This window comes from Crinia signifera, chromosome 8, assembly GCF_055691185.1.
Source record: "Crinia signifera chromosome 8, ASM5569118v1, whole genome shotgun sequence".
NCBI classification, from domain to species: Eukaryota; Metazoa; Chordata; class Amphibia; order Anura; family Myobatrachidae; genus Crinia; species Crinia signifera.
Genome location: NC_139224.1, coordinates 67,815,877 through 68,095,287, shown reverse-complemented (window position 1 = coordinate 68,095,287; position 279,411 = coordinate 67,815,877). Strand labels below are relative to the sequence as shown.

The window sequence follows — 279,411 nt, the reverse complement described above, 5'->3', positions numbered from 1 at the left end:
CGTCTCGAGTTGGAGTAATTTTCTACCCCTATCACCTCCCCTTACCAAAAGGGGAACATGGTCGATTACCATGCATCGAGCTGAAGCCAAGGGGTGTTGGGCTTGGGCAAAATGCCGTGCCAGTGGCTGATCACTGGAGCCCTTTTTGAGGGCAGCCCGGATCGCCGACCGGTGTGCTGACATGCGTTCACGGAACTGCCTCTCCGTTTTACCCACATACATCCGTGAGCATGGGCAGGAGATAACATACACTACATAACTGGAAGTACATGTTAAATAAAATTTGATGGGAAATCTTTTTCCAGTGTAGGGATGGCACACTGTGTTTCCAGCGAGCATGGAACTACATGTTGTGCAATTTGGGCACTTAAAGCAGCCTTTTTTGGTGGTGGTTAGGAATGTGGTTTTGGTACTCTTACCCCAATTGGTAATATCCGTCCTGACTAAATAATCCTTCAGGTTTCTACCCCTTTTGTATGCTGGCATTATACGGCTTTGATTTAAATTCAAACCTGGATCGCTAGCTATGATCGGCCAAAATTTCTTTGCTGTTTTAACCTTTTCAGGGGACTGATGTGAAAACTGAACGACCCAAACCAGTTTTTCTACCTGATTTTTGGTCGGGACTTTGGGGGCCAACAATTCCTGTCTGGTTTTGACAAGGGCCTTTTGGCATTGAATGTTGAGATCTTTCTGTAGATAACCCCTATCACGAAATTTTTTAGCCATAACCTCTAGCTCATGGCGAGCAGTTTCTGGGTCACTAACAATTCGTAGGACCCGAAGAAATTGACTGTATGGTAAAGACTGTTTGCTGTGAATAGGGTGGGCACTTGATGCCAGTAAAAAATGATTGCGGTCTGTAGGTTTTCTGAAGATGTTGGTGGTTATACCTGAGGGGCCAAGGGTGATTGCTACATCAAGATAATTGATGGTTTTGGTCTCAATCGAATATGTGAATTTTATGGGATGGTTGGTCTCATTATGAGACTCCATAATTTCCCTAAATCTTCCCTCAGGGCCTGACCAGAACAACAAGATGTCATCAATGTAACGGAAGTATCTCACGATACTCCCGCTAACATTGATGTCCGAGAAAAAAATATCATTTTCCACCTCAAACATGTAGGTGTTGGCTAGCGATGGGGCCACATTCGACCCCATCGCCACCCCCGATGTTTGCAGGAAGTGATGACCGTCAAAGAAAAAATAATTTTTTGTCAGTACCATCTCTAACAATTCAAGAAAAAAACCGGAATCAGGGCCCTTGTACTCAGTGTTGTTGGTAATTAATCTCACAAATTGCACAACATGTAGTTCCATGCTCGCTGGAAACACAGTGTGCCATCCCTACACTGGAAAAAGATTTCCCATCAAATTTTATTTAACATGTACTTCCAGTTATGTAGTGTATGTTATCTCCTGCCCATGCTCACGGATGTATGTGGGTAAAACGGAGAGGCAGTTCCGTGAACGCATGTCAGCACACCGGTCGGCGATCCGGGCTGCCCTCAAAAAGGGCTCCAGTGATCAGCCACTGGCACGGCATTTTGCCCAAGCCCAACACCCCTTGGCTTCAGCTCGATGCATGGTAATCGACCATGTTCCCCCTTTGGTAAGGGGAGGTGATAGGGGTAGAAAATTACTCCAACTCGAGACGCGGTGGATTTTCAAGCTGGATTGTTTGGCCCCTAAGGGGTTAAATGAACAGTTGGGACTCCACTGCTTCCTTTGAGATACACCCTATAGTCACACAGAGGTAGTTGCAGTAGTTTAACTGTGTGGGAGGTTGGGGTAGTGAGGTTCAAGTGCATCACATTATGATACTCAGTTAGGTTGAGGTCATTATTGCGGGTGCACACAGGATTTAGCCTAATAGGTGGTTTAGTGAGTAATATGCACTCTATAATCGCGCAAAAATTGTTTATATGTTATTAGGCATCACATTATTTATCTTTGTTAGTATGTTGGTTGTGTTGTGTTGGGCCAAACAATCCAGCTTGAAAATCCACCGCGTCTCGAGTTGGAGTAATTTTCTACCCCTATCACCTCCCCTTACCAAAGGGGGAACATGGTCGATTACCATGCATCGAGCTGAAGCCAAGGGGTGTTGGGCTTGGGCAAAATGCCGTGCCAGTGGCTGATCACTGGAGCCCTTTTTGAGGGCAGCCCGGATCGCCGACCGGTGTGCTGACATGCGTTCACGGAACTGCCTCTCCGTTTTACCCACATACATCCGTGAGCATGGGCAGGAGATAACATACACTACATAACTGGAAGTACATGTTAAATAAAATTTGATGGGAAATCTTTTTCCAGTGTAGGGATGGCACACTGTGTTTCCAGCGAGCATGGAACTACATGTTGTGCAATTTGTGAGATTAATTACCAACAACACTGAGTACAAGGGCCCTGATTCCGTTTTTTTTCTTGAATTGTTAGAGATGGTACTGACAAAAAATTATTTTTTCTTTGACGGTCATCACTTCCTGCAAACATCGGGGGTGGCGATGGGGTCGAATGTGGCCCCATCGCTAGCCAACACCTACATGTTTGAGGTGGAAAATGATATTTTTTTCTCGGACATCAATGTTAGCGGGAGTATCGTGAGATACTTCCGTTACATTGATGACATCTTGTTGTTCTGGTCAGGCCCTGAGGGAAGATTTAGGGAAATTATGGAGTCTCATAATGAGACCAACCATCCCATAAAATTCACATATTCGATTGAGACCAAAACCATCAATTATCTTGATGTAGCAATCACCCTTGGCCCCTCAGGTATAACCACCAACATCTTCAGAAAACCTACAGACCGCAATCATTTTTTACTGGCATCAAGTGCCCACCCTATTCACAGCAAACAGTCTTTACCATACAGTCAATTTCTTCGGGTCCTACGAATTGTTAGTGACCCAGAAACTGCTCGCCATGAGCTAGAGGTTATGGCTAAAAAATTTCGTGATAGGGGTTATCTACAGAAAGATCTCAACATTCAATGCCAAAAGGCCCTTGTCAAAACCAGACAAGAATTGTTGGCCCCCAAAGTCCCGACCAAAAATCAGGTAGAAAAACTGGTTTGGGTCGTTCAGTTTTCACATCAGTCCCCTGAAAAGGTTAAAACAGCAAAGAAATTTTGGCCGATCATAGCTAGCGACCCAGGTTTGAATTTAAATCAAAGCCGTATAATGCCAGCATACAAAAGGGGTAGAAACCTGAAGGATTATTTAGTCAGGACGGATATTACCAATTGGGGTAAGAGTACCAAAACCACATTCCTAACCACCACCAAAAAAGGCTGCTTTAAGTGCCCAAATTGCACAACATGTAGTTCCATGCTCGCTGGAAACACAGTGTGCCATCCCTACACTGGAAAAAGATTTCCCATCAAATTTTATTTAACATGTACTTCCAGTTATGTAGTGTATGTTATCTCCTGCCCATGCTCACGGATGTATGTGGGTAAAACGGAGAGGCAGTTCCGTGAACGCATGTCAGCACACCGGTCGGCGATCCGGGCTGCCCTCAAAAAGGGCTCCAGTGATCAGCCACTGGCACGGCATTTTGCCCAAGCCCAACACCCCTTGGCTTCAGCTCGATGCATGGTAATCGACCATGTTCCCCCTTTGGTAAGGGGAGGTGATAGGGGTAGAAAATTACTCCAACTCGAGACGCGGTGGATTTTCAAGCTGGATTGTTTGGCCCCTAAGGGGTTGAATGAACAGTTGGGACTCCACTGCTTCCTTTGAGATACACCCTATAGTCACACAGAGGTAGTTGCAGTAGTTTAACTGTGTGGGAGGTTGGGGTAGTGAGGTTCAAGTGCATCACATTATGATACTCAGTTAGGTTGAGGTCATTATTGGGGGTGCACACAGGATTTAGCCTAATAGGTGGTTTAGTGAGTAATATGCACTCTATAATCGCGCAAAAATTGTTTATATGTTATTAGGCATCACATTATTTATCTTTGTTAGTATGTTGGTTGTGTACTAGTTTATTGTTTATGGTCTGACAGTACAATATCAGAGTCAGTCCTATGAGTGATGTATAAGCTGATCTATATCCTGTATGTTTTCATTGTTTCATGTTTTTTCACTTTATATGGTTTGCAGTGTCACGTTTGGATTTCAGTGTAGCAGGATCAATATCAGCTTTTTATTCCATTCAGGTTCATCATATGTTGTTTATAGTAATATTGTTTTTTTTTATAATATCCCATGCCTTTGTTGCGTGGGTCGTATTCACATTGGTCCGCTAGAGGACACAGGTTTAAACCAGTTCACTTTTTTCTTTTTTGATTCACACATAACTTTATTGTTCCAGCTTGTAGAGCACACGGTTGCCTAGGCAACCTGCTGGATAGAGAATGACGTCACAGACCGGCGCCTGTCGGAAGTCCGGAAGTGCACGCTGCTCCTGGAATTCTGGGTGATACTGCACGCTATTTAGAGGTGAGTTTTTCTGCCTGTTTTGTATGTAAAGCTGTTTTGAGAAAAGCCTGTGATTAAAGGCTGAAACGTTAACAGAGAGCAAGCTTCCTGTATCGTCTGTTTCTGAAGTCCCCAGTGCCGCGGCCACACCACAGATATATATATATATATATATAACAGAACAATTCCGATCTGGCACTCCCGGTACTGTAGTCGATGGCCTGGGTGCCTTCGTAATAATAATATATATATATATGTGTGTGTGTGTGTGTGTGTGTGTGTGTATATATACACAAACGATGTGCGTCCCGGCACTCTGCCTTCCCCGGACTCACGTGCTCCGGTGCCTTCCAGCAGGATTGGAAATCCTTACAATAGTAACATGAATCAGGTGGCACTCGGAGGCTGATTCAGTGAATTCAAACGGTGTTTATTTAAAACGACATCTACGTTTCGGGGCTCTTGACGAAGGGGACAAGAGCCCCGAAACGTAGATGTCGTTTTAAATAAACACCGTTTGAATTCACTGAATCAGCCTCCGAGTGCCACCTGATTCGTGTTACTATAACTATATATATATATATATATGTGTGTATGTATGTATGTATGTATGTATGTAGCACGCTTCATCCAGTGGGGTACTGGGGGTCAGATTGCCAACCGCTGGTAGAGGGCGTGCGCGCACGAGATGCACGGTGTCCCCTGACAACTGAGCTCCTCGCTGGTCCCCGCCACTTGCCCCACCTCCCTGCCCCCCCCCCCCAACCCTGCCCATCTCCATGAAGCGGAGACGGGCAGTGTTCGCGTCCCCCGCCGCTCGGAAACTGGGACGTGCATGCGTCCCAGTCAGATGGAGCGCCATCTCACCAGCGGTGGTATGCTGGCGAGCCCCGGCGCTGGCTGAGAGGCAGTACATCTGTATATATACAGTATATATTGTGAAAAGGAAGCACATACACTGGATTCAAATTAAGTCTTTGGTCTTTATTTTGGGTAGCAGGTCAATTTCACAAGCAAGTGTAGTTACAGTAAGCGGCATACAGGAAATTACAGTACAGACTCTTCCAAATGCTCCAGTGGTCCCTGCCAAAGCCAACACCCTGGCCTATCGCTTGGGCAGCTAATCCTCCATCAAGAGCATTTACTCTGCCCTGGAAACACATATCTGGAGAGCACAAGATGTTACTGATTACACAACCCTGCTGCTGCTCCAAAACCTGGTCTGGATCCATTACATTACTCATGTGGAGAAATGCTGTCTCTGCCACACCCACCCCCCCTTAGCATCAACCACCCTGGTAAAGCTATAAAATTTGAAGGTGAGCTCTCTGCCTCGCCTACCTCTAGTTGTGTCATCCGCCTGGGTACACCGCCCTCTTTCTGGAGGTCACCCACCTCACCTTCTTCATCCTCCCCTAGCTTCACCAAAGGGTTGCTTGGAGAATGAAGACCTACAAACCTCCTGGAAAGGGCATCCATATTGAGGTGCTTTTTCTCCGGGCAATGACGCACCTCAAACTTTTTTTTTTTCAATTGAGTAATATTTATTGGTTTTGCAAAGAAAAAATAAAAAACAACAAACAAAAATAAGACAGCAGTGTATCAATAAGATCAGTAGGTGCACACAGAAAATATATACACAGGAGTATATAAAATCAACTATATGTGTACATGCACATAACATATATGATCCATACACAGAATGAGTGCCACCCCCTCAGGATATAAATATATACTAAGTTAAGAACCTGAAGGCGCCATCCAGGTTCCCGGAAGTGAAGAGGTAGAAAGAGGCACAATCGCATGTACACATTGCATAGCACATCAGTAAGCACCATCGATCTACATCATAAAGTACAGTAGTCAGCTAGCAAGAAACCCTACTATCTGTGCTTAAATACCAACTAACATTAATAATAAGAAAAAAAAACTCCCAAAAACCCAAAGCAAACCTCCAACATAACCCCCCACCCTGTACTACCCACTCCCAACTTAGGTGTACCTGGAGCCCTGCAACTTTACTACCCCTCTACCCATTTCTACCTACTATGGACTATAGGAGTAAGTTAGTTGTCTATAGCTACATAATAGCTAAACTACCAGATAAACCAACTTCACTAACCTCTATATATTATTGTAAGCACTCCCCCAATCTGATAAAGGACAAATAAGCTAATTGGGGCATCATAATTACAGTATAAGAGTGAACTTGTCCCGTATGATATTAGAGATAAATGGTGATCGTTATATATCATAAAGAAAACAGGATATATACCTGCACAACAAGCAAGACTTAAAGGACATTTATCGACATCTGTAAAAATATGCTAGAAATGGACCGGCTGGGGACAGTTAACTTGTCGTAGGATATTATCTGCATACATGTAGGTATAAGCATATATATGCTGATGACTGCAAAATATCAAACAAATGGCAAGGCGCGCAATAGCAAGAAATAGTGAAAAGTTCAGCCTATGTGAGGAACATAGATTAAACCAACATAATGAGTACAATGAGATGTAATATTAATCTAGCCAGGCCTTCCTCGTATGTAAAACCAACCATAAAATCGTATGTGTAAATCAAATTCTAATCTGACCATTTTTCAGTGTCAAGATAGGACCAAGGTGCACTAAGGAACCCACATCCAAGCTCCTGGGGACTCGCCGGAACAAATCCAGGATAGTCAAACATTGAAATGAGGAATTGGGAAGCTGCAATCAGGAGAGATGTAGAAAGTTCCAGCTGAACCACAGCAACCTCGAAGAATGTGGGCATAGTGCACCAAGTACCCTCAGAACCAGGGAGATTCATTGGTGAAAGTATTTTCTGGGTGTGGGCAAACACAGGAGCCATGTGGGTTACAGGATCAGGACACCGAGGCATATTCTTCACCATTCCAGGAGAGCATTTATCAGGGACTTGAGAGGTGGAAAGGGTTGTTTTCTGGATGTAATCAATCTTTTTAACAAGCCTGTCAGCTGAAGCATATATAGCCTGGATTATTTGCAGGAAAGATGTTTCCATGACTATGTCCATAGTATATACAGCCGGAATCTCAAGCATAAAGGAGATTAGGCAGGCTGCTACAAAGAAGTCCTTATATAAGATGGCGGTGGCTTGCACACCACCAACCATGTGGAGGAGGTTGGTAACAGCAACACAGCCGAATGGAGTCGCATTAAATTGTAGTTAGATGTGCAAAAAATAGATATATAGTCACCGAAATGGTGCCTGGCAGCCCAGGGCGCACACACAGACACAGGAGAGCGAGTGGGCCATCTATCAGTGATGATCACTTGTGCAGCAGTATAATTGTGGCCTTTATTGTTATTTATGTTTAGCAGGCATTGGCCTGTACAGCTCAAAAGAACAATTGGCGCCAGGTCAGTCCCTGTCCTTCCCAGCTACTTACACAGCTATGCAATAACAGGCACTCAGACTCGAGCAGGACCAACAGGGCAGCGGCCATGGGACCACACAGGATACAGCTCCCAAGATGGTCCCCGCACACATGCAGCGATTACTTGGAGGATCAGCATGACAGCATCCCAGCAGGACATAAAAGAAGGCAGGAGCAGGAGAAGATGGCTGCCGCACACTTAGGCCACACCCACTGAACAGCCTGGGCGTCCGCAGCTCAGTAGCGGAACATCAGAGCGCAGGGTCAGCTCACCACCGGCAAGCAGGGCCTCCGCAGGGTACAGGATGCCCGTGCAGCTGCCCAGATCAACCAAAGCCAGCAGGACCCAGCAGCGCAGTCGGGGCGGGAATGCCGCAGACCCCGGAAGCCACAGAGAGGCGCCGCACACAGCAATCTCCGGGCGCAGGCAGCTCCGCTGGATGCAGAAGGGAGTCGGGCACCCGATATGCAGTAAAGGGGACAGTTGAGTACTTGCGCTCTCTGGGCACTTCCTGTTTCTGTCCAGGACTAAGTGTTACTTCAATGGGTACCTGGCATTCTGGAACCTTTTTAGCCACCTAAGAGGGCTGACTGGCATTTTCCTTCCAATGTTTTAACAGGTTTACATGGTAGATTTGTACCTCCCTCCTTCTACCCTCCTAGAACCTTGTAATTGACAGATCCCACCGCCTCTATGACCTCATAAGGCCCCCGCCATTGAGCAGACATCTTATTTTCTGTGGTGGGTACAAGGACACAGGCGAGAGGCGTGTGCCGGACAGAGGACAGTGGATTTAGGATCTGTTGTCAGGCCGTCTCCATCGCAACCTGTCCCTGCATGGACATGTCTGGGCGCTGACGGACTGCTGTTTCTATGGCGACCCATCGCGGTACCAGAGTGCCATAACGGCAGCACGCTGAAATCCCCCAATGCTGTTTCTGGAAGTGGCTGGTTCGTGGGCATGGTTTGTCAATAAAGTTAAGGTATAAAAACCAATGATGCACTGTTTGCATATACACCCTGATGAAAAATGTGAAATACATTTGCAACGTTGGTCTTCAAGAATGTTGTTGTGACTTTTATTTAATGACTGGAGTGCTGCCAACCCTTGATACCGAAACAAGGGAAGCTACAATTTCTTCACCTAGCAGGGAACCCTGGTCTTTCGTAATTCAATGGAGCGCCGGCCACAAATGGACTTTATATTATATTTATATATACAGATGCTCCATCTTTACAGGGGCTGGCAAATCTATCGCCAGCCCTTGCCAGCTGTCACCAGGGCCCGAAACCCCCCCGTCCCCGTCCCACTGCCCAGCCGCCGAGAGACTGGGATGCGAGTCCCAGTCTGATGTAGTCCCTCTTGACCGGGTCTCGCTAACGGGGACGGTCTGGCGAGAGCCGAGCAAAGAAGAGAAGGGCACCATCTGTATATTCATATATAAACACACATACTGTATTCACATCATGAAATAAATATCTGAATGTGTTCATATTCTAGTATCTTTTACCAACACCTTACTCCAATGTCTACAGAACAGGTTTAATTTGCCTGGGAACTCTGACACACTCCACAGACAGCAATTGAAAAGATAAAAACAATTCTTACAAAAACACACACACCAAAATAGAGCAGTATGTTGGGGATTGGTACTAAATACCGGCGGTCAAAATCCTGACGCCAGAATCCCGACCGCCAAAATCCCAACAAGGGGAAACGTGGATCGCCTCCCCTTGCGGGCCCGGTGCGTCGCTACGCTCGGCACACTAATTTATTCTCCCTCTATGGGTGTTGTGGATTTCGGCGGTTGGGATTCCGGCGTCGGGATTTTGACCACCGGGATTCCGGCGTCGGGATTTTGACCACCGGGATTCCGACCACTGGGATTCTAACTGCATCCCGTATGTTGTTGATACAATAGCAGTGAGAAACTAAAACAGTTAATTAAAGATAGAGGCTAATACTTACCGATAATTCCTTTTTTTTCCTAGAGATCCCATGGCAGCCATAACACTGAGATGTTCTTCTTCCCCTCATAGATCAGACAGGATTTTTTTCTCTGGAGTGCCCACCTTGAATGTCTCCGTAATAATGGTCCCTGGAGAAAAAAACACAGCATAGAACACAGGGAGGGAAAACCAATGGCTGCCATGGGATCTCTAGGAAGAAAAAGTAATTATCTGTAAGTATAATTTGCCTCTTTCTTCTACGATCCCCATAGCAGCCATAACACTGGGACATACCCAAGTAAACACATGGGAGGGCTAATTGCTGCATGTAAAATTTATTCTGGAGAAGCTAATCAACCAGACAGTGCTTCTTGTAAAACATGCTTCCCAAAGTGGGCAGTAGAAACATTTAGTAATAAATAATGATTTGAAAAGGTATGGACCGAGGACCAGGTAGCCGTTCTGCAAATCTCTGTTACTGACGCCTTTCGCCTTATTCGCCCAGGAAGTGGACACTGCCCGAGTAGAATGTGCCTGAACGATAGGAGGAGCCACCTTGTCTTCTTTTTTGTATGCAAATAAGATTGTCTGTCACACGCAGCCGCGGTGGTGCGCGGCGGGCATACTACTCACCCGTCCGCGCCCGCCGTCGGCTAGCGTGTAGTGGTCTCCAGGTCAGCGGCAGCAGGCAGCGGCAGTCTGGTGGGCAGCAGGCAGCGTGGGACGCCGGCAAGTGTAGCGGTGTGTGCTGTAGGGGTGCCGGGAGGCCGGCGCCGCCATCTTGGTTAAGGGCAAATAGCAGATTGGCTCATGTCTGAGGTTTCCACCCATACTGACCTGACAGCCAATGGCAGCCGCCCTCTAGGGATATAGGGGATCTGCCTAGGCCTGTTCAGTGTCAGTACAAAGAGTCTCCAGAGGCGTTCACAGCTCCCAGCTGACTCCGGCTCTCTGACTCACCTCTCCTGACTTGGTGCCTTGCTTCCAGTGCTCTGTGGTTGATCCAGGTCCTGCTTAACCCCATCGCTGCCAGTTCTCTCCACAGTCTGGTTCCTGCCTGCATCCCTGAGCTCCCTGGCCTCGCTCTTCAAGTCTTCTGCTTCCAAGCAAATTCTTCATTCTTCAGTCATCATCCATCTTCTTTCAGTCTTCAAGGATCCTTCATACCATCAAGTACATTCTCTTTCCGGATCCTCTCATTCTTCAAGACCCTAGCCTGCCGTCCTCAGTGCCTTGAACTGTCATTATTTAAATGAACTTTTCTTCTTTCAAAGTGCCGTGCTGGCTCAATTATTATTTACCATTAACTGCCACTTAAAGAAAGTATTCAAGTGTGTATTGTTCCATTTATGAATTCTATTATTAAACCTGCACGATTTAATCCTTCCTTCTCTGGTCCGTCTCCGGTTGCTACACACCACACGACTTCATCCAGCCCTTCAGTCGTGACAGTTTGTACTGACCCGATGGAGTCGGGTGAAGAACAGGCTTCCATGGCGGACGCATTTCACAGCATCGTGGCTCGTCTGGAGCAAGTAGAGGCTACCCAACGCCAAGTGGCTCAATTTCTTCAGGCCTTGTCTCCGCCCCAGGCGGCTCCCTCAGTTTCTGTGACTGCAGCACCAGAGGTTCCAGTTCCTGTTCCTATACCTGGACCCGTAGTTCCTCATCATATGCAATTACCAACCCCCAGCAAATATGATGGTTCACCGAAGGGATGCCGTGGGTTTCTGAACCAATGCGATGTTCATTTCACCTTACAGTCATCTCACTTCCCTACCTCCAAGGCAAAAGTGGCATATATTGTGTCTCTCCTGGCAGGGTCAGCTCTGGACTGGGTGTCTCCTCTCTGGGAACGCGCTGATCCCCTGCTCAATGACTATGAAGCTTTCATTACCTCTTTCCGTCGCATCTTCGACGAACCTGGCAGAGTTTCTTCTGCCGCTACTGAGATCCTGAGGATTCGCCAGGGTAGTCGATCAGTGGGACAATATGTTGTGCAGTTCCAGACTCTGGCTTCGGAATTAAAATGGAACGAAGAGGCTCTCGTCTCCGCCTTCTGGAATGGGCTGGCAGGTCGTATCAAGGACGAATTAACTACCCGTGACTCTCCTGCTACTTTGGTTGAACTCATCTCCTTGTGCAACAAAGTAGATCTACGGATGCAGGAGCGTCAACTAGAGAGAAATCGCTCCGATCGTCTCCGCTCTCGTTTCACCACCAACGCCGTTCCTGTTCCTAGACCAGGTTCCTCCACAACTACACCCCCAGATGAACCCATGCAGATCAACCGCTCCCGGCTCTCCTTAGAAGAAAAATCCCGTAGACGTCGAGAGAATCTTTGCATGTACTGCGGTTCTTCCGCTCATCTGCTGTCTTCCTGTCCACTGCGTCCGGGAAACGACCGCTCCTAACCTCCCCGAGGGAGGTCAGGTTAGGAGTCCTGCTTTCATCTCCCTCCTCAACTGTTTCCACCATTCCGGTTACCCTTGTGTGCCCTCAGGGGAAAATCAAGATTCAGGCCTTACTAGATTCCGGAGCGGCTGGAAACTTCCTTTCTTCTTCTTTCGTCCTTCAACATTCCTTGGCGGTGCAACCTTTGGCCCATCCCTTGGTCCTCACTGCAGTAGATGGGAGTCGCATCAGCAGTGGGCAAATCACTCTTCAAACCAATCCTGTGACGGTTCTCGTGGGTGCTTTACATCAAGAGACTCTAGAGTTTTTGGTCCTTCCTCAGTCGTCACACCAGGTAGTCCTGGGCCTACCATGGCTTGCTAAACACAATCCTCATATTGATTGGTCCAGTATGGAGATCAAAGCCTGGGGTACGAACTGCCTAACTACTTGCATGCCTCGTGTCATTCCACTCCATCAAACTAATCCTCAAGAAGAGGGAGGCCCCAGTCTTTCGTCTTCACCAGCTTCACCCTTGTCGATACCCACACCATATTCTTCTTTTTCTGACGTCTTCAGCAAGGGAGGTGCCGATACCCTGCCGCCTCATCGTCCCTGGGACTGTCCGATTGAGTTGATGCCTGGGAAGTTTCCACCTCGGGGCCGCATCTACCCCTTGTCTCTACCTGAGACCAAGGTTATGTCTGACTACATTCGTGAGAACTTGAATAAAGGGTTCATTCGCCCATCTACTTCGCCAGCCGGAGCGGGGTTTTTCTTCGTAAAGAAAAAAGATGGAACTCTCCGGCCGTGTATCGACTACAGGGGTCTGAACGATATCACGATCAAGAACCGCTATCCTTTACCCCTTATCACCGAACTTTTTGACAAGATCCGAGGGGCTTCTATTTTTACTAAACTGGATCTAAGAGGGGCGTACAACTTGATCCGGATCCGTTCTGGAGATGAGTGGAAGACGGCTTTCAACACCCGAGACGGCCACTACGAATACCTGGTGATGCCATTTGGTCTTTGCAATGCTCCAGCCGTCTTCCAACAATTTGTAAACGACATATTTCGAGATTTGCTGTATCATTCCATTGTGGTGTATCTCGATGACATCCTCATCTTCTCGTCTAACCTCCATCTCCATCGTCAAACAGTATCTGAAGTCCTGCGGCGTCTTCGCCAAAATAAACTATACTGCAAGCTAGACAAGTGCGTCTTTGAGGTCACCTCCATTCCATTCCTCGGCCACATCCTCTCCAGCACTGGGATAGAGATGGATCCAGAAAAAGTAAAAGCCATCTTAGACTGGACAGCCCCCACCACGCTCAAAGGCATCCAGAGGTTCCTGGGCTTTTCAAATTATTATCGTCGCTTCATCCGGAACTTCTCCACCCTTGCTGCACCTCTTACTGCTCTAACCCGTAAGGGGTCAGATCCAAGTCAGTGGTCACCTGAGGCCTCTCAAGCCTTCCAGCAACTAAAGAATGCTTTTATCTCCGCCCCAATCCTTCTCCAGCCAAACCTAGACAAACCCTTCATTCTCGAGGTGGACGCATCCTCAGAAGGGGTAGGGGCAATCTTGTCGCAGAGAGGGGAGGACCAGGAACTTCACCCATGTGCCTTCTTCTCCAAGAAGTTTCTTCCAGCGGAAAAGAATTACCCCATTGGGGAGCAGGAGTTACTGGCAGTCAAATCAGCATTGGAGGAGTGGCGGTACCTCCTGGAGGGGGCACGACATAAAATCACTGTATATTCAGACCATAAGAATCTCTCATTCCTCAAGCACGCCCAATGTCTTACAGCTCGTCAAGCCCGCTGGGCCATGTTCTTCGAACGTTTCAATTTTCAAATCAGATTCAGACCCGGGACGATGAATGCCAAGGCCGATGCTCTTTCACGCTCTTTCAAAACCCCAGCAGACCTTGAGACTCCGCCTCGACCAATCCTTGATCCGCTGGTCTTTGCTCAAGTAACAGTCCAGCCTTCACCCCCACCAGGCAAGACCTTCGTTCCTCTCAATCTCCGCAAGAGAGTGCTGTCCTGGGCACACGCTTCCCGTTTTGCAGGGCATACGGGGGCACAGAAGACTTTAATGTTCCTGTTGCGTTCATACTGGTGGCCTACCATTCGTCGCGATGTAACCAGCTTTGTTGCCTCCTGTGTAAAATGCGCTCAGCATAAGTCCTCCAGAACGTCCCCTGCCGGTCCTCTTCTACCTCTAGCCATACCAACAGAACCATGGTCCCACCTGTCTATGGACTTTATCTGCGAACTTCCTCCCTCCAAAGGGCATACGGTAATCTGGGTGGTAGTTGACCGGTTTTCTAAAATGGTGCACTTCTTCCCATTGAAAGGCCTTCCATCCGCTCCAGTTTTGGCTCAGCTCTTCATTTCCACCATCTTCAAACTCCATGGGTTGCCCAAAGAGATTATATCCGACCGTGGAGTACAGTTCGTCGCAAAGTTTTGGAGGGCCCTCTGTTCCGCTGTACAAGTCAAGCTCAAGTTCTCCACTGCTTTCCACCCACAAACCAACGGACAGACAGAACGTGTCAACCAGGACTTGGAAGCCTTCATTCGTTTGTTTGTCTCTTCCTCTCAAGACGACTGGGTAGACCTTCTGCCTTGGGCGGAATTTGCGCACAACAATTCCTATCATTCATCCTCCGGCACCACTCCCTTTTTTACTGTCTTTGGCAAACATCCTCGATCTCCAGAGTTCTCAGATTTATCGTTTTCCGATGTCCCTGCAGCTGCTTCTTCTCTACAACGGTTTGCAAAAATCTGGTCAGACGTTCATACCGCTCTCCTCAAAGCATCCGCTCGATATAAAAGGATGGCGGACAGAAAAAGAAGAGCGGCTCCTAGATTGAAGGTTGGAGATCGAGTATGGCTGTCTACCCGCCATATACGCCTTCGGTTACCCTCCATGAAGCTGGCTCCCCGGTTCATCGGGCCATACCCAATCACTCAAGTGATTAATCCGGTGGCCTACAGACTACAGCTCCCTTCTTCCTTGAAGATATCGAATTCTTTCCATGTGTCTCTTCTGAAGCCTTTGAGATTGAACTTATATCAGAAGAAGGTGCCTAAGCCGCCCAAGATTGGCTCAGAGAGAGAGACAGAGTTCGAGGTGAGGCGCATTATCGACTCACGTTGTCGCAATACCCATCTTCAGTATCTGGTAGAGTGGCTTGGATTCGGTCCTGAAGAGAATTCCTGGGTTGATGCTGCAGACCTCCATGCTCCCCGTCTGGTGAGACAATTCTTTCAAAGGAATCCACACAAGGTGCGTAGGTGCCCTGGGGTCACCCAGAAAGGGGGGGGTACTGTCACACGCAGCCGCGGTGGTGCGCGGCGGGCATACTACTCACCCGTCCGCGCCCGCCGTCGGCTAGCGTGTAGTGGTCTCCAGGTCAGCGGCAGCAGGCAGCGGCAGTCTGGTGGGCAGCAGGCAGCGTGGGACGCCGGCAAGTGTAGCGGTGTGTGCTGTAGGGGTGCCGGGAGGCCGGCGCCGCCATCTTGGTTAAGGGCAAATAGCAGATTGGCTCATGTCTGAGGTTTCCACCCATACTGACCTGACAGCCAATGGCAGCCGCCCTCTAGGGATATAGGGGATCTGCCTAGGCCTGTTCAGTGTCAGTACAAAGAGTCTCCAGAGGCGTTCACAGCTCCCAGCTGACTCCGGCTCTCTGACTCACCTCTCCTGACTTGGTGCCTTGCTTCCAGTGCTCTGTGGTTGATCCAGGTCCTGCTTAACCCCATCGCTGCCAGTTCTCTCCACAGTCTGGTTCCTGCCTGCATCCCTGAGCTCCCTGGCCTCGCTCTTCAAGTCTTCTGCTTCCAAGCAAATTCTTCATTCTTCAGTCATCATCCATCTTCTTTCAGTCTTCAAGGATCCTTCATACCATCAAGTACATTCTCTTTCCGGATCCTCTCATTCTTCAAGACCCTAGCCTGCCGTCCTCAGTGCCTTGAACTGTCATTATTTAAATGAACTTTTCTTCTTTCAAAGTGCCGTGCTGGCTCAATTATTATTTACCATTAACTGCCACTTAAAGAAAGTATTCAAGTGTGTATTGTTCCATTTATGAATTCTATTATTAAACCTGCACGATTTAATCCTTCCTCCTCTGGTCCGTCTCCGGTTGCTACACACCACACGACTTCATCCAGCCCTTCAGTCGTGACATTGTCTCTCTGATCCATCAAGATATTGTCTGTTTCACAGGTGCCTTTCCTTTATTTATTCCTTCCGGAAATTACAAATAAGTGTTTTGTAGATCAAAAGGTCTTAAGGAGCCCATACAAGCTCCGATCCCGGTGTGCGTTCTGGGCTAAATTGGAAAAAATCACATCTTATTGCATGCCTTGTGCATGCGATGTGATGTAAAGCAAGTACAAAAAGTGTGTGCAGCACATACTTTTTGTACTGTGCAATGAGGTGCCGCGGGAGCGAGCACCTCAAAGCACACATCGTACCGCTGGGATCGGAGCGTGTATGGGCTCCTTAAGTTCTTTCCAAATAAATGGATATAGCTCTGACAAGATCTAATGTGTGCCAGGTCTCTTCCAGCTCATTCTGTGGATCTGGACAGAAATTGGGTAACGTTATTTCCTGATTCAGGTGGAAAGCGGACACAACTTTAGGCACAAACTCTGGGTGTGTTCTCAACACCACCCTATCTGGGAATATTACTAGGTAAGGTTCCTCTATCCATAAAGCTTGTAATTCGCTTACCCTTCTGGCTGATGTTACTGCCACCAAAAACACGACTCCCTGTAAGAAATTTTAATGAAGTGACTAATAGGCTCAAAGGGATTCACAAGGTAATGTGTGCAAGACACATGTATTTTGTTATAGTCCCTCCTGCGAGCCAAACAAATGGGATGAAAAGCAACGTTCCTGTCTTACTGGGAACGATCCTCTTCTCCGCCGTATAAGATCATACACATTTCTCCATTGTATAATATCCAGGCCAGTCTAGATCACTGCCCCGGGAAAAAGTGTCCAAGAGGGTGATAATATTTTGAGCAGAATTTGCTCACCTTTCTGTTGGACCATGTGGCCATTAAGTCTACTTCTGGGACACAGAACTGATTCATTATTTCCTGAAAACCTTCTTTGTTTAGTTCCCACTCGTCTTGCAACTTAGGAAATCTGCCACCACGTTCTTCTTGCCTGGTATATAGACTGCCGAGATCGATAATAGATTTCTTTCCGCCCATGTCATAATCTTTTCTGACATCTTCATTGGCTTCTGGTTCCCCCTTGATGATTTATGTGTGACACCACCGTCACATTGTCGGACATAATTCTGAGGTGGGATTTCTGAATTTTCAACTTCAGATGACACGTTGCTTCCCAGACTGCTTGTAACTCTCTTACATTCGATGAGTTTCGTGCTTCCTCCCAGGACCATGTCCCTTGAACTGAAACACTTCTGAGGTGGGCAGCCTATCCTGACAAACTGGCATCCGTTGTCAATACTAGGAATTGTGGGCTCTCCAGATTGGAACTTCTGTTCTCTAGATCATGCGTCCACCATATCAGGGATTCCCTTACGGGATGACTTAATTTTAATTTAAATGATGATCGCTGTATCCCTTTCTCAACAACGGAGGCAGAAACCATTGGAGTTGTCTTGTGTTCCACTGCGCCCATGGTATTATCCTTATACAAGAGACCATCATACCTAGTAGTTGAACTGCCATTAACAAAGGAAATCTTCTTCTTTGTATAATCAATTCTTCCATATTCTTTATCTTTAGATATCACTCAATCAATCAATCAATTCCTGGGCGTCAGGATAGACACCAAGAAATATTCCATTGCCCTAAAATAATGATCCCAAGTCTATCCTTGATCTCTACTCAATTATTCATTTCATTTATCTTTTTCATAGCATTCAAATGATACAAATTCGGGTTTATACAATAAACTTATAGCTTTAATCCCATTGGCAATACATATCTTCTTGTATGTATCTACACATTCTTTTCTCCCTAACCCAGTTTTCTGTGTAGCCTAATTCTCACCAGTTTGTCACTTTGCCGTGCAAGGTTTGCGGTTTCGCCTGTTTATTGTTTTTTGCACCTTTCACTACAACACATGAATGGACTGCTACAGTCCCATCACACTATTAGAAAGTAATTTTGTCATATAACCATCACATTATAGTTAAGGCCACAACGTATTCTGATTGTAACAGAGTCACGGAGTAAACTGTGACCTGTCACTTCACTAATCATTACAGTATTGATATACTGTGATCACTCTCACCTCCCAAATTATACAGGATTATTCTTTCACACCCATCCAAGGATGGCACTTCAACGACAGTCCCATTTTCACTTATGGCTCACCTTTTTCCTAGGTCGACCCTCAACGTCTTTGCTTAATTCATTTTTTTCTTATTTATATTCATTTTTACTTTATCCTATCTCTTTATAAGTACACATTTCACCAAGTCACGGTGGTGGTAGTAATCACTTGACCAAGTCACATTGTTGGTAGCAATTAATTGATTCCAGCATTTCTCTAAAAGAATGTCACTGTATATTATGTTGTCTATTCTCGTATTGCATCCGGCATATACTGATTACTATGTCAGTATATGCGGTAGCGTCAGCAGAGATACCACCAGTACTGCTTACATATGTATCTCATTAACATTTTTCAACCCAGTTAAAATATCCCATTCTATCCTAATTATCCATATGCCTTTCTCTATTTCTATTTTTATTAAAAAATTCTTTTCAGATTTTTCTTATCAATAATGACACCAGCAACCACATATAACCTCTCAAATCCAGCTATGACCCGATCTAATAGACCACTTCCAGGCTTGAATCTACTCCATAATTACTAATCACGTATTTTGCCCCTTCATGTCACAGTATGCTACCGAGCAGTGCCGACAATAAGAATGCCAACACTTCACATGTCGACATAAAATCACTACATAGGTAAAAGCTATGTATGGGCAAGCATTACAGCTTGTAATTCCTCTTTATATTCAAGGTATTAATACCACTCACCGCCGTGCCAGAGCTTATTTACTGCGACTACCCACATAAGGGTTTGAATCTTAAGTGCCCTGAGTCGGAGTTTAACATGTTAATAGTTACAGATACGTAGCTATAGTAATAACAAAACAGTGTCACTGCGCTGAAAGGAAGCACCGTTCATACGATAGGCCAATACGTTCCAGAGCCGCAAACACATAGGCTCTCATAAATGTCAATCAAAGGCTTTAACCAATGGCTGATTTGGAGATCAGAGATAAGAAGTGGGCAAGAGCCCACAAGCAAGATGGCGGACTGAGGAAGCCACAGGCGAAACGCGTCCCCGCCACCGCCAGCCGCTTACACTCGGACCATCTCCTGCTCTCCAGAGGAACCATCGCTAGCAGCCGCATCCCAGAAACGCTACCATCGACAGGGGGATACCAGCGCATAGAGGAGGTAACCCTTGCCGCAGCTCAGCTGAGCTTGCGAGCGAAAGACACTGCAGGTTTATATACCTGTCAGTCTATAGCTCCACGGAGCTACACAAATACCGTCTAACATACCCCAATTAGAGTATCAATCTATTGTTAATTATATTTCAGTACTCTCTGTATGACTTGTGCGGTCTGCATATGTCAATGTTCAAGTGTCTCTCTCTATTTTTTGCGCTTCTACAGTCCTTTCTATACAGCCCCAGGTGAACTGCATAAATGCCCAATCCCACAGGTGCTTTAGCCGTAACGGAGCTTATATAACAGATGCACGTGGCAACATGCACCTGTAAATAAGCAGATATTAACGGCTACCTCTATAGGTACAAGTTATTTTCAGATGTTGACTTGATTTATGCCTGTGTTTACAGTTACATGTTTTTCAGTTCTTGGGAGATTGCGGGTAGCGTAATTCCTAATTAAGTGAGCCGATATTGCTAATAACCTCACTTTGATCTTTTGCTAACCGTCATTTATTCTGGAGCTCTTGACTTGTCTATTTTTTTTGATAGTAAATCAGTAAAAGTCTCTTTCATGTGTTTAAATTTGTGTGGGTACAGCTGAATTTACAAATGCTGGACATAAACTTGCATTATTGTCAGTCGATACATTAATGAGCACCTTTTGACCTCCTATTCAATAGTCAGCTCAACAAAGTATATAGAGCGTCAATCCAGCAATGCAGAATTGTAACAATATCATGTGTCAATGCTAATATTGTTGAGTACAAAGTTTATAATTCACACTGTATCCATCTTAGATAAAAGCTACCCAGTAAACTGAAGTAGTTATTTAACACTATGGTAATTTGACTGCCCTATAGAATAAGGAACAAATCTGTTGCACCTTTTCAGGAGACAATTTATTTAATTAGAGGATCATCAACTGATTGATTGCGACTTGGTACACACTGGGAATACCCAGAGTGGAGCTGGTTTTCAGCCACTCAGTGTTTTAACATAGGCAAACATCCACAGATTATCATGTTTGCCTAACAAAATCTTTATCGCTTTTTCTCTCTTGATATATTCCTACTCCTTATCCTAATGTCTTTTCTAATGTCGGTTAGGTATCCATTCATTTGGGGCTCTCTCATCAGTGATTCAATGCTTGCTGATCTCTGAAAGCAGAAGTCCCATTTAATGGTCAACAGACAACCTGTTACTGGGATTCACCCTTTCTGCAACACTCTCTCATCCATTCAGCCCGCGGTGTCTCCTTGCAATACTAAGTAGCACCAAGGTGACTCACGGAGCTGAATTGGACAGCAGAAGTGTACTATAATTAACTCCCACATAACAACCAACCTGGTACTCTCATTCAACACTCAGTCCAATAGGTTACCCATACATCCCCACACGGGCCAGAATCCAGCGGTGCCTTGATGGGGCCAGTTCACTAACCAGAGAGGAGACTCCTGGCGACCTGACTGGTAGGTAACTCAGACGGGTGATTGAACAGCAGACACTCAGGAGCCATCGGTTGTAGGAGTACTGTTCACTGGGGTTATTTTTCCTTTTCTTATTATATATTTTTTTCCCTATCCTCAACTACCTGACTAGGATTTTTCTTTGTACTTTCTCTTGTCCACCTGATCATAAGAGGCAGCAGAAAACTTGATATTTCAATTAAGGAGCATGAGAGATGGTCAGAGTTTAAGCGGCTGAGCCATCAGTTGACAATTTGCTGAGGCATTTAATTTTACAAAATTTGCTGATAACAATACAGACAAAAACGATATCTTGCTGAGGCAATTAATATCAGAATGTGACCCAATATAAGGTTGCATATTCAGACATAGCCATTGATACAGCATGTCTTTTATTGTTCGTTTGTCCATGTCTTATCTCTATGTTATATGTGATGTCTTGTTTTTCGACCTATAATTGAATTAAATATCCATCAAACGATTGATCGTAAATTGATGAATGCTCATAGTCTTTTAGTGTAAGAAGTTGATTAAAAGTTATGTCTTAATGCAATAATCATATCATATTCATATTATTAAGAGTGCGCCCAAAAAGGCACATTTGTCTTTTGGTCTGCCTCTTGCAGACACCCCCCTCTACTCAGTTACAAATACTGAATGTGTTGGGCGCACCACCAATCCACGACTACTCCAATTTATGATTAGTAGTCCAATATATTGGTTTTACCTATGTTTTTCAGATATACATAAAATCAATGTATTAGTCTGTGCGGATCCATACCCCCTTTTCCTTTGCAAATCTGCCACGTAGAATCTCAGGAATCTTCTGAGTTCTAGACTTATGGGGATATGGTAGTACGCATCCCTGAGATCTATTGATGCTAGGTACTCTTCTTTCCTTATTCCTGATACTATAGAACTCAGGCATTCCATCCGAAACTTTGTTAAGTCTAGAATCGTCCTGAATCCTCCATTGCTTTTTTCCACTAGAAAGACATTTGAATAAAATCCTCTTCTGTGCTAACTTTCTGGAACCACTTCTATTGCCTTTATATCCAGAAGTTGTTCTATTTTCAAAAAGAGTGCCATCCTTTTCTCTGATTCTTTTGGTACCCTGGATCTCATGAATCTGTTCTGACTGAGAAATTTTGCAAACTCGATGTAGTATCCTTGTACTATGTTCAGTACCCATCTGTCCTTGACCATCTATTTCCATCTTTCTGTAAACTGCAGAAGTCTGGCCCCTACTTCTGTAGTCTGGAGATAGTCATAATCTTCCTCCCCTTTCGAAATTGGAATCATCCACGAAAAGGTTGGCGAAAGGACTGATGCAAAGTGTTTAGAGCCTCCTCTTCTGTAGTAAGGTCTACCTGGTCAGTAACTCTTTGCTTCTTTATAGGATTGTTTTGTTGAACTCAGGTAAGGAAATCTATTTCTTCTATCTTGTGGTAAACAAACCTATTTTCCACCAGCTAATTTTTGTATCATAGAGTCCAGTTTAGAACCAAACAGGAAATTGCATTCAAATGGTAACGTTGTCAACTTATTTTTAGAATTTGCATCTGCGCTCCAGGGTTAAAGCCACAGTGCTCTTCTCGCAGTTACTTCTGCCGCCATAGCCTTAGATGCAAATGAGATTGAGTCTAGTGATGCTTCACAAAGGTAATCTATAGATTTGTGCATGATCTCCAGGCTCCTTAATAGGTACTGTTTTGAAATTCTTTCTTCCACATCTGTATGTAAATTGGAAGCCCACAGTCTCAAGGCCCTAGAGACCAAAGCTACCACTACACTAGATTTAAGAGAACCAGCTGAAGCCGAATGAACCTTAAGTAAAGCATTTTCTATCCATTGAATCCTTGAAGGCTGCTGCATCTTCTACTGGAATAGTAGATCTAGAAGTGAGCTCTGCCACTGCTGCATCCACTTTGGGTATAGGAGACCATCCCAGAAATTCATTATCCTTGTAAGGATACATCTTCTCAACACAGTTACCTAGTGTCAGCTTCTTGTCTACATTGGTCCACTCTTTAGCAATGATTTCTCTTACCACCTTGTGGACTGGAAAGGTTCTCCCATGCTTTGCTCTGTCTTCAAATAACGGTTCCTTTATGTCTGAGGTTCCTGGTGTTTCTTTATAATTCATAGCTTTATAGATATTTTTCAGCATTCTTTCCAAATTAAAGGTTCTTACTTCCTCCAATACACCTGACTCATCTGTGGAGTCCTTTTCTAGACATTTTACCTCCTCAGAATATTCTTCCTCGTGACTGAACTCGGCCTGGGATCTGGACCTTTTAGGAGTTTGTGATTGCAAAAATTCTTCTTTTGATACAAAATACTGCTTCATCCAATCATAAGTTCTTTAAGCACATCAGATTGTTCTGCTTTTTTATCCAATTTAGCCTGTCCTACTTCACACTCTTCACATAAGGGTTTCTTCTGAGCCGATACAAATGACTTATCACATGACATACACATAGTCTGTATAAACTTCTTCTTTCTAATGCCCAAAGCCAAAGGGCTTACCTCACAGGGGCATTATCTGGTTTATGGGGAGAAGGTACTTCCATAATAGCAATTCAGCTCCAACACAACCACAGTTTTCAGCTGCATGAAACTGCTAGCCCGTTTTGCACTTTAAATAGGGCGCCTTAACCCTTTCCTCACTGCCATCTTATTTTCAGGATGACCGAGCGGAACAAAAATGCTTCCCCTTGTTTCCGTGGGGAACCATTACTCTGGCGCACCTCCGGCGCTGCTGGGCGGAAGTGATGCACACTGCGCACTTCCGCCCCTTCTGCCTGTTCTCCGGAGCTTGCAGTCGCAGCTTACATCCCAGACTGCCACTCTCCCTGTGATCCGGCTCCACAAGCGCATGTCAGGCGCTGCCGGGCCAGCGTCCATCCTGCTGCTATCATTGCCGTATGTAAGTTAATTCCAGCGTGTGACAACCAGAGCCGGAATAGACAGGTATTCATGCAGGAATAGGATCATTCGTCAGACTGCATTTAGGTCTACACAATTAGGTCGACCTGACTGAAGGTCGACATGGGTTAGGTCGACAGGGTCATTAGGTCAACATGTGTTAGGGCGACAGGGTCATTAGGTCGACAGGCATAAGGACGACAGGTTCATTAGGTCGACAGTGAAAAAGTCTTTATGGTTTTTTTTTTGTCAAAAAATGTTTTCCATTTTTTTCAAGCGTCGACACAGTCAACATAGCACCGCTCGCCATGCTTCGGGCACGGCGCCTCGCTACACTCAGCACACTATTTTATTCTCCCACCACGCCCTAGTGGATGGTAGGGCATGAAATACCGCCTGTCGGCACATGTCGACTCATAAAACAGTCAAATGAGCCCATGTCGACCTTTTGCCTGTCGACCTTATAAAATTCGACCTTCAGTCGTGTCGACCTAATCGCATGTCTACCTAAATGCAGGTCGACAAAGTGGTGTAGACCTAATGTTTGTAGACCATGGGTCCTCAAACTGCGGTCCTCCAGATGTTGTGAAACTACAAATCCCAGCATGCCTTGCCACAGTTTTGCTATAAGGGAGTGTTAAATCTGTGGCAAGGCATGCTGGGATTATCCCTTCATGCATAATGTTAGGTATACACACCAACCATAGCATCTTCCTCTACCTGGGGAGCCACCCCACTCAGCTCCATGCTGAAAGAGGTAACCCTGCTTTAAACAAAATAAACAGCTCTACTCTGTCCTCTCTAATGGAGACAGGAAAAAAAGACACAGAGGAGATGGAGGAGGGGTCTATTATACTCAAGGGGGGCGGTCCTAGAGAAAATACAAACCTGTCTGATCTATGAGGGGAAGGGGAACATCTCAGTGTTATGGCTGCCATGGGGATCGTAGAAGAAATATATACAGCACTGGGATAGTTCTGATAAATAATATCTACAATACTAATCAATACAACAAGTTCAATGTATTACATATAAACAAAATGACACATTTACAGTAATTAAATTCATAAAAAGATAAATGAATAGGATCAATAAAAACTGAGAATTCTCATTAAAAAAAAATCAATCAGATCGGTTCTCCGATATAATTTATAAAGGCAAAATTTTCAGGGAATTAAATATACCTCCATCCAGATGTACATATTGACCAGGTTGTGTTGAATTTGTTACAGATGAATTGGAACAATGTCCTATTAGACCAAAATCTAATGAGACGGTTTGTAAAAAGAGGTCCCAGAATAATACCCAGTAGAGGAGCCTATTGACTCAGGAGCTGTAGGCAAATGAGGCAATCACTGGAAAAAATGCTAGTACTTACTGTAGCTGAGTGGTTGCGTGAATAACTGAGTTTGTGACAATACTCTTTGGTAGATGTAGAATAACTGGTCCAGCAGTGTAGATGGCCCACAGTCTGGTTCTGGATGGGGTATAATAGATGCCAAATTTCTCAACGCGGTTCAACGTGTCTACGTCTTCTTAAGGAGCTTGGAGTCAGTGTTCGGTGTGGGGTAGATCATAATATTTCCCACTTTTATTGATTAATTGATCCCAGATGGATGCATTAAAAAGACATATATATATATATATATATATATATATATATATATATATATATATATATATATATATATATATATATAGGAAACAGTATTACCCGGCACTCTGCTTGTGATACAAATATCTTGCTGCGGTGCCTTCCAGGGAGCTCTAGGATCCAAAATAACCAGCAGGAAGAAAGGCGGCACTCTCACAGATTGGACCGCTGCAATAAAGGACTTTTAAACTTCACTACAAGTCTGTGAGAGTGCCGCCTTTCTTCCTGCTGGTTATATATATATATATATATATATATCCGGGGTGCGGACTGGCACTCTGTCCTTGAGCGGCGTTTGCTGCGGTGCCTCCCAATGGCACAATGTATAAGCAGGTAAAGGAAATGGTGGCACTCGCAGGCTGGATAAAAAAATTTTCTTTATGAAATCATTTCAAAGTGCATACAAATACCGACGTTTCGGGGGCGTAGCCCCGTTTTCAAGGTGCAGAATAGTGACACAAAACAAAGGAAGACTCTTACCTTTAAAGGCAGGAGAGAAGTGAAGTGCGCCCATCACCTGTGCTGCCCGGCGTCTGGACGGAAGCGGCTTGTACCTCACTTCCGGTCCGGCTGTCGGGGAGCTTCGTGTGTTGCCTAGGCAACCAGAAACAAACCAATGCGTTACTGATCACATTGTACAGCGCGCAAGCATAACATTATGGGTACAAGGCATGCATGTTACTAGTATCGCATATACATTTCCACACTAGGTGAACCATAAATATTAATATGCAGCGTGCCTCTGAAGCCGCTGGGGGCTGTATCACGCGCCCATTACTGTGGGGATCTGGATGTCAACTGTAACGCTGCTAGCGAAAAAATGGCTCTAATCAAGGAACAACATGTCACCCGTGCAATATAGTATATATATGGTGCTGGAGCTACTCAGTACGCTATGCTAGAGGTACTGATCTAATCTTTCGTTATGGGCTTAAACATAGAGGAAAGCCAGTCCAGATTCTGTGATGCGTTTTAAGTGGCACTAGTCATTGGAGTCTATTGGGAAGTCCTTAAAACACGTTCCAGGGCATTCTTTCGTTAAGACCTTCTGGGTATACTGTTCTTAGTTTGAAGATCCATCGTGCCTCCACTTGAAGGAGTTTGGAGGCGCGGTCGCCCCCTCTTATATTGGCAGGAACATGATCTATGATTTGGTGTCGTAGATCACTGAGGTTGTGGTCACATTCGGCAAAGTGCCTTGCCACCGGCTGGTCAGACGTGCGTCCTTTGGTCCTGTTGGTGACTGCTGCCTTAATGGCTGACCGATGCATCGCTGCCCTTTCTCTAAATGGTCGGATAGTCTTACCGACGTATCCAAATCCGCATGGACACGTCAGTAGATAGACCACATGTGTCGATCTACATGACAACACATGTTGAATTTTGAAGGTATTTTTCGCCGATTTTAATGTAAAGGATGCTCCTGTGACCATCGACTGGCAGGTGGTGCATTGTACACATTTGTAGCAACCTGGTGCTCTTTTGAGAAATGTGGTCTCTGCTTCCTCCTTCTTGCTTGTTTGGGTGAACCCTGTAATGTCCGCATGGACTATGCGGTCCTTGATATTTTTAGCTCTAGAGAAGCAAGGCATCGGTCTTTTGTTTTTAAAAATCGGAAGGCTTTTGTCCGTGGACACTATAGGCCATAGGGCTCTGGATGCTCTGGGGACCACTGGGCTTGATGTGGAGTATCTACTGCCCCACGGTAACACCTCATCACTTTTCCTTGTTTTAGACTCCAAAAGTTGTTCCCTAGGTATATGTAGTATCTCCGCTTTTTGTTTGCGGAGGGTACTACTATCGTAGCCTCTTTCCTCAAATCTGAGTACCACGTTGTCCAGTGCCTCTTCTAGGGCTTCAGGGTCGCTGGTGATTCTGGCACTTCTGATAAGTTGTGATTTAGCCAGGCCGGTTTTTAGTGCTTGGGGGTGGTGGCTGGACGCTCTAAGCAGCATGTTCCTGCTGGTGGGTTTGTAATGAACCGCTGTCTGTAATGTGTTGTTCTTCTTATATATTTGAACGTCCAGGTAGTTAATGGATGAGTCTTCTATTTGCGCCGTAACTTTGATGGGCGAGTTCCTCTGATTGATTTTGAGGATGAGATCTTCTAGAGATTTCTTGTTGCCAACCCATATCAAGAACACGTCATCAATATAACGGCAATATAGTGTTATTCTGGCTGTAGTGTCCTCATTAATGAAGTACATGCTCTTTTCCTCCTGCATCATAAAGACGTTGGCGAACGATGGGGAGACATTGCTCCCCATCGCGCACCCGCTCGTTTGCAGGAAGTAGGCCCCATCAAATAGAAAATAATTTCTCTTTAGAATGAGTTCCAGTAGCACCATGAACAATTCAGCATCCAGTTCTTCCATTTTTTCTTTGTTGAGAAACGTTCTCATAGCCGCCAATCCTTCTTGATGGGGGATGGCCGTGTATAGGCTGCAGATGTCCATAGTGCAAAGCCAAGCATTGTTGATTTCTCCATTGTGTTGTTGTAGCAGTTTCAAAAAGCTTGTGGTGTCTTTTATATGGTTAGGCTGTTTTAAAATTAATGGCTGTAGTAGTTGGTCAAGGAATGCTGATATGGGATGGTATAGTGCATTCCTGGCAGAAATTATAGGCCTGCCTGGTGGGTGCTCAGCGTTCTTATGCACCTTGGGAACTGTAAAGAAGACAGGACAGATCGGAAAGTCTTGTTTTAGGGATTTGGCTAACTCGCTGGATATGATGTTGTTTCTAGCTGCTTCATCCGCTGCTTAGAGCGTCCAGCCACCACCCCCAAGCACTAAAAACCGGCCTGGCTAAATCACAACTTATCAGAAGTGCCAGAATCACCAGCGACCCTGAAGCCCTAGAAGAGGCACTGGACAACGTGGTACTCAGATTTGAGGAAAGAGGCTACGATAGTAGTACCCTCCGCAAACAAAAAGCGGAGATACTACATATACCTAGGGAACAACTTTTGGAGTCTAAAACAAGGAAAAGTGATGAGGTGTTACCGTGAGGCAGTAGATACTCCACATCAAGCCCAGTGGTCCCCAGAGCATCCAGAGCCCTATGGCCTATAGTGTCCACGGACAAAAGCCTTCCGATTTTTAAAAACAAAAGACCGATGCCTTGCTTCTCTAGAGCTAAAAATATCAAGGACCGCATAGTCCATGCGGACATTACAGGGTTCACCCAAACAAGCAAGAAGGAGGAAGCAGAGACCACATTTCTCAAAAGAGCACCAGGTTGCTACAAATTTGTACAATGCACCACCTGCCAGTCGATGGTCACAGGAGCATCCTTTACATTAAAATCGGCGAAAAATACCTTCAAAATTCAACATGTGTTGTCATGTAGATCGACACATGTGGTCTATCTACTGACGTGTCCATGCGGATTAGGATACGTCGGTAAGACTATCCGACCATTTAGAGAAAGGGCAGCGATGCATCGGTCAGCCATTAAGGCAGCAGTCACCAACAGGACCAAAGGACGCACGTCTGACCAGCCGGTGGCAAGGCACTTTGCCGAATGTGACCACAACCTCAGTGATCTACGACACCAAATCATAGATCATGTTCCTGCCAATATAAGAGGGGGCGACCGCGCCTCCAAACTCCTTCAAGTGGAGGCACGATGGATCTTCAAACTAAGAACAGTATACCCAGAAGGTCTTAACGAAAGAATGCCCTGAAACGTGTTTTAAGGACTTCCCAATAGACTCCAATGACTAGTGCCACTTAAAACGCATCACAGAATCTGGACTGGCTTTCCTCTATGTTTAAGCCCATAACGAAAGATTAGATCAGTACCTCTAGCATAGCGTACTGAGTAGCTCCAGCACCATATATATACTATATTGCACGGGTGACATGTTGTTCCTTGATTAGAGCCATTTTTTCGCTAGCAGCGTTACAGTTGACATCCAGATCCCCACAGTAATGGGCGCGTGATACAGCCCCCAGCGGCTTCAGAGGCACGCTGCATATTAATATTTATGGTTCACCTAGTGTGGAAATGTATATGCGATACTAGTAACATGCATGCCTTGTACCCATAATGTTATGCTTGCGCGCTGTACAATGTGATCAGTAACGCATTGGTTTGTTTCTGGTTGCCTAGGCAACACACGAAGCTCCCCGACAGCCGGACCGGAAGTGAGGTACAAGCCGCTTCCGTCCAGACGCCGGGCAGCACAGGTGATGGGCGCACTTCACTTCTCTCCTGCCTTTAAAGGTAAGAGTCTTCCTTTGTTTTGTGTCACTATTCTGCACCTTGAAAACGGGGCTACGCCCCCGAAACGTCGGTATTTGTATGCACTTTAAAATGATTTCATAAAGAAAAATTTTTTATCCAGCCTGCGAGTGCCACCATTTCCTTTACCTGCATATATATATATATATATATATATATATATATCAATCATATACTATTAAAAAATAATAATAAAATAACTCGGTACTTATGTATTATCTGGACTCCCATGTTAAATGCACCCCATTTTTTCATACCCCTACTATCCAACTACGCATGGAGTTGATTTTATATAATGTGGCGAGCGCAGCGAGCCACCGTGCCCGAAGCGTGGTGAGCCCCGCGAGGGGACACGGTCTCATAAGAAAAACGGGAGTCCAGATATTACATAAGTACCAACAACTCTAATGTAGAGCGCATGCATAAGGAGGAAAAAACATTATATTATAGATATAATCATGAAGAATAATCAGACATTTAATATTGTTGAAAGATGGGGTATTCAGGGTGCGCTACAGAGACCTTATACAATTTGGACTGTACAATTCAAATGTTTAAAAAACAATTTATTAAAAAATGCTCACAGGAGCATAGCAGTTTAAACACAAGGTTCAATTACAGATACTGTGAACTGAAGGTATGACAATCTGTATGTACACAAGGTAGATGGATGTCCATAAACGACAAATGAGCCCAACGCGTTTCGTCGTTCACACGACTTCCTCAGGGGCATGGCATAATATGATAGTCACACTGTAAATTATAATACAAAACATCAATCAATAAAAAAATTTTTTTTAATTGTTGTACAAAAATTCACTAAAACGTACAGTACAAATGAAAAAGGGAGCGACAGGTGTAAGGAAAAAAGGACAGAGATATACAATTGAAGTGCATAGATCCTTCAGGATCACATACCGGAATTGTGGTAGAACTCTAGGAAGCGCAATATTTTTGGCTGTAGAGGCTTGTTGGGTCTACAATTATAGACGTGGTATCCTACAATGGGAACCAATAGAATCCTCCATAAAACATCAATCGGAACACAAATATGGGTAGCAGGGGGGACAAATTGGAGAAAAACCATACATACCACTAGCCGTAGTGTATACGGGTATGGAAATAGATATTCTTGATATGAAAAAAAGATATCTGGTAATAGAAATAAAATATGGCTCCAATTAGGTGAAGAGCATATAAAGGGGTTGCAGAATCTGACTGCCATAAATTAACTACTGCCGAGCTGGCGTACATAGGTTATCAGCATAAAAAATCCAATTAGGATGTCTGCAAATTGATTAATGCAGAAACAATATATTGGCGTTAACCATTTGATCAAATGGTTAACGCCAATATATTGTTTCTGCATTAATCAATTTGCAGACATCCTAATTGGATTTTTTTATGCTGATAACCTATGTACGCCAGCTCGGCAGTAGTTAATTTATGGCAGTCAGATTCTGCAACCCCTTTATATGCTCTTCACCTAATTGGAGCCATATTTTATTTCTATTACCAGATATCTTTTTTTCATATCAAGAATATCTATTTCCATACCCGTATACACTACGGCTAGTGGTATGTATTGTTTTTCTCCAATTTGTCCCCCCTGCTACCCATATTTGTGTTCCGATTGATGTTTTATGGAGGATTCTATTGGTTCCCATTGTAGGATACCACGTCTATAATTGTAGACCCAACAAGCCTCTACAGCCAAAAATATTGCGCTTCCTAGGAGTATCCTAGAGTTCTACCACAATTCTGGTATGTGATCCTGAAGGATCTATGCACTTCAATTGTATATCTCTGTCCTTTTTTCCTTACACCTGTCGCTCCCTTTTTCATTTGTACTGTAAGTTTTAGTGAATTTTTGTACAACATATAAAAATTTTTTTTTTATTGATTGATGTTTTGTATTATAATTTACAGTGTGACTATCATATTATGCCATGCCCCTGAGGAAGTCGTGTGAACGACGAAACGCGTTGGGCTCATTTGTCGTTTATGGACATCCATCTACCTTGTGTACATACAGATTGTCATACCTTCAGTTCACAGTATCTGTAATTGAACCTTGTGTTTAAACTGCTATGCTCCTGTGAGCATTTTTTAATAAATTGTTTTTTAAACATTTGAATTGTACAGTCCAAATTGTATAAGGTCTCTGTAGCGCACCCTGAATACCCCATCTTTCTCCATTTCTTTACCCGGGTCCCATCTAACAGGGGATCCTTTCAGGGTTGCAGCTCCATCCTTCATTCACATTGAGCGCACTGTGTGGCCCCCCCTTCTTTCCATTTAATATTGTTGGTAAAGGTTTTTCGTTGTTGTCTGGTCACAACTTATTCCGATCATGTGACCTGACTTCAACTTCTCTATGTAGTTAGCCTTGGGGAGGGTACTAGCTCACCTTCATAAATAGTTGAAGATCGGAGTCATTCTCAGTAGTGTTCTCCACATTTATAGGAGAAGATGGGGGTATCATATTGCAGATGGATTACCACCTAAGTAAACGGCGGACTACCGTCCGCTTCTACGGTTGGTAGGGCATCCGCATTGAGGTGCTTTTTTCCTCCGGGCAATGATGCACCTCAAACTTAAATGGCTCTAAGACCAGTGTCTGATTAACATTCACATAGAGGTAGATCAGAATAACAATGAACTGCTGAAACACCTTACCCTTCCCAGAGACATGCAGTGAATAGCTACACACCCAAAGCAGCACTAAAAACACACACCTTGGCAGCCATTTTCTTGTCTGTTGCACCTACATTTAATTTTAACACTGCCCAGTGAAGAATGGGAATAACTTCCTTCGTGGCCGTTCTGCTGTGTGTTCCCCCTAAGTTTGTTCATGTATGCTACAGTCATGGCATTGATTGACTGGACCTGAATGGTGTGACCTTGGAGAAGATGAGAAGCCAGACACAAGGCCCTGCAGATTTCCACACAGGCTGATGGAAAAACAGGTGGGATACTATCCATTTGAAGACGAGATGCACCTGGAATGGTCTCAAGGGAAAACGTCCCAGAGGCCGCTACCATCCTGCCGAGCAGATGAAATTGAAAGGTGAATCCTCAGCATGTTTGCCATCACCAGTCTGATCAGGTTCTGAATGGACTGAACCTTGGAAAGCCCGTCATGCCAAGGGCTAAGGTGTAAGCTTGGGATCTAGATGAACGGCTAAGGCACTTTCAGGGCCTCTGTATCCTCTAGTAGCGTAGGAGGAAGTGTACATAGCCTGTTCCCAGAATCTGGAAAAAAGGAATGCTGTGAAGGACCCAAGGCAGAAATAGGGACCAGTGAACCTTGACACAAAGCCTGAGAGTGCGTTTATGCCCAGTGAAGGAGACTAAGTTGTCCACATGAAGAGCCTTGTCTGGATGGGCAGACAAAAAACTTTTAAGCAGCTGATGCTTTTTTGGGGCGTATCAGATGTTGCCTTGCTTAACCAACCCCATAGCAGAGGAAAGGCTGTATACCTACTTAGCGAGGGTCTGAGCCCATATGGATTCCGGAGGGGAAATGCTTTCTGTTAGCTCTGAGGACAATAGGTAGAGTGGATACCCAAGCAGGTGTATTCTCCTGCATCTTAGAAGCAGGGGGACGAGGAAGATTCCCCACAAGTACCACTATATAGTGATTCCATACTAGTTCTGGTTAAAAGTTATTGTAGAGCCCTTACAAGTAAAAAGCTTATACAAGCCCTTAGATACAGCATCCTTGCCGGTCATGCTCAAAACAGTATCTGCAAAAATTGTATTAAAGATATCTATACAGATATTATAGAAATGACTATCATACTGTATAGCCAGGCTGCTGGCAAGAGCTCCACACCCACACTTTTTTTACTCTACCTATTAATGGAGCCAAATTACTAAGTTAGTCGCCGCTGAGTCCCACCAGCAGCACTCTAAGTATGCTAGAATAAGGACCCGGTGTCCCTACTAGCCAGAGCAGCAGGTCTGTACCTTTAGGGGGGGGCACCAGCTTGCGCAGTGTACCACCGGTTGGAGTTCCCTAGAGACATCTGCTGGACCCGGCTTCCCCATAGCAGGGGTGCCAGGTCTGTACCTGCATTAGTGCTGTGGCTTCTGGCCAAGCTGCCTTGCTAGTATGCCACACGAAGTAGCCATTGTCCCCGCTAGACAACTGTATCGGCTGCAAGTAACTTCTCCACAGAGCCTTCACCCATAGCTGCCGCAGTCAGAAGGCTGCAGAGGCTCCAGCACAGGCTGTGTACAGCCGGCTTTTAGTCACCGCAGGGACAGATGTCCCTGCAGCCAGGGAACCGAGCCCCATCTCCTAATTACCAGTCTATACCCAATGTAATCTATGTACTCCAGCATTCCCTATGGATTTAAGAGGGAATTCTCCCCCCACCCCCTGTTTCCAGCTGCCTCAGCAGATAGTCTGCAACCTGAGGCTGTCGACTGGTACAGTGATCACATAAAGCCTGTTGCTCTTTTTAACGGATTTCAAAGTGTTGCTAACAGTCAGTTTTTACAAACTTATCACTAACTATACAGATATAAACAGGAGACTAGATGTCCGTGCGGGGGTCTTTTTTGTGCATTTTTCCATGAACTAGCATTTCAATTTGCAAACAGAGGGAATAGTAGGCACAAGCAGCTTCTTTGGCTTATAAGGACATTTGGCATGTCTACTCTATATTTAGGGTTTGACTGAGCTGTTTATTTGAAATGCTACGTTACATAGGTAACGTAATTTTCCATTTCTTATGCAAATATAGCAGCAGTCATACACTAAATATAGACATGCCAAATATTTTAATCAGCAGAAGCTACTTGTGCATCGTATTTTATCAGTTTCAAAAATAGAGATGCTAGTAAATGGAAAAGTTGCAAAAAGACGCCCCCAGCACTGGAGTCACACATTATGTATAACATGATTTGTATCGCATGGAAGATAAGTGTATGTGGACAAATCTGTATAATCACATTCCTGAGGTGTTGCAGAGAAGATCTAATTTAGGCACAAATGCATATTTTATCTTAAAATGTGTACTTGATCATTATGTAAAAATTTACTAATGGCCTATACTGAAAATTCTGTGGTAGAATGTTCAGTTTCAAGTCACCCAGAAAAAAATTCTACTTGTGAGTCTCCTACCAAATGCCACCTTTCACTGATTGCTTATTTTTATCAAAAATGGTCACCAAAGGCAACCAGAGTATTTTGACTAGTAGAAAATCTTTTTAAAACCCTGTCCACCTTATTACTTACATTAATCGTTAAGGGGAAGTTCTAAAGCAGGCATGTCCAACGTTGGCCCTCCAGATGTTTTGAAACTACACATCCCAGCATGCTTTGCCACAGTTTTGCTATTAGAGAATGCTAAAACTATTGCAAAGCATGCTCGGATGTGTAGTTTCAAAACATCTGGAGGGCCAACGTTGGACATGCCTGTTCTAAAGGGTTAGCAGTCTGTGGCACTCTAGCAGCTGGGGAACACATTCCAGCATGTTCCTGCCACAGTTCAAGCAAAAACTGACAGAATGCTGGGATGTCGACACCATTTTTTACTGTTCCAAATAAATAGGTGGACCTGGTGGTGTTTTCATGGTAGTGTGGAATTGGTGTTTAGTATTAAAATTGCAACATAGTATATTCCAATGCTGTGTAAACATGGTACAATTTGCGCATAGCACATGGTGCAAATCACACCGTGCTTTGCAGCACTCGATCCAGATTTGCAGCATTGGAATCGAATGTAGAAATACACTGTGCAGCATTGTCTATTTCTACTTTCTCAAGAAGAGGGCCAATGCTGCTCAATGCAGCAAGGCCCCCGTTCCCCCCTGGGCACTCTCCCTCCCAGCAGATTCCGGAACCCCGCCGGCTGCCAATCCTGAATCGGTATCGGCAGCCGACAAATCTTACCGTGTGTAAACACCTTAACATTATGTAAAATGTAAACATTTTGCAGCATGTTCAGAAGGTTGAAAAACAAAATATATATGTATTACAGTTGTGTCTTTTATTATATTGCAACTCAAAAAGATATTGCTAAGAGAAGTGGCATTCTTGTATTTGTGAAAATGTCCAGTTATTGAAATTGTCTTTAGTATAATCCAGCTAAGCTTGAAATAAGAAACAAAAGAAAATACAGAATTTATGATCTTTCAAATCTATAAAACACTTCAATTAACATAATATGTTAAACACCTTTAGTTATTTGTGGTACAGTATTTATACAGCCATGTCATGTCACAAAGTATAAAGAGACACAAGGAGTTGTGAGAACATGGAGAGGTCCATGAGATCATCGCATTCACGTTTATTCACCACGATTCGGTTACTGAAAAATGTTCAAGTTATGAACTGCCTCCGAATTTAGTAGATAACTTGCTGATGAGGTTCATCACCTTCGGGTTGCTCTGATACTTCGATATGTTGGCTGGGTTTTGAGCTACATCTTGAAACGCAGTCATCACTTCAGGATCCTGGGAGGCAGGGGAAATTAATATATTGTAGCAGGAAAATTATCATAGCTCAGTTCAATTAAAATAAACCATAAATTGTGGCATGTAAAAAGGAGTACACTGCACAGTAGAATTGTGCACTGTAAGTAATAAAGTGGCCCAGGAAGCATGTTATAAAATACGTTGGGTAAGATTTAATGGGATGAGAGATGCAGAAAGTGAGAGATTTGGTGAGAAATCTCCAGGTTTTTTTTAAAACAGCAATAATTTAAACTTCAAAATCAAGCTGGTTTAGCAGTGTAAATGATTGCCGCTTTAAAAAAAACCTGGAGATTTCTTACCACATCTCTCACTTTCTAAATCTCTCATCCTAATAAATCTTATCCCTAGTTTTAATTGCAGATGTATACTTTGTAACCAGCAAATCACATTTATTATTATTAGTCTAGAAAATAGAGGCAGATCACCCCTGTTTCATAAAGTTGAAGGATGAAGAAAAAAAAAAAAAACCCTGAAAAATTCTTTCCTGGTTAAGTGGAAAGCTAAAACCACATTCGGCTAGATAATCACTATTGTCATGGAAGATAAGGGTGCCGGATGACTGCACGATGGTCAGTATGCAGGCATCGGGATCCTGACTGTTCAAATGCCCGACAGTTGGGGTCCCGTCTTACAGGGGCTATTCTCCCTTGTGGAGGTCCACGGCCCCCATAGAGGGAGAATAGAACCTGAGGCAAGCACAGCAAGCCTGCAGAGTGGCGAGCACAGTGAGGGGATTCCAATGTCGGCATAATGACAGTCGGAAACCCTACTCTCAGGCCGTCACACCACACCCAGATGACTAAGAGCGGCTTGCAAGACAAAGACCCTAGCTTGGAAATATGCTAGACTGAGGCAACAGCCATGAGGGAGACCAGCTTTCAGGTAACAAACTGAAGATCCACTGAAGCTAAAGTCTCAATTTTCTTGGACATAAAACCAAATTTCTAAACCAGAACTGCTTTCCTTGCCCTGTTCTTCAGTTGGGTAATGCACCTTCAAGTCAATAGGAATTGCTTGCTAGAAGAGGTACAGACCGCTTAAAAAATAAAATAAAAAAAGCGCTTTCCGTGGTAGTTTTGGAATTTAAAACAAACTTTGCCTCGTTAAACACAGATACATCACTTCGATAAAGAACTAACCGCTTCATAACTAAATTGAATTGCGTAAAGAAAAAACAGGATGATCAGGAGGAACTGCTTATCACAATAATCTTAGGATTCAGAAGGTTGCCTATTTTTTCTTGCAGGCCCTTTATTAACATGTAGAACCAGAGTTCACAGATGTGGACCATTTGTGTGGTGGGTCTATGTGCGTATATATATCTTCTTTCTTTATTCCACAAGATGTACAGTTTATCTACTCTGTGGTAATTGCATGATAAAACCAGTTTTCTGGCTCACAACATTGTGTGGACTACAGAGAAAGAAAAACATTTATCTTCTAAAAGTGTGTCTCAAGCCAGGCCATTAAAGCCAACCATGGAAGGTGCAGACACAGACCTTGCTGTAAATAGGTTTGACTGAAGTGGAGAAACCACACAGAACCTAATGATACTTTTAGAATGTTAGATTAACTTGATTGACTATCCAAAGCAACACTGGGGTATTTGCAAACCGATAAAGTAGATTAAAAGTTCCACAGAATGGTCATGGCACCCACTGCGAAAGCCATCAGGTCCCCGGATCTCACAAAAACTGAAAAACCTTTAAGCTGCCATGAGACCCATTGTGGAAAGCCCCACTTCTAAATCTCCAGAATGGGAGAACCCTGCCCTAAGAGAAAAGTGGTTCTTTCTGAGAAGTCTGCTGTTCAACCGGGAGTAGACCATTTCTAAGCAGTGTCCTGGAAGAAAGGTCTCCGACCATGAAAGGATTTTGCCTTTTTTTGAGGTGTTGCCTCAGCCATAGCTACCATGCTCTTTGTACCTCGCTGATGATTCACATACGCCAACTTCGTGCTGTTGTCAAAAAAAAAAAAAAAAAAAAAAAAAAAAACTGGCTGGCCAGGCCAAATTGGGCTCTCAAGAGAAACAAAAAGGGTACTGGTTTCCTAGCACGGCCACAAATCTTGGCCATCGGGGGTAATTTGAGTGGCCTGCGACGCGACCGACGCCCCCGATTTTTCCATTGAAATGCATTGAAAAATCGGGTCGGTCGCGTCGTGTGCACCTAAAAATGCTTAAATGGTCCAGACGCGATGCCCCCGATTTCCCCATAGGGAACAATGTTAAATGCCTCAATTTACCCGCGATGACCACGATTTCCCATAGGAAACAATGTTAAATGGATGAATTTACCCAAATCAGCATAGGAACAATAGTAAATGGGCCAAAAACACCCCTGAACATTGAAATGTCCCCCCAAAAGTAGTTGACGCCACCCCGCCATCAACGTGAACCCGAAGCGTGGCGAGCGCAGCGAGCCCGCGAGGGGCGGCGGTACGCGTCCTCCGACCTTTTCATGCCCTACTATCCACTAGGGCGTGGAGTGAGAATAGAGCCCGAAGCGTGGTGAGCGCAGCGAGCCCCGCGAGGGGACGCGGATACCTTCACAGGTAAACGCGTCCCTTCGCGGGCTTCCCAGGTGTCCGCGTCGCCATGGACACCTGGGAAGCGTATAACTGAAGGTATCCGCGTCCCCTCGCGGGACTCGCTGCGCTCGCCACACTATTCTATTCTCACTCCACGCCCTAGTGGATAGTAGGGCATGAAAAGGTTGGAGGACGCGTACCGCCGCCGCTCGCCACGCTTCGGGTTCACATTGATGGCAGGGTGGCGTCAACTACTTTTGGGGGGACATTTCAATGTTCAGGGGTGTTTTTGGCCCATTTACTATTGTTCCTATGATAATTTGGCTAAATTGAGCCATTTCACATTGTTTCCTATGGGAAATCGTGGTCATCGCGGGTAAATTGAGGCATTTAACATTGTTCTCTATGGGGAAATCGCGGGCATCGCGTCTGGCCCATCGCACCCGATTTTTTAGCGGCCGCGATGCCCGCGATTTTACCCCCGATGACCACGATTATGATCGTTGTGGCCGTGCTAGGAAACAAGTACCACAAAAAGCTCAGCGCTTGAACATATAAATCTCAGATGGTGACCAAAGACCCTAGAGCTGAAGATGTAAGGTAATGGCACCCCATCCTAGGATACTCATGTCTATGATCAGGACTACCTCAACTCAGTGACCAGGAATTGTCCCTGGAGGAGGCCATCAGGAAACCAGCCAACAATGTGGAAATTGACGAATGCGGTCATTGAGAAATGAGAAACAGAGCATCCCGTCCAATTTTGAAGAATTTGCCACTAGAATTTCTGTGAGTGGGACCTAGCATTCTGAATGGTCTTGAAGTTGTAGACCATTGTGCCCAGGTGCTTTTGTAACTGTGAAGCTTAGTTGGCTTTCATGGGCAGATAGTCTAACATATGACCACAATACCTTTTTTACAGTCGGTTTGCGATCTTAACCCATTGAGTCATTGCTGGCCTGAAAAGTTAAAGCCTGAAATTGGTAGAGATAAAACTAAAAAGAGAAAAGATTACCTGTCTAAACCAGAAAGTGAAAATATGCGAGCAAGACATCAAGTAGACAAAAATTTGTTAGCATTCATGCTATAGATCACAGATCAAAGAGATTCCATTGAAAATGATCCACCCACAACCTGGTGTTCAAGGAGCACAGGTTTAAGATTGTATGGAATGAGCCACTCAGAAGCCATACAACAACCCAGTTTTCTTTCCAGTGAAGGCTCTAAAGCAATCCCTCTAGTATAAAGAGAAATGGAGACCAGCAGCTGTAGGCCAGCCCCACAACTCCGTGGCTGCAGTGCTACTCCTCTAGGTGGAGAAATCACTTAATTGCCCAAATAGTTGGGGCTGCATGTTTGTGGCACACTCAGATTAGGGAGTTGCTGAGGAAAAAAACCCAGCAAGATAGCAGGCCATACAGTGGTCTGAACATAGGTGGGTCCCCATCCTCCCCTACCACTGGGCAAGCCGCTGCACTAAAGCTGTGTGCTGTTATCAAAGAAAACATTCGCCTTCAGACACCTAAAAAAAAAAAAAAACCCACAGGCTTGATCACTTTTTACATAATAGCTGACCTACAAAGTGTTTTCCCACATAAATTAAACAAATGTTTGTATACGCTTTATAAATTTACCAGAAACATTTTCCTATAGGTTTATTAAAGCTGCAATGTTTTCCCCATGCGATGCATGCTCCTGTGTATATCACTATGCTCCTGTGTATATCACTTGGCACAGCACAATAAGTATGTGCAGCCTTTACTTTTTGTACTAGATTGCATCGTATCGTACAAAAATCACACTGCTGCAGCACAATGATGCAATCTAGTACAAAAAGTACTAGGGGTACTACTAGAGTTATGGTTAGACGTGATTTTGTATTTTTACCTGCATTGCAGCCAAAACTTCTGGATCAGAGAGGATTTCATTGACACCTGGCATTCCAGGCATGCCACCTGGGAATCCTCCACCCATGCCACCCATGTTGGGCATGCCACCTGGGAATCCTCCACCCATGCCACCCATGTTGGGCATGCCACCTGGGAATCCTCCTGTAAGACATTCACAAAGTAGTTTTTTGCACTGTAATATAGAACAGTTGAAATAGGACCAAACATTAGGTTGAAAACAAATAATATCTATCATGTACACGTACATGTCGCCCTTTAACCAAATGGGAGTATGCAATACTTGACAGCATATCCCTTATAGGACAGTAGACACATACAGGTACACCTACAGCTCTCTGCCCAGGCACATGTAGACTGTTGTACGCAGATTCCAGGGACAGTCCCCAAATGCTGTCCGCATTTTTTAGAAATAATGTCTTGTAATTTTATATGTATTAGTGTAATATAGCAACACGTTTACTTCTGCCCAGTAGATGGCAGTCTAACACCACTGTTCCCATTTAATAGTACGGTCACGACCATTTATTTGTTGTTCACTGATTGCAAGCCGTTTCCCTTAAGTTTTCAATGTACATGGAAACAGCATTTTAGCACTGTATATGCTTTTTATGTGATTATGCTGATGACCGTGACTAAGTTTTATGTCATTTTGTCACATTTGATAATAGCGCACAGCCGCCGCACGTGATCCAAGAGCCAGCAGCCAGGAGAGCGCATCAGTGACGGAGCCGGACGCAACCATCGGAACAGCGCCCGCAGCGTCACAGAGATGGCGCCAACCCGGAAGCCGCTGGAGGAGGACACGGACGGGACACGCAGGGGGCGGGGAAGTCACCTATAAATTTCACTTTGTTTTTATGTCAATTGTGCTTTCCCTGAACTGACAACGGGGCCCCCGAGCTCCGAAACGTTTTCTCACCTGTACATGGAATAAATTTCCACTTTATTTACCATTTACGTCAGACTCCGAGTGCCGCTTATTACTACTCTGCATACATCCTGAGGACCCATCCCCTGGCATCCACACCCAAGACCAGAGTGCCGGTCTCATCGGAATATATGAATATATATATATATATATATATCTCTACTGCTGAGCTGTTGTGTCACATTGATGCCTGTCTTGATAAAGGACTGTGTTCAGTCCGAAACGTCGACTTATTGTATGCTGTAATGGTGATGTATTAAACCATTTATTTTGCTGAATACTGGAGTGTGCTCTCTCGGCTAATCTTTTGCTATTGGCCCTTGGACTTATATATGGTACACATGTGGTACCTTAAGTGAAGCACCCCGCTGTTGTTTGCTGTCCTGATTGGGAGTGCGGACCCCCCTGATATCTATCTATCTATATAAAGAGATAGATATATACCGCTATCTCTCTAGATAGAGATATATATACACACACACACACACACACACACACATCTCTAGATAGAGATATATACACACACACACCTCTAGAGATAGAGATATATACACACACCTCTAGAGATAGAGATATATACACACACCTCTAGAGATAGAGATATATACACACACCTCTAGAGATAGAGATATATCCCCATAGAGATAGAGATATATCCCCATAGAGATATATACGTATTGAGATAGAGATATCCTTTAGAGATAGAGATATATACCTCTAGAGCAGGCTTTCCCAACCACGGTCCTCAAGGCACACCACCAGTGCAGGTTTTAGTGATATCCAGGCTTGAGCACAGGTGACTTAATCAGTACCTGAGTGATTCTAATTAAACCATCTGTGCTGAAGCCTGGATATCACTTATGCTGTGTACACACGGGGGCGGAAATCGCTGGGAATATGGTCGCTGAGCGACCATATTGCCAGTGATTGGAGTGTGCACCAGCGATAAATCGCCGGGTGCGCGCTCCCGTTTTCAGCCTCTGAATGGTCGCTGGTCGGAGGAACATGCTCCTCCGACCAGCGACATCCCCTGCCTCTTCACCCAGCAGTGTTTAAATTTTCCGGTCGCAGATGAAAACGGGACACGGGTCAATATGATTACTGAGCAATATATTGCTAGCAATATATTGCCAGCGATCATATTGCCCCGTGTGTACGCACCTTAAAACCTGCACTGTTGGTATGCCTTGAGGACCGTGGTTGGGAAAGCCTGCTCTAGAGAGATAGAGATATATACCTCTAGAGCAGGGGTGGGGAACCTTTTTTTGCAAAGGGCCAATTGTATGGTGGAAAAATCCTTCGGGGGCCATATGTAAAAATTTCTCTTACAAATTGACCTGCTGCAGCCGTCCCACGCTCCGGCGGCTGCCGCTGAATAGGACTGACAGTCTCCGGTTGCTGTTAATTAAGAGGAAACTCGCAAGAACTACCGACCTCTTGCAAGAAGTCCCCTGTACTTGACTCCCGGCAAAGCCACCGGGTGGGTAGGAGGGCCACTCAGACCGGCTACGGGGGCCGCATACGGCCCCCGGGCCTGAGGTTCCCCACCACTGCTCTAGAGAGATAGAGATATATACCTCTAGAGAGATAGAGATATATACCTCTAGAGAGATAGAGATATATAACTCTAGAGATAGATAGATAGATAGATAGATAGATAGATAGTAGCTCTAAGACACTGGTGCATATATATGTAGTGTTCAGTTTTGGGAAATTTTCAATAATTTCCTCATATACTTTGTGAGGGACCCGTAAGACTTTGTATGAGTGTAGTCTGTGGGGTGGCAGCCAAATTCTCTATAAGCCGATTTGGTAAATCGGATAGGGTTTTATGGAAGGTATGGAGAGAAAACAGGCGCCTACCCAGACTTCTGTAATTAAATTTATCTAAATTTATACAGATATCAGAAATTCAGTTTAAAAGAAAACTTTTTAATTAATAAAATATATAAATTTTGCATAACACATATATAAGTACAATTAATACAGATGGGAGGGGAGTGGGTGGGGGGGAACAGAGGGCAAGTAGGTATGTAGGTAATATGATTATCTATTGAGCATAGAAATTTTCAGGTTCAATTTAAAAACCACAATTAGTACTTAGCTCATCAAAAGAAACAATTACGTATAGGCAAATTGCTCCTTATTGGAGCTGGGGGTATGCCTGCAGACTAAGGAGAGATTTTGTTTATATGATCCGTAGATCCATTCCCCACATTTATTCAATTGGTTGGTGGGGGTGCAGTTCCCAACAGTAAAGGTTTAAGCACTGACAAAGAGAAAGGACTGTTGTTTTGGGAACGTACTTCAGACGCAAAAAAATATACATTAAATGTAACTTTTAATATGTCATATTCTAAAAATTCCCATTGTAGGATATGATGGGAGGCCGCAGTGAATTTATAGGGGTTAAAATCACATATACAAACATATATATATATATACACACACACACACACACACACACACACACACACACAGAAGGTGTTTTTGTGAACAAATAGAGGAGAAAAGGGATTCTAAAAAGATATGTAACTGAAAATTTAAATTGTATTTATTTTATCACAACTTCAATGTATGTGGTAGTTCAGATCTAAGGAGATATCAATGGCTGATACATTTCATTGATATGTAATTAAATTCCTCTTTCCAAAAAATGTACTCAAAAAAAATCTATTTTTACTGGTACTCTTGATTTTGAGGTGTTTAGTATGGCTTTACTGCCCTCTGCTGGACAGATTGGAGTTCTTAGTCACTTTTATGTACAAGAGCCAGAAATAGATATATGAATATACCCTGTAGTATAGTCTAATACACACAACTATGTTGAGTCATGTATATCAAAGACTGGGTGGTCTTTGCAATTCTGGCTATATTGCCTCTATTGTTGTCACCAAATAGTTGTGTTGTAAACAGATCTGGGGAAAAAAGCAGTCTAGGCTCTGCCGCCCTCTATTGGGCAGATATGCCTGTCTGATTAATGTATCAGATACATTTATATTTTATAAATTATATAAATGTATCTGATACATAGTTCAGACATAATTCATTAAGGGAGGTGTCCCCAGGACCCACTTTTTTCACTGAGCGCAACCACTGTATTCTTATAGTCTCACTTGAGACTTACATTCAATGTTATTTTTTTCAATAAATAAGCTATAATTAACTTGTACATCGGTTTATAAAAGGTTTGTTTCTGAATACAATTGCTAACGTTTAAACTCTACAGTGAACAAAATGCAGGAAATACCTGGAAAACCTCCAAATTGCGCCCCTGCTTGTCGTCTTGCCTCATCTTCCTATTGGTGTACAAAATAAAAAAAAAAAACAGTTAAAATGTTTCCATAAAATTTACACAGAAAATGTGCCCCACAAAAGGAATAAATACAGAGTCAAGATGTGAAACACACAATATTTCACCAATATCTTTTTCGAGGGCGAGACCATCAGATAATAAAATTAAAACAATATCATACATATGGACCCATTAAGTTCTCATACATTCACTTTTAATCTCGCTTTAGGGAACTTTTATTAACCATTTCATAACAATTTGCTTACATTAGTTCTATATCCATCCTAGATCAATATTATTTAAAGTTATTTAAAAATTCTATAATATAAGAAAATAAGTGGGATATTCAGACGATAGCAACGGTCAGATATTGCGATGAACAATGGTCATTATCGCGGTATTAAAATAAAAAATGCCTGATGCCTGGACTTGCGATCAGGCAAAATCACACGGGATTGGGGACTTATCCTGCAAGACCCAGTGGCCACTTATCGGGGATTCTGCTTTGTGCCCCCCAATGACCTCACAGAAAAGTACAAGGCTGGTTCAATGGTATACGGTCATTAGTTTAACCCATGTTAGGTAGACCACATGAATTCAAGCAACATGGCGAAGGTCGACAGGGTTGGAAGGTCAACACAAGCATCAGGTTCAACGATGGCAAGGTCGACATTCAAAAAGACAACATGAGTTTCTTTTGAGCCGACAGGTGGCATTTTATGCCCTACCAGCCATTAGGGCGTGGAGGGAGCATAAAAAAGTGCCCTAAGTTTGGCGAGCCACGTGAGGGTAAGTGGCACACTTTGACAGTGTCCATGTGACATTCAGGAGAAAAAAAATGTGAAAAACTAATGTTGACATTTTCACTGTCGACCTAATGCTTGTGCCAACCCTGTCGGCCTTAGCCATGTCGATCTAATGACCCACACCCAGGTTCAAAAATGAAGATAACAAAACCTTTCACGTGTGTAATGTTATCTATTTCATTCTAATTTCCTACCACGCACACACTTAGCACAGACTGTGCCTCTTATCAGTCAGAGGGCGGGACGTACCAAGCACCAGTGGTACATCCTGCCGCCCATTATGTTCATTGCATATGTACTGAAATATGCAATGAGCAACGCAAAGAGCAGTTCTACAGATAAGAGCTGCCCATTGCAGTCCCTGTGGCTGCCTGGACTTCTGGGTTTCTTACCTGGAAGTCCCTTTGCACATGCACAGACACGCTGACGCTGCAGGATATGCTGGGAGGGATTAGTGTAGAATCCATCACATAGCAATGCTGTGGAGAGGAGCTCATAGGCTTCTATGGAGTTATGCCAGCTAGAGCTGGCGTAACTCTCTGCTGGATAGCCCCGCTGGAAGGGGCTTTAGTACATTTGAAAACGTGGTAAAAACCGAAAAAACAGGGTTTTTACGCCTATTTTTATATAGTACTATCCGCCCAGAATGTCCCAACATCAGAAGTAAAATGGTGAGCTGGTATAAAGATGGTAAAACATTGAGCTGCGTAGTGTGATCAAATAACTTAGTCTAAAAGGCAAATCAGCAGCTGACATTCATCACCAATTTATTTTGGTGCTCAGTGATAATCATGTCACCTGTTCTGGCCTGTCAGTAAGCCAAAATGAAATTACCTAAAATGTCATTTATTGCTCAACTACTTACCAGAAAAGGCTCTGATGTCCCTTCCTTAGAACAACATAAACATCTTTTATATCCATTTACATGCAATATTAATCACCTGTGGTACGGTTAGTTAATCATACACCTGACAATAATCCTACAAAATTCCTAACTACAACCCTGTGCAAGTGTACCTAAAAGAATTGATGCCATTTTGAAGGCAAAATAGTGGTCATGCCAAGTATTGATTTCTTTTTTAATTTGAAAGTGAATGAACAGAAGAAAAATCTAAATGTAAACTATTAATATCTATATTTGGAAGCATTTATACTTTCTCAACACCAGGGGTCATCATGTCATTTGTGTAGCTGTCTCTCTCTGTATTAGAATATGGAAATATAGAACTACATTATGTATTAAATGTACACTAAAGTCTCTGGATTGTGAAATCCTGTGATACCTTCTTCTGCTGTATAGCCACAGAACAATACTTGACCTACAGATGGAGCTGGTCTCTTCTTTGCTGGCGCTGCGCCAGAATCTGGTGAAGAGGCGCCCCATCTGACTGAGTTTCCCATCGCGGGGGGGGGTGGGGGGGGGGGTGCGTCAAGGCAGCAAGGACCCCGGGCGAACCTCGGCGAGGCGGCGGGGACCCAGGGGGATTCCCGTTGTAAGGAGACGCGCGCGCACCCCTTACGGCGGCTGGCGAATCTTCCGCCATCCCCTGTAAGAGCGAGACCCGCTCCATCTGTGTGTGTATCAAGACTCAGCTGCTATCCCTTTGTCTGCATGTTTACTTGTGAAAATGGAAAACAACTTACTGATCAGGCCTCAGAAGGTCACTTCTGTTTTTATCTGGATTAGAACAGGTTAGGTTTAGAGATTTATGAGCATTAAAAACGGTAATTCTTTTAAAGCAACAATTATTTGTAAGGCAAAACCAGGTTGATTTTGTCTTATATCTGATTGTTGCTTCAAAAGAGGTTACCCTCTTAAGGCAGCTATCGGAGACAGAAACTTACCATATTTCATTCCTGGGCTGGCTCCTTTGAAGCATCAGAGAGGGCAGAGGGAATGCGTGTACAAGAAAGAATCACTAATCTAAGACCATTTTAGCTCTGCAATAGCACCTGTCATGGACCTAGGTCACTTCAGGATCAGTGACACATCCGCAAAACCTGCAGGCTGTGAATCGCGGCAGAGATTCAGGAAAGGCTTCCAACTAAGAACACTTATGAATTTGTTTAAATTTGGCAATGTTCCTAGGAGTGCTGATTAATTTAGACACAAATACATGTGTTCAACTGATTTCACTAGTTTAAAAAAGGTACAAAATCATTTTAGGGAGAGTATAATATAAAATACATTATAAATGGTCAGTTGTTCCATTACACCAGGTCACTCACCCTCTGTGCTCTCTCATGTTCTTCTTTGACTTTTCTTAGTCGTTCCTTCTTCTCGTTGATTTCCTTTTCTACCCGTTTGCGTTCGTATTTACGCTGGTGTTCTGCAATTTTATGAGCCTAAAGACATTTGTAACAATGATTACCTACAGATTAAGTTATTATTGTTTTTTTTAAATAACAGACAAAAAGAAAAGCAGAAACTCTTCAGTGTGTAGCAGACAGGTTTTAAGAGTATATCATATGTTCAGTCCAATATTTGTAACAGCATGTAGATACAAAGGGCACATAATGTAACTGGATATGTATATACTATCCCCTGTTTCTTGAAATAACTCAGCAACTACCTAAAAGGCGCCATTTGGGTATATCCAATGAGAGATGAACAGGGGCAGATATTGAGATAGGACATATACAAAAAAAACGCATAAGATAAAATTTAACACAGGAAATCTACATGCCCAATTAAAGGCATATACACACTAGAAGATTTTCATTTCAAAAGACTTTGACAGATATATCTGTCAAAGATTTTGGCAAAGTAGTGTGTACACACTGAGCTTTTTTCTCCAAAGAGCAAGAGATTTTCAGGAGACTAAAGAAATCTTTCATTCTAAGGTTATTTACATAATGGGCGGGGATTGACTACCAAGGGTGGGAGCAGGGGCCATTTTATCCAGTGAATTCCTGTTCTTGGGGCCTGATTGAAAACAGATCGCTGGACTGCATATATTCAGAGCCCAGCGATCAAGTACACGCCGCCCCACAAGGGGAAATCCCTCCCATGTGCACAGCTACGATTGTATTTGCAACCGTGCACATAGGGAGAAATCCATTCAGAAATCAATTCACTGCCATAATAAAATGGCACCGCTGCCGGACTCTGTCTGTTCCCCGACCTTCTATAATCAGTGAACACCACCCATCTGGATTCCTGACACCGGGCTTAATTACTGTGATAACAGAAAAATTTAGCAATAGACTAGCGCTGTATAGAGACCAAATAAAGTGTATCTGGGATATGATGTGTGAGAGTCCCCGCATCAGAAATCTTCCTGGTGCTATAAGAACTTTGACTTACAATTTAATTCTAGCAGGTGTTCACATAAGAGTTTCTTTATAAGACTTCAAGGTAGCGGAGAAGTGGCAGGAAATATCAGCATGAAATCGACTTACATTTAGGTTCTGTCTCGCGTGCATAAAAAGGTTTCTTTACCAGCAGACTCCAGGTGACAGGTAAAACGCAGGTTTATTCATACAAAGACATCCATTTAAATCCAAACGATATGACAAGGTTAAAAAAGTTCATGGAAGCAGGCAGCGGCGAGAGTAGACGATCGGCGGCGGCGGCTGTTCCCTCAGTGACTGGCGTGCTGCAGACTGCGCCGGCAGAGGGGCTCCGTGTGTTGCCGCTTGAGAGGTCAGACTCGCTGATGCTGCTGGATGCTGGCGGCTAGATCATCAACGCGTTTCGGATATTATATATCCTTTTTCATCTTGAAAAACGCGTTGATGATCTAGCCGCCAGCATCCAGCAGCATCAGCGAGTCTGACCTCTCAAGCGGCAACACACGGAGCCCCTCTGCCGGCGCAGTCTGCAGCACGCCAGTCACTGAGGGAACAGCCGCCGCCGATCGTCTACTCTCGCCGCTGCCTGCTTCCATGAACTTTTTTAACCTTGTCATATCGTTTGGATTTAAATGGATGTCTTTGTATGAATAAACCTGCGTTTTACCTGTCACCTGGAGTCTGCTGGTAAAGAAACCTTTTTATGCACGCGAGACAGAACCTAAATGTAAGTCGATTTCATGCTGATATTTCCTGCCACTTCTCCGCTACCTTGAAGTCTTATAAAGAAACTCTTATGTGAACACCTGCTAGAATTAAATTGTAAGTCAAAGTTCTTATAGCACCAGGAAGATTTCTGACGCGGGGACTCTCACACATCATATCCCAGATACACTTTATTTGGTTTCTATACAGCGCTAGTCTATTGCTAAATTTTTCTGTTTTCTCTGTATGTATTTGGGTTTGGGCGTTAACCCACTGCAATAGACCAGCAGCTCACTCAGTCCAGCGCTGGGTACACACAAAATTCTTAATTACTGTGATGTCCGGATTAATCCGGGATGGGTGGTAACCCTAAATAAAAAATACATTGGTGGCGGTAATGTATACATGGCTGGCCTGCGCCAGCCATGTATTCATTGCCGCCATAATAAAATCTGGTGTCCAGTGGCAGCGATAATGTATACATTGCTGGCAATGTATACGTTACCGCTATAAAAAAATACATTGGTGGCCAATGGCGGCTGTAACGTATACAATGCTGGCCTGCGCCGGCAATGTATACGTTGCGCCATAAAAATTATACATTGGAGGGCAGTGGTGCCAGTAATTTATATATTACTGCTTATAAATTTACATTGGTGCCCAGTGGTACCAGTAATATATAGATAGCTGGCATGTGCTGGGCTGAAAGTTGATCATCTTTCAGCCCGAGCGCTGCGTACACACACAGCGATGATGGATGTAAAACCATCCATCATCGCTGGCATGCTGGTAAAACCAGCAGATGGGAGACTTTGCTAGCGATGATGCGGGAGCGGGCATCATCGCTAGTCTACCAACGATGGCCCATACACACTATACTACCAAAGATACGCCTTTCCAACCTCCCCCCTATATAATCTACACATTAATAATAATAAAAAAATAATGATGACTTGATATCAGCTTGTACTTACACGTGGCTGCACCTCCTTCAGCATGGCACTTACATCTTCATCGTAGTCCAATTTACATGCCATGGCCAGGTCATGTGCGGCTTCTTCCCAGTGTCCCAGGAGCCTGCATAGAGCATACTGTTGCATCAAGTAATCTACCATTTTAGGGCCCTGGTATAGCATTGTCAAAGTCGAATAGCATACAAGCCATTTTAGAATGGTATGGCCGCCATTTTGGTTCGCAGAGTTACGCAAATAAAGTATAATACCCAAGTTCTGTAATAAGGCGAACCCAGTGCGCTGCCATACTAATACACAAATTCATATCCCACACTTACACGTAATAAAAATATAGTTAATTTAGGTAATTCGCAGCACATAGTTAAAATTGGTAATAAACTATCTTTCTTTTACATATTTCGCATCTCTGTGTTCCGTCTGTCATGCGCAGCGCTCCGGTCTGAGCTACAAGTCCATATCTCGTATCTTGTCAGAAGTTATAGAACTATTACATATTTCATGATTATTTCACCATGAGGACAGTGTAACCAGAAGACCCGGAAGTAACAAGTTTCTCAGGATAAGCCATGAAAGCTAGGGTGATACCTGAAGACAAAGGAACAGGTCTCTCTCTATGAGCCACAAAACCTAGGGTGATACCTGAAGACAAAGAAACCAAGGTGCATTCTCCTGCACCAATCCAAGAGAAGCGACATCAGATCTCCTAACCAATGATGACCCTTACTGCCTCCCCCTCTTTGGACACTATAAGAGTGGGAACACAGCCCAAATTCAGGTTGTTCTCCTTTCCATTTCCCTGGGCTATAATCTGGACAGATAATGACCAAGGGCAGCGCCAGCGCTTTAGATGAGACGGTAACTGTTTGCATTCCTGTATGTATTTTCTATAGTGTGGCTGATTGTATTTTGTATCTGATTCTTTTACCCCTAGTAGTGTAAAACATACTTTGTATTGTTAGACAAACTGTACACTGTGTTATACTGTTTTTCTCTTTCTGTAACCCCCTGCTGTCCGCTAGGGACTAAATACATTATTTGGACACTATCTCCTTATTTCTTGAGCCTTTGCTTTTATTCGCATTTAGCGACAAAGGTGTAATACGGACATTGTCCTTCAAAGGTGTACTCAAGTTGGTAAGTACTTAGTTGTACTGAGAAAGATACTGTTTTATAAGTATCGGTATAGCGTGTATCATACACGGACAAGGTTCGCTACGCTGTGTTACACTTTGTTCGCACGTAACTAGGAATAAAGGGTTAGTGGTTTACGGACAAAGTATGTAAACTGTGCACTTCACTTGTTATCCATCTGGTCATATTTATATCATTTTTGATAGCATTTACAATGTATGGGTGTAAAGCTATCCCTGCATTGTAAAATACTGATTGAAGGTGCATGCCAGAAAAAAATGCATGGAATTTTGTATCTGAAAACTATTTTTATATTCCTTATAATTACAAAATTAACAGCAAACAAAGGGCCTGATTCAGTAAGAATCTTATATACAAAGCTGCTTGCAGCAGCTTAGTATATGCGATCCTCAGCAATACAAATGCAGGAGGTGCATACTACCTTCTGCCTGCATTTGCCATAGCATTTTAAGAGGAATATAATGATTATTGGTTGAGATGCTCCTCTGTGACTGCAGAATAAGTCCAACCCAACTCAGGCTGCCTGTTGCAAGGCAAAGGAAACTGCTCCTCATGGCACAGTCCTTGGCCTAGCCACTCCCTGAAAACAGGCAACCCTTGTCCCTCCACGTGAGCACGCCATCATTCATAGGTATTTACTACTCTGTGCTGCAATTGTAGGACCCATTCTGCACATGAGCAGAACATGTCCTGTGCGTGAGCAGGTCCCAACCAACAGGGAAACTTCAGGTTGGGTCAATTATGAGACCCAACCTGAATTAGCCCCAAATATGGTATATCACCAAAAGCACATTAGAAACTTGGCTTTAACTGTACCACAAACATTTCAGTTGCACAATTATGCTCATCTAATCTTAATACTACATTTGTTTTCCAGGTCATCCTATCTGGTGGACACTGCTAACTGAAGAATAGAGGGAGTTGTTAGGAGTAGGCACATCAAACTAAACTGTGTGTGTGTGTGTGTGTGTGTGTGTGTGTGTGTGTGTGTGTGTGTGTGTGTGGAGAACGATTGACTGAACAGCTTTAACTAAAGCAACAGTGTCAACTCGACTGCAGGACTCATAGCCATATAGGAGAGCAGTAGAACGCTCTGTTGCAAGTCATCCACTTATATGACAGTTCCACTACTGTATATGACAGTTCCACTACTGTATATGCTATGCTAAGTAAACACTTGCATGAGGCATTGAACAGACTTAGGTAGGCCTTGGACCAAGGCCACCTCAGGTACCAGAGTTAACCCTGAGCATTGTGCGCACCTCTAGGTTGACTCGCACCAGCTACAAGGAGCCATCAAGGAAGCTGCTAAGTAACTAGGTAACTGTAACATGACCTACCAAAAGGGTAGATGACCATGCTGGTTCAAAGGAGACCCATAGCAGCAAGACAATTTCTCTGCATAAAGGAAACCTCACACAGACTGTCACGGTCCTAGCTAGAGAAGAAATAACTTTGTTGCAGTTTTTGGCACTTTAATACGGGGCCTTGCACTAAGGAGTCTGTTTGGAATCCTCAAATCAGGAGTACACCTTTAACTGCCCCAACCAGTGCCCCACATCTACTTGGGACAGATTCTTCAGGCTCAGAGGAAGGTTCAGAGGTGACCACCAGATGTCCAGGTTATACAAGGGCTACTTGACCAAGAAGGAAAGTGATGAAGTGCTGTGTCAGATGACCTGGCCTCCACAAATCACCCGACCTTAACCCAATTGAGATGGTTTGGTATCAGTTGAAACGCAGTGTACAGGAAAAGCAGCGGACAAGTGTTAGCACCTCTGGGAACTCTTTCAAGACTGTTGGAAAACCATTCCAGGAGACTACCTCATGAAGTGGATTGAGAGAATGCCAAGATCGTGCAAAGTAAAAAGGGGCTAATTTGAGGAATCTAGAATGTAAAACATTTTGATTTAACACTTTTCGTTTACAACAAAGTGCCATGTTTTCTTTATTTTCTACATTGTATATTAATAATGAAGACCTCAAAACTTAAAGGGATTTTTGTAAGAACCTACTGTTCAAATCCCTTTCTGATATGGTCCTGGTGACACAGCTTCACATTGGGATGTAGGAGGGTCCGCAGGAGCCAGGCACGTATACCAAAGTTTTCAGAGAGGTAGGCTCCTCCCACTGTATCCCAGAATCCTCAGTTCAACTTTCAAAGCCACTGGAATATTTCAACTATGCCTGAACATATTATATGCACAAACTTCAATTTTACCATCATAACATGAAACATCATGAAAACGGCAATACTTACTGAGCGTAAGGGAGGGATCGCTGTGTCACCAGGACCATATCAGAGAAAGGGATTCGAATGGTAAGTTTTACAAAAATCCCTTTTTCTCTTTCAATGGTCTGGGTGACACAGCTTCACATTGAGATGTTCAAGAGCCGGTCCTTTGGGAGGGTACGCTCAGGTCTGCAGCTCTCATCACTGCTCGCCCAAATGATGAGTCCTCTGACGCGAACTCATGGAACCTGTAGAATTTGGCAAAAGTGTGAACAGATGACCAAGTGGCAGCCCTGCATACTTGCTCAGCCGTAGCCCCATGGCGAACCGCCCAAGAGGTGGCAACAGACCTGGTGGTATGTGCGTTTATCCTGGCCGGTACAGGCCTACCAACTTTAGTATATGCAAAAGCAATAACTGATCTCAACCACCTGGCAATGGTCTGTTTTGAAGCGGGCCAGCCTATCTTGTGTACATCATACACGACCAGTAAAGTATCTGTCTTCCGCAAAACTTTAACTCTGTCCACATAAATGCGCAAGGTGCACACCACATCCAAATTCCTCAATTTGTCCCTTTTCTTGGAACCCTCTGGGGGTTGAAACACAGGAAGAATAACATCCCGATTTAAATGGAAAGCAGAAACCACTTTCGGCAAAAATGTGGGTACTGTTCTCAGAACAGCCCTATCATCATGAAAAATTAAGAAGGGAGGCTTACAAGACAATGCCAACAACTCCGAAACCCTCTTTGCAGAGGAAACAGCCAACAAAAACACTAACTTCCAAGTGAGAAACTTGGTCAGCCGACCTTAAAGGTTCAAAAGGAGGCTTTTGAAGAATCTCCAACACCAGAGACAAATCACATGGTGCCACCAGTTGTTTGTATGGTGGTTTTAATCTAGTAACTCTCTGAAGGAAGGTTTGCACCTCCGGAAGTACAGCTACTCTTTTCTGAAAGAAAATTGACAGAGCCGAAATCTGGACTTTAAGAGACTGGCGACTCAGCCCTGAAGAAAAGCCATCCTGAAGGAATTCAAGCAACTCAGCCGAAACCAGGACGTATGAGACTTCTGACGTTCACACCATCGAATATGTCTTCCAGACCCTATAGTAGTTAACCGAAGACACCGACTTTCTAGCCTTGATCACTGTATTCACAACCGCTTCAGAAAAACCTTTGTTCTTTAAAATGGAGGTTTCAATAGCCAAGCCGTCAAAGTTAGCCGTGCTAAATCCTGATGAAAAAACGGACCTTAACTTAGTAGGTCTGGCCTTAGAGGTAGACGCCACGACTCTACTGATAGTCTCCAAACACTCGAATACCAAGACCTCCTTGGCCAATCTGGAGCTATCAGTATTACTGGAATCCCTTGGGATTTGCTCCTCTTCAGAACCCTGGCAATCATCGGGAATAGTGGAAAAATGTATGCCACATTCCCTGTCCAGGGCACTGTCATTGCATCCACTGCTGACGCCAGAGGATCCCTTCTCCTGGAAAAGAATCTGGGAACCTGATGGTTGAACCTGGACGCCATTAAATCCACCTCCAGGAGCCCCCATCGAGATACAATCTGCTGAAAGATCTGTGAATTCAACGTCCATTCCCCTTCTAGCAGCTCTTCCCTGCTCAAGAAGTCGGCCTCCACATTCCTCAAACCTGGTACGAATATTGCCGATAAGGCTGGAACATTTTGCTCTGCCCACACAAGAATCCGAGACACCTCCCTCATAACCAGCATGCTGCGTGTGCCGCCCTGATGATTCAGATATGCCACAGCCATGGCTTTGTCTGACTGAATCCTTATGGGGAGGCCCCTCAGTCTGTCTTCCACCAGGGAGAAGGCCTTCCATACAGAAGGCCTTCCATACAGCACGAAGCTCTAGGATATTTATCGGGGGAGCACACTCCACTGCAGTCCACAGGCCCTGAAGCCTCAGGTCCAGGACTACTGCCCCCCAGACCCTGAGACTGGCGTCGGTAGTAACTACCAGCCAGTCCCAAGACTGAAGAGACCGACCCCACTGAAGGAAATTCACATCCGTCCACCATTTGAGAGAGGACCTGGTTTCCAAAGTCAGCATCACCCTTTCATACTTCATGGTCTGCGTGTTCCGACCAAGATGTTAAGACATTCCTTTGAAAGGCCAGAGAATGAAATCTGGTGTACTGCAGAGTCTCGAAAGTCGCCACCATTTTGCCCAGCAACTTCAGACATTTCCAGACCGACGGGTCCGGTAATTCCAGAACCGACATTACCAGGAGGGAAATGTCCTTGGCTTTCACCTCTGGCAGGAATACTCGATTTAAGTGAGTATCCAGGACGACTCCCAGGAATTGAATCCTCTGGGCTGGGACCAGTTGTGACTTCTGCAAATTTAACAGCCACCCGTGAGCTTGCAAAAACTGAATAGCCTCTGCCAGATGCTTTTGTAAAGTCTCTGCTGTTTCCGCTTTGAACAGCAGATCATCCAGATAAGGTATCACAATGATACCCCTCAAACGGAGAACAGTCGCCATTACCGACATGATCTTCGTGAATACCCTAGGAGCTGTAGCCAGTCCAAAGGGCAGTGCCTGGAATTGGAAATGCCGGTCCCCGATTGCAAACCGCAGAAGAGCCTGATGCTCCAGGTGAATTGTGACATGTAAATATGCGTCCTGGATGTCGATGGATGCCAAAAATTCTCCCTGGTCTAGGCTGAGAAGCACAGACCACAGAGACTCCATTTTGAAGAGATCCACCCACAGGTGGAAATTTAATGACTTCAGATTCAGGATGGGTCTGAATGTTCCGTCTGGTTTGGGCACTAAAAACAGAATGGAAAAAAAAAAAAGCCTTTTTTCCATTCCTCCCGTGGCACCGGGATCACCACCCCTTTTTTCTAGAAGCGACTGAGCCGCCCCCAAGAGCAGTCCTGAGTTGGGACTCCTTTGGAAGTGGTGTGGGTAAGAATCTTCTCGGAGGAGGACCCCTGAAAGGGATCTTGTATCCCTGCGAGACAATGTCGAACACCCAAGGATCCTGATCCAACAAAGCCCAAGCTTCCCGAAACCTTAAAAGACGACCCCCTACTCTGAAGGCAGATGGAGGATTCCCCAGGCAGTCATGCCGAGGGCTTTTCATCACCTTTGGTGCTCGGTTTCTTATGGAAAGAGCCAAAGCAAGACTTTGGGGCTTTTCCTTTACCAGACTGAAATTTACCCCTGAAAGACTGGCCTTGAAAGGACGCACCTCCTCTAGGGGAGGGCCAAAAAGCGGAAAATTTAGAGGACTGTTTAGCTGAGGGGACGGGGAGAAAGGTACTTTTCCCCTGGTGGCCTGCTTTATCATTTCCTCCAGCTCGGAACCAAACCGCAGCTTACCCTTAAAATCCAAAGCCTCTAAGGCCTTTTTGGACTCATTATCCGCTTCCCAGGCTTTGAGCCACAGGACTCTTCTGGCATTAACCGAGATGGTGGACACTTTGGAAGCCATCTTGAGAGCTTCTTCCTCAGCCTCTAGGACATATTCAGCTGCTGCCATTAATTTTTCAGCGAGCAGCAAGACACCCGGATCTGCGTGCCCCATAAAGACTTAAAAACCGTTTAGGCATCTGGAGCCTTTTATCGGGCATTTTCCAAGCCCCTTCTAAAAGATCCTGTAAACCTTCATCTGAAGGTAACAGCCTCTCTACGTTTCCTCTTAAGCACCCCTTTAAAAAGGAGTTTTGTCTTCTGTCTATCCTCATTATCATCACCCTGCTCACAGGGAATATCTGAGGGGCACTCTCCTTCCTTCACTAAATCAACAGGCAGCAGAGGGACCGAATAAGACTATCTAGGAGTCCCCTCGGAATCATTGTCAAATCTATCCAGCAGAGCATTAAACCTGCTGATACCTTTAGCAGTATCCTGCATTACTTGCCATAAACCAGGATCTGCTTGAGTCAGAGGCAAAGAGCCTGAGGACTGTTGAGAGGATGACATAGGTCTAGGGCTGGGGTAGCCAACCCTAGTCCTCGAGAGCTACCAACAGTGCATGTTTTGCAGGTCTCCTCACAGAATCTCAAGTGAGCTAACAGTGATTAATGAGTGCAGCAGCTAGGTTGTCTGGAAAATGTGAACTGTTGGTAGCTCTCGAGGGCTAGGGTTGGCTACCACTACACTTAAGGCATTTACTGACGCCCAGGACACTAGCCCACGCAGGCTGTCTGCTCTACCCTCTGGGGTACACTTCCCTTGGGTCTCACAGCTGCGCAAGCAGGGCACAATCCCCCCTTGGCCATCTGTTCAGGGGAAATTTGTAGTGCACAAACACTGCACACGCTCAATGCAAATGGGGCTCCCTCCCCCAAAGCTACAGACTGTTGCTCTGACATGATAAAGTAATTTCACACAGTGCAAACTGACAGGCGCTATATACTGAGTCAATGTATATCACAGCACTTATCTGTCTGAAGCTCTGGAATTCTCCTCCAGATGAAGGGGGTAGCAATACCCAGGAAATTCACCACTTAGCCAGAAAACAGCGCTTCAGCTCCGCAGTCAGCGTCTCCCAAAGCGGCGCCAAGCAGAGGGAAGAGACCAACTATCTCTGCTACTGCGGGGTCTGTGGAGTTTTGGCACCAAACTACCCCCAGTAGCCGCTCCCACTGCTGGATCTCCTAATTCCCAGTATCTCTCCTTCACATGGGGACCACTTGGAATCTCCCGCAGGCCCTGTGACAAGCTGCTGTCCTCTTCAGTAAGGAACTCAGCTTGTAAGCTCCGCATAAAATGGCCGCCACCATAACGGAGCACCCATCCCCCATGACCCTCACCTGCGTAAAGCCGGTTCAGGGACGCTTCAGAGCCCAGGCAGCTTCTTAATAGAAGCTGTAAAATGAGAAAAAGAACCACAGGCATGGCCAAAGCTGCTGTACAGGGAGTGTGTAAGTCTCCCAATATTGAAAAACAGAAAAAAGGTGGGTGTACAGAGCTAGGTTTATACTGAAAAAGAGTATACACTACCACAAAAGATTTTTTAACATTTAATAAATCATATTAAAATATACAATTTAATGAAAATTCTCATAATATACAATTATACAAATATACGCTGTACACCCACCTGTTTTTCTTAATAGAAGCAGACAGCGCCGCACAGAGAGACCAGACAGGACGCGCTTCCGTCAGCTCCTGCAGCGCGAGGATTCTGTGAGAATCCTCAACACTGCGTCCTACCTAATAAGTGTAAAATTAAGAAAATAAAAAACACCTATCTATCTCTAATCTTCAGCTGCGCAGCAGCCTCTTCAGTATAGCACCCACTCCGGTGGGCACCTAAAACGAACTGGGGATTCTGGGATGCAGTGGGAGGAGCCTACCTCTATGAAAACTTTGGTATAGTTGCCTGGCTCCTGCGGACCCTCCTACATCCCAATGTGAAGCTGTGTCACCAGGACCATTGAAAGAGAAAATGAACATAAATAAAAACAAATGAATGAAACGGTGTGTTGGCAAGGTGCACCCTGCCGCTGGGCATTCCCCTGGGCGTGCAGAGTGGTGAGCTTGGCCGGGCAGAGCGGTGGACAACTCTGTTAGTAAGGTGCACTCTGCACCTGTCTCCTTTATGTCCCGCAGCATCAGCCTGCAGGTTGTTTGTCCCTCCATGCTCCCCATACCTGCCTGTAGGCCTGTCCCCAGTGCCTCCCCGCTTGCTGTAACACTGAGTGACAGTGCTCCCAGTGTCAGTACGTTAGTCAGGACGCCCTTCTCTGAGGTAATCCCGTGCTGTGCGCCCTGCCAGAGTGACACAGAGACTGCTCAGCTTGCTGAGAGAGAACAGCTCCAGCTGCAGTGGCGGCTCCTGATTGGCTTGCGAGCCTGCACAAGTTTTGAAATAACCGCTGATCTGCCGGGTCGGTTGTCCACCATACTGCCTGGCTCCTGCTCTCTGCCATGGTGGTGAGGAGGAGGAGGAGGGGCACTTATGTGGCATAATGTGTAATGGGCATTACAGAGTGTGGTATATGTAATGGGCATTATGACGTGTGATATAATATGTAATAGGTATTACGGCATGGCATAAAGGGCCTTATTCTAGTTCACTCTCAGAGGCAAATTCCTTCTCAAATGGGCAAAACCATGTGCACTGCAGTTGGGGCAGATGTAACAGGTGCAGATAGAATTAGATTTGGGTGGGGTTTTTCTTCAAAGTGAGATCTATATTGCAGTGTAGAAATAAAGCAGACAGTTATTATCCCTGCACCGAAACAAAATAACTCACCCAAATCCAATTCGATCTGCACCGGTTACATCTTCCCCCCTGCAGTGCACATGGTTTTGTCCATCTGAGAAGGAATTTGCCTCCAAAAGTGAACTAGAATAAGGCCCAAAGTGTAATGGGCACTATGGTGTGTGGCATAATGTGTAATGGGCATTACAGAGTGTGGTATATGTAATGGGCATTATGACGTGTGATATAATATGCAATAGGTAATACAGCATGGCATAAAGTGTAATGGGCACTATGGTGTGTGGCGTGCAACTGTCCTTATTTTAAGTGTGTGTTTGGTGGTGTGGGCTGAGAGACTTTTTTTCTACTGAAATGAGGGCCAATAGGCAGTGGTAAGCACGCCCCTCTGACAGATCATCGCCCCACTTTTTTTTATTGCAAAGACCCCCACCCGGCTACTTCTTGATGACACCCGGCTGGAAAAAATTTCTGGGGAGTACACTGGACATTGTTTAACAATGAGAGAAGGGTCCAAGAGGATATTCGCCAAAAGAATTATCCCAAAATTTGATAATGAAAGATACTTTTTTTTTTTATAAATACAATTATTATTAATAATTAATATTACGATACATACAATGCTTGAAAACATTGCTTTAAAAAAAAATTCCACCTTGGTAATCTAAATCTCTACACCTGTAAATTACCAGGGCAGAGTAAACATTGAACGTAATCTAGCCAATTATGTGGAGAACAAAAACTAATATGCAGTGAAATGCCAAACACAATGTTAAGGCAAAAAAACGTAATACATGATAATTATAATAAATCTATAGTCTAAGTAGCTGTCAATCTTAAATTATATAGAATGCCTAATGCAATATGCAAGGTAATATAATGCAAGGTACCTTAATGTAGCAGAACATAGTCATAACAGTACGATCTTTACACAGATACAGCTACAAACAGATCACCTTGCTATAATCATTTTAGCCAATGAACTAAATCAAAGAGAACAATCGTAACCAAGGATAATCTGTACAGCTCAAACAGTGATTTGCAGTGGAAACGAAAAAGCATCCGCTAATTGGTAAGAATTATGGACTACTACTTGTGTACGTGAACAAATGTGTCTACATAAAATAAAGAGAAACAGAGTGGAGAAACAAGTTCTGTGTCAAAGAGCAAACTATTAGGTGAAAAATGATCACTATGTAATCGCACCAAGGAAGCCAAAAAAAAAGATTTAGAGTATGTCTGGGACACTTGGTTCTTCCATTGTGATCAAAGAAAGTGTGACGTATGGGGACCAATAAAAACAGGAAATATGCCTGATGTGTGCCTTCCAGTGGAAGGCAATGGGCAATATTTAGTGTAGTTAATCACTATGTGGATTTTCGTTCCACAAGGGATGACAATTAGAAATCACAGCCAAACTGGAAAATATAACACTGTTCCAAACTGGTGGGACAAAAATAGATATGGCAACCTCAGACATATGTGTGGACTTCGAGGCAACAGACTAATTTCTGAGGCCAGTACAAATTGTCACCAGTCGCTGTGTCACTTTGCAGGTGAATTGAATTAACCAGTCAGGGAGACTGGTCATCCAAAGGAAAAGGGTCTAATAAAGATATCAGGTGGTTACATTTGCTTTCAATTTAAGGTACCAGAATCTTTGATAACTTGATTGCCAACTTAGTAGTAAGAGCATTGGTGTCAGACATTAAATACATTAGTTACCCTTGGTGGTGACAAAATAGAGATAATAAAAAGCACATCTCCAAATGTGAGATAACGAAGTAACAAATGTATAGCACAGAAAGAACGGTATTCTAACACATTATAGGAAGCAACCACTAGGTAGAGATGTAGAGTGTTAAATACATGTATATAGAAAATAATGAAACTAGCTTAGAATTCCTACAAATCACAATTAGTTCTGAAAAAATAAAACTATTAAATTGTTAACAGCATAATACTAGAGAAATGCAGGTCAGTGAGAAGCATATGCAAGACGTCTCAGTATGCAGCTTAGGGTAATAATGAACAGGAAAAGAAAAGGTCTAGGTTGTGCTGAAATAAAAGATGTGTATCAAATGTGAACAGGACGTACAGTTTAACCTTATTCCTTCCAAGCAAAAGTAAGTGCTGGGGTGAGCGTGAGTCAAACACACAGCATCAGCTGGGTATGGTACTTCCAGGAGTCTTCCAGCCTATAAGGTGCAATGACCATATGGAAACAGAAGCAGCTTCTTCCTGCTCAGCAGGACCACAGGGGAAGCAGCAGCACTGCAGGTAAGTATACCCTTCCAGACATGGCAGTCAGGAGACAACAAGGAACGGAGGAGGAATGGACTAATCCAGTGATGGCTAACCTTGACACTCCAGCTGTTGAACTACTCATCCCAGCATCAGTTTTAGCATGGCCAAATAGTAAAACTGTTGCAGGGCATGCTGGGATGTGTAGTTCAACAGCTGAAGTGCCAAGGTTAGCCATCACTGGACTAGGTGGCCACTGGAGAGAGCCCAGCATACAATGATCACACAGGGAGCACCAGTCAGCCACTGCCAGGTTAGGGATCTCCCTGAAGTGCAGGTCAGTGACCAGATGGGAAACTACTGTGAGAGACAAAGCCAAACTCTCACTACAGTCATACCCAAAGATGCTGGTGGGTGGTTATAAATGCCTGAATACCCTTAGGCTAGACTCCGGTGCAGATGATGGCTCCAGATCTGCACAATTGTTCAAGGCATATACCCCTTCTGTATCCACAACTAGCAGTAAGGAAAAGTTTTGAGGAAAAGATTAGGTACTTAGAAGTTATTAGCCAAAGGATCATGCTGGAGCTCAGCTAAAATGCTGCCACTCTTGTTGGACCGCCCAAGGAAGTCTCCGCTTAATTTTATTTAGAACTGTGTATCATTGCTGGGTTTGGGAGTCGGGTTGCCTTCACCTCTCTGCCAAGTAAGAAAAAGAAAGAATCCCTGTTAAAGTGCCACTTGACACCAAGGGGGATGCCATACAAGTGTAAAGGTAGTTACTGAGAAAAGGACTTCACAGCTCATCAGAAGTGGAGGAAAGTAGGAGCAGCCGCCACTTGTAAGTAGCCTGGAGCAGGGGGAGTTAATGGAAAAATCTGTCCGACAGGCGATCTGAGGCTGGGCACACCCTGGTCAGCCTACTGGAGTTGGCCCGGGACATGGACCCTTTTGCCAGCACTCTAGCAGGTACCCAGGCTCTATGCCAGTGGTAGCCAACCCTAGCCCTCCAGAGCTACCAACAGTTCACATTTTCCAGACAACCTAGCTGCTGCACAGCTGCACTCATTAATCACTGACACATTTTAAAAGATACACAGATGGAGCTAATTAGCTTACTTGTGATTCTGTGAGGAGACCTGCAAAACATGCACTGTTGGTAGCTCCCGAGGACTAGGGTTGGCTACCCCAGCTCTATGCAATATCCAGCATCTTCCCAGTGTTCCACATGGATAAAAGGAGGAAAACATGGTTCCATCAATGACACAACCTTGCACATACCACTTACCGGTGTGCTTTTCCTCTCCACTTGTATGGTTGTGCTGAATCAGGGTTGATAGCAATAGCCTTATCACAGTCGCGGATAGCTGCATTGGGTTTTTGCAACTTCACATAAACGCTGCAGAAGATGAAATAGGTTGGTTAGTGCTAGATGTTTCTTATAAGAGGAAACCTGAACCTATCTGTTGTCAAATGTATTTCTTTTTTTTTTTTTTTTTACAGATTAAAAAATTGGAGTAAAGCTTACATTTGCTTGTTAACAAATCATGTTTAAAATAAGGAGTTTTTGCAGAGAATTGAAAACTAACATTACTAAATAATGTGAATTGTTTGTGGCAGTGTAAGCACCGAAGCAATATTGTGGATCACTGGTATAATACCAGTGCATGCACACATCTGCAAGCATGCTAATTGTGCAAAACCTGCATTGGCTGCAATGGTATTTAAAACGTTTGTTTTTTTAAATGGGTCAGAGCAAGTTTAACCCCTTTCACATCGCATGTAAATACCTGGTCTAAAGCAGGTTTGTGGTGTGAAAGCAGCATCAGTGACACGGCCCGCACCTCCTCCCTCATCTCCTCTCCGGCGGTGACCCCAGCTCACTCTCCGGATGGGGACCTGACACTCGCTGGCTGCTGGAGGTAAATGGGGGGAGGGATACTACCCCGCTCATATCCACTCATCCCCCAGTACCTGAGGCAGGGGATACTGAGCTTCAGATGGTCCCCTCTGAGCCAGCGTCGTGCATATTTAATGAGTTGGCCGCTCATTACATATGCGCATATGTAATGAGCGGCCGGCTCATTAAATATTCACGGCGCTGGGGACCAATAGTGCTCACTGCTGCCTGGGTACCATTTCAGACAGCAAAAAATAGGGTCTGAAACAGGTAGGACCCAGCTTTTTTACCGTTTTAAAATACCAGTTATTTTAAAATGGTAAATTCACTCTGGACCTTTCAGACTGCACATATTACCATTTTGAAACTGTAAAAAAACAGCAATATACCGGTTAATATTTGCGTCTGAAAGGGGCATTAGTGGGTAAGATGAGCTAGGACTCATCTGTATTGGGTCTGATTCTTAAGGTGGCCATAGATTTATCTTCAGATCTGGCTGGTTGGAACAAAAACATGGTTATGGATGAGAGCAAATAACAGTTGACCATTTGCTTGGAAGTGCTGAAAAACTGACAAACTGTCACTCATTCATTTCCAGGTGTTTGTTTCAACCAGCCAGATCTGAAGATAAATCTTACTAGTGTATGGGCATTAAACGGTGGGAATAAAGCAAAATGGTATATCTAGATACAAATTAGCTTGCTCTTGTTTTGCACTCATTGGAAGTCTGAGAACTTCAATATTATAATAGAGAAAAAATATAATATTTTTTTTCCAATCAACGGTTTAGAACAAGAATCCATAGCCAAGTTTAAACCACAGTCTATAGTTTATCCTATATACTGTAGAAGTATTTTTTTAGACTGTTTCAATAAGGTTGTTTGCAATGAAATTGACCAGGCATTTTAGAAAGATAAGAGGAAACTGAATCTATGTTATCACACTTTAAAAACCTTGAAAGATGATAAAATGATCATCATTAAACCATAATGGGAAGGGGCTGTTCTTATGAGGAGGGATGTCTATATGGAAGAGGTTTTTTTAGACAACTTAAAGACGGAAACACTTCTAAAAAAAAAAAAATTAAAGGGTGATCCAACAAGGAAAATGGCAAGGCACTTCTTGATCTTGCTACCAAGGCTCTTGGAAAAACAAATCACTACAAATAATGAATATGAATTCTAGGATATTAAAGATCAATTTATCACTTTTCAAGCTTAGTACATCTTGCCCTTAGTCAAGATCTAGTCAGGCGATGTGCCAGATCGCGCATAGTCAATCAGGGACATATACAAGGAGCAATCCAAGCTTAATTTCTAAGCGACCTAGACAGATCGCTTAGAAAATGGGGATAAAATTGCCTCGTATGTATGCCCTCCAAAAGGGCATACATACGAGGAACATGGTTCAAAAGTAAATAAACTTAAAACACAGCAAGTGCACCCAGCTGTGGCAGATTATCTTATCAAATCTCACCTTGCTCTTTTTGCATATAAAATGGAGATCTGAGGATTGAGCTTTATGGCTTCAGTAAACAGATCAATTGCCTTTTGAAGTTCACCTGGAGAATGAAATTAAAAAAAAAGGCTAATTTAATAGTCACAATGTCAAACAGCTATACAGCACTTTTGTTAACGATCAACATAGGAGTATTTATTGAGAATACCAGGCTGACCATTGTAAGCTGACTATTGATATTTTGTTAGATTTTAAAGTAGGAAGACTTTTAAGTAGGGAGAAAACAGTTACATAGCTTAACGCCTGGACCAACTGTGATGTAACACCTGTCTTCTTCATCTCATTACAGGTATTTCACTTTACATGCCATTGCTAGTATTGAGTCAGCATCACTCTGCCTTGCATACTGCATTATTATAGGTAATTGTGCAATTGTATTAAGAATTAAAGTATTAGAATGTATTAGAGGCTGTGATGGTATGTAACCTCTTACCTTTTGTTTACCTTCGTTTTATTGCTAGTGGGAGAGGGGCACTGCCTGGGTCTCAATCAATTAACTTAAGGGGTGAACACACTGAGAACTTTAAAAAAGCAGATTTTGACTAGATATGGACAGCGATGATGTCAATTATCGATGCGGGGAAAGCCGCTCAGTGCATACACACCGAGCGGCTTTCCCCCTGCCCGGCGCAGAGGGCAGGTTTTGAGCGGCTTTCAGCTCAAAGTTGGCCATTGTGTATGAGCCTTTAGTCAATATTGTCTAGCAGAAATTGCTTAGCATAAATTGACTGTGCAGGCAAGACAATTTTGACTAGATCATAGATTATCATTGCTTAGACAAAATCACTTAGTCAAAGGCTTGCCTGCATCTCAAGTATTTCATCTGCAGCATTAGTTTGACTGGAGAGAAGTTTTAAAACCATCTCCTCTCCTATTTTACAGGTAGATTAATCACATTTTGAACATCTGATGCTTTTCATTTAAAGAACAGTCTGCATTGTAAATGGTTTGATACTGGGAGCCTGCATCTTCCCCTACCATTAATTAGCTTGCTGAGCAATTTGTCCAAACCCCAGCCCCACCCCCTGTACCAGCTGACCCAGGGCTGGGCAATTGCGGCCCTCCAGATGTTGATGAACGACACATCCCAGCATGCCTTGCATCAGTTTCAGCATGGCCACATAGCAAAACGAATGCAAAGCATCCTGGGATGTGTAGTTCATCAACATCTGGAAGGCCGCAATTGCCCAGCCCTGATGCTGCTGACCCAAACTTTCCTTTAAAATTGGAAATATTTGGAAGCCTGCTCAAGGCTTGCCTGCAACTCAAGCATGTCATCTGAAGCATTAGTTGACTGGATTTGGACTTACACCCACACATTGCATCATTTTATTTTTATTTTTCACCAATTACCATCTCTACCAGCCTCTAATACCCCTTTTACACCAGAGGTTGGACCCGGGATATTGCCTCTCCAGTCCGGGGCAGGGCATGGTGTAAATGGGCTGAAAAAAAATAACACGGGTACTGTTCCCCAGGAATCTGACCCGGCAAATGTTCAGGGTCGGACACGGGGCTTATCCGGGGCTCAGGGTGGTGTAAATGGTCATTATCCGGGTTATTTGGAGGGTAGAGGGGCGCGAAGAGCTGATTGGTGCTTCTGCAGCTCTGGCAGATGATGTAATCTGCTGGAGACCCGCACAGGGCGCATGTAGCAGCGCAGCAGCAGCGTAACCACGCTCTGTGCTGCAAGCACACTCCACACTGTGTTTACAGCCTCATCTGCTGCAGCACACACTGGCTGTCACGCAGTGTGTTCCACTTTGGCTGACCCCAAACCTGATCTGCACCATCATGTCTGCAACTGCAACACAGCTACTCCGTCTACCATCTTTGCTGCAATGCTGGGAGCAGAACCCACCCCCTCCCTTTTCCCTTTCTTGTGACCTCATCTCAAACAGCCCAAAGGTCCATTTTTAATGACGCCAGCAAGGAAAGACAGGGCTGATCCGTTTTCAGTGTGAAAGGGCCTTACCCGGGAATAACCCGGATTGAAGTGCAGTGTAAATGGGGTCTGAGGCAGGGCATGCCCTGGCAATATCCCGTGTTCGATTTCCCGGGTCCTATCCGGTATTCTGGTGTAAAAGTGGTATAAGCTGATGAAAGCTATGTATTACTTTTTGTTTACTGTTTCTTTATCATGATTTGTAACATGTACCTCCACCCCCACTGTATGCAAAGCCTGTATGCTGTTCCAACACTGGTTGCACACCCTGCCAGCAACAAGCTGGCAGGGCGTGCCAGCTATGGAAGAAAACTGCTATATAAATAAAGTTATTAAATTTTACTGCTGGCTTTGTGCAGCATGATCAAGATGGCACCGCAAATGGCTGCCTAGGAACTGTGCCACTAAGCCATATGTACCCCTGTGTCACCCCTGTCTCAGACATTGCATAGCAACCTAAAAAACTGTACTGCCCCTGCTTAACTGTTACCTACCTGGCTGTTTGCAATGACCAGTGGCGCCATTGTTGGCTGCCTACTGTGCAGCTCTGCAGGTAGGTGTTCCCTGTGTGATAACTGTACTGTCTCTGCTTATATTGTTACCTACCTGGCTGTTTGCAATGACCAGTGGCGCCGCTGATGGCTGCCTAGGCGCTGTGCAGCTCAGCGAATATATGTTCCCTGCATCTACAATCCCCAGGGCACATCGAGCATATACCTGTATGTGTTATGTATATCTGTACTGTCACTGTTTAACGGTTACCTAAACGGCTACGCAAGTATACCTGGCCAAAAAAGCTGATTCTGATCATCTCCAGTGCATCCAGCCAAAATCTCCCAAAATTGCTTAGTCAAAATCTCCCCGTGTGTACACCCCTTTAGAAACAGCTTTTAGTATTTATTGAGAATACCAGGCTGACCACAGCCTGGCTGACCATTGATATTTTGTTAAGGGGTGTACACACGGAGTGATCCTTCTAAGTGATTTTGACTACATAGTCAAAATTGCTTAGAACAGTGGTTCCCAAACGACACTTGCAGGGGTGCCACGGTTTGGTGGTCCAGGACCAATTCAAATTATTTATTGTCAATTAGTTATGGGCAAAACCAGTGCTGGTGGCTGCCAATCAAAAAATATGTGTACTAACAGAAGCAAATCCTGCCCTTTACCACATAACTGACCCTAAGAAGCACATATAAAAACACAATCTAATTATTTTAATATTTTTCTCTACATTTTTTGGGGGCCTAGGGGTGCCGTAAAATAATTCTGATACTCTAGGGTGCAGTGATTCAACAGATTGGGAACCCCTGGTTTAGAAGGTTAGTAAAGATCTGTCAAGGTTAGACAAATCTCCCTATAATATCGCTTAGTAATAAAAGAGTTGCCAGGCAAGAATATTTTGACTAGATCGCTGGCTGTGTAGTCAAAAATCACTGCTATTCACTGCTGAGGGAGATATTCACTAGGCGATCTGCAATGAATACCAACCAAGTATGTTAATTCTAGTATAGTCAAAATCGCCCATAGACAAAATCGCTGTTGTATCTAGCCAAAATCGCTTAGTTAAAGTCGCTCACTAGCAAAAATCATTCGGTGTGTACACCCCTTTAGATTCTAAAGTAGGAAGATTTTTTAAGTAGGGAGAAAACAAACCGTTACATAGCTTAAAGCCTGGACTTCGCCTTGACAGAAACTGCCAACCAACCTGACATCTTGGTATCAAAGTGACACAGAAAGACAGAAAACAGCAACTCAGTTGCTCACTCCATACTCACAACATACTACACCTGGCTGCTTAATCTGGCTATTCATCCATAATATCACCATTTCTACAACTGCTAAAACATTGAATATCACTCTTTATGCTTGTATGTGCAATGTCTGTTTTGAAAATGCACAGCTGTACCTCTAATTACTTCACCTCTCCTGCTCTTCCATTGATAGTAGATGTCCCCAAACATTTTATTCTTGGCCCTCTTCTCTATCTCTAAACGTCCTCTCTGGGTGAGTTTATTTGCTCACTTGACTTCCACTATCACCTCTATGCTGATAATACTAAAATCTACCAATCCTTTCCTGAGCTCTCTCCCTCTCCTCACTCATATCTCCAACTGTCTCTCTGCTGTCTACTCTTGGATGACGCAGCGCTTTTTTAGACTTAAAATATCAAAGAGTAAGCTGACCTCTTCCCACCCTCCTGCATAAAACCTGACCATCTCTCATCCTAACCGGTTTATGCTCACTTCTTTTCCTTCTGTCACCCGTCTGTCTGTCTAACCCTCCCCTTTAGAATGTAAGCTCTCACAAGCAGGGCCCTCTCTCCTCATGTGCCTTTCTTAGAATATACTGTATAAACCTCTGCCACCCTGATGATTGCTTCAGTGTAATGTCCCCTGATGCAACTATCCATATTTACCATGTACTTGTCCTAAACTGTCTTGTAATGTAATTTTGTTTTGTGTTTTTGCTCATAACTATGCTCTGTAAAGCGCTGCATAATGTGTGCGCTATATAAGAAACTGTTAATAAATAAATAGTTACAATGAATAAGCTGATGGCTTTTTTTATTTTATTTTTTTTTACACATGAAAAATATAAAAATGAACAAAGGGGTGAGGAAACCTATAGAACAGGGCTGGGCAACACCGGCCCTCCAGATGTTAGTGAACTACACATCCCAGGATGCTTTGCATTAGTTTTGCTATGTGGCCATGCTGAAACTGATGCAAGGCATGTTGGGATGTGTAGTTCATCAACATCTGGAGGGCCGGTGTTGCCCAGCCCTGCTATAGAAGGAGAGAAAAAGGTGAACTACCAGGTACAATACATTTATAGAACATGTAGAAAAGACAGGTTATTATATATAAATTGAAATAACCGGTGAGGTGCCAAATTCACTGCAAGAAAAAGCAAAATGATGGTATAGTTAACATTGTATTCTATTAAAAAGGAGCAAGTCAATAACTTTGTGAATTAACACTCCAGGAACAGTACTCTTTAATGCAGGGGTGGGGAACCTTTTTTGTACCAAGGGCCGTTTGTATGGGCCCATATGTAAAAATTTCTCTTACAAATTGTCCTGCTACAGCCGTCCCATGCTCTGGCGACTGCTGCCGAATAGGACTGACAGTCTCTGGCTGCTGTTGATTAAGTGGAATCTCACGAGAACTACCGCCCTCTTGCGAGAATTCCCCTGTGCTTGACTCCCGGTAAAGCCACCGGCAGAGTGGGCTGGCCACTCAGACCGGCTATGGGGGCCGCATACGACCTCCGGTCCTGAGGTTCCCCACCCATGCAGAACGCCGCACAGAGGCGGGCGCCCTGTATCCCATAAGAACTCAGCGAAAAGGATTTACCGGTAGGTATTAAAATCCTATTTTCTCTTACATTCTTATGGGATACAGGGAAGTCGTTCATAACGATGGGGATATACCAAAGACATCAGAACGGGCGGGATTGTGCGGAGATTGCCGCAGCACCGCTTGCCCAAACTGAGTATCTTCAGAGGCCAAAGCATCAAATTTGTAAAACTTGACAAAAGTGTGTTGGCCTGACCATGTAGCGGCTCTACACGATTGTAAGGCCGACACTCCTCGGGCAGCCGCCCAGGAAGTCCCCACTGAACGAGTTGAGTGGGCTTTCAACCCAGCAGGCATAGGAAGCTTCGCCACCACATAAGCCTGTTTAATGGTTGCACAGATCCAGCGTGCAATAGACTGTTTAGAAGCAGGACGCCCAATCTTTTGGGCATCATAAAGGACAAAAAGTCCATCAGTCTTACGAATCCTTGCTGTTCTCCTGATGTATACACGGAGAATCCTTACCACATCCAAAGATGTCGGCACCTCAGAATGAGGCCCACTAGCAGGAACCACAATTGGTTGGTTCACATGGAACGCAGACACTACTTTGGGAAGAAAACGTGGATTTGTGCGTAATTCTGCCCTGTCTGCATAGAAGATTAAATATGGGCTCTTGCATGTTAACGCCCCCAGCTCAGAGACCCGCCTAGCCGAAGCCAAGGCTACTAAGACCACCGTCTTCCATGTGAGATATTTTAACTCAATTTACTCCAGTGGTTCAAACCAGGAGGATTTTAGGAACGTCAGAACGACATCCAAGTCCCATGGTGGAGTAGGGGCCACAAAAGGAGGCTGTATATGCAATACTCCTTGCAGAAATATCTGCACTTCAGGTATATTAGCCAGGTTCTTTTGGAAAAAGACAGATAATGCAGATACCTGCACCTTCAAGGAGCCTAAACGTAGGCCCAGATCCACACCACATTGAAGAAATCTGAGAAATCTTTCAAGTTTAAACTCTGCTGGAGTAAACTTTCCTTGTTCACACCATCCCACATATCTCTTCCAGATATGGTGGTAATGTGCGTCCGTTACCGGCTTCCTTGCACTCGTCATGGTCTTGATGACTGATGTGTGAAATCCTTTTTCTGTCAGGATCTGCCGCTCAACTTCCAGGCCGTCAAACGAAGCTGTTCCAAGGCCTGGAAGACGCACGGACCTTGCATGAGCAGGTCTCTTTGCAGAGGTAGGCGCCACGAGTCCCTTTGAAGACTTAGCAGATCTGGGTACCACGCTCTTCGTGGCCAGTCCGGAGCCACTAGAATGACATCGGCTCCGTCTCTCTTTATCTTCCTTAACACCCGAGCCACTAGGGGAATCGGTGTTAAGACATAAATCAGGCTGTTGAACGTCCATGGTATGGAGAGGGCGTCCACTCCTTCTGCCTGAGGGTCTCTCGCCCTGGAGAAGTACCTGGATACTTTCCAATTGTGTCTTGATGCCATCAAGTCTACTAGTGGGGTCCCCCACCGAGCCACCAGAGCACTGAACACCTGGTGGTGCAGATTCCATTCCCCGGGATGGAGCTCGTGGCGACTGAGGAAGTCGGCTTCCCAGTTGTCCACCCCGGGTATGAATATGGCAGATAGAGCCTGACAGTGACTCTCTGCCCAGGACAGGATTTTTGTTGCTTCCCGCATGCAGGGCCTGCTCTTGGTCCCGCCCTGCCTGTTCAGAAATGCCACAGTAGTGGCATTGTCTGATTGGATGCGGACCGCATGTCAGCTGAGGAGATGGGCTACCTCCAGAAGTGCCTAATACACAGCACGTAACTCCAAGTTGATGTGGAGGCATGTTTCCCATAGGGTCCATTTGCACTGAAAGGACTGACCCATGGTCACTGCACCCCATCCCAGGAGGCTCGCATCCGTGGTGACTAAGACCCAATCTTGGATGCCAATCCGACGCCCTGCCAGTAGGTTGGGCGTATGGAGCAACCACTGTAGCGACAGTCTCGTCCGAGACGACAACCCAATCTGCTGATGCATCTGGCGATGTGAACCGGACCACTTGCTCAGGAGATCGAGCTGGAAAATCCTGCTGTGAAACCTCCCGAATTGGAGAGCCTCGAAAGAGGCCACCATTTTTCCCAAAAGGACAATGCACTGGTGCACTGACATCTGTTTTTTTTTGGGATGTGAAGGTAGGCGTCTTTCATATCCAAGGACGCCAAGAACTCCCCTTCCTCCAGTGCCGCTATCACGGCCCGCAAGGACTCCATCTTGAACTTGGTTACAGTCAAGAATGGGTTCAGGGATTTTAGGTTCAGTATTGGGCGTACTGACCCGTCCGGTTTTGGGACTACAAATAAATTTGAATAATAACCCTGCCCCATCTCCAGGGGAGGGACCGGGGTTATTACCCTGGCCTGTACCAGTTTTTGGATTGCTTGCTGCAAAACCGTTTGGTCCTCTGGGGACACTGGAAGGCCTGATTTGAAAAACCTCTGAGGTGGTTGTATTGCAAACTCCAGCTTGTAGCCTTGCGAAATAAGAGCCCGTACCCAAGAATTGAGGCACGAGGCTTCCCAAACATGGCCGAAGAACGCCAGTCTGGCTCCCACCTCGGCCGGAGCTATTGGTGGAGCCCCACCGTCATGCTGCGGTTTTTCTTGCAGCTGCCCCGGATGGCCGCTCTGTGGTGGCCGAAGCAGAAGGCTTCCTGAATTTACCACGGGAGCCTCTGGCAGCATTAGAACCACCCCTGGCTTTTGGGCAGAATTTACTGGTCCGAAAGCACTGCTGGGTGTGAGATGGAAAAGGACGCTTGGGCGCCTGTGGGGTCGATGGCAGGAAGGTGGACTTCCCTGCTGTGGCTTTAGTGATTAACTCATCTAAATCGCTCCCAAACAACCTGTCGCCAGTGAAGGGGAGGTTTTCTACACTCCGTTTGGAGTCAGCTATCCACTGCCGGAGCCAGAGGGATCTGCGCCCCGACACCGCCATGGCTGAGTTACGGCCGTTAATGGCTCCTAACTCTTTCTGCGCCTCACACAGAACTTTAGCGGTGTCCTGAATATGGTGTAATTTTTCAGACACCTGCGCCACTGTCATGTCACCCAGAAGGCCCTTCTGGATCTGGGAGGCCCATGTGTATATAGACTTTGCCATATAACAGCTTGCTAAGACTGGACGCTGACACGCGCCACTAGCAGTAAAAATGGACTTAAGGGTATTTTCAACCTTTCTGTCCGTGGCGTCTTTCAAAGACGACGACCCTGGTACAGGAAGCACCATCTTTTTTGCTAGACGAGACACAGAGGAATCCACCTCCGGTGGCTCCTCCCACACCTTGCGTCCCGCAGGATCAAATGGAAACGTGGCTTCAAATTTCTTAGTCACTTTAAACCTCATTTCTGGGTTTTTCCATGCTGACTTGAAAGTATTCTCCAAGTCAGTCTGCTCAGGGAAAACAACCTGCTGTTTTTTCTGAGTGTCAAAGAAAGAATCCCCTTCAGAGGACTCAGCTAAGGGAAGGTCAAGCACCTCCCTGATTGCCATAATTAATGGCTCAGTTCCCCGGAGCAGTGACTGTAAAGCATCAGGCTCCTCACCCCCGCATCTGCTTCTCCAATATCATCATCATCATCATCATCTGCACCAGAGTCAGGGGTTTGAGAGGGTGCACTTCTCTTACGAGTTACCCCAGGGGAAATTATATCAACTCTGGCAGAGAGGATAGTAAGCTCCCTCTGCACCCTTTGGGTCTGTGCTGCTGTAGCAGCTAACTGTGTAGTTACAGTTTCTAGCATGGATTTCATCCCTGCTGCCCAGGCAGGCTCCTGTGAGCTGTCCTGTGTGCTACTTTGCTGTCCAGTAAGCTGTGGGGGAACCCCACTACTTTGTGGGGACATGCATGGCCCACAAGTAACTTGTGATGAAGAAGCTGGCACAAACTTATCATTGCACACCATACATGTAAGTTTACTCACCATTGTGACAAACAAACAGTCTCCCCTCACACACAGAGCAAACACAGTGGATATGCAGTGTGATTTAGACAGATAATTATTATGTGAAGTACTATCTGAGTAGTTTATAGCTTAACAAGCTAGTGGGGTAGTGTACATAGGGTAATGGAGGGGACCAATACACCAAACAACCTGAGCTCTCCAATTTTAAGAGCTGGTAAACAGTACAGTAATCTAACAGTACTTTACAGTGTATGCAGGCAAGTGTACAAGTACACAAGCGCTGAAAACCTGAAGCTGTCTCTGCAAGCAGATTCCCTCTGTTCCACACCACTGAGGAGTGTCTGGAGCAGTACAATGGCGTTTCCAGCAGCCAGGGAAGAAGCAGGAAGCAGGTTTTGTCGCCCTCGCAGAGCTATGGTCCCACTCTGGGTAAGCTCCGCCCAGCGTAATGGCGCCGGAGCTTACCTGCATTTTTATACTGAGACTGACATTGAAGAATGTCCAAACCCTTTGGTAAACTGCCTTGGACAGTACAGGAGGCAGTACCCTGTCCCAGTGTAGGCAGGGGGTTGCGCGGTCCCTGTTCAGGGCACCGCCGATACTGCCGCCGCCATCTTGCCGCACCGTTACCCGGGGACCCCACGGCGGGGGACCCCGGGGTAGTACTCACCACACGAGGTCTTCAGACTGGACTAGGGGGTGTGCGGCATGCCAGAGGTGTGCGCGCTGCAGCGCAATGCCCGCGGTAACATCACCCACGCCGGACAGTGGTCCTGTGGCAGGGACAGCTCGGTACCATGAAGTGGCCTGCAGCTGAACCCTTCCCCCAGTCTCCCACGACGCAGGACTGCTGTTAAGTCCAAACAGCAGTCCCAAAATAATAAAGAAATTAAACAGAAGACAAAACTCTCTGGAGCTCTTCCTGATGCGTGCTTCTCCTGAGGCACATTTCTAAAACTGGTTAGAGGGAGGGGAGCAGAGGGGAGGAGCCAGTACACCCTGTATAAAGTTTTATAAGTGCCTATCTCCTTCGGATAACCTCTTTTCCCCATCGTTCTGAACGACTCCCCTGTATCCCATAAGAATGTAAGAGAAATTAAGCTTTCCTACAATTACACTATGGAAACCATTTTTTGCCAGTACTCCCCTTCCCATACCTCATTGCTTAAGAAATGGTCTGGTTGGCAGGAGTTCCTCTCTAGAGGTTCATGACCTCCGTCACATGTGCAGTTGTATTTTCTCTATGTTTTTCCAATAGGATTTGGCTTTTTCATTCTACTGTACATTCCTGCAAATGCCACCTATTTTGAATATATGCTTGGACAGCTACGTTCTGCATATTGTTATTTGTACAATGTGCCCCACCCCCTCCTTTCCCTTTTTTCTGTATCCCCTCCCTTTATTTTTAAAACCCAATAAAAAAAACAAAAAAAAAACCACTTGTTAAGGAAAGTAAGTAATATCCAGCATATTGCCCTGTTTAATATAGTTTTAATGCTTAGGGCAATATAAAAGAAATGCTTGTTCGTGACTAGAAATCTGCTAACAAAGAACTTGTACACTGCATTCGTCCAGTCATCACACAATTACTATAAGGACTTGCTGACTTGGACCCCACCACTCGCGTGAGATGGTTACAGATGGTACCCGATAAGAACTGTCCAGAACTGTCTACGTGCATAAGTCTCTGATTGGTTTAAGGCATGGGTGGAATTGGGTTCTGCAATGTGCAAATTAACATCATTGTTAAATCATTTGAGTGCGGCAGCAGCATCACGAGTGAGCTCATGACAAATAACGTGCAAGTGAATGCTGAATGTCACTTTATTGTAATGTTGTTTCTGCCATTATACAACTTTGAATTTGGAAGCAGCTGTTCACGTTGTTTTTCTTCAACAGTATTTATTCTGATATTTGTGTACTTGTGATCAGAGACCTTCCATTGCATTATACTCACCATCTCCCAAAGCATTAATTGCTTCAGCTTTCTTTTCATTTGCCTGGTCCATCATTTCTTCTGTAACCTGAAAAAAGATACAGGTTATAAATAGCACTGATGTTATTCCACAACACTATGTAATTGTAGTTATAGAAGATTAACAGTAAAAGACCAAAATTACCTCTATGTCATCATTTCCCATTTCTTGAGGAGCATCTTCATCTGGAGCAATTACTCCTTCATTATCAATATCTGGAACAAACAGAAAATAGATTAGTTCTGGGACATAAAGATGAAGGTTAATGAAAAGAAAAAAGTAACCCATTGTATTTTTAAATTTAGTTATACACAGAACCCGAATAGGGTGCATGCCTGTTTCTGTGGGTCAGAACATTCCTGAAGATTTTACATCCCTACTTTGGAACCTCTAAGACGGACTACATTTTTAAAAACTACATGTGATGTTCATTATCCATTAAACAGAGGTTACATACCTGTTACCAGCTTAATTCGGGCTAAAAATAACCAGTTATTGCTAATACAAAGTGTGAAAAGAGACCCAACCCATGAAGAAAAAAACGTCCCCAATGGCACATAGGGGTTTAATCCTCATGGTGCAGGGTCATATGTGAAAGCACCTGTGAGGGTTCTTTAATCCCCCAGACACAAAACAGATGATACCGAAATAATATTTTTTCACTGCCCACAGAAATAGATAATATACAGCAGGGGTTCTCAAATCGATCTGCAGGACAACACACAGTTCAGGTTTTCCACAGGTGAAGCTAATTATTTCACTTGTGATGCTGTGAGGGGACCTGCAAAACATGCACTGTATGGGGTCTCGATGACAGAGTTTGAGAACCTGTGATATACAGGAACAAGGGGTATTTGTTGCCTAGAAACAATATTAAGGTAGCAGTCCAAATAGCCAGTCCATTTAAAAAAAAGTTCCACCAAAAATACACAGAGAATTTAAAAAGGACAAACAGTTGCACACAGCAAATGTATCACAGATTTCACACAACAGTGATAATGAAGGAGTCCGCAGGAGCAAATTGCAAGAACACACAGGAGAGTTGTTGAGCCCTAGACGATAAAATGAGCAATGCCGCTCATTTTATCACCCAGTATGTACGCTGTACCCCTCAACCAATGCGCACCAACACAGATTGTAAAGACCCCCTCTGACATCTATGTCTGTCTGCTCTACCCCCATCGTTGCTCGCTTCTGCAAGCGTTTATGCAATTGCTTATGTTGGGTCCCCTTGGCCTTTGATATCGGTGGCAGCAAGGATCGTGTGTATGGGCCATAACCCTGGGCCAACGATTAACACAAGGACCTGATCTGTGCAACCTCTTTTAAGATCTATCAAAGTCCCATGATGCTGTGCTCACCTGGTGAAGTTGCAGTTTCTTGATTGGTGGGTTCCTTTACAACACAGGTCTTCAACCTGTGGCCCTACAGATGTTGTGGAACTACATGTCCCTCATTTTTACAAGATGAGGGACATTTTTACAAGATGAGGGACATTTTTACAAGATGAGGGACATTTTTACAAGATGAGGGACATGTCCCTCATTTTTACAAGAGGTCTCCCTCCTAGGGGAGACCAAGTTTTAATACTAGGCCTCCGGAACAGGAAAATGCCTGCCACCAGGTATGCCGGCTCACTGCGGCCTCATCAGCTCTTGCTGCAAAGCTAGGATAGTGAAGCTCAGTGTGTCCAGTTTGCCAGGTAAAAAATTTTTTGGTATAAACGTAAATTTTTAAGGGGGAAAATGTGCTCTGCCCCATTAACAACATCCTCCTCAAACAGTCTGCCGCTGACTTGCTGGCACCGCAAGAATTGATTCCATGTACAAGACATCTATTCACATTAAAGATAGAGATAGAGAGTTTGGGGGAATCTTTTTACTTCTGTAGGTGCTACACATGCCCCCCATCAGTGATTTAAAGGGGCTGGTCTGCCCCCATTAGTGACACCTTCTGGGCTGGGCCCCACTCCCCATTTCCATGTTCACCCACTTCAAGTTCTATTAGGAACACTAACTTTATTGTAAACAGTTATGTGCAACACTGAGCAAGGAAGGCACTTCCCAAGCAAAGCCAAGAAAAAAATTCTCCCCTCTCTCATGGCCTAGGTTTAATCCAGAGCTCTGCGGACTGCTGCCTCCCCCAGCATTTTCCCAGGGAAACAGAATGCAGCCATATTTCTGAAAGTGGCATACAGTGGTAGAGGTAAGGCTGCATAACACAGCCAGCTAAGCTGCTTCAGGATGCTCTAAAGCTGGGGTAGCCAACCCTAGTCCTCGAGAGCTACCAACAGTGCATGTTTTGCAGGTCTCCTCACAGAATCACAAGTGAGCTAATTAGCTCCATCTGTGTATCTTTTAAAATGTGTCATTGATTAATGAGTGCAGCAGCTAGGTTGTCTGGAAAATGTGAACTGTTGGTAGCTCTCGAGGGCTAGGGTTGGCTACCACTGCTCTAAAGAACTTCCCTTCCATGGTCAGGAAAACCTTCCTGTAAAACTTGATGCCCATCTCTGGAGTTCAAATTCATGGCCTATTGGCTCAGGTCCAGTAGTATCAAGCAAATCTATGATCACACTGCACACCTGGTCACAAAAAGGTATTAGTTTCTTTTTTTTTTTTAAATAAAGTGTGAAGAACCCGGGAGCTTGGATTAGGATTGGGCTGAAATACAGCAGAAAACTGCTTCCAGCTCCATATGTATTAATATGAAATAAATTATTATTTTGTTGTTATTACCCAACGTCACAGTTAAAGATAATTTATTGATTCTCTCTGAACCCAAGTTTTTCCTCCTCACCTTAAGTATCTCTATGACAGATCAAAATAAATTACTACAGCAGGTTTCCAAATTGCAGCCAATTAGCAGAACCCCTATACAGTCTACCTTACAGACAGCAATGTCACTCATATGGTATGTATACGAGATGGAGTATATTATGGCTATACTATACCGATCTCGTAAATATTTTAAAAAAAGAGGCCCTTGGTTAGCCTACCAAAATGCTTGTTCACAGTTTGGCATTTAATCTTCTAACTTTAATGTATTTATATATTTTCAGGATTGAGTGGGCGTTCTCTTGTTTTTTGGTAGAAAGTCAGCACATACTGTATGCTTTTAAATACATTAGTGAAGCAATTCTTATTTTTACAATGACTAAACCTTGCTCAATCATTTACATAATGCAGCAACTAATTTGATCCTTGTGCATTGGTTTTTGGCATTACGTCTTACCCAAATCACTCTCTTCACTCTCTGGCTTTGGAGGAGTTGGGGATCTTTCTTCTTTCACAGGATCATCCTAGAAGAATTAAAAAAAATAAAAATAAAAAAAAGTAGAGAGAAAATGAAGCAAACATTAGTAGATAATACTTTGCAAAAGGTATGCAGAATGTGAAAAACAAAAGTCAAATGAAAAAGTAGCACAAGCGTCTGCAGCAGGAATAAAATAAAATAGCTGTGTGCTTCTTCTCTACTTGTTTGCTATAATTCAAAATTAATATTATTCTTAGTGGTAACTAAAAGTTTACATACACAAGTACAGATGTGTCCTCACACAGTTCATCATTGCTGCAGTAATACCAAATAACCACACTAGACATGCCAGATCCAGTTAGAGTCTACAAGTGTCTTCTTTTAACCAAAGATAATCTTAATTACACAATGAGACGTGCTAATAAATAAGATATGTGACACTAGTATATCCGAGTGACTGATTCTAATAATCTGCATACAAAGTGCTATGACGCAGCGACCATGGCTTTTCTAAACACAAAGTTCCATTGTGCTTTGTATGCAGACTCAGGGGCAGATTTATAAAGCTTGGTGAAGTGATAAATTGGCTGTTACTTTATAACTGGCCAATAAGCTCAGAACTGTCAAGATACAGTCTGGGTTTGAAAAGGGACAGTTAGGAGCAGATTGGCTGGCAATAAAGTACCAGACACTTAATCACTTCAGACTTAATAAATCTGCCCCTTATTTGCATGCAAATATATAAGTGTTGCAGATTCATGTAACAAAAAATACCATGACACAAGAAGAGTTGCATGGGACCTGGCAGCTCATTCGTGCCAGACATCTAGTGCTGCAGGTCGTATTGGGTTTAGACATATGAGGACACATCTGCAGGTCCAAAGCACAGGACATCCAGGGAGGCTTCCTCTGGGGAAGAATCTAGGGTTGAAACCTCAAGCCGAAAACAATCTAATGTACGGCCTCCAAATCTGGTGATGAATCCTGGTAGAAGATGACTTGTGAGCATTAAGCATGATTCAAATGAGAAATGAGAGAACCCTTTAGTTTAGAAGAGAGGTTTCAAAAGCCAAAGCGAGATGAACCAGAACCGAATGGAAGAACAGGTCCAGAGGTAGAAAATAAGGCTGTACAGGGAGACACTGTATGGAGAGGCCTAGAAGATCAGCATTCCAAGCCCATCACAGCCAATATGCACTCTATCCATGAAATAGGATGGAAGACGCATGAGGGGCAAAGGGGGTCTTGGAACCCTTGGATTTAAAACCCTAGAATCTGGAAAGAGACTGTCCCTTTGCTTTTCCCTGTGAACAAAAGGAGTGCAGATGACCTGGGAGCTGCCGCAGAAGGAAAGAAAGCCACCTTGGACACTGCTAATGTGCCCACTATCTTCACGATCAAAAAGTACTCTAAAGAAAACTGAAAGCATCAAGGGCTTCTTAAGATGAAGCCACAAATAGCGACCAAGCTGGCACCGTTTACCAAGACCTGCACACAAACTCCTATGTGGCCGCACACACACATTAGCTGTGGGGCCGCATCTTCCGGGTAGGACCGGATGGCTGGATTTCAGAAAGAACACATACGTTAGAATGTATTTGTTAATACAGTGCGAAATCCGGTGGGCAGTGGCCGGATGCTGTTCTGCAGCATCTTACCACAATGCGGCATGAGACCCCACACAGCTTTCTTGCGGCCTAATGGATCCCACTGAATGGATGGACATCACCGGATGTCATCTGCATCCTAATTTTCCGTCCGAGCATGCACGCATATGTAAGCGACTTGAAAAGTCACTTTTATATGCATGCACCTTTCAAATCTTGCATATTTATGTATTTTTTTTAATGAAAACTACGGTCACTTAGCCATCTAAGTGACCATAGATAGCACAATTAAATGCAGTTATTCTTGTTAGTTGACTTTGCAACCATAAATGTCAATTTTTTTCAAGTTTGCAAACCTGTTGCATGAACATCGTGTATCATGGGAGGACTAACATTTTACATATGAAAGTTACTTGATGTCTGCCAGTGCCATGGGTCAATTTTTTGTTGATAATTTGGCATGGATTCTAGCACGTAAACCTACCGATTCCACGTAAACAGTAGAATCAATAGATATTTTCTGCACACTAAATTGATTTTGCAGTGTTTATGCAGACATTCAGGCCAACTTCCAGGATTTACATGCAGGGCAATTCTTATCAATGGATTGTTCCAGTGCATCGATTAGCCACTAATTAAATACCCCCACAATGTCATCAATGGCAGGTATTCAATGCTGTTTGTGAGTGGTGACAGCGAGCAGGGCTTCCTGCTCGCTGTCACCACTCACCCTGACAGCATTCAACACAGCCCCCTCATACGCCAATTTCCCCTCGCTCCGTTTTTTGAGCGAGGGGGAATTGGCGGATGCGGCTCCAGAAGCAGCGAGACTTGCGGCTAAAAACTGAGAGTTTTCTGCAGTAGCCGCGGGTCTCGCTGTTTTGGGGAATTCTCGCCGTCCTGTGATGGCGAGGATTTCCCGAGAACGTTGAATAGAGCGAGCGGCCAGGGGTTAAACAGCGAGGATCGCTGGTTTTCTGCAATCCTCGCTGTTTAACCCCCTCGCCGGCCGCTCGCTGCGGCATTGAATACCCCCCAATGTATTTGATGTCCAGGTAATTTAAATGTAGCAAAAATATTTCAGTATTTATAGCAGATCACAGTGAAAAGCCACCAGTCTGAAAAATCAGGTTCACCGTTACATTACCTGTTTTGTTTCCGTAGAAGACTCTTTAGAAGGTGGGGAGGGAATAGATGCTCCTAAACTGCAAGAATAAACAAGGTTTTAAACACATATACCAGTGGTTCCCAAACTTCATCAAAATATTTTCAAGGCACCCCTAGGCCAAATGTTTCTCATCAAGAAATTCAGAAAAAAAATTAAATTAAGTGCATAGTGTTTATATGTCACAGTTATCTGGTGAGGGACAGGATATGCTTCTGTTTGTCAACATATATTATGATTGGCAGCCACAAGCACTGGTTTTGCCAGGTACATTGACCATAAATAAATATGAATTGATCTTGGTCCACCAACCCAAGGCACCCCTGCAAGTGTCCTGAGGCACCCCAGGGTGCCTAGGCATACAGTTTGGGAACCACTGACATATACAGTATACGATACATTCATACAATTGTAAGCCATAGAAGAGGGGAAAAGAAGGAACTTTCCAGTCTTTGTTTAAAAATTTGCAAAAAAGGCACACATTTGAGTAACCATACCAAATGGTACATGGGACCCTTTCTTTCCCCCTTTTCCTACAGGGCAGAAAAACAAACACACACCACAACAACATCCTATTGGCCCATACATAACAAACAAAAAAAAAAAAGTCCAAAACCAATAACTCACAATGTCCCCATAAAATAAAGAGTCAATTACAGTACAGAAGAGACCTAGATCCTTATACAGATCTGATCGCAGTACAAATTTGTTCTCAAAATGGGCAAAACCATGTCCACTGCAGGCAGATGTAACATGTGCAGAGAGTTAGATTTTGGTGAGTTATTTTGTTTCTGTGCAGAGTAAATACTGGCTGCATTTTTTTTAAACTGCAATTTAGATTTCAGTTTCAACACACCCCACCCGAATTTAACTCTCATATGGATTTGCCCATTTTGAGAACAAATTTGTACTGCGATCAGATGTGAATAAGGGCCCTAATGTCAATGACAACCGATAATAAAAAATAAAAAAAAAAGTGCCCCCAGGTGTAGAGTTAAAAATGTATTTGTGGATCCGATGGTACACTTGACAACTACTCACAGCACACTAGTATGCCACAGCACAGTGGTTGAAAAACGCTGCTTTAGGCAGCCATGGATCATTACAACAATGGCAAGGACCATGTAAAATGATAATCTTGTCAGATTTGTGATAGAGTATGGGATATTCTAACGTCTGCCATCCCTCTCCGCCGGCTACCGCATCCATACTAATCACACATGCACTAACATATGCGATTAGCAATGTAAAAGGACATCTCTTTTGATAAGAGCTGTCCTTTGCATCCGGTGTGGCGAGTCCCATAATTGCCTGCCTACAGTTATACCCCTTTCACACTGCAGCGATAACATGGTATATTGCCATTTTTTAAGAGTTTCAAAACGGTCCTAACTGCCAGAATGAATTTACCGGTTAAAAAAAACCCGGCATTTGAAACCATGTTAAAAGAAGGATCCTACGCATTTTAAAGTCAATCCATTTCGCAGTGTGAAAGCCTCACATCCTGTATTTTGAACACGACTGTGCCACAGAAGGTGATAGGCTGTCTCCCTGCCTGAGGAGACAATCCTGATTCAGAAAACAAGAGAAGTAGCATTGGAAGTAGTGGAGAAACATTGCTGGCATATTTCTACAATACAGAGCATGCAGTTATGGCAACATGGGCTGATGAGGTGGGGAGGGAGATGCTTCGATAAGAGGGGAGGCAGATACTGTCAGACAAATCACTGGCACTGTAAAGGATTCTCTAATGTATAACTAAAGACATTTGTAATTGGTAAAGTACTAATCAACTGGCAGGCTTATTTTTAACTATGATAGAAAAATGTGAGCCATAAAAGTCCATTACAAATGACATTACACTGTTTTCTATGGGTGAAACAGGTTCAGGGTTATTCTGGTTCACTCACAAAGGCAAATTCACTCTCTAATGGATAAAACCTTATGCACTGCAGGTGGGGCAAATGTAACATGTGCGGAGAGAGAGTTACATTTGGGTGGGGTTTGATAGATAGATATAATAGGTCCAAGAGACCGGCACAACTCACTGCACAGACGCTGTTTTATACTTCGCTGGGTGCCTCCACTGGGGAATTCAGATAAACACGGTTTGGTGGTGCGGCACTCCCCGCAAATTAACGAGACATGATGCTGGTTTAAAGGCAACGTTTCAATGTCTTTAATGAGCCTGATGAAAATGTCTCATTAAAGACATTGAAACGTTGCCTTTAAACCAGCATCATGTCTCTTTAATTTGCAGGGAGTGCCGCACATGTCATGTAAGACAGCACTCAATAAAAGAACTCACGTTTTGTGGTGCACAGTCCTGTAATGTAAAGATACAGAAGCACTCACCCTCCTTGCAGAAGGTTTTGGGAAGAACCGGCACACACTTGTAGAAGTCCAATGTAGATTTATTTACAGGCCCCTGAGGAAGACTGTGAATATCAGTTGAAACGGCTGTTGGGCCGTGTCTGTATACCATCTCATACCTTAAATAAATCTACATTGGACTTCTACAAGTGTGTGCCGGTTCTTCCCAAAACCTTCAGCAAGGAGGGTGAGTGCTTCTATATATTATATATAGAAACAAAATAACTCACCCAAATCTAACTCACATGTTAGAGAAGGGAATCGTGGAGTGGGCTTTTTTGCTGGCATTTACCTGTTCACTAGGCTGCGAACATATGCAGCCTAGGGAACAGGTCAGGACCATAGTATGAACAGTATTAGTGTCGGCACAACACTTGTAGCAGCTCAACCCCTCCCTCTGAAGCCTTGGTTCATGTATCTCCATCCCATCACTCCCGTGTAGAAACAGGACAGGAATCGGCAGGGTTGCAGAGGAGGGAGAGCGCCCGCCTCCTTTGCATCCTCTAATAAGCTGGAAAGATCAGACTTTAAATACAGTATACTGGTAGGTAAATTGGCTCTCAACACAAATAATTAACCCTAGTCTATGTTAATGTGTGTGCATGCATTCAGGGCACACTAAATAGGCCAAGTGATTCTTATCTACCATCAAATGGAAAATGGACAAAACTTTTATCAATTTCTGTCATTCCGGAGCTTGTAGAGTCTGGTCCGGGGTTATCCCGTTTTCGGGGCTGCCTGAGACACCGGTCACCAGGGAGAGGAGGAGGGAGAGAATAAAGCCTCGTTGTATGGTCCGGGCATGTAGCAAAACCGAAAATGGTCCGGACCACACAGGGAGGCTGTAATCTCCCCTTCACTATGTCCCTGGTGAAAGTTATCACAGGCATCCACCAAGACAAAGTGGGAAAAAAAGGGGGATATTGCAGCGCTCATAAATTTTAATGAGTCAACCATTATATAATGAAAGGAATTTATTCTATAGTACAAGAATTACAATTAAAACAATGCAATTTAAAAAGCAATAAAAAGCACTTAAAACCAATGTATGGACCTGTTATTATATACCCTGCTCTGGTAGATCTCAACCTGGCGAGAAATGAGGAGCAACTGGAGTCCAATTGAAAAAGCTGCCCTTCTAGTGACAGCGAAATGCGTCGGTTATATAACTGGAAATGCTGTGGACACTTTATCCACCACCTGCTTACTTATCTGGAACTTTTCATAACCTTCTCAAACACCTGGAGCACTTTATTCTGGCACAGTGCACTTTATCAATAGGAGCCACACACAAACTTTGGATTGAGAACAATCTAGTGGCTCATCAAATTGGAGTATCCATCCCATCTTCACAAAGCACGCACCTTAGAGAGGATCCCCACAAGCCCTAAAGTCCACCACGGACTGGGACACCTCCAGCGAAATATTGGGATTACAATTGGACTCCAGTTGCTCCTCATTTCTCGCCAGGTTGAGATCGACCAGAACAGAATCAAATTGGAGTACCCATCCCATCTTCATAAAAGCTTGCACCTTATAGAGGATCCCCACAAGCCCTAAAGTCCACCACGGACTGTGACACCTCCAGTGGAATATTGGGATTACAATTGGACTCCAGTTGCTCCTCTACCAGAGCAGGTTATATAATAACAGGTCCATACATTGGTTTTAAGTGTTTTTTAAATTGCATTTTTTATTGTATTTCTTGGACTATACAATAAATTCCTTTCATTATATAAATTGGTTGACTCAATTAAAATTTATGAGCGCTGCAATATCCCCCTTTTTTTCCCACTTTGAACCTTTTGGGACCTGACTAGTCCCTTTTTGCAGCTGCGCACCTTGAGAAAACTACCGTGATTAGCGCTCTAAGCAGTTTTCTGCATTTCGTTCATCCACCAAGACAAAACTGTGCCGGATGACTGCCTGACAATCGGGATACTACAGTCAGTATACCAACATCGGAATCCTGACTGCTGGTACTCCGACAGGGGCTATTCTCCCTTGTGGGGGTCCACAACCCACATAGAGGTAGAATAGAACCTGTGGCGAGCAAAGCGAGCACCCAAGGGGCTTTTTTGCGCTCGCCCCCTGTCGGAGCACCGGCAGTCAGGATCCCGATGTCGGGCAATCATACCACACCCTGGACAAGACGCTACAATCTCTGGAATGCAGTGTTTGATGTCCAGTCCGGGGTCTTGTCCAGTTCGTGTTTATACTTTGTCTCCCTTAATTTCAAGAACTGATTGTAGACTTGCTGCCTATTACCCCTTTCACACTTGCAAAAATATCCCGGGTTTTTGTACATGAACGCACCTCAACCCGGGATTTAGCTCAGTGTGAAAGGGTCTTGAAAGAATATCCTGACCTGGGTAGATTCCGGAATAGACTTGGGATGCGGTCAGTGTGAATGGTCCCGTACCCGGGATTGGGTACACGGGACTTTAAAAAATCTGCTGATTGGAGCTTTCTTGGGTTCACAAATGCTGATGTCATCTTTCAGAGCCCTGGAGTCCATTTCTAATGACATGCATATGTATTTGCAGGGATTTTCTGGGATCAGTGTGAATGGGGCTGTCCCGGGTGGATCCCAGGTCCGAGTGCAGTGTGAAAGGGTACATTCCCGGGAAGCATCTGAGAACACATTGCCGTGTATGACCTGGCTCTGCGAGTGTGAAAGGGGTATTAGTTATTCTATCTTAACAAATAATCAAGGGTATGCATAGGTGTATAGTATGTCTATTGGAGGATCCCATATTGTATGGAAGCCTAAAAATTAGCGCATGGGTTTAGTAATTGCGGGTTTTCAGACTGTAGGCAGGAGTAGGCATCTAGTGCTAATAAGGTTTTACATTGAAATCAAATATAGGACTAACAAGTATCAGTAAAATTCAATATAAACTCTAAATCATAGTTAAAACTATATACAGATGTAAGGTCGCGATGCAGGTGAAAATTATTGCACAGACTGTGATCACTAGAAGGACATAATGTGGAGCTATGCAGAAAGAAATGTCTACTGTGAGCACCTGAGCAGCCATTCTGTGAAGAAGCGGAGCTCCGAGCTGTGCAGCACATCAGGATTACTCTGACACAACCGGACGAACTCCCGCAGCTCATGCAGCTTCCGCGAATCCATCGTTGTTGTAAGTCACCCACGCACGGATAACAATACAAGGAGCGGGACGGCAGCAAGGAAGTAGAACTCACTGGAAGGAACTAGAAGCCAGAGTGACAGGGGACAGAAGGTGGGGCTACTAACAGCCTATAATACTGCGGGCCCAACCGGAAATAGGAAGTGAGCCATCTTTCTACACCCAGTTGGTTAAAAAATGGTTCGCTTTTAATTAACATTTTTTGTTTTAAAATTATTATTATTATTATTAGTGAAAAGCCATCAAGTTCTGCATAAGCACCCGCTGCGTGTGGGTTACTGGTCACTCCCTGTCACTTTTGACAACATACTATTGTGTTTTTTATAGCATTTTCCCAATGATTGAATAGACAAGTTGATCCTTTAACCTTACTATGTTATGCACCAATAAACAGAGCATGCACATTTCATCACCGTACAGTACGAGCGGTGCTATACGACAATCTGAAATAACTCCACATAAGAAGACTGGAATGGATGTGACATAATTTCTATACAGGGTGCTTGTCGGATGTTTATTCCAGTATCACTTCCTGACCGTTGCGAAGTAACCACAAGAAATCACTGCCCCCATTCAACACATTGGTAGGCGTGTCCCGACTCCCTTCTCCCAGCCATGTCCTTAAGTTTGTGGGCGGCCCTTTAACAGCTGCATGGCCGTGTATATTATTTAGTCCATCCACGTGCACAATAGGGATTGGGATCTACGCTCCCAGTCCCAGCTCACATACTAGTGTTGCAGTGTGAGCTAAACGCTGTCACCGACACAGTTGAGTCTGAAGACACAAAACAATGCAGCAGCAGAAGCAGTATAGTGAGAGTATGAATGATTTTAGCCCCGCCCGCTTCCCGACAGAGGTGCTTCCCATTGACCACTTTCCCACAGTGTCACTTGTATTGCCCGTGACCGTCCCATTAACTATCGGACCGTGGTCACTCAAAACCCTTTAGGCAGCAACAGGCATCCCAGGTTTCCGGAATAACGCTGCTTTGTCGTGCAGATCTCAATCGCTGTGATGGCCTCCAATTGACGTCATTACGCTGCGACTGACTACTAAACGAGGTCGTCATCCAGCGATGGGAGCACTGTGTAGGGACATTATCCGTGCTGGTACAGCAGTTATGCGGGGCGCTACCGGCCATAGGTTTCTTTTTGAACGTGTTACAGGTCAGATGGGTTTTGTGCTTTACGTGTAATAGTGCCAATCACTGACTTGCTCTGCTATTGTTTGCACACTAGGGGTGAAGTGACGTATGGGATTGCTCACTGATGACATGCTTATGGATTATGTAGGAGCATTTTCTGTAATTTGAAGCTTTTTTTCACCCCCCACCACCCCAACTAATAAAATGCTGATAGCACCTTTAAATGGATCGATTTGACTTGCATCAAGCTGCTTAGATTGCTTCACTTTTATAGTACACAGAGACCTACATCTGTTAATAGTGTAATTGTATAAAGCTGGATGGTAGAGGTCAGTAACTTGAATGCAGAATCTGGTACTTGTGTACTAGCACGGGGCTCACGATATTTGGTCGCACAACTTTTAATCGCACCCGATGCACTGCGATGCGATTTAAAATTGTATAATCCCCCTATACGATGTTTAATTGTATAAGCACCCCAATGGGGGCTTACAATGTTAAATGCACCACTATGCCACCCCCACTATGAACGTGAACCCGAAGCGTGGCGAGCGGCGACGGCATGCGTCCTCCGACCTTTTCATACCCCCACTATCTACGTCGGCGTGTAGTTGACTTTATATAGTGTGGCAAGCCACCGAGCCCGAAGTGTGGCGAGCGGACGCGGGGCTCGCTGCGCTCGCCACACTATATAGAGTCAAGATATAGAGAATAAGTGGCAGACACTAAAAATAGCGTCTGTCACTTTAAGAAGCGCTGATCTGCTCAGTAATAAATGACCAAGTTTTTAGCAAAAAATATAAAGCATTTTATTAAAACAACATAACATGACAATTTATAATCCCCCCCATACAATTCATGTGCACAATATGACAGACAGACAAGACAAACAACAATAAACATATAATAAAAGCTTGATTAGCTGGGATTGCCGTTTGATTCAGTCACTTATATTTCCTCAGTCTCAGACTGAGGAAGCCGCCGATTCCAGTGACAGGCGGAGAAACGCGTTTTTGAGCCCTATTCACCGCTGTTCCTGCACATATCCTGTAAGAGCGCATCACACGTGGATTACAAATCATTCACCCAGCTGGCTGGTCCAGCAGGAGAAGGTCCCCACTGCAGCTAATCCGGAGTATATCTCTGGTAATTCTTGGAGAGACTGACCTGAGTTCCACTTACTTTTACAATAGCGCTATCTAATGGAATCAAGTGTACAGGACCGGTAACTATAAGAAACACCTTATAAAGCCTCATAGCTATTTTTCATAAAGCCTCATTTATTACCACAAATATAAGTGACTGAATCAAACGGCAATCCCAGCTAATCAAGCTTTTATTATATGTTTATTGTTGTTTGTCTTGTCTGTCTGTCATAATGTGCACATGAATTGTATGGGGGGGATTATAAATTGTCATGTTATGTTGTTTTAATAAAATGCTTTATATTTTTTGCTAAAAACTTGGTCATTTATTACTGAGCAGATCAGCGCTTCTTAAAGTGACAGACGCTATTTTTAGTGTCTGCCACTTATTCTCTATATCTTGTACACTCTAAGGGATCGACACTCCCTATTAAGGAAGCAGCGATTTCTGCCCAGTTAAATAAATAATTGATTAAACTACGGATTTATATAAACATTGCTGATAGATCTATATAAATATTGTTTTTCATATTGTTGAATTTATACCCATTGGGGAATTACATATCACCTTATTGGGAGTTGGAGATCTGGCACGACTAGCGCTACGAAGTGGCCCCCGGGTCACTTAATTCTTTCTGGCTATATAGAGTCAACTCCATGCCGACGTGGATAGTGGGGTATGAAAAGGTCGGAGGACGCGTACCGCCGCCCCTCGCGGGCTCGCTGTGCTCGCCACGCTTCGGGTTCACGTTCATAGTGGGGTTGCAATTAACATTGTAAGCCCCCATTGGGTTGCTTATACAATTTAACATCGCATCGCATTGTATGTCATATACAATGGTATACAATAAAAAATTGTATACCATCAGGTTCCAATCGCATGCCTTATGGTCTGCGATACGATGGGCGCCGTGATAGTACACAAGTACCCCGAATCTATTTAAAGGAAATGCTACTTTTAAAAGAACACTTATGAATTGGTTTCAGAAATAGGGTGTTGTTCTATTCAGAACTTTAGAAAGAGGCAAAGCAAATATAGATGTTTGAGGGCTTATTCAGGGTCGGGCGTTGGAAGATTCAGTTCCGCCAGTTCTAGCTTTAACAAATCAGGGTAGTGTCTACCTTCGGTTTTGACAATTTTCCCATCATGACCTGGGTCCACGTATAACTGGAGGAGGAATATAAATCTGTGGTGAGCCACCGTGCCCGAAGCATGTGAGCATACAATGCAGCTAAAATAAAACAAAATAACCTACACCTACGTGAATTACAGATAAAATACAAAATGTTGTGAGGGCATCTAACAACTTCCACCCTCACTGAACATCACATCCTGTAATCAAAACTGAAGGGGATCTAGTCTCTACCGTTTAAACACCAATAAGGTGGAAAGGGGGCATGTACAATTTGCCTACAAGCCTAGACTGCCACACACTCTGCAGCTATTAGCTTCAGGAGAGGTGCCCTAGTTCGCCAGGTGAGTGTAAACTTTTGTTTTGCGCCGGCTGGGTCTCGAGGGAGCATAGAGCCGGGTAAGTGTGTCCCGTGTGCCTTCCCACTGAATCATCTGCCGCTGCTCCCTGCTGTCAACTGCCTGCTCCACTGCCAAACTGCCGCCCCCATGTTATAGGGGTGCAGGTGTGATGGTCACAGAGGGGCATGTGTGCTGTGATGGTCACAGAGTGGCATGAGGGGTATGTGTTATGGTCACAAAGGGGCATGTGTTGTGGTGACATGATCATGTGTGGTGTGATGTCACAGTGGGACGTGTGTGGTGTGATGGGTACAGAGGGGCAATTACTCCCAATTTTATTAAGTTATCATAGTGCCAGTAAACAAAAAAAGAATGGTGGTGGAGAGCTTAACTAAAAAATACACAGGTGATCAATTGGGTATCACAATAATGCAAATTTAATAGAAATTAAGAAATAATAAAATGAACAATTTAATAAATATAATTATAAAATATTCTGTTTAGAGAACACAAACAATGAATGCATAAGTATATTAATGTTGAATAACAATGGAAATAAAACGTAATTGTTAGTCCCTCTTGTTCCTATTTATGCTCTTTCCTGATGGATTGATCTCCCATTTTGTAATCCAATTGGATATAAACCGGTATTGTGGGTGTCCATCAACCTTGCTGGAGTCCTGATCAATGTAACCTCCGGTTCCCCTGTAAAAACAGGTGGGTCTCCAATGATTCAGCAAGTGGTGGTGTCCCGGATGGAATTAACCAGTTTAAAGATGTGGAGCAATTTTGGGGATCCAATGAAAAGATTTTGGAGAGCTGGTCCAAGTGGGATGAAGAATATGGGTTCCAGAGTCCAACAACAAGTGCAGACTAACGCGTTTCGTTGTTCTCTGACAACTTTCTCAAAGGGACCTTTTGGTTGATAAAGCCACCCTGAGAGCGGCGAAACGCGTTCCAAGGACCTTACACATGCTGTGCCGCCAACATAGGTACCCCATAACCAGGCAGCAGACACCTTCCACCGGCACCCGTGGCAACCATCACTGCCCGCCAGCTGTATCCCACAGACTGAGCTCAAAAGACGCCTCACCCGGAGGACTTTCATCATAAAGTATTACTTACACTAACATTCTGCTGGATGGCAGCTGGAGCAGCACTGATGTCTGCGTGGCTTCCCGCTGCTCAGAAGTTTCCGGGGGGGGGGGGGGGGGGTTTAACGCTTATCTGTGGCAGGGGGTGTAACAATAATAGCAGCCGCGGTAGAGGAGCAGTTTTAAAAGTGTAAGGTATTACTTACATTCAGCATGAGGGTGGCTGGAGCAGTGCTGACTTCTGCACAGCTTCCCACTGCAGAGAAGTTTCTAGACTATGCGGGGGATTGCGGCAGTCGCGGGGGGGCCGGATCTATGAAGGGGGGTGTCACACTGTTATCCATGGCAGGGTGGGGTAATACCGTAGCAGCCGCGGCAGGGGAAATAGCCAGCCACCGCACAGTATTTACTTACATTGAGCAGGATGATGGCTGCAGCAGGGCGGCTGGAGACGCGCTGACATCCGTGGCTTACTGCTGCTGAGAACTCTGCTGAACACCACGTGGAGCGGGGTCGCAGAGAGGACGTGTGAGACTTGTGCTATCCGTTGAGGCAGGAGCTGGGACATGCTGCTGCTGCGTGCTATATCCTATCAGAATCTAGTCACCATGGCGACCTGGCGCCTGGAATTTGTGGAGCCCTGTATTAGCTACCAAGTATTGGTGCGTTCTTGGAAACAAACCAATTTAGGAGGTATGGCAGTACCATTCTGTAAACGCCACCTCCAAGGGTAATCCAGCAGAGCTATAAAACAGGGATTCCCAGATATTGCAACTTATTCCAGTGTGTGTCATCACTGTATGAGCAAGCATCCTAAGGGTCTGGGGAGCTCTGTTTCTTCATTTTAACAAAATTAACTTGGATGTAGCCTATAACTAGAAGAATATTAGAAGTAACTTGCCATGTGGATTTTTTTAACAAAATGTTATGACTCTTTGTTACTAAAGACTGGTGCATTTATATACAATCGTAATTCTTTGTGTGAACATAAAGGAAGCTTAATATTGTTTTATTACACTATTGGGTGCTGTAACATCAAAAACAGCACTGCAGCTTTTCTATCATTTTAGTTTTTTTATGGTTTTATATCAGTAGTTGTGGTGAACTACGTATATATGAGCTGCAGTAAAATAATAAGCGCTTGCGATTGAGATTATTATTATTATAATTTTTTTAACCTTTTTAAAGTGTACCATACTATCCAGTGAACCTTGGACATGTGTGAATCACACAGGTTCTCCGGCTGACTGACTCCGAGTCTGCATTTCACGGAATCTGGGTAATTCAGAAATGCCCCAGTTTACAAGGACAGTATGGTTAGGGTAAGTATAGGGCAGGGCACATGTTTGTTTTTTGTTTTTTTTGTTTTTTTTATGGTGTGCCATGTCCTGCTAATACAGCCTCGTGGAAAGGTTAGAGTGTTGGGAAAAAATTGAGAAACTGATGATGTAAAGCAATGAGTGAGTGATTTAAGTTGGGTACACACTACACAATATGTCCTCCAATGTGGCGGATTGAACTGGACTTTTTGCGTTGTGGGCTAAACCTGGTGCTTTTGACTTAAAAAGCAATGGGTTATCAGATAGGAGCAACAATTAAACTGCTGGACTTCCGGTTCTGCCCTCGGATGATGCGATAGTGGAGCTCCGCTGCCCGGCCATTCTACGCCGCTCCAAACAAGGCTCTTCGCCTCCCAGCTGCCCGACCGCCACCTCTCACACCTTGCCCGGGATCCCCGCCACATGAAGCGCTACCTTAGCGCTATGCCCAGCAATGCCAGCCGCCAGAAAAAGACGGAGCGGCCTGCTCCGGGATCCAAGGACGCTGCTTCCCGGAGAGCCCTCCCAGCATCACCATACACTGCCGCAAAGGGATCTCCTTCTCCCAGCAACCCTGCCTCTCCCACAGAAAATGATAATGTCCCCCACAGTGAGTATGAAACCTCTGACATTCCCCTGCCACCTCTTACTTCCCCTGTCACATATTGGGATATGGTAACAGCCATAAGGGCAGCCATAGGTCCCCTCTTAAAAGAGAAAACTGCAGACATCAACAAACAAATTGCTCAATTACAACAGGGGGTCCAAACGACAGAGCAGACTGTGGGGGCAAATTTTGCTGATATAGTGGATTTTAAAGATTCCTTACAGACTGCCCAGAAAGAAATCACCTATCTGCATAACAAGGTCCAAGACCTGGAAAATCGCTCACGTAGATTTAATCTGAGAATTATAGGCTTGCCTGAAGCAGTTACGGGTCAGGAACTATTTGACTTTATCTGAGTGACTCTCCCTGAGCTACTACAGGTATCAGACAGATGTGATGACCTCATCATTGAAAGAGCGCACAGATTAGGCTTGGTTCATCCACAAGATGGGGCTAAACCACGGGCGGTGATATGCAAACCCCTGAATTTCCTCCATAAGGAACTACTGTGGTCAGCTTCCAGAAAACGAAGGGATATCACTTGGCAGGGACACAAGATCCTGGTATTCCAAGACTTTTCAACAGAACTGTCCAAAGCTTGCAGGGACTTTGCCCCCATGTGCGCCAAGTTGATTAGAGATGGGACTAAATTTGCCATGTTATATCCTGCCAAACTTCGCATCTTCAGGGGCAACACCTTTAAAGATTTAACTTCCCATCTAGATGCTGAGGCCTGTCTTCAAGACGAGGGGGAAGCTACTCATCTTGAAGATAGGATTTGGCCGATGATCCCTGTTGATCAAACACAGCCTGCCGTTCCCCCCTCTCTTTTGATCTTGTATGGTGCCCTTTTTTCTTTCAACTAATGTCGCTGATCCCCCCCCCCCATATTGGGATATACGCAAAGTTTTACGCCTCTTTGCACTAAATGGGGACTGGAACTCCAGCGCTCATGTTACCCCCCTTTCTCACATACCTACCCCCAATTTTAACCTGGATGATAACCCCAAAAGGTTGTTACATCTCCCCTTGAAATGGACTCACCATTCTGACATTTGTTAAGTTTATTGATTAGAATAACAAATGTTTGATATGTTGTGCTTTTCCTTATTCATCATTCCCCTCACGTAACCCCCCATTATCCTATTAACTTGTCGCCTGTAGCAGGCGGAATGCTCAAAATATTACTGCCATCTACATTATGCAATTGTTGTGTGTGTGTGTGTGTGTGTGTGTGTGTGTGTGTGTGTGGGGGGGGGGGGGTGACGCCTAGGTGGAGGAGTCACTCCTGACCTCCCGTTCCCGGACTGAAACTCCTGACTTACAGTTGAGATGTTCAGTCTTTTCATCTGGAAGTCTGTATGTCATTGTTTTTCTCTCCCCTCTCCTTTTCCCCTAACTCTCATATTTGCATCTCTAATGTTCCCCTATATATTGCCTATGTTGGTAACAATGTCTTTATCGTATGCTCCTCATGTTCACCTACTTCCATCCCTCCCATATGTGCATTTTGACGGTTGGTAGCTGGAATGTGGGTTGGATAAACTCACCTCAGAAGAGGAAGTGCATTTTAATGTATCTTAACAAATTACATGTGGATGTTTATGTGGAAACCCATCTTACACAGCCTGAATCAGCTAAGCTCCGGATGCTGAACTGGCAGTTTCTTTCCTCAGCCTCCTTCAACTCTCGGGCCCAGGGGGACAGATCCCATTAACAGCCGAGACCCTCTGTTCTGACTCGGAAGGTAGATACACCCTCTGCCGCTCTTGCACAAACACAATACATAATATTTAATGTTTATGCCCCCAACACATACTCCAGACAATTTTTTCTTAATATATTGAGATTGCTCACTCCCCTCCTTAATTTGCCAATTATCCTATGTGGTGACCTTAACCCGATTTCTGACCCACATCTAGATAGACAAATCCCTTCAAATAGACTTTACTATTGTAAAGCGCAACGGAATCTGCTGCGCTATATAAGAAACTGTAAATAAATAATAAATAAATAGACACCTTCCTAGGTTGGGGGTCCCGGCTCTGGCAGCAAGGCTCAAACTGATGGATATCTGGAGGGTATTTCACCCTATGGAACGTGACTTCACTTGCCTTTCCGCCTCTGCCGGCACCCTCTCTTGCATTGACTATATACTCCTCTCATCCAGCCACTTTCCAGCAGTACTCAATTCAGCATGGGATGATTATAAGACACATAATCACTCCACAGAACTGAACCTCTAAGGCCACCATTAGAGGTGCTATAATATCTCACACTGCATTCCAAAAAAAATCCATTGCCCAAGAATTCGCCCAGGCCTAAGCCTCACTATCTACCAAATACACCTTATTTAAAAATTCCCCCTCCTTGAACACTAAACTGGAATACCAACAGGCCAAGTCCACTTTTGAGGGTCTCTTTATAAAATCCGAATCCCTCTATACTTTCGCAGCCAACGCCCGTTTTCATAAGTTTGGAAACAAGTCCAGCAGATTACTCTCCAACCTACTTAAAGGCAACCAATCCCCCTCCGTTATACATCCTTTGAGACGTCCAGATGGCTCTTGAACCACCTCTAATGTGCAAAGCGCACAAATCTTACGGGACTTCTATAGTTCTCTTTACACTGCTCCACTCTCAGATAGCGACCAGGCTCAGCAATTCTGGGAAAGTTTGAGCATCCCCTTCTGCTGCGGCCACCCTTTCTCGACCTTTCTCCCTTAAGGAGGTCCAGAAAGCCATTACTGGCCTAAACTCTGGGAAGGCCCCTGGCCCTGACGGCGTCACTCCAGACTACTAGAAACTACTTGCACCTAAAATTGCCCCCACCCTTGTAGCGGTCTATAACCATATCCGAGTCAGACCTACAGACCATCAAAATACAATCCTCCCAGATAAAAAATTGGGAGTGCAAATTCCGACCCACAGGGATAAAATATACTCGTGCAACTTTGAACCCTTACTATTATCCATGTCCAGATCTATGGACTCTTGGACGGAGTTGCCGTTGTCTTTGCTGGGGAGAGGAAAGGTGGTCAAATCTATTTTAATCCCTAGACTACTTTACGTTATGCAAATGATCCCCATAAAGACCTCTAACTCTGACATCAGAAGGTTTAATTCTCGAGTATCAAAATTTCTGTGGAATGGTAAAAGGGCCAAAATAGACTCAAACTACATCTCTCTAAAGTCCTAGGCGGTCTAAACATTCCGGACCTCAAACCATATTCAAAATCCCTACTGTGTCGATTTGCTCTGGGTTGGCGGACAGAAATTAGCAGTTACTCCGATTACCCCCTCGACTGCACATTATTCTCCCCAAGTGCTCTGTTACACACACCAAAACCTAAGCTGCCCAAACAAGTGTCCCAGAACAAACTCTTTATTGACATACACACGGCATGGTGGTCTGTCTCCTGTGCTCTGGGTTGCGACCCCCTGATATCCCCATGGCTCCCCCTCTGGGGTAACCAGATGTTTCATCTAAGTATAGATAGCCCTGGATTCCGAGGGCTTTATCATAAAGGCCTGAAACGGATTTCCCAGGTGTTTGACCCAGGAGGCCGCCCCTGCACCATCCCTGAACTGCAAGGCTTATTCGGCCTTCCTGACTCCTACTCTTTCACCCCTCCTCCAACTCAGTCATTATACACGTTCTCTCCCCCCTACTCGTCATGCTGAGCCTGCTATGTTGATGCTATCCGGAGTGGTGACCAAGTTTTGTCTGGGTAAATTCAAATCAAAGCTAATCTACGAAACTATGGCTTCTGCTCCGGCAGACAAATGTAAGACTCTTACGACTAGAACTTGTGTGTAGGATGTCTCTTTATTATCTGACCCGATTATGATATTCAAATATTACAACCAGTTCTTAAAAATCTTGAAATCCTCCATTTTACAGGAGGTCCATTTAAAATTCCTTCGCAGGGCGTACCTTTCTGAACATCAGAGAAGCTTCTTTGTCCTGGATGAGGATGGCTCTTGTCCAAAATGCCGATCTCAGCATCCTTTTTCCACAATTTTTGGTCCTGCAGGCACATGACGAGATTTTGGAACAAATTAGTTTGTTATATTAAACATACCTTTCAGATTTCTGCACATCTTGAGCCTCTCCCCTTCTTATTCGCTAACTTTGACTCCTGGCCTATTCCCTCACCCTCATCCAACCTCATCCCCATCCTTACACTTACTTTTACTGTTGCGAAGAAAGTTATTTTAAACTCCTGGATACATTGATGGAGGTGGAAACCGTACTATAGAAATACTTATATTATGACAGATATGATCTCATTAGACATGCTCTCCCCTCCTCTTCCTCAAAGTTTTACATCACCTGGGTACCATTCATCAAGAGCCGTCCTCCTCCTCAGAAAGCTGACATATGCAATCTACTGGAAATACCAGTAGACTCGGTTTGACTGTATAAATGCTCCATCTCTAACCGCATTGCAACCTCCCCTACACCCCCCCCCCCTCTTTCTAAACTTCCTATAATACTTACCCTCTGTTCCACCATTTAAAGTGTTAAAAATTTGGTTTGGAGACATTCAGCTGGTTTTTTTTTTTTTTTTTACCTTTTAACCTGTTAGTTTCATTATTTGATTACGAGAGCCGGCCATTAGACTAACTATCTTTGTCATTATGCCCACCAGTGTTATATAGAACTATATGAACATGTGCGTTCTCCCCCTTTGTAACTTGTACACCAATGTGGCTGTTATGATTTATATGTACGTTATCTGAACCTTAATAAACACAATTTAAAAAAAAAAACAATTAAAATGCTCTGATAGGCACCCAGAAAACATATGAATTGTCCTCCAAATGAGCCTGACAGTACACGAGGGAAAGATAAATTGTCTGCGAAGGTTGAGAGATAATTTCTAAAACTTCAGCCCCATACAAAATAATCCCATTTCACAGTAAAATTCAGTGTGCTTGTTAGCTGGTTGCAGGTAATTATGAGAATTGGATATGCTTTAACAGTTATTATAGTTTATAGTAAACTAATGGATATTCACATTATTAAAACATTTGCAGAGACATGTTGATTGTGATCACTTTATATTATCTGACGTTTTGTAAAGGCCACATTCTGTTAAATACAATAACAGAACTGATGTATATAGTGACAACTTAAACTTGGTATATCTGTCTTTCTCTTTTTTATAGCTTGTATTTCTTGTGTGAGACAAAAATTTACAATGGAATCTCAACAGCATTTGAACTTTCCAGAAAGGTCCTTAGGGCAACCCAGCCCTTTCACACATAGACATCTCCTGAAACCAGGTAAATTACCTAAAATGCAAAATGTCTAGTATTCTAGTGGTACCACTAAATGATTCATTTGCTTGCATGTAGGTTTCATCTAATTACTTCTAGCCTCCCTTCACGTTAAACAGCCCTATGTTGAGCGCAAGAGCATAGTAATCTTTCTAGGATCAGGGCATGGCGCTGAGGTATGGAAGCAGAAGTTACCCAAAATTTCTTACGTTGGATTTTACCAGTTGCCTGTTGAGATTTTAATTGCAAAAAACAAGGCTAGTTGTTTCGCATAGTTGTGTGTTCCATTGTCTGCCCAATCAATGGATTTGATGCCTGATTCAGACCTGATAGCTGATTTGCAAATTTACAGATGACTGCGAGTAGATTGCCGCTGCCCAGACAAAAAAAAACCCTGCCCTGTGTAAATCTGCAAATGAATTGCGAAATTATCGCAGATCGCTATCCACTTGCATATCTATATTTAATTCACGAACCATCAATTGTTTTTTCTAGTCTGTGCAAATGTGTGTAAGTCTTGACCCTACCGTTCATCTGTGACACAGTTTTCTTAAAGCCGGTGCTGTCTCTTCCTTTGCCACTTCAGTGGTATGGGTGGAAATTTCCCGGGATGAGCTGTGCTGCAGGAGCGAAATCTCACTGAAATTTTGGGGGCATACCACTGATAAGTAGATGTGCACCAGTGGTGCCTCCAGCTGTGCACCACCCCTAGGGGCACCCCCCCCCCCTGCACATCGCTCCCCTCCTGATGCTCACCTCCCCGGCGATCATATGCCGGGGCTCCCCTGCTACTGCCCTACATCACCATTCGCACCAGTCACCAGGCCCAGCTGGGTGCTGTTCAGGCCCCCAAACACATAAATGCCGGAGCACCCCTGAACCTCCCGGAGGGGCTGCAAACAGCCAAAGACAGCAGCAGCCTGAGGGGAGTAGGTGCTGCTGCAGAAGGCAGCGGCTGCCCCTTCTGTGGTGAGTATTTTTTGGGGCAGGAGTAACAGTCTCACCTACCCAAGACCCCCAGCATATCTCCTGGCCAGCTTGTCCATCATCAGGAGTCCTAGACCTGTCCTCAGTCAACAGTCCTATAAGCAGATAACAGGTGCTACTAATCAACTTTGCTGCAATTATTCCTGACCTCAAACAAAACAAAACCTGGACCATGTTTACCTGCTGTTCTATTCTTAAAGAAGGGAAATGCTATTATCCCTGCCAACTATATCTATATTTGTAAGAACCACATCCAGCATTTATGGAAAGCAGTAGGTTTGTAATCACTGTATCTCACTAGCCACTGCATACCAAATATCAGGTCTTCCACAACAGTAGAAAAAGGGAGAGAACAGTATGTCCTTAATCTGGTGCACCTATGTCATTAAAATGTAACTTTTATTAGGTATTTATAAAATGGCTGCGAAATATAAAAAACACACTCAACATAAAGTGATATAAAGACACAACAAGGACAATCAAGTGTTTTTAAAAAAAGGTGGCGAGCAGGTGGCACATTTTAATAATAACTTAGGTTAACACAGTCTCAATGACCGTTCTTTATTAGTTATGAACTTTCTTTACTGTGGTATATGATTTATTCTCACGTTTTTCCCTTAGTGGTGGCTAAATAGCCTGGGAATCAGTTGCAAAAATTCGAAACATTATATGTCATGTTTTATAGCAGAGAAGGACTTGTTGCAATTTGTTGCAAGTGCTGAGTTTAGAGAGTGACAGTTTAAATGGGTGTGTTGTAGATTTTATTCTCTACAATCTCATGTCGATTTGTCAGGTGATGGATTGATATTATAGTTCAATTGCAGGTTACTCTTCAATTAATATCTGTATGTCCCACAATAAATATAGTGTGAGTTAACCATTTAAAGTTGTTATTAATATTAATCCCCAATCACAATATTCAGATAAAACCATTGGATAAAGGTGGGAATATTGTCCTATGGCCTACCAGTATGTACCAAAAAGAAGCCTTAAGACAACTCCAAGACAAAAACTGCTATGAGAATATACTCTTCAATCCAACTGAGAACTATAGTGATATCTTAACCGGGATGTTGGATAGAGCATTGGCCAATGGTACTGAAACAGGAATATGATTTCCTGAAAATCTCTCATCCCAAAACCCCAACCTTTTATTTACTGCCAAAAGTGCATAAAAACCTATTGGAACCACCTGGTCGTCCAATAGTGTCTGGGATAGGGGGAATAACAGAGAATCCCAGTATCTACATTGATTTGCACTTGCGCCATCATGTACTCACCCTCCCCTCGTATCTTCAAGATACATCAGATGTCCTGCGAAAACTGAATGATATCCGATTGGAGGAGAACCACATCTTGGTGACATTAGACGTGGAGTCGCTATATACCAGCATTCGACACTCAGCTGCATTGGAGGCAGTAAAATACTTCCAACAGATGGAGGGGTATACTGACTTCCACGTATTTATTGTGGAATTATTGGAATTTGTCCTCTCCCGCAATTATTACACATTCGCTGACCGATACTACCTGCAAACGAGGGGCACCGCTATGGGGGCGGCGTGTGCCCCAACGTATGCGAACATCTTTTTGATATGGTGGGAGAGAGAAACCGTATTTAGCCAAGCCAATGATCAATATACCAAACATATCATCGGGTGGTGGAGATATATCGATGATATTCTGTTGATATGGGAGGGAGAGGAAGCAATATTACTATCATTCATTAATCACCTCAATCAGAACGAAATAAATATCAGGCTTACGCACCATATCAGTAAACAAATGGTACCATTCCTGGATTTGAATATCTATAGAGGTGAAGATGGTACCATTCAGACACAGCTTTATAGAAAAGATATGGCAACCAACTCCATACTCCATTAGACAAGCTCACATTTTCCACCTACGGTGGATAATCTCCCGAAGGGAGAGTTTCTGCGCCTCCACAGAAATTGTTCTGACAGACAACAATTTGAACAACAATGTGAGGAATTGGGGGAGAGACTGAAGGAAAGAGGATACAGTGGGAGGAGGATCAAACGGGCAAGAAGAGAAGCATCCCAGATGCGGAGGGAGTCATTGATCTTCCCCAAAAGAAAAGAAGAAAAAAACACAAATGAGATTTGTGGGGAATTACTGTAGGGAATGGAAAGACATCCAGCAGATAATACAGAGTCATTGGCCTGTCCTTCTATGAGACCAAGATCTTTCTCAAATACTAGACCCCAAAGTGGCAATGAGTTGGAGACGTTCAAAAAATCTGAAAGATGAACTTGTCCATAGTCACTTTATCAGAACATCAACCAAAAGTTCAGATAAGTTAGTCGGATCCTTTCCATGTGAAAACTGCAAAGCATGCCGGTATATGCGGAAAACGAAGGAGATACAAGACCGATATGGTAATAACATCAAGATCAATACCTATATTAACTGCAACACCATAGGGGTGGTCTACTGCATAACCTGTCCCTGCAGAAAGAACTATGTGGGCATGACAACGAGACCACTGAAGCAGAGGATCCTGGAGCATGCAGGAACAGTGAGAAATGCAGTATCTGACCTGGCAAAATTTATAAAAACTTACATCAGTAGCACGGCACTTCCTGCGGCGACATGAAGGCTCCTTCCAGGAAGCAAGCATTTGCGGCCTGGAGAAAGTAAATCTAGGAATCAGGGGTGGGGATATACAGAAAACACTCATGCAACGGGAAAGTGAGTGGACTTTCAAACTTAATGGACTTACACCAGACGGATTAAACGAGTATATCAATTATCAAGTTTTTGTCTGAAGCAATTAGAGCACATCATGAAACTCAATCCTCCATTAAGAGACCCTCTCGGATCAAAATAAAATTTATCGGAAAACAAAAAATGAACAACATATAAACAATATAGCATCAAAAACATGAGACTCATAAAGGCACAGTTAATTTTATTTCATTTTATCACGTTTTAGTTTGCAGTTTATACACAAAAACGATTGTTGAGTACCTCTTCTCTCTCTTTTTTTCCTCACAAAGATCTATGTATTCACTCTCAAAACACTAAAAGTTTAGTAATATACAGTACATTAAGGGAAACCTTATATTAGTAATTAAATTAAGCACATTGTAAATTTACATCAAATTTCATCACAAGTCAGGCAATCACACTTCACTACCTGACAACATATTTATAACTCCCATAGGAGGAGCACCAGCACTCTTAATTTACCTTAAATAGATTAGAATGAGATTTATTAGCTCTCATGTAACAATATAATTACAATCATGATATAAATACAAAAAAATATATTAGAACTAACTATAAACAAACAGTTTAATCCCAAGTAGATCCATTCCTGCCAGTACTAGAACGCTAACTCCTAGCCCTCATGGAACTCATAACATAATGGCACAAATTGCCTTTTATATTATATATGAAGGACAAGGCTTATTAAAACTACCAGGGTCAGACATCATATTTCCAAACTAAGAAATATGTCCAAAAACTTAATCAGGGGGCAGGGAGCCTACGACTATGACAGCACTGCGGGACATAGCCCACTGAAGAATATCCATATCATTTACTGAATCACCATGACAACGGGCAAGCTAACATCCAGGGATGACCTTTAGGGAACGGATCTTACTCGTTTCAATGTAAATCCATACTTATACATTTAAATCTTAGTATAACCCACAGTATTATACCTAAACTACTCAGCAGCTTGTGAATACTAACAATTATGAATATGCGCACAGTTAGAACAGAGAACCATGTATATGTGCCTTACGTGAACTTATCTTACGTCAGTAACTTTGGGGGAGGAGTGTGGATATTATAACCAATCAACTGACAATCGCGGGAGTCACGCCGCTGTCACATACCAGAAACTGGAGCGGAGGACTGTGGTTAATGTAGTTAAGAAACATTTGTGTGAATCACGAGTTCCCCCACATACCTGGAGGTAACAGTATAGTTGGAGCAGAGGACTGTGGTTAATGTAGTCGAGACACGTATAATCGCGTCACTCACGAACCTCCCCGCATATACAAAGGCAACGGCGCAACACGTCACCCCGTCACAACGTGAGGGGGATTGACTCTAATCCTCTACTCATTGGACGGAGATAGATGTGGGAGGGACTCTACATAGAGAGTGACCAATCAGGCACCCGCATTCACGTAAGCCACCTCAGCTGTCTGTAATTACCGGTAAAAATACCGGCTACAAAAAGCACACAATGTAACAAGTCAGTACACTGGTGAACAAGCCTGTAACCTACGGCGAAACCCGCGTCCAGACAGGTGGAGTGACGGCCACTGAGGAGACCCCCGTGCTATTTAGGCACATACGAGAGCACACACAGGAAGGATAAGTAACATTATGGTTGGGACAGTGTGTCTAAACAATTGTGTTTACAGTTTCCCCTGTGCGATTTACAGAGATTCAGGCCAGCCATTACTTACCTCTTCTTATTAAATTGCATATTACTGTGTGATCTACTCTCTTAAACATATCTGAGCACGTATCTTAAGGACAAGTAGGATTCCAAATGGGATGCCTTAGGTCTGAATAATGTGATGTAATTTTAATAGGGAATTTGGCTAATTCCAAGCCTGAATATATTGAAACTTAAGTATACTATTGTGAGTGGACACATAGATGTCAGATTGTATCAGGAGCTGTGATAGTAGATGATACTAGCATAAATACCTATCTCATCTGTGTGAGAATAATCGCATATTATACAGTGATACTTCCAGCTGCCAATATCTCATGTTAATGTTGATGCATTGATGTCTATCTGCAAAAAAAGTGTTTGAGATATATATAGCAATAGAAACATAGAATTTGACGGCAGATAAGAACCATTTGGCCCATCTAGTCTGCCCCTTTTTTACCCTTCAGGTAAACTCAACCCTTTTTAATCCTTATTTCTTTGTAAGGATATTCATATGCCTATACCAAGCATGTTTAAATTGTTCTACTGTCTTAGCCTCTACCACCTCTGATGGGAGGCTATTCCACTTATCCACTACCCTTTCTGTGAAGTAATTCTTTCTAAAATTTCCCCTGAACCTACCTCCCTCCAGTTTCATTGCATGTCCTCCTGTTTTATTACTTGTTTTCCTTTGAAGAAAATTTCCCACCTGTACTATGTTAAAACCCTTGATATATTTGAAGATTTCTATCATGTCCCCCCTTTCCCTTCTCTGCTCCAAACTATACATGTTAAGATCTTTTAGTCTATCCAGGTAAGTTTTGTGATGTAGGCCATGAACCATTTTAGTTGCCCTTCTTTGTACACTCTCCAATGTATTTATATCCTTCTGAAGATATGGTCTCCAGAACTGGACACAGTATTCCAGATGAGGTCGTACCAATGACCTATAAAGTGGCATTATTACGTCTTTTTTTCTGCTACTGATTCCTCTCCCTATGCAACCAAGCATCTGACTTGCCTTCCTCATTGCTTTGTTACATTGCCTCTCTGCCTTTAAGTCACTTGAAATAGTGACTCCTAGATCTCTTTCCTCCTCAGTAGTTTCCATTATAGTACCCTTGATACTATATTGAGCCTTTGGGTTTTTGAGTCCCAAGTGCATAATTTTGAATTTTTTAGCATTAAACTGTAGTTGCCATTCTCTTGACCAATTCTCAAGTTTACTTAGATCATCAGTCATTTGATTTACCCCTCCTGGTGTGTCTACTCTGTTGCATATCTTTGTATCATCTGCAAAAAGGCATACTTTCCCTTCAATACCATTTGCAATGTCACTAACAAAGATATTAAAGAGCACTGGTCCAAGTACAGATCCCTGGGTACTCCACTGGTAACCTGTCCCTCCATAGAATGCACTCCATTTACGACAACTGTCTGTTTCCTATCCTGCAACCAGGTTCTTATCCATTTAATTGTTTTATAATCCAATCCCACACTTTCAAGTTTATTTAGCAGCCTGCGATGTGGGACAGTGTCAAATGCCTTACTAAAGTCTAGATATGCCACATCTACAGCCCCCCCTTCATCTAGTATTTTGGTCACAGAGTCAAAAAAGTCAATGAGACTTGTTTGGCATGATCTCCCTGCAGTAAAACCATGCTGTTTTGGATCCTGTAAATTGTTTAATTTAAGATATTCCACTATTCTTTCTTTTATTAGTGTTTCCATTATTTTCCCTACTACTGATGTAAGGCTCACTGGTCTGTAGTTACTTGCTTCTTCTTTGCTTCTGCTTTTGTGCAGTGGAACTACATTTGCTTTTCTCCAGTCCTCTGGAACTGCACCTGTATCTAGTGACTGGTTGAATAAATCTGTTAATGGCGCTACCAACACATCTTTTAATTCTTTTAGTATCCTTGGATGCACTCCGTCTGGCCCCATTGATTTATCCACTTTCAGTCTTGAAAGTTCTGTTAGGACTTTCTCCCTAGTAAATGTACCTCCATCTACCTTTTTTTTTATGAATGTCCTTGCAACTTAACTGTGCTCCCTTCCCTTCTCCTTCTATAGTGAATACAGAGCAAAAGTAATTATTTAGATGATCTGCAATTGCCTTGTCTCCCTCCACCAAATTTCAGTGTCTGTCCGCAGTCTTATTATTCCTCCATTTGATTTTCTCCTTTCACTTATATACTTAAAAAAAGTTTTGTTTCCTTTATCTACCGACTGAGCCATTTTCTCCTCAGCTTGTGCCTTGGCACGCCTGATCACTTTCTTAGCCTCTTTGCGTCTGGCAAGATACACTTCTTTGTCATTATTATTTTGAGTCTGCTTGTATGTCCTAAAGGCCATCTTTTTTGCTTTTACTCTAGTTGATACCTCTTTTGTAAACCACACTGGCTTCCTTTTCCTGGTACTTTTCTTAACCCTTTTTATACAAAGGTCCGTTGCCTTTAGTATTGCACTTTTTAATTTTCTCCACCTCTCCTGCACTCCTTTCAAGTTCATCCAATCCGCTAATGAGTCGCTTAAACATCTCCCCATTTTTGCAAAGTCAGCCTTCCTAAAATCCAACACCTTAGTTTTTGTGTGACTGGAGTTGGACCCTGCCTTGATACTAAACCATACTGCTTGATGATCACTGGATCCCAGGTTCTCACCCACATATATGTCTGATATCCTGTCACCATTTGTGAGTATTAAATCTAATATTGAGTCTTTGCGAGTAGGCTCCCTCACCAATTGCTTGATAGAGGCTCCCTGTAGGGAATTTAGAAATTTGCCACTTGTAGATGATCTTGCAAAAGACTCCTCCCAATTCACATCAGGTAGATTAAAGTCTCCCATGATTATGACTTCTCCCTTTAAAGCCATTTTAGTGACATCAAGCAATAGGCTCCTGTCCAAATCCTGCCCCTGGCCTGGTGGCCTATAGATGACCCCAGTACGAATAATGTCCTTCTCCCCCATTTCTATGGTCACCCAAAGGGCCTCAGTTTTTTCTTCAATGTTTTGTATTAAAGTAGCATTAATGTTTTTCTTTACATACATTGCTACCCCTCCTCCGATTCTTCCCATTCTGTCCTTCCTAAATAAATTGTATCCTGGTATAGCTACGTCCCAGCCATGGTTCTCATTCCACCATGTCTCTGTGATAGCCACAATGTCTAGGTCATCCCTTGTCATTATTGCAATTAGATCAGGAATTTTGTCTCCTAGGCTTCTAGCGTTTGCACACATAGTTTAAAAATTTTTGCCTGTGCATCTGTTATTCCTAGCCATGTTCATACAGTACAAAATCGAAATCTAAAGTTGAAATTACCTGTTTGATGATGTTGTTCAATGTCGTTTTTATTTTTTTACTGTTCAGAAAAGCTGCAGGTCACTAATTCTAAGAATATAGTGAGTCTGTTAAGGTCAGGCTACACCTGAACACTAACGGCCAAATGGTCAAAGGAGATAATTTGCACTGTGTTTGAGTAGACATCAGGCAGAATGCAACACTAAACTATGCTTCACTGAACAACTTCACCAAACAAGTAATAACAATTACAATCAATTCATTAAATCAGAACTTTTCAAATCATACAAGAGTTTGCATAACACAGAAATAAAGAGAGCATATTGGAGATGAATTACATACTCTTGAGGTATCAATGCAGTCCATGTGTGTTTTTGTTGATTTGTAGTAGTTTGCCTTCAGTTTTCATTCGGTTCAACGCAGGTATAACGCTCGTAGTTATGACTCTGTTTTCCCACTTTAAAACGGTCCACTTCAATACAGGGCCACAGCTAAACTATGGCCACAGCCTATCCGGCCACAGCCGTATGCAATGAGAACTAATATACTCTAACAATGCCTTCTTCCCAATTTCCAATAATTGGAATCTACACCCTCAGTCCCCACCCACTGCTATACAGAGCAATAAAAGTGGCTTACAAAAACAGTTCTGGCATTCCAGGATACTATATCTCTTTTAGAATAAAAAATACATGCCTCACTACACACAGGCAAGGTACTGTTGTTATTTACACAGATCAGATATTTGGTTGAATTTACCTATAAGGCAATCCCACACACAAGGGATGCAATGTTCTGCAGTTAAGACACTTGCTTGCAAATGTACCCAGTAGAGTTCAAAAGCATGTGGATGTTACAGCAGAGAGAGATAGTCTGCACGTATGCCTGTGACAAAGTTGAATTTACCTATAAGACAATCCCACACACAAGGAATTGTAAATCACAGATTATACAGAATCAATAAGCATGAATGCCTTAACGATCTTGCAATTCCTGTCATTATAACTCTTTCACTCTCACTAAGGGACTCTTATTGCGGCCAGCCAGCGAGTGACCCCCTGCACTGGTACTCCAACAGGGGTGATCTAGGAGCTGAGCCCCAAAAGCAGATCCCGGTTATCTTTCTTCAGCTGCCCCCACTAAAGTGGCCCCTTAACCTGTACACCGTTTAACCCGCTCACTGTCTGTTGGCACACGGGCAAACAAGGAACAGTTGGGACCCTTGGGGTGCATACTAATTTTTCTATCCCTATAAACTCTGAGTATTTGTATACAGTGCTGGTGCATTAAATCACAAGAGAAATTACGATAGTGGGGTCCTCCATCAGTGGCTGACACCACCAAATAGAAACCTCTTCGCCACTTACTTATTATATTTTATTTTGTACATTCTTTATTAATGGTTAAAACACCACACTTAGTAAGGTTTCTTTAATATCACTAAGCATCAAAAAAACAGAAAAACCAATAAAACTCAGCTTAAATGATCAATCATCCAAGGGGTTCCAAGGAGCACTGCACCTTAAATGGAAAAATTGACTAATAAAAGCTGGAACATTCACCATTTTAGGTGCACACTGACTTGTTACAGATATACGGTTCCATCATAAAGAGACAGACAGACTAGGGGTGATAAGGCAGTCGCAGGCCGATGCATCCTGGTATAGTCTAGCTCCCGCATAAGGAACGTATTCACATTTCCACACAATCTCTCTTTTCTCTCTCGTCGTCTAACACAACCTCTTTTCCCATATTGACCTGTTTGGGGGTCAACCGCACAATTAATATCTTTTCTGTACGACTTTTTGGATTATCCCCCACATACTCAATACATAGTATATAACAATATATATCTAAAGCTAGTGCCCCCCAAAAAAGAGTTATCTTTTTTCTTCTCAATTTTATGGTTATCCATAACTCTGGGGAGCACCACCAGTAACTAGATGTGAAATATTTAAATCCATACTTAAATATATGCTGGTATAACTATCATCTCACAAACTGTCAGTGCAAGCCAAAAACCTCTTTTTTCTAGCAATGTCATGTTTTATAGCAGAGAAGGACTTGTTGCAATTTGTTGCAAGTGCTGAGTTTAGAGAGTGACAGTTTAAATGGGTGTGTTGTAGATTTTATTCTCTATTATTTATTTATTTATTTATTTATTTATTAACAGTTTCTTATATAGCGCAGCATATTCCGTCGCGCTTTACATAGGGGACAGTGATACAACAAAACAGCTACAATCTCATGTCGATTTGTCAGGTGATGGATTGATATTATAGTTCAATTGCAGGTTACTCTTCAATTAATATCTGTATGTCCCACAATAAATATAGTGTGAGTTAACCATTTAAAGTTGTTATTAATATTAATCCCCAATCACACTGCATACAACTTCACCCACTGCTATTACAGTGTATAAGATACAGCTATAAGAGCGGCTTTAGGTAAATGTGTGTCAGCAATCATATGTCTGTCAGCATTAGGCATCCAAAGCTGCCCATGTAACTTTGGATATTATTTGTCCAGCTAGAAACTGGTAACCCAAATGGTTAATGGCTGGTTAGTGTGATAAAGGGCAGCTTTCTTACCTGTTAAATCACTCCACACACACACTTTTTTTTGTTGTTTTTAAATATCTATCTATCTATCTATCTATCTATATATATATATATATATATATATATATTTATAAAAATAGATATATAATTTATATATACACTTTATAAAATCTTTTTTTATACCCTGCTTATTCCTCGTGCTTCGCTGAGATAAGGAGTTCACGTGTGGGAGACCTGTCCACACAAGACCTTGAAAGGAAGTCTCGTGTCAATATTAAGTGACATTTGGTACGCATGGCATCTTTGTGCATTTTTATTATAGTGGTGATTTTTTTATAGCACTATCAGGTGCCTGTTTTCTCTATATACCCGGCACTCGTTTCAGGTGAAGATAGTTGAATCGCTGTGGTGCCTTCTTTGGACAATTAGTCCCAAATAGCCAACGTTGTAATGAGGCACTCGTCAGACTTCTTAAATGTGAACAGGTATTTTTATTCCAACATGTTTCGGGAGATATACTCCTGTCGTCAGGGAACAAATGCAATACAGATTTGACACAACTTTATTGCAACAGAACATTACACCTTCACCAATCAATGACGAATACCCGGTGCACACCCTCTCATCTACACACCTGTGTCCAGTCTACCGCAATCTGCCAGACTGCAACACAGGTTGGTGCGAGGTCCCATGTATTCGGCTATCCACACAACCACTAAAAACACATACATGACATGATTAAAAGCAATAACAAGGTCTGACTGTAATGTATAAAGTGAATGCTTGTAGAACAATTCAAAATTATATTTTAACAACAATAATTATTAATAGTATATAATTTTCTTCTACTACAATAGAACCGATGGTGAGTATGGCTTCACAACACATGGAATTCTAAAAAGCAGTGCAACCCTGCTTTCTCATTTAACCCCTTCGGCGCCAATGAGTCTAATTTGATGATCCATTTACTCTCCAACCTTAATAATAATCGACCCCTATCCCCTCCCCTCCTCAGTTGGGGAATATAGTCAATTATTCTAGTGCATAAACTGGGGACTCTGTGTCCTGCCGTGACACAATGTCGCGCTACGGGTCGGTCGCTGCCGCCTGCTGTCAAAGCAGCTCGAATAGCCGACCTGTGATTTGCTAACCCCTTCCTTAGTGTAGTTCCGTCTTCCCCATGTACACCAGTCCGCAAGGACAAAAAAATCAAATAAATTATGAATTTAGTAGTGCACGTGAGTACATGATTAATCTTATAGTTTTGGCCACTATAGGGGTGCCTGAAGTGGTCACCACATAGTAGCGAACTACATGTGGTGCAACCTAAGCACCTATAGCAACCATTGGGTTTGGACAGAAAATGTGTAACATTGCCAGGTTTTGTTAAATCTGTAACATCAAGTTTAACCAGTTGATCTCGCAGGTTCCTTGCATGACTATATGCCAGCATTAACCTGGTTTTATGTAGTGCAGGCAGGTCCCTGTCAGTATTACTATGGACCACATTCTTTTCACAAATGTACTTGTTTCTTTGCTATTGACTGTGTGTCTATTAATCCAAGGAATAAAGTTGTCAGTTCTGTCAACACGTGTCGACTCAGTAAGACATTGCGGCCTAGATAATTTTAACACCTTATTTTTGGATACAATTAAATCAGTTTTATGGTAGCCTCGCTCAACAAAATGATCTATCATATTGTCTAGTGCCCGGAGTGTTTCCTCCAGGTCACTAGTAATGCGGTGTACACGGAGCATCTGGGAGAATGGTAGTCCCCTCCATAGGGGCAATGGATGACAGCTGTCATGTAGTAGGACAGAGTTGCGGTCTGTGTCCTTTACAAATAACCCTGTGGAGATGACACCACCATTCAGCCGGATCCTTACATCTAAAAAGCACACCTCAGTGGAGCTAATAGTAAAGGTCAACTGTACTGGGTGTAGCGTATCATTGTGTCGATTAATCGCGTCGACAATTTAAAAAAATTTTTTTTACCAACAGTAAATTGTCGATGAAGCATACACATAGCAACAAATGTCCACTCATCGCAAATAACTTACTCTCCAATGCCCATATGTAACAATTAGCATACGATGGGGCCACATTGGACCTCATCGCTACCCCGAGCAATTGGAGGTAATACCGGCCATTAAAGAAGTAGTTGTTGCACGTTACCACTAACTTTAAGAGAGCTAAAAAAAAATTGTACCGATAACCCTTTAAATAAAGGGTTTTCTGTTATAAGCCTCTGTACCGCTAATATCCCATCCTCATGTGGGATACAGGTATATAGGCCAACCACGATGGCACTACATACCCAAGAGTTGACATCAATACCACGTAGATCTTGTAGTTTAAGTAACAGATCTGTTGTGTCCCTAAGATACGATGGTATAGTTTGGATACAGGGGTTTAGAAGCTCATCTAAGTATACAGAAACCGACTGGTATAAAGACCCCCTGGCAGAGATGATGGGTCTGCCAGGAGGGTCCACAAACCTCTTGTGTACCTTAGGTAGCATATAGAATAGTGGCACAATAGGGTACTGTATACTCAATGCCTGTAGTAATTCATTTGTTATCAAACCATCTGTCACAAACTTGGGTGCACTACCACTCGGGGATTGGCTAGACCTGACACAGGGGCGCGGAGTCTAACCGTGCCGAGGGGTTTTCTGCCAGTGACCCCTCCAAGCAGGATTTGGGCTTCTGCGGCTCCCGACACGTCGGTCGCGGCCCCCTGGTCAGGTTCCCTGTATGAGTGGTAGCAGCTTGTGGAATATGGAGCGTGGACGTCAAGCCGGGTCGGTAACAGGTGAGCAGATACGGTACCAAGGGATGCAGCACACAGGGAGCGGGCAGGAGAATGGTCACAGAACAAGCCAAGGTCATACACAGGCTGTCACGGATGCAGTACACAGGGAGCAGGCAGGAGAATGGTCACAGAACAAGCCATGGTCATACACTGGATGTCACGGATGTAGTACACAGGGAGCAGGCAGGAGAATGGTCAGGAGAATAACCGGAATCATACACTGGTAACACTGGATTTCAGACCAAGCACTGGGAACGCTGGAGCTGGTGTGAACCTATACTGCCTTTTTATAGGAAACACAGGGAGCTAATTACTCACTGGTGCCCTAATCAATGAAGGCTGAGCATGGTCAGTTCACACTGAACTCTCCTGCAGGAGAGAGTTACCAGGTGTTGCAACTAATCAGCAGAGCTCAGATCACACAGATTTTCCTGCAGCATGGAGTGGATCAGAAGCTGAAATCAGCATGCAGAGTTCAACCACACAGAGCTGTCAACAGCAATAGACAGGGCCAGCAGGATTTTACAAGCAGGTAACACTGAATACTTGCATATTGTGACATTACCCCCCCCCCCCCCCCTCTAGGGGTGGTGGGCTCCGAACACCCCACAAGGAAATTTTCAAGGTCGTCTGCGGTGCTTCTTTTTGGAAGACTGTTTGGATTAAGTTGACAGATGTGCGACCTTTGGCTCTACAAAATGGGCTCTGACCAACACTAGACCACCCAGAAAGGGATCGGCATCGTGTTCAGAATTATAATCTGAGTTGGAGTCTAGTTCTGGGGTGCATATCAAAGACTTTTTGGCTGATGATTCACTGGGACCATGAAGTGCTAAAGAGCCGACACAAATGCCCCTAACTGTTGAGTTCTTTGATTCAGATCTTGGTAAAAAAAAATTCCCAGAAGCACTAGTACTCTCAGCATGCCGTCTAGATGACCCATGGTTTTGAAGAGGCATGGACAGACTTTCAACCAAGGAAGATGAAGGAGTCTTTAATCCAAATTTGTCAATCACGGCCCTGGAGAATGATATCAGATCTCGCAGTCGAGGATCATTGGCTTCAACAAGTGGATTAACCCATTCTAGTGCTTCTCCTCGGAAGGATAAGATCATAAATTTTACAATATTTGCCAGATTAACCCCTGAGGATGGATCAAAGTTCATGGCATCTAAGTAGTAATCAGCTAAAGCCTGGTAATGGGCAATGTTCCCATCATAGCAAATGACTTCAGAAGACTCTTCAGCTTGCTTCTGTGTAACAGTCAACCCTGGTGGGACCTTAGACACAACGGATGTCTCTTGAACTTGAGGCACTGCTGAAGCCTCATGGATGTCCAGTACAGTAGGCATCGGTACTCTAGAAATTTTTACTTGGTTGACATGTTTAGGCCCAGAGGTCATGGAAGCAATAGACTCAGGCCCGGAGACCACGGAGAAAGGCCCGGAGGCCATGAAAGCAGACCTGGATACCACAGACGTAATGGAGATAGGCCCGGAGGCAACGGAGGAAGGCCTGGAGGCCATGGAAGTGGACCTGGAGACCACGGAGGCAGGTCCGGAGGCCACGGGGACTGGCCTGGAGGCCACGGGGACTGGCCCGGAGGCCACGGGGACTGGCCCGGAGGCCACAGGGACTGGCCCGGAGGCCACGACACACAAGTCCTCATGCCCAGGGGCAAGGGCAGATGGGTCCTCATGCCCGGAGGCAAGGGCAGATGGGTCCTCATGCCCGGAGGCAAGGGCAGATGGGTCCTCATGCCCGGAGGCAAGGGCAGATGGGTCCTCATGCCCGGAGGCAAGGGCAGATGGGTCCTCATGCCCGGAGGCAAGGGCAGATGGGTCCTCATGCCCGGAGGCAAGGGCAGATGGGTCCTCATGCCCGGAGGCAAGGGCAGATGGGTCCTCATGCCCGGAGGCAAGGGCAGATGGGTCCTCATGCCCGGAGGCAAGGGCAGATGGGTCCTCATGCCCGGAGGCAAGGGCAGATGGGTCCTCATGCCCGGAGGCAAGGGCAGATGGGTCCTCATGCCCGGAGGCAAGGGCAGATGGGTCCTCATGCCCGGAGGCAAGGGCAGATGGGTCCTCATGCCCGGAGGCAAGGGCAGATGGGTCCTCATGCCCGGAGGCAAGGGCAGATGGGTCCTCATGCCCGGAGGCAAGGGCAGATGGGTCCTCATGCCCGGAGGCAAGGGCAGATGGGTCCTCATGCCCGGAGGCAAGGGCAGATGGGTCCTCATGCCCGGAGGCAAGGGCAGATGGGTCCTCATGCCCGGAGGCAAGGGCAGATGGGTCCTCATGCCCGGAGGCAAGGGCAGATGGGTCCTCATGCCCGGAGGCAAGGGCAGATGGGTCCTCATGCCCGGAGGCAAGGGCAGATGGGTCCTCATGCCCGGAGGCAAGGGCAGATGGGTCCTCATGCCCGGAGGCAAGGGCAGATGGGTCCTCATGCCCGGAGGCAAGGGCAGATGGGTCCTCATGCCCGGAGGCAAGGGCAGATGGGTCCTCATGCCCGGAGGCAAGGACAGATGGGTCCTCATGCCCGGAGGCAAGGACAGATAGATCTCTACCAGGAGTGACAGACTCGGAACCCCTATCTGGGGTGACGGACTCGGAACCCCCACCTGGGGTGATATATAGAGCCCCTTCTTGAGGCAAAGTGCTCAGTGGCCCTTCTTGGGAAGTCACACTCAGAGACCCTTCCTGGGGTGTGGCAACCAGAGAATCCTTTTGGGGTGCAACACTCGGAGATCCCTCTTGGGGTAATATACTCAGAGAACCTTTTTGGGGTACCACTTTCAGAGACCCCTCTTGGGATGCAGTGCTCAGGAAACCCTCCTGGGGCGCAATGCTCAGAGACCTTGTTTGGGGTGTGGTACTCTGAGACCCTGCTTGGAGTCTGACAGTCTGAGACCCCTCCTGGTGCACGACAATTTGAACCTCTTTCTGAGGCTTAAAACTCTGAGAACCCTCCTGGGAAATGACCCTCTGAGACCCCTTCTGAGGTAAAAGACTCTGTACCCCTTCTTGGGGCTCGCCATTCTGAGACCCCTCTCGGAACCCGACACTGTGAGGGTCCACTTGGGGTGTAGCACTTTGATGCCCCTCCTCGGGCAAGACACTAGGAAGCTCCTCCTGGAGCACAATACTCTGAAGCCCCTCCTTGGGCAAGACACTAGGAAGCTCCTCCTGGAGCACAATACTCGGAAGCCCCTCCTTGGGCTGAACTGACAGGACCCCCATCTGGGGCTGGCTGGACAGAATCCCATCTTTGGGTTTGATACTTGGACTCCCATCTCGGTTCTTAATACTCGGATTCCCCTCCTGGGGTTTGTGACAATCTGAGACGCCCCCTCCTGGGGCTGGAAATAAAGACTGTGGACCCCCACTCGGGGCCTGGGCCGAAATTTTACTGGTTTTAGGTAAAAAAGATTTTAGTTCTTGGACCCCAGTGATAGCCATGAAACTCTTCCTGAGTGGGCACAGAAGCAATAACCTTATTCCTGGCCTCTCGTAGGGAGCAATCCCCAATCAAATGGTCCTGACCTCCACAATAAAAACATAAATTTAAGGACCTGCGCCGCTGGCGTTCCTCATCTGACAACTGGGGACGAGGCCGACTCACGTACTTGTCCTGAAAGGGCACAGATGTATTTGCCAATGGGGTACCCGGAGTGGAATCTGAGGGTCTCGCAAGCACCAAACCCAGAGTAGACTCGCCGAGCAGTTTGGTGACAAGGGTGAGGACGTTAGACAGCAGCTCCTGTAACTGCTGTATTAGCAGGCGAGGCACCGTAATAGACTCTGGATCGGAAATCACTGGTGTTGGAGGGGATGGAGCGAGTTCCATTTGCTGCTGCAGCCTGCAGAGTTTGCAAGCTTTGCATAATCAGAGCTTGGTCCTGTTCTTGCTTGTTAACCCTGGCCAGCAGGAGTTCCAGGAGTTCTTTATGAGACAAACCACTAGCGGACTCCATATTCCAGTTGGGCCAGAGTATTCTGTCACAAACTTGGGTGCACTACCACTCGGGGATTGGCTAGACCTGACACAGGGGCGCGGAGTCTAACCGTGCCGGCGGATTTTCTGCCAGTGACCTCTCCAAGCGGGATTTGGGCTTCTGCGGCTCCCGACACGTCGGTCGCGGCCCCCTGGTCAGTTTCCCCGTATGAGTTTTAGCAGCTTGTGGAATATGGAGCGTGGTCGTCAAGCCGGGTCGGTAACAGGTGAGCAGATACGGTACCAAGGGATGCAGCACACAGGGAGCGGGCAGGAGAATGGTCACAGAACAAGCCAAGGTCATACACAGGCTGTCACGGATGCAGTACACAGGGAGCAGGCAGGAGAATAGTCAGGAGAATAGCCGGAATCATACACTGGTAACACTGGATTTCAGACCAACGCTGGAGCTGGTGTGAACCTATACTCTGGCAGCCTATGTCTGCCAGAGACTGACTTTTTATAGGAAACACAGGGAGCTAATTACTCACTGGTGCCCTAATCAATGAAGGCTGACAGAGTATATGGGTTTTGGGAATTCTGCACACACAAATTAAATGACACCCTTATTCTGTGGGTGAAGGGTCCACTTGGTGTTTGTACACACTAGTGGGGGTGCTATCCCAAATTAGAAGATTACAATAAGAACAAGAAAAAAAGAATTTGATATGGATGCACTCCTTCAAGAATAATCAGACCAAGAATTTATTGGAAAGATTCCTTTTTATACTTAAAAAGGTGGCAGCTCCTCTTATCTTTATTAGTATAGGTTGGATAAGGAGACAGCCACTATTAGCGAAATAAGGGGTTAAAAATTACAGTGACATACATACATTTAGTGACAATGGAAAAGAAAGGTGTGTTTTCAGATTTAAAACTGTAGGTAGGGATGATTGCCAGTTGTGGTGTTAGGTAATATTGGGGGTAAATTCCCCACCAGGATATTACAGTGTACTCTTTTTTAAACAATATGATTACCACTCTGATACACTCATTGAACAGAAAATAAAGTTATGCCTGAATAGGCTTTCTGTGGTGTAGTGGTTAATTTCTTTATTGCAAAGAGGACTGTTTAAATGAAGGCAGGTAAGTATGCTTTCATGGGGTACTTCACATTGACCAAATAAGTGATTTGTAACTGTCTCAAATCTGGCTTAGTGCCCAGAAGTCAGAGACAGTGTTAAGGTCTGTATACTTTCTCCTATAGAGACATGCAGCAGCAGCGCCACCTGATATTACAGTATACTCCTTTTTAAACAATATGATTACCACTCTGATACACCCCCTGGCAGGCCCATCGTATCTGGGAAAGGTAGCCTAACAGAAAAGCTGAGCATATATGTGGACCAATTTCTGAGAAAACATGTCACGGCATTGCCATCATATCTCCGTGACACGATGGACGTTTTAAATAAATTGGAGAATCTATCAGTTAGCAACAACACGTGGCTTGTATCTTTAGACGTCGAAAGTCTATACACAAGTATAAACCACGAAAAAGGGATAGAAGCAGTCCAATATTTCCTCAGAATGGATGCCAACTATGATTTTAACAACTTCCTAATTGAAGCAATTAGGTTTATCCTGACCAAAAACTATTTTGTCTGTCAGGGCTCCCACTACCTCCAGGTACGGGGCACAGCTATGGTGACGGCATGTGCCCCGACGTATGCCAACCTGTACCTGGGGTGGTGGGAAAGAGAAATAGTATTTCAGGATGCCAATGCGAGATTTACAGACAAAATACCCCTATATCTACGCTATATAGATGACATCCTGATGCTCTGGGACGGAGAAAAAAGCGAACTGGAGGAGTTGATCAAGGTGCTGAATGACAATAATTTAAATCTGAAATTGTCATATGAAGCCAGCCAACAATGTATACACTTTTTAGACCTGACCATCAGTATAGATGGAACAGGTAACATCTGCACTGATTTGTACAGGAAGGAGACAGCTACTAACAGTGTCCTTCATGCCACCAGTGCACATCTACCCAGTACAATCAGAGCTATCCCCAAAGGCGAGATGATTAGGACTAAACGGAACTGCTCCAATTCTACTACCTTTTAAAAAAGAGAGCAGGAACTATCCGAAAGACTGCGGGAAAGGGGGTACAGTCAAACCCTCATCAAAAAATCACGCAATGCTGTGAAAAAAATTCCAAGAGAGACATTGCTATCTCCTCATACACGTACCACCAATGAAGAAGAGTCAGTACGGTTTATTGGCACTTTCAATAAGAACTGGAAAGATGTCAATACCATTTTACAACGACACTGGCATGTCTTACAAACAGATGAGGACCTGAAAAACATCCTCCCAATGAGGGTACAGACCAGCTGGCGGCGGGCCAGAAACATTAAAGACCAATTGGTACAGAGCCATCTGGCGGAACCAATAAAACCCACAGCCAAAAAGCAAGGGTCTGAAAAGTGTGGTCGCTGCAAAGCTTGTATCTATATGGTACCCACAAAAACTTTTGTGGATAGATTTGACAAAATCTGGAAAATCCAAAATCTCATCACCTGTACAACTATCGGGGTGATATATCAACTACAGTGCCCGTGTGGTAAGATATATGTCGGCAAAACTAAAAGGCCCCTTAAAGTACGGGTATTGGAACATATAGGGTCCATAAGAAATGCCATGAAAGACTCAGCTAATTTCAAAAAACTTACCCCAGTGGCCAGACATTTTATGAGGATTCATAACAATGACCCGACAGGCCTCAAAGTATTCGGAATGAGACACATTCAACTCGGAATTAGAGGAGGGGATATAGACAGAGAACTGCTAAAAGTCGAAACCAAAATGATTTTTCTAATGGACTGTCTACAACCCAAGGGTTTGAATGAACATAATAGTTACTTAACTTTTCTGTAGACAAAGAAGACAAAACCTTAAACCCCGGATGTCTCGAATACAGCAATATAAATCATTATGTATACTTACCATGAGGGAACAATGAACCATCTATCCCAGCCGAGTAGGCCTCATATATTTCATAATAGCCTCACAAGATCCAATAGGAAGACCAATAACCACCTAGCTTGTTGTACCCCGAAAAAACGAATCTAAAAACTATAACTTGACCCCCTTTCTTTCATCCCATCAATTTATATATAAATTGGGACATATTTTTATTAGAAAAGACGCCAAGAGAACTTATTTGATCGGAACCTTATCCAATTTGACATAATCCTTTTGATGTTCACTGTAGCACCAAAAATAGACCACATATCCCATAATTTTATATTTCATGGGATACCCCTTCACACCGATCTCACTTGTGTTTAACCCAACCTAACCACATATAAATTTGCTTATCTCCTATCACTTATTAACACTGTGGATTACAATGTATCAGATTATCACTGATACCTTTAATCCACATTACCTTACAAGACTTCACAATGTAAACCATCGTTATGGTTGAGCACATTGATACCAATCTATTTTCCCCCACAGCTTATAAACAGCTTCTACTCCCCAATTTTATTAGCACATTTTTTTTGGATTGTTGATCTTTTTGTTGTGTATATCTTTTTCACTATATTTTTTGGTTCTCACCTCTTTCACATCATCACTTACTAAATGCCTAAATATCAGAATTTCATTTCATCCATGGATAAGGAATATCAACATTCAATGAATGGTTTCATAATCCTTTTTATTATTTATTAATTACTATCCTTTCTTTACTTTCTCCATCCCCCTTCTACTTCCTGCATGGTCCATCATTGTAATGTTAAAACATCACTCATAAAGATGGATAAGATGATACTCAATTCTAGGGTCTGATAAAATAAAATAATAATGAAACCCAGATAAAATCATAAAACTCCGATTATAAGATTGATTCAAACACCCTATATCTGTCTATATAGGAATACTAAATATGTAGCTAAAATACAACATGTGGAATATACCTTCTATTGGGTCTCCATAATAAACCATACCCTGTATACAGATTACGGGGCCCAGCTAGGTACTATGCATATTAAGATAGGAATACTGGGAAAAGGACTGAGAGGTTAATTTGTGTACCTATCAAACAGCCACATATGAACCCTTCATACCGCTATATTAATACAACAAATGGCAGGCATACAAGTGTAATTTGCACTGCAGTATATGAACTTTGTAAACACAGAGTTATACTGTATACAGATTCCGGGGCGAATCATCCTTCTAACTTATTTCCGGGTTCGGCGATAGCAGGCTAGTGAGTGGTCAGTCAAACCACATGACCCGTCACGTGGTGCGGCGTTCGCATCACGTGACCAACGCAATGACGTCGTCAGGACACAATGGGGCTAATGATACAGCTAAGGGCGGAAGTACATGCGCCCGGTGATAGGCGCAAATGCACCATGTGACTGGAGTGGATCCAGCTATTGGCTGGACGCTCTTAATAAATATTCTGGCCCAAAAACACTCTGATGGTCAGCTTGAAGAAGCGTTTTATAGCGAAACACGTGTCCTGTCTGTGTAGCGCTAGGGAACTATGATTGTTTGGTGTTAGTGTAGGAAATTTATTGTCCTTATGCTTCATCATCAAATCAGGGTGTCAGTGTCTCCTATTAGGAAGAGACTGTGGGCAGGATTATCTCTCTATATAGAGGGTCTGAAAAGCAGGCACTGCTTATAACTTTCCCTATACTTTTAAGTATAAGGGTACAAGTGGGGTACCTGATATTTCAATTGAACCAGTACCAGTAATACATCTGTCCAGCAGATGGCACTGTTGTGTCACATTTCCACAATCTGAGACATGTATATCAAAGTGCAATATTCATTGTAATAGCACTAATACTAGAGACTTCCAGCAGGTGGCGCTGCTGCTGCATGTCTCTATAGGAGAAAGTATACAGACTTTAACACTGTCTCTGATTACTGGGCACTAAGCCAGATGAGACAGTTACAAATCATTTATCTGGTCAATGTGAAATACCCCATGAAAGCATACTTACCTGCCTCCATTTAAACAGTCCTCCTTGCAACAAAGGAATTAACCACTACACCACAGAAAGCCTATTCAGGCATAACTTTATTTTCTGTTTAATAAGTGTATCAGAGTGGTAATCATATTGTTTAAAAAGGAGTATACTGTAATATCAGGTGGCGCTGCTGCTGCATGTCTCTATAGGAGAAAGTATACAGACCTTAACACTGTCTCTGACTTCTGGGCACTAAGCCAGATTTGAGACAGTTACAAATCACTTATTTGGTCAATGTGAAGTACCCCATGAAAGCATACTTACCTGCCTTCATTTAAACAGTCCTCTTTGCAATAAAGAAATTAACCACTACACCACAGAAAGCCTATTCAGGCATAACTTTATTTTCTGTTCAATGAGTGTATCAGAGTGGTAATCATATTGTTTAAAAAAGAGTACACTGTAATATCCTGGTGGGGAATTTACCCCCAATATTACCTAACACCACAACTGACAATCATCCCTACCTACAGTTTTAAATCTGAAAACACACCTTTCTTTTCCATTGTCACTAAATGTATGTATGTCACTGTAATTTTTAACCCCTTATTTCGCTAATAGTGGCTGTCTCCTTATCCAACCTATACTAATAAAGATAAGAGGAGCTGCCACCTTTTTAAGTATAAAAAGGAATCTTTCCAATAAATTCTTGGTCTGATTATTCTTGAAGGAGTGCATCCATATCAAATTCTTTTTTTCTTGTTGTTCTTATTCAATGAAGGCTGAGCATGGTCAGTTCACACTGAACTCTCCTGCAGGATAGAGTTACCAGGTGTTGCAACTAATCAGCAGAGCTCAGATCACACAGACTTTCCTGCAGCATGGAGTGGATCAGAAGCTGAAATCGGCATGCAGAGTTCAACCACACAGAGCTGTCAGCAGCAATAGACAGAGCCAGCAGGATTTTACAAACAGGTAACACTGAATACTTGCATATTGTGACACCATCAGTGAAGGATTTATGCAACAAAGTATCTAGTTCATGTTTATATATGACAGTGGGATCTGTCAATAAAGCAGCATATACATTGCAATCATTTAATTGCCATTCATATTCCTTCACATAGGCCACAGTAGTTATATCTTCCAAAACATGTTGGAATAAAGATACCTGTTCACATTTAAGAAGTCTGACGAGTGCCTCATTACAACTTTGGCTATATATATATATATATATATATATATATATATATATATATATATATATATATATATATATATATTACTTGTGAAGTTTCACGTCGCCACCGCACGCACAGTGAAACTTTGAAACTTGGCAGTCTGCCAGACTCTGGGCGGTATTCAATGACCTGAATCGTTGGTCACAGTGATTCAGATTTTACATTCGCCAGCCATTCACCGGTTTTTTACGTCGATTCGCCAAGCGTAGTGAGTCGCCGGGACTAGCTGTGTCACCCTATTCAACGTGGCTGAGAATCGCCGCCCCCAACGGCGATTCTCAGCCAATCCGGCGTTTCCCTAAACAGCTTCAGTACTGTAAGAAATTGCAGTGAAATGCAAGAAAAATGCAAATTACCCTGAAAAAACGATTCCTATACAGCAGACTGCAAAAGCTGTGTAATCTCCGCAAACGCCAAACGAAGGAGTGAGGTGGGGAGGAGAATCATGGGTAAGTGAGGTGCACCATGGGTAAGAACATTGCTTTGTGGGAGAAAAAAAAAATACGAGAAAAAATTAAATATATATTTGTATAGCACTTCTACGACCATCACATCACACAAGGGCAGCAAATAATATTATATTACACTTGCAGAGTTAAATTGAACACTTAAAACCAATTATTTCACAGGTTCCGATAAAAGTTCACCACAAAAAGATGACGAGGGACACTCGGTGAGGAACGGCGATATGAAACAAGAAATAAGAATCGCCAACTTCTCATTGAATACACTTTTGGCGATTCCCGTCGACTACCGGCGAATCCCCATGAAAATCCCTATACACAAAAAACGGCGATTTGTAGAGAATAACATTTGGCGATTGGTGCTTCATTCACCGGTCGTTATCGGCGAATAGAAGACGTTGAATAGGGTGATTCGCTTATACAGCTCAAAAAATCGCCGGCACACATGAAAAAAACACAGAATCGCCATAAAACTTGGCGATTCTGCCTCATTGAATACCGCCCTCTGTGTTTACTGTGCGCGTGCCGCTCTAGCTGTTCTCAGCGCAGCGCTTGGCTGCTTTCCTTATGTAAGCTACGTTATCAGCGTAGCGCTGGGAAGCAGCAGCGCACGCTGCCCAGCGCTGACAGGTCACTGTGGTACTTGTAGTTCCACAGTGAAATAGGCAGTCCTGCGCACCGCTGACAACCCGGCAATTTAGACGCTAAAGCGTCTAAATCCAGACTCCCTGAACTGGACACCCCGGCAATTTAGACGTCTAGATTTAGACGTCTAAATCCAGACTCCCTGCAAACCGCTAAATGGGGGGCATCTAAATTTAGACTCTAAAGCGTCTTAATTTAGTAGGGTCTAGGGGTACACTATTAAACCTGTTCACAATGACACTAGTTGACGTAACAGCTGTCGACCTTGTTAATTCCACTATCCACGCCAACCTGAAGCGTGGCGAGCGTAGCGCGCCCGTGAGGGGCGACGGTACGCGTCCTACAACCTTTTCATACCCCCACTATCCACGTCGGCGTGGAGTTGATTTTATAAAGTGTGGCGAGCGCAGCGAGCCACCGAGCCCGAAGCGTGGTGAGCGGACGCGGATACCTTCACAGGTATCCGCGTCCCCTCCCGGGCTTCACAGGTATCCGCGTCCCCTCGCGGGGCTCGCCACACTTTATAACATCAACTCCACGCCGATGTGGATAGTGGGGGTATGAAAAGGTCGTAGGACGCGTACCGCAGCCCCTTGCGGGCTCGCCACGCTTCGGGTTGGTGTGGATAGTGGAATTAACAAGGTCGACAGCTGTTACGTCAACTAGTGTCATTGTGAACAGGTTTAATAGTGTACCCCTAGACCCTACTAAATTTAGACGCTTTAGCGTCTAAATTTAGATGCCCCCATCTTAGTGGTTTGCATGGAGTCTGGATTTAGCCCAGCGCTACGCTGATAACGTAGCTTACATAAGGAAAGCAGCCACGCGCTGCGCTGAGAACAGCTAGAGCGGCACGCGCACAGTTAAACAGCGTCTGGCAGGATGCCAAGTTTCAGACACAGACTGTGCACGCGGTGGCGCCGTGAAACTACACAAGTACCATATATATATATTATCTTTTTTATATACAGCCACATCCAATAAATGTATGCTGTGTGTTTGTATATCTTATGTGAATTTAATGTTCACATCCACTTCTTCACAAAATATATAGACGATCTGTTTATAATATGGCTGGGTACCAGAGAGGAGTTTGTGTCCATGATGCAGCAAATCAACACCGGGGATGTGAACATTAAATTCACATATGATATACAAACACACAGCATACATTTCTTGGATGTGGCGGTATATAAAAAAGATAATAGCCTGCAAACTTCCCTATACACTAAACCCACGGACTGCAACACGTTGCTTGCAGCATCCAGCTTTCACCCAGCTCCCTTGATAAAAGGCCTCCCATTCTCACAATTCTTAAGGGTACACAGAATCTGTAGTGATCCCTTAGATGAACAAATACAAATGGACAGGATGAGAATAAAATTCCTACAACGGGGATACCCTAACAAGAGCCTTATGGCCTCTATGAACAAAGCATTAATCCAACCCAAAATACAGACCCCTAAAACAACCAACAAAGCAGAAGAGGCGGTAATTTGGGTGAACACATACTCTACAGCTAGCACAGCCATAAATCGCACAGCCAAAAACCACTGGCCATCGATACAGAATGATCCTGCACTTGCACCCCTTAAAAACAAAAGACTACTGTCATGTTTTAAACGGGGCAAAAATGTCAAAGACCACATTATGCATACTGACATCTCCAAATTTACATCTAAGCCAGATACACATTTCCTCACTAAAAAACCAGGAGTATATAAATGCCTAGGGTGTACAACATGCACTTACCTAGAAACGGGGGACTCCTTCTTACACCCACATTCTGGTAAAAGACTTAAAATCAAACATGTATTAGGCTGCAATAGCCAATACGTGGTGTACTAAATAAGATGCCCTTGTGGAAAGTACTACATAGGCAAATCAGCCTGTACCTTCAAAGAGAGAATGGCCCATCATAGAAGCGCAATCAAGAAAGCTTTAAGTGGTATACCAATAGACCAACCCGTGGCTAATCACTTCAAAACTCACAAGCATAATATGGCACAACTTAGATATAAGATGATAGATCATGTCAAACTAAACCCTAGAGGGGGGTAAATAGAAACAAAACCCTACTACAGCTAGAAACAAAGTGGATAGCACAACTTAATACTGTACACCCACAGTAACTTCTATGTCTTTCTATGTCAGCTCACATGCTCTTTTTGTCAGCTGTACGTGTAAGATTTTAAAAATATAAATAAAAACTAAGTGTTAAAAAAAAAAAAAAAAATACTGTACACCCACACGGGCTAAATGAATACTTGTCCTTTTCAAGTTTCTATTAAAACTCTACCTCTCTGAAGCAAAGAGAACTGTTGATACTGCAATGGAAAGACATGTAAAAGCGCAGCCTAGGACATAATGTTGCTTAGCTGAAGCAACAACTCCCTACATTTATTTAACCAATAGATCTGCAACAATGTGTATGACAAAGTAGCGATTTATTTATACAAAGCATCCAACAATTAATTTCAACGTCTGTTATGTGCTTATGCTTTTTTGAAAAAATGATGATGGTTTACATTGATATGCTGCTTTTATTTCCTTTTCTTTCCAAACAGCGCTGAAACAATTATTACATTGTATCACAGATATGCCTTTGAACCTCTGATATTATTGTTATGTTTCCTTTGTAACGTTGTAAATGCACTTGCTCTATTTACCCTTTACTGTATGTAAAATTCACTTAATTATGCACAGTCACTGCTAAGGGACTGTCAATTACTGATGACATCACCAGCCTGCAGTGGGCGGGAGTTTTTCACGTGTGCTTTCACTGTTTGCTATAAATATATGACCTGCTCCTTTAAGCTGTAATCCTGATGACGGTTTGGAGACAGACCGAAACGTAGAAATACTACAATAAAAGAAGCAATTCTTTTTCACAAGCCCATGAGTGCCGCTGTAATTCTTTCCATATCTATATATATATATGACGCACTCTCCAGTGTTTTAAATGCAATTTAAAATGAGCTGTGTATTCAAAGGCATGTATTCAATGCTCCTATGTCGTAAATAACGGTGAGAGTGCATGTTTTTTGGAGAGTAGTGAACTTTTTTCTTATATTTTGTGCTTCACTGTATTCAACTCTGTTGCTTCTCCAAAAATATTTTGCGAAGCTAATTCAGTTCACCCTGCACTTCTCCCCATGTGTCTGTTCAATGGGGATTTTAGTGTCTCTCTCAAAAAGTGTATTCAGTGCACAAATTGCGAGTCCTGCTGGTTTCTTTTTTTAGAGATTTTCTCCATTTTTCCTTTGGCATCTTTTTTAGGTGAACTGTAGGGTTATCTTTGTTAAAGTTGTTATTTTTTTTGTTTTTTTATGGCTTGTAAATTTAAAAAAGTACTCTAATGTATTTATTGCAAGTGCCATAATGCTGTACTTCTATATTAATTTATTTGGAATTTAATAAGTTATTTTAATGGTAACCAATAAGAAATCATTTTGTAATGCTCCTAGTAATTTCCCATGCTTCCTCTCTTCTTCCTCACCTAACCCCAAAACAGGCTTTTAAACACGCTAACAATTATAAAATAAATTAAATAAAAACACAGGGCAAAGAAACAATGCAAAAAGCACAACACAAGGATAAAGGCCAAACAGAACAAAATACACCCGTCTGCACAAACCCAATTAAAATAGTCACACAGCCATTTGTTGTAAAATAAATACTAAACAAAACATTAACCTTTCTAAACCTTTGTAAAAAAATACAAGTCCACAAATGCGAGGAACACGCTGCTGAGATGAACAACCTGCTCAGGAATATCCCAGTCTGACCAGCTCACGTGGAGAGCAGGAGAAAACAGATCTCTCCAGTTACAGCACTCCCATTAGAACTCGCATAATTATGCTAAGTTCGCAAAAGGGGCCAGTGAGCTGGCCACACGTTGAGTACTGAGGAAGTCAGAAATAAGGAGATAAGAAAAAGTGCTGAGCACTTGAGCGAGATCACAGGGACACAGAACAGTCAGCGGTGAGCCAGACTCTCAAAAAACATTGAATACTCCTCAAAAAATGTACAAAAAGGATAAATATCAAGGTACTCAACGTTTCCGCCCACTTGGGACCTTCATCAGGAGGTAAGCAACTGATACAGCAATCCAACAGAGGACACAGCTCAGACCACACAGCAGGTTGAGAACTGAAATTAAACAGTGAGTGTCCACAAATCGGAGAGTTCTGTTACGATAATGCATTAAACTTGCACCTTCGGTTTAATTTCAACCCGGCTGCTCCACTAATTCCTGAACTCCACAGGTTTCAGAAATCTAGAAGAATGAACAGGAGCGCTTCATAGTGCGATATCAAAAAAGACAGACTTTTGTTTTTTAAAACATTCCAAGAACGAGTACAGGGTAACATACCACAATGCACGGTTTAACACAACTGTAGTGAATTTCTGTGTCTCACACAGGGTGTTGGAGTGGTTACACTCTTACATGCAAACAGCAAGCAGATTACGTCAGGCCACGACCCTACGCATTTCGTCACTGCCGACTTCGTCAGAGGGCTGGCCTGGCGTCGGACAGGAACCTCTAATATAGCACGTTTTAACAGGGATGGTTAGTGAGCAGCGCAGTGGGAACCAGTGAGTTGGGGCTAGCTGCAGTACCTTTACAAGTGACCAACCTGTTTGGAACAAGTGAAAAAGGTGTGGTGGTCTTGCGCTCTGCTCCTATCTGTGATAAATGATACTGCATAGATGGTGTGTGTTTGTTGGTAGATCTAATTTGGAATGAAGCATGCACTGATTTGCGATTGGTGAGAAATAGGACTTTATTAATCAAATACAGTGTTGGAGCCTGGCGTCCTGCCAGGACCAATTGTATTGCGTTGATAAGTCCAGATGGGGATTCCAGGTGGGGATGGGGGGGGTTAACGGGGTCCCTTGCCTCAAGTACAGTCACGGATATGGTGGGCACACAGGGTTTGTGGTGCAGGGGGCTGGCGTCCCATCCCCCCGCAGTGCACCTCTTAACTGTGTGTTGGTCCAAAGTGTTGAAGAAATTCCTGATCCTTCATGCGATGTTGTCCTTGCAGCCGGCAGCTCGGTCAGTGCGGCAGCTGTGCGCGATCTGGGCTCTACAGTGTGGTGTAACGCGGCTTCTGGGTGACGTCACTGAGCGGGTGACGTGCCCGGCGGCGCAACCAGCTGTTGCACTGTAGGCTCGACTCCCAGCCGGGAGGAGACTTGTAGATGGTTGCATATGCTCTGGTTTGAGGTGTGAGTGATCTCCAACGCGTTTCGGCCTTGCTTGGCCTTCTTCTAGGGAGGTTTTTGCATAATGTTGTTTGCTGTGTTCTTTTATTCAAGTGGGGTGGTCTCGTTGTGGGGGCGGTCATTCTCTGATAGGTGCAGTGCCGAGTTGCGTGATGCTGTCAATCAAGGCTCCTGATTGGTGCAGTATCAAGTTATGTGATCGGTCCCATCTGCTGTCAGTCAAAGGGGGTTGAATAGGTTGTGTTACCTAATGGGTGATGTCATAGTATTGGTGGGCTAATGTATGGATATTCTGTCAGATTGTTGATTAATTTGTGGGTTTATCCACACATTAGCCCACCAATACTATGACATCACCCAGTAGGTAACACTTTGACTGACAGCAGATGGGACCTATCATATAACTTGATACTGCACCAATCAGGAGCCTTGATTGACAGCATCACGCAACTCGGCACTGCACCTATCAGAGAATGATTGCCCCCACAACGAGACCACCCCACTTGAATAAAAGAACCCAGCAAACAACATTATGCAAAAAACGCGCTGACCGAGCTGCCGGCTGCAAGGACAACATCGCAGGAGGGATCAGGACTTCTTCAACACCTTGGACCAACACACAGGTGAGAGGTGCACTGCGAGGGGACTGGTCCCCAGCCCCTTGCACCACCACCCTGTGTGCCCGCCGTATCCATGACTGTACTTGAGGCAACGGACCCCGTTAACCCCCCTCCATCCCTACCCCATCCCACACACCTCCATCTATGCAGTATCATTTATCACAGATAGGAGCAGTACCACCAAACCTTTTTCATTCTAATGTAGCAGGCTTTGATCCATTACATCATAGACAGCTATGTAAAGTTAACACCTTCTATACTCAATATATATTGCAAGACAATGCATATACAATCTTAGTGCTTTTTTTAAGTTGGATATACCTTGTCTTGCAAGATGTATTGAGTATAGAAGGTGTTAACTTCACACAGCTGTCTATTTATATGTGTATATATATATATATATACTTGTAGACGGTCCGGCACTCCTGCTAATATTGCAGCTGCTTCCGTGCCTTCTATTGGAATGTAGATACAATCACGTAGAAGTATAGCGGCACTGGAAGACTTCTCAAATTTCTTTATTGCTGGCGTGAAAACATACACAATGTCCCGACGTTTCGGGGATCAACCGTCCCCTTCTTCAAGGTGTGTGAACAAGTGATAACTAGATGTGCTTACCTTATATCCCCGCTGGCGCTTTACCCGGTGAACGACACCGCCCCCCCTGAGGGCTGGCGTGCAGAAGACGGAGAGCGGAAGTTGTCACTGCTGTTTCCGGCTGAGCGGAGACCTGTGACGTGGCCGTAGTCATGGTGACTGGACGCTCCTATCAATACTGGCTTGCGGCGTCTCTATACGTATATGCCTGTGCATGCAGGCGTTGTCTCAAAGCGTCTGTTGCCATAGTAACCTTACTGCTTTATGTAATTCCTTCCGTTCTCCCTCTGATCACGACAGTCCTTCACCCTGTGAAAATATATGTGACAAACATAAATAAAACAATAATATGCATGTTATCCAGAGTTACACTATTCTGCATCTTATATAATATGACAGTTTCCTTAGTGGGTTGGGTTGGCTAATGCTGCTCCTTTATTGCTCATGTTGGCTGGTATATTTAAAAATTGGATGAGGTTAGCATAGTCTATAATAAAAAACAGGGCGTGCAAGAGTGATTGTAAGAGGTGCACAGAGGGGACTCACACTTCCCTCCTTAAAAGCACCATATAAATAATGTAAGTGAAAAACGTGCTCTATATATAATGTGAGACACTCCTGATGGAGTGAAGTAAATGCCCAGTTCTGATACAGAACATATTTTACATGCTACCCCTACCATATATATAAAAAAATTATTTTAAAAAACATTCCATGAGAATTTTTCGTTGAGACCCCTTGGGCTTAGTGTTCCCAATTGTTGGATCCAACGTGCCTCTAGTTGCAGCAGTTTGCCTGCCCTGTCCCCCCCTCGGATGCTGTCAGGCACATGATCAATGATCTGGTGTTTGAGATCTTTCAGTGTATGTCCTGTGTTGGCAAAATGCCTGGCCACCGGTTGTTCCGAGATTTTTCCTTTTTTGTGTTCTTTGATGGCTGTATTAATGGCCGATCGATGTAGGGCCATCCTCTCTCTGAAGGTCCTTATTGTCTTCCCTATATACTGGAGCTGACAGGGACATGTGATCATGTACACCACGTGTGTTGTTGTACATGTCATGATGTGTTTATTCTTGAAGATTCTGTTCTTCTCTTTATTCATCACTGTGGATCCTGTGATCATGTTTACGCATGTTGTGCACTGTAGACATTTGTAGCATCCCGGTTGTTTTCTTAGGAATGTTCCTTGGGAGCCTTGTGCCAACTGCTTTTCATATCCTGTAATATCTGAGTGTACCACCATGTCCTTGATGTTTCTATTTCTCATATGGCATACCATTGGCCGTGCCTTCTTAAAGGTCTTCAATGCTGGGTCACTGGATACAATGGGCCATAGGGCCCTTGATGCCCTAGGCAGGACTGGACTTGCTGTCGAATATTTGCATGTCCATGGTATAGTGTCTTCTCTTTTTTTGTTCTTAGAGGTCAAGAGGTCTTCTCTTGGTATTGTTGCCACCTCCTTCTTGATTTTTTCCAGCGTTTGGCGACAATACCCTCTCTCTTCAAATTTACTTTGGATTTTATCCATTTCACTTTCCAGAGTTGACCTATCGCTAGTTATTCTGGACACTCTCATGAACTGCGATTTCGGTAGTCCTGCCTTCAGAGCTTTCGGGTGGTGGCTGCTCGCTTTCAGGAGTGTGTTCTTATCGGTTGGTTTTACATATGTTGATGTCTGCAGTCGGTTGTTAACTTTTGTCAATTGTACATCCAGGTAATTGACACTGGTTTCACTGATGGTGTAGGTCACTTTGATGGTTGAATCTCTGTTGTTAACTTGTTGTAACAGTTGTTCCAACTTGCTGATGCCCCCTGTCCAAATTATACAAATATCGTCGATAAAACGAGTGTATAAATAAATGTCTCTACTAATGGAACTATCCTGGAAAAACATCAGTTCCTCCTCTGCCAGCATGAAGATGTTTGCAAATGAGGGCGAGACTGAGCTCCCCATTGCACATCCGCTGACTTGACGATAGAATAGTCCATTAAATAAGAAAAAATTTCTTTCCAGGGTTAGCTTCAGCATTTGGATAAACAGGTCGATATTAAGACCCATAAACTGTTCCTGTTCCAAAATTTTTTTCATTATCTCCAGTCCTTTTTTATGGGGAATATTGGTGTACAGGCTATTAATGTCTATGGTACATAGCACTGTGCCTTCAGGTAGTATTCCCAATTCATTAATACGGCAGAGGAAATCTGTGGTATCCTTTACTAGACGTCTCTGTTTCACTACCAGTGGCTGTAACATGGAGTCTAAAAATATAGATATGGGCTGAAAGATGGAGTCCCTTGCCGATATTATCGGACGTCCCGGGGGGTTCTGGCTATTTTTATGGATCTTCGGAACTGTGTAGAACACTGGGACTATAGGGAATTCTTGTCTCAGTGCTCTCATCAGTTTGTTGGTTATGTGTCCTTGTTGGACTGCTTCCTCCAGCAATGTGTCCACTTCCCGCTTGTAAGCGGTTGTTGGATCCCCTTCCAGTAGTTCGTATACTCCCGGATCTTGTAGTTGGCCCAGCGCTTCTTCCTTGTATTTTGTGAGGTCCATCACCACAATCCCACCCCCCTTATCTGCGGGGCGGATTACTACACTTCGGTCTTCACTGAGGTTCTTAAGGGCTTTCCATTCAGTGGTGGGCAGATTGTGGTGTTTTTTTGCTGCTGCTTGGGAATATCTTTTAATTGAATCATCCAGCAGCCGAGTGTACGCTTTAATAGATGCATTGCTGGATTGGGGGTCATATTTGGACTTGCTTCGTGATTGGATGAATTTTTGATGGGCCATCTCTTGGCTTGGTGGGTCGGTGTTTTGGTAGTGCTCTTTGAGGCGTAGCTTGCGAGAGAACTTATACAGATCTATGCCCCATTGTATCTCATCAAAGTCTTTTGTTGGTACAAAACTGAGGCCCCTGGAGAGTACCTTCTCCTCATCCGGGCTAATTACTCTTGATGACAAATTAAAGATCATTGACTCTGCGTGGGGGTCTTGGCCTTTACCCCGCGTGTGTTGGCCCCCCCTGCGGGTGGGCGTCCCCTGCTTCTTTTTGTGGCCTCGCCTAAAGGGACTACCGTTGATGGTCCTAGCATGCTGTCTGAGTCTGCACATGCAAACTCACTGTCACTGTTTGATGTGGCCTGTTCCCTGCGTGGGGTATTTCGTCTCTTGCGCCACTGTTGTTTCTTGCCATATTGGGGTTTAGTATATTCTTGTTCACCTCCCATTAGCCATCTGTAGACTCTATTCGATTCATAGTCTTCCTTTACTGCCGCATATTTGGATTTTTTAAATTTCACCAAATCCTGATGGTATGTATCTATTTGAACCTGCAGTTTAGACAACCACTTTTGGGACTGGTCTTGTTGGGCCGCTAACGTGAATTCTGGTTCCACATTACTTAATTTGTTGCGAGTGGATGTTAACTCCTTGCCGGCCTCTTCAATCACTAACAGGATCAGGTCCATACTACATTTATTAATGATGCCCACCCATTTGGTACAAAATTCGGGGTTGTACCTCCCGATTGTGGGCATATTACGGATCCTGAATCCTCTGGGTATGTATTTGTCCCTATAGTAGTCGGATAGCGAAATCCCATTCGCTCTCCGTCTCCTGCACGCCAGCCCTCAGGGGGGGCGGTGACGTTCACCGGGTAAAGCGCCAGCGGGGATATAAGGTAAGCACATCTAGTTATCACTTGTTCACACACCTTGAAGAAGGGGACGGTTGATCCCCGAAACGTCGGGACATTGTGTATGTTTTCACGCCAGCAATAAAGAAATTTGAGAAGTCTTCCAGTGCCGCTATACTTCTACGTGATTGTGTATATATATATATATATATATATATATATATATATATATATATATATATATATATATATATATAGCAGATGGGTATGGCGGCACTCACAGGACGTCACAACAAGAAAATAATTCCACACAGAGATATATATATATATATATATATGTTTATTTTACTATTTTATTATGTTTATTGTTAACAGTGTCTGACATTGACCATGTCATTTATGTTTTAAATAAAATTTGTTTACAAATTTTAAGAATTCGTACCCACTATTGATTATCACATTAAGGTGGAGGTTTCTGTTTAGCGCTCTCTATATCCATTCCTTGTGCACATTTCTATCGATGTTGACCTCCACTAACAGGGAGGTCTTATAGAGTAGCTGCTGACAATAGCGCAAAACGAAGGTCTTTTTTCACATATATATATATATATATATATATATATATATAGCGGGCTATGTTAGAGGTTCCTGTCCGACGCTAGGCCAGCCCTCTGATGAAGTCCGCAGTGACAAAATGTGTAGAGTTTAACCACTGTTTAACCACTGAATTTCTGTGGGACACAGAAATTCACGCTGCTATACACTACAGTTGTGTGGAACTGTCCATTGTGGTACGTTACCCTGAACTCGTTCTTGCTTGGAATGTTTTAAAAAATAAAAGTCTGTCTTTCTCTTTCATCCATCCTGGTGACACAAATTGGGGGAGAGGTTGTGTCAATCGCACAGGATAATCAAGATCATAGAGACTTATACTGGACCCTCCTAAATGCTGGTAGATTTTTAATAACTTTTAAATAGATGAGGATGTGCTACCATAGGCATTGGAAATTACAAGAGTGGAGGACAGAAAAGAATGCCTTTTGCTGGTGCACCTAAGAAAAAATGAACTCATAATACATAACGTTTATTGGGTTTATTATTAAAAGATTTTTGCGAAATAAAACCACACATACAGTACAACAATAACAACATAAATTAAAAAGGGGAGGATATTCCCCTGACTCAGTGTGACCCCCAAGTCACCTCTACCCTCTGATTATTTGTGGGTATTTTTTGATACGGTGTGCAACCAAATGAGAGTAAATTCTCTCTATTGAAAAAGATTCACTGTGCTTTAGTCATGCACAGATCATAACATATAATACCTCTCAACTCTAGATTCGATACATTTAGGGCTAAAATCATATGCCTCAAATTGTATCCTTCAGAGGAGCAGGGTTCCGGACCAGGTTACGGCATGCACTAGGCACAGGCAGAAGTCCCGTTTCGGTGCAGCCGTTAGCCCCTGGAGCCGCTAATGTCTCTTGCAGCAGAGCGCTGGTGAACTACATGCGAGGTGTGCAGGCGTGCACTTGCCTCGTTCACCCAGCTAGCTCAGGTTAGAGAAGACGCTAGGTCTGGCGCCAGACTAGCATCTTGGTCACGGAATGAACCAGTGACCGGGGTTGCGCAGCGGTACAGATCAAAATAATAACATTGTCTGTGGGGAAGGGAAAAGGGGGTTTTCAACACACTGAGTGTGTTAGTCGGTCAGTGTACGCTTCGCAATGAACGCTTCCTCAGGACCACCTGGCGGGCGCCCGGAAGCTCCTTTTATTCCACCTATCCTATGCATATTGATGAGATGCAAATAATTGGAGGTGTGTGTTCCAGCGTGCAGATCATTGGCCTCGCAGCGTGACACGTATATTTCAATACCCGTATCAGATCATAGTTTGTAAGTAGCGTTTGCATTGATGCATATCCTAACTTAGAAAAATTGAATATTACATTAAGGTGGAGGTTTCTGTTTAGCGCTCTCTATATTCATTCCTTGTGCACATTTCTTAACCCAGGCACCCTTTATCCACACCGCCCCTTCATAATGTTGACTCTGAAGAAGGAGAATGTGTTGAAGAGATGTTTTGGGATTAGAGGGAAGAGTCTGAATCCTCTGTCCCTGGTATTGAAGATTTGATTTTGGCTGTTAAACAGGCATTAAATCTATCTGACGTGGATAAGACACCCCAGCAAGGTGTGTTTAAGAAACAGCGCAGAGACGCAGTTACCTTTCCTTCAGATGAAGGCATGCAAGAACTGCTGGGGGGAGCATGGAAAACACCTGATAAAAGACTCCTTATGCCCAAAAGGTATTTGAGCTTATATCCCATGCCGGAGGAGCATGTTAAATTGTCGGAAAAGATTCCACTTATGGATGCCCCGGTGGCCAGGTCGTCTAAAACTACGGCTTTGCCAGTGCAAGGGGGTGCTGCATTCAAAGACCCTGTGGATAAGACATTGGAGGGTTGTTTGAAAGCAGTTTTTACTTTAAGGCCCATTATTGCATCAGTCTGGGTCCCTAAGGCCATGATGGTTTGGGCGAATCTTGTGTTCTCTGCTTCAGCCTGATTCTGAAGCATTTGCCATGGCAGAAAAGTTAAGGGCTGTGGCTGAATACACTTGTGAGGCTGGAGAAGAGGGAGTTAAGATGGCGTCTAAAGTGTCGGCCAATGCCAAAGTGTCCAATGTCTTATCCACAGGGTCTTTGAATGCAGCACCCCCTTGCACTGGCAAAGCCGTAGTTTTAGACGGCCAGGAGGGCCTTCTGGCTTAGGGCTTGGGAAGAGGATAAGGATTTTAAGAAGTTTCTTGAAGCACTAGCTTCAAAAGGGTAATTGCTTTTTGTCTCTGAACTAGAATCCCTTATCAAACAGGCCACAGGGGGGAAGAGGACTTTTCTTCACACAGCGGCTGGAAAAGGCTGGAGCGTCTAGGTTCGCAGCCTTTCGCTCGTCCTTTCGTCCATCCTTTAGAGGGGGTGCTTCCACCAGAGGGCAGTCTGGTAGAGGTAGATTTCCTTCGGGAAATGAAAGGCTCCCAAGTCCCGTTTTGGTGCCTTCGCAAGAAAGCCGGTGGCCAAGGGGGAGGATAAGCCCTCCTCATGACGTGATGGAGGCCCACCTTCTGGGAACAGAGAGGGGGGTTGCCTCCTACTTTACCGGGACGTTTGGGCTCTCTCCACCCAGGATCCTTGGGTTCTCAGTGTTGTTTCTAAAGTGGTATCCACTTTTCATTTAAACTAGGAAATCATGCTCTCTGTGTTTTGTCCTCCAGAGGAGGTGAGGAATTAGGGACAAACTAAAGAAATTGGATGTTGTTTGCATTTATGTGGACAGAGTGAAGGAGTTTCAGAAAACTGACTTGTTACTGGTACTGTATGACGTACATAAGAGAGGGTGTCTAAGCAGACTATTGCTAGGTGGTTAAGGTCGGTTATTGCCTTTGCCTATTACTAAAGTTGGCAGACCGGTGCCCTACAGAATTAATGCTCATACCACTAGATTGGTTGCTTCCTCTTGGGCTGTGCGTCATAGGGCTACTGCAGAGCAAGTATGCAGGGCTGCCACTTGGTCCTCTGTTCACACTTTCACCAAATTCTACAGGTTCCATGAGTTTGCGTCGGAGGACTTCATTTGGGCGAGCAGTGATGAGAACTGCGGGCCTGAGTGTACCCTCCCAAAGGACCGGCTCTTGATCATACCACGGTTGCGCTGTGTCACCAGGATGGATGAAAGAGAAAAGGGGATTTTTGCAAGAACTTACAGTTCGAATCCCTTTTTCTGAATCCATCCTGGTGACACAGCGATCCCTCCCTTACGCTCAGTAAGTTATGCCGTTTTTATGTGTTGTCATGTTATATGGTTGTTATTACTTGATTGTGCATATTTATATGTTCAGGCGTTGTACTGAGTAATATATCCTAGTGTGCTCTGGAAGTTGAACTGAGGAATGCTGGGAGGCAGAAGGAAGGAGCCTGCCTCTCTCAAAGTTTTAGCATAGGTGCCTGGCTCCTGGCAGACCCTTCTACATCCCATGGTTGAGCTGTGTCACCTGGATGAATTCAGATAAAGGTATTTGAACGGTATGTTCTTACAAAAATCTCCTTTTTTTGATATCGCACTATAGAGCTCTCCTGTTCCTTCTTTTCAATAGATGCTGTGCTAGAAGCACTACAGCAGACAGCAACAGGCAGGGAAGAGGAACTGCATGGGTTTTCAAAGATGGCAGGTGCTAGAATGAACACTATATACACTGCTCAAAAAAATAAAGGGAACACTAATATAACACATCCTAGATCTGAATGATTTAAATATTCTTATTAAATACTTTGTTCGTTACATAGTTGAATGTGCTGACAACAAAATCTCACACAAATTATCAATGGAAATCAAATTTATTAACCCATGGAGGTCTGGATTTGGAGTCACACTCAAAATTAAAGTGGAAAAACACACTACAGGCTGATCCAACTTTGATGTAATGTCCTTAAAACAAGTCAAAATGAGGCTCAGTAGTGTGTGTGTGGCCTCCATGTGCCTGTATGACCTCCCTTCAACGCCTGAGCATGCTCCTGATGAGGTGGCGGATGGTCTCCTGAGGGATCTCCTCCCAGACCTGGACTAAAGCATCGGCCAATTCCTGGTCTGTGGTGCAACGTGGCATTGGTGGATGGAGCGAGACATGATGTTCCAGATGTGCTCAATTGGATTCAGGTCTGGGGAACGGACGGGCCAGTCCTTAGCATGAATGCCTTCGTCTTGCAGGAACTGCTGACACACTCCAGCCACGTGAGGTCTAGCATTGTCTTGCATTAGGAGGAACCCAGGGCCAACCACACCAGCATATGGTCTCACAAGGGGTCTGAGGATCTCATCTCGGTACCTAATGGCAGTCAGGCTACCTTTGGCGAGCACATGGAGGGCTGTGCGGCCTCCCAAATAAATGCCACCCCACATCATTACTGACCCACTGCCAAACCAGTCATGCTGGAGGATGTTGCAGGCAGCAAGTCTCCATACTCTGTCACATCTCTCATGTGCTCAGTGTGAACCTTCTTTCATGTGTGAGGAGCACAGTGGCGAATTTGCCAATCTTGTCAAATGCCAAACGTCCTGCACGGTGTTGGGCTGTAAGCACAACCCCCACCTGTGGACGTTGGGCCCTCATACCACACTCATGGAGTCTGTTTCTGACCGTTTGAGTAGACACATGCACATTTGTGGCCTGCTGGAGGTCATTTTGCAGAGCTCTGGCTGTGCTCCTTCTGTTCCTCCTTGCGCAAAGGCGGAGGTAGCGGTCCTGCTGCTGCGTTGTTGCCCTCCTACCTCCTCTTCCACGTATCCTGATTTACTGACCTGTCTCCTGGTAGCGCCTCCATTCTCTGTACACTACGCTGACAGACACAGCAAACTTTTTTGCCACAGCTTGCATTGATGTGCCATCCTGGATGAGTTGCACTAACTGAGCCACTTGTGTGGGTTGTAGACTCCGTCTCATGCTACCACTAGAGTGAAAGCACCGCCAGCTTTCAAAAGTGACCAAAACATCAGCCAGAAAGCATAGGAGCTGAGAAGTGGTCTGCAGAACAACTCCTTTATTGGGGTTGTCTTGCTAATTGCCCATCATTTCCACCTGTTCTCTATTCCATTTGCACAACAGCATGCAAAATTGATTGTCAATCAGTGTTGCTTCCTAAGTGGGCAGTTTGATTTCACAGAAGTGTGATTGACTTGGAGTTATATTGTGTTGTTTAAGTGTTCCCTTTATTTTTTTGAGCAGTGTATTTATTATAGATAGATAGAATTGAAAGATATCTATATATAGATAGATTTGATAGATATCTATATATAGATAGATTTGATAGATATATAGATAGATATAGATAGATATCTATATATGCAAATAAAGATAAATAAGAATAGGAGTGTGCTCTATACAAATTCACCAACATCAAGTTTTTACTATGAATATAAAACAATTATAAAATCAGATATTTTTATTCATAAATCATCAATAAACAAATCAATAAAAGAGTTTATTTGGATTGAACTTTTTTATGTTGCTTCCAACAGTAATTCCAAAGTCAAACTGTTCAGTTCAAGATCTTAACCCTACGTGTTTAGTCCGTTAGGACTTCCTCATGGGCAATATGAATCCTTTGAACTTCTATACAAAATTCTTCAATGTTGAAGGTAGTGAAATAAATATATATATGTTGAAAGTGGTACACTGTGGTGAGATGGATATATTTCTAACCACCCAATTCACAAGGTATATAAGGAGAAAATGTCTTAACAATTTTCAGGTCATAGAAAGTTGTCACTTCAAGTAGCACGAGAAAAATGGAATATTCACTAACCCAAATCCACTTTGTTTCACCAGTCTCTGAACAAGTTTAAATACCAAAATTACACAGCATTAATGCGCGATTGTAGGAGCCGTTTACACACTCTCCTGGTCTCCATTCGTGGATCTCGCAGAACTCAGTCAGCACGCTAGGCCACTACCCTACACGTTTTGTTGCATGCGGTTCTTTCACCTGTGATGTATCGCATGCAACCCCTGTTCATCACCGCCAGGAGGGGGTTCGAGTCGGAGGACGGACGTCAACTGAGCCTCAGTTTATGTCACCCTTATTCTTATATCAGTGGATAAACATTTATTGGTTACAAACATCCAACATAAACATAGGTTGAACTAGATGGACGCAAATCTTTATTCAGCCTCACCTACTATGTAACTACAGTATGTAAGTGTCATGTCCCAAGATGCAGCAGTGTATATATACTAATTCCTTATCTTACATCATCCTTTGCTGTAAATCGCTATTTTCTTGTTTTGCTCAATGATATTAATGGTCAGAGCCGGGCATAGGCCAGCTAGGCAATTGCCTAGGGCATCTGGAATGCCTAGGGGCATTCATGCCAGCCTTGGGCTAGCTACCACGATCGGAACTCTCAGTTCCGATCGGGTAGCTCAGGGAGCCGGCAGCAGCAAGTGAGGGCAACTGGTATTATCAAAAAGGGCAGTGGGAGGAGGGCTAGTATGCATGACTAGCAGAAGCAGCTCCTTCTCCCATGTTTTTCCTAACTGCTCAGCAGCAGTACGATAGCCCATTGTAGCCCCGCCCCCTTGTGGATATATCCCGTGATTCACGGGTCTGTGGGGAGGGGGTGAATCTAAAAAGACAGGTGTCTCACAAAATAGCTTTATATTTGCTCCACCCCTCCTGTCAACCCGCGAATCGCAGGCATGTGCCGTGGGGGAGGGGCTAATGATGAAAGTACTGATGCCAGGCGTTGGCACTCCCGAATCCTCATCTCCTCTATCTGGACAGGGCAGTCTTCAAATGTGAGTATCTGTGAGCTTCTGTTGTGTATGTACACAGTATGTATATATTTTATGTGTGAGTGTGTATATTTAAGTGATCGAGTGTGTGTGTGTGTGTGTGTGTGTGTGTGTGTGTAAGCCTTTAATGTGAATACTATGGAGAAAACTTCTGGCAATACTGCTAGAAGTGTTGCTAATGCTGTTATGTTACACTCCATACACCGAACATTAAATGGGTACTGTTTTTTAGTAGTGTGTATATTTATGCATACAGTATGTGTGTATCTGTATGTGTGTATACAGTTGTGGGTGTGTAGGTGGGCTATATAACATATGTGTTTGTGTGTATATATACAGGTATACTTATCCTGCATTTGCCCGTTTGTAGAGGTAGTATTTAAAATTTGCAAATCCAAAGTACAGCCAGAATGTATGTAGAAGGGACTGCATCAGGAATCTCAGATACCTGCTGCGATCCCACCTGTCCCACACCCAGCTGGATCCCCCATAGGTTGCAATGCTGCCCAATGTACCAATATCTGAAGCATTCCAGATATTTGGTCCCGCAACTACTGCCATCTTAGAATGGTGGTAGCCTATTGTAGCCTACAGGCTACACCTTGCACTGCCAGCGGGGCAGTTCGATCAGCTGGGGGGAAGCACTGATCCTCTGGTACCCGGCAGAGCAGATCTCAGGGATCCGGACTTTAGGATAGCATATTGCAATGCGATTCTGGGAGGTAAGACCCCGTCCAGATCGCATTGTATATGTTATCCTTAACAAATGGGCCACTATAACCCTAAAGTGCATGGTAGGAGACAAAGGCCACCAAACCAAGGGGAAGAGGATGGTGTTGCCAAATAACCACACTGGTGAGTATGATACATGCCCCGGCCAGTGCTCCCTTGAAAACCTTCTATCTCTTCTGTGATTAAACCATGCTGTTTGATGAGCAGCTTGAGCAATTTAACCACTTCCACAGCACTTCTAATGCCCATTTAGGGATACATACGCAGTCCCGGAAATCAGGATGCCAGTGGTAACAAGACAGACAGCGGCATCCCGATATGGAGAATTCCGACAGGGTTTCCATACATTACCTAGCCCTCTCCCCCTACCTTGCAGCAGCCTAACCCTCCCCACCCCCACAGCGCAAACAACCCACCTCACCTAAATCCCTTACCCCAAAACCTAACCATAACCCCCCCTTGTAAGTGCAATAACTCCACTCCGCAGCCCAATCCCCCCCAGCAGCCTAACCCTAAACCCCCCACCAGGAAGCATGTGGGAGAGAGGGTGCGGGACCGCAGGAGACATAAGTTATTACCTATTCATGTCAGTGGGTGGGTAGAGGCCCCAGTGCATTGCTTTGCACAAGGACCTTAAATTCTGTTAAGGTGGCCCTGCTGCTCAGCCTTTCACACCCACCTCAGTAACGGAAGTGGTGTAATGTCAACAAGGAGCGATAACATGAATAAGGGACTCTAATGTGTGGTATAATGTTGCACTAGTGTGTGTGTGGTGTCATTTGAATTGGGGATATTGTGCGGCCCCTTCCCAGCAAGAACACCCCCCCCCCCCACACCTTTGGTCAATGTGCCAAAAGTATGGGGGGTGGGGGCACCAGTCCTCTTGCATTATGGAGAGCGTACCAAAATTCTGATTGCTATGGGTGAAAGGTGATGCATGTTGCTGTGCTGTGAGGAGTGCTGGGTCCGAAGCGGAACAAGCATTGGGGGTGGGGGGCCACCAGCCAAAATCTTGCCTAGGGCATCAGATTGATTAGGGCCGGCTCTGATCACGGTTATGCATAGACTGAGACACAAGTAATTTCTGTGGATATACTGTAGCTACAGAAGAAAACACAGTGTGGCAGAGACAGCAGATCTCCACATAAGAGTAATGTGGTGGATCCAGACCATGTGATGGATCCAAAACAGGTGATGGAGCAGTAGCAAAAGCAAGGTTGGGTAATCAGCAGAACCTGTGATCTCCTGATATAAGTATTCCAGGGAAAAGGGTAAATGCTCTTGATGGTGGATTAGGTGACCAAGCGATAGGATGGGGTGTGGGGTATGGTAGGGACCACTGGAGTATTTTGAAGAGTCTGTTTTATGCTGGATTACCTGTATGCTGCTGTATGTAACTACGCTTGTCTATGGAATTAATCGGGTATGCTGTATCCTGCTTTAAAAATAAAGAACAAAGTCTTTTTGAATTCATTTGAATTCATCCCCATGTATGTGATCCTTTTCACAACATGTATGTATATAGATCTTGACACAAGCCAAGTGTATAGTCTAACCATTACCCTTATTCTTAACTCTTTGAGTACCAAGTGCATTTGTCAAAATAGGTGTGAAAACTGGAAATTTGTTATGGTTCTGCGCTGTGTAAGAGCTGCTCTAATTATTTAGGGAATTTTGTACCATACAAAAGAGCTCTATAAATGTAAATTATATAATATAAATAATTAAAGTAAGAGTGGTACCTGCAAAGTAAAATAATGGTTATGGTAATATTTACACCCTTTTGGGGATGTTTTGAAAGATTATTATAAAAACAATTGTTTTAAAATTGGAGGTGCCAATATTCATTACCCTCACTCATAAGGTGCCTATACAGGTTACAATTATTGTATACAATATCGCATCTCGGTTTTGCAATGAGATCAGATCTAGTACAAAAAGTATGTGCTGCACATACGTTTTTTTGTACTAGATCTCATCTCATCGCAAAACCAAGATGAGATGCAATATTGTATACAATAATTATAACGTGTATGGGCACCATAACTCTAAGTTGCTCCAACTGTGGAGAATTTAAGCTGTGCAATTGTGGTCTTATTTGGTGCATGCTGATGTCCACAATCAGATCTTCACTCTCCGCAGTCATGGGATGACCGCAAGATGTTTAGGCCATTAACTCTCTCTGCACGTTACATCTGCAGTTCACATGGTTTTGCCATGTGAACAAATTAAGAACAAATTTGTACTGCGATCAGATCTGAATAAGGGCCACAGTGTATGGGGCCTTAAGGGAAAAAAAGGGTATGGACTTAGTTATAAAAAGAGAAAGGAAGAAATAGTGACCAGATTCAATGGAAGACCTGATTTATGGGCTAATATTTGGCAACTAACTAAAGGCATGAAATATTTGACAAAGATTGACACGTCAGGACTACAGTGGAGTGGAATAATTAAAGTAATAAGTAATTACATTATCAGTCACATAATTTTCTTATTTAAAACATTACAAGAATCTTTTAATGAGTTAATTAGTGTATTGTATATTAATGTTAATTGCATTATCAGCAAGTAAATTTACGACATAAACTAAAAAAGTCAACATTTTTGACCGATTTAATCAAATGTATTTGTTAAGTAAATAAGGAATATTTAAACATCTATTTACAACTTTTGCTAAATGCTGCTGTAGTTTGGTTGTGCTCATGTTTAACAAGTTCATCCATAAAATAACCTTATATATAATTTGTGCAATCTTTGTTTAGGGAAAACAATAATTACAATACAATATGAAAGCAGAGATTAGTGCGGTGCACTCTCGGTGCCCGCGCAGTAGACAGATCTGCGATCTTAAGATGTGCGTATAAATTGGCCTTGAAATCTTTTGTCCGTCCTGGACAAAAGATTTATCTTAAGATCCGGTGTGCGTTCCTATGGATCTTTTGCTAAATCTTCTGATCTTTCATGCATCATCGAGATCGGATGATTATTGGAAAAAATCGGGCAATCGGAAAAAAAAAAATCGCTCTGGTGTGTGGGCACCATAAAACTACGGATGGTCCCTTGGATATATTTTTACTAGATATAGTTAAATTGTCATTACAATGTAACAAATAAGTGCAATAAACTGTATATGTAACAGGTTGGATTTCTAGATCAGTCTGGGTGGTCACTGGGAGAAAGGGTGGCCAGTCAATCCAGGGATTGAGAGGTAAAGTACCAAGATCTGAACTTGGCATCCTGCTAGTCTGGGAGTGATAGGGTTCAGTCTTTTCGTGCACATGTAAAATGAGGGTATGGATCATAGGCTCGACAAGAACAAGGTCGACAGTCATTAGGTCAACCACTGAAGATCGACATGCAGCATGGTAAACATGACTGAAGGTCGACATGGGGTTAGGTCGACACAGTCATTAGGTCAACATGCACAAGGTTGCCAGTCCAAAGGGCGACATGGGGTTTTTCACTTTTTTTGTCCCGAATGTCGACACATTCGACATGAACACTAAAAAAGGTGCAAAATGTTCCCTCACATGGCTCACTGCACTCGCCATGATTTGGGCACCGTGACTTGCTAAGCTTGGCACAGTATTTTATTCTCTCACCACACCAAAGTGGATGGTAGGGCATGAAATACTGCCTGTCGGCACTTGTCGGCTCAAAAAAAAAGGTGAAAAACCCCATGTTCACATTTTGACTTGATATTTTGACTGTTGACCTTGTTAATGTCGACCTAATGACCCTGTCGACTTAATCCCATGTTGACCTTCATGCTTGTCAAGCTTCAGTGGTCGCCCTAATGACTGTTGATCTTCCTCTTGTCGACCTAGTGACCATATAGCGTAAATATATTGCTATATGGCTCAATCTTCTGTGTGGGATTGGGAGTGTGGGTGGAGTGTAAGGATAGTGTCTGCGGACCTGCTGAGTGTCCCCTGTTTCAGAGCGGGGGTGTCTTGTTGGTGGTCTGAGCTAGGGGATTCATGGAGTTGGGACCCCTCCGAGTCTTGCTTTCTAGTTAATTCCATTTGTACAGAGATCGACTCACCCGTCGCCCGTATACACTCCGTTTTGTGAGCCTCCTTCCATCCGGTCTGTATCTCTGCAGCTCTGATATCCATGTAGTTCTTAGTGTGTTGCTTCCGGGTTAGCGTGCCACATGACCTGCGAACCCACGACATGGAGCAGTGCTGGTCATGTGACATGTGAACCCTGAAATGGCACATGGAGAAACCGGTACTAAGAACTGCACGGATATCAGAGCTGCGGTGATACCAACCGGATGGAACAAGGCTTGGAAAACAGAGTGGATATGGACGACGAGTGAGTCGATCTCTGTAGGACGGGAATTACGTGGAGAGCAAGACTCAGAGGGGTCCCAACTCCACAATCCCCTATCCCCGTCTGCCAAGTGTCTCTGGGAGGATTAGGAGCTGGTTGCATGCTGTACCCAACAGGGGGAATGCTCAGCGGGTCCAGAGACACTATCCTTATCCATGCAGACACTCTACCTGCACTTCCTGTCCCAACCCCTGTGTCCAGCACAGAAGATTGAGCTATATAGCCTCATTTAACATCAGTGCATGAAGATACTTAACCTCATCACCCACAGACTAGCATGACACCGTGATTAGAACTTTGTCCTTTTCCTTTTTCTAATGTATTGTACTTTACCCCTGGATTGATTGACCACCTTTTCTCCCACTGGCCACCCAGACTGCTTTAGTAATTCAACCTGTTACTGATACAGTTTATTACACTTGTTTGTTACATTGCAGTGACATTTTAACTACCGTATATCTAGTAAAAGTGCATTTATATTGAACAAGGGACCATCAGCATCAAAGCTCAGCACTGCTTTCACATTATCCAATACGGGCTGGTCCGCCGTTTAGTGCTGCAGCTAGTCGAAACCAATTGGTTTCAGTGCGCAGGTAACATCCAACTAGTTTACTAATTACAATATGTTAACATTTTGTACTATCTTTGTGATATTATTAAACCACACCTAGACAGAGCAATATTACTCGCAAAATAGTAACAAGTATTTTATATTATGTGTTTTCTCAGGGGAGGTTACACCAGGTTTGACACAAACAGAATATGCCCTTCGTCGCCACAAGCTGATGTCTAATATCCAGAAAGAATCTCAACTTTTGGGTTGTTCTTCGGATCATGCTGTCGTTTTTTTGTCGAACTCTACACTGTACATGACAAGTGACATTCCCTTTCCTTTTCATCAAAACAACGACTTCCTTTACTTATGTGGATTCTTAGAACCCGATAGTATTCTACTTTTACAGAACCGACCAGGCCATGAACTACCATCTCACACAGCCACACTATTTGTGCCCCGCAGAGACTCTGGACGGGAGTTATGGGATGGACCTCGGTCTGGACCTGATGGAGCTGTTGCACTGACTGGAGTAGACCAAGCTTTCCCAATCGAGGAATTTAAACATGTACTGCCCATGTTGCTTGGTATGTGATCGCTAAATTGAAAGGCTTAGTAGGAAAATGAATAGTTAAATGTGTAAAGTTTAATATTCAGTATAATACTGTTGTCCCTTTGAAATGATCATGTTCTGCACCACTTCAGTATATGCCTCCAGATTGATTCTACCACATTCTCATCTGCATTATCTAGATTCCTGATGTAAACTTAAGGTGTGTACACATGGTGCAATATGGTCGCTGAGCAATTTTAGCTTAATATCTCTCAGCAATATATTGCTCAGTGTACTGACTTAATATCTTTCAGCAATATATTGCTCAGTGTACAATTTTCATCAGCGACCAGTGATTTTGGCTAAAAAGTTATTCTGTCTCATTCTGTTTCTACCTTATTTTGACTAGAAATCACTGGTCACTGATGCACAGAGCATTGCGCACCAGCGACCAGCAATTTTTAGCCATAATCACAGGAGCACGCGACCATTAAAAGCTGGCTGCAGGAGCACGCGCGTGTGTACAAGGCTTTAGTTATAGGATAATTATTTTAAGGGAATGGGATAATGTCAGTGGCTGCACTTTGAACCAGTTGATCACTTATCATACACTACTTTTAAAATGTGTTTTATTTAGTATTATTAATACAGGGCTCGACAAATCCAGGCCATGGCGACCAGATTCTGCTTCCTGGCGACCAGACCAGGGAGGTAGCAGCACTCCCACCCTCTCCCAACAGACAGAGCAGCACGGGCAGTGTTGCCTGACCCCCCCACCACCTCTTATAGAGCTGAGCAGCAGCAGTGCGGGCAGCGTTGCATGATCTCCCCTCCTAATAGAGCTGAGCTGTAGCAGTGCCGGCAGTGGCAGCCCAACCCTCCCTCTCTTAACAGAGCAGCGGCAGCGTGCCCTAGCCAGCGTTGCCTGACCTCCCCTACCCTCCCTCTCCTAACAGACCGCAGCGGCAATGCGGGCAGCATTGCCCCCCCCCCCCCTTAACAGCAGCAGCAGCGCACCGCGGCCAGCATTGCCCGACTCCCCCTTTCCCCCCCTGCCAAGTGGCAGCTGGCACAGAGTAGCACGGGATAAAGAGACCAGCAGCGACCAGGAAGCAGGTGCCGAGCAGTGACCAGGAGACTTACTGATGTTGGTGAGCCCCCCTTCCCACCTATTCACTAACTCTTTCCCTATCACTTCATGCCCATCATCTCACTCCCGCTTGCCCCTTATCATCGGCCCTCCAGAACCTCACCCTCTCAACTGTTGCCTCTCCCCTCTCAAGTAACCCCCCATCACCTCACCCTCTCTATTGCTCTCTTGTTGCCTCACGCCCACTCACCCCCTGTCACCTCTCCCTCCACGACCTTACTCATTCACCCCCTGGCACCTCACCCTGTATCACCTCACACCCTCTTGCACGGTCACCTCACCCCCGTCACCTTCCCATTCTCATCTTATCCCTCTCTCTCACCTCTTCTCCACCCTGTCACATCCCCCACATCGCACTGTGTAGGGGCACCCTTAAGTTTGTCTGGCTCCTATACTTTTGTCCTGGCTCCTAGATTTAAAAAAAAAATTGTCAAGCCCTGTGTTAATATTATTTTATATGGGTGGACTGTTTGTTTAGCTAATTAAAGTGTGAGCCAAATACATCGGGGAAATTCATGAAAACTAATAGTATGTAAAATGTTGGCATTACAAATAGCAACCATTCAATGTTTTCTTTTATCTTCAAAATTGCACTACACAAATGACAATGCAGGTTTTCTCTGCATTACAGTAGTTTTCTTATAATTCCGTCAAACTGTAAAAATGCTTAAGATACCTTTTTAAAATTCACAGGTAACTACAGGGACAAAAATATAGAAATTAAAATTGGTTAAAGAAATAGTTGTTGCTGAGTAGTATTGAAGTAAATCGGCCTTATTCTGATTTGCAAAAAGTACATCTGGACAAAACCATGTTATGGGGCCTACACACAGGGTGATTTCAGGGAACCCTGGCCCTAACATTGCTCAGCACACATCACTCAACAAAATCTCCCCATGTGTAGACCCAATTACACTATAGGTGGGGCCGATGTAAAATTTGGAGAGAGATTTAGATTTTGGAGGGGTGTGTCGACATTAAAATCTTACTTTTGCAGTGTAAAAATAAAGCTACAATTCTCTCTTCATACACCAAACAGCCCCTCTATGTACGCATGAGAATTTTCTAACGTCTGGTGTCTTTTTTGCTTATTTTATTGCCAAAAGGTAGACTGTGCTGATTAATTTCATATAACACTTTTGTGTATCTGTGTGTGACTGAGTCTCTGAATCTGTGGCTTTTTCCAATAAAAGTTCTGTTCTGCTCTGTATACAAAGTCTAGCATTCACAATATAAATTGTCATATCTCAATTTAATCAGCACATTCTCCCCATGCATTTTAGTCACATTGCAGATGCAGTTTTAGTGCAAAATATTTTTATTACTAGTTAAAAGCCTGCCAAAATGACGGTTTCTGCAATGTACTTTCACTTTGAGCTGTAACAGCTTTTGCTTTCACTTTGAGCTGTGACAGTTTTTAACCCGCAAACTCTCCACCCCACCCCAGTCCCTATCTGTTCCTACCTCCAATCTCTATATTTACATCTCCCTCTTTCCATATCCAGCAAGTTTGAAACAGATCAATGTCCCTGCAAAAATGCTTTCACTTTAATTTGGCCCATCGAGTGGCCTGTACTGGTCAGTGGCTTTGCTTTACCTCATAGAGGTGAGGAGAAGTTAGCCTTATATATATATATATATATATATATATATATATATATATATATATATATATATATATATATACTAATGTCTATCCAGAAGTAGAATGGGAGCAGTAACAGGTCCTGTATATAAGCAGTAACTAGCTGTAAAATAAATATATAAAATAGAAAGGGAAAATACTCTACAAACAAATATAGAAATAAAGATCCTTAATATCAAAATAATAGGGGGGAAAGAAAGAGGAAGAAGGGGAACGAGAAAACAGTGTAGTGAGAGAGGTATCAAGGGCTATAGAACAGAGAGAAGAGTCTTTCCAAGTTAGATGTTGTGTAATCAGAATCAAGCCAAAATTGGGTAAAGAGAAAGTTATAGCAGAGGGACATCACTTATTTTGAACACTGAAGCCATAGCAAGCTTAACTAACCAAGGAAGGTTTGGAAGAGATGATGTCTTTTAAAAGCTGTAGAATCCTAAAGTCCATCCATCTTGGAAAGTGTATCTGGGCATCTATACCAATAGGATATAAGCTAGAATTGTGTCTCTACCACAAGGGGTGATAGCAAGAGGAAGAGATAAAGCCTGTGTTGCACCCACTGTTTAGGAGTGACTGGTCTAGACCATTCTAAGGGCAATATTCAATGCCTCAGATTCGCCATATTTTACAGCGAATCTGGCAATTCGCCGGGGTAGCAGCGAATTTTCTGTCAGAAAAAACAATTCGCCCTATTCAATGGAGCCAATTCGCTGCAAATGAACAGCGAATGTCTGGCGATTCACCGCAATTCGCCAGTGTTTTTCAATGGGTTTTTTTAGTGGAATTCGCCGAGAGTGTATTCAATGCTCAAATGGAGTCTCAAATGGAGTCGAAACTGATTCTCTGTTTTACATTCGTCATCTTTTTTTAGGTGAACTGGAATGTGATCTTTTAAAATAAAGCGTTTTTTTTTTTTTTTTTTTATGTCAAAAAATCCGATTTTTTTTTCTGTGAATGGGCATGCTATTTTTATTCATGTGCTTGCAGCATATTTTTAATAATTTTTTTTGGTACTTGTGTAGTTTCACGGTGCCACCGTGCGCACAGTCTGTGTTTGAAACTTGGCAGCTTGCCAGACTCTGTGTTTAACTGTGCGCATGCCGCTCTAGCTGTTCTCAGCGCTGCCCAGCGCTGACAGGTCACTGTGGTACTTGTAGTTCCACAGTGAAATAGACAGTCCTGCACACCGCTGACAACGGGAGCATGTAAACTGGCGTGGCGAGCGGACGCGGTACGCGTCCGACCTTTTCATACCCCCATTATCCACGTCGGCGTGGAGTCGATTTTATAAAGTGTGGCGAGCCACCGAGCCCGAAGCGTGGCGAGTGGACGCGGATTATTTCACAGGTAAACGCTTCCCCTCGCGGGGCTCGCTGCGCTCGATCTGACGCGTACCGCGTCCCTTTGCGGGGCTTGCTGCGCTCGGGGTGGCGTGGATAGTGGAATTAACAAGGTCGACAGCTGTTACGTCAACTAGTGTCATTGTGAACAGGTTTAAGAGTGTTTTGCACAGTGCACCCCTATGTACCCCTAGACCCAACTAAATTCAGACACTTTAGCATCTAAATTTAGATGCCCCCTTCTTAGCGGTTTCCAGGGAGTCTGGATTTAGACGCTTTAGCGTCTAAATTTTAGCATGTGCCGGTGTGTATAGTTTAGAAGACCCATACGTTAGCGGTGTGTCGGGGTGTCCAATTTACATGTCCCCGTTGTCAGTGGTGTGCAGGACTGTCTATTTCACTATGGAACTACAAGTACCACAGTGACCTGGCAGCGCGCGCTCCTGCTGCCAGCGCTACGCTGATAACATAGATTACATATGTAAAGCAGCCACGAGCTGCGCTGAGAACAGCTAGAGCGGCATGCGCACAGTAAACAAAGAGTCTGGCGCCGTGAAATTACACAAGTACCTTTTTTTTTTTTAACAATTTTTTTTTTTTACACATTCGCCTGCAGGGAGCCGATCATTAATATTCATATATTCACTGCACTCTGGTCCCGATCATTACATATGCAGGATCGGGACCAGTGAGTGCAGCGGCTCCTATCCCAGCCCCCTGACAGCTCTCCCTGTGTCCCTGCCAGCCCTCCTTCACCCCCAAATCTCCCTGCCTGCAGTCGTCCCTCAGCTCCCTGTGGCATTCACCGGGGGGGTTAAAATTCGCCACCAGGGGCAGAGAGCCCCTGAGCCGTTGAATAGGGCAGACGGGCGGCTGCTGGGCGAATCTCCCTGAAGGGAGAATTGCGGCGAAAGTGCAGCGACTCCTGTGCAGCGAATACTGGCCTTTAACTCTGCTTAAAAGGCAGGCCTGATAGTATCCCCGAATGTTAGGGAGAGCCAGTCCTCCTATATCCTCTTAAGATGCATTTTTATACATATTAAAAACAGACACATGACATAAGCATAGTTGCACGGCACCTGGCAGCTTACTCACACATGGCATTTTGAGGCTAGATGTATGAGTACACAGCTGTATATGTAGCCATTTGTGGGCTACATACCAAAGCAGCAAGTGTTTATTCTGCCCAAAAAAATCTAAAAGCATTTCAAGCATGGTTTGTTCCAAATACAAAGTTACTTGCTTTTTTTTTTTGCTTTAATTCAAAATCGGAATCAGTCCTTGATGGTTTTCATACACATTAGATCAGGGGTGGGCAATAATTTCAGCTGGGGGGCCGCTTAACACTTCCGGTAAATGTTTGAGGGCCGCGCTCAGGAAAAGGGGGTGTGGCCATGAAAATGGCGGGTGTCCTTGAGTGTATTGTACCACACCATATACCCCTAATACTAATTATGCAACACAATAGTAGACCCCTTTATACTTGCCCCTTACATATTATGCCAAGGCTCAACAAATTTCTTTAAAATCTAGGAGCCAGGATGAAAATGTAGGAGCCAGGCAAACTAAAAATAGGGACAGTGCGTGCCACATAAGTTTTGCTTATCTACATGCTCGTTGCTATGGGTTTCATGCTTAATGCCAGGGGTTAACATGCTCATTGCCAACGGGGTTACATGCTCTGCCAGGGGTTAACATGCTTTGCCAGGGGTAAAAGCTTGTTTCTATGGGGTTAACATGATCTGCCAGTGGTAAATGCTCATTGCCATGGGGTTAACCTGCTCTGCAATGCAACACCCAGTAGTAATTATATTGAGGAGTGGCAGGGTTCCCTAGCAAACTGCCACACTGAGGGGGTCGACAGGGGCAGGAGGATTAAAGCGCTGCCTGCTTCCCAATACTGAGGCCACAGAATTACTTTCAGGTGTACAGAGCAGGGGAAGAATTAAGAGCCGGCCGCCGCACACAGTAATACTCACTGCCTGAGGGGGACAACAGGTAATAGCAGGAGGGTGGCTGGAGCCGCGCTGACATCTGAGGCTTCCCACTACTGAAGTCCTGGCATGTAACAGGCCCCAGCGTCAGAGTGGAGCGCTGCTCCCAATTACGGGGGGTCCGGATCTCTGACATGCTGCAGGGGGTGTCACGGAGAGGTCTCAGTCACGCAGCCTCCAAAACCCAACTGCGCCCGCAACGCATTACTGGGAGTGTGGGAGGGGACGCGGTCACACCAACCAATGACTGGGAGGCTGCTTCAGCGTGACCGCGTCCCCTCCCACACTCCCAGTAATGCTGTGCGGGGCGGGCATTGGTGGCGGCACCGCACTACTTTTAGCCCTGCCGGTTAAATGACAAGCGTCTCAGCTAGTCGGGCCGCTTGTCATTGTGATCTAGGTCAGTGCGGTGGGCCAGACCTGAGTGTCTCGTGGGCCGCTTCCGGCCCGCGGACCGCCTGTTGCCCACCCCTGCATTAGATGGTTGGTGGTCTGCAAATGTGCATGAAGTTTGATATAGCATGATTAACATGCTGCAGCATTTTGAGGTAGAGAAAATTACTTTGCTAACTGGGGGGGGGGGGGGCTCTGCTTCATCAGACAGACTTTCAGGACCCAGCTGACCAGTTCCAGTGACCAGCTTCAGTTATGCAGACTGACCATGAACTGCAACCAACAGAGGTTGGGACTTCTTTGCGCTGATATCTGGGAGCTTCTTGTATTGACAAAGGAAGGTTCACCCACCTTCCAAAAACATAGAATACAAGTACAAGTATCAATACTCCTAGCGCTTCCCGAAAAGACTTACACTATATGCAAGGTAAGTGTCCTCAATAATTGTAGAGGTAGTTCTTAATTGGGCCACCGAGGGTAAATCAACAGATAGGGTCCTAAATCTCCAGTAAGTTATAGATGGTGGAGGTTTTCGTTTCTGTATATTCTAAAACAGAAAGAAGAATAGTGCAACACCTTTTTCTGAAAGGGGATAAGAATTTATTATGCACTCACAATTTCCAGGTTAAAAAATGCATATAATCACCAGCCGGTGATATACACGTGGGAGGTTACACCCAGACCTTTCTTCACCGATCCTCAGGCTCCGGAAACCTTTCTTATCGGGATGAAACGGTGTAGATTCCAGGATCCTCCAATGAACATACAAGGGTGATTCTACCAGCCACAGAAACACCTGCTTAATGCATTTCGGACCTTCATCAGAAGCATAATGTTTCCCGTGGCTGGTGGGATTTAAATAGCAAAAAAAGGGCGCCAAGGAGCCTTACGCTCCGGGACGCCAATACAGGAAGCGGAAGTGAGCGGGGCTGAAATCGGAAGTGGGACGCGCGTCTTTTGCGTTCCACCCGAGGACGTCCTTGAGTTCCATAAGCCAGAACGTCACTTCCGGTACATTGTATATACGTATTGCACTTAGCCCGGTATTACAGATTATTCACATTTGTATAAGAAATTCAAATCAAAACAATTCTTCCGAGAATGATTCTCTGCATTAATCCCTGTCCTTTTTCTTCATCAAACGCCAATTTTTTGCAGAATATTATAGGTCCGTATTATTTTAATTGGTCCATATACAAAAGAAATGAAATGGATTTTTAAACTTAACACTCTGGTACCAAATGGTCTAAATAGTGAATTCGAGATCAAATGGTTTTTATAAGTATCTAATTTTAATGTTTTATCAGCTTGTCATATCTTTTTTTAAATGTTTAAGAATTGTGTATAATAAATGTATTGTTATTTATTATTACTATTGACAGCCCGTTCTCCTTGTCCTCCTCCCCTTTTTCTTTTGTATATGGACCAATTAAAATAATACGGACCTATAATATTCTGCAAAGAATTGGCGTTTGAAGAAGAAAAAGGACAAGGATTAATGCAGAGAATCATTCTCGAAAGATTTGATTTGAATTTCTTATACAAATGTGAATAATCTGAACTACCGGGCTAAGTGCAATAGGTATATACAATGTACCGGAAGTGACGTTCCGGCTTATGGAACGCAAGGACGTCATCGGGTGGAACGCAAAAGACGCGCGTCCCACTTCCGATTTCAGCCCCGCTCACTTCCGCTTCCTGTATTGGCGTTCCGGAGCGTAATGCTCCTTGGCGCCCTTTTTTTGCTATTTAAATCCCACCAGCCACGGGAAACATTATGCTTCTGATGAAGGACCCGAGGGTCCGAAATGCATTAAGCAGGTGTTCCCGTGGCTGGTAGAATAACCCTTGTATGTTCATTGGAGGATCCTGGAATCTACAATATTTCATCCCGATAAGAAAGGTTTCCGGAGCCTGAGGATCGGTGAAGAAAGGTCTGGGTGTAACCTCCCACGTGTATATCACCGGCTGGTGATTATATGCATTTTTTAACCTGGAAATTGTGAGTGCATAATAAATTCTTATCCCCTTTCAGAAAAAGGTGTTGCACTATTCTTCTTTCTGTTTTAGAATATACAGAAACCAAAACCTCCACCATCTATAACTTACTGGAGATTTGGGACCCTATCTGTTGATTTACCCTCGGTGGCCCAATTAAGAACTACCTCTACAATTATTGAGGACACTTACCTTGCATATAGTGTAAGTCTTTTCTGGAAGCGCTAGGATACTTGTTGTACAAGAACTGCAACCATTTGAAGCAGCAATCAGTTTGCAGATGCATCTATTTCCTAAAGACCTCCCTCTGCATTCACATTTTAGTTGTACAGTAATGCACAGCCGCTTCCCTGTGACATTACCATACAAATAATTGGGCCCATAGATAATAGATTTGCTTAGCATGATCACGCAATATTTCCTTAAGGTGCCCATATTGCACAGTGTGTGCAATATACTCCGTGCATTGTCTACTAGATCCCATAGTTCAAAATGCATGTGATAAGCTACAACAGCGTGTTTTGAACTAGATGCAGTAAGATCTAAAAGTACATGTTGCACATACTTTTTGTACTTTTCGATATGAAGATCAAGACCCCACAGACTGCTACCATCTCCAGAAAGACCCCATTATGACAACCCAACAGCTCACTTTCATTTTGGATAGCATCACCTTCATCTTACAACATAACAATGTATGGTTTGAGGACCAATTTTATCTCCAGACCACAGGGACAGCAATGAGACTGAGATTCGCTCCGAGTTAAGCCAACTAATTCAGGAGCTGGTGGGAGAACCACAACATTTGGTGTGGCAACCGTCTAGGGGCGAATCTCGTGCTTTGGACCAGCTACAAAGGTGATATATTCTTCATCTGGCGGAACAAAAGAATCACTCCAAACTTTTTTACACACATGGACAACAACAATAACAATCTCAAGTTCACAGAAAAATACAGCAAAAGCCAGGTAGAGTTCCTTGATTTACAAACATTCATAGAGGACTTGCAGATACACACCAAGACCTATAGAAAAACTGCTTTATTTTGTCAACCAGTTGGCATCACCCAAACTGGCTGAGGGCTATACCCAAAGGACAATTCATACAATTGATAACACTACCAACACAGGTGGCCACGACTACTGTGGCACCTGCATTGGCTGCACAAAATCAGGCAAGCAACACACCAAACCCACTACCAGCTTCACATCGACCAACACAAACACTAACAACAAAATCAAAAACAAACTTACCTGTAATATTAAGGGAATCATTTACCTACTAGAATGCCTATGTCACAAGAAGTACATAGGTCGCACGATCAGACCGCTCAAGACACGTATAGGTGAACATATACATAATATTAATAAGGGACTTGCAGAACATAATTTGTCTTCAAAGATTACCATCACAGTAATCCAACAAGCCTCAACTTTCTAGGTATCCAGGAAGTTCACCGCAACTGGAGAGGCGGTAATTACTTACAACGGATCAAAACAGTTAATTTTTTTTCTTAGAAGTTAGTTTTTATAGAAATTAGTTTAAAAAAAGAGTTACTTTTTTCATGATACAGTACTGTATGTAGAAAATGCTAAAAATTCCTGAAAAATGCTTTGCAAACCAGACCTAGCCATGCTACCTTCACAATATTTTTTTAACTAATGGTTTGAGTCTGTGAAAGCAAATGAAACAAACTAGTTTTACTGATGTATTAAATGGTTAGCTGAAGCTCAAAATGTGTCATAACTGCTATTCAAATACTGAATATGGAATATGAAGTAGCATGAAGCATTGTATCCATTATACATTCAACATAGAAATAGCAATTACTGTTTTGATACGAATAGGGTAGGCTGGTGGAAAAATCTAATAATTGAGGTACAGCTTTGCTTCTGTGAAAACAGAGATTTGAACTAGTTTCAACGTTTTCGACTGAGCCCCGTATGTATCAAGATGTAGTTAAACCTTCAGATAGATGGCTAAAAACACCTTGCCAGCCCCGGAAGCCACAGCCAAATACACAGTGTAGCAATAATATTCTTGTCTGCACTGACAATTTGGCTGGGTGATAGCGGTGCTGCGGGGCCATGCATCGCTATTGCCTGCTGTGCAAACACGGGTGGTGATTCCAGCAAGCGTAAGCGATTTTGATGTACTCAAAATTGCTTAGAAGATTCACCCACGAGTGTACACCCCTTTAGTGTAATGTATTTTAATGCCATTGTCCCAAGAAGGTTCCTAATGTCTCTAAAAACAATTCTGTCCATTCATGGGAGATTCGCATTCTGATTAAGAGAAAATGCCCTCTCTGACATTTTACCAATACCCACTTCCCTCAGGTGTGGTTTATCTAGCCGGTGTATAAAACCAAATGTAGGGAAGTCACAATAACTAGTTTGTATAATTAGTCTGAAATATTGTTAGGATACAAATATTACAAGGGCTAAAGAGGGTATCTGCAGTCACACTGAGGTATATTTTGCTTTTTTAACTTCAGTAATTTTTATTGAAAAAATTTCATATTATGCAAAACGGGGGATCAGGAAGGGAAAAAAAAAAAGGGGGGGGGGGGGGAGACAGTCACCAAAACTGTAACAGTCTCAAAACAGCATTACAGGACATAATACATCATAATCTCATACATCAATTACAGCCCAAATACCTAGAAACAAAACAATAAAAATAAAAGACGAATCTTAAATACATACTAAGGAAGTGGGTCTGGAGAGAGGTCAGTCAGACTTTGTTTTATAATATCAGCACCTTGACCGACCGTAGTGAATACCTTCCAAGGGTTCCAAATGGCTAAGAATGTATGTGTAGGGAGGTGTGTGGGGGAATAGTCTGTCTCCATTAAAAAATGGGAATGAACCTTGAGAAAGGAATTGGGGGGGGGGGGGGGGGCTGCTTGTGTCCAACACTGCGATAGCAGCCCGGGCTGCGATGCAGATATGACCTAGGACATCGTGTAGGTCGGAAAGGGACTGAGGCAGAGAAATAGTTTAGGAGGGCTATGAGAAGCGAAGGCAAGAGGGATAGGGATAATACTTTGTTGATAAGGTCAAAAATTGCTTTCCAAAATGGAGTGATATTAGGGCAGGACCAGAAGACGTGGAACTGATGGCCAACCTCTTTTTTGCTTTTTTATATCTTATACTGTATATGTGGAAATATACCAAGTATTAGACAAATTTTTAATTTAAGTGTTTCTCTTTGCTAATATACATCTAGCTTAACCCTTTAAGTGCCAAGTGAATTTGTCAAAATAGGTGTAAAAATGGGCAAGCAAACATTTGTATTTATCATAATCACTCGTAATGTTTACCTTCTATAGGAAATATCTTTTTTTTTTACACAACATTTTTTATTTGTATTTATGTAAAAAATGTGAGGAAAGCTGGCATGTTTTGCGGATATTTTGCACAGATGTTGGCACTCACAGGGTTAATAGAATAAAGATCAAATTAGCAGCATATTTGTGCCAGTTGTGTTTTTTCTGGAGTAAGCTTTCTAAAGCACCTTTTCATTCATCATGTGCACAGTATGCTTCAACTCTAGAAAGTTCTCCTGCATTTAGAACTATTCTCTTTGTTACGTTGACCGTTACGAAAAATGCTTTTATAAAGCTAATACTTTTTTTCTTTTTATTTAAAGATGAAGGAGTGACACTATGGTATGATCACGTCAGGCCACCGCATTCCTCCTTACACTCTACCTTCATGCAACCACTAATAGAATCAAAAGCCCAGTACAGAAATAGGATCAAGTCTACTCGGCTTCTCATACAGCAACTTCGATTAATAAAGTCTGAAGCGGAATTGGAACTCATGAAGAAAGCAGGCCACATCTCTTCTCATGTATGGGCTCTTAACATTCTTTAAAACACGATTTATTTGTATGCCTGGGCTGTAATAATATAATGTTGCCATTTGATTCTGTTATCTGCCTGGCAGTTGAAGTATGCTGGGCCATCCTAACCATACAAAACACATAAGAACATGGTGGAGCACTATGCTATCTAATATTTTTGGTATTACAGGTACTTCAGTTGAACTTGTATCAACTTAAATTGCTATTTAGTCTTTCAGTACAGTTTCCTGCTACCTTGTGTTAGTGCAGTTAACTTAGTTGTTAATTATAGGATTTTTAATGTGGTATCCCTGGAGACTGGAGTATCCCTTTCTATGTTCCCAGTACCTCTGAATTCCATGTGGATAGTGAGTGGGACAAATATGGTTGTTCCCTGAGCAGCGTGAACATTCAAACCTGATTTTGCCCTCATGAAGGAATGTGGTCATTGCCAATATAATTTGTTAAGATTACTTGTTCAATATAGTTTTGAAGAAAATTTAATTGAAGGGAGATTTCATTAATAAACTTTTGGAAACAAACCTAAAAATAACCTTGTTTTGGTCCCTATACGATTAGCATTTTATTTTGTAGAGGGTTATCTTAGGTTCATACACATATATTTCAATATGGCCAGGAAAATAAGTTAAAGCCAATGTCTCTCATGCACAGTCTTCTGCTTCCCAGGCATCCTCCCCTTCTAGCTCCTCTGGTCACTCTATTACTTCCCCAGCATCCACATCTGTAGGTCTGGAGGGTGAAACTCATGCTTCAGTAGTTTTAGCTAACCTGGCAGCGGCTCAGGAAGGGTTGCTGCTTATTAAGCCTATTAAGGAACCAATAAATGTATATAAAGGAGTGCAATACAGTAGTAATAAAAATATTCAAGTTTGGCGGCAGACGCAGTTCTGTGAAAGCAAATGAAACAAACTAGTTTTACTGATGTATTAAATGGTTAGCTGAAGCTCAAAATAAACATACAGTGATTATATATGGTGTCAAAAAACTTTACATATGTCAGCCATATAGTTAGTATGAATTTATGCAAATCATCAGACCCACATGTATATATCTAAAAGTGGCATAGAGCATTATGCTCAACCTCTTCAAAATGAAGTGCCTCATCAGTGAATTGGGGGTAGTTCTTATAGCTCACTTCAAGCCCCCGCATTCATAGTGGAGCGAAGTTTAAAAATACAATAACCTGTCAATTGATAGCACCAGATTATTATTACCGTGAATGTGCCAGTAAGAATGTAGTAGCCATCTCCAAATTTAACCTCCTATTTGGATGGAGCATCTCACACTCTAGTTGTCCTGACCAGGGATTGCATCCATTTCACTGTGATAAATTGGTTCCATTTAATTCTCAAGGCAGTCATAACAACTGTGCAACAAGAATTTTAGCAGCGCTTGACAGTGAAAGACACTAGATAGTGAAAAATGTAGCAATTTATTACACAATTAAAATACAGTCTAAAAATAAAAACATATCCACATAATAATGGGGGAAATGGGGGGCAAGTGTTGGTAGGGATAGAATGGTGAGGAGGACCAAATGATAATATGACCTGCTCTGATCCGTGTAGTAAGTCCCGATGGAGTATAGTCCAAGATTGTCTGGGAATCGCTGGAGGGATCGGTCCTTATAGATGTTGAAATAGGACCAATCTTAAACCTCAACCAGTGGAGCGAGGGGTGGTTCCAGTGGGGATATATACTTTCCAAATCGGGTGGTGAGATGAAATGAACGGCAATCAGAAAAAGTAGGCAGGAGATGGTCCAATATGTCCTCAGAGTCCAAACCAAGGTGGGGGGGGTTGTTGGCACCAACGCGTTTCGCTGGGACTGAATTCCAGCTTTATCAAGGTGACTGTCCTTTGTCTGGGCACCCATATATATACCCAGACTCCCTTGCATCAATTTGCATAATTGGGCAATGGATATGTGTTACATGACATAAAAACAATAAAATATATAATGGAGACAGACATATAATTCATTCTAACTAATCTCTTGATCTAAAATGGAACATTTATAGATGCACATTGACATAAAAAAGACGAAAAGTTTAATATATGAGAATTACTTCCGGGTCAAACTGTGATAGCTTAGTGTTTGAACCAGGCTTTTAGAATCATAATATCATCATCCATAGGGCCTTGGGTAACATAGACATCAACAGTATACCTTGATTGTGTTAATACATATTTATTAAAACAGCAAAGGGGTGAATATAAGAGATCTTATTAAAACGTAAGACCGGATGTGTAAAGCCGATATTCGGCCAATAGGAATAAGCGTGTAGTGCTTCCTGCTTATTGGAACGCACTCACGTGTATATGGTTCCACCAGTTATAATGTCAGGGAAGTGTTACATCTATTCTCCCCTCTTGCCGGAGGTGACGTATCGTAGTCACCGGCATATTACCTCGGAGGGCAGGATGTGATGTGTGGTGTTACATCCATCTACATCCCCCTCCCGGAAGTAACGTATCAACAGATTCTTAGTTGCGCACAGCCCGAAAATCAGGAAGTGGTACATGGTGCCGCATACGTCTGTGTTCCCCTACCGGAACTGACGTATCGACATATTTATTGACTGTGCGCCATCTTTAACAGCTTGTGGAAGTACCAGGGAATGGAGTATAGTTTATCAAACCGGATGTGACGTTACGTAATTGATACTTGTGGCACATTTATTCAATTTATCACCGCACATCGCGGAAGTGATGCGTTTCCACCTGGTTTTACTATGGGGGAAACATTATTTCGATGTACACTAACTTCCTTTAGGAACGTTTAATCATTTAATAATTATATATACCTCATTCAGACACAAATATAAAAATGTATATATATAAAGAACACAACAACAATAAAAAATGATGAATGATAATGATCAGAATAATTATATAATAAAAATTATGAATAAATAATTAATTAAATATAAAGGACTAATAATCAATGAAAAATATTAATTTTTAGAGGAATTTGATAATTAGTAATAACTGGACAATTGATATATAGAGTAGATATAGAACATTCAGCTGGCTGATTAGATACATACAATATCATTCGTCACCGTATAAGTAGTGGTGGCAATAGTGAACAGGAAAGATGATACTGCAATAATAATTCATTATTAGTGAGGGTTTCAGTTATAACTCTCAAATAAGTATTTTCAGAAAACCATCCTACGCAAATACAAACGATAATCTAAAAACACAGGTATATCGAGAAGTTATTCTTCACTCTAAGAATTATATGTTTTGATGAGACTATACTTAAAGGACAGTATTTAGCTCCAGGGACTCGTTCAGTCCTTTGGGGAACAATGAGTCAAATTTAAATATCCAGTAGATCTCTTGTCTACATAATATTTTGTATCTATTTCCTCCTCGTTTACTGGTGTTAACATGTTCTATTCCAAGTACTTTTAAGCACTCTGAGTCACCATTATGGTGTTCCGCAAAGTGCCTAGATACACTATGTAGCATGTTTCTATTTTTAATGTTTTTTCTGTGCTCTAAGAAACGTGTTCTTAACGCTCTTGTTGTTCTCCCAACATACTTAAGATTGCAACTACAGGACAAAACGTAAATTACGAAGTCTGTGTTGCAATTAATTAGACCCCTAATTTCAATCGGTTTATTTTCCCCCTCAATTGTAAACATTGTAGTCCTATTGTCGATAAATTTACAGGTTATACATGAAGTTCTGCCACATTTGTAGCAACCATTCATCCTTTGTGATAACCACATGGTGGGCAGGGTGGAGGCTTCTGAATGTACACTATTTTTGATCTTAGTTTCCTCCCTGAGGGCACTAGGAGCTAACATTGTTTTGAAAGATTTATTTTTCTTAAATATGAACGACGGATGCGAGGGTAAAATGCTCCTTAGAGTTGGATCCTGTTTAAGAATGGGGAAGTTTTTTTGTACAATCTTCTTGATCTCTACATATTGTGAATTATAAGTCGAGATGAAGGAAAGATGTTTCTTATTTTCACTCTCAGAGGGAGCCTGGGAATGTGGTTTCCTTTTTTCCTTTAATAATGTTGTTCTCTCACAGGCTCGAACCTCTTTGATGGCCCCTTCTATTAGACCGTCTGGGTATCCCCGTACTTTAAAAGAATGTCCTAAACCCCTAGCTTGTTCCTCGAACGTTTCTATTTTCGAGCAGTTACGTCTTAACCTTAACATTTGGCCTTTCGGAATATTTTTGATCCAGGATGGATGATGTGCACTCGTGTAGTGAAGATAAGAATCAGTATTTACTTCTTTACGAAAGTTGGAGGTCTGAATTTGACCTTCTTCAATTGTTAAACTAATATCCAAAAAATCGATATGTTCAACATTATAAACATGGGTGAATTTTAAATTAAATGAATTAGAATTCAAGTGAGTGACAAAAGAAAGTGCTGAAGTGCTATCCCCATCCCAAATAATAAAAAGATCATCAATATAACGGCCATAGAGAACCAGATTCGCGCTCCAGCTGCCCCCCCACACTAGGAGGTCTTCGACCTCCCCCATGTAGAGGTTGGCATAACTGGGCGCGAATCTGGTTCCCATGGCCGTTCCCATCACCTGTAAATAGTGTTGGCCTAAAAATTGAAAGTAATTGTGTTTAAGAATAAAAGAAATAGAGTCTAAAAGGAATTTAATGTGAGCCTCACTGAGATCTCCATCCTGTATTAGTCTCTTCTCAATTGCAGTCATACCCAGATGGTGTGGGATGTTAGAGTAAAGACTCTGAACGTCCAATGTAAGGAAGGCATAAGTTTCTTTCCATTCAATTTCACTGATCAAATTCAGAAAATGTGTAGTATCTTTTACATGGGATCTCAGTGAGGGCACCCGTGGTTGAAGATAAGTGTCAACATAGTGGGACAAATTAGAAGAAAGTGCACCTACACCAGAAATAATAGGACGTCCTGGAGGTGATGTGAGGGACTTGTGGATTTTAGGAAGGTGGTAATAAACGGGAGTGATGGAATGTTCAACATAAAGAAAAAGATATTCCTCTTTGGAGATTATACTTGCTTCTAGAGCATTATGTAATAACAATTTTAGCTCTTTAGTGAATTTGGGAGTGGGGTCCGAATCAAGGGGGAGATAGATATTTGTGTCTCCCAATTGTCTTAAGGCATCCTGCACATAATCGGTCCTGTTCTGAAGTACTAGACCCCCTCCTTTGTCCGCTTGTTTGCAGACAAGTGAGGGGTCTTTGATCAATTTGTCTAAGAGATTCTTTTCCCGTCTGGTTAGGTTGTCACGTATCTTTTTATTTTTATTTTGTTTGGCACAAAGATTTTTAAACTCATCGAAAGTGGTCTTATAGAAACTTTCGATATAAGTCCCTTTTGTTTTTATGGGAAAAAACTCTGATTTTCTTTTTATTGAAGATTTATCAACATCGAAAATCTTTTTCATCTTCTCGGGGGATTGGCTTTCAATTAACAGTTCTGACAGTATGCCGAGAGTTTCATCATCTCCTGAATCCAAGTGAACGAGGGGCTCTATGTTGGGGGTTTCGGAACATTTATTAGCAAAATATTTCTGTCTGCACAGAGTGCGGATGAATCTATTCAATTCCACGAATAGAGTGAAAAGATTAGCAGGGGTTGAGGGGGAGAATTTAAGGCCCTTACTTAAGAGTTTGGTCTCCTCTATACTCAACTGTCTAGTGGAAAGGTTGAAAATAGTTTTAATTTCTGGTAGGGAGTCATTCTTAGTTTTTCTCGTCCTTTTTAATTAAATTTTCTTCCCTCCCCTTCTCCCTCGACGCTTGAAAACCTGCGTCTTTTGGGGGTTGTTTTCAAGAGGTCCCTGTCCGGTAAGAGGTTGCGTCTCTGTCTTGACTCTAAAAAAGAAGAAGTGGAGCCTGAGTCTCTATCTGAACGAATCATGTGGGGATCATGAGTCTTCGGTCTAGCTCCTAAATCATTTTTTGAGGAATAGTTATTCCTATTGGGGGGTTCATCTCTGTTTCTATTGTTATTAGATAGTTCTTCCCTATAATGGTCAAATTTTGGTTGGCGACTATAATTAACTCTATAGTTTGAATTTCTATATTCAGTGGATCTATGTTGTTGTCTCCTATTGTTGGTAGGTCTAATGTTAGTATCGTATACTCTCATGTTTCTCACTTTTTCAGATTGTTTTCTATAAGGGGTCCTATTAGTATCATCATTAGTTCTAAGTTTATTCCTATATGATCTAATATCACCAGTCTCGTAGTCGTTAATGTCCCGTTGAAATTTTTTACATTTATTATCTATCAGATCTTGTTCGAATTTAGTAATTTTATCCATAATAATAGTGTCTCTCTCTTTGTATTCCTTAGATTTGTTGTATGGTTCTAATTTATTTTTAAGAGTTTCAATCTGTTGTTCTAAAGCTTTTGTCTTTTGTAGCCTGAAATCAATAACCAGTTCCAACAATTTAAATGAGCATTTATCTAAAATCTGGTCCCATTTACCTTGAAATTCCTTATCCCCATTGAATATTGAGGGTTTAAAAAGCCTTAGGCCTCTAGGGATCATCTTTTTGTCTAGGTATTTTTGAAGGTTTGTACCGTCCAGCCAATGTTTAGTTTCAGATAACAACTGTTCTAATTACAGGCTTTCATTAAACTCCTGAACACACAATGATCTCCTGTAATTATTTGCAAGGTTAATTTAAGTCTAGATTTAAAAAATGTTTCCTCCTCCCCCTCAGTGAATCTGTTTTTGCCTTATAGGCTTTCATTGAGACCATGCATTGCAGCAAGGCACCAGTGAATGAAGCTTTCATATATGCCAAGGTGAGGAATGCAGTACCTTAATTATAGATTATAATTTATTGCCATTTATTTATATAGCACCAGTCTATTCAGTTACACTGTACAATTGTCTTCATTCCCTGAATCTTCTAGTCATTACTGAAACCTGGATTTCTGTCTCTGACAACACTTCTCACTCTTATGCTGGGTACACACCAAAACGATTTTGGCACAATCCCATCAATCTGGATCCAATTCAGACTGATTGGATGCAGATTGGATGCAGATTTGGTTAAAAATCATTTGGTTGGATCTGAATTGGATCCGAATTCGATCCTACCTTCTGCAGGTAGGATCTGTAAAAGATCCATTCATCTGAATACAGAGGGGATCGGATCGTATGCAAATCCTATGCAAATTGTATGCAAATCGTACGATCCGATTTGCATACGATTTGCATACAATTTGCATCCAATCCAAATCGTTTTGGTGTGTACCCAGCATTACTTTCTCCAAAGCCCCCCCAGCCCAGGGGTCACGTGCGGATTCTCATATGTACCCATACCCTGAGAATCCTCTTACATTCTCCTACATTTGACGTTCATGTTTTATGCCTCCACTTCAACCTTGTTCTCCCTCCAAACTTCTTGACAAATTTGTTCCTAGGCCCCATCAACTTCTTCTCTTCAGATCTTTCATTATCTTAGGTGACTTCAACACCCCATTCAATATCACCACATAATTCTCTGACTCTAAACGGCTTACAGCATTGTTTGTTCTCTTCCAATGAACCTCCTCATTTTCCCATGTGAGTGGACACTCCCTTGATCTGGTCTTCACTCACTGTTGTAATCTTTCTGATTACTCCAGTTCCCCATTCCACCTTTCTGACCACCACCTGCTCTTTTATCCTTCTCCATCTCTTTCTTCTCAAACTACATCCCTAAATGTAACTTTGCGACCATCAATACTGTTTCTCTTTCGTCCAGTCCGGTGACACAGCTCCACAATGGTATGTAGTAGGGTCTGCCAGGAGCCAGGCACCTATGCTTCAATTCTTTGGGAGCAGGCTCCTCCCTCTGCATCCCATCATGCTTCAGTTTCGTTTAGGTGCCCACAGGAGTGGGTGCAATGCTGAGTGGCTGCGCTGTCTGAAGGCAGTTTTTGAAGGTATTGGTTTCACTATGCGCCCCATTATTGCTTCGGCCTGGGTGGCAAAAGCCATGATCAAGTGGGCAGAGACTTTGGGTAGTCATCTCCAGCATGATGCGGAAGCTTTTTCCGTGGCAGAAAAGTTGAGGTGTGCTGCGGAATGTATATGTGAAGCTAGCGAGGAGGGTGCCAAAATGGCGTCCAAAGTATCCGTCACTTCTGTTACTGCCAGAAGAGCTCTCTGGTTAAAGGCCTGGGAGGCGGATAGTGAATCTAAAAAGTCACTGGAAACTATCCCTTTTAAAGGTGAGCTTTTATTTGGGTCGGAATTGGATGAGATCATCAAACAGGCTACTGGGGGTAAGAGTACTTTTCTTCCCACCACCTCTAAATCCTCTGGCTCTAAATTTGGAGCCTTTAAACCGTCCTTTCGTCCTTCCTTTCGAGGGGGAGCAACTGGCAGAGGTCAGTCAGGGCGTGGAAGATTCCAAGCCGGCAGAGGTAGAGCGACCAAGTCAAAGTTTGGCGTCTTTACAAAGAAATATGCCGCCAAGGGGGAAGACAAGCCCTCATGACGGGGCGGGGACTCCCTGTTCTGGGATCAGAGTAGGGGGTCGCCTCCTGCAATTTCAGGACAGTTGGAGGGTAGCCACGGAAGATCCGTGGGTACTCTCCATTGTTTCAGAAGGATATTAAATAAATCTCAGGGGTCCACCCCCTCGCAGATTTCTTCCCACTCCTTTACCAAGGACCGCGTCTCTCAGATCTTCACTTCTGGGAGCTGCTTTATCTCTCGAGAAGAAGGGGGTAGTTATACCGGTTCCTCGAGGGAAGATAGTAAAAGGTTTTTATTCGATCCTTTTTTTAGTTCCCAAACCAGACAGGTCATTCAGGCCCATTCTAAATTTAAAGTCTTTGAATGTTCATCTTTGGGTGGATCACTTCCGCATGGAATCCCTGAGGTCGGTGCTGTTGAGCATAGAGCCAGGGGAGTTCTTGGCATCAGTGGATATTCAAGATGCTTATCTCCATGTCCCGATCCACAGAGATATCCAGTCTTTACTCCGGTTTGCAATCGGGGGAAGACATTGGCAGTTCCAAGCACTCCCGTTTGGGCTTGCCACGGCCCAGAGGGTGTTTAAGGTGATGTCCACCATGGCTGCAGCTCTCAGACTGCAGGGGATAATTGTTATCCCTTACCTGGATGATCTGCTTTTCAAAGCAGAGTCGGCAGAGTTGTTACAGGTCCACCTGGAGGTGGCAACACAGTTTTTGAAAAGTCAGGGCTGGTTCTTAAATCTGCCCAAGTCCCATTTGACACCAACGCAGACTTTGACATTTTTGGGGGTGATCATAGACACACACCTTCACAGGGTGTTTCTCCCAGAATCCAAAGCTGCGGAGATTCGGCTGATGGTGTTGGAGATCCTACAAGCACCGGCTCCGTCCGTAGGGAAGATGGTGGCAACTTTCAAAACTCTCCAGTTCGCCAGATTCCATTCCAGGATTTTCCAATGGAACATCCTGTCCTGTTGGTCCGGAAATGCCAAGACGATGAAACAGGAAGTTTTATCCCTGTCACTGGAGTCCAGGGAGTCTCTCCTATTATGGACGGATGTGGAAAATTTGCAGCTGGGGAGATCTCTCAGGCCTTGGGATTGGTTGGTTTTAACGACCGACGCCAGTTTGAGGGGCTGGGGGGCAGTAGTTCTTCACCTGAGGCTTCAGGGCCTTTGGTCGAAGGAAGAGTCCAAACTGCCTATAAACATTCTGGAGCTGAGGGCAGTCTTGAATGCATTAATTCAGGCGGAGGATTTTCTGAGGAGATCCCCACTGAGAATACAATCGGACAATGCTACGACAGTGGCTTATTTGAACCACCAAGGCGGGACACGCAGCAAGATGGCGATGGCGGAATTTTCCAAAATCTTCAGTTGGGCAGAAACCAACGTTCCAGCATTGTCGGCGATATTTATTCCAGGCGTCAGGAATGTGGAAGCAGACTTTCTCAGCAGGGAGTCGCTTCGGGAAGGAGAATGGACTCTCCATCAAGAGGTTTTTCAGGAGATTGTGAATCGATGGGGTCTGCCAGACATAGACCTGATGGCGACAAGAATGAACTGCCAGGTTCAGAGGTTCTGCTCACGGGTGAGGGATCCTGCAGCGTGGCCGGTAGACGCCATGACAGTTCGGTGGGACTTCCAGATGGTGTACATTTTTCCTCCATTTCCCATGTTGCCGAGAGTATTGAAGAAAATAAAGAATCAGGGAGTACGGGCAATTCTAATTGCGCCAGACTGGCCCAGGAGGTCATGGTACTCCGATGTACTGAGGTTGTCGAAGGATTCCTGGAGGCTTCCTCATCGTCAGGACCTGTTAGGCCAGGGGCCGTTTCTTCACAAGGACCCAGGTCGTCTCAATTTGACGGCGTGGCTTAGGAAACCTCCTTATTGAAGAAAAAGGGGTTTTCTGATGAGGTTATCCAGACCATGCTGAGGGCCCGTAAGCCGGTCTCTGCGGCAAATTACCATCGGGTCTGGAAGATATACATTAGATGGTGTGAGAGGCAGAAGCTTCACACTTCCAGATTCAAATTGTCAAGACTTTTAAATTTTTTGCAGGATGGTTTTTCATCAGGCCTTAGTCTGCAATCCTTAAAGGTGCAGCTTTGGGCCTTATCTCTATTCTTTCAAAAGAGAGTAGCTTTGCTACCTGAGGTTCAAACCTTTTTACAAGGGGTTGCTAGGCTTAAACCGCCTTATAGGCAGCCAGTGGCGCCTTGGGACTTATCTTTGGACTTATCTATGTTACAGAATCCTCTTTTTGAGCCGCTAAGATCTGCGATGTGACGTGGAAGCTCACTTTTTTGTTGGCAATTGCATCAGCCAGACGAGTGTCTGAGTTGGGTGCCTTGTCTTGCAAGTCACCTGTTTTGATTTTTCACGATGACAGGGCTGTGATTTGAACAGTGCCAAAATTCCTACCTAAGGTAGTGTCATCTTTTCATTTAAACCAAGACATTGTACTTCCAGTGTTTTCTCCCCCAGACGGGGTTAAAAATAGAGACAAACTGAAGAGATTGGATGTGGTTCGTGCCTTGCGAATCTACATTGAGAGGGTAAAGGACATTCGAAAATCGGATTTACTCTTGGTGCTATATGATGTGCATAAGGTTGGGTGGCCTGCTTCTAAGCAGACCATCACTCGCTGGTTGAGAGTGATGCCTACTGTAAAGCAGGTAGACCGGTTCCGTCTCGGATAAATGCACATACCACCAGGTCGGTTGCTTCTTCCTGGGCGGTGCGCCATGGGGCTACGGCGGAGCAGTTGTGTAGGGCTGCCACCTGGTTCCTCTGTTCATACCTTTACCAAATTTGACAGATTTCATGAGTTCGCGTCAGAGGACGCTTCATTTGGACGGGCAGTGATGAGAACTGTTGGTCTGAGCGTACCCTCCAAAAGGACCGGCTCATGAACATCCCATTGTGGAGCTGTGTCACCGGACTGGACGAAAGAGAAAAGGGGATTTTTGTAAGAACTTACCGTTCGAACCCCTTTTTCTGAGTCCAGTCCGGTGACACAGCGATCTCTCCCTTACGCTCAGTTAAGTGTACCGTTCATGTGTTGTCATGTTATGGTTCTGTTATGTTACATATAAAGTGTTCAGGCATTGTTCTGAGTTATGTATCCTAGAGTGCTCTTGAAGTTGAACTGAAGCATGGTGGGATGCAGAGGGAGGAGCCTGCTCCCAAAGAATTAAAGCATAGGTGCTTGGCTCCTGGCGGACCCTACTACATCCCATTGTGGAGCTGTGTCACCTGACTGGACTCAGAGAAAGCGGTTCGAATGGTAAGTTCTTACAAAAATCCCCTTTTCTTTATCCTCCTTGCTTGACTCACTTCTCTCCCTTATTATTTCTCTCCCCTGACTTCCTTCTCTTCTTGACTCCTGTGATCACTTCTCACCCTTGCAGATCAACACCTCAACCCTGGCATTCCAAATACCCCAGATATCAAGTGTTCATGTACCACCGGGTAACTGTGAAGGAAATTGCATTCTATGGCAGACTTCCTTCATTTTAAATATATGCTTTCATCCTTCTGTGCTGCTCTTTCCTTGTCTAAACAGTCTTATTTCTAGAACCTTTTTTTTCTTACTAACTCTGATTTATTTTTCCTCTGTGGAGATAAAGTCATGACCTTCATCTAGTCCTCCCCTCACTTAACCCTATTACCTCCCACCTCCTCCGCTGATTCACTACTTTTGCCATCTTGCTCATGTCTTCAATCTCTCCCTCGCTTAAGGTATTGTCCCAACTGCCTTCAAGCATGCCCTTGTCTCCTGCATTCTTAACTAGCTTTGGTCCTAACACTCTGTCCAACCCATCCTTCCTTTGACTCTAAAACTCCATGAGCATATGTTCTACAACTGCCTTACTGTCTTTGTTTCCTCCCTCTTCTTGCTTGACCCTTTTTCTGTCTGGTTTCCATTCTCTACATTCCACTGAAACTGCTCTCATGAAAATCAGCAATGACTTCCTTGCTGATAAATCCAAGGGTCACTACTCTCTGCTCATTCGCCTCAACTTCTACTGCTTTTGACACCTTGCCCCATCCTCTCCTGCTTTATCCTTCACTACCATGGTCCCCATGAAACGACCCTCTCCTGGCTGTCCTTCTACCTCTTCACCATTTCTTCTGTATCCTCTCATGACTTTAATTCCCCACACTTCCCCAAACGTTGGTGTTCCCCAAGCTTCTTTTCTTGGTCCTCTCCTATTCTCCCTCTATATGTCCACTTTAGGTGAGATCATTAGCTCTTTTGACTACCAATATGTTCTCTATGCTGACCATCTGAGATCTACCTTTTCCTCCTTTGACCTCTCCCCATTTCTTCTAACTCATATCTCCAACTTCCTCTCTATCTCTTCTTGGTAGTCCAACATCTTTCTTAAACTGAACATATCTAAGACTGAGCTAATGTTCTTTGCACCCTCCTGTCTATCTACGTTATCCTCTGATGGAACAACTACCTCCTCTAGCGTGCTAGTGCACTGTATTTCAATTATTTGTGTCTCCTCCCTCTACTTCAATCCACAGAAGCAGTATTTGTTTTATAATTTCTGTCTGAAAAATGTTTCCAGGATTAGACTCTTTCTCATCCTGGATTCTACAAAGACCTTCATCCACTCACTGGCTACCTCCTACTAATATCTTATCTGGCCTCCAAGACTCCTGCCACTCTCCACTCTGTCCTCAATGCTGCCACCCCGGGGCACCTTTTTTCCAAACATACTACTTCCACCATACCATCTTACAAGCCTTACACTGGCCCCATTTCCGAGTCCAATATAAGCTTCTTGCACGTACTTACAAAGCCCTCACCCATTTACCCCCCTATTTATATCTTTGAGCTCATTTCTCTTCATACTGTACTCCCACCTAATCATTTGGCTCCACAATTGAATCCTGTTTCTCCTGACAACTTATTACCCCCCCCCCTCACTCCTGCCTATAGATTTTGCATGTGCCTACCAGACTCCACCTTTCAAACTTCAAAGGTCTCAAGACCCTCTTTTTCACCAAACCCAAACATGTCTCTGCTTTCCCCTAGTGTGTTTTTTCTTCACTTACTTATTCTCTCATCTACTTCATACTTTCTACAATGGCACTTAACCTTTGGTTGCTTCCACCCTGATGCATATTGTGTTATGACCACAGTTGCAGCAATGTTTATAACCCATGTACTTGTCTAGCGTTCTCTTTGCCCGTAAGTCACTGTTTTCTTTATCTCCCTCTGCCTGCTCCCATCTTGCCCACATCTTCAATCTATCCCTCTCATCAGTCACTGTCCCATCTGCCTTCAAGCATGCTCTTGTATTTCCTATCCTTAAAAAACTTAACATTGATCCTAACTCTTTCTCTAACTACCGACCCATTTTTCTCCTCTCTTTTGCCTACAAACTCCTTGAGCGGGATGCGATCATTTGGTCTACTGCATTATGGTCGACAGTCATTAGGTCGAATCCATTAGGTCGACATGCTAAAAGGTCGACATGACTCTAGGTCGACATGGGAAAAGGTCGACATGATTCTAGTTCGAAAGGTCATTAGTTTGACAGGTCATTAGTTCGACAAGGTCATTAGTTCGACATTGTCTATGTCGACATTCACAAGGTCGACATGGAGTTTTTCACTGTTTTTTGAGCCAACATGTGCCGACAGGCGGTATTTCATGCCCTACCATCCACTAGGGCGTGGTGGGAGAATAAAATAGTGTGCCGAGCGTAGCGAGGCACCGTGCCCGACGCATTGCGAGCGATGCGAGGGGATGCAGTGCACTTTAAACTGTGTCCATGTCGACTGTGTTGACATTCAGGTAAAAAAACAGTGAAAAACCCCATGTCGACCTTGTGAATGTCGACATAGACAATGTCGAACTAATGACCTTGTCGAACTAATGACCTGTCGAACTAATGACCTTTCGACCTTTTCCCATGTCGACCTTTTCCCATGTCGACCTAGAGTCATGTCGACCTTTTAGCATGTCGACCTAATGGATTCGACCTAATGACTTTCGACCATAATGCAATAGACCAAATGATCCCAACCCCCTTGAGCATATTGTCTATAACCACCTTACTGCCTTTCTTTCATCTTCCATCCGCTACACTCCACTGAATCTGCTCTCACAAAAGTCTGCAATGGTCTTCATGCTGCCAAATCTAAAGAACACTACTCTCTGCTTATTCTTCTTGACCTTTCTGCTGCTTTTGATACTGTGGACCATCCTCTCCTTCTCCAAATCCTTCACTCCCTTGGTCTGTATGATAGTGCACTCTCCTGGCTATCTTTCTACCTCTCTGACCACTCCTTCTCTGTCTTTTGTCATGACTCCACCTCCCCTGCACTTCCACGGAATGTAGTTGTCCCCCAAGGCTCTGTTATTGGCCCTCTCCTTTTCTCTCTCACTACATCCTCTCTAGGTGATCTCATTTGACTTCCAATATCACCTCTATGCCGATGATACTCAAATCTACCTCTCCTCTCCTGATCTTTCCTCTGCTCTCCTCATTCGTATTTTCAACTGTCTCTCTGCTATCTCTTCTTGGATGTCCCAGCGCTTTATAAAACTAAACATTTCTAAAAGCACCTATCCACTAGGGCAAGATATAACATGCAGTACTTCGCATGCGATGCCCTGCAGTCTCACCCGGCAGCTGCCGGGAGGCAGGAGCGCATAAGATACATTGTATGCGGCCTTTTTGCATACAATGTATCCTATGCGATCCTAGGAGGGGCTACGGGCTGCAAAAAATATTCATGGCAGCCCGTAGGATCTGCAACTGCGATGCGAGGTGCATGGGAACATGCCTCCCATTGCACTCGCAGGTAAAGGACATATGATGGCTCACTTTTTATGCGACCCTTTTCAGAAATGCGTCGGAATCAACAAATTCCTATATTGCACTAGTGGATGTGGTCCTCTAGACTGAGCTGATCATCTTCCCTCCCGCATAAATACATTTCCCACAATCTCACAATCTATTAATGGAACAACTATCTCCTCTAGCCACTAATTATGCTGTCTTGGTATTATTCCCTATTCAGCTCCGCTCACAGGCCTGTCGTTTCCACCTCAAAAATATTTCCAGGATCAGGCCCTATCTTACTCAGGATGCTACAAAGACCCACATCCACTCACTAATCATCTCCAGATTGAACTACTTTAATCTCCTACTTTCTGGCCTCCTTGTCAAACACCTCTCTCCACTCCAATCTATCCTCAACGCTACTGCCCCGCTCAGCTTCCTCTCCAAATGTACTATGTCCACCTCCTCTATTTAAAAGCACTACACTTCCCCATCATAATACAATTCAAGTTCCTCACACTCACAAAGCCATCACCCATTATACTCCAACATACATATCTGACTTTACACTCCCACCCGCCGGTGCAAATTCGCAGTCATGTGATCAGGTCTGAATTACCCCTAAAGAAGTTATTTTTATTATGCAACAAAATTCTATATAATCATTGTTTCTCCTCCACTAGTTTGATTTTGAGTGTCGAGCCCGTGGAGCTGATATTCTGGCTTATCCACCAGTGGTTGCTGGAGGAAATAGAGCCAACACGCTGCATTATGTGAAAAATAACCAGATAATCAAGGTGAGAAGTCAAGTTATCACACATTTCATTTTGATCTGCAGTGCAAGTGATTTGTCTTTGTAGAAGGTTGTGTGTTTATTCTCAGAATTGGTTTTCTGTGGCGATTAAACTTAGATTGCATGTTTTTAATTGGGAAGCACATTAAAACAAACTTAAACTTAACTGGTTCCAGAAGAAATTGCAAAAATTGGCCCAACCATCTTGAGATTATGTGTCCAACCAACCAATTAGTTAGCTGGTTGGAAGGATTCAGTATTGAATCCCGGCGGTCGGGATCCCGGCGTTCAGAATCCCGACGCCGGAATCCCGACAGCCGAAATGCCGACAAGGGGGGGACGTGGATCGCCCCCCCTTGCGGGCTCGCTGCGCTCGCCACGCAGCGGGCCCGGTGCCTCGCTACGCTCGGCACACTAATTTATTCTCCCTCCTGGGGTGTCGTGGACACCCCAGGAGGGAGAAAGTGTCAGCATTTCGGCGGTCGGGATTCCGGCGTCGGGATTCTGAACGCCGGGATCCCGACCGCCGGGATTTTAACTGCATCCCGGTTGGAAACCAAGTCTGGTAATTTATGGCAGCTAATGACAATCAACTATTTTGTTCTGAAACAATGAAAAACAGGACAAAATGGTCTTCAGACAAATTGGTCAAACCAAATGGATTTAACCCATTTACCTGAATGACCCTTTGTTCATTTTCCAGTGTTTGGGAGTGAATGGTAAATCATGTGCTCTTAAACCTTACCAGATTTACTTTCCAACCAGCCAACAACCAGTTGGTTGCTTGGACAGATCATCTTAAATTGTAAAGTGTATGGTCAGCTTAACTGACTAATCTCTTTATTTAAGTAGTGATATTACAGACAACACACAAAGGGGTTGATTACAGCTTTAGAACAGATGCAGCAAATTACAATAATTTGTACAGTATGTGTCCTGTTGCTTGTGTTCGACATTGAGGTTGAGATCAGCACACAATTTATCTACAGTTAACTCTAACCCTGTCATTGTTTACTTTAGTCCCAAATTTCAGGGAATTTGATATTAGCATCATTTGCTTCCTTGAAATGGGTATTTCATATAGTAATGGACAAGCGTCCTTTACAATGGAGGCATAAAATTTAATGGAAAATTCTATCTCAATTATTGCAATAAATGGCAGAAACCTAGATTGTGTGTGTGTGTGTGTGTGTGTGTGTGTATGTGTATGTATATATAATATACCAAAATATACACAATGCAAAATACAAAATATTTGTAAATTGAGGAACTAAAAGTCCCAGCAGGGTGCGATTACAATTTCTGGAAAAGCAATCTGAACAAGCGCTCCATAGTGCATGTAACTGTTAAAAAGTTTTTCTATACAAACACATCAACACACACACATATATAATATATATATATATATATATATATATATATATATAATAGCAATGCGGTCCGGCACTCACTGTATTTGGCAGGTGCCCCTCCTGGGGATGCAGACAGTAGATGAAAGAAAAGGCAGGCACTCCGAGGTCTGGATAAATACATGTATTCAACTGTGGAACAAAACCAACCAACTTTTCAGGGCTGCGCCCCTTTGTCAAGGTGTAGGTGAGAACAGAGATATAAGAAAGTGCTTACCTTATAAAGGGGTGTACAATTCAGGCTGTGTGATGCTCTGGGCCGCGTCACCGCCGGATTCGGGTGCGTGGGCAGAAGTGCTGGGACCGGACGTTGTCATGCCGTCTGATTTCCGGCTGGGAGAGGGGAATTGGAACGCAAGCTAGTGCGTTACCATGGAGAGCTGCATCTCCGGGCGGTGGTTTCCTGCCTCAGACCATCACACTGCCTGTTACAAAACACATTTTGCATTAAAAACTTACATTAAAAACACACTACACTCACTGTGAAGAATATCATATATGGAAGGGAGGAAAAAAACACATACACAATCGGAATATGGGTGCCTATGTGAAAATCTTATTGCAGAGGCGTCCTATGTCCCTGCTCTATATGGCTCATATGTGTGAGGTGATAAAAGACCTGTGCAATCTACTAGTTATGCACCAGGTCATTTGGTATAGGGCCCTGGGGCTAATGGTGTGAATTAAAGTGCACATACATTGAGATTTTGACTATTAAAAAAGTGAAAAACGTGTACAATAATCCACTTTCCAAGTCGTTGACGTGGCCCAGAGCATCCCGCAGCCTGAATTGTACACCCCTTTATAAGGTAAGCACTTCCTTATATCTCTGTTCTCACCTACATCTTGACAAAGGAGCGCAGCCCCGAAACGTTGGTTGGTTTTGTTCCACAGTTGAATACACGTATTTATCCAGACCTCGGAGTGCCTGCCTTTTCTTTCAGCCACTATATAAACTTAATACCCAAGTCGGATATATGAGGCAGCACTCCAGGTTCAAAAAGAGAGTTTTTTACTTCATGGATAGTGATTCAAACACATACTGGGATTGCAACTGATAACATGAAGTTAGGCATGGGTTTCAGGGTAAAATAACATAGTCACCACAGCAGTGAAGTGGCAGTCAACGAGCCCCGTTTCGGCTTATCCAGCCTTCATCCTGGACTGACCCACAATGAACAAATGCTCCCAGCCAGTATATGTAGCAATAACAATCACCAATTCATTGAGAACACCAGTGCCTAATGAGTCATATGCGCAGCCCCAGAGCCTTACCTCCGTCATGATCAGCTGGCCGGAACTCCATATAAGGAGCTTCCGTATTAAGGAGCCAATCTGCTCGCTCCTATGTAACACACCTCCATGCGCGAGTCATACTGTGTTCAGACCTATTCGTACCAGCTCGTCTGGCGCGGCCGCGTCACTGTGCGTGATGACGTCATCACGTAGCGTCAGCGCATTCCAGGACATCACCAATTACGTTACCTCCTGCTGCCTAGGTAACCAAACTCCGCCCCAGCCAAACAATAACAGGCCTCCGTGTCCCACGTATTATCTGCTGCCACTGGGCAGAGTGCTTATTACAGCAACAGTCCCAGGGCCAGATATTCTCGGGGATAGCGGGCTGGTAAGGCTGGACTTCAGCGGATATCGCTATGGAACTTTGAAGTAGGCATAAACGGTGAGCCTAGCCTCCCACCCCGGTCCCCCTGTACCCTGTCATGTGTCACATCAGTGCCACGATGTCAGGATTGGGGTTCATCAGGATATATCCAGAGGCTAAGTCCCTGTAGTCAAATTAAATATAATCAAGCCAGTGCCGACGTGCCCAGTAACAGTTCATAACAAAATAGGGAGAATTGACCAGCAGGACCATGCATCAGTTTGGCCACAAGGGTTGCCCAAAATGACTCAGTGTGCTCAGAATTATGTATAAAGTGAAAATAGAAAATAAAAAATAAAGAATAAAATGTCCCATAGACACGATTGGTGGTAAACATAAAGAACAATGTAGATACCACAGATAAACAAAGAAAAATATCAAACATATGTCAAGAGATGGCAAAAAAATCGACATAAAAAATCGACATAAACATTGACACACTGGGCAAGTCCTCAAAGGAATGCAGAGAGAGGGAATTCCTCATTTAGGCCGCCTGGGGATAATGAGCCCAATTTGCGGATCCATTGGCATTCCCGTTGTAACAGCAATTTATGCCTATCCCCCCCTCTTCTAAGGGGTGGGATGTGATCCACCGCCATGTAGGTGAAATCCCTTAGAGAATGTCCAGCTTCTCGATAGTGTCGGGCCACAGGTGGGGTTCCCGCATCAATCCCCACAAAGGCCTTTTTTATTGAAGACCTATGCATAGAGATACGTTCCTTAACCATTCGGATGGTCTTCCCTATGTATATTTTGCCACAGGGGCATGTGATAGCATATATTGCAAATCTGGATTCACAGTTCAAACGGTGGAAAATTTTGAACTGCGTTCCATTCGAAGGATTCAAAAACTGTGATCCTGTCGTCACAAACGGGCAATTAGCACATCCCGTGCATTTGTAGGATCCAGCCGGTCTACGTAGCCACGTGGTGCTGATGTTCGAGGAAGGGCTGATATCGGAATAAGAAATCCTCTGTTTTAGGTTAGGACTGCGTTTGTAACTGAAAAGGGGCAATTGGGTGCATTCTGGTCCAATCACAGGATCAGTATTGATGATATGCCAATGCTTGGTGATCGCAGATTTCAGGGTATTTGATACGGTGGAGTAGGTAGTTGGAAAAACGACCCTGTTAGTTTCTTTGGGCTTAGAGCTACCTTTTTGTTGTAACAGCTGTTCCCTGTCCAATGCCATACACTTCTCCACTGCTGCATCAACTTCCCTTTTATCGTATCCTCTTGCGAGGAATTTCGATGCCATCAGTTGCAAATCCCTCAGTAACTCCTCCTTCTCTGATGTTATCCTGGAGACCCGTATTAACTGAGAAAAGGGAAGACCCTTCTTTAGTGGGGCAGGGTGGAAGCTAGAGTAAGCTAATAGGGTATTTTTATCTGTTTTTTTCGTGAACACCCTAGTCGCATATTTGTCACTCATGGCTGTCACCGTGACGTCATTGTGGGTAAAACGTATTCGTCCCGGTATATGATTCAAATAACTCACAAAATCTTCCAGTAGATCACTAGTGCCAGTCCAGATAAAAAATAAGTCATCAATAAATCGGCAGTAAAAAATGATGTATTGGGGAAAAAACTGGATGTGACATAATGTGATCTCGTTCATAACAGAACATAAATAAATTAGCGTATGATGGGGCCATATTAGACCCCATCGCTGTCCCAGATAACTGTAAATAAAACGCATTGTTAAATAGAAAATAATTCTTATGCAAAATTAAATTCATTAACAAAATGAGGAAGTCGACCGGTGGACCCGTATAGTGGGGGCTTTCACTCAGGATGGATCGTACAGCAGCTGTACCATCATCTTTCGAGATGTTGGTGTACAAACTGCTGACGTCCATAGTTACCAGGAGGCTGTTGGGTGGAGGTACCCCAATTTGTCGTAATTTCAAAAGGAAATCGGTGGTGTCTCGTATAAAATATGGAGTGTTTGTCACCACCGGCTGAAGGTGGTAATCTACATACTGGGATAATGGTTGTCCTAGTGACCCCCTGGCCGAGATGATGGGCCTACCTGGGGGGGCCACCAGGCTTTTATGAATTTTGGGGAGTATGTAGATCAGAGGTACCTTGGGGAAATCCTGTGTCAGGAATCTACTCGTGTCCTCATTGATCCACCGGTTCGACAAACCAATCCCAATCACTGCATCAATCTCACGTTTATATGACGACGTTGGATCAAATGTCAAACGTTTATAGCAGTCTCTGTCATTTAACTGCCGCATGACCTCAGTTACATACATCTCTTTATCCAACAATACAATACCCCCGCCTTTGTCAGCGGGGCGGATGATTATATTGGTGTTGTCATGGAGAGAACGTATTGCCTGAGTTTCACTTTTAGATAAATTAGAACGTACAAATTTGACCTTGTTTTGTGCAACGTCATTCTTTACCAATCTGAAAAACGTATCGATGGAAGGATTGGTGGTTGGGGGGTCAAATACACTAGTACCCCTAAAGGGACCTCTCTCACATCCACTCTCTGTCGGATGTTTCTTGAAAAAATCAATGATATTCAGTTTCCTCTGAAATTTGTATAATTCGACGTCTATATCAATGGGTTTGGGCGAATATGTCTGTACAAAAGTTAAACCTTTCGACAGAACCGCCATCTCCACAGTGGTAGGTTTATATTGTGATAAATTGAAGACCACTATTTCCGGGGTTTGGGATTGGCCCCTCTTCCCCTTGTGTCTCCTACCCCCTCGTCTGGTGGGTCCCCTCCTTTGCGGTTGCGGCTGCGGGTGTACACACGTTCCCGAAAAAAAGGGCCTCTGCCACCCCTTGAGGGCTGATCGGAGTCGCTTTGGGAGGTGTGCGAGTCAACGTCTGTATACTCCCTCCCACCACCGCGTTTCCTCTGCCCCTCAGTCGATCGCCACGGTCGTCTGGGATTTTGTGAATTAAGCCAGGGATATACCCTTAGTTCTTTATAATCTTCCCTGACTTTCTTATATTTGGTCTTTTTGAAGGCCAATAGTTCGGTCTTAAATTTGTCAACACCCTCACTGATTTTGGTCAACCAGGCCCCACCTTCATCAGCTCTCAGTGTCTCAAGCCCTGTTTTCTCACAGTCAATTATATCAGACTTAATCCCTTCAATTTCAGTATTAACTTGTTGCACAACTAGTACCATTAAATCCATACTGCACTGGTTAAGGATCATGCACCATTGTTTGCAGAATTCTGCATTTCCACGCCCAATGGTGGGTTGATTTTTGATGCGAAATCCCCTGGGTAAAATTTTGTCTTTGTGGTACTGTGAAAGTGTTAACCCGTGTAATTCGAGTTCCACTAACCTTTTGTTCAATTTCAAGAGGTCATTATAAATTTCTTCCGGATTGTCAACATCAAATGCTAGTTCGGAAGTATCGGAAAAAAGAATTTTGGATATATCTTTATCAAGAAACCTCTTGGTGCCAGTAAGGTCACCAGCAATCGTTTCCATAACAACACACAATATTTACACTGATGTTATCCCAATAATGGGGTAGCTACACAAAATAGCAAAATAATAACAGACAATACATAAAAAATGGAAAAATGCAAAAAATGCAAAAAAATGTAGATACAATAGTAACAAGTTCGGTGCACATCCAAAAAAAATCACTGATTTTTTTCTGTAGGAAAACTTGGTGGGATACGCACTCAATGAGGGTTCTTAGAGTAACAAGCGGGTGCCAGCCATGGTACGAATAGGTCTGAACACAGTATGACTCGCGCATGGAGGTGTGTTACATAGGAGCGAGCAGATTGGCTCCTTAATACGGAAGCTCCTTATATGGAGTTCCGGCCAGCTGATCATGACGGAGGTAAGGCTCTGGGGCTGCGCATATGACTCATTAGGCACTGGTGTTCTCAATGAATTGGTGATTGTTATTGCTACATATACTGGCTGGGAGCATTTGTTCATTGTGGGTCAGTCCAGGATGAAGGCTGGATAAGCCGAAACGGGGCTCGTTGACTGCCACTTCACTGCTGTGGTGACTATGTTATTTTACCCTGAAACCCATGCCTAACTTCATGTTATCAGTTGCAATCCCAGTATGTGTTTGAATCACTATCCATGAAGTAAAAAACTCTCTTTTTGAACCTGGAGTGCTGCCTCATATATCCGACTTGGGTATTAAGTTTCTCTATTCTCTACATGGCTGGCACCCGCTTGTTACTCTAAGAACCCTCATTGAGTGCGTATCCCACCAAGTTTTCATATATATATATATATATATATATATATATATATATATATATATATATATATATATATATATATATATGCTAGTGTAAATGTAACAACATTCAGGCTGCTTAACCACAAGGTTTCCTGAGGGCTAGGAAACAATACCCACAAATCATTCCCCAATTGTGGTATAGCGCCTACAATATTAAAATGCCCACAAGTTCCATAGAGATCCACAAAATGAATAAAGTGGTTTTTCAATATTGTGTTTTATTCTTTTCTTCGGTAGTATAACAAGTGCACCAACGCGTTTCGTCTTTACAAAGACTTCGTCAGGGGAACAGTTTACAATCTATATAGTGTGATGTGATCCATTGCAAAAACTATATAGTGTTGAGTAGTCGATCGTTATTCCCTAATAGCAGGACCAGGTGGGAATATTAATTATGAAAGACTCTTTAGTAATTATGAAAGACTCTTTAGCAAAAAAATCATTATCACTGGGATAATATAAAAAAATAAGAATAAAAATAACCACAAGGGATTTTGGTGAAGTAATTCCTAATGGCTGTCCTATGATACCTTAACAAAACCAACAAAGTTGGTACATATATATATAGGGGCGTGGCTACCTTCACGGCATCATCGTGCACAGATCTTTCTGGTCTTTCCTGGTCCGACTAAAGAGACGCCGACAGTGGGGAACTGAGTCCCGGTCGCTGCCGACTCCTGGCTACCTCTGAAGGATCTTTATTGATTGGGCAAGCTGTTTGCTGCTTTTTATCATGTATGTGAGCTATTTATTATGTCAAGTAAAATCTTTTTATTACTGACGTGATTGCGCCATTTTCTCCTTCTCTACATATATATATATATATATATATATATATATATATATATATATATATATATATATATATATATATATATATATATATATATATATATATAGAAATCCAAAGGGAAGCAGCACTCAGGAGGCAGTTTCAAAAGTATAAATCTGTATTGAAGCAACAAGCTTTCGGGGTGTGACCCCCTTCGTCAGGTACATACAGCCTGTATGTACCTGACGAAGGGGGTCACACCCAGAAAGCTTGTTGCTTCAATACAGATTTATACTTTTGAAACTGCCTCCTGAGTGCTGCTTCCCTTTGGATAGGCATAATCGAGCGCTTTCGGGGAAATACACCCCGTCCTCAGGATACCAGCCACAAAGTACACAAGACACATATATATCTGCAAATGTTGATTACTCACCTGTCCCGTCCACACGCCGCCGGGCGCCGCGACCCGTGTGTGCCAGACGTCACTTCTCCCCACTTCCTGTTCTCCGCCGGCTGCCAGATCTGGAAAGTAAAAATGCGCTCCACAACCTACTTCCGTAGATCACCAGTAGGCGGGGGATCCATTCATCTTGGCTCTCACAGGGCAGCTGCATTCCCGGGACCTGTAACAGAGACAAGAAATACAAATTATTTAACAAAACATACATGCAAATCGTGACATGTACATAAACATAAACACATACACAAGTGAAACTAGAAAAGTAAAAAAATAAAAAACAACATACAGTATATATATATATATATATATATATATATATATATATGAATAGAGAGAGTGTTGTTTGAAAGCGCTGATTATAGGTATAATACCAGCTGAGATCAGACCAAGTCCAAGATCTTAGTAAGCCCCAATTCCAAATTAATGAACTGCTGCTCCTCCAGAAGAAGAAGAGGGTGCTTCATGGTGCATTAAACAAGTTAATTTTTATTGGATCCAACAAGGCAAAAGATCCACAGTAAAAACAATTGCTCGTACAGAGTGAAATAGCACTGTGGGCTGGTTACCACATGGCGTGAATAAACATACACAATGGCAAAGCTGCTCACACGTCCAACCGCAGGCGTCAGGAGAACTCCAAGTCAATGCGTCTGACAAGCGCTGGCTTGCGCTGCTGGAAGCAGAGGATCACGGAGGGACCGGCGCCGGCTGGGAACCACAGGAGACAGCATGTAGATCGGGTCGAGCGTCACAAGCCACGCTCTGACGCGTTTCGTCATTGTGACTTCGGCAGAGGGCGTGGCTAGTGTGAAGGCTAGCCCGATATTTAAGATACTGTGTAGCCAATGGGAGACTACCATTCCTAATTGACACTACGTCAATGGCCACAATGCATCGTAACATTACAAGCACATAAAGGGATTTAAACATTTTAAAACGTAACCACATGTTTATACAAATGCGGCGCCCAAAGATACAATATATCAAGAAAACAATTAAAACATATTAGCAGGCTTCTTTAACAGAAATCTTGCATTTTTTTAAAAAAAACATCGCTACTCATATAAGTTGGAAGTAATATGGACAGTGACATGACTGAATAAGTTTTGGACATAAAATACAAATACATAATAATAATAAAAATAAATATAAAAAGCAAACAGATCCTGATGCATTTATATACTTAAAAATAGAGGAAGAGAACATGAACCTAAACAGGTCAATTTTTAGAGGTAGATGAAATTCATACCTGTTAGAGAGGAGACAAGAAGGGACTGTTAGTTTACCAGAATTTAATTAATAAATGGGGTTAGCGTGTTGAGTTTCAAAATCCACTGTGTCTCTCTCCTAAACGCTTCTCAATATCTCCACCTCTTTTACCTTGTTTAATCTGTTCGATACCTTTAAAAACAAGGCCTGCGGGGTCACAATTGTGCTGCTCTTTAAAATGCCTAGACAAACTGTGGTTTAAAATGCCATGTATGATATTTCGGAGATGCTCCAAAATACGTATCTTTAGGCATCTCTTAGTTTTACCGATATATCTTAAGCCACAGCCACATTTTATAAGGTACACTACATGCGTTGAGTTACAGTTAATGAATTCATTGATTTTCAACTGTCAAAAAGATGTATCAATAAGCGGTCCTTTTTCCATAAATTTACAAGTTTTACAGATATTACAAGGATAGCTCCCTTTAATGAACAGGAATGTATTATTAACAGCTTTTGGTTGAATGACCTCGAGCTGGCTTTTGGAAACAATCGATTTAATGGTATTCACTTTTCTAAATACGATTTTAGGAACATTAGAAATATGATCCTTAAGAACCAGGTCCATCTGCAACACACTCCAATGTTTATTAAAGATCTTTTTCAGTTCCCGATCTCTCGTGTTGAACTGAGTAATAAAAATCACATTCATATCAATTAGGGAGCTATCGACAGTTTGAACATCGTCTTTATAATACAATAATTTAGTTCTGTCAGTGTTTCTTGCCCGCTGCAGTGCTCCATTAATTATCCTAGGAGGATATCCCTTCTCTCTGAATCTGTTGATGTAGATATTTGCTTGCTCATCAAACAGAGTCAAATTTGAACAGTTTCTTTTTACCGTAAGAACTGAGAAAAAGGGATATTGTCCTTCCACGGACCGTAATGGCTGCTGCTGTAGTCCAGATAACTGTTGGCATCCACTTTTTAAAATAAAAAGTTGATGTCTCAATAAAGGGAACTTTTGGGAAATTTTTGACCGTTAACAGAATGTCCAAAAACTCAATAGTGTCTACCTGCAAATTAAAGGTAAACCGAAGATTAAAGCGGTTAGTATTATTACTGGACATAAACTGATTAAAGGAATTCGCATCATCATTCCAAATAACGATGATATCATCGATATATCGTTTGATGAGTACAACATGATCCAATAAGCCTGTTGAAAACATCTCTTTCTCCCACTCACCCATATAAATATTTGCAAGGCTAGGGGCACAAATCATCCCCATAGCAGTCCCGCACACCTGCAAGTACCATTCGCCTAAAAATTCAAAATAGTTGTGTGTCAACACAAATTTTAGACACTCACAAATGAAGCTTATCATTTCTTCTGATAATGACTCATCTCTCCGCAACCGCTGTTCGATAGCCCAGATGCCCAACTCGTGTGGGATACTCGTGTAGAGCGTCTGGACATCGATGGTGGCGAAGAGATAGTTTGACTTCCATTCAACATCCTGAATTAATTTCAGTAAATGGGTGGAATCTTTCACATAAGTATCAATTAGCGGTACATATTTCTTAGTCAATGTGTCGACATATTCAAACAAGTGCGAGGTGAGAGATCCCACACCCGCAACAATGGGTCTACCCGGAGGTGCACAACGATTTTTGTGAACCTTCGGCAGATGGTAGAAGGTGGCTGTATTTGGAGTGGTATTATGCAAGTATCTATACTCTTCCAAATTAATTAGTTTTGCATCAAGACCTTTCTTAAGTAAAACTTCAAGTTCTGTTAAAAATACACTTGTAGGATCTTTATCAAGTTTAGTATATGATGTAACATCATGAAGCAGGTTGTAAGCCTCAGTCACATAATATTCGCGGCCCAGAATAACAATACTGCCGCCTTTATCGGCATTTTTGATGACGACAGATGTGTCTAGTGCCAAATTTTTAAGTACCTCCGATTCCTTTCTACTCAAATAATGCTGTTTGTTATTTTTAATGTCCATTTTGTCAATATCTTTTTAAACTAGTTCTGAAAAAAGATCTAGGTATGACCACCTGGATTCCACTGGGTAATATGTGGATTTGTTCTTAAGTTCTGATTGGGAAGAAGGAGGGGGAATGGTTGGTTTGTTGGTGTCTGTTTTGCGAAGAAAGTGTCTTTTTAAAGTAAGCTTTCTCACAAACAGGTTTAAATCAATAGTGAGGTCAACCTTTTTTGGTTCCCTCGTTGGGGCAAATGAGAGACCCATAGTTAGAACAGTTTTCTCAGTTTCTGAGAGGACTTTTTTGGACAAATTAATAATTATATTATCTCTTTCAGTGGTCGCACTAGGTTCATTATTAAGGGTATTAACTAAACTATTCTCATTTTGGGCTCTCTTCTTGGTAAACCCTGCTCCCCGTTTTCCCCTAGCCTTCTTTTTATGCTCTGGGGGGTTTTTTTGCGTGAAACCAGGTAATCGGGGTTCGCATGTTGGGGTTCTCACCCCTAACAAAAAAGATTCTGACTATCATTATCTCTGTTATATGATCTTAAACCTTAGAATCTATTATTATGGACATAGGCCCTTTGTTCAGTGGGTTCAAAGACGAGTTGACTCCAAGACTTCTTGGGGTCCCTCACGCCTGATGAATCTCTATAGTGAGATTTGTTCTTATTCCTAAACGGGACTTTTTGCCATTTACCATGCTGTTCATTGGCATAATTATGTGGGTTACCAGAATTCGGCACTTTCAATAACCTTTGAGTCTGAGTTACCGTATTGCTATGTAATGCTGGAATAAACATACATGATTTCTTATTTTGGTGATTACTATCGTTTTTCTTGGCTTTATGTTGTTGCCAAGTTCTTACTTTATCAGTTTCGGAATCAATTTTATCACGTAAGAATTTCTTTTGCGTACTCTCTACAATTTTACTTTCAATCACAGAGACTTTTTTTTATCAAGATCACTTTTGATCACGCTCAATTTCTCACTCTCAAATAGTTGTTCAAGGGCTGGGCTGAGTATACAAATTTCCTTCTCAACCTCTTTTAAAACTTTCTTTTTCTCAAAGATAAGCAATTTCATCAAACCCAAAGAACATTCGTCAAGTATATGGTACCATTCTTTCATGAATACAGCATTATCCAGGCCCGTAGTCGGGCTCTTGGAGATGCGGAGGCCTCAGGGGATACGGTTATGCGTGACATTATTGTCTAGCCCTTTAATATCCCACCAGGTCTTCGCCTCCTTAATCAACAGTCTCTCAAGTGAGATTACCACATCATTGATATCAGAGAAATTGTCAGTCCCAATTTTCGTGGGATTATTTTCATTAAAAATTCTAGAACATTCCTGTGACCGCTTATTACTTAAATCAGTATGCCTAAACATAATTAGCACTTATTCAAAGCAGGTTCACAGGTAAATCTGCAGCTACAAAAACAACAAGACCCAGACAGACACACAAAATGAATAGAGAGAGTGTTGTTTGAAAGCGCTGATTATAGGTATAATACCAGCTGAGATCAGACCAAGTCCAAGATCTTAGTAAGCCCCAAGTCCAAATTAATGAACTGCTGCTCCTCCTCTCGTGATACCACGAATACCCAGGGTCCAAAAGGGCAAAGACAAATCTAAAACAGAAAGAGTAGAAGAGGGCGCTTCATGGTGCATTAAACAAGTACATTTTTATTGGATTTTTATTGGATCCAACAAGGCAAAAGATCCACAGTAAAAACAATTGCTTGTACATCAGTAGAGAAACTGCAGATTTTCTAACCCAAAAAAATCCCATAATTCCAATTTTATATACCTTACCAAAGGTGCACAAATCACTTGTGGCACCTCCGGGACGACCGATCATCTCAGCGAGGGGCTCATTATGCCAGCCCCTATCGCAATTAGTTGATTTTTTCTTGCAACCGGTGGTCAGAAAAACGGAGAGCTTCATTGAGGACACCTCAGATTTTTTAAGAAAATTGAACACTGTAACTAACATCAGCCCTGATACCCTCTTGGTCACCCTAGATGTCTCCAGCCTGTACACTAACATCCCTCATGAACAGGGACTCACAGCTTGCCGAGAGATCATCACCTCCAGCAGAGAATACAGTGGTCCGCCCATTGACTATCTTACATTACTGATGGGAATCATCCTCAACAAGAATTATTTCCTCTTTTTGAATAGGTTCTATTTGCAGCGCCAGGGGACTGCGATGGGGTCCAATATGGCCCCAGCCTACGCAAACCTCTTTATGGCGGCCTATGAGAACAAACACATCTATGGAAATGTACAGTACAGGAAATACATTAAGATGTATGTAAGATACATAGACGACCTGTTTCTCCTGTGGACAGGTGGTGAAGACAACCTGTTGACTTTTGTGAATTACCTGAACCTGATTCCTGGTACAATTAGTTTTACCATTAACTTCAGTCGTAAAGTCATCAGTTTTCTCGATGTCAATATTACGCTAAAAGACTGTGCCATCTCTACCCAAGTTTTTACAAAAACCACGGATAAAAACACATTGCTTCACGCTACAAGCTTTCACCCTGAAGCTCTCAAAAGAGGGCTTCCATACTCCCAGATGCTAAGGGTATGTCGCATCAATTCAGACCCAGAAAGCTTACCAGCAGCACTGGATGAAATGAGCACACGCTTCCTCACAAGAGGATACAGCAAGCAAGATGTAAAGTCAGCACGCCTGAAAGTACTTAACATCAATAGGAATGACTTATTAAAACCCAAACCCAAGAGCCAGGAAGAATCTGACAACAGATTAAATTTCTGTAGCACATATACCGCTGCCTCCAACCACATCAAAACTAAACTGAAAGAACACTGGCACCTTGTTGCTAGTGATCCTGTCCTTGAACCGATACTTTCAGCACCTCCTAGATTTGCAGATAGGAGAGGCCCTAATTTAAAAGACCTACTAGTGGTAACAGACATTTCCACCAACGCTCCAAGCGCCACCAATTGGCTCTCAAGGAAATATGGGGTCTACAAATGTTCTGGATGCACGAACTGCAAATTTATGGTCATCGGCAATGAGTTCATGAATCCCACCAATAGACAAAAATATAAAATTAATCACAGATTAGACTGTATTAGCAAGTTTGTTATCTACGCGCTCACATGCCCATGCAATTTAATCTACATGGGTAAAACCACCAGGATGATTAAAGAAAGGCTAGGACAGCACAGATCGTCCATCAAGAAATGCTTTACCAACAACAATGAGACACTGGATCTCAAACAACTCCCTGTGGCCAGACATTTTCTGGAGAAACGTCACAGCATTACACAACTTAAATGTCATTTAATTGACCACATACCCCCACTCAGACGGGGTGGGGATCGTGACAAATTGTTGCTCCAACGGGAATTACAATGGATCCACCGACTTAATTCCCTGACTCCACATGGTCTAAATGAAGACTACAAAATGGGTTGCTTCATATGAACCCACCGCACGCACAGTGCCTGAGTGCACTCCCTCACTGGACTCACTGATGTTTCATCCTTTCCCCTAGTCTATTATTAGCAATTGCACATATTCTAAGCCCATTCTTACATGCTCCCTAGACGCAGCACTGGCGGACCAGCTTCCTCGCTGTTCTGGCTAGATTGTTGCATCTTTTAATTACATCTCAGACACATAGTCTAACGTGGGACGACACCGCCGTGTGTCACCACCTATATGCTTTTGGAACTTGCTGGACACCGCCGTGTGTCATCATATGTATATTCTACGAGCTGGACACTTAATTGCCAACCTCAGCACCGCCGAGTGCCACAGCGTATATGCAAATTAAGACTTACTGGACACCGCCGTGTGTCAACATATGTTTAACATTGAACGTGCTGGATGCTTAACTGTTGACTCAAGCACCGCCGAGTGCCCCTCTGCTGTATTTATTATCACCATGTCTGCCCATGACTCGAATATGTTACCCTTGTGCTGGGATTGATTATGTGTACACACTGGACGTTATTGCATTAGTCCACTTTAAGGCGCCTCCGTGCGCTATGATATTATACGTTACTGTATCAGCACCATCCCTGACAGGGTCACCCAATGTTGTCTATGGCATTCACGACATCTGAGCAATACTGCTCTATCACTCTGTAGCGCATTCAGCGTCAGCCGGCTAATGAGACCACTTCCAGCGGTCCAAAATCACGTTAATGCGAATATCAACCTGTACACATGAGGATATCTTTGTACTGGCGGCCGTGCAATTCGCTACTTGTATTTAACCTGACACCCCGTCATCTGTTCCTCTGCATGCACTCCCCTACCGCTGTTACTGTCACGTATAAACTATTGATAGTTTGCTCACATAACTCACACGGTGACATTACTTCTGAACCCCGCTCTGCACTCCCGCACTCCCTTACCTTTGATTCAACATCTAACGGCATGTAGCATACGATCACAGGCGTCACAGGGAATCCCCCAATGACGCGTCTCAGACCAGCCCATTGTTGCTTAGCAACAGGAAGCTTTCAGCTCCGTGTGTGGTGCTGATTGACAGCACACTTTGAACCCCAAGGCGGGTCTGGCGCCCTTTTTTATGTTAAATACTGCCTGGTTTGCTACTATGATGTACCCCTGAGGAAAACTGGCGAGAGTCCAGTTGAAACAGACTGTCGGGTCTGTTTGATGTTGTATACGATGTTTGCCATGTTGTAAATATCTTTCAATACATTTATCTTTTCTAACTACAAAAACGAGTGCTGGTCTGTCTTCTTCCCTCCTGCAAAGTTGGGTAAGTGCTGTTTCTATTTAATTCCAATTGGACCCTGCACCACAGATGCGATAAGAACTTATTTTGAGTGCCGTTTTGAAAACCCTGTTTATATTTATATATATATATATATATATATATATATATACATACATATATAAAACAGGGAAAAAATAACATATTAAACATCGAGTACAAATATAGCATGGACTCAAACATCCATCCCTAAGTCTAAAAAAGAAGACCAGTGGTGGGCTTTAAATAGAAATGTTAGGTGAGACTATTCCAGTTGATCTTGTCATTGAGGCCACCAGGTTTGGTGGTCCCAACCTCAAGATCCACTGTGTCTCCCTAATCAATAGCTTTTTGGGTACTCTTTACCTAGCACGGCGCCCACGATTTTGATCGTGGGCATCGCAGGTAAAAAAATCGCGGCCATTGAATGCACTAAAAATCGGGTGCGACGCGATGCCCGCGATTTCCCATAGGGATCAATGTTAAATTTCTCAATTGACCCGATTTTACTGTTCAATGCCTCAATGGACCCGATTTTTCCATAGGAAACAATGTTAAATGGCCCACAGAGGCCAAATAGCCACCCTGAAGTGTGAAATGGCCCCCACAATTGTAAACGCCACCCCACGATCAACGTCAACCCGAACCGTGGCGAGCGCAGCGAGCCCGCGAGGGGCGGCGGTACGCGTCCTACGACCTTTTCATACCCCCACTATCCACGTCGGCGTGGAGTTGAGAATAGAATAGTGTGGCGAGCGCAGCGAGCCCCGCGAGGGGACGCGGATACCTTCACAGGTAAACGCGTCCATTCGCGGGCTTCACAGGTATCCGCGTCCCCTCGCGGGGCTCGCCACGCTTCTGGCTCGCTGCGCTCGCCACACTATTCTATTCTCAACTCCACGCCGACGTGGATAGTGGGGGTATGAAAAGGTCGTAGGATGCGTACCGCCGCCCCTCGCGGGCTCGCTGCGCTCGCCACGCTTCGGGTTCACGTTGATCGTGTGGTGGCGTTAACAATTGTGGGGGCCATTTCACACTTTAGGGTGCCTATTTGGCCTCTGTGGGCCATTTAACATTGTTTCCTATGGAAAAATCGGGTCAATTGAAGCATTGAACAGAAAAATCGGATCAATTGAGAAATTTAACATTGATCCCTATGGGAAATCCCGGGCATCGCGTCAGTCGCGCCGCACCCGATTTTTAAGTGCATTCAATGGCCGCGATGGGCGCCGTGCTAGGTAAAGAGTACCGCTTTTTGGCTCTGTCCCCACCCCTTGGGCTCTGTGGAATCTGATCTATGATGAAGTATCTTAAAGACTCCAATAAATGACCAGCCTGTTTAAAATGTCTAGGGACAGGCTGGTCCACTTCCTTTCCTTTCAAAGTGAGATGGATGGCAGATCGGTGTGCTGCCATCCTCTCTTTGAATTTGGGCGTGGTTTGGCCCACATACATCAATTTGCATGGGCATTGAATAATATAAACCACATGCATAGATGAACAGGTCAAAACAGACCTAATGTCATATCTTTTGACACAATGTGGATGCTGGAAATCCTTACAGCTTATCATAAAGCTGCAAGTCGCACAGCCGCTACACTTATAACAACCTGGAGGTTTGATATAAACATTTGGAGGAATGACCTGGCGGACCTCCGTGATGTCTGCATGGACCAAACGGTCTCTAAGATTGCGGCTTCTGGTATAAGCAAGCAGGAGTCTGTGATCTTTTAAACCAACTAAGTCAGCGTCAGTTTTAACGATGGGCCACAAGGCCTTGAACTATCGGACTGGACAATGAAAACTCATTAACCCATGGGATTCTCTTCTCACTGGTTTTTTCCTTAGGAATCCACAGGGATCGAGGGTCCATATCCAGGACCTGTTGTTTTTGGGACAAAAGGGCATTCCATTCATACCCTCTCTAAGCAAATCTTTGCACCATAAGATCGAGTTCCCCTGGTAGCTGCTCCCTATTACTGGTGAGACATACCACCCGTAACATTTGTGACAGGGGTAAACCCAGGGCCGATGCAAGGCATCTAGGCGCCCCAGGCAAACCTACAGGATACCGCCCCCCCCCCCCCATAGAGGGAGGAAGGGGGGGTGTCACTGGGGAGAGAGTAACATCATCTGCTCTTGTTACCTGGTCTTAATGCATTGATTGCACTGCAGTGACATGGAAACACCACCTTGTAAAAAAATTACTGCCAGTGACACCCCCCCCCCCCCACCACCACCAATTACTGCCGCCATCCAGAGGATGAAACCCCCCCCCCCCATAGAGGGAGGAAGCACCACCTTGTAAAAAAAATCACTGCCACCATCCAGCTCGGACTGTGTCACCGAGTAGCTGGGCGGGCGGGGGGTGGGGGGCGGGCGGCAGCGGCTCCTCCACCCACCGGAGATTTACAAGAAAGCATTGCTCACTGCCGCTGACACTGACTTGCCGGCGGGGGCAGGGGCTGCTGCCATCGCCAAAGTTTCACGCTGGCTGCTGTAGCTGTAGGCCAGGCCTGATGCCTTGCGACTGACTAGTCTGTCAATGCCTGGCAGCGCAGCGGCAGCAAGGTAGTACACGGGCGGGCTCCGGCGGGGGGGGGGGGGGGGACGACAGAATACTTACATTATAGCTGCACTTGTTGCTGTAGAGTCTGAGTCTGCAGGCAGCTTCTTCTTGATCCTCCTCTCCTCTGCGGACTGCGGTACGTAGCGTGCGTAGTAGCTTCCTGCTGCTGCTGGCCAGCTCACTACCACCCTCCATTGGCCGGTGCCCTAGGCAAATGCCTAACCTTGCCTAGTGGTGGTGCCGGCCCTGGGTAAACCTCGTTTGAGGGAGGGGGGATAGTGGATATCAATACTAGGTGTTTCATCGCGCCCTACATGCGGTCTTCACACCATCGTATGGGGCTCCTCCCCTTAACCTGTAAACACTTTGATTGCATGCCTTTGCGGGTGGGTGTGGTGGTGGCGTGTGTGGGTGAGGGTGCTGTGGGTGGGAGAGGGTGCTTGGGGGTGGTATAGTGACATTATACCAAACACAATAAGGCATTTTGCATATGACGAAACACACCACAATGCCTATTACATATTGTAGCATACACCGTAATGCCTATTTCATATTATGCCACACAATATATTTCTGATTACATATAATGCCATACTCCATAATGCCTATTACCTATATTGGCGCACACTGTAATGCCTATGACATATTATGCCATATAAGTGCCGCTTACCTATGTGGTCTTTGCCAAGAGTTACATGCTGATTGGCAGGTGTTTTTTACTCGATGGCAGGGGTTTCCTGCTTAACGGCAGTAGTTACATGCAGGGGAAGGGGGGTGCTCGCTGCCAAGGGATGACATGCTTTTTGCCAGAGAGGATTACATGATCATTGCAAGGGGAAGTTGCATGCTTGTTGCCATGGGCTATTAAATGACCATTAACATGGGGAGTTACATGCTCGTTACCCGGGGGATTACATGCTCATTGCTGGGGGGAGTTACATGATAGTTGTCTAGGTGGGGGGGGGGTTACATGGTCAGTACCCAGGAGGGTTACATGCTCACTGGCCAGAGGGGTTACATGGTTGATGTACACAGCATGCCAGCTGTCCCAGAATCCGCACATCCGGGTAGCGCTGGGTGCTCCTCCTGTCAAACGTTAGAGGTGGTAGTGTCTGTATACAGTAGACCGCAGGCGCCAGACTGGGCATCCAGCAGATGATAGCTGGTAGAGGGGATCGCCGCTATGGCTTGGTGCCCCCCTTGGTGCGCTTAACCCACATACTGAGTTCTGCTGGCTCTGGGGTTGACAAAATACAGAGGGGGGGGGGTAGAGTGACATAAATGATGGGGGGGGGGGTTGACAGAACACCGAGGGGGGGGGGGGGTGTTATGGAGTGACATGTTGGCAGAATACAGGGGGAAGGAGGTGAGAGAGCACAGAAAGGTGCATGGGAGGAGACAGACTGATATAAGTAAGGGAGGGTGTTGCAAAGTGTGACAGTGCCTTCCGTACCCTCCCCTTGCCCAGTGACCTGAAGCGCGGCACTAAAAAGAGCACTGACCTCCCTCTAGGGATGCTTTGTTTCTGGCTTTTGGACTGGCTGTCTGTGGCCATGGCAGCCTAGAGCCACTATGCTGCCTTGTATATGTGGGGGACAGGAGAGCACAGTCCCTATTGTACGTTGATGACATCAGCTGTTGAAACCTGTGGATTTTATGCTAGCTGCAGATGGTCACCTTGTAGTCATCTGCAGCCTCAATATGACGCTCTGCGGGGCAGAACTTGCTGCAATCTGGGCGGGTGTTGGGATATTGGCGCTGTGTTAGCTGAAGCCTGCCCCTGCTCTGGCTGTACTATATATACCTGCAGGAGAGGAGACCCGGTCAGCGCCATATTACACATAGCAGCAGCAGGCAGTCAGGGGGAGGGGTGGAGGGTGTTCGGCACTTGGACCCGGCCTCGGCACCATGGAGACCTCACAGTCAGTCAGCAGCGCATTCAGTGGTGGTGAGTGGGTGAGATGTGAGGCTGAGGATGGGGCGATACAGGGAATGGCGGGCGAGGAGGGGGCTGTACAGGGAGATCGCTGTCCTCGTTGGTATTTTGCCGGTAAGTGAAGGCGGGGTAATGGCAGTTTCTGAGTTAAATTAGTGTAACTTGAGCCGTCCCCCTGTACAGCACCACTGGGTAGCTATTTAGTTCTTGCTCTACTATATAATAGGCCAGATCTGTATAACGCTGGCCGGAGTCATTCACTCTATGACTCCACCCAGCGTTATACACACAGTCACTGAGTGACAGATATGGTCAGATATATGTATAGTTGATAGGATTACATTTGATTCACCCCTTCCACGTTTGATGATATGAGGAAGAACCAGCACACAGGTTTTAGTGGAAAAAAAATAAGTGTATTCACAAGAAATACATATCAGCAAGTTGCAAATGAACATCTCACGCACACTCCTGGTTACTCACCCGAGAGGGGGAACACCACCATTTGGGATAGCAAAACTTTAATTCCGATGTAACATAGTCGACGTTTCAACCCCGAAAGGCCTTTGACAAGACAAACAGCAGATGTTTGACATCTCAGCGTGCAGGCGCGAGTACTTTCTTACGAAGGGGGTTGAAACATCAACTATGTTAAATTGGATTTTTTTTTTATTTTTTATCCCAAATCTTTGTGAGTGCACTTTCTGGCGAGTAATCAGGGCTTTGGATATTTTTTGGAATAATACAGTATATCTAATGAGTTTTCCCAAATAAATACATTGCTGGATGTGAGTGCCTTGCAAAAGTATTCTCCTTCCTTTGCTTTTTACCTATTTTGTTACATTACATTTTGTAATTTTTTTTTTATCTGAATCTTATGTGATGGATCTGCACAAAATAGTCTAAAGGCCCATACACACTAGGCAATTTTCAGCTGAAAATCACAAACTTTGGGGGTTTTGAGCTGACATACCAAGCTTATGATTCATTTGCACAAGGTTGGCTTTGTCAGGATAGTAAATTTGATTAGCCAATGACATGTATGCAGTGTAATCCACATTTCCTGTTGTAACTTCTGCGCGTTATTAGAAATATCGTTTGAGAGGCACAAATACAGTAAGTTGTGCGAATTGTCATCTTTATGCAGAATTGAAGTGATAGACCAGTGTTTCCAAACTCCAGTACTTAGGGACCCTTAACAGTTCATGTTTAACAGATAATTAACATCACTTGAAGGTCTTTCAAAATGTGTCTGTAATGACTACACATTTGCCCCAGCTAGGAAAAACATATGGATATTGAAAATCAAATGTACAAACATGCCCTTTTAGGGGTTTCCGGCGGTGGGACAGGTGGGTACAGGAGGGTGCAGGCGGCGGTGGACAGGAGGACGGTGCCATGTAAACTGCTGCTGCTAACCCGGCGCCATCCTCCCTGCCTCAATCCGGCATCTTTTCATGTCGGATTGAGATTGCCAGAAACATGACCAAAACCTTTCGGTTTTGGCTGTTTTTCTGTCAAAAGCAGGTGGATTAGGGGCTATTCCGTCAATCCACCTGGTTTCCGGCATGTCGGAACATTTGGACCTGCCCAAAAAAAACAGCTAGCATTGAATAGATTGGAACCCATTTATTCTATTCATGTTGAAAACTGCCGTCTTTTCAGCAAAACGGCAGTTTTGACATCAATTGAATATACCCCAAAGCTAAAAAAAATATATGCAATTACATAAATTAGCACTCTATAAAATCAAGCAAAGCACTGTAATGAATATGGAGGATTCCAGTATAAGATCATGTTATAGAAGACCAAATGTTTATTTTCTGACAAATAATTCAATGTTTTTGTTCATTTTAGTCTGGAGAGATGGTTCTGGTGGATGGAGGCTGTGAAGCATCTTGCTATGTAAGCGACATAACACGGACATGGCCTGTGAATGGCAGGTGACTATAAGCCAAATTAGAAGTCACTTCAGTAATATATATATATATATATATATAGAGTCGAGGAAGACCGCACTCTCACTTGTAAAGTAGTAGAATCCGGGGTGTTCATAAGGGGTTGACATGAATCACCATATGCCCCAAATATAACCAAAGGATCCCTCCCTTGTTGGGGGGGGGAAATGAACACTCTCCTTGTGATAATGATAGATGAGAAAGTCACTGGTGTAGTAAAAAATCAGATAAATAATTTATTCCAATGAGTCAATTTCCATCATTGCCCTGACGTTTCGTTCCACAAACGGACCTTCCTCAAGGAGCTTTTAGATGGATCATCAGCGCATAAACAAGCCTATACCTCAGCCCTGGAGGATTATGTGGCTGTTTCCTAATCCTCCAGGGCTGAGGTATAGGCTTGTTTATGCGCTGATGATCCATCTAAAAGCTCCTTGAGGAAGGTCCGTTTGTGGACCGAAACGTCGGGGCAATGATGGAAATTGACTCATTGGAATAAATTATTTATCTGATTTTTTACTACACCAGTGACTTTCTCATCTATCATTATCACAAGGAGAGTGTTCATTTCCCCCCCCCCAACAAGGGAGGGATCCTTTGGTTATATATATATATATATATATATATATATATACATATATATACATACATACATACACACCCACCCACACACACATACACACACTCCCCGTGGGGGAAACAGCACTCACAGACTTGTTGAATGTAGTCACCAGGGTTAATGTCCCAATCTGTTTATTCAAATAGGCAGCCTGCCTAGCTTTGAATAAACAAATTGGGACATTAACACTGGTGACTACATTCAACAAGTGCTGTTTTCCCCGACAGGGAGTCTCTGTATCCATATAGCAGTGCGAGTTGTGGCTACACTACTATCTATACGGCACCCCAGCAGCTACCTATATACGAGGGTGAGAGTGTAGGTTTTGTGTGTGTGTGTGTGTGTGTGTGTATATATATATATATATATATATATATATATATATATATATACTAGGTGATTCATCGCGCCCTACGGGCGCTCTTCACACCGGCGTAAGGGGCTGCGCCCCCTTAATTTGTGAACGTTTGTATTGTGTGAAATATGGTAAGAATTGTATGAAAAATGCCCTGTATTGCAACTGATGGCCCTCATGTCAGCGGCCCTGCCTCCCAACAGCCAGGCAATGCCTGCGTTTTCTGAGGCAGTCCAAGAAAACACTGGCCAGCCACAAAAGGCTGGCTTTGTGTACAGCGCAACATGCGCGACCGACCGATAAACGGTCAGACTGTGAATTAATAGACCGACCAAACATGTCAGAATCGGCCCCATGGATACTGTAGGTTAGCTACTAGATTTTTCTACATAGCTTTATAAAGCACTATTTAGGTCAGCCCCCCTAGCACACTGTAGTACAGCCCATCAGATAAATTGTATGGTACAAGTATATGCAGTAAGATAAATTGCATGAGATTTGTCATGGGTTGATAAATTGTATGCAATATATCTTATGTGAAATTAGCCCTCAAGTACAAAATCTGACATGAGTCTCCCGGGAAGCTGCCGGGGAGTTTCAAGCCTCAGATAAATTGCCCTAGTGTATGGCCACCTTTATTAGGTGTTTTTTTTTTCAGCTTTGACCTTGCATTCAGTGGCCTCAACACACACTACTTTAAAAGATTTGTTAGTGTCTTTGTATGTCAGCTGTAATACAGTGTTATATTTTATGTGTACAGACAGGTGACAAAAACAAAATCACAGAATTAACATATACTAAGCATATAACATATGTAAATATACACTATAGATATATTTGTTTCACATAGAGAAATATATATTAATTTCCCATACGACACTCCCACACTTCTGGATGTCAGCAAACAAAACCCACCAGGACAGGGTGTCTGTAATCAACATTTCAAGAATGTAATTTTTTCATAAGAATATATAAAAATACTCCCTTTTTTCTTTTTTTCTTTTTTGGCATCTAAAGGTTCTCTGCACCCCAAGAAGAGCTGTATGAAGCTGTACTACAGATACAGAAGTCCTGCCTAAATCTGTGCATGTTAGGCACGAGTCTGGATAACCTTTACAGCCATATGCTGACTGAACTAGGAAAGAAACTGAAAGACCTAGGCATTGTTCAGAAAAGATGTAGTGACAGTCACATTTTCAAAGTAAGTTCCTCATTCTTGTGCCAAAATTATAATTTTTACTCCTTTATCTTTGGAGGACATGAAAATAATAAGTCTTTCATCAGTTTTTGAAAGAGCCTGAGTGAAGCCAGTGTAATTAGCTGCGATGAAACTTTTATTCACCTACATAAGTATAATTGAATGATGTTTGTGTGTGTGTGTATGGTTATTCCATGATAACTCTCAAATGCTTTAACTAATTGTCTTCAAACTTTGCATACTACCTTCCCATCTTAAGGGATCGTCTAAGTTCGAAGATGGTTTAATCGGATGACCACTTAAGGGTGCTGTCATAATGGTCCATGCTATTTCTGTTGTTTTCATGCATTGTGATATGTCGTTGGAAAGCTTATGACTTTCTGAATACAACCTGGGCCATGGAAAGCACTGCCGGGCCCTGGTAAAAAAAAAATGGGGTCAACCGATGGGCATGGCCAACAGGAGGGGTGTGGCCATGCCCCTGTAAACCGAGCCACGGCGGTGCGGGAGTGAGGAGGTCAGCGTGTGAGCTCCCTGGCAGGCAGAAGGAAGCTATCTGGCATTGGCCTGTAATCCGCCCCCAGCAGCCTAAACAAGGCTGACCCGGAAAATAATATGCGGTCACCTAGCTGGAAGATAGCGCTGACACACATGCAAGCAGGGTGTGCTGTTGAAGGATGAGAAGCGAGACGGCAGCTAGCAGAGGGAGACGGTGAGAGCGTCCCCCCACCCGCAGCATGGACAGAGCACAGACAGAGAACGCCACAGCATAACAGAAGGTGGCGGGAGATGGTGAGAGTGTCCCCACGGCTTCCCTGTTTGCTCCGACATAGCAAAGAGTTGGCCTGCAGTGGAGGGCCGGAGGCGGTGAGAGTGTCTTCGGTGCCTCCATATTTGCAACGCAGACAAGCAGAGACGCAAACTGGCAGCCAGAGGCAGGAACGGTGAGAGCGTTTCCATTTCTTCGACTGTGGTGAGAGCGTCTGCATACCTGTACAGGAGAACTCTGACTTCAATATAGTTGAACTAGCTCAAGCACAAGGCCTGATTGAACGCCACTGCCAAGAAAGAAAAGCTACAGAGGTGGATATTGATAGCCCCAGAAACGACAGCTATATTCCGGTGCAGTTTCACTGTTTATTTCATATATACCAGTTTTTATGTAGCAAAACTTGGCTGCATGGTATAAACTGGTTATACACTGCAAGGTCATTACTGGCTATATTGAAGGCTCCCTTTGGGCTGGACTGCTGTTGGCTATCTCTCTGCGCCGGATTATATTGCTGGCTACATTGCAGGCTTTCTCTATGCTAGACTATATCGCTGGCTCAATTGCAGGCTCTCTCTGTGGGTAGACTATACTGCTGGCTATATTGCAAGTTTTGTGCTGGATTACATCGCTGGCTACCCCTTCGTGCTGGACCATATTGCTGGCTATATTGTAGGCTCTCTCTGTGCTGGACTATATTGCAGGAACATATTGTTGGAAGTCAGGCCCAGCCCTGGCCTCTGTAGGAAACCATAAGCCTGCTTAGGCCCGCTTGGCTTCTTATGGTTCAATTGCCTTAGTCAAGTTAAAGACTTGTTCCCATAGATGTGAGTAAAGCAGGCTGTTGGAAAAGTTGGTACAGTCCGGTATTTAACCAAAACCGAACATATCTCTAAACCTGGGCTAGGTGCCGCTAATCACCCTCCCAGGACACAGTTGTGGAATTATATATATATATATATATATATATATATATATATATTTCTTTTTGTTAACTTGAAACTTGTCTAGCAGCAACTTGGGATGCCTTCAAGGCTCATATACACTAAAAATCTCCGATATAAAAAAAGCAAGTAGTGAATGGGTTTTGATGAAGGAGAACAAGTGTCTAGCCTCCGAGCTTAAATATTTATTAAATAACACTAGTGAATTCCAGCAGGAATGGAATGTGGTACAAAATGACTGGCTGGAAACAGTAAGAGCGGAAAACCTAAAAATGTTGGCTTATAAATCACAGAAAAATTACCAAAATTTAGATAGAGCGGGTAAATATCTAGCGTACTTAGCGCAAGTTGAACATCCTTCTAATAATATCAGCACTATCAGGAAGGCAGCGGGTAATTTAATAAGTTCTACCCCACATATTGGAGAAGAATTTAAAACGTATTTTATTCACACATATTTAAGTAGGTTAGAATGTGACTCTTCACAAATACAGGAATAAATCAGAAAAAAACGATCTGCCAACCCTGAGCGAAGTAGATAGTCAGGAACTGGAGGCCCCCTTAAATATAGAAGAGGTGAAAAAGGCAATAAAAGTGCTACGAGGGGGTAAGGTTCCAGGGTTGGATGGAACACCATCAGAGGTATATAAAAATTATATTGAGTTTTTAGCCCCTATATTATATGAAACCCTGAAATTGTTTCGAGGAGGCTCGATGCTGGAGGCTAAAATTGTGGTATTGCTGAAACAAGGTAAAGCTGCTGTCACAACGGGTTGTTGTGGATCCCCTGTGGGTGCTTGCTCCGATACAGATGCGTGTGGCGGAGAGAGTGTGGCTGGTCTGATATATTGCCTTCGCATAGGAAAAAGTCCTCTCGGAGTTTGGCGAAACTCCCGACCAGAGGCGCGGAGTCTAACTGGGTGGCGGTTTTCACCAGGGATTCCCGCAAGGGAATTTGGACTCCGCTGCGTCCACCCAGCAGGTCGCGGCCCTCTGATGGAAGCCTCCTGGAGGAGCTAAATCACTGGTAGGGACTGGAGCACTGCGAAGTCTTGAATGCCCACTCGGAGATAGAGGAACTGAAGTATAACGAAACTCAGGAAGCACACTTGGGAAATAACGGAACTCAGGAAGCACACTTGGCAAATAACGGAACTCAGGAAGCACACTCGGCAAATAACGGAACTCAGGAAGCACACTTGGCAAATAACGGAACTCAGGAAGCACACTTGGCAAATAACGGAACTCAGGAAGCACACCGGCAAATAACAGGCTTGCTGGGCAGACTGGACAAATGCTGAGAAGTGTTCCCACGGACGGCCAGCAGAAGACTGACCTAAGTCAGCAGAAGCATCAGCACTAGGGGATAGGCATACCTGCCTTTTATCACACCCAGGGGATGACCTCACAGACCCAACCTCTAACAGAGGTTATATCAGGTCCTGCCCCCTAGAGTTGGGATGCCCCAAGCAAGATGGCGGCGCCCATCCCGGGAGCCAGCCGTGGGAGCCGCCGGACCCCTGGGGAGACAGCCGCCGGATCCTGCCAGAGCACGGGGAGCAGAGGTGAGCGGCGGCACGACAGAGACATTTGTCTGCCGTGGCATGCAAGTGAGACGGCGCAATGCTCTGCAGCCGCGCCGAGACCTGACAGCCTGGGAGAGGAGAGCGGGGATCAGTGAGGACGCCCGGCGGCACAGCAAAGACGTCAGCGCTCGTCCAGGTAAGTAAGAGACGCTGCGCAAAGCTCTGCACCGAGGCGTGACAGTACCCCCTCCTTTAAGAGTGGACTCCGGACACTTATCAGGGTTGTTGTTCCAAAACTTATCAATGAGTCGAGGTGCATGCACATCAGAGGCGTCGACCCACATTCTCTCTTCGGGACCGTACCCCTTCCAGTCTACCAAAAATTGCAGTCTCTTTCGTCGTCGTCTAACGTCAAGAATTTGTTTCACCTCAAATTCCACATTACGTTTTGCTTGGATATTGGAATTTCTTGGTGGCGTTTTTTGGAAGCGACTGAGGATTAAGGGTTTCAAAAGAGAGACATGAAATGAGTTAGAGATCCGCAATGAAGGAGGCAACCTCAAATGAACAGCTACTGGATTAATGACCTCCGTAATAGAATATGGGCCGATATATCGCGGTGCCAGCTTCCTGGAAGGGACCCTGAGACGAATATGCCGCGTCGATAACCACACTCTATCACCAACCTTATAGGCTGGAGCAGCACTTCTCTTTCGATCTGCACAGGTTTTGTATCTATTGGAAGCTTGTCGGAGTGCCCTGTGTACATTCTTCCATATACTTGAAAAAAATTGAATTGATGACTGGACCGCAGGTAACTCGTTACTAGGCAGTTTGGAGAAATCGGGAACCCGAGGGTGTACTCCATAAACAACGAAGAAGGGAGTGGCTTGGCTGGAAGAGTGATAAGTGTTATTGTGGGCGAACTCCGCCCATGGTAAAAGTTCATACCAGTTGTCCTGAGACGAAGAGAGGTAAAGCCGGATGAAACTTTCTAAGTCCTGGTTAACCCTCTCAGTTTGTCCGTTGGTTTGAGGGTGAAAGGCGGTTGAGAACTTTAGATCAATCTGAAAGGCTGAACACAAAGCCCTCCAAAACCGAGCCACAAACTGGACACCCCGATCGGATACAATTTCTGCCGGTAATCCATGTAGACGAAAGATTTGAGATATAAAAAGTTGGGCAAGGGTAGGAGCACTTGGTAGTCCCTTCAGAGGTATAAAATGAGCCATTTTGGAAAAACGATCAATGACTACCCATATGGTATCGTATCCGTTAGAGGAGGGTAAATCCGTGATAAAATCCATGGATACATGGGTCCAAGGCTGTGAGGGTATTGGAAGCGGTAGAAGTTTACCCGCTGGAGACTGGCGCGACATTTTGTGTCGAGCGCATCCGGGACAGGAGGACACGAAACTCTGGACATCAGACCTCATTGTGGACCACCAATAATTTCTCTGGAGAAGTTCCAGGGTTTTTTTCTCACCCGGATGTCCGAAAAATTTGGAATCGTGGGCCCAATGTAATAATTTCTTACGAAGTTTAGGCTCCACGTAGGTTTTGCCTCTGGGAATACTGATTATTTTAGTGGCTGCGAAAGCGGAGGAATCAACAATTGGATAGGATTGATTCGTTTCATCTTCAGGCGAGCAGGAGCGAGACAGGGCATCCGCTTTAAGGTTCTGGGATCCTGGCCGGAATGAGAGTTTGAAATGAAAGCGGGTAAAGAACATCGCCCATCTTGCCAGTCGTGGATTCAAGCATTGAGCATTTCTGAGGTAAATTAGATTTTTGTGATCCGTATAAATCTGAATCGGAAACTGAGCCCCCTCCAGAAGATAACGCCATTCCTCTAATGCTAACTTGATAGCAAGAAGCTCCTGTTCCCCAATTGCATAGTTCTTTTCAGCAGGTAGGAACTTCCGAGAAAAGAAACCACAGGGATGGGTGGAGCCATCTTCATATTTCTGGGAAAGAATGGCACCCACAGCCTCAGAGGATGCGTCCACCTCTAGAATAAAGGGCTTTGAGAGATCCGGCTGGCGAAGGACAGGTGCCGAAACAAATGCTTGTTTTAAATGCTGGAAGGCGGATAATGCCTCTGGGGACCATATTGCCGGATTGGCTGATTTTCTTGTTAGAGCCGTGATTGGGGCCACAATGGTGAAAAACCCTCGGATGAACTTCCGGTAATAATTTGCGAACCCCAAAAATCGCTGGACAGCCCGAAGTGTAAGGGGTTGTGACCAATTCAAGATGGCTTGAACCTTCTCTGGATCCATTTGAAGGCCATTTCCCGAGATAATATACCCAAGGAAGGGTACCGAGGTTTTCTCGAAGATACATTTTTCTAATTTGCAGTACAAATGGTTAACGCGGAGCCTTAGGAGAACTTCTTTAACTTGAGTTCGATGGGTTGCCAAGTCTCTGGAGAAAATCAGAATGTCGTCTAAATACACAACGACTGACTGATACAAGAGGTCTCTGAAAATCTCGTTCACAAAGTTCTGAAAAACTGCCGGGGCATTGCACAAGCCGAATGGCATGACCAGATATTCGTAATGGCCATCTCTGGTGTTGAAAGCCGTCTTCCATTCGTCCCCCTCTCTTATACGGATGAGGTTGTAGGCCCCTCTTAAATCCAATTTGGAAAAAACCGTTGCCCCCTTTATGCGATCAAAAAGTTCCGGAATCAAAGGCAACGGATACTTGTTCTTGATCGTGATTTCATTTAGTCCCCGATAATCGATGCAGGGTCGCAGGGTTCCATCCTTTTTCTTTACAAAAAAAAACCCTGCGCCGGCTGGAGAGCTGGAAGGTCGAATGAATCCCTTTTGTAGATTTTCAGAGATGTAATCGCTCATTGCTTGTGTCTCTGGTAGTGACAACGGGTAGATCCGTCCGCGGGGAGGCATTCCACCAGGGACTAGATCAATGGGACAATCCCATTCTCGATGTGGAGGAAGAGCATTGGCTGCTTGCTTGTTGAACACGTCGGAAAATGACATATACGGAGAAGGAATTCCCTTCTCAGAGTCCGAATCCGAATTCCTAACGGGAACTACTTTATACAAACAGTCTCGAGAGCACAAGGGACCCCATGCTGTAATTTGCATGGTAGGCCAATCAATTTGAGGGTTGTGTTTCTGGAGCCAGGGAAACCCCAACACCATTGGAGATGTTGTCCGGGGAATTATAAGGAATTCAATCTCCTCGTGATGCAGAGCCCCAATACCCAGGGATAGAGATGTTGTGCAAGAAGAGATTAACCCACTCTGAATATAGCTCCCATCAACCGCAGTCAGACGCACTGGATGTTCAAGATTTTTAATGGGTAAAGAATACAACTTAACAAAATCAGCTGAAATGAAGTTTCCTGCGGCACCGGAGTCTAGGAGGGCCTGTGTCTTCAGCGTCTGACCTGCGAAACAAAGTTGAGCTGGAATGATGGAGTCAGACAATATGGAGGAGGAAGAAAGCTGACCCAATCTTACCTCTCTATCCTTGCCTTGCATTGGTCGGAGAGAACGATGAGGACACTGAGCGACTTGATGACCGGGCTCACCACAGTACATGCACAACTTCTCCTGGAAGCGACGCTGTCGTTCTTGAGGAGTGAGCCGAGCCCGGTTAATCTGCATGGGTTCCTCAGACGTAGACGGTGAAGATACTTGAAGCACAGAAGGAAGAGGACCTCGGAAGCGTTCCCCTCTGGATTTCTCGGCCTGGCGCTCCCTGAACCGCATGTCAATCTTGTTGCAAAGGGAAATTAGATCTTCCAATTTAGAAGGTAGGTCGCGGGACACCAGATCGTCCTTTAATTTATCAGAAAGCCCGCTCCAGAAAGCTGACCACAATGCCTCCTCATTCCAGGCAACCTCTGAGGCTAGGGTCTGAAACTGGACCATGTATTGTGCTACTGGACGATTCCCTTGTCTCAGGCGCATGATCTCTTGAGCTGCTGACGAAGACCGGCCTGGTTCGTCAAAGATCCTCCGGAACTGGGCTATGAAGTCATCATACCTTGAGAGAAGAGGGTCGTTTCTCTCCCAGAGAGGAGACACCCAGTCCAAGGCTGAACCCGACAAGAGAGACACAATATAGGCAACCCGGGATTTGTCAGTCGGGAAGCTGGAGGCCAGCAGGGAGAAATGCACCTCGCATTGATTGAGGAAGCCCCGACACAACTTTGGGGTTCCATCAAATTTACTGGGCGATGATAAATGTAAATGCCCTGGGGGGGCTGTTGGAAGGGTCACCACCCGTACTGGTTCTGGCACTGCTGGAGCTGGCACTTCGCGTGAAGCTGATGCCTGTAGAGCCTCCTGACGACGGGCGATATCCTGGAGTCCCTGGGCGAGGTGCCCCTGGGAGGTTTCCAGACCTTCGAGACGGGCCACGATTCTTTGTAGCAGTTCCGTATTGAAGTCGACACCTGCTGTGGGATCCATGTGGCTGATGCTTACTGTCACAACGGGTTGTTGTGGATCCCCTGTGGGTGCTTGCTCCGATACAGATGCGTGTGGCGGAGAGAGTGTGGCTGGTCTGATATATTGCCTTCGCATAGGAAAAAGTCCTCTCGGAGTTTGGCGAAACTCCCGACCAGAGGCGCGGAGTCTAACTGGGTGGCGGTTTTCACCAGGGATTCCCGCAAGGGAATTTGGACTCCGCTGCGTCCACCCAGCAGGTCGCGGCCCTCTGATGGAAGCCTCCTGGAGGAGCTAAATCACTGGTAGGGACTGGAGCACTGTGAAGTCTTGAATGCCCACTCGGAGATAGAGGAACTGAAGTATAACGAAACTCAGGAAGCACACTTGGGAAATAACGGAACTCAGGAAGCACACTTGGCAAATAACGGAACTCAGGAAGCACACTCGGCAAATAACGGAACTCAGGAAGCACACTTGGCAAATAACGGAACTCAGGAAGCACACTTGGCAAATAACGGAACTCAGGAAGCACACCGGCAAATAACAGGCTTGCTGGGCAGACTGGACAAATGCTGAGAAGTGTTCCCACGGACGGCCAGCAGAAGACTGACCTAAGTCAGCAGAAGCATCAGCACTAGGGGATAGGCATACCTGCCTTTTATCACACCCAGGGGATGACCTCACAGACCCAACCTCTAACAGAGGTTATATCAGGTCCTGCCCCCTAGAGTTGGGATGCCCCAAGCAAGATGGCGGCGCCCATCCCGGGAGCCAGCCGTGGGAGCCGCCGGACCCCTGGGGAGACAGCCGCCGGATCCTGCCAGAGCACGGGGAGCAGAGGTGAGCGGCGGCACGACAGAGACATTTGTCTGCCGTGGCATGCAAGTGAGACGGCGCAATGCTCTGCAGCCGCGCCGAGACCTGACAGCCTGGGAGAGGAGAGCGGGGATCAGTGAGGACGCCCGGCGGCACAGCAAAGACGTCAGCGCTCGTCCAGGTAAGTAAGAGACGCTGCGCAAAGCTCTGCACCGAGGCGTGACAGCTGCAGAGGACTTGGATTCCTATAGACCTATATCCCTTCTCTCTTCCGAAGCTAAGATACTGTCTAAAATTTGGGCAAACAGATTGAATAAACATATCTTGAAAATAATTCATCCAGACCAATCAGGCTTCATGCCCGGGAAAGCTACGTCTATAAATCTACGTAGATTGTTCTGCAGATGCTCGGGCCTAGAGATAAAGAACCAGTGGTAATATTGCTGGACTTTGATGCCTTTGGCCTTTGATGCCGTAGAATGGCCTTTTCTATGGGCGGAACTTAAATCCTTTGGCATAGGCTGAATTTTACAAAATAGGTACAATTATTATATTCTAAACCGCTGGCTCAGGTATCTGTGAACGGCTGGACTTCTTCTGCTTTTAAACTCACAAGGGGGACACGTCAGGGATGCCCCTTGTCCCCTGTCCTGTTTGCCCTGGTGATTGAACCCCTTGCATGTATTTTAAGACAGAATCCAAATATTGTTGGACTTGGGACGGAACAGCAGAGAGCTGTGGTGTCATTATATGCAGATGATTTGCTAATATATCTTTCAGATTATACTACATCTTTACCTTTGGTATTAAAGCTAATTGAAGAATATGGGGACTATTCAGGCTTTAGAATTAATAAGTCCAAATCTTCTATCTTCTATGCCGCTGAGATAGTGAACTATTCCTCTTAAGTTGAAGTGGGCTGAAACTTTTAAATATTTGAGGATCTGGGTCTCTAGGGACCCAAAGGAGTATATTCAACTAAATATCCAACCATTTCTTAAATGGTTGGAAGGTAAATTTAAATCCTGGTATAAACTGCCGTTTACTACATCAGGTAGGGTAAACTTGGTGAAAATGATTGTCCTCCCAAAATTTTTATATATAGTACACCAATCCCCGATCTTCCTTCCTAAACCTCGCTTTAGGAAAATTATTAGTATGTTATCCTCCTATGTGTGGAATAATGCCCGGCCAAAGATACAACTAAATAATTAAATGCGAGAAAGAGGGGAAGGTGGCCTGGGCCTGCCTGACTTCAGGAAGTATTATATCGCCACCCAGCTAACCCAATTAAGACCATGGTTGGTAGAGGAATATGGCAGTGACACTGCCAGGGCCTTAGTTGCCTACACCACAATAGATAGCAACCCTCGGGGTAGGATATTGCAATGTCATACTCGATCGTCAGACCCGCCTCTGGCCACACAAGCCATACGTCCAATAGACAATTCAATTACATTTAGTGAATTAAAAGAATTACAGGTTAAAGAGGTCTGGTCACCCTATTCAGTGACCACCCTTAAAACAGTTGTATGGCTGTGAGGGGCTGAAGTCCTTTCAACAACTAGTGGAGGAGTTTGGTATTTACAGATAAGACAGGCTCTGGAGGTACAATTCCCCAATTCCCTCCCAGAATTTGCGGAATCCCGAATTAAAAAAATAATAAAAAAAGGGGGACAAGAGAAAGCTGGTCTCTAGACTATATAAAAACTTAGGGAAGGTGAAATATCAGGACTCCCTGGAAGAGCTGAAAGTGAAGTGGGAGGAAGAGATGGGGGACATACGGGAAGAAGAATGGCGGGAGGCCATGCTCTCAATCCCCAGGGCAACTAATGGTATTCGAATTCAACAAATTCAATTATTTATCTTTCACAGATCATATATGTCATTGACAAGGTTGGTTAAATTCTCTGGGAGGACATCGGCAATATGCCCTAAATGTAGAACAGATCCTGGCACTTTCCTACATCTGTTTATGGGAATGCCGGCTGGTAACAAACTACTGGCAAAAAGTTATAGAGATAATCGTAAATACTGGTCTCCCTAGAGAAATTTTTACATTAAAAGGGTGCATTTTGAACATAGTGGAAGACAATGGTATCTCAAGGAATAATAAAGTATATATCAATAATATGTGCTCCTTAGCAAAAGTAATAGTGGCCAGACTATGGCTGTCCAGCAAAGCCCCTGACCCCAACTGTTGCCAATCCCTGGTTAATTATACAGTAAGGCAGGAAAAACATTTATATATAAGTAGAAATAATGTGGAAAAATTTGAGCAGGTTTGGCACCCTTGATTGATATCCTCTTACAATCAAGACACGAACGAGCACTGAAGTTTGAAATAATTTACACAATATATAAAAGTATGGAATTAAATACTGAGAGCAACGATATGGCACGATATAACACAGAAATGATTATTGATTACATCTTTTTTTCTGGTAATACTGGTAAGGAGCAATAAGAACAGAGATAGGCCGTGTCAAAAGGGAGATGAAAGATGCTACTGGTGCTAGTGAATCGTCTAAAACCGTGCAAATACCGGAAACCTTATATATTCAAAGTATAGTAAATGGCAGAAATATATGCCTACTACAGTGTATGTGTATTGTATGTATCGTTTTGTATGTAATGCAGGCATTCCCAACCACGGTCCTCAAGGCACACCAACAGTGCAGGTTTTAGTGATATCCAGGCTTCAGCACAGATGGTTTAATCAGAATCCTTCAGATACTAATTAAGTCATCTGTGTTCAAGCCTGGATATCTACAAAACCTGCACTGTTGGTGTGCCTTGAGGACCGTGGTTGGGAATGCCTGATGTAATGTGTCTGTATCGATTTGGCTATGCCCTTCTGTATCTATAGACACAGAATGTAAATTATGTTTTAGTGCTTTGTTTTTTGTAAAAAATGTAATAAAGATATTCATACAAAAAGAAGCAGGTATCAAAAGTTTAGCTTGTTCGTAAGTCAGCTTAATTACCAGTCGTATCCAGCAAGCCAAAGTTTGTTTGCTGGCTGGCCAACCATGTTTGTGAAATCCATAAAGGACAAACCATGCTTCAGATTTTCTTATTGGAGCAGTGCATTCTACATTAAGTTTTAAGGCTCAGACCACATCTAGGGAAAATTCCATTGGAGACAAATCTCTAGAATTGAAAAGCAGGAACCACAATTTACTGGTTCATATGGAACTTGGAGACCACTTTGGGTAGGTGTGTAGGTCCCGTCCTAAGGACAGACCTGTTTTTAAGGGTTTAATGGGTGTTCCCCTAAAGCCTCCAGGACCACCGTTCAATCCCACGGGGTAGTTGGAGGAACATAAGGAGGCTGAATACATATTACACCTTGAAGAAAAGTACATATATCAGGTAAAGAAGCAAATTTTACTTGAAACCGTATTGAAAGGGCCGAGATATGAAACCATTAAGAGAGGCTAATCTTAGACCAAGATCCAAGCCTCTTTGGAGAAAAGCAAATATTCTAGCTGACTTGAAAAGTATATCCATACTAGTATATCTAGTATATCCATACTGAAGTAAGTTTTCGGGCCTTAATCATAATTTGAACTATGCTGTCCAAAAATCCTTTTTGCTTCAGGTTAGATGATTTAAGCGCCAATGCCTTGAAAGACAGATGCTGCAGATCTGGCTGCAGGCAAGGACCTTGGCTAAGAAGGTCCGGCCTGAGAGGTAGATAAAGTGGCTGGTCCACTCACAGACGATGAAGGCCAGGAAACCAATGAAGTCTGGGGCAGGCAGGGGCCACTAATATGAGGTTTCCACTTTCCAGTTTGAGTTTCCGTGTGCATTTTAATTGGCTGCCGGTATTCTGAGTTGAACTTTGTGCTCTGAGACCTCCGGGCTGCAGCTCAGCGGAAGAGGAGATGGGAAAGCAGGAGCTGGGTTACAGTAAGTCAAGTGATGAGGGAGGGGCCCAGACTAAAAATGAGTCCTGGCCCTCAAAATTCCTGATGGCAGCCCTGGGTGCAGGGTCCCAGATGCAAAGACAGAAGGCTATTCTTATGAAGTAGGAGAGAAGCCTGGACGAGGGAAAGTGGTCACTGTAATTTTTTTTTCTTTTTTTTTTTTAACCCAGTCTGAGTTGGATGCCTATGCGCAGCATCTGTGGCAGCTGTCCATTCAGAGCTTGTCATACTCCCTAGTGAAGCTGATCAGTGAGCTTCTCTCCTCAGCCTTTAGTAGCTCAGTAGCTCTCCTCAGACATTAGTAGCTATGCTTCTACAAGTGTTCAAAACTTTATGATTCTGATAGCACATTCCCTGAAATAGTTTAGGACATTCCCAGTGTCTATCCTTGGACAAAACCAAGAAAATGTTCAACTCTCAGGCAGTCAAATGATATTTAGAGAGGGATTAGCTTCAGCTTTTAGTGTTAAATTTAAAAGTGCCTAATTTTGTGTGCCAGCATTACATTCCTAGTGCTCCAGCACTATGGTCTCAGATAAAAGGATTTAGAATGGTTAAAAAAAATCACATGTTTTTCCTAATATTAGCTCTAGACTCTTTTCGTTTTAGGCTGCACGAAGGTACTGCCCACATCATGTCGGTCATTATCTGGGCATGGATGTGCATGATACTCCCGACGTGTACCGCTCTCTACCACTCCAACCAGGCATGGTGATAACTATAGAGCCAGGTAATGCCTTAAAATATTGTGTTTTTTTTCAATGTTTTAACTTTTAATTAATCTTTAAATATATTTCTATGGCTGACAGCTGGCCACTTGTTTTCCCTCCAGACCAATATATTTAGCTTTAGTATTAAAATACACATAGATACTAGTGTTCATTCTAGCACCCGCTATCTTTGAAAACCCATGCAGTTCCTCTTCCCTGCCTGGGGTGTCGCTGTCTGCTGTGGTGTTTCTAGCACAGGTATGGTTTGCATATCAGTGCTGATATACAGACCACACCATGCTAGAAGCACTACAGCAGACAGTGACACCCCAGGCAGGGAAGAGGAACTGCATGGAGTTTCAAATATAGCGGGTGCTAGAATGAACACTAGATACAGTACGCTAACAATTTCCTAAATGTACTGTATGGGACCAGGTGGAATAAGCACAATTTACCCACTATTCCAGAGGTTCTCAAACATGGTCCTCAAGGCACCCTAACTGTCCAGGTTTTAAGTATTTCCATGATAGATGGATATACTTAAAATTTGGACCTTGAGGGCCACGTTTGGGAACTACTCATTGGCGGACATATAATTGGTACAGAGTCAGCAACATTGCTGTCCCAGGGAGCTTTTGGGTGTACACCCATAGTTAGGACCCTAGTCGTATCTAGCAACTATCTCGCAAATACCCATGGCGCAAAATTTGCATATTTTGCGGTGAATGTTATTTGGCCTCAAACATCCACATTCTGGAATTTAAAAATAGGCACATGGGGCCTGATTCAGAGCTGTTCACTCATCTGCAAATTTAATATGACTGCAAGTACTTAGCCACTGCCCAGACAGAAAACTTGCCCTGCCCAAATCAAAAATATCACTATGCGTTATCCTGTCGCACATACATATGCAATTCATGAACCATAGAATGATTTCTCCACTGTGTGCAAATGTAAGTCTGACCCTTCCATAAGTCTGACAGATAGAGGCTGATCGAGGCAGAACCAATCACCTATCAATCACTTAATGAGCCTTTACTGCTTCTGTATAAAGGAGAGACACTAATGCTGGCAATTATCAGCTACACTGCCAAAAAGATATAGTAACAAGCTGCTTTCATTTACAAACTACAGGAGGGAACGATAAACTACTCTTTATACCTAAACGGCTATAACGGCAAACTGTTACCAAATTTATGCCGCAGGAAGGGTTCCCAATATATTTACATCCATGCAGTTATATTAATTTATTATTATAGTTCACTTACTTTCTCTGTCGTCCATCCTGGTGACACAGCTAACCATGGGATGTAGGAGGGTCCGCAGGAGCAAGGCACTTATGCTAACTTGTTTGAGAGGCAGCCTCCTCCCTTCTGCATCCCAGCATTCCTCAATTAATTTTGGGTGCCCACTGGAGTGGGTACTATGCTGATTGGCTGCGGACCGCAGCCATTTTTGTAGAGTAGCTAGGTGTTTGTTATTTTATTAATATTCAGTAGTTAGTGCAGGTTTACAGTGTGCAACTTCCAGAGGAAGTTTATTCACAGTGAGAGCGCAACAGAGGCTGACAGAAGCGCGTCCTGTCAGCTTTCTGTGTGCAGAGGGACGCTGTCTGCCCTCTCTGCACAGCGCATTAACCTCCAGGAAAGGAGGTTTTCTGGGCCCTGGGATGAGTCCTGAACCGGCTCCCTGTCTAGGGGGGGATCTTGGGGGCCGCCATTTTCCGGGCTTATAGGCAGAAATCCAGAGATGGAGTTGATGCCTACTAAAGGAGTCCAGCTCAGCTGGATGCTTCCAAGTGGTCCCTGTCTGAGGGGAGACACTGGAGGTGAGGTGAAGCACTTGGTAGGAGCAGCTGAATGGGGAAAGGCACCAAAAGGCTTCCTTCCCCACTGGGGGACTCTGTTCTGGCGCCTTTTCTCTCCACACTGAAGAAGGATTTACACTGCAGAACGGAGTGAAAGTTTCTCCTGGGCAGCGCTTTCCCTGGTGACAGCTGAGGGGCCATTGCAGCAGCACAGACAGATAAGTATACTGTTACATTATTCTGTGCAGACACCTTACATTGTGCACTGTGTGTAATCATGACTGAAAGGTGTAGTGCTGCTGCTCTTGGGAAGGGAGCCTCTGCCATGTTAATTTACCGCAGGTTTTGCGGTGTTAAATTAACAATTGAACAGATTGATCAGGGGGATTTTTGCCCTTCATGTGAGTCTGTGCCCAGTGAGGCTCAAGCCAAGAGGTCTGAGCAGCCTGAACCTGTGTGGGCGGCTGCCTTGGGGAGATCTATGAATGCCTTAGTACAGGAATTGAATAGGCAGAGAGATGAGCTTGTAAAATCTCCTAGGCCTTTTTCCTCCCCTCAACCTCTGTGGGCTCTATTACTCCATCTCAGGGGGACCCTGCTTTACTGCAGGTGATGCAGGACACAGCTCAGAGTGTCCATAAAATAAATACTTTTATGGAGCAGCTTACCAAGTGACTTCCCCCAGGCACCCTTTATCTACACCTCCCCTGCTGACTTTAGAGTCTGAAGATGAAGGAGAATATACAGAGGATACTTTTTGGGACCAGAGGGAAGAATATGAATCTTCTGTCCCTGGTATTGAGAATTTGATTCTAGCTGTTAAACAGGTTTTGAATCTCTCAGATGAGGATAAAGTGCCAGCTTAGAGTATATTGAAGAAGCTGCGCAAGGACACAATTACTTTCCCCTCAGATGAGGGCATGATAGCATTGCTTGGAGAGGCGTGGAAGATGCCTGATAATAGGCTTTTTATGCCCAAAAGATTTGCAAACATGTATCCCATGCCGGAGGAGCATGTGCAATTGTGGGAAAAGAGCCCTCTAGTGGATGCACCCGTTGCCAGGTGGTCTAAATCTACTGCTTTGTCTGTTCTAGTGGGTGCTGCTTTCAAAGAGTGTTTGAAGGGGTAGGCTTTACCTCACACTCTGTTATTGCATCTGCGTGGGTATCTAAGGCCATGATGAAGTGGGCTGATGCCTTGAGTAATCAGCTTCAAGCTGATACAGAAGCCTTTGCTTTGGCGGAGTACGTTCTGAGGAAGGCGCTAAGATAGCGTCAAATGTATCTGCCACATCTGTGACAGCTAGGAGAGCTCTTTGGCTTAAAGCTTGGGAAGCTGACAGTGAATCCAAAAAGTCCCAATAGGCATTAGCTTTCAAAGGAGAGGGGGGGAGAGTACTTTCCTTCCTAGCAGCTCTTAACATCCAGTGTCTAGGTTTGGCGCATTTGGGCCGTCCTTTCGCTCCTCCTTTCGAGGGGGTGCGGCCAATAGAGGACAAGCAGGCAGACAAAAGTTTCCTTCTGGCAAAGGAAGGGCGCCCAGATCCTGCTTTGGGGCCTTTACCAAGAAGCACCCTTCCAAAAGTGAGGATAAGTCCTCAGCATGATGGGGCGGAGACTCCCCGTTCTGGAATCAGAGTGGGGGGGTCGCCTCCTGCAGTTTCGAGATATGTGGAATCACTCCACCCCGGACCCTTGGGTTCTTTCCATCATTTCTCAGGATTACAGGATCAATCTCCAAAGAGATTTCTTCCTACACCCCTACTGCGGGAGGCTCGCTTGTGAAAACCCTCTTGGGGGCAATAACGTTGCTTCTCGAGAATGGAGTGGTGATCCCAGTGCCTCAGGAGGAAAGAAAGAAGGGATTCTATTTCATTATTTTCTTAGTCCCCAAACCAGATGGTTCCTTCAGACCCATTCTAAATCTGAAGTCTTTAAACCTACATCTGTGGGTGGACCCACTTCAGGATGGAATCTCTGAGGTCAGTGCTTTTAAGCATAAAACCTGGTGAATTTTTAGCGTAAGTGGACATCCAGGACACTCATCTACATGTGCCTATATGCAGAAAACAGGCTTTACCTTTTGGGCTAGCCACAGCCCCGAGAGTTTTCACAAAAGTGATGGCTGTCATGGCAGCAGCTCTCAGGTTAAAAGGTATTGTAATTATTCCATACTTGGATGACCTTGTTTAAGGCTGAATCGGCAGAGAAGTTGCCGGAACATCTGACAATGCAGTTTCTCTGAGATCATGGGTGGATGTTGAATCTCCCGAAATCTCATCTAACGCCCACTCAGAAACTTCAGATTTTGGGTGTGATCTTGGATCGTGTGTTCCTCCCAGAGTCCAAGGCAATAGACATTTGCCGTTTGGTGCTGCCGATTCTCCAGTCGCCGAATCCAGCAGTTTGGCAGAGCTTGAAGCAAGATGGGCAAGATGGTAGCAACTTTCGAGAACCTCCAGTATGCAAGGTTTCACTCAAGGCCCTTTCAGTCGAACATTCTGGCCTGTTGGTCAGGGAACCCGACATCCATGAAACAGGAAACGCTGTTACTGTCTCAGGAGACAAGGAATGAAAGGTTGATTTGGTGGACGGATCTGGAGTCTCTGCAAATGGGCCGTTCCCTTCGCTCGTGGGATTGGCTGGTCGTCCCGACCGACGCTAGTCTCAGGGGCGGTGGTCCTGCACCTCAGATTGCAAGGTCGGTGGTCGAAAGAGGAATCAAAACTGCCAAACAACTTTCTAAAACTCCGGGTAGTTTGGAAGACGCTGCTACAAGCGAATGATCTCATAAAGGGGTCACCCATCCGCAAACAATCAGACAATGCCACGGCTGTGGCTTACATAAACCATAAGGGCGGTACTCGCAGCAGGATGGCTGTGCAGGAAGTCTCTCGGATATTTCAGTGGGCAGAAGTGAACATTCCAACTCTGTCAGCTGTATTAATTCCGGGGATCTGGAATGTGGAAGTGGAGTTCTTCAGCAGGGCAGATCTGCTGGAAGGAGAGTGGGCGTTGCATCAAGAAGTCTTTCAGGAAATAGTAGCTCTTTGGGGGCTCCCAGAGGTAGACTTGATGGCGTCCAGACACAACTGTCAGGTCCCCAGGTTCTGTTCTCGAATCAGGGATCATGACCGTTCCATGGTGTTTTACCCTCGCCTATGTGTTCCCTCCATTTCCTATGATTGCTCGGGTCCTCAAGAGAGAGAGAGGACACAGGCGGTGCAAATCATATTTATTGCTCCGGATTGGCCCAGGAGGTCTTGGTATTCAGACATACTGAGGTTGTCGATGGACTCCTGGCGTCTTCCTCTTCGGCCAGACCTACTCAAACAAGGACCGTTTCTACACCTGGACCTAGCTTGTCTCAATTTGACGGCCTGGCATTTGAAACCTCCTTATTAAGGAAGAAAGGTTTCTCAGATGCTGTTATCCAAACCATGCTTAGGGCTCGCAAGCCTGTGTCAGCAGCTAATTACCATCAGGTTTGTAAAATTTATATCAGGTGGTGTGAACGTCAGAAGGTAGGTTCAAGGTCAATAGACTTTTGGAGTTTCTCCAAGATGTATTTTTAGCGGGGCTTAGCCTGCAGTCTTTAAAGGTACAGCTGTCTGCTTTATCCATATTCTTTCAGAAAAGAGTGGCTCTGTTGCCAGAAGTACAGACATTTTTACAGGGAGTTATGAGATTTAAACCCCCATATAGGCAGCCGGTGGCGCCTTGGGACCTGTCTCTGGTATTGTTGGTTCTGCAGAAACCTCCATTTGAGCCTTTAAGGTCAGCTGATCTTAAATATCTTTTTTGGAAACTTACTTTTCTGTTAGTCATAGCTTCGGCTAGGCAAGTTTCAGAATTGGGGACCTTGTCTTGCAAGTCTCCGTTTCTTGTTTTTCATGATGACAGGGCTGTACTTAGAACAGTGATCTACCTAAGGTAGTGTTGAATTTCCATTTAAACCAGGAGATTGTGCTCCTGGTGTTTTGCCCTTCAGAGGAGGTGAGAAATAGGGACAAGCTGAAGAAATTTGGCGTTGTTGCGCTCTGCGCATCTATGTAGACAGGGTAAAGGATTTCAGCAAAACTGATTTGCTCTTGGTACTATATGATCTGCATAAGAGAGGGTGGCCTGCTTCTAAGCAGACCATTGCTAAATGGTTAAGGTCAGTAATTGCCTTTGCTTACATTAAGGTAGGGAGACCAATTCCCTCCAGGAGTAATGCCCATACCACCAGGTCCGTTGCTTCCTCTTGGGCTGTGCGTCATGGGGCTACAGTGGAGCAGTTATGCAGGGCTGCCACCTGGTCCTCTGTTCATACCTTTCCAAATTCTACAGGTTCCATGAGTTCGCGCCAGGGGACGCTTCACTTGGACGAGCAGTGATGAGAACTGCAAGCCTGAGCGTACCCTCCCAAAGGACCGGCTCTTGAACGTCCCATGGTTAGCTGTGTCATTAGGATGGACGACAGAGAAAAGGGGATTTTTGTAAGAATTTATTGTTCAAATCCCTTCCTCTGACACAGCGATCCCTCCCTTACGCTCAGTAAGTTTAAAATGTTCATGTATTGTCATGTTATTTCGTTATTTTTGAATTGTGCATATTAATATGTTCAGGCGTTGTACTGAGTAATGTATCCTAGTGTGCTTTAGAAGTTGAACTGAGGAATGCTGGGATGCAGAAGGGAGGAGCCTACCTCTCAAACAAGTTAGCATAGGTGCCTTGCTCCTGGCAAACCCTCCTACATCCCATGGTTAGCTGTGTCACCAGGATGGACTCAGAGAAAGGGATTCGAAGGGTAATTTCTTACAAAAATCCCCCTTTTTTTTCCCAAAAGCTATTTTTTTTTTTCAATTTTAAATTTGTATTGAATGTCACAAATTCAAATAAACAGTAAAACATTTCAAGCGTGTTTCATGACTTTGATTTTCCTATTTTTTGGGGAAATGGTACAAAACAAAGATAGGGGTAAGGGGGGGGGGATACGGTTACAATTCCGTAATGTAATAATATAGTGCAGAAGTACAGTAATACAATATATTAAAATGATCAGAGTAAATAAGTACATACATGTTTAATCCTACATTGCTAGTTCTGATTTATATTCCACCCAAGTCTGCCATAGTCTAGTTGCGGAAGTTGCTGGCATTGAGTTATAGGATGTGCCAGCTGATTCAAATTCAAAGTGTGATTGTACTGCCTCTTCTATCTCTTTAAGGCTAGGTATGTTAGTTGTCCTCCAGTTGCGGGCTAGTAGACGTTTGGTTGAGGCCAATATGTGGCCGATGACATATTTATCAGAGTGTGAGGCTATGTCTGGGAGGATGTGAAACAGTGCAACTTTCGGTTGTGGGTCGATAGTGTGATGTAGTATATTAGAGGTTAATCGGAATACTCTCTTCCAAAGGTCAGCCACTAGAGGACAAGCCCAAAATATGTGGTATATTGATCCCACCCCGCCACAGTTGCGCCAGCAGGATCTTGGGTTCGTAGCGCTTATTTTGTGGAGGAGGGCGGGGGTCATATACAGCCTATGTAAGAGTTTAAAAAATTGTTCTATATGGGATATACACTTAGACATTTTAAAGCACATCTGAAATACGGATTGCCATTCCTCTTCTGACATAGGCAAGCCCATATCTGTTTCCCATTTGACTTGAGAGGAAGTTTTTGAGTATTGTTGGGGTGTGACTAGAGAATTGTACCACCTAGATATTGCACCTTTATTGTTTGTCTTTTGGAGTAATGCCAATAATGTATTGGGTATTGGCTTCAGGGCCCGGGGGGGTGGGGAGACAGTTTGTAGCCATTGTCGCACCTGTAAATATTTATAGAACTCTTTCCAGGGTATGGGGTACTTTTCTTGAATTTGTGTGAAGGAAAGTATTGTTCCTGAGTCTGTCAAATCTTTCAGTGTGATAATATTGTTAGCTATCCACAGGTCGAGGGACAAGTCTGGGATCAGGCGTGCCAGTCCCCTCAATGACAATTCTAGTGTGGGTTGTGGCCCTCCCAGCATACGGGTCCTCAGCGTGTTCCATGATTTACATACCGCTTGAACCACTATAGAGGGATGGACAACTTGTTTTACCTCTGATGGAGGTAGCCATAATAGATCCACGAGGGGAAATTGAGATACTAGACCTCTTTCCACTATGACCCATGGTTTGGGTTCATCCGTTGTCATCCATGCCCCCATAGAGGCTAGCAACGAGGCCCTTTGGTACGCTTGAAGGTCTGGATACGCCAGGCCTCCATAGGCTTTGGGTTGAGCCATAATCTTTTTTGCCAGCCTTGGCTTTTTGCCTTTCCCTATGTATGCTATAAATAATTTGTCGAATTGTGCGAGTAGGGAGTCCGGTAGTAATATGGGTATTGTTCTAAATAGATACAGCAGTTTTGGAAGCAGCACCATTTTTAGAGCCGCTATTCGACCCATCCATGACACGTGTTGCATCATCCATTCCTGTGTAAATTTTTTAAGATTAGCTAATAGTGGGAGGTAGTTATATGAAAGAATGTTTTGGGTCTTTGCCGGGACATGTATGCCCAGATATTTGATGCTATTGTCCTGCCATGAGTATTTAGATTTAAGTTGATCTAGTAGGGTGGGGGTGAAGTGAATCGGGAGAGCTTCCGTTTTGGAGCAATTTAATTTATAAAAGGATACTGATGAATATACCTGTAGAATCTTGTGTAGGCTCCGCAAGGAGGTGCTGGGGTTTGTAATAGTCAGCAGTACATCATCTGCAAATAAGCATATTTTCTGCGAGTGATCAAACAGTGAGGGGCCTGTTATTGTAGTTGTAGTCCTGATAGTTTCGGCCAGTGGCTCAATTGCTAAGGCGAACATCAGGGGGGATAGGGGGCAGCCCTGGCGCGTGCCATTTGATATAGCAAAGGCAACTGATAGCATTCCATTTATAAAGACTTTTGCCGATGGGTTCGAGTATAGGGCTAATATTGATGATAGGGCCCTATCTTTAATACCAAATTTAATCAGCACCTCCCGTAGGTACCCCCAGTGCAGGCGATCAAACGCCTTCTCCGCATCCAGCGAGAGTAGAAGCAGCGGCTCAGGGGATACGGAGAAGGCATCCAAGACATCAACCAGTCTCCTAGAGTTATCCGATGCTTGGCGGCCGCTCACAAACCCCACCTGGTCGTGACAGATGAGGGATGGGAGCAGCGGCGCAAGTCTATTGGCAATGAGCTTTGCATATATTTTCACATCAGTGTTTAGAAGTGCAATGGGACGAAAATTGGCAAGATTAGAGGGATTCTTCCCCGGTTTGGGGAATGCGACTATTCGTGCTTCTAACATTTCTGTTGGAAAGGTCCCTTTTGCGGAAGCCTCCTCATATACTTGTTGCATTGGGCGGGATAGTGAGTTTTTGAAGGTTTTGTATAATTTATTAGTGTAGCCGTCGGGGCCTGGTGCTTTTTCTAGTGGGAGGTCCGATATGACCTTCTCAATCTCATCGATCGACCAAGGGCTCTCCAAAGTAGCGAGAGCGGTCGGGTCCAGGGAGGGTAGAGAGATATTTTCTAAAAAGGAGGTTATGCCTTCTGTAGTGGGTTGGGGGGGTCTCAGGGTCGTCTTTTAAATTATACAGTGAGGAATAATATTCGGCGAAGGCATTTGCAATCTTGGACGGATCCGTAACTTTCGTGCCTTTCAGATTCACCACCCCCTTTACTCTCTCCTGTGCTACTTTGCCCCTAAGTTTTCGTGCTAATAGCTTACCGGCTTTATCGCCTTGGACATAAAATTTTTGTTTCAATTTAAAGAGGTTTCTGTGCACCTCCTGAAGGGAGAGCATGTTCCATTCTTCCCTAGTTTTAAGTAGGTTTTTGTATATTGATTTGTCCTAGGGGGAGAGTTTAAGTTTGGATTCTAATTCAGCTAAGCGGGTTTCTACATCTTTCATCAATTTATTTTGTTTGGTACGGTGCCTGGCTGCTGCTTGTATAATTGACCCTCTGACCACTGCTTTCAAGGTGCACCAGTAGTTAAAGGTGTTTGTATCAGTTGGATCATTTGTATCCAGAAACAGTTGTAGATTTTTTTGTATAGCCTCCTTAACGCTTGGGATGTCTAGGAGGTAGTTGCCAAGGCGCCACTGTCTCGAGCCAGGGTGGTAATAGTTTAAGTCCCACCTGAGTGACAAGGCCATGTGGTCGGACCAGGGTATGGGGATTATGCTAGCTTTTTTGATCTGCTGGAGTGTCCATTTGTCCGAGAGGGCTAAATCAATTCTAGAATAAGAATTATGCACTGGGGAATAGAAAGTATAGTCTCTGCATGAGGGATTTTTTGCCCTCCAGATATCGTATAGGGCATATTCGTTTAGTATCTTCCTAAATTGATTGGATTGATCTTTAGGGGTGGGTTTGGTTAGAGTTCGAAGTGGAGTTGACTTATCCATATGGGCATCTAATACCTGGTTAAAGTCGCCTAGGAGTAGTAGGCTTCCCGAGCAATTAGCTTGTAGTACTGTGCAGAATTTTCGTATAAAGGGAATCTGTTTGGAGTTAGGTACATATATATTCGCTATAGTGACTTGTTTATTTTCCAATTGGCCGTTTAGAATTAGGTAGCGACCCTCTGTATCTGTCGTTTGTTTTTCTAGTACGAATTTGCATGCTGAGGATATTAAGATCGCTACTCCTGCTTTTTTTTGAGGGCCATTGGAGGTGTAGGTAGTAGGGAATTTAAAGTTAGTGAATTTGGGCGCAGAAGAGGCCATAAAGTGAGTTTCCTGGACCGCCACCACGTGCGCTTTTACTTTAGCAAAGTGGTGTAGTGCTAGTTTCCTTTTGTTCGGTGAGTTAAGACCCTTAACATTTAAAGACAAAACATTAACCATTTTTTAGTTGAATTTGGCGTGCTAGTCTGGAGTTTGGTGTAAGAACATTGCTTTGCAGAATCAGAGGAGTGGTTCGTTTAGTGAGGCATAATATGGACCGTACCCTTTGGTTAGGTGGGGGGAAAAAACAGGGGTAGTACGGGGGGTTTGAGAGTACCAATTAGGTACTACTAGACAAGGCCACCTTAGGCGGTGGCACATTTAGGGGGCACGGAGAGAATATGCGCCTCTGTCATTCTCTGGTTAGTGAGATTGTGTTGGATAAGATTAGTGCAAACTAGTATTAGCAAATATCTAAGCAACTTTAGTATAACATACTATCTATATAACAGTAGTATAACATTTTTATAACAATAATACTCCTGGGTAACTTTCCAGGCATCGCCATGGACGATGAGCACAGCAATAGGGAAACATAACAGGGAGAGATATCTGAACCGCCAGCCCGCCCCTTTCTATTGCTAACCCATCATGGGATGGGGCAGTCAGGGGAAATTCCCGCGTTCTCGTCGGGTGCAGGCTAACTGCGCAGATACCTCACATATCTCTTAGGCATAAACTGCCAAACTTTCAGCGTTCAAGTATGGCTAAATTCAAAGGATATGTTGTGTCCAAAGGTGTCCCCAGCTTATTTCGACGTGAGACAGTCATTGTTCAGTCTGGGGGGTTTTGAGGTCGCTGCTGCGATGCCATCTAGGTTCCATTTGACGAGGAGCTTTATGCCATCTTCTGGTGTCGTCACTACGTCTGTAGAGCCATTGCGCCTTATGATCAGCTTGGTGGGGAAGGCCCCACCTGTATTGAATCTCGGCTTTTTGTAGAGCTCTGGTCACTGGCAGGAAAGTACCCCAAAAGCTATTTTTAACATTTGGTTATATCTGCCTATGTTATGTTATGTGCTAAAAAATACTTTGCTTGCCAACAGTACAGACAATGGGTTGTATACAATGCAAGCGGATGGCTTTTTCCACGCTGTTCAACCCCCTTCATCGTTTCAATGTTTTGCAAAAATCCTCGCTGTCAGAGGAAAGCGAGTATTCCCTTAAATGGTGAGGTTTGCCGCAAATGCAGCAAGTCTCACCATTTTGATGGCTGCACTCGCTGAAAAGCACCAGCGAGGAGGAAATGGCGAATTAAGGGGACAACGTTGAATACTGTGACAGCGAGCTATCGGCACTGCTCACCATCAGGGGCTCGCTGACAGCATTGAATATATATTCAATGCCGCATTTATAGTGATAGTATAGTGATAGTCCTCTTAAATGCTGCTTATGTAGGTAAGGGTCATAGGGTCGATAAGAGGATGGTCAACCACAGAAGGTTGACATGTATCAATGTTGACATGTCTGAAGGTCAACAAATGTGTTCGGTCAACATAGGCAAGGTCGACAGTCAAAATATCGACATGGAGTCTTTCCACTTTTGTTATCCTGAATGTCGACATGGACACTGAGTGCACCACGTTGCTTCGCATGGCTTGCTGCGTTCGCCATGCTTCGGGCACACTATTTGATTCTTCCGCCATGCCACAGTGTATGGTAGGGCATTAAATATAGCCTGTCGGCTCAAGAAAAAGTGATAAAACCCCATGTCACCCTTTTGACTGTCGACCTAATGCATGTGTCGACCTAATGTTACTGTTGACCTAACCCCATGTTGACCTTCATGCATGTCAACATTCAGTGGTTGACCCAGTGCATGTCAACCTAGTGACCATATCTCCAGTATGCCATAATATAATACTCAGTTTTGTTAATGACATTTTAACTTATTTGCTGTGTGTGTTAGTGTCTACCCAACAGAGGATATACCACATTGCTGCACAATATTGGATGAAAGCTTTTACTTTGGGGTAGGGTAGAAATTTTTCTCATAAATAGAATTATATATTTTATATACATGTCTAAATTCAATATTAAAACCCCATAGTTTGTATCTTAACTGTCTTTTCCTTTTTTAAATTGCAAGGGGATTGTGATTAGATTTTTTTGCTATTTCAGCTCGCGCATGTGTGTTACGTTCCATACGCATCCGCAGTCATTTGATAATCGAACAGATTGTGAATTCAGTGATCAACTTTGAATCAGGCCCAAAGTCCATATTGATACTGTTAAAGCACTATTTATGTTTAGATTCTGCCAGGAAGCACAAAAGGCATATATTGTAGAAAACTATTACAGATTTTGCTCAACTAAAAATCAAAAGTTACATTTTCAAATGTTTTTTTTAAGTAAGTTCACCCAAAATACACTATTTTATTAAACAAATTTGTTTTTGTATTTTCTATTTCTCCTTCATCCACTAGGTGTCACTGGAGTTACACTGGGGAATAGAAGGTGACCACAGGGAGCATGGGCACTTTAAAAATAAATTAGTGTGACCAACTCCTCCCCTTCTACTTCCCCTCCCAGGCTTTCTTAGATTGTGCCCGAAAGGGAGCAGGTCACATTTGGCTCATCTCCTGGGCTTTTTTGTAATAAGGCATAAAGCAGCAAGAATTGCCATTGAGGACAGGCAGATAGTTGCTGCTACTACAGATGGGGCAGGTCCCATCCTGGCTGGCGGATCGCCAGAACGTCCGCCCTGGCGACCCGCCAGCAGCCGCGCCAGCGAATACACTGAGGCACGCGCGTCTCAGTCTCCGTCGCCAGCGCGACGGAAACCCTGTCTGTCTCCGCCTCAGGGAGACGGACAGGGTTAGGGGGGATGCGGGCAGGCGGCGGGGACCCCGGGTTACCGCCGGCAAGCCGGCGGGGACCCGGGGAAACGGATGGAAGCGCCGTCGGAAGGGGACGCGCGCGCCTCTCATGCGCGCGCGTCCCCTTCTCACCATCGCCATGGCGCTGGCGGGGGATGGCGGCTGGCGACGCCAGCGCCATCCCCTGCCAAGATGGGACCTGCCCCATCTGTATCTGCCTCCGATGCGGGAGCCTGCTGGAGAGAGCCGGCTGCTGCCACGGTTTTCACCCGGCTCCCTGGCTGACAAAGACCACCATCTCTCGAGATGCAACGGGCGCCACTCATACGAGGCACGCACCCCTGATCCTCCCCCAGCCCCACCACCCACGGCAGTGCCGCAGCACCTGTGAGTATTACCCTGCCTCCCTGTTAGAGGGAGGTCAGGGACACAAACGGCGGTGCAGCATAGGGTTTATTTAAAGATGGCGCCATTATAGAAGATGGAGCTGCCGGGGGGCGGGGTTACCGCGCGGTGCTCCCAGCAAGCCCTGGAATACCCCGGCATTTCATGCATGCACGGCGGATATTTTCAATACAGTTTGGCGCCGCTGACACGCTGCTGGAGGCTCCTTGTTGCGCTGTAGATCCCTCCCTAAGACAACAGTTGGGTGATCCATTGTCTCCTGGTGACCGCCCTGCTTAAAGCTCTACCCGGTCTGTGAGTTACAGTGGGGTTTGGGCTGTGTTTCAAATAGGGTCATAGCTCTCCTGTATTATATACCATAGCGCTGTTTTGGCTCTGTGACTGCTCCTTTTCTTTTACTGCCTCTCCCTTCCAGTACTTTTGACTGGCTATCCTATACCTACTCTCTGTTTAAGTGTGGTAGTGTGTGGTGATTACTGTGTACTTGTTACAATGGCCGGAGGTAACTCCAATAGGGTTACTTGCAAGAAGTGTAATGGTAAATGTACACCTTCTGTAGAGGGAGTCTCACTGTGTGATAAATACACTGTTAACCCCCATTACCGCAGTCTCCTGTGCATACCCCTGTTTGGACATCACATCTTGCTGATGTCATGTCTCAGTTATCTACTGAGCTATCAGCAGCTCAAAGAGATAGAGAGACTGCCAGAAGCCAGCAGGCCTCTTTGGCTTCTGCTGTACAGGTCTTAACAAAAGCTCTGGTCTCGGCCCCAGCAGAGGGCGCTGGTGCTTCACCTTTTTAAAGGCATTAAATCCCCCTCTTTTACAAAGAAAGAGGTTGCTCCCACAGACTGTGGGTGTAGGTGATTATGATGATATGCCTGATCTGGAGGAGGGTGAATTTGCCCCCAGATGATGATGATGATGATGTTTTAGCATTTGATACGCAGGAGCCTGCTCAAGCCTCTCAAGGCTTGGTAGATTTAATTGAGATGGTTAAGATTGCCTGTAATGTGACAGAGGATACTGACATTCCGGTCTGTCCTTCTCTTTTTGGGAAAAAGCAATCTCCCACCTTTCCAGCGGAGGAACTAAATGACCATGTGCTGCAGGCTTGGTGTCATCCTGACAAAAAATTTCAGGTACCCCGCAGGTTTTTGTCAAATTACCCCCTTCCACCTGAGGGTAGGAAGAAGGTTGAGATCCCACCAGTAGTGGACTCATCGATATCGCGACTGTCAAAGAAGGCAGTTCTCCCAGTACCAGGGGCTACCAACCTTAAGGACACCTCAGACCGTAAGTTAGAGGTAACCCTAAAAAACATTTTTTCTGCAGCTGGTGTTATACAGCATCCGGCTCAGGTCGGATGCTGGGTAAATAAGGCCATGGGGGTATGGACCTCACAGATTTTAACAGAGGTCTGTGAGGGTTCTGACCCCGCTTCCATCATTCAGCTTGCTGAACAAATTCAGGAGTCCTCCACATTTTTAATGGACGCCTCATCAGATGTCTGTATGGTTGCAGCAAGAATTTCTGCTTTATCCATTTCAGCTCGCAGGGCCCTTTGGTTATGCCAATGGCAGGTGGACGTAGAGTTCAAATGAGCGGTGGAGGCTCTTGCATTTAATGGTTTTGTCCTGTTCGGGCCTGAGCGCGATAAGTGGATATCCCAGGCAACAGTAGGTAAGTCTCACTTCCTTCCTTCAGCAGCTCCACCAGCGACTCACAGGACACCACAAAGGCCTTCCTGTCGGTCCTTTCGTCCCACTAGCAGATTCAGAGGCCATTCCAGAGGTGGTGCTCCATCACAAAGAGGTTCCAGAGGATGCGGCAGAGGTGCCTCGGGCAACCACCCAGGATCCCAGGGTAGGGGCCCGACTGAAGTCTTACTGTCACGTCTGGCTGCAGTCTTCTCAGGACTCATGGGTAAGGGATCTGGTAGCCCAGGGCTACAAGATTCATTTTCGCTGATCTCCCCCAAACAGGTTCTTCAAGACCGGTTTACAGGTCTCTCAGGACAAAGCACGGCTTCTGTTGTCAGCGGTCTCCAAGCTGCAGACAACGGGAGTTGTGGTGCCAGTACCCGAGGATCAGCGTACTCAGGGATACTACTCCAGTCTTTTTCTTGTGCCACGTGATGGCAGTGATTATGGATTTCCTCCGATCTCAGGGTGTGGCAATTATCCCTTACTTGGACGATCTTCTGCTGAAGAGCCGTTCAAGGGATACTCTATTGACCAATATTCTTCTCACACAGAAGATCCTCATTACACATGGGTGGATCTTGAACTTCGCAAAGTCCCAGCTCCAACCCTCTCAACGCCTTCTGTCCCCGGTAATGACTCTGGACATCCACCAGATGAGGGCTTTCCTGCCATCCGACAAAATTCAGTCCTTACAGGCCCTGGTCCGGTTGGTGCTACTATGTCGACAGGTATCAGTACATCTCTGTACCAGACTCCTAGGAAAATGGTGGCCTCTTTCGAGGCAGTCCAATATGGTCGCTTCCACTCGCGACCCTTCCAGTTGTCTCTCCTCCATCAGTGGTCAGGATCTCACCTGCACCTTCAGCAGCAGGTGACCCTATCACCTCGAGCACGTCTGTCTCTGCTGTGGTGGCTCAACTCTGAAAATCTACAAAGAGGCAGGAGATTCGGAATCTGGGAGTGGACACTCCTCACCACAGATGCCAGCCTTCGTGGCTGGGGAGTGGTCACTCTGGATCATCAGTTCCAGGGACTATGGACGAGACAAGAGAGCCTGCTCTCTATCAACATGCTGGAACTCAGAGCAGTATATTATGCCCTCCTGCAGGCGGGACATCGTCTGCGGGACAGGGCCATCAGAGTCTAGTCCGACAACGCCACGGCTGTCACCTATATCAACAAACAGGGCGGCACTCGAAGCCAGGCGGCCATGAAGGAGGTGAGCAGGATCATCCTATGGACTCAGGCCCATGCTCAGGCCTTGTCAGCAGTCTTCATACCCGGTGTAGACAATTGGGAAGCAGACTTCCAAAGTCGGCAGGATGTCCACCAGGGAGAATGGTGTCTCAACCCACAGGTGTTTCAGACCTTAGTGCATCATTGGGGTCGACCGCAAGTGGACCTGATGGCATCCCGTCACAATTTCCAGCTTCCAAGGTACTTCGCAAGGATTTGAGACCCACAGGCCGTGGGGGTGGACACTCTGGTCGCTCCTTGGCGGTTTCAGTTTGTCTACCTATTTCCTCCGTTCCCGTTGATTCCTCGGGTATTACAACGCATACTGAGGGAGGGAGTAACATCCCTTCTGATAGCACCGGATTGGCCTCGGCGCTCTTGGTACACCAACCTGACGGCTCTTCTGGTCGATGAGCTGTGGCCTCTACCTCTTCAAGAAGACCTCCTCAGTCAGGGACCCTTCATCTTCCCAGATTTAGGACATCTTCATTTGACGGCGTGGCTGCTGAAAAGTCCATCTTAAGGCGAGCAGGTATTTCAAGAACTGTTATACCTACCATGATGAGGGCCAGAGAGGAAGTCACTTCGAGAAACTACCACCGGATTTGGCGTTCTTACGTGGCTTGGTGCGAGGGCCGTGAGGTATCCACTACCCTCTTCAAAAAAGCTAGACTTCTCCTGTTTCTACAGGCAGGTGTAAATTTCGGTTTAAAGCTGAATTCCCTGAAGGTTCAGGTTTCGGCCCTCTCCATATTTTTCCAATAACGGTTGGCCTTCATCCCAGAAGTACAAACCTTCTTCCAAGGGATTCTGAGGCTACATCCTCCTATTCGTCCGCCTATGGCACCCTGGGACCTGGACTTGGTTCTCAGATACTTATGATCGTCAGTATTTGAGCCATTGGAGGAGGTGGATCTTTGTTACCTTACTTGGAAGGTGGTTCTTCTGTTAGCTCTGGCTAGAAGAGTCTCGGAATTGGGAGCACTTTCTTGTCATTCTCCCTTCCTTCAATTTCACCAGGACAGAGCAGAGCTCTGTACCAGTCTATCCTTTCTACCAAAGGTTGTTTCAGCGTTCCACATAAACCAACCCATCGTGGTCCCGGCCTTCTCGGAGGCTTCGCCAGAGGAAAAGTCCTTGGATGTGGTTAGGGCCCTGCGCATTTATGTCTCTCGCACGGCCTCTTTTCGCAAGTCGGATGTCTTGTTTGTCACCTATGACCCTGTACGTCGTGGGTGGCCAGCTTCCAAACAGACGCTTGCCAGGTGGATCCGCCTGACCATTTGTCAGGCGTACATTGCTAGTTTTTAGATGCCTCCTTCTACCATAGGGGCGCACTCCACTAGATCTGTGGTCCCTCATGGGCGGCTGCCCATGGGGTTTTCCTCCATCAGCTCTGCCGAGCTGCTACATGGTCAGGTCGTCAAACCTTTGTTCGCTTCTATAGGTTTGATACCTTTGCGGTGCCAGCTTCTCAGTTTGCCCGCTCTGTCTTAAGGGGTTCTCAGTGCTCTCCCACCCATGTTGGGAGCTCTGGGACGTCCCCAGTGTAACTCCAGTGACACCTAGTGGATGAAGGAGAAACAGGGATTTTGTACTTACCGTAAATCCTTTTCTCTGAGTCCACAGGTGTCACTGGACGCCCACCTCAGTGCTGTTCTCCACCATTATATGTTCAAGGTTAGGTTCCTCTTGGATAACCTTTGGAGTTTTCCCTTGTAAGGGTTCAAGATATATACGGCTATATTTACGTATTTAGTCATGTTTGACGTGTGTGTGTGTGTGTGTGTGTGTGTGTGTGTGTGTGTGTGTGTGTGTGGTTACTTCAGTGTTTTCTCATTGTTTTTCTTTTTCTACCATACGTTTTGAATGATGTTATGTTGTTATGACCCTCCTCTTCGGAAGTGTGTTATTATCTTCCTGCTCCTTCCGGACACAATCTTTATGACTGTAGAAGTAGAAGGGGAGGAGTTGGTCACACTAATTTATTTTTAAAGTGCCCATGCTCCCTGGGGTCGCCTTCTTTTCCCCAGTGTAACTCCAGTGACACCTGTGGACTCTGAGAAAAGGATTTACGGTAAGTACAAAATCCCTGTTTAGACTTTGCCAATTTTGCTTTCATCTGATATTATTTATTTTTCTGATACTAGGTATTTATATTCCTGAGAATGACCATGATGCTCCTGAAAAATACAAGGGGCTAGGAATCCGTATTGAAGATGATGTTGTGATCACTGAACAGTCTCCCGTTATTCTTTCTGCTGAGTGCCCTAAAGAAATTTATGACATACATCAAGTGTGTGGAAAAGGCAGCTGATGCAGATTGGAGTAAAAAGCACATGAACATATTTGAAACAAATGTGCAGACAAAGTTATTGAATTCTGATGATATGTAAAAAATACAGCTATATTAATAACTGCATAATAACAAAGATCATGAGGCAAGAAAAAATAGATTTACAATTTATCCTGGGGGAGGGGTTAAACTACAAAAGACAACCCTTCTTTTATATTTACATAAAGAAAGTAAATGTAGCAAGGTTATGGTGTACATGCAAACACACTTTGTAAAAAATTAAAAACATCCAGGTCTAGAGCATATGTCTAGAACCAAAAAGACAATACTCTGTCAAACTCTTAGGGATATTTTCACTTGGTATACATACATCTCTCATGAACCACTGTACAGTTGACCAAGAAAGAGTAGTTTCACAAGGAGCCATCCAAGTTCTGGCAATACACTCTTTAGCTAATGCAAGAAGAATGATAATATTGCTTCCTCTTCCATCCATCTGGGGGATGCTGAGGCAGATATACCCCAAGGCATCCTACTGCCTAGTGCCCAGCATTTACCAGGGGACTCCATAAAAATATCCTTGCCATCCAAAAAATTCCCAGAGGAGCATTGCACAACTTCCACGTGGCCTCACGACCTCACATGTACTGCCAACACTCTTACTTTGATAGGGTAAACACAGTGACACAGGTATTAATCCTACTTCCAGAAGACCTAGAGCCTGTTTCAGATTTGTATGCAATGCCGATGTACACACACAGCTGAGCATTTATCGGTAGACTGTGCATGCACCACAGTAGTCTATCAATGCTGCCTGCAGTCAGCAGCAAAAATATAGATTGATGAAGGGAGGAGGGTCTCAGTATCTTTCCTAGTACCCCATGAAGTCGAAATCTGGTTCTGGTGATGTACTGTTTTACACAAAAAACCAAAGGAGTGAACTGTTTGATCCTTGTTCTACAGTCTGCTTTATAAGGAATAGTTCAATTAAGTTCTACTGATTACTAATCTAAAGCTTTATGATCCAGAGAGTCTTATGTCCATGCTTGCAGCATCCTTTATACAGTATGCCAAGGTTTGTCCAAGTGCTAGGGGCATAATTAGACCTGTCTGGGACCCATACCAAATTTTGAAAGGGGCACCGCAAACTCAGTCTCTGCCTGCCACCCGCATAGCACACCTGCTCCCCTGCCAGCCCAGCACGCCCGCTCCATCGGGAGGTAGGAGGGGGGGGGGACTAGTGCACATCAATCAGGCACCAACAGTCGCCCTTCCACTTGTTACCCCGCTCCCCTCCCTAGCGTCAACATCAAACATGCCAGTGGCGCTACAGAGCTGGCAGAATCACCAGGGAGCAGTGCCTCCCTTCCAGTAGCATTTGTATATTTGCATCCTGAGCCAGTGGCGGCAGTGGAGGATGGGATATATAGTATATGTATTGTATGTACTGTATGTGTATGCTTGCTAAGGCAGTGTATTGATGTATGTATGCATGACAGAGGCTATGTATGGCTGCATATATACAGTATGTATGTACTATGTATGTACAGCGCTGCAAGTATGGCGGTACGGGGTGGTACGGCGTACCATTAAAAGAAATACTGCCGGTACCCCGTACCGCCATAACAAATCTGCCCCAAAGTGTGTAATGCGCATGCGCGCATATGTAAGTGGCGGGGGGCGTGGTTTTCGCCGCCCCGCCACAGCTGATCGGAGCGGAGGGGAGGGGAGCGCATTGCGCTTCTCTCCCTCCCCTCCCTGTGTCACTCAGACTAGGCTGTCAGGCGACAGCCAATCAGCGCTCGCGGGCTGGCAGCCAATCAGGAGCCAGCCCGCGAGATAGACAGAGCCAGGCAGAAGACGGGAGATGCGCTCCCTCCCCCTCCCCTCCCCAGGGAAGCAGAACAGCGGGGGACTATAGGGGGGAGAGGACCTGACTGCCCCGGACACAGCCAGCACTGGTGAGTTGTGCTGCTGTGGGGGCATTTATGTGTGGCACTGTGGGGGCATATTATATCTGGCACTGGGGGCATATCTGGCACTGGGGGCATATGTGTGGCACTGTGGGGGCATATATCTGGCACTGGGGGCATATGTGTGGCACTGTGGGGGCATAGGTGTGGCACTGGAGGCATATGTGTGGCACTGTGGGGGCATATGTGGCACTGGGGGCATATGTGTGGCACTGTGGGGGCATATGTGGCACTGGAGGCATATGTGTGGCACAGTGGGGGCATATGTGGCACTGGGGGCATATGTGTGGCACTTTGGGGGCATATGTGGCACTGGGGGCATATGTGTGGCACTGTGGGGGCATATCTGGCACTGGAGGCATATGGGTGGCACTGTGGGGGAATATCTGGCACTGGGGGCATATGTGTAGCACTGTGGGGGCATATCTGGCACTGGGGGCATATGTGTGGCATTGTGGGGGCATATATCTGGCACTGGGGCACTGGGGGCATATGTGTGGCATTGTGGGGGCATATATCTGGCACTGGGGCACTGTGGGGGCATATCTGGCACTGTGTGGGCCTATTAGTAATGGGCATCAGTTGTGCGGTGTAATGAGCATTATGGTGTGGGGAATAATGTGTAACGGGCATTATGGTATGGGCCATATGTATTGGGTGTGTGACGCGTAACAGGCATTACTGTGTAAACTTTGGCCGTGTGCCTTTGGCGTGCAATATTCCAGCCACTCCCCCTAGTGTCATATGACCACGCCCCTGGTCACACCCCCTGACCACGCCCATTTTTCGCCGCGCGGCACAGTACCACTAAGACCTTTTTCCTACTTGCACCACTGTGTATGTATGTGTGTGTGTGTATATATTTGTATGTATGTATGTATTGAGGCGATGGATGGATGACAGAAGGCAGTGCATGGCTGTGTGTATACATATGGCTGTATTATGAATCTACACATTTACACCTTTGCTATATGAAAATTATTAAGTCTGAAGTGCTGCCTGTTGGTTTATTTCATATATAATTCTGTAGCACCTTCCATACGGCAACACCTTCCATACGGCAACAGAAGTTATGCCTAGGGTGCCGAGAACCATTGCACCGGCCCTGGTCCTGACTATTGTGCCGCCTGGCCGTGGCTCACAATATCAGCTGTGTGAGTCACGACCGGGCGACGCAGGAGTCAGGACACAAAGCAGCTCTGTCCACCTGCAATTTTGCCCTGCAAGAGCCCCGCCTACTAAAAATATGGGGGGGGGGGGGCAAACATGCCCTTGCTCCGGGCACCTTGGTACCGAGCTACACCACTGCCCTCAGCATCTTACCAGAACTAGGGGGTGTGGGGGTGGTGGTTTGGGGTCAGAATAGTAGATGGGGAGGGGAATGACCGAGCAGAAGGCTGGACCAGGCAGACTAGAGACTGGTTAAGGTTACACACCTTGGGGTTAGGTTGTGGCCAGTTAGCTGACACTGGGATGGTAGGGGCTACTCGGCTGGGGATAAGATGGTTGGTTAGATTAGGGGGCACTAGGCTGTGGCCAACAGATGGTTGGTTACATTGGGGGGGAACTGGGTATGAGCTGGGGATGAGACAAAACAAAAACACAGCACTATTTCAGAGTAAAAGTCCATATATCGGATTTAGTATATATTCAGAACAAAATTTCATAAAGACTTCGTCAAAACCTCAATTGGTTTAATCAATTAAATTGGAACATAAATAGCAATGTGATCTCGCTTAGGCAGTATGGACAATAAACAGCCTGAAGTCCCGTTTCTATAGTGACCTCTATATGGAGATATGGCCTGATTCTGGTTCACTTGCAAAAGCAAATTCTCTCTAATGGACAAAACCATGTGAACTGCAGGGGGCAAATGTAACATGTTAAGTATGACCCCGCCCCCCTTGCAGTGCACATGGTTTTGTCAATTAGAGAGAGTATTTACTTTTGCCAGTAAACCAGAATCGGGCCCATAGGCGGAAATTGTATAACAGTCCTAGTTTTAGCAGTCTCGACACTCACTTTGATGGATCTCACGTGGATGGGGTCTCATTAGAACTGGATTCCTGGAGTTGAAATTAAACAATTTGAATTGTTTGCAAGACTTTAAGATCCTGAGGTGTGGTTCAGGTCCAATTGGTGCTGTAAGTGATGCCAAATTTTGTAGTCCAAACGATTGTAGAAATGGTCGACTGAGAGTCACACTTACTCAGCTGTAAGGTTCAACTCTACAAATGAGCAATTGTGACTCTCATTGGAAGATACTGTACAGTAGTAAGAATATATATTGGGGTTCTTCTGATTTGCAGAGCTCTGCGATCAAATAACAGAATCACAAGTGAGCTAATTAGCTCCACCTGTGTATCTTTTAAAATGTGTCAGTGATTAATGAGTGCAGCTGTGCAGCAGCTAGGTTGTCTGGAAAATGTGGTATTTATTTCAAACACGATCCAACATGTTTCGGGTCTTGCCCGTCCTCAGGTTGGATCGTTATTTCAAACATGTTGGATCGTGTTTGAAATAAATACCATGTTTTTTCACAAAGAAATCCTGAGAGTGCCGCCTGTCTATATCCACTATCTACAAGGTCGCATGACCCCATTGAGGAGGGCACCGGGTGTTACCAACATATTCAAACAGAGTGTGCCGGGCAAAAAGAATCCTTATTTATATATATATATATATATATATATATATATATATATATATATATATATATATATATATATATATATATATATATATATATATATATATATATAGAGAGAGAGAGAGAGAGAGAAAAAAAGGACGCACTCTCCAGTATATAAATGCAAGTAAAAAAGCTGTGTATTTTGGCAATTTCAAAAAGATAGCAAAAAATGTACTCAACGTTTCTGTCCCATAAGGACCTTCATCAGGAGTTCTGCAACAATTCAATTAAAGCACAGCCTGGGCCAAGCAGCAGGATCCTACATGCTGTAGGATCCTGCTGCTTGGCCCAGGCTGTGCTTTAATTGAATTGTTGCAGAACTCCTGATGAAGGTCCTTATGGGACAGAAACGTTGAGTACATTTTTTGCTATCTTTTTGAAATTGCCAAAATACACAGCTTTTTTACTTGCATTTATATACTGGAGAGTGCGTCCTTTTTTTCTATATAAATGGACTCCTATGTGTTCTGGATGTCACCCTAGAAGATGTATATGCTGGATGGAGTGCGGTCTTATGTTATTGATATATATATATATATATATATATATATATATATATATATATATATATATATATATATATATATATATATATAATGTAAAGCATCAGATTTAACGGGGGTTTATTTACTAAGATGGGAGTTCTATTGAAGATGGGAGGTTGCCCATAGCAACCAATCAGAATCTATTACTAATTTATTTAGCACCTTCTAGAGCAGGCATTCCCAACCACTGTCCTCAAGGCACACCAACAGTACAGGTTTTAGGGTACTCTTTACCTAGCACGGCGCCCACGATTTTGATCGTGGGCATCGCAGGTAAAAAAATCGCGGGCATTGCGGCCATTGAAAGCACTAAAAATGGGTGCGACGCGACCGACGCGATGCCCGCGATTTCCCATAGGGATCAATGTTAAATTTCTCAATTGACCCGATTTTACTGTTCAATGCCTCAATTGACCCGATTTTTCCATAGGAAACAATGTTAAATGGCCCACAGAGGCCAAATAGCCACCCTGAAGTGTGAAATGGCCCCCACAATTGTTAACGCCACCCCACGATCAATGTCAACCCGAAGCGTGGCGAGCGCAGCGGTACGCGTCCTACGACCTTTTCATACCCCCACTATCCACGTCGGCGTGGAGTTGAGAATAGAATAGTGTGGCGAGCGCAGCGAGCCACCGAGCCCGAAGCGTGGCGAGCGGACGCGGATACCTTCACAGGTAAACGCGTCCCTTCGCGGGCTTCACAGGTATCTGCGTCCCCTCGCGGGGCGCGCTGCGCTCGCCACGCTTCGGGCTTGGTGGCTCGCTGCGCTCGCCACACTATTCTGTTCTCAGCTCCACGCCGACGTGAATAGTGGGGGTATGAAAAGGTCATAGGACGCGTACCGCTGCGCTCGCCACGCTTCGGGTTCATGTTGATCGTGGGGTGGCGTTAACAATTGTGGGGGCCATTTCTCACTTTAGGGTGCCTATTTGGCCTCTGTGGGCCATTTAACATTGTTTCCTATGGAAAAATCAGGTCAATTGAGGCATTGAACAAGAAAAATCGGGTCAATTGAGAAATTTAACATTGATCCCTATGGGAAATCGCGGGCATCGCGTCGGTCGCGTCGTACCCGATTTTTTAGTGCATTCAATGCCCGCGATGGGCACCGTGCTAGGTAAAGAGTACCGGTTTTAGTGATAGCCAGGCTTCAGCACAGATGGCTTAATCAGAATCCCTCAGATACTAATTAAGTCACCTGTGCTCAAGCCTGGATATGTACAAAACCTGCACTGTTGGTGTGCCTTGAGGACCGTGGTTGGGAATGCCTGTTCTAGAAGATAATAGAATATGATTGGTTGCCCATAGCAACATCTCAACCTAAATGGAACTCTCATCTTAGTAAAAAAAGCACCAACATATCCACTGTTGTTAGCTAGCTTGAAAAACAATAAAGATAAATAAATAAACAGATGCGGATTGTTCCAAGGCACCATTGTACCGCAAATACCAAAACCTACTTAAAGAGAAACATCAGCCATAAAGAGGAAAAAGCAACATTGTTTCACGATCCCCACCCCTTTTTGGTGTGAGCACCTGATGAATAATCAATCCTCTTAATAAAGCTAATACAGAGTGAGCAGGTGTGATCAGAGTTTAACAAGTGCCCTTTTGATTTAGTTTTGTTGGTGATTGAGGAGGTGAGGTCTGAGCTAAAATTAGCGCAGTGTTGGCCTAAAGCCGCTGAAACTCTGTCAACAAATGGTTCACAACACTGGTTTTTGGCAAGTGAAAGCAACAGACTGATAAATACCATAAGGATTTGGTTACGCTCAAAAGAGCTCAACTTGAAAAAGTTGATAGGAATTATAAAGCCAATAATGGCTACAAGGTGTTAACCTTGTAGCCATTATGACTCTTTTAATCTGTTCTTCTTAAACCAAATTGGTCATAATCATGTGAGAGTTACCCATCATCTGATTGCGACTCATCAGACTTTACCCATAATCAAAAACCCTCTTTGTCTCTGGTATTTATCTACTCGCAACTGATTAATGTCCTTTAAACAAAGAAGGCAACTTTGCATAAACTATCTGAATCAAACACTAGTTTAATCTAGAAGATTAAGTTTTATCCTAACCAACTCCTCTAAAACTTTTAATTGTTCCAATGATAAATACACATGTTTACATACAGTTGCAAGAAAAAGTATGTGAACCCTTTGGAATTACCTACATTTCTGCATAAATTGGTCATACAATGTGTTCTGATCTTCATCTAAGTCACAACAATAGCATACCTCCCAACACGACCCTCTCCAGGAGGGACACATTGCTCTGTTTCTGGGCTTTTCCTTAATTTATGATTGCCATCACCTGTGTTGAAGCACCTTTCTCAATAATTAACGTGTGAAACAGGTGATGGCAATTATACATTAGGAGGAAAGTGCTGGAGCAGAGCATTGTGTCCCTCCTGGAGAGGGTCATGTTGGGAGGTATGACAATAGACAAACACAGTCTGCTTAAACTAATAATACACAGACAATTATATGTTCTCATGTTTTTTATTGAACACAACATGTAAACATTCACATTGCAGGGTGGACAAAGTATGTGAACCCCTAGGCCAGGAATTCCCAACCACAGTCCTCAAGGCACACCAACAGTGCAGGTTTTAGTGATATCCAGGCTTCAGCACAGATGGGTTAATCAGAATCCCTCAGATACTAATTAAGTCACCTGTGCTCAAGCCTGGATATCACTAAAACCTGCACTGTTGGTGTGCCTTGAGGACCGTGGTTGGGAATGCCTGCCCTAGGCTGACTTCTCCAAGAGCTAATTTTAGTCAGGAATCAGCCTACCTGGAGTGCAATCAATGAGACTAGATTGGAGGTGTTGGTTAAAGCTGCCCTGCCCTATAAAAATCACACCAGTTTTGAGTTTGCAATTCTTAAAAAGCATTGCCTGATGTGAACTATGCCTTGCACAAAAGAGCTCTCAGAAGACCTAAGATAAAGAATTTTTGACTTGCATAATGTCCATGGTAAGACAATTAGAGCTTTTAAGAATGGTTGGTTAGATGAGGCGAAGATCGGGGGGTTATTAATTGTTTTTTAAACTCAAATTTTCCCATCTACCCCATTCTACATACATCTACTGCCGAAAATGCATAAATTCATCATAAACTGTCCAGATGTCTGATTATTTATTCACAGGTTTTGCTATTTTCACCAGTGGCCCAATTCATAGATAGATTTTGTCACACATCCTTACAAAAAAATTGTCAGCTATCTCAAAGATACTGTATTAATGATTTATTTAAACTTATGAGGCTGTTGCCGTCTTTACCTCATGTAATGTTGAAGAATTTACAGGAGAGTAGTGCCCAGTCAAATATAAGCATAATAAGAGTAAAACTAGGCATACACTACTGCAATTTCTCGCAGTAGTGTATGCCTAGCCAATCACCTGGCCCGGGAAGTCACATGCGATCCATAACATGCGGTCTTTAAACTCATGAAGGACCACATGCGACCCCTGTTCCCCGCCCGGCCTGCCCTCAGTAGGGAGGGAGGTTTGACCTCTATGCCAGTCCGACCGGCGACTCAGGTTTGATGTGCACTGGATCGGGCATCGAACCTGAGGGGACATCATACTGCCCCGATTTGAATCGATTTCTTGTCCAAAATTGAGTTATTGTTTTGAGGCCTCACCTTTTCAAAAATGCACCATTTATTGTACACCACCAATGTAAATTGCCATACAGATATTTTACACACACAAAACACAACATACAATTCAGTACTTTATTAAAATTGTTCATATATATTTTAAGAGAGAGATTATTTGTATCTATATCTCTATAAAGCAAAGATGTTCTGTTATATAGGACGCTATCTGCTGTTATATTGTTACATCTGTTGGTATTGTCCCATTTACTATATGGTAGTGGAAGTGAAGTACTGTACTTCACTTCCACTATTGCCAGGGTGGACATCCACCCATAAATCAATGCAGCTGCAAACCTTTCACGGCACCAGGGGCCAGATGTACTAAGCTTGAAAAGTGTGATAAGCCACCAGCCAATCAGCCCCTAACTGTCATGTCACAGGCTGTTTGAAAAATGACATTTAAGAGCTGATTGGTTGCTGGTTACCTGTCCTTTTTCAAACAGCTTGTGTCATGGCAGTTAGGAGCTGATTGGCTGGTGGTTTATCACTCCATTTTAGCACTTTTCAAGCTAGTACATTTGGTCACTAACACACAGTGGATATATGCCACTGACAACCAACGTCTGTCTAAAACCCAACTCCTGCATCCTGCCCTCATCAGTGCTAGGAATGGACTTCCATCCCGTTGTGAGCGTGCTGCCATGATCCACTTTCACCCATAGCGGTCAGACACCGTTGATACACATCAATCAGAGTCTAGATTTACCTGCAGCATCAAGTGCTGACAACACCATGCAGACCCGGGCAGCGTGCCAAGATCATTTACCCACAATACAGGCACAGCAGCCACATAGGACTGCATCTCCGTCCTATTAGAGACACCCCCTCAAAAAGGACAGTCTCGCTGCTTCCCCTTAACCATTGCCTGTCTTATGTGAGCTGTCCACAGACGATATCCCTTTCCAGTGGTGGATTAAGATAGGGGCGGTCGCCCCCCGGGCCCCCACACTCATGGTGCAGCTGCCAAATCAGTCTCTTTATCCCCCCGCCACCGCAATAGCCTGGCGGCTGCAAGCAGGGCAGAGGAGCCTTGCTCGGGACCCTGTCACGCTGCATCATGCGTCATGACATCAGACTCCACAGTTGTCCCGACTCCCGCCAGCGCAGCACATCGTAGTCTGCACAGGACGGGAGCAGCCACCGCCGGGGCCCCAAACACGCACGGTAACCACCTCAGTAGGGGGGAGAAACCTATGTGCCATATTATCTATGTGCTATATGATCTGTGGGGGGCCGATACAAATTTGTTGTCCAAGGCCCCCACAGACCTTAATTCGGCCCTGCCCCTTTCACACCAGAAAATGCCGGGACTAGGCTGGTGTGAACGGGGCCAACCATGGAATGTCCCTGCATGATCCTTGTACTGTATTCCGAGTAAGCCCTTGCATTTTATGGTGTGAAAGGGATATAACAGGGATACTTGCTACTGTACATAGGAGCAGATGTAGTCTGAAGAAGTGATAAGTGCAGGGTGATATCGCTCCTGTCATTTTTCATATCCATAATTATTGACTGGTGCATTATCAGCTTGCACTTATCACTGCTTTATCACTTCTTTAAAAAATATTTTATTATTATTTTATTCTTTTAATTACTACAGTATAAGTAAATACGGACGTGAAAAAGCACATTCTATTAAGTGTTTGCAAACCAAAATGTTATTGCACTGTTGTTCCTATAGCAATTCTTAATAAAAGTGTGCAATACACTACTTTTGAATTCGTTATTAAAAAATTTTGCCTAAAAATGTGATTAATCGCAAAATTATTTCTGTGATTTCCTGTGGCTGGGTGAAGGAACCCTGCCTGTCTCCGCTTCAGGGAGATGGGCAGGGTTAGGTGGGGTGCGGGAAAGCGGCGGACGGCAGCGGTGAGCTCCTTCAGAGCAGGCCACGGAGCCCCCTAGCGACGGATGGCAGGGGCTGGCAATTCCATCGCTAGCCCTCGCAAAGCTGACCAGCGCTCCAGCTGTGTATAATATATATATATATATATATATATATATACATATGGAGCATGTGAGCTTTGCGAGGGCTGGTGATGGAATTGCCAGCCCCCGCCATCCATCGGTAGGTAAATTATATCCAGACCCCTTTTTTTTGCGCTAAATTTAAGCCGCTGGTTTTCTGAACCCCGCTCATTCCTTTTGGCTGGGAGAGTGGGGAGTCTACACCATCTTGCATCTATGCTGTAACATTGATGTTCTGCTAATGGCAAGCTTTTATTTCTAAACCCTAATGTACGTGTGCAGATTATTGGAGTAAATATATTTTAAATTTGTATGCTCCTTTGTGCGCTTTCTTCTATTCTCTTTTGCAAGCATACTGGGTGGATTTGTGATTGGATCCCAGAGAAAGCAGCACACATTACAACCTTTTCTTGGACCTGTTCCATTAAAAAGACACTTGAGACTTTGTGCTGGGTATATCTTTCCCATATATATTTATATTTTTATTACAGAGAAGGGTGACCCCTAGATGCACTTCAAACTAGTAACAGCAGCTCTGTAGGGCCCCCCTGTTAGTGGGGACAACAAAGCGATATGGAAATGGTAGTAATAGAGTGCGTCAGACTTATCACCACTTATCATAACACCCCATACATATGGAGTTGAATTAAAGCACATTTATTGCATACAAATTATAAAAGCAATATTTTATACAGCAACATAAAATATAATCTCTTCAATGGAGTTTTATGCTTGAAGTCGCACCTCCGTCGCGCTAATCCACCCTGTAGTCGGCAGACAGAGCTGTGGGGGGAGGCGCACTGGGTAGTGCTCTTCTGCATGTCACTATTGTTTGATATTTGTAATACTGCATCCTGATGAAGAGGTCTGCGTACCCCTAAACGGATGATGATGTGTCTGATCATATGTGTCTTTCACGGCATATTCAAGTCTCTGAGTACCACTTTTTGTTTACTGGATGCATATGGTTATGGTGCTGTGCTCCAACCAAGAAGGCACAGGAGCGAGTAACCTTGTCAGAGCTAAGACCTCAGTGATGGCTATTCCTGCTATATATCATCCTCTATTGCCAGTTTTCTGACAAGTGAGGTTCAACCAGAGCACCAGGAACGAATTTACACAGGATGTATGGAAATGGGAGCTGGAGGATACTGCATTTGGAGGACTAAAAGTTGGTCTTAACATCTGAGGCTGGCATTGTGCATTTAGAATTAGCAGTTTAGCGGTGCATACAATGATCGCTCTGGATCCTGAATTACTGGCAGCAGTAGCACATATGTTACAATGTGACACCTTGGACACTTTCAGCTTTTCAGTAGCGGAAGCTGATACCATTTTACATAAGGATTTGGCATTTGAGGATAATATAACAAGTATCAATGATGAGATCTATCGTGACCTATTAAAATTGAAAAAAGGGAACTAATTTTTCTGTATCACGGAAGCCTTTTGTCCGATTGTTATAGGGGCCCATTTATCAACTAATATTTGCGGCTAAATCCCCGAAAACACCAGTTTTCGGGGGTTAACCGCAAATATTAAGTATCCCCCTAATGTATCACAGGGGACCGCAGCAGGAATCTCCGATCCCTGCTGCGATCCCCCCTGCAGCGCCGCCGGCCGCATCCCCCATAGGTTTCTATGGGGGATGTGAAGCTGCCCGATGTATCAACATCGGGCAGCCCAGCATCGCACCCCTGGTGATATGGTGATAGCATTGTAAATGATAGCATTGTAAATGCGATAAATGGTAAATGGGGGCCTTAGAAACAAACAGATACAACGTGGCTTTAGGGTCCATAACGCACCTACCATTGGGCACTACAGAGTACCATTCTGTAAGCAATAGATAGCCATCTTAAATAAGTGTTGGATGGAACTTATCCTGTTTGTGATCGAGGAAGCCACAAGGGAATATAATTTTGCCACGCTTAAATTTTTTTTTTTTTTTTACCATTAACAGGTATATCATGACTCATTCCATTTGATTTAATATAACAATCTCTAGTTACTGTGGGCACCTTTTGGTGTACCCCTATCTTGTCTATACTATTTGTAGTGTATCTAACACACACACACCGCAGCCCAAATACTAGATTAAGTCCACAGCGCGACATCCAAACACTCTACCTCCAAATAAGGGAATATAATATTGCCAAAGAAAAAATAAGAACATCTGTTGATGCTTATGAGTGATACATCAACCAAGTGGCTGGATAAGCTTAAAATACAGGTGGACAACTACAAAACTGAGCTGTTGAAATATAAAAAAAGAGAAACTGCACAAGGTGCAGCAGGATTACAAATGGCATTCAGTGCCCTGGCTAGGCAACACTAGAAGATTCCAACAGAAACCAGCATCCTAGAGATACCGCCAAAGGAGACAAGGGGCAGTGAACCAAATTCTTCTCATACATCTACTACTAAATCATCCAACAGTGCGATCCCTCTAGTACCAGGTTGAGGGGACAACCACGCATCAAAGACCAACAAGATAAGGCGGACAAATAAGGTGCCAAAGGAAGATACAAACCTCCAAAGGAGTGTAGGTCCTGGTTTTCAATTTATCCCCAGTGGAGCTTACAGAAATTGAGATGGGTATACTGAGTAAGGAACTATCACACATTCCCACCCACTACCCAGATCTCGCTGGAAAATCGATTCATATAAATTCCAAAAGACTTTGAAATTAAAGGATTTTTTTTTTTAAGCAAAAAGACTACACCAGTGCCTACAACCCTTCCAATGATGGTTCAGAGATTGGTCCAGAAATAACAGTTTGACCCTTTCTCCATGAACACATCAATCAAAACCTTTTATCAACTGCTAGACACTGCCCTTCCTGAGGCAACCCCCAGATATTTCCTAACTTGTCCATTATTGAATGCAAGGCGCTAACCAAGCTTAGTCACAGATGTGACATAGTGATCCGCTGGGCGGACAAGGGAGGAGCAAGTGTGGTCATGAATACCACCGACTATAGAACAGTCCCCCTCAGGAAACTTAGTGATAAGGAGACTTACTGTTGCTTAAATGGGGATCCCACAAATGTTTATAAAAAAGCTTTTGATTTGTTAGTTTCTTTGTCTGTGTCTGATAACATCATCACAGTTGAGATACAGAAAAGGTTAACTACTGATTTTTCCATTGTACCTATTTTGTACATCATAATTAAGATCCACAAGACACCCTGGCAGACCAATCATTTCAGCCAGGGGCTCGCTGTGCAAGCTTGTGTCGGTGTACCTGGAAGTACCTCATATTTGCAGCCGTGCATCCAGGACACCTTCACACATCTTAAATACTCCCAACACATTTCTTACAAAATTTCTGACTTTGGATAAAGTACAGGAAAATATGGTGCTTTCCACACTTGATGTGTCAAGCTTCTACACCTGTATACCCCATGCAGATGGTACAGAGGCGGTAGTAAAACTTCTTAAAAACAACCCCTTATACACTGGACCACAGGTGATGTTTTTTCTTAAGACTGTTGGAATTTATCTTAACCCATAATTTCTTTGCTTTTGATAGTAAATTCTATAGGCAAAAGACAGGGTGAGTCATGGGATCGGTGGTCACCCCGACTTTTGCAAACGCTTATGTGTGGGTCTCAGAAAAAGCAAATCTTTTTTTCTAATCCTCATATAACATCACAAATACTGTAGGTCTCTATGTGAGATACATAGACGACCTGCTGCTGCTCTGGGATGCGCCTATAGAAGTACTTGAACAAATAGAGATCAAAATGACTCAAGTCACCTGATTAAATTTACATTACAAAATAGTCCAGATCAGATTGTGTTTCTGGACATCTATCTAATGGGGAAATTTATACATCTTTATACACCAAATCAACAGACCCAGACACACCTTACATAATGATAGCTTTCATCCCAGAACCACCACAAAGGAACTACCAACAAAGCCTGATGTGTGAAACGGCCGTAGGCTATTATTGGGCTGTTCTGTGATCCTGACCATATGATTATAATGTATATGTGGCAATCAGATAAACGTATACAGAAATGTTATTGACATTGTGCACATTACGGCAGCGTAGCACAGAGGGCGAGCATGATTCCGCCCACAACACATCCGCACACGGACGGAGTCAGCACCCGACAATGGGGAGTGGCGTGCATATGAGCGTACGCTCCCGTGCAAGGACAGTTCACAGCCCCAACGATCGAAGACAGAACGTAGCTCCGATCAGTGGTAGTGGTGTACGCCCGTGCACAGGAGCGTACTTGTCTGGACCAACAATTGGTCTGCTAATGTGAAAATTGGTATAATCCAACTTCAAAGGGAAATAGAGCTGTGTAAATACATTTTTTGAATTGTATGTTTGTGTTGCAGTGAAAAAGTTGACACGTCAGCTCCTATGAATTGTGTATCTTGCTTTCTAAAGATGGATAACACACTTGCACTAAGGGTGTAGATGGTTACAAAATAACTAACTGGACATATTGAAACATGTGTATTTGGATTAATACTACATAAAAATAAACCAACCTTTAAATGGTGAGAAGTGAAGAAAGAGAACCTTCCAATGTATTTCAGGGCTGTATCTGGCTTGCAGGTACTGAAATAAGGCATTTCACTTAATAGCCTGCAGCATTACTTAATATTGCAGTCAGGTGTATGCAATTTACTTGTAATTGGCGTTGGTACTCTTTACCTAGATGGGCGCCAGCGATTGAAATCGCGGGCGTCGGGGGTAAAAATTGCGGTCATCGCGGGTAAATCGGGATGCCCGCGATGACCGCGATGACCGCGATTTTCCCATAGGGAACAATGTTAAAAAGGCTGATTGACCGCGATTTTACTGTTAAATGCCTCAATGGACCCGATTTGGCCATAGGAATCAATGTTAAATGGGCCACAGAGCCCAAATAGGCACAATTAACCCTTAAATGTCCCCCCCAATTTTTAACGCCACCCCACGATCCACGCCAACCCGAAGCGTGGCGAGCGCAGCGAGCCCGCGAGGGGCGGCGGTACGCGTCCTCCAACCTTTTCATGCCCTACTATCCACTAGGGCGTGGAGTGAGAATAGAATAGTGTGGCGAGCGCAGCGAGCCACCGAGCCCGAAGCGTGGCGAGCGGACGCGGATACCTTCACAGGTAGACGCGTCCCCTCGCGGGCTTCACAGGTGTCCGCGTCGCCACGGACACCCGTGAAGCCCACGAGGGGACGCGTATAACTGTGAAGGTATCCGCGTCCCCTCGCGGGGCTCGCTGCGCTCGCCACGCTTCGGGCTCGGTGGCTCGCTGCGCTCGCCACACTATTCTATTCTCACTCCACGCCCTAGTGGATAGTAGGGCATGAAAAGGTCGGAGGACACGTACCGCCGCCCCTCGCGGGCTCGCTGCACTCGCCACGCTTCGGGTTGGCGTGGATCGTGGGGTGGCGTTAAAAATTGGGGGGGACATTTAAGGGTTAATTGTGCTTATTTGGGCTCTGTGGCCCATTTAACATTGATTCCTATGGCCAAATCGGGTCCATTGAGGCATTTAACAGTAAAATCGTGTCCATCGGGCCTTTTAACATTGATTCCTATGGCAAATCGGGAGCATCGCGTCGCGGGCATCGCGGGTATATTTATGGCCGCCCGCGACGCGACCGACACGATTTCCATGTTTAACATGGGTTTCAATGGGAAATCGCGGGCATCGCGTCGGTCGCGTCGCGCCCAGACATAAATGTACCCGCGATGCCCGCGACGGGCGCCCAACTAAGTAAAGAGTACCTTGGCGTTAATTAGCAGACAAGGGTGGCCGCACTCAGGCGGAAACTCTAAGAGTGGTATAGAGCACAAAATGCACGGTGCACTTGCCGAGCGAGGTGGTTGTCCATCAGTGCAGTTTGAGTGCACACCCCCGTGTACGCCCGGTATATGCCCGGTTTTGCCCAGTTTTCTGGCCTCCCCTAAAAACGCCCACATCACACCCACTGTCACTGTGCGATTGCGGATAGGATTTTTTGCTTGGGACAGTCCGTTTGTCAGCTGTGTGCTGACGCCACACATGCGCATAGTGAATGGTATGCATGCACAATAGAAACAAAACTCCGGAACGTGCAAGCGTGGTCCACCCGCACCAACCAGAATAACCCCCAGGGTGACAGAGACTCACATTGCAACAGAATAGTGTTCTCACTCATGCTGTGATAATTGTATCAGAATTTTTTAACATTTTAGCAAAATAAGTTAATTTATATTGCAATTTTACAGCAGATATTATAAATGCTCTACTATTATCAACACACTATTTGTATTAACAAACAGCAGAAGCTCTGAATGTACTGAGGGTGTATGGGGACAAAAGCATAAAATAAATATGTAAATATATGTGAAAAGGAAAAGGGGAAATTGCACCAAATTGTGATACATTTAGATCCAGCGACACCGCACTGAATACAATTCCAGGTACAAGAATATAGTACCTTCAGCGATATGTGTACATATGTAGGTTTAGCAGTGTGTTGAAATACAATTTTTGACTGAGGGGATTAACATTTGCTCACTGCCACATTATTCTATATCTCAGACATATAAACTATAGATATTTTATAGATATTTTATAGATATAACAAATTTTAATAAATACCAATAAAGTGTTTGACTTTTCGATTGTAACTAATCCCAGTGCACCCAAGACATAAATCTATTTATCTTTTTTATCTTTTTGCTACAAATTGTTGTTACTTAACACAGATGGAGCACCTCTCCACTGGCAAACACCAGCGCTGGCAATTCCCAGCGCTGAATGAGAGGCGCTCCATCTGTAAGTAGTGGGTAGCACCTCATGAGAGCCTCATATGAATTTAACTCCACAAAATGTTATGAGAGGCATCTGGGAGAGTGGACAGATAGAGAGACCAGAGTATGACATTTATACTGCTGCGGGATACCCTTTATGAAAACGTCTGTCCATAAAATATTGTGGGTTAATACCGATTGGTTATAGAGTACTTTGAATTAATATAATACTTATTGATTATATATTATTTACCCCTTGTATATCTTTGTGGTGTGTGTGTGTGTGTGTGTGTATATATATATATATATATATATATATAATCTTGAAATAACAAGCAGTGGCACTCAGTCGGGAAGTTTTCACAACGTGTATTCAAAAATCACAGCAATAAGCCAACGTTTCGTGGATTATACGCCCCTTTGTCAAGGTGTAGTGATACAAATAATAAAAGAATAGTGGTTACCTTAAATAGGGTGAGAAGCACAGAGTCACGGTGCCCAGCGCCCGCCTCCCCGGCTACGGAGCTCAAGCCAGAAGTTGGCGCGGCGGAAGTTGATTTGCGTCATTGCTGGACGGAAGTCCGGGATCTGGAGCGCTCAGTGGAGCGCAAACGGTATGGTTACTATAGGAACCGCTGCGGGTTACCTGTCTGATTGAGCTTGTCGGCACGGAGTGCGAGGCGCCGGCCACCGTGTCCCTGTGGGTGTCAGAAAATATAAAAAGGACTAAGAAGTGCACAAATAACATTATGTACAGTGTATGACTGAACATTTAGTTTAAGATGCATAACATCCGTTTATGCAATTATATGAATATTGGACCAATATGCCAATATAATAATATGTGTATGAAGTGTAAAAGGGAATAAAAAGTTTAAAACAGGGGGACCTGTGAACCAACTCACTGTCTTGATAGTTTGCAAATACAATACAGCAAACACCATTGGGTGCTATAAGTGCATCAAATGCACTACTTGTCAATACATGATTACAGGGAACTCATTCATTCACCCTATTGATGGCAGATCTTTCCCCATCAACCATGTAGTTACCTGCACAACCACCCATATTATTTACGTTATACAATGCCCATGCAAACTTCTATATGTGGGCAAGACAGTTAAGATACTACGTACCCGAATGGCATTACACCTGTCTGCAATCAGTAGGGCCATAGCAGGCAAAGAAAACGAGCAACCAGTAGCGAAACATTTTGCTACGGCCCACCACAAACTTTCCGATTTGAAACACATCATAATCGACCACATTCCAGAGTCTATAAGAAGAGGCGACCGTGACGGGAAACTGTTAAGGAGAGAAACGATGTGGATACACAAACTTAATAGCACCAGGCCACATGACCTTAATGACAAATTGTCCCTCTGCATCTTTTTATGAGATGACCCCTTGAACTACATACGTGTGCTTTTGTTTCCTCTCCGCTACTTCTCACTATCCCTTTCAAATTTTCTTCAAACGTCCTATAATGTGGTATCTTTGACATACAGTCGACTTATGTCGACAGTTGTCTATATAGACATATTTGGTCTGCTTTTGCTTCCTCTTACCTTATCTTACTATCCCTTTTAAATTTTCTTCCAGTGTAAAGTATTTTTGTGTCTTCCTAGGATTTATAACATCCTGTCGACTTAGGCCGACAAATGCCCAACAGGCAGATATGGTATGCTTTTGCTTCTTCTCCGCTTATCTTACTATCCCTTTAAATTGTTCTTCCTTTGTAATAACTTTGCTGATCACTATGAATGTGATATACCATATAAGGCTAGTGTGTGCTTTTTTCTTCTTCTCCGCTACTCTTACTGTCCCTTTCAATTTTCTTCCTATGTAATTAAAGTGTTAATTGTACCAGTGAATGCCAATGCCTAATTGGAAACCACCAAATTGCCTAAACCATGCTCTGAGTAATGTATTCCATTCCGGACACATAATTATTACTAACTAGAGAGTTGGCCTCTAACTGGCACTTTCCTGAGAATGCCCCGAAACGTTGGCTTATTGCTGGGATTTTTGAATACACGTTGTGAAAACTTCCCGACTGAGTGCCGCTGCTTGTTATTTCAAGATTCTACTATTTGTTCCGGAAGGCACCCGGGTACTTGCACATGCAGGAGAGTGCTAGGCCTATCTACACAACTATATATATATATATATATATATATATATATATATATATACATTGTGTACCAGATATTTTTGGATAGTGTCTTCTAATGGTTCTTTTTGGTAGTTTGAGTAAATATATATTGAGTATCCTAGATTTGTAATAGTATGTCATCAGTTATCTTGGATGAAGAATTGTTATGTAGGGTGGAGATTGCGCAGACAGATTTACAGACAGATTTTAATATTAAAACCTTTTTAAGAATGCTAGATTATGATCTGGAGTATTCAGAGGCATCACAATTTAACTAGCGAACAGAGAGCAGCTAATAAGACACTGAAAGAGAACAACCTAATAGTCATCCGCCTTGCCGATAAGCAGGGTGCGTTGGTGGAAATTAACTATTGTGACCATGATTATGAGGTTAAGGCATCAAATTATACTCACCGATAATTCCATTTCTTCTTAGAGATCCCATGGCAGCCATAACTCTAGGATATCCTCTCTTTCCCTTAGTTTAGACAGGATGTTTTTCTAGGGACCACCCACCTGGTGGTAAATATAACCTCACTCCTCCCCTTCCTCCTTGTCTTTCGAGTGTCTCCGTATTTAGGTCTCTAGAAAAACACTACAAGAGGAGGACATTCTGATGGCTACCATGGGATCTCTAAGAAAAAATGGAATTATCTGTAAGTACAATTCAATGCTTTCTTCTACGATCTCCATTGCAGCCATAACTCTGGGACATACCATTTGGTTCCAGAGAAATCTGTCCTCAAACAACATGAACAGCCATGAAATTAATTTCTGAAATAAAAAAATCGGTTCACCCCCAATATCTCTAGAACCAATGAACCCATATGGACCACCCTGATATCAGATTGAAGGCCCAGTGATTTGGGTTAGACTGAGATCAACCTTGAGCTTCTGTTATGCCGTTGAAACTGGGTGGGGGTCAGAATTAGCGGATCCCATGTTATCCTATGGGGAAACCGTTCCAGCTTTGCCTGGCAGTATCTCTGGTTCCTGGGGGGCTAGCGACGCGGGGTAAGGCTCGTTCGAAAGCCCTGGCCCTCAGCTCCAAAATGAGCCTATTTGGAGAGTGGGCCTAGAGCTGTAGCTCCATCAGGCCTATTGTTAATCTGGGATGCAGTTACAATCCCGGCGGTCGGGATCCCGGCGTTCAGAATCCCGACGCCGGAATCCCAACCGCCGAAATGCCGACACATTCTCCCTCAGTGGGTGTCCACGACACCCCTGGAGGGAGAATAAATTAGTGTGCCAAGCGTAGCGAGGCACCGGGCCCACTGCGTGCGATCCACGTCCCCCCATTGTCGGCATTTCGGCTGTCGGGATTCCGGCGTCGGGATTCTGAACGCCGGGATCCCGACCGCCGGGATCCCGACCGCCGGGATTCAATACTGAATACGTTAATCCGGCCCTGGCTATAACCTACACCTGATCAGAATTTCTTCAGGATGCTATTTATTAGAGTAAAAAGGAGGAAACCCATATCCTAGGCGACACTTCAACCAAATTAAAAAAAGGTGTCCACTGCAGACATTCTGGAAAAGATAATATCTGGATTAGAATGAGTCTGCCTTCTTGTTGACATGAGTTTCCATTAGGTCCACATTTGGCTGTCCAAACTTGTTTAAGAACCACAGGAACACTGTTGTTCAATTACCCTTTCAACAAGAAGGATTTTCCTGTCTGCCAAGGTATTCCAAGGTATTCTCTCAACTAGGAACATATACAGCTCTTAAATATTTCACATTTTACTCTGCCCAGGACATAATCTTGCTGTAGTCTCCATTAATGGACTGCTTATGGCCCACCTTGATGGTTTATCTATGCCAGGATGGGGAACCTCCTGGCCCGCAGGCCGTAAAGGCCCCATAGGCAGTTTCTGTGGCCCTCCCACCTGCCCATCTTCACTTGAATATGGAAGGGAGTCTGAATCTCGCGTGAATTGGTGAGTGACGTGGGCAGGTGCAAGATTATGCAACAGCTGTCGGCCGCCAAGCAGCACTGCAGCAGCCGGGCGCCGGCAGCATTTATTGAGCGGCATCCGGGAGGAATAATCAAGAGGATATTTTTAACGGTGATCATTTTGACCGGCCCCCAGAAGGCTTTCATCCATTACAAATGGCCATTCTATCAAAAAAGTTCCTTACCCCTGATCTATGCTGAAAAGTAACATTAGCTGAAAAGACTCTAAGATGAGTGATCCTGATCTATTCTTTGATGTAAAATTTCTTTCCAGATGGCCTCTGTCTCTTAAGTTTGAGGACATCAAGCTCTCCTTTAAAGACAGTTTATTTGTCCTGTGCGATGTGCGCTCCCCAGCCTGATGAACTTGTGTCTGTTGTCAGGTTTAGAAAGATTACTAGGAAAGAGAATGGTTTGTCATTTGGTGGTGCACCAGTTACAAGAAAAAAGTCATAAAATATACCTTTTATTAATTATAAATTTAAAAGCTGTGAAATATGACAAACAGCATGTAACATAAACACAAGTGAATACAGTGCAATTAAAAATGCACGTGCGGAGTCTAAGAGTAACCGCCTATCATGTATAGTATTCTCCTATTGTAGAATTGACTCCTATCAAATGCTCCTTTTATCAATAATCGGGTATATATATATATATGGAGAGAGGTGTCTTAGAATTCTAAATGGAGTTTGTGTGAGTTGTTTGAAAAAGTCCTGCAGCTCATCAAGCAGTTAGAGGTTTAATGGCACTCTGTGGAGTTGCATAGCATGAAGGATGTCTGTTCTCCTCCTGTACACACAGACATTTGTTTCTTAATTATATATGCCGGAGGCAGTTTTCCTGCTACACGGCGGGCCATCAGTCTTTCTCTAGAATAGACCTTGTACTGGTCTCCCCAGACTTGTTGCCCAAAACTCTGTCGGTGGAGTACCTCCAGAGAGGGATATCGGACCATTCTCCCCTAGCTATCACGCTTGATCTGATGCCCGCTAGAGGGGCCAGTACCTGGAAGCTTTATCCCTTCTGGCTCACTTTACTGGCAGACAGTGATGTGCTCCTGAAGGAGTGGTCTGATTTCCACGTTGACAATACTTTGTGTCCCAGCCCAGTTACTAAACACGAGACATTTAAGACTGTTATCCGTGGCTCCCTCCTAAAGAGAATTGCCAAAATTAAGAGGGCTGGTAGGGAGGAGGAGGTTATGCTGGAGAATGCGTGTTCACGTTGCGAGAACACATACTTGAATTCTGGCCTCCCTGGGGACAGATTGGCGTGGGATGTGGCCCGTAAACTTTGGACCGACCATCTGTTTGATAAGTCCAAACGCAAACTCCTTTTCTTAGCGCACGCCAGATATTCCCAATCAGATGTGGGGAGTAGCTACATGACCTATCTGGCCCGTGACAAGAGATCTTCCAGCTCCATTCAAAAGATACGCGACCCCCTAGGTGTGGAACACTTCACCACGCCGGAAATAGCACAAACCTTCCTATCCTTTTATTCATCGCTATACTGGTCCCGGGCGACATATACCCCTTACCAACTAGAGCAATACCTCTCGGGGGTCAACATACCCCCCCTGTCTCAACAGTCTGTTGCCCTTCTTGAAGCAGATATAACATCCTCTGAGATAGAGTCTGTAATTGCCTCTTTCCCCAACAAAAAAGCCCCTGGTAGTGATGGTATACCGATAGAGGTGTACAAAAAGTTCAAAGACTATTTTGTGCCCTAATCTCTCCAACTATACACCGATCTAAAAAGGGGGGGGGGCGCTCTTCCACCGTCCATGGCGGAAGCTATTATTGTAGTGATCCCCAAACCTGGGAAGGATCCTTCCCTCCCAGATTCTTACCGCCCCATATCACTCCTGTCAACGGATGTGAAAATATTAGCCAAAATCCTAGCTACCAGACTCAACGCGGTGGTCACCTCGGTTATCCAGGAGGACCAATCTGGCTTTATGCAGGGCCGCTCCACCACTCGAAACCTTAGGAGACTCTTTTGTCACTTGCAGGGGAGGACTGGGGCGGGGTCGGGGACGCCGCCAAGGCCTTTGACTCTGTTGAGTGGGACTATTTGTGGGCGGTTCAACGGTGCTTTGCCTTTGGCCCCAACTTTATTGACTGGGTCCGCCTGTTGTACTCCTCACCTGTGGCCCGCATTTCGGTCAATGGGTTTGTGACCTCGGCATTTCCACTAAGTAGGGGTACTAGACAGGGCTGCCCACTCTCACCTGCCCTTTTTGCCCTTGCCATTGAACCCCTGGCCATCATGCTACGTGACTCCCCAATCATCCAAGGTATTCCTTTGGGTGGACGGGAAGATGTTGTTGCCCTATATGCCGACGACACTCTTTTATTTCTTAATGATGCTGAGGCATCCTTGGAGGGGATGCTACAGATAGTGGAATCCTTTGGGACATTCTCGGGTTTGCTCATTAATTGGGGGAAATCCAGTATTCTCCCCCTCTCCGGTAAGATCCCAGAAGGACTCCCGTCCACCTCCCCGCTTCAATGGGTCCTTAAATGTAAATACCCGGGAGTCTGGATCACCCCTAAAATATCTGAATTCGTACCCCTTAACATCGACGCAGTCACTATACTGACCAGAACCTTGCTCCATACTTACCTGATCACTGCTTCATCACTGCTTGATCACTGCTTGATCTGTGCTTGTAGTGTGCTGGATGCTTCCTGGATCCTGTTGCTACTTGTGCCTTCCTGTGCTGTGAAATTGTGCTGCTGCAGTGTAATAGCTAGATAGAGAGATAGATAGAGAGAGATAGAGAGAGATAGAGAGAGATAGAGAGAGATAGAGAGAGAGATAGTGTCAGAGAGTGCTATATTTTGTGCTGCTGCAGTGTGATATAGTTATAGATAGAGAGAGAGAGATAGAGAGATAGAGAGAGATAGAGAGAGAGAGATAGATAGAGAGGCCTAGTGACAGAGTGCTATATTTTGTGCTGCTGCAGTGTGATAGTTATAGAGAGATAGAGAGAGATAGAGAGAGAGAGATAGAGAGAGATAGTGACAGATTGTGCTATATATTTTTTATATAACTGACTGCTGCCCCCTCCTTTTGTGCTGATCAGTATAAATTAACTGATCAGCAACTTTTTGGGGGCGCAGGTTTTTTTTTATATATAGATATACCTGTCAGTGCTGCTGCTGCAGTGTCATAGAGTGATAGATAGTGAGAGATAGAGAGATAGAGAGAGATAGTGACAGAGAGTGATAGAGAGTGCTAAATTTTGTGTCTGCTGCCCCCGCCTTTTGTGCTGATCACTATATCTGAGGTGATCAGCAACTTTTTTGGGGGTACAGAGGTTTTTTTTTTTATATATATACCTGTCAGTTGCACTGTCAGTTGCACCAAAGGTTGTGCACCTGCTGCCCCTCACTGGTAATCAGTGTCGCATCACTGATCACCTTTTTTTTTTTTGTGGGTGCTGTGTGGTCTTTTTTTAATTTTTTTTTTACACACACTGTGATTTTGTGGGTGTCCTGTGGCCACTGTGCGCTGATCAGTGACGTACATCACTGATCAGCTTTTTCGGCACAGGGTTGATCTATTTTTTTTTTTTTGATCAAATTCCTGTTGCCTTTGAGCGCTGTTCAGTGACAGACGTTACTGACCAACATCTGTGCTCAATTTTTGGCGCAGGACCTTTTTTTTTTTTTAACCCCTTCAATTTTTTTTTTTTAACCCCTTCAATTTTTTTTTTTTTTAACCCCTTCAATTTTCTTTTTTGGTATAAAGTATTTTTTTTTTCTGCACTACATACACATTACACACTACATTCCCCCCAGGTTGAAATAAAGTTTGTACCCCCCCCTACACTATACACGTGTTGAAACATTTCACTACCAGTAACACAAAAATAAAAATGGCATCCCAAATGTCCTCCCAAATGTCCTCCCAAATGTCCTCCCAGTCATCCAGGAGAATGTATTCAGTGGAGGAGGCATATGCCATGCTTGCCTCTGACTCTGACACAGCCAGTGATGCAAGCGGGGAATTTGAAGGATTCGTCTTAAGCTCCTCTTCCTCCTCTGGTGATGAGGGACCCCCTCAAAGACGCCCCCGTAGAGCAGCTGAGACCCCCCCCCCCAACAATTGATCTCGTATGGACCCCACCACCAGACAATTTTGAGCCCCAGGTTCCTGAGTTTTTGGCCATGCCAGGAATCCAATTTGATTCCACAGGTCTCAGAGAAATTGACTTTTTCAAATTATTTTTCTCTGATGATTTTATAAATTTAATGGTGGACCAAACTAATTTATATGCCCAGCAGTTTATTGCTCAAAACCCCACGTCATCATTTGCTAGGTGGACCCCTGTAGATGCAGTAGAGATGATGACGTTTTGGGGTCTGGTGTTTCATATGGGCATAGTAAAAAAGCCAGAAATTAGGCAATATTGGAGTACAGATGTTCTGTACAGTACTCCATTTTACCGTATGGCCATGACCCGGACTCGATTTGAGACAATTCTTAAATTTATACATTACACCGATAATGCACAGTGCCCACCCAGAGATGATCCCACCTTTGACCGGCTATTCAAAGTCAGGCCGGTCATTGATCATTTCAGTGCCAAATTTGAAGAGGTGTACATCCCTGAAAAATTTATTTGTATCGACGAGTCCCTTATACATTTTAAAGGAAGGGTTAAATTCCGCCAGTACCTTCCCAGTAAGAGGGCAAGGTATGGCATAAAAATGTATAAACTGTGTGAAAGCACCTCAGGGTACACCCACAGGTTTAGGGTTTATGAAGGGAAGGATTCAAGAATTGAACCGCCAGAATGCCCCCCCTCCCTCGTAGGTGTTAGTGGGAAAATTGTCTGGGATTTAGTGCACCCCTTCCTGGATAAAGGTTATCACCTCTATGTGGATAACTTTTACACCAGCATCCCCCTGTTTAAGGCCCTTGGTTCAAGAGGTACAGCAGCTTGCGGTACTGTGCGCAAGAACCAAAGAGGCCTCCCAAAAACGCACATTGCCCAAGTAATGAGAAGGGGTGAAAGCAGGGGAATATGCAACGAAAATATGTTGTTGGTCAAATATAAGGACAAGAGGGATGTCCTTATACTGACAACAATTCACGGAGACAGTACCACCTCCGTCCCTGTACGAGGTACCAGTACCCACACCTCAAAACCTAATTGTATCCTGGATTACAATAGGTACATGGGCGGAGTGGATCTTTCAGATCAGGTACTGAAGCCGTACAGTGCCCTGCGGAAAACAAAAATCTGGTACAAGAAGGTGGCCGTGTATATCATCCAGATGGCACTGTATAACGCTTACGTGCTATTCCGTTCTACCGGCCAGAGGGGGACATTTATGCACTTTCAAGAGGAAGTCATAAAGGGCCTAATATTTGGGAACCAGCAGGCAGAGGGCCCCAGTACTTCTAGTACTGGCCCCCGTATTGTACCAGGGCAGCATTTTCCTGATGAAATCCCCTCCACTGGAAAAAAGGGCAGGACACAAAAAAGGTGCAAAGTTTGCTATAAAAAGGGAATAAGAAAGCAAACTATTTTCCAGTGTGACACTTGCCCCGACAAACCCGGCCTATGTATAAAGGAGTGTTTTAAAATATACCACACATCTATGGAATATTAGGTTCATAATTTCACCGTGCTTCGGGGGTCTTGCTAATGCCACATAGCACCCACCATTCATTCCACCAGAATCTGAGCCGCAAAATCCAAAAATCACTCCTTCCCTTCTGAGTCCTGCCATGCACCCAACTGGTATTTTTTGGTCACATGTGAGGCATTGCCGTACTTGGGAGATATTGGGGCACAGATTTTGGGGTGCTTTTTCTCCTTCATTCCTTGTGAAAATGAAAAATTTTGAGCCAGAACTGCATATTTGTGTAAAAAAATGTAATTTTTCATGTTCACTGCCCAGTTTTATCAAAATTGGTGAAACCCCTGGGGGTTTGAAATGTACACTATACCCCTAGATGAATTCCCTGAGGGGTGTAGTTTGCAAAATGGCGTCACTTGTGGGGGGGTTCCACTGTATTGGTGCTTTGGGGGTCTTGCTAATGCGACATAGCACCCACCATCATTCCACCAGAATTTGTGCTGCAAACTCCAAATATCACTCCTTCCCTTCTGAGTCCTGCCACTTTTTGGTCACACATGAGGCATTGCCGTACTCGGGAGAAATTGGGGCACAGATTTTGGGGTGCTTTGTCTCCTTCATTCCTTCTGAAAATGAAAAATTTTGAGCCAGAACTGCATTTTTGTGTAAAAAAATGTAATTTTTCATTTTCACTGCCCACTTGTATCAAAATTGGTGAAACCCCTGGGGGTTTGAAATGTACACTATACCCCTAGATGAATTCCCTGAGGGGTGTACTTCGCAAAATGGGGTGACTTGTGGGGGGGTTCCACTGTATTGGTGCAACATAGCACCCACCATTCATTCCACCAAAATCTGAGCTGCAAAATCCAAAAATCACTCCTTCCCTTCTGAGTCCTGCCATGCACCCAACTGGTATTTTTTGTTCACATGTGAGGCATTGCCGTACTCTGGAGAAATTGGGGCACAGATTTTGGGGTGCTTTTTCTCCTTCATACCTTCTGAAAATGAAAAATTTTGAGCCAGAACTGCATTTTTGTGTAAAAAAATTTAATTTTTCATGTTCACTGCCCACTTGTATCAAAATTGGTGAAACCCCTGGGGGTTTGAAATGTACACTATACCCCTAGATGAATTCCCTGAGGGGTGTAGTTTGCAAAATGGGGTCACTTGTGGGGGGGTTCCACTGTATTGGTGCTTTGGGGGTCTTGCTAATGCGACATAGCACCCACCAAAATTCCACCAGAATCTGAGCTGCAAAATCCAAAAATCACTCCTTCCCTTCTGAGTCCTGCCATGCACCCAACTGGTATTTTTTGGTCACATGTGAGGCATTGCCGTACTCGGGAGAAATTGGGGCACAGATTTTGGGGTGCTTTTTCTCCTTCATACCTTCTGAAAATGAAAAATTTTGAGCCAGAACTGCATTTTTGTGTAAAAAAATGTAATTTTTCATGTTCACTGCCCACTTGTATCAAAATTGGTGAAACCCCTGGGGGTTTGAAATGTACACTATACCCCTAGATGAATTCCCTGAGGGGTGTAGTTTGCAAAATGGGGTCACTTGTGGGGGGTTCCACTGTATTGGTGCTTTGGGGGTCTTGCTAATGCGACATAGCACCCACCAAAATTCCACCAGAATCTGAGCTGCAAAATCCAAAAATCACTCCTTCCCTTCTGAGTCCTGCCATGCACCCAACTGGTATTTTTTGGTCACATGTGAGGCATTGCCGTACTCGGGAGAAATTGGGGCACAGATTTTGGGGTGCTTTTTCTCCTTCATACCTTCTGAAAATGAAAAATTTTGAGCCAGAACTGCATTTTTGTGTAAAAAAATGTAATTTTTCATGTTCACTGCCCACTTGTATCAAAATTGGTAAAACCCCTGGGGGTTTGAAATGTACACTATACCCCTAGATGAATTCCCTGAGGGGTGTAGTTTGCAAAATGGGGTCACTTGTGGGGGGGTTCCACTGTATTGGTGCTTTGGGGGTCTTGCTAATGCGACATAGCACCCACCAAAATTCCACCAGAATCTGAGCTGCAAAATCCAAAAATCACTCCTTCCCTTCTGAGTCCTGCCATGCACCCAACTGGTATTTTTTGGTCACATGTGAGGCATTGCCGTACTCGGGAGAAATTGGGGCACAGATTTTGGGGTGCTTTTTCTCCTTCATACCTTCTGAAAATGAAATATTTTGAGCCAGAACTGCATTTTTGTGTAAAAAAATGTAATTTTTCATTTTCACTGCCCACTTGTATCAAAATTGGTGAAACCCCTGGGGGTTTGAAATGTACACTATACCCCTAGATGAATTCCCTGAGGGGTGTACTTTGCAAAATGGGGTGACTTGTGGGGGGGTTCCACTGTATTGGTGCAACATAGCACCCACCATTCATTCCACCAAAATCTGTGCTGCAAAAATCCAAAAATCACTCCTTCCCTTCTGAGTCCTGCCATGCACCCAACTGGTATTTTTTGTTCACATGTGAGGCATTGCCGTACTCGGGAGAAATTGGGGCACAGATTTTGGGGTGCTTTTTCTCCTTCATACCTTCTGAAAATGAAAAATTTTGAGCCAGAACTGCATTTTTGTGTAAAAAAATGTAATTTTTCATGTTCACTGCCCACTTGTATCAAAATTGGTGAAACCCCTGGGGGTTTGAAATGTACACTATACCCCTAGATGAATTCCCTGAGGGGTGTAGTTTGCTAAATGGGGTCACTTGTGGGGGGGTTCCACTGTATTGGTGCTTTGGGGGTCTTGCTAATGCGACATAGCACCCACCAAAATTCCACCAGAATCTGAGCTGCAAAATCCAAAAATCACTCCTTCCCTTCTGAGTCCTGCCATGCACCCAACTGGTATTTTTTGGTCACATGTGAGGCATTGCCGTACTCGGGAGAAATTGGGGCACAGATTTTGGGGTGCTTTTTCTCCTTCATACCTTCTGAAAATGAAAAATTTTGAGCCAGAACTGCATTTTTGTGTAAAAAAATGTAATTTTTCATGTTCACTGCCCACTTGTATCAAAATTGGTGAAACCCCTGGGGGTTTGAAATGTACACTATACCCCTAGATGAATTCCCTGAGGGGTGTAGTTTGCAAAATGGGGTCACTTGTGGGGGGGTTCCACTGTCTTGGTGCTTGGGGGGTCTTGCTAATGCGACATAGCACCCACCAAAATTCCACCAGAATCTGAGCTGCAAAATCCAAAAATCACTCCTTCCCTTCTGAGTCCTGCCATGCACCCAACTGGTATTTTTTGGTCACATGTGAGGCATTGCGGTACTCGGGAGAAATTGGGGCACAGATTTTGGGGTGCTTTGTCTCCTTCATTCCTTGTGAAAATGAAAAATTTTGAGCCAGAACTGCATTTTTGTGTAAAAAATGTAATTTTTCATTTTCACTGCCCAGTTGTACCACAATTGGTGAAACCCCTGGGGGTTTGAAATGTACACTATACCCCTAGATGAATTCCCTGAGGGGTGTAGTTTGCAAAATGGGGTAACTTGTGGGGGGGTTCCTAAATTTTAGCATCTTATGGTGCCTAGAAACCTACATGGTGCCTAAAAAATAATCTCATAAAAAGGAGGCTCCAAAATCAAGTAGGTGCTCCTTCTATTATGAAGCCTGTGGTTTGGTCAACGTGCACACTAGGGCCACATATAGGATATTTTTGAAAACAAAAGAATTGGGGGAATCAATTTTTAGTCACATTTCTCTAGTAAAATGTACTGTGTTCCTTAGAAAAATGTATTAAAATTGCAAATCTGCAAAAAAAATGAAATTTTGAAATTTCACCTACACTTTGTTTTAATTCCTGTGAAACACCTAAAGGGTTAACAAACTTCCAAAATGCTGTTTTGAATACTGTGAGGGGTGCAGTTTTTGAAATGGCATCATTTATGGGGGTGTCTCACATATAAGTCCCTCAAAGTCATATCAGAACTGAACTGGTCCCTAAAAAAATCAGTGTTTGAAATTTTCTTGAAAATTTGAGAATTTGCTATTCATATTGTAAGCCTCCTAGTGTCCAAAAAAATTAAAAGGAAGTTGAAATAATGATGGAAACATAAAGTAGACATATGGTCTATGTTAGTTATTAACTATTTTGAGTGGTATGATTATTTGTCTCACAAGCAGAAAATTTAACATTTTGCAAATCGCTAAATTTTCCATTTTTTCACGACATTTTGGTATTTTTCACAAAAAAACACAGACTGTATCGACCCAAATTTACCACTAATTTGAAGTACAATGTGTCACGAAAAAACAATCTCAAAATCACTGGGATAAGTAAAAGCAAAAAAAAGGTTATCCCCACTTAAGTGAGACATGTCAGATTTGAAAAAAATGGCTCTGTCAGGAACGCAAAAACTAGCTCTGTCAGGAAGGGGTTAATATGTTTTTAATGTGTTTTACTAATGTGCATTTTTTCTACATTTTTCCTATAATTCTCTAAAATGATGGATGAAAAATGAGCACAAGTCACTTTATGAGAACGGGCGCTATCGGGAATGAGAGTGGAACGCAAACATTGCCCTGTTGTGAGACGCAAAATCCATTTCCGCTCCATACAGATCGGAAACGGAACATGGAAGATAGAAGTGCCAGTGACACGCGGACATCAAGAATCGGTGAACCGCATACGTCACTTCCGCTTCCGGCAACAACAGGAAAACGGAAAGAAACGATCACCCGGCTCTCTCTCCCGCGATATAAACCATGTGACTTTGAGACTGCTGAAAACCCGGCAAGAAGGGGGCATTATTTAGATAGGAAAAATCCCGGAATATCTCAGTAGGATGAGTCTTTGTCTGGTATTAGGACTTCCCAGATAGGAGTATATATACGGGTACAGACACCATTCCTCCTTAAGCCTTGACAAAGAAACCAGAGGAGTTTCGAAACGCGTTGGCGGAGGACAAGGTGGACTGCTGTACTTACCCGAGTGACCAGCTGCCAGGGACGCCTGTTTGGTTGTTAACATCTGCTTGTTTGTCTACTGCACGTTGAGTAGACCACATCACTCGGTGAGAGTCAGCATATGCACTTTGTTTTTATTGTGTTATTTTAAAGGAATAAAAGCGGTACTTTCACTATCTAGCTTTCTTTCATTTACATGCGATTATTGGATCTATTGGAGAATAATCGATTGGTGGTGACGTGACCGCTCCCCAATATGCGAATACCAGTCTACCCTAAAAAGTAGACTTTTCTGCACGGTACGAGTCACAGCCTATGGATTGTTTCCTATATGTAAAATATTGGTTTTGACTGTATAACACTATTGTGTTCTCTCTCTCTCTCTCTCTTCATTTTTGGTAACATCGATGAGAGACCAGAGAAAAATATTGTAATCTGCGCCAAGGGGTTTGTCAGTACCTTTTTTATGTCACCTAGGATTGCACTTAAGACACTTACTAAGCCTAGAGTGGATGGTGGTCTGGGACTCCCGGACTTCCGAGTATACTACTTGGCGGCCCAGTTGATGTACCTGTCAGACTGGATATTGGGTAGAGCAGGTCCTACTTTTGAGAGCTCCTATGCCGAGTGTGTGGGGTCCCGTCTCTCCCCCCTTCAGTTTCTTCTCTCTTCACCCTTTTTCTTGGGGGAACGTTAAAAACATTTCAGCAACTCTCTGAGGAATTTCAAATAGCCAATAGATCCTTTTACCGCTACTTACAGCTTAGACACGCAACCCAAACTCAGTTTAAAGACTCCCCCCCCTCTACTTCTGACTCCCCAATCAAAACCCTACTTCAAAATCTGGCCACCACGAAACAAGTTTCCACCATATATAAATGTATTGTTAACCGAATAGATACCAATAGCCTCGACTCCCTTAAATCCAAATGGGAGCTCAATATTGGGCTACTGTATGGAGAGCAATGGGCCGAGATCCTTGACTCAGTCAGATATGCCACTCCCTGCCTGAAATACCAGCAAATTTCATTTTATGTGCTGCACAGAGCCTATCGCTCTCCAGCCTGCCCCATATGTGACTTGCCCGGCGCAGACTTCTGGCATATGCTATGGTCCTGCCCACCGGTGCAGGCCTTCTGGGAGGCGGTATGGGCTGACATAACTACTACTGAACCGTCTCTCCCCCTCATGAACCCCAGATGTTGTATGTTTGCTCTTGGTCTTGAGGAATCCTACTCGCCTCCAATATACAAATATGTCCTCTGCCTGACCGCCCTGGCGAAGGTCCTGATTACCAGGAGATGGTTTGATGTCTCGCACCCGAGTATATACAGCTGGAGAGCCCTTGTCAACGAGGTCACTGGCCACGAAAGATTCACCTTCAGATCAAGGGGCTCACTCGCCCCCTATATAGCTAAGTGGAGTAGATGGACCTCCTCTAGATTTGCCCTGTCCGCAGATCCCCAGCAGAATTTGGCCGAGCGTTAATACCCATTAGTGTTCTCACTGCTCACTTATCCTCCCCCCAGTGTGGTCTGGACGAGGCCACTTCATGCCTCACCTGTTTAGCGAAAATAACCTGTTAAACGTGCTATACCCATCTTCTCTTTCTCTTCTTTGCATTGCAATCTCTTGTAGTTTTTTTTTTTTCTTTTCTTTGTAATTGTTCGGGGGGTGGGGGGATGGTACCCTATCTTACGGATACCGGGCTTAGTTTATAAGGGAAAAAATCTAACATGTAACCGATCCATATGCATATGCTGTACGGCTACTAAGCCCACTGAAGCAGGTGATCCCACTGAACAAGAACAAACTCTGACACGGACACCACTGGAAGGCTAACACTTGTTTATTGCTAATAGATATTTCTGTCTTTTTAACATGCTTCATATGTACTCGATCGTCTATTTGTCAAATGTACAGTTGTGCACTGATTTACTACTGTTAATAAAAATTACTCAATTTAAAAAATAAAAAAATAAATTATATATGCCGGAAAATGTAATTCATTGCAGTGCAGAGCACTAATAAGAATATTATGAATGCCGCTTGGTAGAAACAAGAGACTTCTCATCCAATTATACACTTATGTTTTAGGTTATTTGGATGCCCTGAGGAAGATCTGCGAAGTGTACGCCGGCCGACCAAGCCGTGTGGACGTCTTTCGAGCACTGTCCTAACTATTGACTGTGTGATTGTAATACTAGTCCTTTTCAGGACTCTAATGTACCTTTGTGCAGAACTGTACTCCGTCTCAGCATAGCTGCTGCATGGCACTGAGCGTGGTGGTCAGTGAACACCGGGTTGCATCGCAGTTTGTATCCCTAACATAGGGAGACGCTGCTGACGGCAACTCTGTGTCACTTTATCAGCATCCGATATTTAGTAACTGAAAGAGCAGATTTTGTGAGAACCCAACGCTGGATATAATGCAGCTTTGTCTTTTGTAAAGGGTTAACGCCCTAACCCGAATTAGATATACAGAACAACAAAAGGTTAACAAAAGACTAGCGCTATGGTAGGTAACAAGTGAATGTTATATTTTGATTGGGGATCTTTATTCTTTGTATCGGGTCCCTCCTGTTATCAAAAGGAAACTGACTTTTATTTCAATCAGGTGTGCCCGTACCAGTTTCTTTATAACACTTCAGATTTGCAGGGAAAAAACGGCATGAAATAGACTTACATGAGATTTCACTCACGCGTTCACATCAAAGGTTTCTTTATCGATTTATTAGACAGCGATCCAAGGATCCAATAAAAGACAATAAAATGGTTTAGAAAATGTCCAAAAGATGAGCGGAGCACATAGGTAGATATCCGGCGGCCTTAAAGGAGAGGTCAGTGTAGCGCCGCTGTGATCCGTCCTAATGCTGCTGGTGGGATGCGGCCCGATGATCGGGCCACATCCCACCAGCTGCATTAGGACGGATCACAGAGGCGCTACACTGACCTCTCCTTCCCTGCGTTGTCTGCAGCACACCAAGGACTGAGGATAAAAGCCGCTGGATATCATGGACACACGGGGAGATTATGGCTAATGGACAATTTTGAGTAAGCAATTTTGAGAAAGATTTTGACTAGATGCACTGGAGATTTTGTTTAAGTAATAAAAGTCTATGATCTAGTCAAAATTGCCTTACCTTCAAATCTAAGCTAAGCAATCTATGCTAGACAATATTGACTAAGCAGGAGAAAAATAAGGAGATTTTGGCTAACCTTCTAGGAGATTTTGACTATCTAGTCTAAATCTCCTGCCAAAATCTCACTGTGTGTACACCCCTTAAAATCACAGAATCCAGCAAAGTAGCAGACAATAGTGTTTGCATATCAATGCTGATATACAGACCACACTGTGCTAGAAGCACCACAGCAGACAGCAACACCCCAGGCAGGGAACAGGAACTGCATGGCTTTTCAAAGATAGCGGGCGCTAGAATGAACACTAGACAACCTTCAAAAGGTAAAGAGCCAGTCTGCTTTTCAGAATGTGCATCTGCACACTGCACACTACATAAGCACTACATAAGCAACCACAATGCTCTTCTTGCAGTAACTCCAACAGCCATGGATCTAGTGGAGAACAAGACCACATCCAGAAAGGCTTTACATAGAAATTATGCATAGAGCAATTTAATATTTTTTTTTAAGCTTATCCTTATCAGTATGCATATTAGAGCTCCAAACTCTGAGAGCCCTAGATGCTGAAAATAGATACACCCAATTTCAGCACTGAATTTGTGTTTGGCAAGTGAATTTGTAAAAAGGGTGAAATTGGCAAAAAAACAAAACATTTTATTCATCGTAATGACTTGTAATGTTTGTCATACAGCATATTGTAGTGGGTAAGTTTCGGATGACCAATGCAGAGTTATTGCAAACAAATTTTCGGATGACAGGCATAGTCAGTGTAAAAGCTTCTTACAGAGGTTGGTTCAAATAACTGCGGATTATACTCACTGATAATTCCTTTTCTTCCTAGTGATCCCATGGCAGCCAATACATAGGGTTTTATCCCTCATCCGCCAGCTAGACAGGTTACTTTTTTCCTCTGGAACCTGCCCCTCCAGTATAAATCCCTGCTCCTCCCATTCCTGAATGTCTTTCGATTATCTCCTCTATATAGATTCCTAGGGAAAAAAAGACCACAAGGGAGGGTAATTGATGGCTGCCATGGGATCTCTAGGAAGAAAAGGAATTATCTGTGAGTATAATCCGCAGTTTTCTTCTACGATCCCCATGGAAGCCAATACCTAGGGAAATACATAGCAAAAACAGAAATGGAGGGACGCTTATCAAGGGCACTTTTCAAAACTTCCAAATTGAGGCAAAGATACATTTAGCTCATAATGGCTCGCAAAAGTGTGCACTGAGTACCAAGTGGCTGCATTACACAAGTCCTTGATTGAAGCTTTCGCCTTCCAAGCCCAAAACGTTGTCAGCGCCCTCGTACAGTGTGCCCTAATTCTTCCTCCTTATACTGGGTTGGTTCGTAACACAAACCTATCTGATATTATTTTTAAATATGGTTCTTCAGCCCAAAGGGCATGAATCTTGCTAATCCTTCTAGCTGAAGTGATAGCAACCAGAAAAACTACCTTCCAGGTTAATAATTTCAAAGGAATTTCGGATAAAGGCTCAAACGGTTCCTGCATCAAGGTTTTTAGAATAAAATTTAAATCCCAAGTAGCAACTAATGGTTTTATCGCCGGTCTCATTCTTCTAATGTATACAAAAGAAGAATTCCACCTTTGGCGCTGTATGACTAAAAGCTGCAGGAGACTATAATGGTGGTCACCGGACCACACTAGATAGACAAAAGTAACAGAAAGAATAGTCTCACTTTGCGCTGATAGTGCTGTCCCAACAAATTGGTATGAGTCCACATGATCTCCAATAATTCTCTACAATTCAGATTTTTCAATATGGGAAAAAAACAGAAGGAGAATAGAACAATGTTATGATATGTTGTAGTGAGTAACAGTCTTTCTCCAATGATGTGAAGGGGACTATGAAGAAACGGTGCTCCCAAAAGCTCCCAAACGGTCCTGGGGAAATATGGGGTCACCTCACTCGTGTAGATATAAGCGAATGCTTACATGTATGCTTACATGTAATAATGCAGGTGACTCATATAAAGGTATCTTTCAAAAGATGCGGAGTCTCACCACTTCATTCCAATAAAAACGATTTTTATTCAGTATAAAACGGTGTAGGACCACAATTCATACAGCCAATGTACCATACTAGTTGGAACCCGGGTATAGATGATGGAAACAATACTGAACAAAATGTACTCCAAACCACCGAAAAGATTAAAAGACACTTAATATATTCAACGCGTTTCGGCACACTGCGGGGCCTTTATCAAGAAGCGTGTCTATAAAAAATATATAAACAACATATTCTAAATACCAATAATGGACATATATTTGATATAAAATATATGATATAAAATATATAAAAAAACATGATTCTCTGCAAACATGGAGTAAGATCAGGCTTACCAGCAGCGGGTTCTCTGATCAGCATAAGTGTGGGGGACTGTTTGTACAGCTCCCTCCACGTGTGATAGGGAATCCGGCAGAACGCTGCTCTCTGCGTCCCGGGGCTTAAAAGCCGGCAAAACCGGAAGTTCGGCGACGCATCACTTCCGATTAGCATAGCTGGGCGCGAACCTGGTGCCCATGGCGGTACCGACCAACTGTCGGTACCGCCATGGGCACCAGGTTCGCGCCCAGCTATGCTAATCTGTTCATGTCCAGATGGGAAGAGTCCCACGTATGGACAGGGCATGGCTGGAGTGCGGACCTGGTGCATTGGTGGCGGTATATCAATGACATTTTGTTTATTTGGCGGGGTAGTGAGGAGGATCTTAAAAAGTTTTGTACTCACCTGAATGATAACAAGGCCATTATTGTGCTAAATTTTGACATTAGCCAAAACACAGTCCACTTTTTAGATCTACAAATAGAGATTATTGATGGCAATATAGAAACTTGCACCTTTAATAAGCCGACAGATTGCAATACGTATATTCCCAGGACCAGCAATCACCTCAACACATGGCTCAACAATGTCCCTAAAGGACAATTCACTCGTCTAAGACAAAATTGCTCCTCAAAGAGAAAATATACAGAACAAGCCAAAAAAATGGTAAATAAGTTTGCCGTTAAAGGGTATGACATAAAAAATTTGGAGAATGTGGCGGATCAGATTGGTGATGTTGACAGAAATCTCCTTTTAGCAGATAAAGTTCCTAATTCAGAGAGAAAGAAGGAGAATTATACCATAGCCTTTAACACAAGGTATCATAAAAGGCATAAACAAATAGTAGGAGTGTTCAGGAAGTACTGGAACATTCTCCTGAAAGATGAAATTCTCAAAAAAACATTACCAACCAAACCCATATTCATTTATAAGAGAGCACCAACTATAAAAGATCGGTTAGTTACTAGTGCCTTACATATGGACGGCAAAAGATTTTTACCCAGAAACAAAGGCTTTTACCGTTGCGGCGATTGCAAGATGTGCAAATTGTGCAAAACTTCACTTACTAAATTCACTAAGGTGGAGATTAATGGCATTGGGGTGGAAATCAGGGATTTCATTACTTGACATACTAATTATGTAATTTATGTCATAATATGCACTTGCAATCTTGCTTATATTGGCAAGACCAAACGTCAAGTCAAAGTAAGGTGGGCAGAACATGTACGTAACATTCTTAATGGTAATGTGAGTCACCCTTTTTCTATGCATTTCAAAGAAAAGCATCAATGTAAAGTCGAGGGAATCAAAATGTTCTGCGCCATAGCATGGGTACGTGAATATTGGAGAACTAGGAATAGGGATATACGTTTGGCCCAAACAGAAATGAGATACATTTTTGACTTAAACACTCTTGTGCCCACAGGGCTAAATGTGGATTTTGAGTTGAGATGGTTTTTGTAATATTTTTCAGTTGATCATTTTTTGTATGAATATTCAATTTTTGTTTGAATATTCTTTATTAATATCTGTTTTGTTATTATGTCATTTTTTATGTGTATGATATTAAGTGTATTTATCGGATAAAGCCAACAGGTATTTAGGTATTAGGTTTAGAACATTAATTACATTAATACAGCTGGCATGTTAGCCTGACATAATGAAGAAGGGCAAGTTATCCCACAACAAAAATGGCTACCGTCACTAAAATCTTATATTAGGACGTCAGTCCTTTTAGATCATTAAAGGGAGTAAAAGATCACTCCAAATGGAAAGGTTGCATTTCGGAATATCACATATGGCAAAATTGCAATTTGTTTGTATATAGGAAAACCTCCATTTTATCATCTGTTAGAATAGGGCGATATTACCCTCAACAAAGATGGCCGCCGCTGTACTAACATTGAGTACACCGGATAGGGGAACACAATTACACGCACACACAAGCCGCATATGGCGGAAGTGATGCGTCCCCGAACTTCCGGTTTTGCCGGCTTTTAAGCCCCGGGACGCAGAGAGCAGCGTTCTGCCGGATTCCCTATCACACGTGGAGGGAGCTGTACAAACAGTCCCCCACACTTATGCTGATCAGAGAACCCGCTGCTGGTAAGCCTGATCTTACTCCATGTTTGCAGAGAATCATGTTTTTTTATATATTTTATATCAAATATATGTCCATTATTGGTATTTAGAATATGTTGTTTATATATATTTTTTATAGACACGCTTCTTGATAAAGGCCCCGCAGTGTGCCGAAACGCATTGAATATATTAAGTGTCTTTTAATCTTTTCGGTGGTTTGGAGTACATTTTGTTCAGTATTGTTTCCATCATCTATACCCGGGTTCCAACTAGTATGGTACATTGGCTGTATGAATTGTGGTCCTACACCGTTTTATACTGAATAAAAATCGTTTTTATTGGAATGAAGTGGTGAGACTCCGCATCTTTTGAAAGATACCTTTATATGAGTCACCTGCATTATCACATGTACGCATACATGTAAGCATTCGCTTATATCTACACGAGTGAGGTGACCCCATATTTCCCCAGGACCATTTGGGAGCTTTTGGGAGCACCGTTTCTTCATAGTCCCCTTCACATCATTGGAGAAAGACTGTTACTCACTACAACATATCATAAGATTGTTCTATTCTCCTTCTGTTTTTTTCCCATATTGAAAAATCTGAATTGTAGAGAATTATTGGAGATCACGTGGACTCATACCAATTTGTTGGGACAGTACTATCAGCGCAAAGTGAGACTATTCTTTCTGTGTTACTTTTGTCATTCTTCTAATGGCATAGCCAAACCTCTGCAATGAGGTCATCCTCTGCCAATCATCTATTTAATAGAATACTCAGGGCCAAAATATGTACTTTTAAAGTTGCAGTAGCTAAACCATCAAAGAAACCTTTACACAAAAATTGAAGGGCATCAGCTGTAGAAACCTTTTTCAATTTGTCTTTAGAGCCTCTCCAATTTATAAATGCTCTCCAAATTCTATAATAAACTCGAGATGAAACTTGTTTCCTCGCATGAATAAGTACATCAATGGTTTGATCCGAAAGACCTCTTTGTTGCAAAGTGCTCCCTCCACTCATTTTCAACTCTGTCAAGACAATGCCGCCAGATCTGGGTGGACCTGTTGTCCTTGAAGTAATAAATCTGGAACCAGTAGAAGGGTCCAGGGTTCCTGGATGGATAATCTGAGGACAGTCGTGAACCAAGCCCTCCTGTGCCAGAATGGTAGTACTATGATCACCTCCACTTGATCTTCCATCACTTTCTTGAGGACTCTGTGGATTAAAGGGAATGGCAGAAATACATAACCCACCTGACAATTCCATTGGACCGAAAACGCATCTAACGCTGAGGTTTGGGGAAGACCATATCAGGAGTAGAATTTCTCTACCTTCTTGTTGGTATGTGTTGTCATCAAATCCACATCTGTTCTCCTAAACCATCTTAGTACTTCTCTAAAGACCATGGCATTCAGTTCCCACTCCCCGTAAATCACAGTGCTCAGACTGAGCATATCGGCCAACGAATTCTCCTTCCCCAGAAGGAAGAAAGACTGCCATCAGTCACATTCTTCTCTGCCCAAGAGTGCACTTTGGAAATCACTGACATCAGAGGTTTGCTTCTGGTGCCCTCCTGATGGTTTATGAAGGCTACTACTGTAGTGTTGTTGGAGAATATTCTTAGGTGTGTATTAATAACCTTGTGACCGAAGGCATTGATCGCCCTCCAAACAGCTTCCGCTTCTCGTCAGTTGGATGACTTTAGACTCTCGACCTCTGACCAAAGACCTTGAATCATATGCTTTTTGAAATGCACCCCCCCCAACCTGACTGGCTTGCATCAGTTGTTATCACTTGGAAATGTGGAAGATAAAGGGACATTGCTCTTTGTCCAGTACTTGGTTCTGTCCACCACTTGAGTGAGCTCCTTACTGAAGGACTTAACTTGACATGTACCTCCCTGGAGTCTCTCCTCTTTATGGGGGTTATTCTGGTTCGGGCGGTTGGGCCGTACGCGTATGTTCCAGAATTTTATTTGATCTGCGCATGCGTACCTTTCGCAATGCGCAGGCGCAAAGACTCCACAACGCTCACGGACGGGTCTTTCCGTGCGAAAAAACCTGTCCGCAAGAGTACAGTCATTGTGGGCGGCATAGGGGCGTGTTGAGGGGAGCGGCCGAAATAATGAGGGAAACTGGGCATAAACATGGGCGTACACAGGGGTGTGCACAAAAAATGTATGGTGCTACTACCGCTCGATCGGCGAGAACAGGCGGCTGCCTCCGCCACCTCCAGACCACCCCTACATATACCGCATGAGAGCGGACGCCTGGGTCTGCTAATTAACGCTAATTACTACTCAAACACATACACCTGAATGTAATAAGCAATGCTGCAGTCTATTAAGTCCAAACCATTATTTCACTACCTGCAAGCCACACACAGCACTCAAACACATTGGAAGCATATCTTTCTACACTTCTCTACATGTAAAGGTTGGTTTAATTTAAGGTAAGAATCATTTTAAGACCTGCTTATATATGCCAAGGTAGTTATTTTGTAACCATTTATACACATTCAGTAAGTGTTTTCATATACTTTAAACAGCAGCACACACAATCTACACAAGTCGACATGTGTCAACCTTTTCACTCTTATACAAACATAATATGATAAAAATACATAAACCACATCTAACAGCTACAAGAATGTTTCAGCAATGTTTTAAGGCCATGGCCACTATTTAGTTAAAATGTATTTTTATTAGGCTGTTCATTAAGGTAGACAATTGAGGTAATAGAAAACAATAATTGATGAACAATTAGAATAATTCATTTAATTGGCTTAATCATAGTTGAAAGGCTAGATTAGCAGGGCCATATATGTGAAGGGTATGCCAGCGTGCACGGACGTACGCTCACTCTCACAAGTGATCCATTGAAAACAGGCGAGACCCGTCCGTGCAAGGTGGCGAACGCTCAGATAGCCGTAAGATGTTGGTGTGAAAACGGACGAGAGCCGTCCGTATACGGTGGCGTACGCTCTGTTGTACGCCAGTTGTCGGTGTCCAGGAGGAGATCCGTCCGTGTATGGTGGCGTATGCTCAATTGTACTCCACTCCCCTTTGTCGGTGTTTGTGACCGTCCGTATGCGGATGTTTTGTGGGTGGACTTTCGCTCAACGTCCGCGTACGGGAAACGTACGGTGATACGGAACGTACGCACGTTTGGCCGACCGAACCAGAATAAGGTCCTATGTGAGGCAACACGGCCCATTGGAATTTCCTCATCTTCCATTGTGCCCATGGTATAACATCGTAGAAGCCATCATCCCCAATAGTTGTTGACACTTTTTTAATGGGGCCACCGACTTCCTTGCTAAATCACTTGAGAGAGTAGAGATCTTTGCACATCTTTCTTTTGATAGTAGGAGTCTGAATTCTTTTGAATCTATAATCACCCCTAGAAACTTTATTTTTCTGTGTTGGAATCAGCTGGCTTTTGGGCAGATTGATTAACCAACCATGCATTTGAAGAACAGACATTACTGTGTCTAAATCTCTTAATACTTTGTCTATGCATACAATAAGGATATCGTCCAGATAGGGCAAAATTTGAATGTCCCTTTTTCTGAGATTTGCTACCAAAGTCACCAGTAATTTCGAGAATACCCTTGGAGAGGTAGTGAGCCCAAACAGTAGGTAAGTGAACTGAAAATGCTTGCCTTGGAAATCTCTTTGTTTCTTTATACTGGTTCAGTCTTCTCAGATCTATAATGGTCCTGAAACCGTCTGTAGCTTTTTCCACCAGAAAGACTGGAATAAAACCCCTGTCTTCTTTGTGAAGATCTGAGGAAGCCGCCGAGTGGAGTAAGGCGGAGAAACGCATCATTGAGCCTATTCATATGC

The 279,411-nt window shown here is 44.0% G+C and overlaps 3 protein-coding genes across 3 annotated transcripts; 1 reads left to right on the top strand and 2 right to left on the bottom strand.

Annotated features, from left to right (window-relative positions):
- Positions 1 to 35,927: 35,927 nt before the first annotated feature.
- On the bottom strand, positions 35,928 to 89,024 carry ST13 (ST13 Hsp70 interacting protein). The gene is made up of 12 exons (XM_083156640.1): positions 88,771 to 89,024; positions 83,351 to 83,408; positions 80,576 to 80,642; positions 77,486 to 77,556; positions 77,323 to 77,389; positions 66,101 to 66,185; positions 64,013 to 64,123; positions 50,879 to 50,981; positions 48,135 to 48,251; positions 45,055 to 45,103; positions 40,854 to 41,017; positions 35,928 to 36,416 (listed from the first exon to the last, which is right to left on the bottom strand). Exons 1-12 carry the CDS (start codon positions 88,878 to 88,880, stop codon positions 36,288 to 36,290), a joined length of 1,131 nt encoding a protein of 376 aa, XP_083012766.1. The 5' UTR covers positions 88,881 to 89,024; the 3' UTR covers positions 35,928 to 36,287.
- LOC146026192 (uncharacterized) lies at positions 51,007 to 60,524 on the bottom strand. Its single transcript, XM_083156641.1, has 2 exons — positions 59,684 to 60,524; positions 51,007 to 59,637 (listed from the first exon to the last, which is right to left on the bottom strand). The coding sequence occupies exon 2, from the start codon at positions 56,363 to 56,365 to the stop codon at positions 55,343 to 55,345; it is 1,023 nt and encodes a 340-aa protein (XP_083012767.1). The 5' UTR covers positions 56,366 to 59,637; positions 59,684 to 60,524; the 3' UTR covers positions 51,007 to 55,342.
- Positions 89,025 to 89,650: 626 nt separating the features above from the next.
- On the top strand, positions 89,651 to 240,346 carry XPNPEP3 (X-prolyl aminopeptidase 3). Its single transcript, XM_083156639.1, has 10 exons — positions 89,651 to 90,063; positions 100,856 to 100,972; positions 149,585 to 149,995; positions 162,130 to 162,332; positions 169,072 to 169,134; positions 178,300 to 178,413; positions 201,316 to 201,401; positions 203,408 to 203,591; positions 216,615 to 216,735; positions 235,582 to 240,346. The coding sequence occupies exons 1-10, from the start codon at positions 89,973 to 89,975 to the stop codon at positions 235,746 to 235,748; spliced, it is 1,557 nt and encodes a 518-aa protein (XP_083012765.1). The 5' UTR covers positions 89,651 to 89,972; the 3' UTR covers positions 235,749 to 240,346.
- Positions 240,347 to 279,411: the final 39,065 nt, after the last annotated feature.

Excerpts from the sequence above, each read along its gene's own strand:
- LOC146026192 (XM_083156641.1), bottom strand. The coding sequence starts at position 56,365 with ATGAAGTATGAAAGGGTGATGCTGACTTTGGAAACCAGGTCCTCTCTC.
- ST13 (XM_083156640.1), bottom strand. The coding sequence starts at position 88,880 with ATGGATTCGCGGAAGCTGCATGAGCTGCGGGAGTTCGTCCGGTTGTGT. Across the intron at positions 83,409-88,770 it reads TTCACAGAATGGCTGCTCAG|TTTAGGAGCATCTATTCCCT; the intron begins GTGCTCACAGTA and ends TTATTCTTGCAG. Across the intron at positions 50,982-64,012 it reads TGGAGAGGAAAAGCACACCG|GCTCCTGGGACACTGGGAAG; the intron begins GTAAGTGGTATG and ends TGCTCTATGCAG.
- XPNPEP3 (XM_083156639.1), top strand. The coding sequence starts at position 89,973 with ATGGGAGCACTGTGTAGGGACATTATCCGTGCTGGTACAGCAGTTATG. Across the intron at positions 100,973-149,584 it reads TAGACATCTCCTGAAACCAG|GGGAGGTTACACCAGGTTTG; the intron begins GTAAATTACCTA and ends GTGTTTTCTCAG. Across the intron at positions 149,996-162,129 it reads TGTACTGCCCATGTTGCTTG|ATGAAGGAGTGACACTATGG; the intron begins GTATGTGATCGC and ends TTTTATTTAAAG.